We start from the raw sequence: 288,358 nt of genomic DNA, 5'->3' as shown, positions 1-288,358 counted from the left end.
TTATACCCTCCCTAGTGGTGCTGAAAGCAGACTTTTCTCATTTTCAAGTCCTTGTCCTTTTATGCTGAAAAAGCAACACTTTTCGCAATGATGTTTGCCTTTTTGGAAATGGGTGAAAGTTGGCTAACAGTTGTGTATGCCTGCAGTACAATTGGGCCATGTACAGAGATATTGGGCCATGTACAGAGATAGTGGGCCATGTACAGAGACATTGCCCACTTTTAATTTTGGAGTGTTTTGAAGTGCAGCCATGCCATTTTTCTCAACCGGAAGATTCAACAATTTGTTGTGCAATGATGTTTGTGATGCATTCATTCACACACTATATTCATCCATTTGGAACACACACAAAAAATTGCACATTGTTTTTTCATGTTTTCTGTGTTTAACCCAACCCTCCATGGGAATATAAATGACACTCTTTGCCGGCATGTCAAGTTGAGTCCTGTGGTTAAGAACATGTCATTCATAATCAAAGTTATTTAAGACATTTACAACCAGTTATTTTTGATCACATACAGCATAAGCAGACAGAACTTGTCAATCATGAATCATAAACAGGAAAAACAATAGAATGACTACCATCCGAGTGACAAGTGGGCTACTTTGTACATGGGGACCTTTACACTTTATTTCTGTCATTATCATTAGGGCTGGAAATTGCCAGGGACCTCGCTATACAACATTATCACGATACTTTGGTGCCGATACGATATGTATTGCGATTCTCACGATTCTATATGTATTGCGATTCGATATTGTGATTTTATTGCGATTCAATGTTCCAAACATACTGCTCACCATATGTCTGCTGCAGACAAATTGCCTCCCTATTTAAAAAGAAGATGGAGAACAAGGTATGAAGGAAAAATGCTGTTTTAGTGCAAAAATAATATTGCAATATTGTCAAAGCGATGTGATACGATATATCATAAAAAATGATATCCCGATATGTAACTGTATAAATGTTTTCCCCCATCACTAATTATTATAATAATCGAACAGACCATGGATTTGTTAATAACAGATTGTGATTAAAGTGCACCCAGGCCTCATGTGTCATCATCGGAAAATACTCAAAGCATTCATAGTTTGATTGCAATTATTGGCTTCTCTAATTTTCTCATGTTCCAATAGCCTTTTGTCTTTTGTCTAGAAGAAAAATATCACTGGGATGCTTCATGGATTATGTATTCAATAAACATGTAGGCTGTCCCAAATGGCACCCTATTCCCTATATAGTGCACTATTTTTGACCAGGGCCCATAGGATTCTTGTCAAAAGTGGTGCACTATGTAGGGAATAGGGTGCCATTTGGAATGCAAACATAATAACCTCCCGGCTTATATCTGTCTTACACAATATATCAATAGTGCCATTCTCTACTGAATTCTCATCCATATTACAAGTTCTACGTCGGCTTTAATGTCATCCGTCACCCAATGTTTATAAATCTTATAAATGGGAACATGAATCATGGTAATGTGGACAATTTCAATATTTCAATAATTCAAGCCAGTTCTTCTTTATGTCTTCATCAAAACGTGTTTGTCGTCAGTGACGCAGCCTACTGTACCTCATTTGTTCCCACCTAACCCCGCTCTGAAGTGCTGCTGCACATATCACATATGATGATACAGAGGAAATGTAGCCGAGCTGTGTGTAGTAGATGTGCTGTGTTATTATAGTGCAAAAAGTAATACTTTTTTTTCCTGAAGGCACCAGCAAATTAATGTCCTTGGAACGTCTTCAGAGAAATGATGCCTCGGTGTCAGTATTGTGGGAAAAATATTGTTTTTGGAGACAGACAAAAAATTAATGGGACATGGTGCCTTCAGAAAGTAGTCACACCCCTTCACTTTTTCCACATTATGTTGTGTTACAGCCTGAATTTAAAATTGATTAAATTGAGATTTTTTGTCACTGGCCTATGTACAATACCCCATTATTTCAAAGTGGAAGGTCTTGAGTCAATAAGTATTCAACCCCTTTGTTATGCAAGCCTAAATCAGTTCAGGAGTATACAGTGGGGGAAAAAAGTATTTAGTCAGCCACCAATTGTGCAAGTTCTCCCACTTAAAAAGATGAGAGAGGCCTGTAATTTTCATCATAGGTACACGTCAACTATGACAGACAAAATGAGGAAAAAAAATCCTGAAAATCACATTGTAGGATTTTTAATGAATTTATTTGCAAATTATGGTGGAAAATAAGTATTTGGTCAATAACAAAAGTTTCTCAATACTTTGTTATATACCCTTTGTTGGCAATGACACAGGTCAAATGTTTTCTGTAAGTCTTCACAAGGTTTTCACACACTGTTGCTGGTATTTTGGCCCATTCCTCCATGCAGATCTCCTCTAGAGCAGTGATGTTTTGGGGCTGTCGCTGGGCAACACGGACTTTCAACTCCCTCCAAAGATTTTCTATGGGGTTGAGATCTGGAGACTGGCTAGGCCACTCCAGGACCTTGAAATGCTTCTTACGAAGACACTCCTTCGTTGCCCGGGCGGTGTGTTTGGGATCATTGTCATGCTGAAAGACCCAGCCACGTTTCATCTTCAATGCCCTTGCTGATGGAAGGAGGTTTTCACTCAAAATCTCACGATACATGGCCCCATTCATTCTTTCCTTTACACGGATCAGTCGTCCTGGTCCCTTTGCAGAAAAACAGCCCCAAAGCATGATGTTTCCACCCCCATGCTTCACAGTAGGTATGGTGTTCTTTGGATGCAACTCAGCATTCTTTGTCCTCCAAACACGACGAGTTGAGTTTTTACCAAAAAGTTCTATTTTTGTTTCATCTGACCATATGACATTCTCCCAATCCTCTTCTGGATCATCCAAATGCACTCTAGCAAACTTCAGACGGGCCTGGACATGTACTGGCTTAAGCAGGGGGACACGTCTCGCACTGCAGGATTTGAGTCCCTGGCGGCGTAGTGTGTTACTGATGGTAGGCTTTGTTACTTTGGTCCCAGCTCTCTGCAGGTCATTCACTAGGTCCCCCCGTGTGGTTCTGGGATTTTTGCTCACCGTTCTTGTGATCATTTTGACCCCACGGGGTGAGATCTTGCGTGGAGCCCCAGGTCGAGGGAGATTATCAGTGGTCTTGTATGTCTTCCATTTCCTAATAATTGCTCCCACAGTTGATTTCTTCAAACCAAGCTGCTTACCTGTTGCAGATTCAGTCTTCCCAGCCTGGTGCAGGTCTACAATTTTGTTTCTGGTGTCCTTTGACAGCTCTTTGGTCTTGGCCATAGTGGAGTTTGGAGTGTGACTGTTTGAGGTTGTGGACAGGTGTCTTTTATACTGATAACAAGTTCAAACAGGTGCCATTAATACAGGTAACGAGTGGAGGACAGAGGAGCCTCTTAAAGAAGAAGTTACAGGTCTGTGAGAGCCAGAAATCTTGCTTGTTTGTTATTGACCAAATACTTATTTTCCACCATAATTTGCAAATAAATTCATAAAAAATCCTAAAATGTGATTTTCTGGAGAAAAAAAATTCTCAATTTGTCTGTCATTGTTGACGTGTACCTATGATGAAAACTACAGGCCTCTCTCATCTTTTTAAGTGGGAGAACTTGCACAATTGGTGGCTGACTAACTACTTTTTTTTCCCCACTGTACATTTGCTTAACAAGTCACCTAATAAGTTGCACGGACTCACTCTGTGTGCAATAATAGTGTTTAACATTATTTTTTTATAACTACCTTATCTCTGTACGCCACACATACAATTATCTGTAAGGTCCCTCAATCGAGCAGTGAATTTCAAACAACGATTAAACCATAAAGTCCATGGAGGTTTTCCAGTGCCTTGCAAAGAAGGGCACCTATTGGTAGATGGGTAAACATAAAAAATACACTAAATATCCCTTTGAGCATGGTAAAGTTATTAATTACACTTTGGATGGTGTATTAATACACCCAGACACTACAAAGTATGTATTATTGTAATTGTTAAAGACTGGGGAGTTGTTCAGGATAAAAAAGGAACAAGAAGGAGCTAAGCACAGGCAAATTCCTAGAGGAAAACCTGGTTCAGTCTGCTTTCCACCAGACACTGGGAGAGGAATTCACTTTTTAGCAGGACAATAACCTAAAACACAAGGCCAAATCTACACTGGAGTTGCTTACCAAGAAGACAGTGAATGTTCCTGAGTGGCCGAGTTACAGTTTTTACTTAAATCTACTTGAAAATCTATGGCAAGACCTGAAAATGGTTGTCTAACAATGATCAACAACCAATTTGACAGAGCTTGAAGAATTTTGAAAATAGTTATCGGCAAATGTTGCACAATCCAGGTGTTGAAAGCTCTTAAAGACTTATCCAGAAAGACTCACAGCTGTAATTGCTGCCAAAGGTGATTCTAACATGTATTGTCTCAGGGGTTTGAATACTTATGTAATCTAGATATATTAGTGTTTTATTTTCATTAATATTTTTTACAAATGTTAGAATTGTTAGAATTGAAAGTCAGAATTGACAGATTATTTTGTGTAGATTGTTGACAAAAAAGGACAAATCCATTTTAATCCCACATTGTAATATAACCAAATATGGAAAAAGTCAAGGGGTGTGAATACTTTCTGAAGACACTGTAGCTCCATGGCAACAGAGCAACATGGAAGTACAAAAGTCAGGAAATAACACTGACGGCTGTGATATACAAAACAAGGCCCCGGGTTTGTTACTCTCACACTTTTCGACTATTCATCCAACCACTTTGTTTTATGCTGACAAAGTCAAAGCCAGCTAGCTAATGATTTGACCCCTGTGTTGTTAGCACATGTTAGCACATAGAGCAACTTTTAAAAAGCCGCTAAACTGGACTAAACAGAGGACGCTTATCAGGCTCCCATAATGGAATAATACTTTAGGTTCACGAGTAGCAGTTTTGTAGGCCAATAAGCCCACACAATACCTTGCGGCTGTCCTTGAAGTCAGTTGCAGCGCTATGCAAATGGTCTCCCGTTTTTCATCCACATGGCTTTTGTATTGCTGGAGTTTCCCGGGGCCTCAGAGTACCGAGTCAGTCCTCCTCTCAGCTCGACTGTTTGCATTTAGAATTTTTTATTTTAATTCAGTGCTGTAAGGTATATTAACAATTATGCAAATATATTTTTGAGCATCCGATAGTAGGAGTGGAACGGTTGTAAAGCGTAGGAGAGGAGGTGAATTGTGTTAAGGAATTGGAATATGCAGAGCATACAATGAAATGTATAGTAGCCAAAGATGTGATGCAAGATGAATGGTCCTAATTTGTTATCCAAATATTCAGTCTCATGCGAAACATACAGACCCTGCTCACAATACAGTTGTACCATACTGTACTATAATGTCAGTACTTAAAGTAGGACTAATTTCTGCTTTAGTCACCTACAGTATATAGACAACCAATACACAACTGCATATATCCTTTACATAATTCAACATGATTCTGTTATCAGACCTAGCGTAGTGTGCTTGAAATTCAAGACAGAGCACATAATGATGGTGGCAAGTGGATGTGTTCAACTGCTGTGTCCTTTAAGGTGTCCTACTCCATCAAGCGAGGAGTGAGCAGGAGAAGGGGAGGAGAAAACACTACTTCAGTGCACTTAATAATATATAGGGCTAATTCTTAAACCTTTCACCATGCTACAGCTAGGTTTGCGCCCCAAATGGCACCCAATGACCTACATAGTGCACTACTTTTGGGCCCTGGTCAAAAGTAGTGCACTATGTAGGGAATAGGGGACCATTGGGACTCAGCCCTAGACCCCCTCGCCTAATAGAGATAATCAATTGGTACTGGCAGGCTCCTCTTGAGATCAATAGCTTGTTTAGATACAAAGTGGCATCTCCTGGATATGTTGCCTGCTGCAGATTTGTTTTGACACTTAGTGAATCTAACAGCTTGTCAAAATTTTGAAGGGAAAAATGTAGGGCTGTTTGAAGTGAGTGGGAAGAAACTGTGAGTGTGATAAGGCACGTGTAAACATTTTATGTGATCTTATTATCCATCTTTGTTTCATCTGGGTTTTTTTATGTATTGTTGTGTGTGTGTCTTTGTCTATGTGTCTCTGTGTAAAAAGTATTGTATTGTGCTGTGCCACTTGGAAGCTCTTGTAGCAGGGCTGGCGCCAGAACGAATCAGTTGGACGGGCATTTGATATCCATAGGCGGACCCATTCTTTACATGGGACCTATGTGCATGCACACATTTTTGAAATGGGTGTTATAGTAAAGACCATAGGCGGCTCATTAGTTTCAAGCAGGGGCGCAACTTTCACTGAAATTGCATTTTTGTCCCCCCCAGTTTTATCATTGGAATGTGATGCAAAACGAGGTAACGGTGTGCCTTTGGACCATGTGGACGCCTCCGAGCAGTCGGGTAGGCTGTTTGGAGTGTTTATCCAACTGGATATAAAAAATAACTAATCAATTATGTCCCCCCAAATTCTAAAACCAAAGTTGCGCCCATGGTTTCAAGTTTAGGGAAGCTTACAATTTATCCTATTATTTATACCGATCTGCTTGACAGTTATGATAATTTTTATATGCAAATTTTCGTGGAACAGTTTGATTTCAATAATAATGTTTTCGTTTCTCAAAATCATTTTCACGTGGTTAATCATACAAATCTGAATTAAAATGATAAAAATCTAAAAGTCAAAAGAGAGCATCCGCCTCTGTCATATGGACACATTGATACACCGTGATCCATTGGCAGCTAAAAAAATTAGCGTATGGAACTCAATGCAGCAGTAGGCTTAAAACTTCCATCGTCAACTAAGTAAAGTACATAGGCCTAAAGCAGACAAATAAAAACAGAAGAAAATATCCTGATGAAAATGCAGGTTATTTCAATTACATTCATCTCTCTACTATGCCTGTCTGCCTCCCTTGCTATCTGTCTTGACTTGTGCTATCGCTAGTGAAGTGCAACATTGTATCAAATCAATGAACAGGCTCCTGCCAGAAGCTGTTGCTAGCGAACTTGCAACATTATATCAATTAGCCTATTCGGGGCGCTCAGAGTTTCCCACACCAATGAGCTCGGGACAGACAACTTTTTCTTAAGACGTTTCCACTGGATATATGGGATCATCAGATCATGATATTTTGCTCTTTCACACTGAGGCTTGGTGATTATCAAGTGCGGAAAGATTTGTCAAGTACTATTATTATTCGCAATGGATGTTTAAAAAAACTGACATTGTTGACTTGCTGTGTGAGGTGAAGAAAAAATTACTGTCAAGCTTATTAGTGCTGGTGAGTTAAGACAATCAGAAATCAGTCATCCCCAAATGGGCATTTTCCTACATTTCCATGCAGCAAGCCAGGTAGGCCTACTTCTATGCGTGCTCAGGCGCGCACGCTCCCTCAACGTTATCAGGACAGAGAAACCAGACACATGCATATTGCGCACATGGTGCACTCCAAACAAAAGAAAATGAAAAAATAGTCAAATCATGGTTATGAAATAAACCAAAACTTGTTTCTCACAAGTGTAGCAGGTTGTGAACTCCTAAAATGAGAACGATATATTACTGTAATTAAATCAAATCAAATCAAATCAAATTCTATTGGTCACATGCGCCGAATACAACAGGTGCAGACATTACAGTGAAATGCTTACTTACAGCCCTTAACCAACAGTGCATTTATTTTAAACAAAAAAGTAAGAATAAAACAACAACAAAAAAAGTGTTGAGAAAAAAAGAGCAGAAGTAAAATAAAGTGACAGTAGGGAGGCTATATATACAGTAAAATAAAGTGACAGTAGGGAGGCTATATATACAGTAAAATGAAGTGACAGTAGGGAGGCTATATATACAGGGGGGTACCGTTGCATAGTCAATGTGCGGGGGCACCGGCTAGTTGAGGTAGTTGAGGTAATATGTACATGTGGGTAGAGTTAAAGTGACTATCCATAAATACTTAACAGAGTAGCAGCAGCGTAAAAAGGGTGGGGTGGGGGGGCAGTGCAAATAGTCCGGGTAGCCATGATTAGCTGTTCAGGAGTCTTATGGCTTGGGGGTAGAAGCTGTTGAGAAGTCTTTTGGACCTAGACTTGGCACTCCGGTACCGCTTGCCGTGCGGTAGCAGAGAGAACAGTCTATGACTAGGGTGGCTGGAGTCTTTGACAATTTTGAGGGCCTTCCTCTGACACCGCCTGGTATAGAGGTCCTGGATGGCAGGGAGCTTTGCTCCAGTGATGTACTGGGCCGTACGCACTACCCTCTGTAGTGCCTTGCGGTCAGAGGCCAAGCAGTTGCCATACCAGGCGGTGATGCAACCAGTCAGGATGCTCTCGATGGTGCAGCTGTAGAATTTTTTGAGGATCTGAGGACCCATGCCAAATCTTTTTAGTCTCCTGAGGGGGAATAGGCTTTGTCGTGCCCTCTTCACGACTGTCTTGGTGTGTTTGGACCATGATAGTTCGTTGGTGATGTGGACACCAAGGAACTTGAAGCTCTCAACCTGTTCCACTACAGCCCCGTCGATGAGAATGGGGGCGTGCTCAGACCTCTTTTTTTTCCTGTAGTCCACAATCATCTCCTTTGTCTTGGTCACGTTGAGGGAGAGGTTGTTGTCCTGGCACCACACGGCCAGATCTCTGACCTCCTCCCTATAGGCTGTCTCATCGTTGTCGGTGATCAGGCCTACCACTGTTGTGTCGTCGGCAAACTTAATGATGGTGTTGGAGTCGTGCCTGGCCATGCAGTCATGGGTGAACAGAGAGTACAGGAGGGGACTGAGCACGCACCCCTGAGGGGCCCCCGTGTTGAGGATCAGTGTGGCAGATGTGTTGTTACCTACCCTTACCACCTGGGGGCGGCCCGTCAGGAAGTCCAGGATCCAGTTGCAGAGGGAGGTGTTTAGTCCCAGGATCCTTAGCTTAGTGATGAGCTTAGAGGGCACTATGGTGTTGAATGCTGAGCTGTAGTCAATGAATAGCATTCTCACGTAGGTGTTCCTCTTGTCCAGGTGGGAAAGGGCAGTGTGGAGTGCGATAGAGATTGCATCATCTGTGGATCTGTTGGGGCGGTATGCAAATTGGAGTGGGTCTATGGTTTCTGGGATTATGCTGTTGATGTGAGCCATGACCAGTCTTTCAAAGCACTTCATGGCTACAGACGTCAGTGCTACGGGTCGGTAGTCATTTAGGCAGGTTATCTTAGAGTTCTTGGGCACGGGGACTATGGTGGTCTGCTTGAAACATGTTGGTATTACAGACTCAGTCAGGGACATGTTGAAAATGTCAGTGAAGACACTTGCCAGTTGGTCAGCACATGCTCGGAGTACACGTCCTGGTAATCCGTCTGGCCCTGCGGCCTTGTGAATGTTGACCTGCTTAAAAGTCTTACTCACATCGGCTACGGAGAGCGTGATCACATAGTCGTCCGGAACAGCTGGTGCTCTCATGCATGCTTCAGTGTTGCTTGCCTCGAAGCGAGCATAGAAGTGGTTTAGCTCGTCTGGTAGGCTTGTGTCACTGGGCAGCTCGCGGCTGTGCTTCCCTTTGTAGTCTGTAATAGTTTTCAAGCCCTGCCACATCCGACGAGCGTCAGAGCCATCTTAGAGCCCTGCCACATCCGACGAGCGATCTTAGACCTGTATTGACTCTTTGCCTGTTTGATGGTTTGTCGGAGGTCATAGCGGGATTTCTTATAAGCGTCCGGGTTAGCGTCCCGTTCCTTGAAAGCGGCAGCTCTACCCTTTAGCTCAGTGCGGATGTTTCCTGTAATCCATGGCTTCTGGTTGGGGTATGTACGTACGGTCACTGTGGGGACGACATCATCAGTGCACTTATTGATGAAGCCAGTGACTGATGTGGTGTACTCCTCAATGCTGTCTGAAGAATCCCGGAACATGTTCCAGTCTGTGCTAGCAAAACAGTCCTGTAGCTTAGCATCTGCGTCATCTGACCACTTTTTTATTAGCCGAATCACTGGTGCTTCCTGCTTCAGTTTTTGCTTATAAGCAGGAATCAGGAGGATAGAGTTATGGTCAGATTTGCCAAATGGAGGGCGAGGGAGAGCTTTGTATGCGTCTCTGTGTGTGGAGTAAAGGTGGTCTAGAGTTTTTTCCCCTCTGGTTGCACATTTAACATGCTGGTAGAAATGAGGTAGAACGGATTTAAGTTTCCCTGCATTAAAGTCCCCGGCTACTAGGAGCGCTGCATCTGGATGAGCATTTTCCTGTTGATTAATGGCCTTGTACAACTCATTCAGTGCAATCTTAATGCCAGCATTGGTTTGTGGTGGTAAATAGACAGCTATGAAAAATATAGATGAAAACTCTCTTGGTAAATAGTGTGGTCTACAGCTTATCATAAGATACTCTACCTCAGGCGAGCAAAACCTCGAGACTTCCTTAGTATTAGATTTTGTGCACCAGCTGTTGTTTACAAATATACAGAGACCGCCACCCCTCGTCTTACCCGAGTTAGACGTTCTGTCCTGCCGATGTAGCGTATAGCCTGCTAGCTGAATGTTGTCATTGTTGTCGTTCAGCCACGACTCCGTGAAACATAAGATATTACAGTTTTTAATGTCCCGTTGGTAGGATAACCGTAATCTTAAATCGTCCATTTTATTCTCAAAAGCTTGAACGTTGGCTAATAGGATTGATGGGAGAGGCAGTTTACTCGTTCGCCGTCGGATCCTTACAAGGCACCCGGATCTGCGTCCGCGATATCTCCGTCTCTTCCTCACGCGAATGACGGGGATCTGGGCCTTGTCGGGAGTCTGTAGAATATCCTTTGCGAACGCCTCGTTGAAGAAAAAGTATTCGTCCAACGCGAGGTGAGTAATCGCTGTCCTGATATCCAGAAGCTCTCTTTGGTTATAAGAGACGATGGCAGAAACATTATGTACAAAATAAATTACAAATAACGCGGAAAAACACACATAATAGTACAATTGGTTAGAGGGCTGTAAAACGGCAGCCATCTTCTTCCGGCGCTGATTAACTTATTAATACATGCATTAACAGAAATTAATGTAACCAAATGACAGGGATTAATGGTACATTTACTAGGCCTACTGGTGACATATGTAATGGGGAATTGATCAAAATAAACAATCAAAGGGCAAACAATTCACACAATGAATGCGTTAGAATTTGCGGGAGATAGCTGAGTGCATTCTGGAGAGCTGAGTGCATGCATTCTGCAGAGAGATGTGCCACATCTTCACCACACACCCCTCCGCTTCTTCTTGTCTCAACATTTTATATTACACTTGACACCGTGAGCACGGTTACATGCACACAATAACAGTTCTGGGTGACTTTAACCTCCCTACGTCTACCTTTGACTCATTTCTCTCTTCCTCCTTCTTTCCACTCACTCTTGGATTGCGTCCAACCTGACAGGTCGCTCCTACCAGGTGGCATGGCGAGAATCTGTCTCCGCACCACGTGCTCTCACCACTGGTGTCCCCCGGGGCTCAGTTCTAGGCCCTCTCCTATTCTCGCTATACACCACGTCACTTGGCTCTGTCATATCCTCACATGGCCTCTCCTATCATTGCTATGCAGACGACACACAATTAATCTTCTCCTTTCCCCCTTCTGATAACCAGGTGGCGAATCGCATCTCTGCATGTCTGGCAGACATATCAGTGTGGATGACGGATCACCACCTCAAGCTGAACCTCGGCAAGACGGAGCTGCCCTTCCTCCCGGGGAAGGACTGCCCGTTCCATGATCTCGCCATCACGGTTGACAACTTCGTTGTGTCCTCCTCCCGGAGTGCAAAGAGCCTTGGCGTGACCCTGGACAACACCCTGTCGTTCTCCGCTAACATCAAGGCGGTGACCCGATCCTGCATGTTCATGCTCTACAACATTCGCAGAGTACGACCCTGCCTTACACAGGAAGCGGCACAGGTCCTAATCCAGGCACTTGTCATCTCCCGTCTGGATTACTGCAACTCGCTGTTGGCTGGGCTCCCTGCCTGTGCAATTAAACCACTACAACTCATCCAGAACGCCGCAGCCCGTCTGGTGTTCAACCTTCCCAAGTTCTCTCACGTCATCCCGCTCCTCCGCACACTCCACTGGCTTCCAGTTGAAGCTCGCATCTGCTACAAGACCATGGTGTTTGCCTACGGAGCTGTGAGGGGAACGGCACCTCCGTACCTTCAGGCTCTGATCAGTTCCTACACCCAAACGAGGGCATTGCGTTCATCCACCTCTGGCCTGCTGGACCCCCTACCTCTGCGGAAGCACAGTTCCCGCTCAGCCCAGTCAAAACTGTTCGCTGCTCTGGCACCCCAATAGTGGAACAAGGTCCCTCACGACGCCAGGACAGTGGAGTCACTCACCACCTTCCGGAGACACTTGAAACCCCACCTCTTTAAGGAATACCTGGGATAGGATAAAGTGATCCTTCTATCTTTCACCCCCCAAAAAATAAAATAAAATGTTTGTTGTAAAGTGGTTGTCCCACTGGCTATCATAAGGTGAATGCACCAATTTGTAAGTCGCTTTGGATAAGAGCGTCTGCTAAATGACGAAAATGTAAAATGTGATAGTTCAGTTAAAACCTTTACATGCTTTGCAAGAAGAACGATTACCCAAATAATCCTGAAATCAGGCTACTTGATGGCACTATTAGTGTGCATGTAAACTCAGTCTCTTCACACATATTTTAGATGCTTTTCACTGACAGCCGCAACTCAATAATCAGATACGCCTATTGCCACGTGTGCTGCCCAATTTGTGGGCTTCCCAAATAGACATAGGCCTATGTACTTGTGATTTGAAACAATCCACAGCAAAATAATTGAAAGAAGCTAATGATCTTCTGTGGCTAAGTAATGCTTTGTGGTGAAGTATTTTGAATTATTTTCTTTAGACAGGAATAATTATATAATTTTGGCAAAACATCATCTTACTTTAGGGAAGCCAGCATCCGAACAGTGCACTGTGCACTCGGCAACTTTATTTTCTAATTCGCTTGTGGCTGAAACTAGAGATCTGTACAACACCCCCCCCCCCCCCCCCCCCCCCCCACACACACACACTTTGCCTTCAGTACAGCCTCAATTCATTGGGGCATAGACTCTACAAGGTGCCGAAAGCATTCCACATGGATGCTGGCATGTTGACTCCAATGCTTCCCACAGTTGTATCCAGTTGGCCGGATGTCCTTTGGGTGGTGGACCATTCTTGATTCACACGGGAAAGTGTTAAGCGTGAAAAACCCAGCAGTGTTGCAGTTCTTTACACAAACCAGTGCGCCTGGCACCTACTACCAATCCCGTTCAAAGGCACTTAAATCTTTTGACTTGCCCATTCACACATAAACAACCATGTCTCAGTTGTCTCAAGGCTTAAAAATCCTTCTTTAACCTGTCTCCTCCCCTTCATCTACACTGACATCCATAAGGGATCATACCGTTCACCTGGATTCACCTGGTCAGTATACAGTATGTCATGGAAAGAGCAGGTGTTAATAATGTTTCAGTGTATAATGACTAGATGCTCATGTCTCCGACCTAACAGTGGGAGTCATTGTCCCAAAGGCGGGAAGGCAGGCGACAAGCTTAGGTCTGCATATTATGCCCATAGAAACGCATTGGGCTTATTCTGGACAGATTTTGGCGAGAGTGATGCCTCTTGCTTCGCCTAGTCCTCTCTGCTGAAACTAGGCCTATCTCACTGGAGAAAGCATCAGAGCGAGCGAAACAGCCCATGCATCGGATGCTGTCTGGCCATAAATAGTATGACATAGTATTTTTGACCAGACAGCATCAGATACATGGTCTACAAATACTGAGACAGAGTGGCGTTGTTTCGCTCGCTCGCACGCTTTTATCTGAGATTGATGCGTCTTTCTGTCAGCTTGCGTCTCCGTCAAATAAATTATCAATATTTCTATATTTTCCCCCTAAGGCCCACCCATAACAGTGGCCCTTGTGCATATTGGTAATTAGTGTTATTACTAACCATATGGGCTATACCTTGAGGGAACATGTCAGTGGCCTAGCATCCTGTACGTCCCCTCTCCCGAACTCTGGATCTCATTTTCTAAATGCTATGAGTACAGTATGCCCTACACAAAAATCCTGTCACTGATATTCACACTTCTACTCAATATGACACATATTTAATTAACTTCACACTTTTCACAGTATAGGCCTAATAGGATACTGCATAGAATGGCTGATTTGCTCATATCTGCGAAGGCCTACATGTGATTTGGCTGGAGGAACGTGAGGAGGAAATATAGATGCATAATGATCTGCATGTCATTGTGGCAACAAGAGAAAACACTGCATGAAACCTTGGTTACTCATCAGTTAACACACAGACACACACACACTCTCCCTCCCACACACACTCTTTTTGTCTCCCTCTCTCACAAACACACACACACAATGCTCCCAACTTTAAAACGTTAGGCACCAAACAGTGCACAAATTAGTTTACATCCCTGTTAGTGAGAATTTCTCCTTTGCCAAGATAATCCATCTACCTGACAGGTGTGTTATATCAAGAAGCTGATTAAACAGCATGATCCTTACACAGGTGCAGCTTGTACTGAGGACAATACAAGGACTGCAATTGGCATGCTGACTGCAGGAATGTCCACCAGAGCTGTTGCCAAATAAATGAATGTTCATTTCTCTACCATAAGCTGCCTCCAACATCGTTTTAGAGAATTTGGCAGTACGTCCAACCGGCCTCACAACCGCAGACCACATGTAACCACGCCAGCCCAGGACCTCCACATCCAGCTTCTTCACCTGCGGGATCGTCTGAGACCAGCCACCCGGACAGCTGATGAAACTGTGAGTTTGCACAATTGAAGAATTTCTGCACAAACAGTCAGAAACTGTCTCAGGGAAGCTCATCTGCGTGCTCATAGTCCTCACCAGGGTCTTGACCTGAATGCAGTTTGGCATCATAACCAACTTCAGTGAGCAAATGCTCACCTTCGAAGGCCACTGGCACGCTGGAGAAGTGTGCTCTTCACAGATGAATCCCAGGTTTCAACTGTACCAGGCAGATGGCAGCGAGTATGGCATTGTGTGGGCGAGCGGTTTGATGATGTCAACATTGTGAACAGAGTGCCCCATGGTGGCGGTGGAGTTACGGTGTGGGCAGGCAAAAGCTACGGACAACGAACACAATTGCATTTTATCAATGGTAATTTGAATGCTCTGGATCGACATGTAAGACAGCGTGTTCCAGTTTCCGCCAATATCCAGCAACTTCGCACAGCCATTGAAGAGGAGTGGGACAACATTCCACAGGCCACAATCAAAAGCCTGATCAACCCTATGCGAATGAGATGTGTCGCGATCCATTACGCAAATGTTGGTCATACCAGATACTGATTGGTTTTGTGATCCACGCCCCTACCTTTTTTGTAAAGGTATCTGTGACCAACAGATGGATATCTGTTTTCCCATTCATGTGAAATCCATAGATTAGGGCCTAATTTATTTATATCAATTGACTGATTTCCATATATGAACTGTAACTCATTAAAATCTTTGAAATTGTTGCATTTATATTTTTGTTCAGTGTAGTTTGGCCTTACATTAGGCCTATATGAATCCCACCTTTGAAGCAGATCTCATGAGTAGTAGACCCTTTTGCTTTCTTCCTGTGCCAATCAAATTTGCCTATACCTACTGTTTTTATTTATCCTTTATTTAACTAGGCAAATAAGAACAAATTCTTATTTATAATGATGGCCTACCCCGGCCAAACCCAGACAACGCTGGGCCAATTGTGCGCCGCCCAATCACGGCCGGATTGTGATACAGCCTGGAATCGAACCAGGGTCTGTAGTGACGCCTCTAGCACTGAGATGCAGTGCCTTAGACCACTGCGCCACTCGGAAGTGAGCAGGTTGTTAGCTAATTAGGTAACATGACTGAACAATGTTGTTTGTTATCAAAGCAATATTTAGGATTAGTTTAAAACAACCCGGGACAAGGTTTGTGAAATTATATAAAATGTGTGCGAAATCGTGCAGGAGAGAAAAAGGTAGCTCTGGTACTGTTTGGACTAGACACACCGTTTTCTTTTCTGTAATGCTGTAAACATGCCTGAGCTCCATTTTTCCTCTCTGTCAGTCAGAGGCTGCGTGACAGCAAACATGCCATTGCAAAATCTACTCAGACTGGCCTGTGCTCTTGGTTATAACAGGTGCTGCTCCAATATATCAAATGTACATGTGTATAACCCTTGCTAAAACCAAGTATAGAGTTTATTTGTTATCATTAATTGGTATTAGATTTAAAAGGTGATCGAATTGCTCCTGATTTGTAATGTTGTTAATGCAGCTTGTTAAGTTGTGGCAATTGGGAGAGTTGACTGGTTAAAAGGAGGCCTGGGAAAAAGTAGAGGGAGAGGGTGAAAAGGAAAGAGAGGAGAGACGTTATCAGTGTTGGTGAAGAAAAACAAGTAAAGGAGACGATAAAGAGAGAACAAAAACGTACATACAGAGTTTTTCAGAGAAACCTGATTTTATTTTTACAAGAGATTATTATTATTTTGTTAAGAAAGACCTAGTGGAGACTGAAGCTGCCTTCGCATTGTGGAGACTTTCGACATCCTTGAAGTTAGCCTAGCATTGTGCGAGACCTGGAGAGAATTGCTTGTGGACGATCAACGAGTTCGGGTTTCCACGGGATGTCTGTTGCATCTACGGAGTACTGGCTGCATTGATAGCTGTGTTTGCTGTGGATCTTGTGAGGACACCTGCTCGGAACTGCTATACTTTGCTGAGGAAATATCTACGAGTAGTGATTAACTACAAATGTACATGGGGTTGTGGAAAAATCATTGGGGTTTATTATTTTTATTTATTTTTATTATGGTACATTGAAAATGTGATAATATAGATCTTGAACCTTATATCTGTCACATTGGTGGAGTCATTTACTGTTTCAGTTCCATTTAATGCATGGGAAAGCATATCCTTATAATAATAACAAAATCTATAATCATTTTATCTGAAGTTAATACCCTAGTTGTCATCACCCTAGCGAGTTTACAATAGGGATTCTTATTGGAGATGTCCTTCTCACTTAATATCCCATGCTGTTCAGATATTCTAAGTAAGGTAATATCGTTAGAGTCAAATTCGAGCCTGGTGAGAGGGTTACACATCTAACAACAGAAGACTCATCAGGGTCTGCATCCCCGCTCACTATCACAGCTAAATATATTTTATAAACTGATGGAAAAATGGATGCGCAGGAAGAGCGGACGGATGGAAACAGGTGAGTAATGGCTGGAAGGGGATGCAGCTGGCTGATCACAACTCCCACACGTGAGATGCGGTGAAAGTGAAGTGGACATTATTGGACTGGCGCACACAAGAGACTAGTTGCTGTTGCTTAAATTAAGCAACATTTATAAACAAAACTGACTTTATAAACATGTTATAACAGGCGACAGCTACAGTAGTTCTTTAGATTGGTAGGGCCGAAAAATGTGGTAGTATCATGTGAAACGCACTACAGTATTCTTAAATGTTGGACTCATAAGTATCATGAAGTTTTGGTACAGTGATATTACCGTGGTACTGGTGAACCGTGCAACACTACTGGTAATGACAAACAACAAGCATTACAGTAATTTCGAATAGTTGGTTATTCTTATTCTGTATGGCTTTTTTTTTTAAGGTGAATTATATAAAGTGTATAATGATGCATAATATATAAGAACTCAGTTGACCTTGAAATAAATTACTTTAAACTACTAACAACACTATCTTAGATACCGAACTATGCAGATCTTGTAGCGAAAGCTGCATTAAAATTGCATAATCCGCTATTGTCTTTATAATCTGTTTAATATGTGATATGTAGAGACGGCGTACACCTTTTGATAGCAGTCATAGCTGGATTAAAAAAGTAAAGGTCTGAACTACTTTAGTTCAGAAGCAAGAAAAGGTAAAATATTGATATACTATATGTGTAACTTAAAAGAGGGTGAAGTACAAAGTAGGATAACCAACCCAGACAGACAATGAGCCGTACGCTTAGGTTCTTCTTCTCACCAAAGCCCCATGAAAACAAAGACAGAGCAGAGCCTGTACAACTTCTCATAGACAAAGATTTGGGAGAAGCCTTTCGGTTCTTGTCAAGGTTGCTAGCAGCACCAGAATACAGCTTTAGATCCAGCATTTTGCTCTCCAAACGTGAAAAATACCTGGATACGCGTATCTATGGCTTTTCACACCGTCAGCCTCGCTCTCGCTGTGGAACAATAGGGGAAACACTTCATGCATAGCTGAACTATATACAACCTGCTCCAAAGAGAGTGATTATCTGAATGGAGAAGCTTACCGATACTACTCTAAGGCTTTTCTCTGAGACAGAGGAGGACAAATACCCCTTGAAATCCAAAACACTGGAACTCCTCACCTGGAGTGATAAGCCTTGAGTAAAGTCCCCTATTTCAACTCCATGTTAGGCCTCAACGGGTTGTTCTCAGTAGAACAAACAAGATTCAGGTGTGTCCCAAATAGAACCATATTCCCTATATAGTGCATTACTTTCCCTATGGGCCCTGGTCAAAAGTAGTGCAATATATAGGGAATAGGGTACCATTGGAGACGCACCTCACACTTTGTCATATGCAACTATTCTGAAATCTCCCTACAGTTAGAAATCTGAAATATCTTATATTACAGTAAGTGTTCATATGTTAAGCCACGGTGCTCTTTAGTAACTCTGTACACAGTTATGTGAAGGTAAAACACCACCACACTTTCTCATAGATGTGAATATGGGAACATAATTTGCACTTGAACCAGGTTGTTATTGTAAAAGATCAGTTGGTTTTCAAATTTGAGTGACATACCTCACTAAACATTTTTATAAATGCATTTTCCCTTGACGTCGGCCTTCCCTGGTTTCTATTAGTGAATTGTCAAAATTACCTTGATAGTAAGCTGGTAGAGTGATGTTTTCCTTATAATAGCTGGTTGTAGATTTTGGCTGCACAGCAAATTCTCCTGTGTTGAAACAACATTGACTGTCTTAAATTTACCCCTGGGCCAGTGTGTATATCGGTCCACACTTTTCAGTGTTAAATCAACACTGTGCTTAGTGCTGACGCTGTTGCACTTTGTAAGTGTTACGGAATTAACACTTTTAGTGTTATGCAATAGCACCTCATATAGTATTTCTATATAGTTTGCGCCAATGGTGTTATGCAATAACATCTCATACAGTATTTTTAACCATTACGTCAAGAGGTCCGTATCTCTTGACAACGTCACACAGTTTTGTGTTAAGGACGTTACGATATTATGTACAACTATTTATTGTCACATGCTCTTATGTAAGCATTTACAAACTGGCAGCAGACATGCTCAAACTTTAATTAACATAACCATAGGCCTTCACCAACTGAGTTCCTAGGCAAATAATATTGTTAAAATTAAACTCTTTATGACAATACATTACATACTGTATCTCATAAGGCCTTATTGCGAGGCCTAGTTTTACTATAATACAGTGGCCTGAAACTCATTGTTTACAGGCCACAAGTCACATTATGCTGGCTTGCAAAGTAATGTGTAAGTCCTATTGGAATCCAGCCAGAGTTAAGATATCCAACAATTGGAATTTTCATTCACCCGCAACCTGCATTCAGAATGATTGTCAGGGTTATAAACATGTGGTATATCAGCCACTGCTCTTCCTGGGGTCCACACAAAACTTTAAAAATCACATAATACAGAACAGCTAATAAACAAGAACAGCTACATAAAACATTGAGAAAGGAGACTAGCTAAACCATTTCAACTGGAATAACCATTTCAGTAACGGTGCAATAAATCTAACTGATTGGATAATTTTGGGGGAAAATGATTGTTATTTATCTTTGTGTAGCATAACATTATTCAATTAATCAATGTACATGCAAAACCACATATAATAAAAAATAAAAAAATCTACCTGCAGTAGAGCATGTTGGGAAAAATTATAATGATGGGTGTAGTTTTGATGGGAATGTTTTACTCTCCACAGAGTTAAACGGAAACAATTAGACTCTCACACTCAACAGTGGTTATTAACACAAACACTGGGGTTATTTTACACCAATGAGTGTTAATTTCACACGTACAGAGTTAATTTAACACCTGAATCAACACTAGAAATGTTACACTGAAAAATCAACACTAGGTAACACTGGCCAATTTGCTGTGTGTTAGAGGTGGTTCAGCGCTCTCAGAATCTAATAATACAACTGCTTTAGACTGGCTTTTGTGCCACTTTCTGTTCCTCCCCACAGTGTTCATTGTAGCTAAAGTTTGAATACATTCCCAGACAGTATAGTAGCTAAAGGCATTCAAGTCGCCATCTGAAATGGAACAGGCAGCGCACCAGAGTGCCCCATGGGACCTATTCAATCCCAGGCAGCTCAATGACAGCTGGCAGGTATAGGAGCACTAGAAGTGCGGCTCACTAAAACACACAGGCCTAGCGTGTGGCTCACTACAACACACAGGCCTAGCGTGTGGCTCACTACAACACACAGGCCTAGCGTGAGGCTCACTACAACACACAGGCCTAGCGTGTGGCTCACTACAACACACAGACCTAGTATCTGGGTCTAGCCGTGATACAAACGCCCTGACGAGAGACTGAGCTTCACCCTGAGTGTCAGACCTAAACTGTAAATCTGGGCTGTGTTAAGGGGCGCAGACAGGAGTGCAGTCCACTGCAGACATCGGTTCAAATAGAATTTGTTTTCTTTCAAATGCTTTGAAATCTTTTATTGAGTCTGCCCGGCTTCAAGTAGTATTTGTTTTCTTTCAAAAACCTGGGCATTTGATCGAGCTCGTCTGGAATGTCAGATGGGATTGGTTGCACTTTTGCGAAAATACCATTGGCTCCATTGCACCAAACAACCACTGTCTTCTCCCCATAGGATACATCCTATACCTCATAACCACTCACTCAAATTTTACAGTACATACATATCCACAGAGCTTAGAAATTACATTCTCTGAGTCGATATTCACATAATAATAAGGAACTCCCCTCGGCCACACCCGCAAATTGGGGAAACAAAACATTTTACTATTGACCCCCATTGTAAAAGTGCCAACATAGTCATACATTTTTTTGTTATACAATATTAACAAAACATGCCGAAAAGCTGCTGTGTGGTTCAATGTACATGGAACCTGGTAAAAAACCTGACCTATGGTTCGCAATGCTCCCACGTATGGAAATAGAGCCTGCGAGAATAGCCTTGTAGCTATTAGCCCAGGCTATTCCGCGTGGGAGAGTGAGAAATGTGGGGACCCGGTGTCCAACTAGGCTACGTGTAAATATGTGTGTTGAAAAAATGTAATCCCAAGTAAGACATTTAACTTGTTTAGTAGAGTCCATTTGTAACGCCACTCATTACGAATGGTGCCGGAGGAGATGGCTGCCGTTTTATGGGCTCCTAACCAATTGTGCTATTGTGTGTGTTTTTTCGCGTTATTTGTAACTTATTTTGTACATAATGTTTCTGCTACCGTCTTTTATGACCAAAAAGAGCTTCTGGATATCAGGACAGCGATTACTCACCACGTACTTGACAAATCATTTTTCTTTAACGAGACGGACGCGAAGGATTTTCTTCAGACACCCGACAAGGCCCAAATCCCTGTCATTTGCATGTGAAACAGAAGAGATATCGGGGACGTAGGTCGGGGTGCCTTGTAAAGATCCGACGGCGAGTGGGTAATCTTCCTCTACCATCAGTCCTATTAGCCAACGTACAATCATTGGATAACAAAATAGAACTACGATCATGGATGTCCTACCAACGGGATATTAAAAACTGTAATATCTTATGTTTCACCGAGTCGTGGCTGAACGACGACATGGATAACATACAGCTGGCGGGATGTACGCTGCATCGGCAAGATAGAACAGCTGCCTCCGGTAAGACAAGGGCTGGCGGTCTGTGTATATTTGTAAACAACAGCTGGTGCACGAAATCTAGTATTAAGGAAGTCTCGAGGTTTTGCTCGCCTGAGGTAGAGTATCTCATGATAAGCTGTAGACCACACTATTTAACAAGAGTTTCCATCTATATTTTTCATAGCCGTCTATTTACCACCACAAACCGATGCTGGCACTAAGACCGCACTCAATGAGCTGTATAAGGCCATAAGCAAACAGGAAAACGCTAATCCAGAGGTGGCATTCCTAGTCCTGCCATCCAGGACCTCTATACCAGGCAGTGTCAGAGGAAGGCCCAAAAAATTGTCAAAGACTCCAGCCACCCTAGTCATACTGTTCTCTCTGCTACCGCACGGCAAGCGGTACCGGAGTGCAAAGTCTAGGTCCAAAAGGCTTCTTAACAGCTTCTACCCCCAAGCCATAAGACTCCTGAACAGCTAATCAAATGGCTTCCCGGACTATTTGCATTCCACCCCACCCACCCCTACTCACCCACCCCCTCTTTTACGCTGCTGCTACTCTCTGTTTATTATCAGTCACTTTAACTCTACCTACATGTACATACCTCAATTACCTCAACTAACCTGTGCCCCCGCACATTGACACTAAACAGTCCAGCTAACTGTACTGTAGTAGCTAAATACAATATACTTGTCCTAGCTAGCCAACGTTTAATCATTGCTGCGTCATGAAAGGAACTTGACACAGACACGAATGATCTGTTTAGTGTGTTATCACACTATTGGTGGTTTGTTGTGACCAAGTGTTTGTGCTAAACTGTGTGTTACTGGATGCTAGCATGCTAGTTAGCTAGTTAACACACTATTGGTGGTTTGTTGTGACCAAGTGTTGGTGCTAAACTGTGTGTTAAACTGTGTGTTATTGGATGCTAGCATGCTAGTTAGCTATGGTGTCATAGTTAGCTAGCTGAATAAAGTGGGTTGAGTCTATTCCTTTAAACATTGAACCGCTGTGGTTCACAACAATTCTGATTTCTAAAGGTGGAAGTTGGGAGAGTTTTTGTTCGGGTGGTTCAGTGAAACAATTTTAGTTTCTGAGGTAGAAGTTTTTGGTGAGGGAGGCCCTGCTCTCTCCTCTCCCAGATGCTTAGCTCATTTCATTCCGATCTCCTCTGCATTTTTGTAGCCATTTGCTACAGCCTGTCAACTATGCCTCTGCCTATCCCTGTTCTCTCCTCTCTGCACAGGCTACACAAACGCACCACACCGCGCGGCTGCTGCCTCTCTAACCTGGTGGTCCCTGCACGCACCCCTCACCTGGAGTTCCAGGTCGCAGGCAGCCTCTGGAACTGCCGTTCTGCTGCCAACAAAGCTGACTTCATCCCAGCCTATGCCAACCTCCAGTCCCTCGACTTCCTGGCGCTGACGGAAACATGGATCACCACTGAAAACACTGCTACTCCTACTGCTCTCTCCTCGTCTGACCATGTGTTCTCGCATACCCCGAGAGCATCTGGTCAGAGGGGTGGTGGTACAGGAATCCTCATCTCTCCCAAGTGGACATTCTCAATTTTTCCCCTAACCCATCTGTCTATCTCCTCATTTGAATTCCATGCTGTCACAGTCACTAGCCCATTTAAGCTTAATATCCTTGTCATCTATCGCCCTCCAGGTTCCCTTGGAGAGTTCATCAATGAGCTTGACGCCTTGATAAGTTCCTTTCCTGAGGATGGCTCACCCCTCACAGTTTTGGGGGATTTCGACCTCCCTATGTCCACATTTGACTCATTTCTCTCTGCCTTCTTCTTTCCACTCCTCTCCTCTTTTGACCTCACCCTCTCACCGTCCCCCCCTACTCACAAGGCAGGCAATACGCTTGACCTCATCTTCACTAGATGCTGCTCCTCTACTAATCTCACTGCAACTCCCCTCCATGTCTCCGACCACTACTTTGTTTCCTTTTCTCTCTCGCTCTCCTCCCACACTACTCACTCTGCCCCTACACAGATGGTAATGCGCCGCCGCAACCTTCGCTCTCTCTCTCCCACTACTCTCTCCTCTTCCATCCTATCATCTCTTCCCTCTGCTCAATCCTTCTCCCTCCAATCTCCTGATTCTGCCTCCTCAACCCTCCTCTCCTCCCTTTCTGCATCCTTTGACTCTCTGTGTCCCCTATCCTCCCGGCCAGCTCGGTCCTCCCCTCCAGCTCCGTGGCTTGATGACTCACTGCGAGCTCACAGAACAGAGCTCCGGGCAGCGGAGCGGAAATGGAAGAAAACTAAACTCCCTGCCGACCTGGCATCTTTTCACTCCCTCCTCTCTACATTTTCTTCATCTGTTTCTGCTGCTAAGGCCACCTTCTACCACTCTAAATTCCAAGCATCTGCCTCTAACCCTAGGAAGCTCTTTGCCACATTTTCCTCCCTCCTGAATCCTCCCCCCCCCCCCCCCTCCTCTCTCTCTGTGGATGACTTCGTCAACCACTTTGAAAAGAAGGTTGACGACATCCGATCCTCGTTTGTTAAGTCTAATGACACTGCTGGTCCTGCTCACACTGCCCTACCCTATGCTTTGACTTCTTTCTCCCCTCTCTCTCCAGATAAAATCCTGCGACTTGTGACTGCAGGCCGCCCAACAACCTGCCCGCTTGACCCCATCTCCTCCTCCCTTCTCCAGACCATCTCCGGTGACCTTCTCCCCTACCTCACCTCGCTGATCAACTCATCCTTGACCGCTGGCCATGTCCCTTCTGTCTTCAAGAGAGCGAGAGTTGCTCCCCTTCTCAAAAAACCAACACTCGACCCCACTGATGTCAACAACTACAGACCAGTATCCCTTCTTTCTTTTCTTTCCAAAACTATTGAGCGTGCCGTCTTTAGCCAACTCTCTTGCTATCTCTCTCAGAATGACCTTCTTGATCCAAACCAATCAGGTTTCAGGACTGGTCATTCAACTGAGACTGCTCTTCTCTGTGTCACGGAGACTCTCCGCACTGCTAAAGCTAACTCTCTCTCCTCTGCTCTTGTCCTTCTAGACCTGTCTGCTGCCTTTGATACTGTGAACCATCAGATCCTCCTCTCCACCCTCTCCGAGCTGGGCATCTCCGGCGCGGCTCACTCCTGGATTGCGTCCTACCTGACCGGTCGCTCCTACCAAGTGGCGTGGCGAGAAGCTGTCTCCGCACCACGTGCTCTCACCACTGGTGTCCCCCAAGGCTCAGTTCTAGGCCCTCTCCTTTTCTCCCTATACACCAAGTCACTTGGCTCTGTCATATCCTCACATGGTCTCTCCTATCATTGCTACGCTGACGATACACAACTAATCTTCTCCTTTCCCCCTTCTGATAACCAGGTGGCGAATCGCATCTCTGCATGTCTGGCAGACATATCAGTATGGATGACGGATCACCACCTCAAGCTGAACCCTGGCAAGACGGAGCTGCTCTTCCTCCCGGGGAAGGACTGCCCGTTCCATGATCTCGCCATCACGGTTGACAACTCCGCTGTGTCCTCCTCCCAGAGTGCGAAGAGCCTAGGCGTGACCCTGGACAACACCCATCATCAAGGCGGTGACCCGCTCCTGCAGGTTCATGCTCTACAACATTCGGAGAGTACGACCCTGCCTTACACAGGAAGCGGCACAGGTCCTAATCCAGGCACTTGTCATCTCCCGTCTGGACTACTGCAACTCGCTGTTGGCTGGCCTCCCTGCCTGTGCCATTAAACCCCTACAACTCATCCAGAATGCCGCAGCCCGTCTGGTGTTCAACCTTCCCAAGTTCTCTCACGTCACCCCCCTCCTCCGCACACTCCACTGGCTTCCAGTTGAAGCTCGCATCCGCTACAAGACCATGGTGCTTGCCTATGTAGCAGTGAGGGGAACGGCACCTCTGTACCTTCAGGCTCTGATCAGTCCCTACACCCAAACGAGGGCATTGCGCTCATCCACCTCTGGCCTGCTGGCTCCCCTTCCTCTGCGGAAGCATAGTTCCCGCTCTGCCCAGTCAAAACTGTTCGCTGCTCTGGCACCCCAATGGTGGAACAAGCTCCCTCACGACGCCAGGACAGCGGAGTCACTCACCACCTTCCGGAGACATTTGAAACCCCACCTCTTTAAGGAATACCTGGGATAGGATAAAGGAATCCTTCTACCCCCCCCCCCCCCAATTGTAAAGTGGTTATCCCACTGGCTATAGGGTGAACGCACCAATTTGTGAGTCGCTCTGGCTAAGAGCGTCTGCTAAATGACGTTAATGTGCCCTTGAGCAAGGCACTTAACCCTAATTGCTCCTGTAAGTCGCTCTGGATAAGAGCGTCTGCTAAATGACTAAAATGTAAATGTAAATGTATATAGCCTCGCTCCTGTTATTTTACTGCTGCTCTTGAATTATTTTGAATTTGAATTTTTTTGTTATCTCTTTTTTATTTAACACGTATTAACACAGGCAATGTTGAAAAGTAATATTTAGACATATTGTACTTTTCTTAAAATCTAGTTTTGTAGCTAACTGACTAAAACAAGCAGACAACAAGAAAATTGCATTTGAAAAAGGTCAAGTTTTTGCTGTGAGCCAATGGGGTAACCTAGGTAAACACAGGTTGTTTTCCCCACAGGTGTGTGGAGCTGTGACATTCTATCTAATACCAAGTGGGACTATAAGACACTGATCAAATATGTACAGAAATAGCCAGTCTGAAGTGCGACAGCTGTGGATAGAACTTGAAGGCTATAATGTTATTTTTACATGCAGAGTCTACAGTAGTGGCAGCTTGCGCAGGCAGGCTCCCCTAGGGAGGCGTAGTGAGGCTAAGCCCAAGACGGAAAACCGTTTAGGGAATCACCACCACGTTCCCCGAAACGTGGCTACCCAAGCTCATCCATCATTCTAGTATAGTGGTGTAACCCATATAGACTGATCCGAATGCTCGGGAGAAACCGCATTCAAAATCTATGGGACTATTTGTATCTATCTATCTATTTAGTATATTTGTATTTATCATTAGTATCTATGTATTTATCCTATTTCGCATTAGCATCTATCTATTTATCCTGCTACTGGTCATTATTACTCCTGTTTACATGTTGATATTAACCATTAGTATTTTACCATAGTGTTTATATATTCCAGGTACCAGTCACTTTTCAGCCCTGCTATATTGATTATTATTATTATTATTATTATTAATATTATTATTATTATTATTATTATTTATTCTGTTACCAGTCACTTTCTCCTAATCCCTGCCTACATGTACATATCTACCTCAACTTCTCTAGTATCCCTGCACACTGTACATTTGGTACTGGCACTGACCCTGTATATAGCTTACACTCTCCTGTATTTTTTTTCTTTCTTTCTTTCTTTCTTTCTTTCTTTCTTTCTTTCTTTCTTTCTTTCTTTCTTTCTTTCTTTCTTTCTTTCTTTCTTTCTTTCTTTCTTTCTTTCTTTCTTTCTTTCTTTCTTTCTTTCTTTCTTTCTTTCTTTCTTTCTTTCTTCCTTTCTTATTTATTTTTTCTAGTTATACTATTTTGATATTGAATACTGCATTGTTGGGAAGGGCTCGCAAATTACGCATTTCACTGTACTTGTGCATGTGACAAATAAAACTTGACATTTTATTCAAAACCTCTAGGAAATTTGAGGAGGGTGGGTGCAACGGTGTTAGCTTTCAGTTTCTCATTGAATTTTGTGCCAATGTTGATGCATTGTTAGATATATTTTAGGTAGATCTAAATCTAGCCAAATTCACAGTCCATTCATTTCAATCTCTTAATTTGCATTGTGTTGCCCGTCTAGATGATCAATGCTCTGAGACAAGTGGTTCTGCTATAACTTCCCATAGCATTTGTAAGAACAGAAATATCCCTCAGTCTTTAGCGCATTCCTATGTGATATTTCATTTCAAAACTAGTATTCCCCGTGCAAAAGTTTCACCCCAGTCCAATTAAAAAACATTCCAATATATATGCACCCTATCCCCCCTCCAACCACCACCTTCCTCCCAAAACATGCACTCCAAAAAATATGAAAACAATGAGATAGTGGTACCCCAAGAGAAAGAGCCCGAATGATAACAACACAACACGACAATGAAAATGTGCCCCGAGGCGAACGAAAACAAACCATGCCTTGCACTTATTTTTCTTCTCGGTGAAGTTCCTCAAATTAATTATTAAACAGTGAAATTATTTGGGAATAAAAGGGAGCGTAGAAATGTGTCTGGGTTTTTGCACTCAAAACTTCCCAAGCCAGCCAATGGCCATATTTATCCAGGGTTGCCATACTTTCCCTAATAGGCATCACACAGCATTTGTCTCTGCATAATCAATTTGAATGCTTCTCTCACTCTGAATATCTTTGTCCGTGCAGTCGATGATAAAGAGTCAATGGCCAAAAAAGCCTTGCGGCAAATTACAAAAAAAACACTAACAAGAGTTGACCTGGTTATGATACGAAATTGAAGATTTCTGTTTGAAAAGGTAACATTTGTTTAAGTTGATGAGTTGATCGAGAAAATGTTCTCATTTACAACAACAACCTAGGGGAGAGTTTTACTGGAATGATGGTTGTAGGGGAGAGTGGGGTAAGTTGAGCCATTTTTTACATTCAGCATCACTCCATCAAGGAAAACATAGTATTATTTATAACAAAGATATCTACATATATTTCAGGATGTTGTGTAGCCCTGGAAATACTCATAATTCCTGTAAACATTTATGTTTTGAAAACATAGCTTTTCCAAAAAAAAGTGGTCTCTTGGCACAACTTCCCCCGAGTATTGGTAAGCTGAGCTGCGGGATAGCGTGAGTTAAGCCGCCTGCACATTTATGTACTGAATGAAATATTACCACTACCTTTTTAAAATCATGTCTATCTTTATTTCCCAAACACAATTCAACACAATCACAATAGCTTTTTTGTCTTTTAATCATTTTAATCATCATCTTTTAAAGGGCAACTCCGCCATTATCTCGAGCACCAAACCAGTGTCTACATATGTGAAAACGGCATGTTTCTATGATCTGTGGTTAAAAAGATAACAAGGGTTAACACCTCTGCTCTTGAAGTGCTTTTCAAGTTCTATGGGACCTTTAAGGATCAAAGAGAGTCAGGACCACAGTTAGACATCTCATCCAAAGGACTACTCTCAGATTCATACCTATAGAAGACAGAATATGGCCCAATAGTTTACATTGAGTTAAGTCTGTCCGTTAGACTTTTCTCTTCACATTATATTTTGCTGAATAGTTGTCCTCAGTCTCTGTCCAGTGTGTATTTAAAATTCTGGGATACATGTAGCCTCTTAGCACTGTTAGCTAGCTTTTTAGCTTGCCTCTTAGCTAGCTACTATAGCTAGCACTGGGAGAGTTGCTTGCTTGGAGACATGAGGTGTTAGTATGGGTTAGATATCCTGACAAGAGGCATGGATAATATCTCTGAATATTGCATGTGCAGCAGCCAGCCCCTGCCTGATTATATTATTCTAAGTGGTACTTCAGAAACAAGTTATGGCAGATTGATGCCTCTGTTTCCCTCTCTTCTGCATCTTGTATACCACCGTCGCCACATGTAGGCCTTCCCAACCCTCTCCAGGAAATTGCATTTTCAACAAGGTTATCAGATTATTTTTCACTCTTTCGAGCCTCATGGCAAAATGCATTTTTTTCTTCTGAAGAACACATTACTGGTACATACCAGAGGTAAAATGGAGATGCCGCTTGGCCTCTTTGTACACTAACCAAAACCGCTTCTGGGGCTTCTTAACAGCTTCTACCCCAAAGCCATAAGACTCCTGAACAGCTAATGAAATGGACGAGCACTCATTCAACACAATATGAGAGAAAATAGGCATAATTTATGTCACTCTTTCTTTGTATGTCAGTCAATTTTCTAGAGACTGAATTGCGCTAGAGACGTACAGTGCCTTCAGAAAGTATTGACTTATTCAACATTTTGTTGTTACAGCCTGAATTCAAAATTGATTAAATAGATTTTTTCTCTCTCACCCATCTACATACAATACCCCATAATGACTAAGTGAAAAGATTTGTCTTTTATAAATGTTTGCAAATTTACTGAAAATGAAATATTGAAATATCTCATTTACATACGTATTCACACCCCTGAGTCAATACATGCTACAATCACTTTTGGAAGATTATAGCTGTGAGTCTTATTGGGTAAGTCTGTAAGAGCTTTGAACACCAGGATTGTACAATATTAGCACATTATCATTTTTTTAAATTCATCAAGCTCTGTCAAATTGGTTGTTTATCATTGCTAGACAGCCATTTTCAAATCTTACCATATATTTTTAAGCCTTACAGTGAAATGTTTACTTACAAGACCTAACCAACAATGCAGTTTTAAGAGAAATAAGTGTTAAGTAAACAATAGATAAGTAAAAAATAAAAGCTGTAAAATAACAGTAAAAATAACAGTAGCGAGGCTATGTACAGGGCATACCTGTAGAGAGTCAATGTGCGGGGGCACTGGTTAGTCAAGGTAATTGCGGTACCCCCTGTACCCCTGTAATACGTACATGTACATGTAAATGTAGGTATAGTTAAAGTGACTATGCATGGATAGTAAACAGAGAGTAGCAGCAGCGTAAAAGAGGGGGTGGGGACACACACAATGCAAATAGTCCTGGTAGCCATTTGATTAGATGTTCAGGAGTCTTATGGCTAGGGGGTAGAAGCCTTTTGGACCTAGACTTGGCGCTCCGGTACTGCTTGCTGTGCGGTAGCAGAGAGAACAGTCTATGACTTGGGTGGCTGGAGTCTTTGACAATTTTTAGGGCCTTCCTGTGACACCACCTGGTATAGAGGTCCTGGATGGCAGGACGCTTGGCCCCAGTGATGTACTGGGCCGTACGCACTACCCTCTGTGGTGCATTGCGGTCGGATGTGAGTAGTTGCCATACCAGGCAGTGATACAACCAGTCAGGATGCTCTCGATGGTGCACCTGTAGAACCTTTTGAGGATCTGAGGACCCATGCCAAATCTTTTCAGTCTCCTGAGGGGGAATAGGCTTTGTCGTGCCCTCTTCACCACTGTCTTGGTGTGTTTGGACCATGTTAGTTTGTTGGTGATGTGGACACCAAGGAACTTGAAGCTCTCAACCTGCTCCACTACAGCCCCGTCGATGAGAATGGGGGCATGCTCGGTCCTCTTCTTTTTCCTGAAGTCCACAATAATTTCCTTTGTCTTGATCACATTGAGGGAGAGGTTGTTATCCTGGCACCACACGGCCAGGTCTCTGACCTCCTCCCTATAGGCTGTCTCATCGTTGTTGGTGATCAGGCCTACCATTGTTGTGTTGTCGGCAAATTTAATAATGGTTTTGGAGTCGTGCCAGGCCATGCAGTCATGGGTGAACAGGGAGTACAGGAGAGGACTGAGCACGCACCCCTAAGGGATCCCCGTGTTGAGGATCAGCGTGGCAGATGTGTTGTTACCTACCTTTACCACCTGGGGGCGGCCCGTCAGGAAGTCCAGGATCCAGTTGCAGAGGGAGGTGTTTAGTCCCAGGGTCCTTAGCTTAGTGATGAGCTTTGAGGGCACTACGGTGTTGAACGCTGAGCTGTAGTCAATGAATAGCATTCTCACGTAGGTGTTCCTTTTGTCCAGGTGGGAAAGGGCAGTGTGGAGTGCAATAGAGATTGCATCATCTGTGGATCTGTTGGGGCGGTATGCAAATTGGAGTGGGTCTAGGGTTTCTGGGATAATGGTGTTGATGTGAGCCATGACCAGCCTTTCAAAGCACTTCATGGCTACAGACGTGAGTGCTACAGGTCTGTAGTCATTTAGGCAGGTTACCTTAGTGTTCTTGGGCACAGGGACTATGGTGGTCTGCTTGAAACATGTTGGTATTACAGACTCAGTCAGGAACAGGTTGAAAATGTCAGTGAAGACACTTCCCATTTGGTCTGCACATGCACACAACTATTTTTGCTTAGCTCTATTCTGTTTCTTTTTATCCCCCATAAAACCCTAGTCCTTGCCGATGAAAAGCATACCTATAACATGATGAAGCCACCACCATGCTTTAAAATATGAAGATTAGTTCTCAGTGATGTGTTGGATTTGCCCAAAAACACACCGTTTTGTGTTCAGGACATAGTTATTTTCTTTGCCACATTTTTTTGCAGTTTTACTTTAGTGCTTATTGCAACAGGAATATTGCATATGGAATATTTTTTATTCTGTTCTTTTCACTCTGTCATTTAGGTTAATATAGTGGAGTAACTACAATGTTGTTGATCCATCCACAGTTTTCTCCTATCACAGCCATTCAACTCTGTATCTGTTTTTAAGTCACCATTGGCCTCATGGTGAAATCCCTGAGCAGTTTCCTTCCTCTCTGGCAACTGAGTTAGGAAGGACGCCTGTATTTTTGTATTTACTGGGTGTATTGATACACCATCCAAAGTGTAATGAATAACTTCACCATGCTCAAAGGTATATTCAATTTCTGTTTTTATTATTTTTACCCATCTACCAATAGGTGCCCTTCTTTGCGAGGCCTTGGAAAAACTCCCTGGTCTTTCTGGTTGAATCTGTGTTTGAAATTCACTGCTCGACTGAGGGAACTTACAGATAATTGTATGTGTGGGGTACAGAGATGAGGTAGTCATTCAAAAATCATGTTAAACACTATTATTAATGACTCATTTGTAAACATTTCTAAAAACATAATTTAACTTTGACATTATGGGGTATTCTGTGTAGGCCAGTGACAAAATCTAAATGTATATCCATTTCAAATTCAGGCTGTAATGCAACAACATTTGGAAAAAGTCAAGGGTTGTGAATACTTTCTGAAGGCATATAGCTATACTGACTTCATTTCACTGGCGATCTAGCTATATATTCTGCAGTTTCCTGGAAGGAGGATAATGGAGCCTCCTTTATTAGCCGGCCTTCGAATACCTGTGCTCCAGACATCCTTGTGGTCCTGTGACCTTCATTTTGTTGGTCTTTGTTGGTCTTTGATGATCAGAACAGTGTGAAGGGCACAGAGAAGGTGTAGCGAGGGCCCTCTCGTTGCCCGTGTCCATTCCTGTCTCGCAACCATTGCTCACCTCCTTGCTTTGAACCCCTTGTTGGCTTTTGTAGGCCAGTGGAGGATCAAAGGCGGAACAGAATAATTTGTCCACCAGGCACTTCTGTGCTTTTTCGGACGAGATCTAAGCTGTTTTCATCTACAAACAAAATACAACAAAGGTAACCACCCAGTAAAAAAGAAGGGAAAGAGGGGGAGAACAGAAAATAAAAAAGAGATAGATCCCCTCCATCTTTTATCAGGCGTTTCAGAGGCTCTAAACATCCATGTCAACCATGGGATGTTTAGATTGGTCCATTGACCCTCACAGAGGGGGTAATTATACTTTGGATCATCTTCTTTTTTGAAACTCATAACATTTACATTTTAGTCATGTAGCAGACGCTCTTATCCAGAGCGACTTACAGGAGCAATAAGGTTTAAGTGCCTTGCTCAAGGGCACATCGACAAATTGTAGATGTGTTGACTCCTCTCATCTCCCAGACATACAAAGGGCACATCGACAGATTTTTCACCTTGTCAGCTCAGGGATTCAAACCAGTGATTTTTTACTGGCCTAATGCTCTTAACCACTAGACTACCTGCCGTATATAACAAACACATGGTCATATAACACGTTTGGATAATGCTATGATGAAGATAATTTTTTAACATCTGTTTCACACAAAAAGTATATATTATTTCCTATTTTTTCACGCTTTATGGGAGGTCCACACTTACGTGATCATTCCAAACTGACGATTATTATTAGATCACGGTCTCACGCTGGGTGAGGATGAGTCGTACAAATGATCGTCATTTAGCAAGATTAGCGGTCACATTAGACTTCCATATCAACTGTGCTTCGCTGATCACTCATTAGCCCCCATTTATCACTTAACGCCACTTTTATTTATTCGCACTTAGATTAAACAAATCGCATCAGAGCATGTCTCTATGAATATTAATAGTATTAATGGAAGTCTCCATGGCAAATTTTGACGGCCCATCAACTGAAACTAGGAGATTCAACTGGGGTTGAATCGCTGAGATTATAACTGAGATTCAACTGGAAGTATAGCATGTTCAAATCCAGGAAGATCACTATTTTTCGTGAAGGGTTTGTCAGTGATGAACGGCTAACCAGGGAGGGTAATTTGCTCCCGGTCAATTAAGATCCGCCATGAATTTGTAGACGGGCAGATTGTAGATGTGTTGACTCCTCTCATCTCCCAGACATACAAATCGATCGCTAATCCAAGATTTATGACCCTGGCGTTGGTTAATTTATTGGTTAATTTGTTAACCTCCCCCGTCTAGGGAGGTTTAGACAAGGAAAGCCTCCTGATCCAGTGGAGTCTGTGGAGTTTGGAGACTTCAAGAAGATGGTGCAATGGAGCTATCACGGTTAGGCTACGTCCCAAATGGAACTCTATTTACTATATAGTGCACTACCTTTGACCAGGGCCCATAGTGAATAGGGTGCCATTTGATACGAAGCCTTAAAAGGGCCCACTCATCCTCTGACTCACTTTGATCCAGTCATCCACCCCATCAGAGTAACTGAGCCGCCTCTTCATTGTGTGTGTGTCTGTGTGTTAATGTGTATGTGTGTGTGCCTGCGTGTGTGCGTTTGTGTGCGAGCATCTGTGTCTATGTGTGTGTGTTAGCAATCGAAAATCATTTGACATTAGAGGTATTGACCGAGAACTCCTCTTCTAACTCCTCCTCTTTACAGGGTGTGTCGGCGCATCAGTGAGCAAGTTTACCCTCGCCAGATCAAAAGGCAAGCACACAGCTGAGACTCTGAGACAGTCGTGCTGACTTACCCAGTAAAAGGCAGCCCACTAAGACTCAATCCATCCCCCAACCCCAAATACAATAGAAACCCAGGATTGCGTCTAAGGCCTCTCATATCTGCTTTGAACATTTCTCCGGTGCTTTGAAACTCCATTCTTTTTATACATACAGGCAGATTACTTTAAAGGCCATGCATACACAGTGGAAGCTAGTCAGCGCCGCTTAAAAAGAGAGATGTAAGAAAAATAATAGTATTGTCTTCACAGCAGTCTTATTGGCAAGATAATTTATGCAATGCCTATTATATAAAAGTGCATTATACTTTTGACATTTCTCTTTGTGTTGGGAGGCGCCGGTTCAGTCTTGAAGTTTTTAGTTCGGTGTTTGGATGAATATGCTTAGGGTACTCGGGGCAGAATATCTCGATGATATCATCAGGGAGGCAGGTAGCCTAGAGATTAGAGAGACGAACCAGTAGGCAGAAGATCACCGGTTTAGTTCTTGCACTGGGTAGTAGGGGGTTACAGGTATCAGGCCCCGTTCCATTGTGCCCTTGAGTTAGGGACTTCGCCCAAAAATTTGTATTGTCTGATTGGGTTGGGATGAGAGCTTGAGACAAGTGTTAATTTCCGTCGTAATAGATTGTCAAATAAAGTACTATTCTATAAAAAAAAGTGCCTTTATGTTCTATCCAAACAAAGTAGCATTCTACTCTGTATAAGCCATTTGAGAATAGAACCCCTCAACTTGATCCATCTCTATTTCCAGTTGTGTACCTAACTGCCTTGGTTTGCTCTAAATTCTACTGACAGAGCCAGAACGTCTACTATGCAAACATCACACCTAATCCCGTTCATGTAATATCTCTGCGCTCTGCCCCACTCTGCCACCGGTCTGCTCATGTCCGACCTTTAATAATTCACATAGATCCCTAGCCTGCTAGCCCAGAGCTCATGCATTATGAAGGTTATCCTGCCAGGCTGGTCAGCACTGAGCCAGGTTAGATGGCGGTTCGTTAACATTCATTAAAGTGAGCCTCACAGACTTTATGTCATTATATACATGAGAGGAGGAGGTGGGGGAGGAATGGTTGGGGGAGGGGAGGAGGAGAATTGGGTAGGAGAGAGGAGAGGAGAGGAGAGGAGAGGAGAGGAGAGGAGAGGAGAGGAGAGGAGAGGAGAGGAGAGGAGAGGAGAGGAGAGGAGAGGAGAGGAGAGGAGAGGAGAGGAGAGGAGAGCTTTTTGAAAGAGGGGAGAGGAGAGGAGACGAGAGGAGAGGAGAATAAGGAAAGGGAGAGGGGGGGTGTGGAGAAGATGCAAAGAGGAGAGGGGAAGGGAGGAGAGGATGCGAAAAGGAGAGTGAGGAGAGGAACGCAGAGGAGGCCAGCCTTATGATGCTGACTGGCACCTTGAATCTACGGCGGCGGCCATTAGGAAAGGCATGATTGGGCGCTAAACTGACCGATCACTCAGCAGCACACACAGCCAAGAGATCTACTGATGCATGTGTGTGCATTCAACCCCTCTCTCTCTCTCTCTCTCTCTCTCTCTCTCTCTCTCTCTCTCTCTCCTCCACCCCATCCCCTCTCTCTCTTTCTCTCTCTCTCTCTCTCCTCCACCCCCCCACCCCCCCACTCTCTCTCTCTCTCTCTCTCTCTCTCTCTCTCTCTCTCTCTCTCTCTCTCTCTCTCTCTCTCTCTCTCTCTCCCTCTCTCTCTCTCTCTCCTCTAACCCCCCCTCTCTCTCTCGGTCTGTCTTTCTTTCACACTCACAGTCACTATCTTTGCCTCTCTTAATCTGTCAGTTACGTTCACAGTATATGCACACACAGGCACACGTTAACTCTCTCTTTCATACTCCTTCTTTTCTCTCTCACATGCTCTCTCACATGCTCCCTCACAATCTTTAACTCATTCCAATATATTCCCAAAATCTTCCTCTCCAGTGCGCGCTCACACACACACACAGCCAGTCTGACAGCTTGGCCCTGTGATGCGGAAAGTGATGAGGCTCTGTGGTGGCGGAGAGAGAGAGAGGGAGAGAAAGAGAGAGTGTGTGTGAGGGAGGGTAAGTGGGAGAGGGGAGAGAGAAGGGCAGAGAGAGATTGGCCGTGTATGAATACCCGTACTTGCATTCTAAATAGTAGGCAATTTGGGTTTGCGAAAAAATAAAGTTTTATAGTATGTGAAATTTCGAAAATGTTGTATGCTTTTCATCTAGTAGAATTCGCTGCACACTATTGAGGAAGATAATCGTATTTCTGACAACAGTTGATAATCAGCTGAGGGGATGTGCTTTACCAAAATGAACGAATGGCTGGAATCAACGCAATTGCGCATTAGATGACGCAGTAAGATTAGCCTAGTATGCTGTATTTGTTACTTACTGCATTTGTTTTTAGAACAATATGTTCTAAATAGTATGTTGTACGATTAGTACATAGTATTCAGTTTAAGTAAGTAGTAGGCAAGCCAGATTTCGGACAGTGCCAGAGAGAGTAGGTAGGGGGGAGAGAGAGATGGGGAGAGAAAGTGGAACAGAGAGAGAGAGAGAGAGAGAGAGAGATCGAGAGGGAGAAAGAGAGAGCGAGAGAGATCGAGGGGGAGAAAGAGAGAGCGAGAGAGATCGAGGGGGAGAAAGAGAGGAACAGAAGCGGGAGAGAAAGACAGGAGCAACCTGCATATGAGGACTCCATTATCTCTCTCCAAAATCGGAGGACATATCGGTCGAGTCAAATGATCCTCATTTGGACTCCCACATGAAATTACAAAGTAGCCATTTGGCCGAACATATCACACTCTCAGAATAATGGCCCTTTTGCATTGCCGGAAACGACGACATGCGTATGCAGACAATTAAAAAAACTCCACTCAGAAAACCCAACCCGCCTGCAACCCAACAGACGTCAACAGAAATATATGTATCGCCATAAATAATCTTTAGCTAATGCTTCGCCAAACACTCCCCCCCTCCCTCCCTCTCTATCCTCTCCTCCTGTCCACCTCAGCCGACCAATTTCCTACGTCATCGATCGGTGGTCAATTCCTGCCGGAGAGAGAGGCAACTCTTCTTCCCGATGGATTTTCACGTCACAGCCGATGACTAACTGCAAATAGCCAATCGCCAATCATGTCCCACTTTCCGCGTGACCTTTCCCTAACACTCACACCTAGTGCTCTAATGCAGGCATCTGTTTACTCCACCAAGAGGGGTACACAAACCGTGAAGCATATTTGGTGTTAGGGAAAGTTGTTGGTGTGTTTCTCGGCCTGATTTGGCCAATTGTTTGCTTAATTTTTACATTTACATTTTAGTCATTTAGCAGACGCTCTTATCCAGAGCGACTTACAGTTAGTGAGTGCATACATTTTCATACTGGTATGTTTCAATGGCCTAGGGACTTGAAGCTGGGAGGAAGCCCAAAAGCACAATAGGAAGTATATAATGGCGATGGAGAAGATGGCTGCCGTTTTACAGCCCTCTAACCAATTGTACCATTATGTGTGTTTTTCCGCGTCATTTGTAATTTATTTTGTACATAATGCTGCTGCCATCGTCTCTTATAACCAAAAACAGCTTCTGGATATCAGGACAGCGATTACTCACCTCGTATTGGACGAAGATTTTTTCTTCAACGAGGCGGCCGCGAAGGCTATCCTACAGACACCCGACAAGGCCCAAATCCCCGTCATTCGCATGAGGAAGAGACGGAGATCTCGTGGACGTAGGTCGGGGTGCCTTGTAAGGATCCGACGGCGAGCGAGTAAACTGCCGCTCCAATCATTCCTATTAGCCAATCTTCAATCATTTGAGAATAAATTGGATTACTTAAGATTACGGTTATCCTACCAACAGGACATTAAAAACTTTAATATCTCATGTTTCACCGAGTCGTGGCTGAACGACGACATGGACAACATACAGCTAGCGGGCTATACGCTACATCGGCAGGATAGAACAGCTGACTCCGGTAAGACAAGGGGTGGCGGTCTGTGTATATTTGTAAACAACAGCTGGTGCACAAAATCAAATACTAAGGAAGTCTCTAGGTTTTGCTCGCCTGAGGTAGAGTATCTTATGATAAGCTGTAGACCACACTATTTACCAAGAGAGTTTTCATCTATATTTTTCATAGCTGTCTATTTACCACCACAAACCAATGCTGGCATTAAGATTGCACTGAATGAGCTGTATAAGGCCTTAAGTGAACAGGAAAACGCTCATCCAGAGGCAGCGCTCCTAGTGGCTGGGGACTTTAATGCAGGGAAACTTAAATAATCAGTTCTACCTAATTTCTACCAGCATGTGAAATGTGCAACCAGAAGAAAAAAAACTCTAGACCACCTTTACACCACACACAGAGACGCATACAAAGCTCTCCCTCGCCCTCCATTTGGCAAATCTGACCATAACTCTATCCTCCTGATTCCTGCTTATAAGCAAAAACTAAAGCAGGAAGGACCAGCGACTCGGTTAATAAGAAAGTGGTCAGATGACGCAAATGCTAAGCTACAGGACTGTTTTGCTAGCACAGACTGGAACATGTTCCGGGGTCTTCAGATAGCATTGAGGAGTACACCACATCAGTCACTGGCTTCATCAATAAGTGCATCGATGATGTCGTCCCCACAGTGACCGTACGTACATACCCCAACCAGAAGCCATGGATTACAGGAAACATCCGCACTGAGCTAAAGGGTAGAGCTGCCGCTTTCAAGGAGTGGGACTCTAACCCGGACGCTTATAAGAAATCCCGCTATGCCCTCCGACGAACCATCAAACAGGCAAAGAGTCAATACAGGACTAAGATTGAATCGTACTACACCGGCTCTGATGCTCATCGGATGTGGCAGGGCTTGAAAACTATTACAGACTACTAAGGGAAGCACAGCCGTGAGCTGCCCAGTGACACAAGACTTCCAGACAAGCTAAACCACTTCTATGCTCGCTTCGAGGCAAGCAACACTGAAGCATGCATGAGAGCACCAGCTGTTCTCATGCATGACTATGTGATCACGCTCTCCATAGCCGATGTGAGTAAGACTTTTAAGAAAGGTCAACATTCACAAGGCCGCAGGGCCAGACGGATTACCAGGACGTGTACTCCGAGCATGTGCTGACCAACTGGCAATTGTCTTCACTGACATTTTCAACATGTCCCTGACTGAGTCTGTAATACCAACATGTTTCAAGCAGACCACCATAGTCCCCGTGCCCAAGGACTCTAAGATAACCTGCCTAAATGACTACCGACCCGTAGCACTGACATCTGTAGCCATGAAGTGCTTTGAAAGGCTGGTCATGGCTCACATCAACACCATTATCCCAGAAACCCTAGACCCACTCCAATTTGCATACCGCCCAAACAGATCCACAGATGATGCAATCTCTATTGCACTCCACAGTGCCCTTTCCCACCTGGACAAGAGGAACACCTACGTGAGAATGCTATTCATTGACTACAGCTCAGCATTAAACACCATAGTGCCCTCAAAGCTCATCACTAAGCTAAGGATCCTGGGACTAAACACCTCCCTCTGCAACTGGATCCTGGACTTCCTGACGGGCCGCCCCCAGGTGGTAAGGGTAGGTAACAACACATCTGCCACACTGATCCTCAACACGGGGGCCCCTCAGGGGTGCGTGCTCAGTCCCCTCCTGTACTCCCTGTTCACCCATGACTGCATGACCAGGCATGACTCCAACACCATCATTAAGTTTGCCGACGACACAACAGTGGTAGGCCTGATCACCGACAACGATGAGACAGCCTATAGGGAGGAGGTCAGAGACCTGGCCGTGTGGTGCCAGGATAACAACTTCTCCCTCAACGTGACCAAGACAAAGGAGAACATTGTGGACTACAGGAAAAAAAAGAGGACTGAGCACGCCCCCATTCTCATCGACGGGGCTGTAGTGGAACAGGTTGAGAGCTTCAAGTTCCTTGGTGTCCACATCACCAACGAACTATCATGGTCCAAACACACCAAGACAGTCGTGAAGAGGGCACGACAAAGCCTATTCCCCCTCAGGAGACTGAAAAGATTTGGTATGGGTCCTCAGATCCTCAAAAAATTATACAGCTGCACCATCGAGAGCATCCTGACTGGTTGCATCACCGCCTGGTATGGCAACTGCTTGGCCTCCGACCGCAAGGCACTACAGAGGGTAGTGCGTACGGCCCAGTACATCACTGGGGCCAAGCTTCCTGTCATCCAGGACCTCTATACCAGGCGGTGTCAGAGGAAGGCCCTCAAAATTGTCAAAGACTCCAGCCACCCTAGTCATGGACTGTTCTCTCTGCTACCGCACGGCAAGCGGTACCGGAGTGCCAAGTCTAGGTCCAAAAGACTTCTCAACAGCTTCTACCCCCAAGCCATAAGACTCCTGAACAGCTAATCATCTAATCAGTCTGTACAGTAGTTTGAACTCTAGGTGAGGTACACACACACACACACACACTCTATGGTACTCTATGGCTGAATTAACATTTCAATCTCATACCTTAAATCAACTCAAGTCCCTCTGCCTCAATAAATCTTTCATCTCATTCGCTCTCTCCTTCATAACGCATGTTACCTATTTTATTCCTCTAGTCCTCCGTGAGGCAGGCTGGCTCAAGCTGTCACTTATTTTCCTCTCCTCTTTTTGTTCTCACTCAGTTCATTCTCGGGTTCCCACCAATGATGCCTCAATTCCATTCCCTCTTCTATATTTTTCATTATTTTTTTCTTCTTTCTCACGCTATCCCCCCTCACTTCAATTTCATCTTGCCAAACAGGGATTGACAACTCTGCCAGGGAAATACATTCTGGGGCCCTCTCAGGGATATCCTTTGCATTCCATTCAATATGGTGTTGTTGATCGCATTAGCGACCCACAGTACTGTACACTTCTCGGCCCGTATTCAAAAGATGGCTCAGAGTGGCTCAGAGTAGAAGTGCTGATCTAGGTTCAGTTTGGACTTTGAAATCAAAATGATACATAATGCCAGGAATCCTAGATCTCTCTCAAAGTGCTGATCTAGGATCAGGTCCCCACTCTGTTATATTATGATTTAAAAGGCAGAACTGATCCTAGAACTGAAACCGAGAAGGAACACTGATCCTAGATCAGCACTTCAAGACGCTTTGTGAATATGGCCTCTGTTTCCTTTAGCACCTTATCTAATTATCAGACTTTATTGAGCCTGTACAGTTTAATTGAAAAGACTGACCACTCTCTTTATTTCATTAAGAATTAACTCACCTACTCCCCTGCTTCATTAACGAGTGAAATGAGAGGGTGCTTTATTTAAAGATGGAGATATGCTAATGATGGTGAGTCAGGATGAGGAGAGGAAAGGAGGGGAAAGCAGAGGATAGGAGAGGAGAGGAGTCATCATTAAGGTCAATTACAGATGAGCTCTCCTCTCACACCTGGCTCATCAGAGCTGTGCCACAGGCACAGTGAGAACGTGTGTGTGTGTGGTAGAGAGTATCACATGAGTTTTTCAATTTGCATCTGTGTCAGAGAAATGTTATCGTTTTCTCATTTAAATGTGTGTGTCAGCGAGTGCATGCATGCATGGGCTCTGGCAGCTGTGGTGTACCCGGCTGACTTCAGCGCCTGCCTTGCCTCTGTAATGGACCTGCTTCCACCATGGACTCAGACAGCTGTTCCTCTCAAAACAAATCATTACGTGATGAACCCCTCCAAGAAAAGCCATAACATCTTAGATAGAGTTGTTTTATCAATTTGTTCTTGTGTCTGCTGCAATTTGCTCAAATTTAGGGGAAAAGAGACACTAGAACAAGGTGGATTGGGAGATTTGCGAAACGATACAGGCAATATAAATAATTGATGCAGACTTTACGAAAGAAAAATACAAATATGATTAGGGTGTTATCTCAAGAAAACATGCTGTTTTTCAATTAGTTAGGGCTAAGACCCTTATGTCGTCTTTAATATTGATCAAACATACTTTGCTAATAAACCAAAAGTTTAAATTGAAGGATCTTTTTACTCAGCCCCATTGAGCCCCATCCACATCTAACCAATGTATTCACCAGGTTAAACAAGGGATGCATTCAGTTGATTAAGCATTTTGCTACATTGCTAGATGGTTTGTACTGAATGGCATGTTTCCCCAAAACGGAGTGCACCTTTGTTTACCAGTCTCAAGGTATGTTTACTACTGTTTAGTGGGTGTGGTTTTCTGCATTGTTGGGAATGGCCCGTAAATAAGCATTTCACTGTTAGTCTACACCTGTTGTTTACAAAGCATGTGATGAATACAATTGTATTTTATTTGGTGGGGTGTGACCTGATCAATATGGGTGTTACCTGTTGAAATCTGAAAACTTGTCCAGCACACCACAAACAATTGCCCTCTAAGGCACCATTATCACAACATTCTTCAACTGGTCGTTCGGAACTGCACTGTTTCCGTTGAATTAAAAGTTGCACATCGTTGTTCCCTGCAAAACGCAGCCCAGGTATGTGTGTGTGAATGGGAGGCAGTGACTTTTCCTTCAGGTATAGTCTTCAAGCGGGAGGGGCATGTTTTTAGGGTGTCTGTGTGCCCCATCAAGATACCAATCAGACCCCATCCTGAGACATTGAATATAGCCGCAACATTAATGGAAACGTTATCACAATGTTATCGCACCTCGGCAATGTAAGCCCCATTGTATTCAACATGATTTCAAATGATGAACCATGATGATTTCCAGCTATGTTGTGCAACGGTAAGATTGCATGTTATGTCTCTTGGGTGGGGTAGTAACGATAACTCAGAGATTTTTTTTGTTCTCTTTATGTATTGTTGTGTATCATATCGCGATATTGACAGTTCTGAGGTGCTTTGTGTGACTATATAGTCTAGGCTCTGAGAAAAGATGCCAATCTCCAGACGTTTGCGTTTGTGCATACATTGTGTGTGTGTGTGTGTGTGTTTGTGTGTGTGTGTGTGTGTGCATACATCTATCTGTCTGTGTGTGTCCCTGCTCGAGTGTAAAGCATTGATATAATAAATCCAGCTTTTCATTGAGATTCAGGTCGTCAGGTGGTAGACAATGAGAGAGATTTATGCGTCATAGAGTATACATCACTGTCACCATTAGAGGTATTCACGGGTCAAAAAAGTTGGACCTGAAATGCATACATTTCCTTCCAGACCCGACATGCATAAATTTATAGAGACCTGTTCCGAACAGACCGGAGGACAACTAGACCCGTTCCGTATGGATAGACCCAATCCAATCCGAGTGACGGGAGCAGCAGAAAAGTCATTTATTAACCTGAGCTGATAAAGCACGAGAGGAGGGAGAGAGAGGTGGCACTCTAGCAGGCGGAGGAGGGGCCATACTGTTAGCGAGTGACACGGGGAGCAGGGAGGAGGGAGGGAGAAACGAGAGACAGCAACCAACCAAGCCGACTTGCGCTATAGTAGGCTAATAGCAGCCATAGCTAGGTTTTTTATAATCAAATATGATTATGTAGTACCTGTCTTGGCTGCATCAAACTGGAAGAAGCTAGTTAAACTAGCTAACATTAGCTAGCTAGGCTAATTGAGGCTGCAGTGCATGCTCTTTCTCATCCTACACTTACAAATAACAACAACTCCATTCAGAATATTTGCAGCGTACTTGTTGGTTCTTCGTCGTTGTAGCCTATCCTTTCCTTTAACTTTTAATTCCGTCATTTTAATTCCATCTTCCATTGATTAGATATCTCCCTACTTTTGCCACACACGCAGGCTCTATGACTGTAGCCTATTACCACTATGATGGCTTATGATTGGCCAACAAAAACAACATGCTCCACTCTCGTGAAAAGAAAGAGCAGCAGCATAAATGATAAAACTTCTCTCTCTCACTCTACTGCAGCAGTCACGTTCGGATCTGTACGGGCCCATCCGGACAAGTCAGTTAAAATTACACATACCCGAGACCCATGACATTCATATCAGATTCGACCCATTATTTCGAATTCTGGATCCGTACCTGATGAGGTCCCGGATCGGGTCTCGGATATTCGGGTACAGGTGGATCCATGAAGACCCCTATAACCATGTAATCACTTTAGGAACGCCAGCTAGGGCTCGGGCAGGCGGTAGCGGCCGCGAGAGCACGCCATTAAAAATGCACTGGGTGAGTTCAGTTATGGAATCATATGGAATGTCACCCTTTGTATGCATGCTGTGGGTTCGCAGTTGCTTATGCATCTGTGTTTTATAATATATAATATGCTGTGCTGTGCAGTGCTGTGCTGTGTGTGTGTGTGTGTGTACGCCAGACTTGTTTGCTAAATCCGTTGGTGTTTGCATGCATAAACACCACCTGTGTGTGTTGCAGCGTATTGTACTATTCCAAGGTATTACCAAGCTGTCTTGGGCATGAAACAAAACAATGTTACGTGATGTAGCGTGTGACAGAGCAGCAGTACACTACAGTAAACGGTACGCTTTACATTGAGCCACTAAGCTGCTTCTCCACAATGGAAATTAACTGCAGTGCCATAATGAAAGTTTAATGATGTATTTCTGCTACATGGAGAGAGAAAAGAGACAGAAAAAAGTCATTACAGAGTCTTCGAGAATAATTGAACTTCTATTTTCTTCCATTTTGGCAGTATATTTCCACTCAGAGGGAAAATAATGATCTAGCATGCTTTATTACATATTACAGGTCTTCATATTACATACATTTAGATGCGCGCACGCATGCACATACGCACGCACACACACTCTCTTTGTCTGCATTTGAGCAAGACAAAGGTGCAAATGTGCAAACTGCTTCAACCATTACCTCATTGTCCCCACTGTAGTGCACACTATTACCCCAGATTGAAGGGAAAACCTAAGTGAAAAAGCTTATCGTCTCACTGGGAAGAGTTCCATTTGACTAGAGAAAAGACGGGGAGAGAAGATCTATAGAGGTTAAAGTTTTTGAGTGATAAGTAGTGTTGGCCTTAAGTTTGGTGCATTCGGGGCCTCATAAGGCATTATCACTGTAAACTCATTGAAATGACACAGTAGCTCAAAGTAATAGTCTTAGATGGAGGTAGATGGAGAACCTGGGTAGACGCAGGTTTTCAGGAGAACTTTGCCCAGGGACAAGGTCTGATGTTAGGGCAGAGAGAGCTTTCAGAGTTGAGCTAGAATGTTTTGTGATATTATGTTTTTTTGGAGTAGAACTGTCATACTGAACTGTAAACCGGTGAACTATCCCAGGCCTGTTTTTCAGCCTCACCAAACACACACGTACACACAGGCACTTATGCACGCAGGCACACAAGCATGCATGGAGGTACTCACAAACGCACACTAACACACACACACACACTTACTATCCTTACTTACAAACTCAAAGGCCAAAATTGTTCCTTCATAATACTGCGATATTTCACTGCAACTTAAATGCATATAATCCTTCTCCACAGACAGAAAACGAATATACATTTCAGGAGTTTAACATATTCTTTTATTTTCCTGAGCTTCGCTGTACATTTCCATAGGGGCTTGTCGGTATTTGTCAAATAACTTATTGAGTCTGCTTGCCTACATGGCATTATCAAAGCCGGGCCCAGTCTTAGAATAAATATTAAAAGACGACGACGACAGGGAGAACACAATGGAACCTGACGCTGATGTGACATCAAACAAACATTTTTATTGTCGTTCAGATGCTGAACACAGACCGAAACACATTTGCTCCGGTTCCACCTGACGACTATGAGTGACAAGTTGATTTAGCTTTTTATTAACCCCTTACACTCGTGGGAATTAGCCTATATGGATAGCTCTAAATTTAAATGTTTCTTGCAGAAGATACATGGAAAGCATATGCATAACCATGGTAGCAATCAAAAGGGAACAGTTTGGAGATTATGGGAAAATTATTAGACTAAAGGTGAGGACAAAACAGTTAATCTGACACAAGACTGAATCCAAACATTATATTTTATGTGGATTTTACATGTACTGTACTTTTCGCCGCATTTGTTGATAATTAAATCTGAAAATACTCTGGATACATTCAATAACATGATAAAAATATTCCTGGAAAATGTGGGGTGGATGCAACAAGACCAAAAAAGGGTTTGAGTGAGAGGTCTAACTGGTTTCTCTAAGTCGCCACACACCTCTCGAAAGTGTCCAAAGTTCCTATGTAATATCAATGCACTGTTATGACTCAAAGAAGCGTCTTCAACTATAAGGAGCTATTTTGAGCTCTCCTAACTGTGCCGTTGAGGAACTAGAGCAAGCAGACTTATAGTTGTTTTCTTACACAGCCCTGCAACCCCACCTTTACACAATTACTGATATTGCTTACACGGTCCAAAAATTGTCCATTATAACTCGAAATCTGGACAGTTGGGCTTCATTTGAAAGCGTGTTCTATTACCACAACATGACAAAAAGTATGTGGACACCTGTTCGTCGAACATCTCATTCCAAAATCATGGCGATTAACATGGAGTTGGTCCCCCTTTGCTGATATAACAGCCTCCACTCTTATGGGAAGGCTTTCCACTAGATGTTGGAACATTGCTGCGGGGACTTGCTTCCATTCAGCGACAAAAGCATTGGTGAGGTCGGTCACTATTGTTGAGCGATTAGGCCTGGCTCGCAGTCGGCATTCCAATTCATCCCAAAGGTGTTCGATGAGGTTGAGGTCAGGGTTCTGTGCAGGCCAGTCAAGTTCTTCCAGACCGATATCAACAAATCGTTTCTGTATGGACCTTGCTTTGTGCATGGGGGCATTGTCATGCTGAAACAGGAAAGGGCCAAACTGTTGCCACAAAGTTGGAAGCACAGAATCATCTAGAATGTCATTATATGCTGTATCATTAAGATTTCCCTTCACTGAAACTAAGGAGCCTAGACCGTACCATGAAAAACAGCCCCAGACCATTTAATTTTCTTCCACCAAACTTTACAGTTGGCACTATGCATTCGGGCAGGTAGCTTTCTCCTGGCATCCGCCAAACCCAGATTCGTCCTGCCAGCGTTTCCACTGCTACAGAATCCAATGGCGGTGAGCTTTACATCACTCCAGCTGACACTTGGCATTGCGCATGGTGATCTTAGACTTGTGTGGAAAATGTTTTAAATAAATGTCTGCACTCACTAACTGTAAGTCGTTCTGGATAAGAGCGTCTGCTAAATTACTAAAATGTAATGTAAAATGTGTGGGGATGCTCGGCCATGGAAACCCATTTCATGAAATTTGACAAACTGGCTTGTTGGAAAGGTGGCAACCTATGACAGTGCCACGTTGAAAGTCACTGAGCTCTTCAGTAAGGCATTCTACTGCCGATGGTTGTCTATGGAGACTGCATGGCTGTGTGCTCGATTTTATACACCTGTCTGCAACGGGTGTGGCTGAAATAGCCGAATCCACTAATTTGAAGGGATGTCCACATACTTTTGTATACAGTATATAATGTAGCTAGCTAAGTTACAAAATACGATCTTACAGTGTTAGGCTTTCACAAGGCAATACAGAGAAGCAGATCGTAATTGTGGTGTGCATAGAATAGAGTCATGAGTGCATTCAGATGCGTGTTCCCCCCCAAATATTTTCACAATACGACAAACTATCACGGCTCAGGCTAAGACCCAGATGCAGACATATCTCAGAGCTTATTATAGTACAAGGGGCAGGCAAAGGGTATGTCAAGGCAGGCAAAAAGTCGTAATTCAAATCAGAGTCAGCCAGGTAGAGGACGGCAGGCCATCAGTAGGTCAAGGCAGGCAAAAAGTCGTAATCCAAATCAGAGTCAGGCAGGTACAGGACGGCAGGCAGGATCAGTGTCAGGACAGGCAGAAAGGTCAGAACTGGGAAGACTAGGAAAAACAAAAACTAGTGCACAGGAAACACAGGATCACGCTGGTAGGACTTGACGGGACAAGACAAACTGGCAACAGACAAACAGAAAACACTGATATAAATACACAGGGGAAAATGGGACAAATGGGAGACAACTGGTCGGGGGTGGAGACAAGCACAAGACAGGTGAAACAGATCAGGGCGTGACAGTACCCCCTCCTCTAGCGACGCCACCTGGCGTCCTACCAGGGCACATACCTGGTTGACCAGGGTGCCGGCAGCGGTACTCAGCAATGAGGGCTGGGTCCAGGATGTTCCTATTGGGGACCCAGCACCTCTACTTCAGGCCATAACCCTCCCAGTCAACCAGGTACTGGAAACTCCTCACCCGATGTCGAACACTCAGGAGGCGCCTCACCGTGTATGCCGGATGGCCATTGATGAGACGTTGGAGAGAGGTGGGCCTGGAAACAGGAGACAAAGGGCTGTGAGACAGGGGTTTACTTCTAGACACATGGAACATGGGATGTGTATGGAGGGTGCGGGGCAGCAGGAGATGAAAAGCAGATGGGCTAAGAATCTTAGAGATGGGGAAAGGGCCGATAAAATGGGGGGAAAGTTAGCGGGACTCCTCCTGGAGGGGCAGATCCCGAGTGGACAGCCATACCCTCTGCCCAAGACGGTAGCGGGGAGCAGGGTTCCGGTGGCGGTCCGCCTTTCATCGATACCTGGAGGTGGTCTTGAGAAGAGCGGCCCAGGCTCTCTTCCAGGTACGGTGACAGCAGCGGACGAACATCTGGGCAGAAGGTACAGTGGGGGAAAAAAGTATTTAGTCAGCCACCAATTGTGCAAGTTCTCCCACTTAAAAAGATGAGAGAGGCCTGTAATTTTCATCATAGGTACACGTCAACTATGACAGACAAATTGAGGGAAAAAAATCCAGAAAATCACATTGTAGGATTTTTAATGAATTTATTTGCAAATTATGGTGGAAAATAAGTATTTGGTCACCTACAAACAAGCAAGATTTCTGGCTCTCACAGACCTGTAACTTCTTCTTTAAGAGGCTCCTCTGTCCTCCACTCGTTATCTGTATTAATGGCACCTGTTTGAACTTGTTATCAGTATAAAAGACACCTGTCCACAACCTCAAACAGTCACACTCCAAACTCCACTATGGCCAAGACCAAAGAGCTGTCAAAGGACACCAGAAACAAAATTGTAGACCTGCACCAGGCTGGGAAGAATGAATCTGCAATAGGTAAGCAGCTTGGTTTGAAGAAATCAACTGTGGGAGCAATTTTTAGGAAATGGAAGACATACAAGACCACTGATAATCTCCCTCGATCTGGGGCTCCACGCAAGATCTCACCCCGTGGGGTCAAAATGATCACAAGAACGGTGAGCAAAAATCCCAGAACCACACGGGGGGACCTAGTGAATGACCTGCAGAGAGCTGGGACCAAAGTAACAAAGCCTACCATCAGTAACACACTACACCGCCAGGGACTCAAATCCTGCAGTGCCAGACATGTCCCCCTGCTTAAGCCAGTACATGTCCAGGCCCGTCTGAAGTTTGCTAGAGTGCATTTGGATGATCCAGAAGAGGATTGGGAGAATGTCATATGGTCAGATGAAACCAAAATATAACTTTTTGGTAAAAACTCAACTCGTCATGTTTAGAGAACAAAGAATGCTGAGTTGCATCCAAAGAACACCATACCTACTGTGAAGCATGGGGGTGGAAACATCATGCTTTGGGGCTGTTTTTCTGCAAAGGGACCAGGACGACTGATCCATGTAAAGGAAAGAATGAATGGGGCCATGTATCGTGAGATTTTGAGTGAAAACCTCCTTCCATCAGCAAGGGCATTGAAGATGAAACGTGGCTGGGTCTTTCAGCATGACAATGATCCCAAACACACCGCCCGGGCAACGAAGGAGTGTCTTCGTAAGAAGCATTTCAAGGTCCTGGAGTGGCCTAGCCAGTCTCCAGATCTCAACCCCATAGAAAATCTTTGGAGGGAGTTGAAAGTCCATGTTGCCCAGCGACAGCCCCAAAACATCACTGCTCTAGAGGAGATCTGCATGGAGGAATGGGCCAAAATACCAGCAACAGTGTGTGAAAACCTTGTGAAGACTTACAGAAAACGTTTGACCTGTGTCATTGCCAACAAAGGGTATATAACAAAGTATTGAGAAACTTTAGTTATTGACCAAATACGTATTTTCCACCATAATTTGCAAATAAATTCATAAAAAATCCTACAATGTGATTTTCTGGATTTTTTTTCTTCTCATTTTGTCTGTCATAGTTGACGTGTACCTACGATGAAAATTACAGGCCTCTCTCATCTTTTTAAGTGGGAGAACTTGCACAATTGGTGGCTGACTAAATACTTTTTTTCCCCACTGTACGTTGAACTCTTGTTCAGGGAAGAGCGGGGGCTGATAACCCTTGGAACACTCGAACGGCGAGAGACCAGTGGCCGAGCAAGGAAGGGTGTTGTGGGCGTATTCCACCCACACAAGTTGCTGGCTCCAGGTGGTAGGGTTGGCAGAGACGAGGCAATGAAGAGTCGTCTCCAGGTCCTGATTGGCTCGCTCCAACTGGCCATTAGATTGTGGGTGAAAACCGGGGGACAAGCTGGCCGATGCCCCAATGAGGGTGCAGAACGCCTTCCAGAACCGGGACGAGAACTGAGGACCGCGATCGGAGACCATGTCCACTGGAAGTCCATGGATCAGGAAGACGTGCTGCACCATGAGCTGGGCCGTTTCCTTGGCTGAGGGTAACTTGGGAAGGGGAATGAAATGGGCGGCTTTGGGAAACCTATACACCACCGTGAGGATAGTGGTGTTGCCATCTGAAGAGGGAGACTCGTGATGAAGTCCAGGGATATATGGGACCAGGGGCGGTGAGGAATAGGAAGAGGTTTTAGGAGGCCAGCCGGAGCTTGCCGCAGAGTTTTGTTCTGAGCACACACTGTGCAGGCGGCGACGAATCTGGAGACGTCGGGAACCAATTCCAGCCCATTCCAGAACCGTAGAATTGGCAGAGTCCGGGACAAACATCCGGTTAACCGGGCCCCCCCTGGGAACACTGCACCTCACGGACCTGGTTCTCTATACCCCAGATGAGTGCAGCCGCGAGACAAGAGGTAGGGAGTATAGTCTCAGGGTCTGATGGTGTAGCAGCGGGGCTATAGAGGCGTGAAAGCACATCCGGCTTCACATTGTTGGACCCCGGGCGGTAGGAGATGGTGAAGTTGAACCGCGTGAATAGCAGGGCCCATCAAGTTGAGATGCTTGTCGGTGCGGAGGTATTCCAGGTTCTTGTGATCCGTCCACACTATGAAAGGGTGTTCTGCCCCCTCTAACCAGTGCCTCCACTCGTCCAACGCCATCTTCACTGCGAGTAGTTCTCGGTTACCCACGTCATAATTCCTTTCAGTGGTGTTGAGACAATGGGAGAGGAAAGCGCAGGGATGCAGCTTTTGGTCTCCACCACGAACTGCAGGAACGGATCCGGATGGATTAAGATGGGGGCGGTCATGAATCAGTGCTTGAGGTCCAAGAACGCCCGGTCTGCAGCTGGAGACCACGTGAAGTAGACCTTTGGAGAGGTGAGTGCTGAAAGGGGGGAAGCCAGGATGCTGTAACCCCGGATGAAGAAGTGTTGCAGCTGCACTCTGGAGGTGGGCTGAGGCCAATCCTTTCCAGGATCCATCTGTATATTGCCAGTAGCGAAGATGTATCCAAGAAAGGAGAAGGTGGAGCGATGGAATTCGCATTTCTCCACTTTGACAAACAGCTGGTTCTCCAGAAGACGCTGGAGGACTTGTCGGACATGTCGGACATGTTCTTGAGCCGAGCGGTAAAAAACGAGAATGTCATCGAGGGAGACGAACACAAACCGGATCAACATGTCAAGGAGAACATCGTTGACCAGGGCCTGGAACACGGCAGGAGCGTTGGTCAGTCCGAATGGCATCACCAAGAATTCGTAGTGCCTGTTAACAGTGTTAAAGGTGGTCTTCCACTCGTCCCCTTCCCATATCCATACCAGATGGTAGGCATTCCGGAGGTCCAACTTGGAGAAGATGGTAGCCCCCTGGAGAGGCTCGAAAGCCGAGGCAATGAGTGGAAGCGGGTAACAGTTTTTAACCGTGATGTCATTCAGGCCCCGGTAGTCGATACACAGGTGCAGGGTTTTGTCCTTCTTTTCCACAAAGAAGAACCCTGCGCCAGCTGGGGAAACAGAAGGAAAACATCCACCCTGCAGCCAGGGAGTCCTCAATGTACATTTCCATCGCCTTGGTCTCCGGACCCGACAGGGAATAAAGCCGCCCCCGAGGCGGTGTAGTGCCCGGGAGAAGGTCGATGGCGCAGTCATAGGGCCGATGCGGAGGAAGAGAGGTGGCACGGGCCTTGCTGTAAACCTCCCAAAGGTTCTGGTATTCCGCGGGAATGGCGGAGAGGTTCGTGGCTTTACCCAAGCCTGCAGGAAGACATCCCGGGGCAGGCTACGCAGACTTCAGGCAATGAGCGTGGCAGAACAGGCTCCAACCTTTGAATGAACCCACAGTCCAGTCCACAAGGGGATTGTGTCTCTGGAGCCATGAAAACCCCACACACCGGGTACCTGAGGGGATTTGATAAGTAGAAACTGGATCGACTCGCCTGACACACACAGGTTGATAGGACTCGTTTTTCACAGCTCCGAGTTAACAGTTGTTTTGAGCGCAGCATAAATCATGCTTCAATGACAGCATGGCCAATGTTGAATGTTTATCATTTTAAACTTAGAAAAGAGACCCTTAATCCCAGATATGTGACCACACAGCCACTCCACTGAATAGCAGACTAGTGATTGTTTTACAATGCTTGCAGTTAGCTTCTGATTCCTTCCAAACCATTCATTGTTGAATTTGCGATTTCCAACTTGTTGTGTAATGTTTATGTCCAATGGCCAATGAGCACCGATACGTTTTATCTATAATTTCTCCTAATTATTTCTCTTCATATGACAAGGATTAAAAAGGATTTGCCAGTAGATTGTCGACTTAATTCATGATGATGACTGCTAGCTAATATTTTGAAAGTATGATGTTGACATGATCAGTCCAATCAAAGCTACTGTAGATATAACGTGATTTGACGTCATTTTATCTGTGGCCAATGACCTTGAGCCTTCTTGGATGGGCACTTCTAATGTAACTCTATGGCAGCACCCAAGGGGCTTGAATTTTCGAGCTCAACCCTTAGACTTGGCGGTGATGTACTGTCCCTACGAGTGACAGAACACTGAGCTATTCACGGCGCAACTAGAGAACATTACCAACACCTACGCTCCGTATTTTCCACCACCACAGAAAGCACTGAGCTAGGCTGAAACACCTGCATTTTGGAGCTGACTTACTCAAGAAAGCAAAGAATTGACCATGTTTGTATGCAGCTTTATTAACTCAATTTTTTATATATTTGTTTGCATTGTTTGCAAACTGATATGTGATCCGTATTAATGCCAAAATAACATGCAAAACAGGCAAGTCTCCCTTTTTCTAACTAAGAATGTGGGGCTCAAAACAGGTGGGGCTCTGCCAACAGCCACTGACACACACAGACACACAAACACACACACACACACACACACACACAGATGTGTTAATGAATTGCAAATAGTCTCCACTCCTCCTGCACACCACATGCCGAGACAGTGGTGTCTGTATGTATCCCAGGTGATGTAAACATATTAAAGCTTTTAACATAAATTAGTTACACAATGTGTCTGCCATGCAGTACACACATGTTAATTTTGAAGGTAAACAGAGGCAGCGAAAGAGACTTTCAAATTGCTTTTTGATTGCTCTTGCAATATAGGCCTACCTCTAACAGTTGTCAACATTTTAGAGCTTATTATAGTGTGTGCGTGCGTGCATGCTTGATTTAAAAACGTTTGAGATTTCATATGATATACAGCTAGTCAATTTTTTTTTCGTCCTCCTCACTTCTCCCATTTCACCCGAGTCACTGTTAATCACGAGCCCGTCATTCTGCCTTAACACCAGCGCCAGCACACTTGGCACTTACACTGTCATGTCATGGTGTGAGCCTCAAAGCATATCACAGTTCGACCCATCATTTAATCTCAACCAAGATCAAAAGAGACTTCGTAACTTCATGAAAGCCCAGAAGTTCCTCTCTTTCTTCTCGCTTTTGTTTTGTTTGACATCTATCATTCAGGAAGACCATTGGTCAAAGGCAATCCTTTACCCTGAGGACGTAAGCAGTCAGGGACAATGCTGTTTGCAGCAGGTAGAGGAGTTATAACTGGCATTAGGTTTTTTTTTATGCTGCCAGCCTCAAATACACTGAGGCAGACCAGTGGAGGCAGGTGAGGGAAGGACAGGATCATAGTAATAGCTGGAATGTAATAAATTGAATGTTATCAAACATGTGGTTTCACATGTGTTTGACATTTTTTTTATACCAATCCATTCCAGCCATTACTATGAGCCTGTCCTCCGATTACTTCTATGCTCGCTTCGAGGCAAGCAACACTGAAGCATGCATGAGAGCATCAGCTGTTCCGGACAGCCTAAATGACTGCTGACCCGTAGCACTCACGTCAGTAGCCATGAAGTGCTTTGAAAGACTGGTCATAGCTCACATCAACACCATTATCCCAGAAACCCTAGACCCACTCCAATTTGCATTCCGCCCCAACAGATCCACAGATGATGCAATCTCTATTGCACTCCACACTGCCCTTTCCCAACTGGACAAAAGGAACACCTACGTGAGAATGCCATTCATTGACTACAGCTCAGCATTCAACACCATAGTGCCCTCAAAGCTTGTGCGTGTTCAGTCCCCTGCTGTACTCCCTGTTCACCCATGACTGCATGGCCAAGCACAACTCCAACATCATCATTAAGTTTGCCGACGACACAATAGTGGTAGGCCTGATCACCGACAACATTGAGACAGCCTATAGGGAGGTCAGAGACCTGGCCGTGTGGTGCCAGGATAACAACCTCTCCCTCAACGTGATCAAGACAACAGAGATTATTGTGGACTACAGGAAAAGGAGGACTGAGCACGCCCCCATTCTCATCGACAGGGCTGTAGTGGAGCAGGTTGAGAGCTTCAAGTTCCTTGGTGTCCACATCACCAACAAACTATCATGGTCTAAACACTATTTGCATTGTCCCCCCCACTCCTTCTTTTTACGCTGCTGCTACTCTCTGTTTATTATCTATGCATAGTCACTTTACCTCTACACACATAAACATATTACCTCAATTACCTTGACTAACCTGTGCCCCCGCACATTGACTCTGTACCGGTACCCCCTGTATATAGCCTCGCTACTGTTATTTTACTGCTGCTCTTTAATTATTTTGTATTTTTCAATTTTTCTTCTTTTTTTCTTCGTACTTATCTATTTTTTACTTAACACTTATTTTTATTAAAACTACATTGTTGGTTAAGGGCTTGTAAGTAAGCATTTCAGTGTAAGTATTATAAAACTGTTGTATTCGGCACGTGACAAATAACATTTGATTTGATTTGATTTAAAGTGCCACCAGCCACCACTGGGGCAGACCCAGGTACGAAAAAAGTATACAAATGTATGCACTCACTACTGTAAGTCGCTCTGGATAAGAGCGTCTGCTAAATGACAAAAATGTCTAATGTAAAATAATATAAAACCATGGTTGGTAGTTTGGGGCTTAGGTGTCACAATTGCGATAGTGTCCATCCCAACTTGTCACCCTTTAATGTATATTCCCAGCAGCCAAAATGGTTGAAATGACGTCATTAAAATAAAAATGTAATGTTACCCAGTGTTGCCCGCTGAGTTTGAAGGACAGCTTCACTAATTGCTTGAACAATATAGCTGTGACACTCTGGCTCTATGGACTTTGAATATTGAGCCAGGGTTGTTCATTTTCATGTGTTTGGGTGTATTTCATTTGGTGGTGTTGGGGATGGGTGAGTTTCATTTTGTTTGTGTTGTGGTGATTGGTCTATGACTCCCAATCGGAGGTAACGAGTGTCAGCTGTCGGCTCGTTATCTCTGATTGGGAGCCATATATATTCTGTGTGTTTTCTCCTTTGTTTTGTGGGTTATTGTTTCCGTGTTGCTGTTAGTCTGTATCAGTATTTGAACTTCACGTATCGTCATTTGTTGTTTTCTTCGTGGTTGCTTTAAATAATAAAGTCATCATGTTCACTCGCAACGCTGCGCATTGGTCCGCTCCTTCAGACGATCGTGACAGAATAACCCACCACAAAAGGACCAAGCAGCGTAACAAGCGTGTCCAGGAGCCGAGGGTCTGGACATGGGAAGAGTTATTGGACGGAAAGGATCCTTGGGCACAACCGGGAGAATATCGCCTCCCTCGTGAAGAGCTGGAGGCAGCCAAAGCCGAGAGGAGGTGGTACGAGGAGGCAGCGCGAAGGCAAGGCTGGAAGCCCGTGGAAGAGAGGCAACCCCAAGAAATTTTTTGGGGGGGGCACATGGCTTGGGCAGCTGGGCAGCAGGAGGCTGCCACAGGGAGAAAAGGAGAGAAGGCTAACGGAGTACGGGAGCCATTGGCGAGTGGAAGGAGGGAAGTTGTTGTGGCACGGCATGAGAGACTGAAGTGTGTTACCAGTCCGGTCCGGCCCGTTCCTGATCCGCAGTTAAGGCCATTGGTGTGTGTTCCCGGTATGGACCGGCCTGTTCCTACTCCACGCACCAGGTCCACGATGTGCGTCGCCAGCCGGCCAGAGTCTGCCGTCTGCCCTAGGGCGTCTGAACTGCCCGTCTGCCAAGCGCTGCATAAGCCGCCCGTCTGTACTGAGCCTGCAAAGCCGTCCGTCTGCCATGAGCCTTCAGAGCCGTCCGCCAGATCGGAGCCGCTAGAGCCTTCCGCCAGACAGGAGCCGCTAGAGCCTGCCGCCAGACAGAATCATACACCTGCTATGGAATCAGCAGGAGCCGACGCAGCCCATACTAGACTGGAAGCTCAGGTTCGGGACCAGAAAGAGCAGCTCCTGCAGATGGGAGCCGCCCTGCTGGAGGTGATGACTGCAATCCGAGGCTGGGGTCCGCCTCCACCGCCAGCCTCCCAGCCAGCACCATCAGCCAGCCATGAGCAGCCAGATCCGTCAGCCAGCCATGAGCAGCCAGATCCGCCAGAGCCGTCCCGCCAGGATCTGCCAGAGCCGTCCAGCCTGGATCCGCCAGAGCCGTCCCGCCAGGATCCGCCAGAGCCGTCCCGCCAGGATCCGCCAGAGCCGTCCAGCCAGGATCCGCCAGAGCCGTCCAGCCAGGATCCGCCAGAGCCGTCTAGCCAGGATCCGCCAGAGCCGTCTAGCCAGGATCCGCCAGAGCCGTCCAGCAAGGATCCGCCAGAGCCGTCCAGCCAGGATCCGCCAGAGCCGTCCAGCCAGGGTCCGCCAGAGCCGTCCAGCCAGGATCCGCCAGAGCCGTCCAGCCTGGATCCGCCAGAGCCGTCCCGCCAGGATCCGCCAGAGCCGTCCAGCCTGGATCCGCCAGAGCCGTCCCGCCGGGATCCGCCAGAGCCGTCCAGCCGGGATCCGCCAGAGCCGTCCAGCCGGGATCCGCCAGAGCCGTCCAACCGGGATCCGCCAGAGCCGTCCAGCCGGGATCCGCCAGAGCCGTCCAGCCGGGATCCGCCAGAGCCGTCCAGCCGGGATCCGCCAGAGCCGTCCAGCCGGGATCCGCCAGAGCCGTCCAGCCGGGATCCGCCAGAGCCGTCCAGCCGGGATCCGCCAGAGCCGACCAGCCGGGATCCGCCATTCAGCCTGGTACTGCCCCTTATTCCGGTGCTGCCCCTTAGTCAGGTACTGTCCCTTAGCCCGGTGCTGCCCCGTAGTCCGGTGCTGCCCCTTAGTCCGGTGCTGCCCCTTAGCCCGGTGCTGCCCCTTGTCCCGGTGCTGCCCCTTATCCCGGTGCTGCCCCTTAGGCCGATGCTGCCCCTTAGGCCGATGCTGCCCCTTAGTCCGGTGTTGCCCCTTAGTCCAGGTGGGGTTAGTTGGAGGGTGGTCATTGGGAGGAAGCTACCGAAGCAGGTTGTGACTGTGGTGGGGTGGGGATCACGACCGGGGCCAGAGCCGCCACCATGGACAGACGCCCACCCAGACCCTCCCCTAGTCCTGATGTTGGTGCGCCCGGAGTTCGCACCTTTAGGGGGGGGTACTGTGACACTCTGGCTCTATGGACTTTGAATATTGAGCCAGGGTTGTTCATTTTCATGTGTTTGGGTGTATTTCATTTGGTGGTGTTGGGGATGGGTGAGTTTCATTTTGTTTGTGTTGTGGTGATTGGTCTATGACTCCCAATCGGAGGTAACGAGTGTCAGCTGTCGGCTCGTTATCTCTGATTGGGAGCCATATATATTCTGTGTGTTTTCTCCTTTGTTTTGTGGGTTATTGTTTCCGTGTTGCTGTTAGTCTGTATCAGTATTTGAACTTCACGTATCGTCATTTGTTGTTTTCTTCGTGGTTGCTTTAAATAATAAAGTCATCATGTTCACTCGCAACGCTGCGCATTGGTCCGCTCCTTCAGACGATCGTGACAATAGCTGTGTTACCACATGCTTTTGAAAGCTTTCTAGGACTGTTTAGGTTTGATGACATCTGGATGGATGTTAGTCTAGTGAAGCAGGAGTTGAAACCACAATGGTGTTAGTGTGTGTGTGCGTGTGTGTGTGTGTGTGTGATGACCTAGCTTTACACTCACAAATTCACACAACCCCTCCCCCTCTAAGAGGTTTTTCTCTCAAGTGTATTTAACACCAGAATTCATACTAGGGGTCTACTCTGTCGCTAAAGAGATGCTATCTCTCTCTCTCTCTCTTTCTCTGACTGTCAATATCAGAAATTGGTACTACCTTTGTAGCAGTGGCCTGCAAGTATAAGAAAACTGTGGTGTGAAAAGGCCTGGCAGAGGGAGAGGGGGAGGGGGGGGGAAGTGCGGAAAGAGAAAGAGAGCAAGAGAGAGTGAGAGAGAGAGAGAGAGAGAGAGAGAGAAGGAGGCAGACGATGTGTGTTGGGTGACTGCACTTGTGTGTGCATTTGTGTGTGTGTGTGTGTGTGCAACACACTTTCACAGTCTCACTGCGGAATCCAATGTTTGTCCAGAAACTTCACATTTTAAAGGTTAAGTTTAGGCCTTCATTCTGAATGGTTAAGTTAAGGGTTAAGGTTTGGGATAGGGTTAAAACAAAAACAAAAAAACTAGGGCCTAGCACTGGGATTGAACATGCAACCCTCGGAGCCAGAGCTCGTGGTTACACCCATCCACCATCCCCATCCAAAACTCCCTAGAAAACCCCAAGCCTACTTGGTGGTAATAGCTCTCACCGTTGCCGCTAGTGTCCAATTTTGAAGAAATCTCTCAACGTCCTGCTTACCTGAACGGACGTCAAATTTTGCAGTGGATCTTGAGCGACCTGGCTGGTGCGTGCGCTTGACTTCATGTGTGTCAGTCATGTCTGGGTCAGACTGTTGACCCCTAACTTTAAGGGTCAGTTAATTAGTGGGAGAGGGGAATGCTTGCACAGCTGTGAAATAGAGTCTGAGAGACTCATACCACACACCTGGGTCTCAGACTGTTTCTGTATCAAGTCACTAAATAGTTAGAGACAATTCAATCTCAGTGATGGCTTGATTTAGACACATTTGTAACTTTTATACAACTTCTTCTGGAAAGATGGAGAACCTGTCAATATTTTTCCATTAGCAAAGATGCACAAATATAAAGCACAAATATATCTCTTTTAATTTAACATGATGCCCAGTAGTGTACAAACACATCTTCACATTTTAGCCATTAATCAGGTTCTTATTCACAGTCACTTACTGTGCAGTAAAGAGGCATACATGTAGTAGCCTTATATACTAAGTAGTTAAAAGTTTAGAAGATGATCAAACAAGAAGACATGCAATAAAATAAAGAAATGTCTATAGTGATGTGTGATGTGATTAATTCTGTCTATAGAATGTGTCCGATCTACTTCAAACTTCGCTATAGTTGCTAGGCTATTTGATAAGAAGTTGAACTCTTTGCAAAGAACAAGACGTTCAAGAGTTGAATGTCATGTTATGTCATTTCTGAATTTTGTACCGGTACTTGGAAAGTAGGACCTCCTACCCTCGTTCAGTTTTGATTATCCTTAATAACAGCAAACTCTGACCATTACCAAGTGCTATTATTATTAATTATTTCATTTTAAATAATGCTACTCTGCAGTGAATCAAGTCCTTGTCTACCGCTCAAGGGTCGCTGAACTCAGGTTTTTGTTGCACACGATAACCACTTACAGTGAGGGAAAAAAGTATTTGATCCCCTGCTGATTTTGTATGTTTGCCCACTGACAAAGACATGATCAGTCTATAATTTTAATGGTAGGTTTATTTGAACAGTGAGAGACAGAATAACAACCAAAAAACCCAGAAAAACACATGTCAATTGTAAATGTAAATTCATTTGCATTTTAATGTAGGAAATAAGTATTTGACCCCTCTGTAAAACATGACTTAGTACTTGGTGGCAAAACCCTTGTTGGCAATCACAGAGGTCAGACTTTTCTTGTAGTTGGCCACCAGGTTTGCACACATCTCAGGATGGATTTTGTCCCACTCCTCTTTGCAGATCTTCTCCAAGTCATTAAGGTTTTGAGCCTGACGTTTGGCAACTCGAACCTTCAGCTCCCTCCACAGATTTTCTATGGGATTAAGGTCTGGAGACTGGCTAGGCCACTCCAGGACCTTAATGTGCTTCTTCTTGAGCCACTCCTTTGTTGCCTTGGCCGTGTGTTTTGGGTCATTGTCATGCTGGAATACCCATCCACGACCCATTTTCAATGCCCTGGCTGAGGGAAGGAGGTTCTCACCCAAGATTTGACGGTACATGGCCCCGTCCATCGTCCCTTTGATGCGGTGAAGTTGTCCTGTCCCCTTAGCAGAAAAACACCCCCAAAGCATAATGTTTCCACCTCCATGTTTGACGGTGGGGATGGTGTTCTTGGGGTCATAGGCAGCATTCCTCCTCCTCCAAACACGGCGAGTTGAGTTAATGCCAAAGAGCTCCATTATGGTCTCATCTGACCACAACACTTTCACCCAGTTCTCCTCCGAATCATTCAGATGTTCATTGGCAAACTTCCGACGGGCCTATATATGTGCTTTCTTGAGCAGGGGGACCTTGCGGGTGCTGCAGAATTTCAGTCCTTCACGTCGTAGTGTGTTACCAATTGTTTTCTTGGGGACTATGGTCCCAGCTGCCTTGAGATCATTGACAAGATCCTCCCGTGTAGTTCTGGGCTGATTCCTCACCGTTATCATGATCATTGCAACTCCACGAGGTGAGATCTTGCATGGAGCCCCAGGCCAAGGGAGATTGACAGTTAATTTGTGTTTCTTCCATTTGCGATTAATCGCACCAACTGTTGTCACCTTCTCACAAAGCTGCTTGGCGATGGTCTTGTAGCCCATTCCAGCCTTGTGTAGGTCTACAATCTTGTCCCTGACATCCTTGGAGAGCTCTTTGGTCTTGGCCATGGTGGAGAGTTTGGAATCTGATTGATTGATTGCTTCTGTGGACAGGTGTCTTTTATACAGGTAACAAACTGAGATTAGGAGCACTCCCTTTAAGAGTGTGCTCCTAATCTCAGCTCGTTACCTGTATAAAAGACACCTGGGAGCCAGAAATCTTTCTGATTGAGAGGGGGTCAAATACTTATTTCCCTCATTAAAATGCAAATCAATTTATAACATTTTTGACATGTGTTTTTCTGGATTTTTTTGTTGTTATTCTGTCTCTCACTGTTCAAATAAACCTACCATTAAAATTATAGACTGATCATTTCTTTGTCAGTGGGCAAACGTACAAAATCAGCAGGGGATCAAATACCTTTTTTCCCTCACTGTATAATATTAACCAAAATGCATTTTCTCTCTCTTCTTTTCAATAATGCATCAATATTTCTTACACCCTTTGGTCATGTAAGCACAGACGCAGAGGTTTGCTATTATATTAAGGTTAGCACATTCATTATGCCGTCGCCTATTTGAATTCCCTTATTTCTCATTTCAGAACATTGTGAAAAGCACAAAACAACCTGGAGCGGAGCAAGAAATGCAATTGATCGGATGGTGCTGTTGTTGATAGTACAGGGGTAGATATCAGTGCTTTTTTTCTGTCTCAGGTCAGGGAATCTCAAGACATGCATTTACATAACAAGTGAATATTTCTTCTTCTCTTTGTCAGGCCTTGGCACTGTCTGTGAGAAAGGTGTGTTTATAATTCTACACTGGCAGTGTGATCACACACATTGACACACACAAACACACACAGTTGTTTGACTGCAGCGTTAATAGGCTTTGCTATCTGCCTTTAGCCAGGGAGCATACAATTGGATGAGTTCTGAGCCACGCACAGCCGCGTTCACATCCTAACCTTTAATTGAACCCCCCCAATGACAATGGCGATTGTAATTTCTACCACTGGGGGAGTGAATCGCCCTCCTCTTTCTAAAGAGCCCTATCTCTCTCACACTCTTGCCTTTTCTCGTTCTCTCTTAATTTCTTTCCCTCTGTTCATGTCTCTTTCTGGTTCTCTTATGTCTCACTCACTCTCTCTGTCTCTCTCCCTCTCCCTTTCTCTTAATTTATCTCTCTTCTCCCTCTCTTTCTCTCTCTCTGTGCCTTTCCCACCCTTCCTCTTTTCTTTCACACAACACAGCGGAGGACAAAGGGAGTGGAAGGGAAGGAATGACACGATACAATATACTTTATTGTCCATTAACATGGACATTCATTTTGTGAAGCCAGCATACAAATACACAAAAATGTAATACCAAGAAATGCACTATAATACATTCAATATGGAGCACTGGCAACATAATTATTAACACACATATTCAGTATCTGTGGTCTACACTCTGACCATGTATTGGGCCTATGTGTCCTATGTCCCACTGTTCAGCATCCTGATGGCCATCGGAATTAATCTGGCCCTGCTCCTATTCTTGCTGAACAGTGGGACCTTTTACAGTGGCTTGCGAAAGTATTCACCCACCTTGGCATTTTTCCTATTTTGTTGTCGTGCAACCTGGATTTAAAATTGATTTTTTAGGGGTTTGTATCATTTGATTTACACAACATGCCTACCACTTTGAAGATGCAAAATATTTTTTGGGGTGAAACAAACAAGAAATAAGACCAAAAAACAGAAGACTTGAGCGTGCATAACTAAAGTCAATACTTTGTAGAGCCACCTTTTGCAGCAATTACAGCTGCAGGTCTCTTGGGATATAACTCTATAAGCTTGGCACATCTAGCCACTGGGATTGTTGCTCATTCTTCAAGGCAAAACTGCTCCAGCTCCTTCAAGTTGGATGGGTTCCGCTGGTGTTCAGCAATCTTTAAGTCATATCACATATTCTCAATTGGATTGAGGTCTGGGCTTTGACTAGGCCAGGGTTCTTCAATTCCGGTCCTGGTGGGCCGAAACACTTCTGTTTTTTATTTCTACCTGGTAGTTAATTGCACTCACCTGGTGTCCCAGGTCTGAATTAGCCCCTGATTAGAAGGAGAGGATGAAAAACAGAGGTGTTTCGGCCCTCCAGGACCGGAATTGAAGAGCCCTGGACTAGGCCATTCCAAGACATTTAAATGTTTCCCCTTAAACCACTCGAGTGTTGCTTTAGCAGTATGCTTAGGGTCATTGTCCTGTTGGAAGGTGAACCTCCGTCCCAGTCTCAAATCTCTGGAAGACTGAAACAGGTTTCCCTCAAGGATTTCCCTGTATTTAGCGCCATCATTCCTTCAATTCTGACCAGTTTCCCAGTCCCTGCCGATGAAAAACATCCCCACAGCATGATGCTGCCACCACCATGCTTCACTGTGGGGATGGTGTTCTCGGGGTGATGAGAGGTGTTGGGTTTGCGCCAGACATAGCGTTTTCCTTGATGGCCAAATACTCAATTTTAGTCTCATCTGACCAGAGTACCTTCTTCCATATGTTTGGGGAGTCTCCCACATGGCTTTTGGCGAACACCAAACGTGTTTGCTTATTTTTTTCTTTAAGCAATGGCTTGTTTCTGGCCACTCTTCCGTAAAACCCAGCTCTGTGGAGTGTACGGCTTAAAGTGATCCTATGGACAGATACTCCAATCTCCGCTGTGGAGCTTTGCAGCTCCTTCAGGGTTATCTTTGGTCTCTTTGTTTCCTCTCTGATTAATGCCCTCCTTGCCTGGTCCGTGAGTTTTGGTGGGCGGCCCTCTCTTGGCAGGTTTGTTGTGGTGCCATATTCTTTCCAGTTTTTAATAATGGATTTAATGGTGCTCCGTGGGATGTTCAAAGTTTTGGATATTTTTTAATAACCCAACCCTGATCTATACTTCTCCACAACTTTGTCCCTGACCTGTTTGGAGAGCTCCTTGGTCTTCATGGTGCCGCTTGCTTGGTGGTGCCCCTTGCTTAGTGGTGTTGCAGACTCTGGGGCCTTTCAGAACAGGAGTATATATACTGAGATCATGTGACACTTAGATTGCACACAGGTGGACTTTATTTAACTAATTATGTGACTTCTGAAGGTAATTGGTTGCACCAGATCTTATTTAGGGGCTTCATAGCCAAGGGTGTGAATACATATAAACGCACCACTTTTCCGTTATTTATTTTGTATAATTTTTTTAAACAAGTTATTTTTTTCATTTCACTTCACCAATTTGGACTATGTTGTGTATGAGCATTACATGAAATCCAAATAAAAATCAATTTAAATTACAGGTTGTAATGCAACAAAATAGGAAAAACGCCAAGGGGGATGAATACTTTTGCAAGGCACTGTATCTCCTTCCGGGTGGGGCAGCAGCTGAAAACATTAGGCAAGATTGTGTGTGGGGTCCTCTATGATGTGCTTGGCCTTTATAAAGGGAAAGGGAGAAGGGTGGAGACAGGACAGACACCCAGCCAGACGTGGCTGCCAGCTAGGTCTCACTTCCAGATAATAGAAATCTGTAGCAGGCCAGTGCTCCGGCTCACTCTCACCTTACACGCACTGCTGTTGTCGGAGAATAGACAGGAACAAAAGAAAAAATATAAAAAGAAAGCTTTCAGGGGTTTTATCTGTGCTTTTGGGGGAGTTGAAAGCCCTGGCATTTGATGCAAAAAAGAGACTCCTACATTACTGGTGGAGATATGAGTAGCGCTGAATACTTTGCTTGTTTGTGTACAGTATCATCTTTAATGTTATAAATGATTGCCCGTAACAAGACTCTTGAAAGTTACTTAGATGACAAGCCACTGCTTCTCTTTGCACTGCAAGTGAGTGTGTATGTGTGTCTTTCTGTGTGTCTGTGTGTGTTGATCAGATTTCCATTCAAGATGGGCCTTTCAAATAGCTTTGTGTGGCAGTATCTGTGAGTTTGTGTGTATGTGTGCATGTGTTTGTGCGTGCATGTGTGTGTATGTCCAATGTCTTTGTCAGTGTGTGTGTGCTTGTGTGTCCGTCTGTCTGTGTCTCTGTAATTTAAAACCCAGGAGAAAGAAGGAACGAGGCGGAGCGAGGGTGGAAAGTTTTCCTTCTATTCACATAAATCTGCTACAGCAGCAAGAGAGAATTATTGATCTCTTAGTTGCTTCTTCTTTACACCTCGCTGTTTTTCTCTCATTCCATCGTCCTCCTCCGTTCCCTTACTTATTTATATAGTTTATTTGTCTTTGTTTTACTATTGCGCCGCCTCTCTCTCTCTCTCTCTCTCTCTCTCTCTCTCTCTCTCTCTCTCTCTCTCTCTCTCTCTCTCTCTCTCTCTCTCTCTCTCTCTCTCTCTCTCTCTCTCTCTCTCTCTCTCTCGCACTCTCTCTCTCTCGCACTCTCTCTATCTGGGTTTTTAGAGAACCTAGGAGCTCTTCTTTAAGTAATAAGCCTATTTTGTTTATGGCTGTCGTTACCTGTCCGCCGCTATCCCGTGGGCAGGATTTGTGACCAGGGGCGTGAGTAGTTTTAATACCCATGTCTCTCCGTTGTGTTGCGTTTTTCCCCCCTGCGAGCGAGAGAGGACACTTCTTTATGGTGTACTTCTGGAGTGTCATCGCGCCCGTCTTGACTGTGTTTTGTTTAAATCCTACCATTTGTCTTGTTCACTGCTCTCTCTCAACCTTTCGATATCCCTATCTCCCTCGCTCTCCCTCTCTTTTTCTCTTACACAAACACCCTGGTTTCATCTCCCCACTTGTCTTGTTGTTTTTATACAGCTTACAGCCACGCACGTCGTCAATGACAGGAACCAGACTGAAAGATTTCTAATTCTACCCCTCTCTGGGAGTAGTTGCTGACTCCATTGTCTGGCCTGGAAGATATTCGATAACCAGCCTCTGAAGTACTGCATATTACAAGCTAAACTGTTTATGACACTCAAATATTCACTGAACTTAGCTTACTAAGAAATTGAGAAAAAATACAGCAATGGTGAGCTTTGAAATAATTATTTAGTTTTAAACAACTTTTGTTGCTTTTTTTGTCAGCTCGGTTTTGATCCAAAGATATCAGCATAGTGCTCAGCAGGCATTGTGACTTTTTCTAGTGGTATTCTGTGCTGCCTACACACACCCTATAGCTATGATAGTATCTCATCACAATGACCCCAAAAACATTTTCTGTCTGAATTCCACCCAAACCTTTGACCCCCCCACTAAACACAACCCGATCTCCGCAGGACCCTGCCATCCATTTTCATCGAGAGAGCTAATTGGTCTCTCGGAATGAGGGGGCGCAACCTTCTTTACGTAATAAGCCACCCTTTGTTTATGGCTGTTGTTACCTGTCTGCCGCTGTCCCGAAGGGAAAGATTTGTGACTGGGGGCGCGGGTAGTTTTAATACCCATGTTTCTCCATTGTGTTGTGTTTTTTTCCCCACTGCGAGCGAGAGAGAGGATGCTACTTTATGGTCTATGTCTGGAGTGTCAACGCGACCGTCTTGACTGTGCTTGTGTTTAAATCCCCCATATGTCTTGTTCAATGCTCTCACTCACCCTTTCGGCATCCCTTTCGCCCTCTCTCTCCCTCTCTGATTCTCACTGTCTAGCTTTGTCGCTCTCTCTTTCTCTCTTATACACAAACAAACACCCTGGTTTTATCTCCCCACTTGTCTTGTTGTTTGTATACAGCTTGCAGCCACGCACGTCGTCACTGACGGGGGCCAGACTGAAAGATTTCTAACTCTAGCCCTCTTTGGAAGTAGTTGCTGTCTCCATTGTCTGGCCTGTCTGAAGTGTATTATAAGCTAAGCTGTTTCATGAAACTCAAATACTTAGAGGTTAGCTTGCTCACTGCATACTTGAGAAGAAAAGGATGAAAAAATACAGCAATGGTGAGCCTTGAAATTATTTTATCAACAACTTTTATTGCTTTTTTTGACAGCTCGGTTTCGATCCAGAGCCTCAGCTGATTTGTATACAGTAGTCTTCTATAGTCCTCAGCAGGGACTGTGACTCATCACAACGACAAAAACATTTTTGGGGTCTGATTTCCACCTAAACCTTTACCCCCCACTAAATACTGTAGAACCCGATCTCCGCAGGACCCTGCCATCTCATTTTTCATTGAGAGAGCTAATTGGTCCCTCGGAAAGACAGGGCGCAACCTACCATGCTGACCCCCCTATATAGAAATATAATGGTTACGAAAAAGTTCAGACTTGCCATCGACTTTGGAATTGCTAATTCCGCGCCGGACCCTCTCGGTTTTGACACTTAACATTTCCAATAACCTTTTCCTCCCCGTAGGTGAGAGAGCAGTACACAGGGGCGACGATAGACAACTCTGGAATTACATTTCCATAATGTTAGTCACCGACGCTAACAATAATTATGTTCTTGGGGCCCTATTGCTCATCCAAAGTCATTTTACAGTTTACCTCTTTATGTACTGTTAGGAAATGACAGTTTTGAGTTTGTTTGGTATAGACAGCACTACTATATAATCAGGTGGCAGCAATTTCCTGTTTGGAGTTACCAGGAAGGGGCGTGGCTAGTTCTAGCACTCTCTTGGGCCGCGTCCCAAATGGCACCCTATTCCCTTTTTATACTTTTAACCAGGGTCCATAGACAACTGAGACATCACATTACTGGCCCTCCCGCCAATAGTTCAAGTGAGGGCTCAACACAATGGCGACACGTGAATAGCTAAGGAGAAGTTTTCAATTCGGGTGAATTGTACTTCAATACCTATTGATTGCACTTCACATCAACAATGATTTCTTGAACGATGAGAGAAAGGAACTTGAGGTCAGTAACCCTATAGGTTTGTCAACTTTTTTTTCACTCTGCTTACTTGTTCATGTCTGTGTGTTTGCGTGCGTGTGTGTGTGCGTGCGTATATGCGAGCCTGTGTGTGTGGTATTGTGCGTGCCTGCGTGCGTGCGCGCGAGATATTTGGAGTGTAAATGTCTTGATTAAAACACACTCACCTTTCTCTTTGTCACTCCCTCCATAGCGATTTTTGAGGCCGCTGACAGAGAGAATTCCATTCTGTCCAGACTCAGTGCGATGCCAGTGCCGCCTGTGTGATGAAGAGTTTACGCAAGGCCGCAGAGCTTATTGAAAAGCTGACACTTATTGATTTTCCTCTCTGTCTGCAGCTATGTTGTGTTTGAATCTTTCCACCTCTCTCTCTCTTCCCTCCTCTCTCTTTCTGTCTGTCTCTCTCTCTCACACACACACACACACACACAGACACAATCACCCTCTCTCTCTCTCTCTCTCTCTCTCTCTCTCTCTCTCTCTCTCTCTCTCTCTCACTCTCTCTCTCGCTCTCTCTCTACACTTCTTCTCTCTTAGAAGAATCATCCTATTCACACTTCATATCTTCCAGTGCCAGTATGTGGCTATATGATACAACCGTGCACGACGCTATAGCACCAGACAGTAATTGGCAACTATACCAGTTCCAGGGTTGAGGTTAAATTCCTTTTTTTAATTTTTTTATATTAATATGTTCTCTTAAATGTTGTTGTTTTTTACACCAGATACAAATATACACATCCGTACAACAACTTAGATGCACACAAACAACAACTACATCTCATCTGCACAGACTCGCATGCTCACACCCACATTTCAATATTTCAATAGTAAATCATTCGATTTTTCCATTTTGTTAATGATGGTGTATTTGTATTAGTATTTATTATGGATCCCCGTTAGCTGCTACTCTTCCTGGGATCCAGCAAAAATTAAGGCAGTAATATACATTATAATACACATTTTAAACATTAAAATACATTTTACAACAGATTTCACAATACAATAAGTGTGTGCCCTCAGGCCACTACTACACTACAACACCCAATCCAGGTGTACATGTGTGTATAATGTGTATGTTCTGTGTGTTTGTATGTGTGTTTGTACCTATGTGTGTGACTCTTCACAGTCATCGCTGTTCCATAATGTGTATTTTTATATATATTTTTACATCTTTTACGTTTTTACTGCTTGGTGAGTTACTTGATGTGGAATAGAGTTCAATTTAGTCATGGCTCTATGTAGTACTGTGCGCCTTCCATAGTCTGTTCTGGACTCGGGGACTGTGAAGAGACCTCTGGTGGCATGTCTTGTGGGGTATGCATGGGTGTCCGAGCTGTGTGTTAGTAGTTTAAACAGACAGCTTGGTGCATTCAACATGTCAATACTTCTTATAAAAATAAGTAGTGATGAAGTCAATCTCTCCTATACTTTGAGCCATGAGAGATTGACATGCATATTACTAATGTTAGCTCTACGTGTACATTTAAGTGCCAGCCATGCTGCCCTGTTCTGGGCCAGTTGTAATTTTCTCAAGTCCCTCTTTGTGGCACCTGACCACAGGACTGGACAGTAGTCCAGGTGCGACAAAACTAGGGCCTGTAGGACCTGCCTTGTTGATATTGTTTTTAGAAGGCAGAGTAACGCTTTGTTACGGACAGGCCTCTTCCCATCTTAGCTACTGTTGCATCAATATGTTTACAATCCAGGGTTACTGCAAGCAGTTTAGTCTTGTCAACTTGCTCAATTTCCACATTATTCATTACAAGATTTAGTTGAGGTTTAGGGTTTAGTGAATGATTTGTCCCAAATACAATGCTTTTAGTTTTTTTATATTTAGGACTTATTTCTTGCCACCCATTCTGAAACTGACTGCAGCTCTTTGTTAAGTGTTGCAGTGATTTCACTCACTGTAGTAGCTGATGTGTATAATGTTGTCAACTGCATACATAGACACACAGGCTTTACTCAGATCCAGTGGCAGGTCATTAGTAAAGATTTTTATAAAGTAAGGGGCCTTGACAGGTGCCCTGGACAATGCCTGATTTCACCTGGATTATGTTGGACAGGTAACTCTCAATCCACAGTATAGCAGGGGGTGTAAAGCCATAACATATGTTTTTCCAGCAGTATACTATGATCGATAATGTCAAAAGCCTACACTCTGTAGTAACTGGTAAAGAGCTTGCATTTCCACTTGCACTCTTTCCAGTGCCTGGCTGTCCCAATAGTACAATGTTCAAAGTGTTGCTGGGATTGCTTTTATAGTTTGTATGAGTGTGATGTCCTTGACCTGATGAAAAAGTATGAGTTAATTCAGAGGTCAACTCTGTGTGAAATCATTGTGTCAATCTTCTCAAATAGTTCTGTCACTTGACTTGGGTGACCAGACTCATTGTTGAACACATGGTATCTGTGACCATACCTCTCAACAATGTGTCCCAGCGGTTTACCTGCCTTTTGGATAAAGTCCTCTATAGAATTCCTTAGGTAGTCTCCATATGTGAATAGAATAATGGTGAACTCTCTCACGCTCTCACCAAAAATGTCCTCCAGCTTTTGTATCGCTGCTTCCTGCTCCTCTGTGAATCTGCCCAACTGGATCACCAGCAGAAAGATACTGTTGATTCCCACTGTTTTCTGGCATAATGACCTGATAAATTCATTATGGGTCACCTTTACACAGTCCAGTCCTGTAATATCAACTAGAGAGATCACCCTCCCACACACATAGTCTAGCTCCCTCTCACAAGTCTTTGTAATAGCTGAACCACTACATGATGACTTGAACACCTCCCTACCAAGGATGGTGTTTCCTGTAGCACTCTTCCAACTTTTCCCACCAGCACAATCTCAGTAGGATGAACACGATCATTTGAGGACGCCTGGCCATGTAATCTCCCTCTTGCCATCATTCAGAAATGCTCTGTATTACAGATAGATATCCGTCAGATATCTTGAAGCAACACCTGATATCAGGTCCTCAAGTAAATTCCATGCATGTGTATTACAATGAAAACACATCTGATACAATTATCATGCTATTGTTGATTCCACAATGTATAACTTGTGGAAGTGCAAAAGGATTCACCAAACTGTGCAGGTACGAGGCAGCCTATGCCAGCAGCAACCTTTGGAACAAACTGTCTGACTGGAGTTATGCTCAATTAATTATTAACATGTAATAGCCTACGATGGCAGCTGCAATCCATACTTGGTGAAACTGCCTAGTGTTGCCAACTATTCTTCAGTGAGAATAGCTAATGGCTCCATGATTTGTCGCAAAATAAGATTTTGCCCTCGCCGCAACGACTTCACAGAACCAACCTGCCTTAGTGCGGCTGGATGGCTGGCTGAAATGCTCTGAGAGCAGGTTGCAACGCCGCACAGCTGCAGTCCCCGACGTCAGTGTTGCCAACTTAGTGACTTTGTCGCTATATTTAGCAAGTATTCAGACCCCTCTAGCGACACATTTTCAAAAAAGCGACTAGCGACAAATCTAACGACTTTTTCTGGTGTTATTGGAGACTCTGACGTGAAAGCACGTATCGTTCTTACTCTTCTCAACAAGCAGCGGGTGCTGCCGTGGGGGTGGGGGCCACAGGCGGCCCAGTCCTCGCGCAGCTTTTTACTCACTTTTTGTCTGACGTTATTCCACTCTCCTACAGCGTCCATCACAAGTACATGCACATGGCCAATTATGCAAACTCCTTACTGAGGAGTTGGCAACACTGCCCGACGTAGCGTTTTCGCCCCTCCTCTTGTGCTTTTCTGTCTGGCTGTGTGTACGTGGTTGCTGTGACTTCTGTCGCACAGACAGCTTCTCCCACTGTCGTTTGCGGCAGAATTGGGGGTAAAAGTGGCTAAATGTAATCAAAACCATATAAACTGTAGGTGGCAAAACTCCCCAAAGGCAGCCTGAAAAGTAGCATAGTATAGTTTCTTCTTCTTTTTGTTCAGTTTAGTCACATGATTTCTCAATTTGCAGTAGGTTTGCCAATCGGTTATGCAGCTTATTTGCCATTCCTTTTGCCTCATCCCTCTCAACCATAACATTTTTCAATTCCTCATCAATGCACAGGGTTTTATCCGTTTTTACAGTCATTTTCTTAATGGGTGCATGCTTATTAGTAACTGGAGTAAGCAATTTCATAAATGTGTCAAGTGCAGCATCTGGTTGCTCCTCATTACACAACACAGACCAGCAAATATTATTTATATCATCAACATAGGAATCACTACAAAACCTCTTGTAGGGCCTTTTATACACAATATTAGGTCCAGCCTTTGGAACTTTGGATATCCTTGATATGGCTACTATACTGTGATCACTACTGTACATCTGATGGATTTGGATATTGCTTTACAGCAGATTTCTGCAGCATTAGTAAAGATGTGATCAATACATGTGGATGATTTCATGCCTGTGCTGCTTGTAAATACCTGGGTAGGTTGTCTGATAACCTGAACCAGGTTGCAGGCACTGGTTACAGTTTGAAGCTTTTTCTTAAGTGGGCAGCTTGAAGAAAGCCAGTCAATATTTAGGTCACCCAAAATATATACCTCTCTGTTGATATCACATACAGTATGAAAAAAAAATGTATGCACTCACTAACCGTAAGTCGCTCTGGATAAGAGCGTCTGCTAAATGACTAAAATGTAAAAATGTAATTATCAAGAATTTCAAACATATTATCCAGATACTGACTGTTAGCACTTGGTGGTCTATAGCAACTTCCTACAAGAATGGGCTTTAGGTGAGGCAGATGAACCTGTAGCCATATTGCTTCAACAGTATTTGACATGAGATCCTCTCTAAGCTTTACTAGAATGTGGCTCTGCAAATAGACAGCAACACCACCCCCGTTGGCATTTCTGTCTTTTCTGTAGATGTTATTACCGTGTATTGCTACCACTATATCATCAAAGGTATGATCTATCATATGAACATCCTTTTCTGACTGAAATATGATTCCCTCAAGGTTGCTCTAATGTCCAAAAGATTTCAAATCGACATTTAGTGATATGTAACTTTTAAGTTGCATGTATTTGAAAATATCTACATTGGTCAGTCCAAAGTTGCTTTTTAATTCTGTCATGGAAATGTATGTCCTGTTACCAAGTAATTTACGGTTTCTATGGCTTTAGTTTTCCATGTGGACCAATTTATCTGTGAATTCTGAAAAGCTATCCAAGGATGAGGTTTGTGGTTTTAGGGATTGATATTGGTTCTCATAGAATACCTTTATTTTTCTTCCATATTGTTATAGTGTTCTTAACTATAAAGTTGTTAATGTTCTTAGCTTTATCATTTGAAAATATACACGTAAAAAATATTCTGGGGATCAGTATGCGCATCTTCAATATGTACCCATTGTTCCTCTTTAGTGTATTTAACTATATGTCGCAATTAAAAGTATTGGATAGCGAGTTGATACAATTCCATGTCTGGAAGGTTAAAAATCACCCTCACACATAAGAAGATGTAAAACTTTCCTTTTTATTCTATGAATTGTATTTGCCCTTATAAAGTCTTATGACCGAGTATATTTTTTAAAAGAATGTATTACTGAAAAAAAGCCATTATTGATAAATCTATATCTCGTTTTTTTGCGTATTGTATTCAACTGAAACATGTTCATGTATTTGTTTGTAAGTGTCTATTTTTAATAAACCCTGTTTGATTGATATGTACCATTCTATTGCTTATAAGCTTTGTTATTATTTTATTGTCACAATTTATAAACGTATGGGTTGTCATGCTCGTGGATTGACGGCTCGGACCAAGGTGCAGCATGGTAGGCGAACATTTTAATTCAATAAATGAACACAGACCAAACAACAATAATACACACGAACGTAAAGTACTGCAGGCTACAAAGCCACTACACAAAACCAAGATCCCACAAACTAAGGTGGGAAAATGGCTGCCTAAGTATGAACCCCAATCAGAGACAACGATAGACAGCTGCCTCTGATTGGGAACCATACCCGGCCAACAAAGAAATAGACAAACTAGAATGCCCACCCAAATCACACCCTGACCTAACCAAATAGAGAATAAAAGGGATCTCTAAGGTCAGGGCGTTGCAGTACCCCCCCCCCCCAAAGGTGTGGACTCCGGCCGCAAAACCTGACTCATTAGGGGAGGGTCCGGGTGGGCATCTAGCCTCGGTGGCGGCTCCGGTGCGGGACATAGACCAAGCTCCGCTCATGGATACACCATCTTCGGTGGCGTCTCTGGTGTGGGGATCGTCGCCGGAAGCTCCGGACCGTTGATCGTCGCCGGAGGAACCGGACCGTGGGTTGTCGCCGGAGGAACCGGACCGTGGGTCATCAACGGAGACTCCGGACCGTCGATCGTCGCCGGTAGCTCCGGACCGTGGGTCGTCGCCGGAGACTCTGGACTGCCGACTGTCACCGGAGGCTCTGGACTGCCGACCGTCGCCGGAGACTCTGGACTGCCGACCGTCGCCGGAGACTCTGGACTGCCGATTGTCGCTGGAGACTCTGTGCCATGGATCATCACTGGAGGCTTCGGGCCATGGATCATCACTGGAGCCCGGCAAGTGCGGGGCGCTGGCACAGGACGCACTGGGCTGTGAAGGCGCACTGGCGACAAAGTGCGTAGAGCCGGCGCAGGATATACTGGGCCATGGAGGCGCACTGGAGGTCTGGAGCGTAGAGCTGGCACAACCTGTCCTGGCTGGATGTTCACTTTAGCCCGGCAAGTGTGGGGCGCGGGCACGGGACGCACTGGGCTGTGAAGGCGCACTGGCGACACAGTGGGTAGAGCCGGCGCAGGATATACTGGGCCGTGGAGGCACACTGGAGGTCTGGAGCGTAGAGCTCGCACAACCTGTCCTGGCTGGATGCTCACTTTAGCCCGGCAAGTGCGGGGCGCGGGCACAGGACACACTGGGCTGTGAAGGAGCACTGGCGACATAGTGCGTTGGACCGGCGCAGGATATACTGGACCGAGGAGGCATACTGGAGACCAGGAGCGCTGAGCCAGCACAACCCATCCTGGCTGGATGCTCACTTTAGCCCGGCAAGTGCGGGGCACGGGCACGAAGTGCACCGGGCTGTGAATGTGCACTGGAGACACAGTGCATATCACCGCATAACTGGGTGCCTGAATGGTCCCACGCTCCTTAAAGCGAGTGCGGGGAGTTGGCTCTGGTCTGAAACCTGGCTCCGCCAACCACCCTGTGTGACCCCAAAAAAATCTTTGGGGCTGCCTCTCGGGCTTCCGTCGTGGTTGTGACCTTCGGAGTCGCTGTTGATCCTCCCTCGCTGCCTCCGTCTGCTCCCATGGAAGGCGATCCATACCTGCCCGGATCTCCTCCCATGTCCAGGATCCCTTTCCGTCCAAAATATCCTCCCATGACCACGATGTCTGCTCCTCCTGGCCACGCTGCTTGGTCCGTTTGTGGTGGGATCTTCTGTCACGCTCGTGGATTGATGGCTCGGACCAAGGTGCAGCGTGGTAGGCGAACATTTTAATTCAATAAATGAACACCGACCAAACAACAATAATAAACACGAACGTAAAGTACTGCAGGCTACAAAGCCACTACACAAAACCAAGATCCCACAAACTAAGGTGGGAAAACGACTGCCTAAGTATGATCCCCAATCAGAGACAACGATAGACAGCTGCCTCTGATTGGGAACCATACCCGGCCAACAAAGAAATAGACAAAGTAGAATGCCCACCCAAATCACACCCTGACCTAACCAAATAGAGAATACAAGGGATCTCTAAGGTCAGGGCGTGACATGGGTCTATAATCAGAAGGGGACTCTCCAGATTTTCCTGGTTTTGATATTACTGAAATATATGTTTGATACATGGAACTAGGAAGTACTAAATTGAGTGACATGTCATTTATGTAAATAGGGGCGCTACTTTATCAAAATGTTGAATATAATTATCGGGGAAAGCCATCCATTCCTGGTGCTTTTCTCTGTGTGAATGTTTTAACAATATCTAATATTTATTCTTGGGTGATCTCTGTTTTTAGTGTACATTTTTTGTCTGCTGATAACTGCTTCAGGGTTGCTGAGTCTAAGAAGGCTATAGGATCCGTCCAACTAATGCTGATTAATACACATTTTCATGGCAAGCTTTTAACATTTTCTTTAATTTTCTACAATTATAACTGGTTTAGCGTGTATTTGTTTTGTGAGAGCTGCAAGATATGTACCAGGTTTATTTTCCATTAAGGAGTACGCTTTATTTGAGTTTAAACTGTAGTTGTGGCTCTCTTCAAAAGGAAAATATCGTATTCCATATTTGGACATTTTATTTTCTTCTTTACCTTCTAAATAATTTTTATGGGCTTTTTCTAAGATAGTGATATATTTTTCTTTTTCGAAATTTTGCAGAGTATGAGATTATCATTCCCCTAATATATGCCTCAAAGGCATCCCAAATTATATCGGGGGTTGGCTTTTCTCTGTCCTTTATCTCTACATGTGCTCCCGAGTGGCGCAGCGGTCTAAGGCACTGCATCTCACTGCACTACAGAACCCCTGGTTCAATTCCAGGCTGTATCACAACCGGAGTCCTGTAGGGCGGTGCGCAATTGGCCCAGAGTCGTCCAGGTTTGGCCGGTGTAGGCCGTCATTGTAAATAAGAATTTGTTCTTAACTGACTTGCTGAGTTAAATAAAGGTAAAATCTCTAATGGTAAAGAGTTTATGTATTTCATACATTTTGGGTCCAGAAGTCTGTTAATTCTCCAAATTCTGTCACTGAGTGTATTTTCTATTGGTGTAATTAAGCATTATACAGGAGAATTATCCGATATCACTATATCATAATTTTGTTTTATCCAGTAAATTGTTGAGTGCATTTTTGGAAATAAATGTTTAGTACATTTTTGAATAGCTTTTCTTACTTTGAGAAAAAATGAATTGTATTTTGTAGTTGGGAATAGTAATATACAGGTGTCCTGTAAATTATTTGTAGAGATTACATTTTTCATCCTCTTTGGAGGCTCCCTAAATGTGCCTTTTTTATTACTACGTCTGTCAATCTTATTGAATGTATGATTTAGGTTACCTGCTAAAATAATAGTTCCTTTCTGGATTTGATCTAATATAGCTTGAATTCAATCTAAAAACACCAGATTTGCACCTGGTGGGATATACAATTAAATGAATGTGTATCTTTCACATGTAATTAGAAAATGGCCTTCTTGGTCCATGTGCTGAAAATAGTTAAATTCCTTTTCAACTCCATCGATTCAGAAAGTGGAATTCAATTAATGAATTGAAAAGTCTCCAGTTGTTGAATAGGAATTTAATTTAATTTCATAAAATGTATTGAAATCAACCCTAGCTCTGACTTTTACTACAGCACTGTGCTCATCACTTTATGCTATTGCACATGTGAGTGTTCACACGCACGTACGCATGCACACACACACACATACTGAAAACCAGCTGCTGCTCTGACAAACAAAATGTTCCATGATCTCCTACCTCCATGTTTCCCCAACACAACTGCACCTGTTTGTCATTTCTCCACCTACAGTAGTTACAGAATATGACCACCTTGCAAACAGACAGGCACAATAAATTGTATTGGCAATTAAGCTCTTAACAATGTTGTTCCACATTTTTCTCTCCTTTCTCTCTTTCTCCCCTCTCGCTCTCTCTCTCTCTCTCTCTCTCTCTCTCTCTCTCGCTCTCTCTCTCTCTCCTCCTTCTCATGTGCCACCTGACAGTATCAAATGTGTTTGTCTGTTCATCCTGAATCTATAAATTGTGCAACAGTTTCCGAGGAACAAACAGTGGTCTTCATTGTTGTCGGCTCTCCAAGTTTAATGGGCTGCCGTTAGTTATTTAACTGTTCCAATCCCTACAGCTTGTTTAATTATGGACCATGTTGGTGCAAAAGCGTACACTGTGTGTGTGTGTGTGTGTGTATTTACTCGCCCACAAACAGACCATCACCTGAATAACAAGTGTTACAGGAGGTGAAGGACACACACACACACTCTCTCTCACAGACACACACACACACACTGTTTTGTGCTCAATTAGTGAGTGGAACTCCAAGTACCAGGTGACATAACAACTCTTAGGCCACCCAACTGACTCATACAGTGGGGAAAATAAGTATTTAGTCAGCCACCAATTGTGCAAGTTCTCCCACTTAAAAAGATGAGAGAGGCCTGTAATTTTCATCATAGGTACATGTCAACTATGACAGACAAATTGACTATTTTTTCTCCAGAAAATCACATTGTAGGATTTTTTATGATTTTATTTGCAAATTATGGTGGAAAATAAGTATTTGGTCACCTACAAACAAGCAAGATTTCTGGCTCTCACAGACCTATAACTTCTTCTTTAAGAGGCTCCTCTGTCCTCCACTCGTTACCTGTATTAATGGCACCTGTTTGAACTTGTTATCAGTATAAAAGACACCTGTCCACAACCTCAAACAGTCACACTCCAAACTCCACTATGGCCAAGACCAAAGAGCTGTCAAAGGACACCAGAAACAAAATTGTAGACCTGCACCAGGCTGGGAAGACTGAATCTGCAATAGGTAAGCAGCTTGGTTTGAAGAAATCAACTGTGGGAGCAATTATTAGGAAATGGAAGACATACAAGACCACTGATAATCTCCCTCGATCTGGGGCTCCACGCAAGATCTCACCCCGTGGGGTCAAAATGATCACAAGAACGGTGAGCAAAAATCCCAGAACCACACGGGGGGACCTAGTGAATGACCTGCAGAGAGCTGGGACCAAAGTAACAAAGCCTTCCATCAGTAACACACTACGCCGCCAGGGACTCAAATCCTGCAGTGCCAGACGTGTCCCCCTGCTTAAGCCAGTACATGTCCAGGCCCGTCTGAAGTTTGCTAGAGTACATTTGGATGATCCAGAAGAGGATTGGGAGAATGTCATATGGTCAGATGAAACCAAAATATAACTTTTTGGTCCTCCAAACTCAACTCGTCGTGTTTGGAGGACAAAGAATGCTGAGTTGCATCCAAAGAACACCATACCTACTGTGAAGCATGGGGGTGGAAACATCATGCTTTGGGGCTGTTTTTCTGCAAAGGGACCAGGACGACTGATCCGTGTAAAGGAAAGAATGAATGGGGCCATGTATCGTGAGATTTTGAGTGAAAACCTCCTTCCATCAGCAAGGGCATTGAAGATGAAATGTGGCTGGGTCTTTCAGCATGACAATGTTCCCAAACACACCGCCTGGGCAACGAAGGAGCCAGTCTCCAGATCTCAACCCCATAGAAAATCTTTTGAGGGAGTTGAAAGTCCGTGTTGCCCAGCGACAGCCCCAAAACATCACTGCTCTAGAGGAGATCTGCATGGAGGAATGGGCCAAAATACCAGCAACAGTGTGTGAAAACCTTGTGAAGACTTACAGAAAACGTCTCATTGCCAACAAAGGGTATATAACAAAGTATTGAGAAACTTTTGTTATTGACCAAATACTTATTTTCCACCATAATTTGCAAATAAATTCATTACAAATCCTACAATGTGATTTTCTGGAGAAAAAAAATCTCATTTTGTCTGTCATAGTTGACGTGTACGTATGATGAAAATTACAGGCCTCTCTCATCTTTTTAAGTGGGAGAACTTGCACAATTGGTGGCTGACTAAATACTTTTTTCCCCACTGTACATTATTCATACAGTGGAGGTACTGGAACGTAACCCATGGGTGTCCCAAATGGTACCCTATTCCCTTTAGAGTGCACTACTTTTGGCTAGGGCCCTCTGGTCAAAAGTAGTGTACTACAGTATATAGGGAATAGGGTGCCATTTGGGATGTAGGACCAATATTAAGACCAGGCGTATCTTAGATACAGAAAAATGCATTTCCCCAATCCACATCCACTGTTTTGTGTAACATATGAGAACACACTTAAGTAAAGTAACTGTTTAGAGAGAGAGTGTGTGTGTGTGTGTGTGTGTGTGTGTGTGTGTGTGTGTGTGTGTGTGTGTGTGTGTGTGTGTGTGTGTGTGCGTGCGTGTGTGTGATGAGATAAGAGTGGTGGTGGATGATGGACCTTCTCAACAGGTAGTGCTTTGTTGTAGGGGTTTTTGAAATGTTGGAGAGGGGGGTACATGGCTATCTGTCACGGTTTCGGCCGAGACTGCTCCTCCTCCTGGTTCGGGCAGGCCTCGGCGTTCGCCGTCCCCGGAATACTAGCTGCCACCGTTGTATGTTTCGTGGTGTGATTGCTTTGGTCTGTCTTGTACACCTGTATCTGTTTGTGTCCTGATTACGTGTCATATAAGTTCCTTGTTTTGTATTAGTTTATTGTGTGTTGTTATTTCTGCCTGTCGTGCGGAGCTGCGTGTTTGCACTCTGTCATTTTGTTGGATTATTGTTTACGCGTGTTTGCGTAATTGCCTCGCCTCCGTCTGTTTTCGAGGTCGTGTATGTTTGTTGCACTTTGGACTATTAAAGTATTTTGGACGAATCCTCTGTGTCCTGCGCCTGACTCCTCCACCACATCCACATCGGTTCTTCTGACAGAACAACACACCAACTATGGAGTCAGCAGGAGCAGCGGCGGCACCCGAGTCCCTGGAAGAACGGATCAGCTACCAAGACACCATGACCGGCAACTTGGGGCCGCCATGGACGAGGTGTCCAACACTCTGCGCCGGTTGGTTACTGGAGAGGTGCCCACGCCTTCTTACACCATCCCATCACCAACGGCCAGTCCTCCTCTCTCAGCACCGGAACCCAGTGGCATTCGGCTCTCGCTCCCGAGGGCATATGACGGTTCTGCAGCCGGGTGTCAGGGATTCCTCCTGCAGGTGGAACTGTACCTGGCTACCATACACCCAGCGCCCTCGGGATACGAGAGCGTCTCCGCCCTCATCTCCTGTCTATCCGGCAAGGCGTTGGAGTGGGCCAACGCCGAATGGAGGGGAATAGACGCCGCTACCATCACCTACGCGGAGTTCTCCCGCCGCTTCAGGGCTGTCTTCGATCATCCACCTGAGGGGAAAGCGGCGGGAGAGCGTCTGTTCCACCTCCGACAGGGGAAAGGAGCGCACAGGAGTTCGCACTGGAGTTCCGGACGCTAGCGGCGGATGCGGGGTGGAATGAGAGGGCCCTCATCGACCAATACCGGTGTAGCCTACGAGAGGACGTTCGTCGTGAGCTGGCCTGCAGGGACACCAACCTATCATTTGACCAGTTGGTGGACATCTCCATCCGTCTAGACACCCTGCTGGCTACCCGCGGACGTCCCGAGTGGGGGTCGTCCATTCCACCCTCCAGCACCTCCGAGCCGATTCCCATGGAGCTCGGGGGTGCTGGCGCTAGAGAGAGGAGGAGAGAGAACCCGAGGGGGGCCACCCCCTGCACCAACTGTGGCCGTGGAGGACACACCGCGGCCAGGTGCTGGGGAGGGTCTCCTGGGAGAGGGAACAACAGGTCACGCACTGGGGAGTCATTTCAGGTGAGTAAGCGCCCCACTTACCCAGAGCTTTCTGTTGGCCACATGAGTATTCCTGTGAGATTTCCACAGGTGGCACCTCATTCCCAGCATAAGGCGCTAGTAGATTCAGGCGCAGCTGGGAACTTTATTGATCGGGCATTTTGTTGTAGGTTAGGAATTCCCCTTCGGCCGGTAGAAGCTCCATTTCCTGTCCACGCCTTAGACAGCCGGCCGTTGGGGTCGGGCCTGATCAGAGAAGTCACAGCACCACTGACGATGACGACGCAGGGGGGTCATGAGGAGATCATTCAGTTTTATCTGATTGACTCTCCTGCGTACCCCGTGGTGCTGGGGCTTCCCTGGTTAAGCACCCATGATCCTACCATTGCGTGGCAACAGAGGGCTCTTATGGAGTGGTCTGCCCAGTGTGTAGGGAGATGTCTAAGTGTTTCCGTAGGGGCGACCTCGGTAGAGAGTCCGAACCAAGTGCCCTTCCATTCCCCCTGAGTATGAGGACTTAGCACTTGTGTTCAGCAAAACGAGGGCAACACGGCTACCACCTCATAGACAGGGGGACTGTGCGATAAATCTCCAAACAGGAGCGGCTCTTCCACGGAGCCGTGTGTATCCCCTGTCTCAAGAGGAGACAGCGGCTATGGAGACTTACATAGCCGAGTCCTTGGCACAGGGATACATACGGTCCTCCACTTCCCCGGTTTCCTCAAGTTTCTTCTTTGTGAAGAAGAAGGACGGGGGGTTGCGCCCGTGTATTGATTACCGTAGTCTCAATCAGATCACAGTTAAGTACAGTTACCCACTTCCACTGATTGCGACTATGACGGAGTCGTTACGCGGAGCGCAGTTCTTCACAAAGTTGGATCTCAGGAGCGCGTACAATCTGGTGCGCATTAGGGAGGGGGATGAATGGAAAACAGCATTTAGCACCACCTCGGGTCATTACGAGTACCTCGTCATGCCATACGGGTTAATGAATGCTCCTTCAGTCTTCCAATCCTTTGTTGACGAGATTTTCCGGGACATGCATGGGCAGGGTGTAGTAGTGTACATCGACGACATCCTAGTGTACTCTTCTACACGAGCCGAGCATGTAGCCCTGGTGCGCCGAGTGTTGAGAAGACTGTTGGAGCATGACTTGTATGTCAAGGCAGAGAAATGCCTGTTCTTCCAGGAGTCCGTCTCCTTTTTGGGTTATCGGTTGTCCGCGTCTGGTGTGGAGATAGAGGTAGACCGTGTATCGGCCGTGCGTAATTGGCAAACTCCAACCACTGTAAAAGAGGTGCAGCAGTTCTTGGGTTTTGCTAATTACTACCGGAGGTTTATTCGGGGGTTTTGGACAGGTTGCAGCTCCCATTACGTCCCTGCTAAAGGGGGGTCCGGTTCGTTTGCAGTGGTCAGCTGAGGCGGACAGGGCATTTGTCAAGCTGAAGAACCTGTTCACCTCGGCCCCGGTGCTGGCGCATCCGGATCCCTCTTTACCATTCCAAGTAGAGGTAGACGCGTCCGAGACCGGTATTGGGGCAGTCCTGTCACAACGGTCCGGCACGCCACCTAAACTCCGCCCCTGTGCGTTCTACTCTAAGAAGCTCAGCTCGGCGGAGCGCAATTATGACGTTGGGGACAGGGAGCTGTTAGCCGTAGTCCAGGCCCTAAAGGTGTGGAGGCATTGGCTTGAGGGGGCTCAACACCCTTTCCTCATTCTGACTGATCACCGTAACCTGGAGTACATCCGGGCAGCTAGGAGATTGAACCCTCGTCAGGCTAGGTGGAACATGTTCCTAACCCGGTTTGTTTTTAAGATCACATACATCCCAGGGTCCCAGAATGGTAAGGCAGACGCCCTGTCCCGGCGGTATGACACAGAGGAGAGGTCCAATGAGCCTACTTCCATACTGCCGGAGTCTTGTCTGGTGGCTCCGGTGGTATGGGAGGTCGATGCGGAAATCGAGCGGGCACTGCGTACCGACCCTACTCCCCCCGAGTGTCCTGTGGGGCGGACGTACGTTCCGCTCGAGGTTCGTGATCGTCTTATTTATTGGGCTCATACATCACCCTCCTCTGGACATCCAGGTATTGGCCGGACAGTGCACTGCCTTAGCGTGAAATACTGGTGGCCAACGTTAGCTAAGGATGTGAGGGTTTATGTCTCCTCCTGCTCGGTGTGTGCCCAGTGTAAGGCGCCTAGACATTTGCCCAGGGGTAAGTTACATCCCCTGCCCGTTCCACAACGACCATGGTCCCACCTCTCGGTGGATTTTGTAACCGACCTAACCCCTTCCCAGGGGAATACCACCATTTTGGTCGTTGTGGATCGGTTTTCCAAGGCCTGTCGTCTTCTCCCAATGCCGGGTCTCCCTACTGCCCTACAGACCGCCGAGGCCCTATTTACCCACGTGTTCCGGCACTATGGGGTCCCCGAGGATATTGTGTCTGACCGAGGTCCCCAGTTCACCTCCAGAGTCTGGGGGGCGTTCATGGAACGCTTGGGGGTCTCGGTGAGCCTTACCTCGGGGTACCACCCAGAGAGCAATGGGCAGGTTGAACGAGTCAACCAGGATGTGGGTAGGTTTTTGAGGTCCTATTGCCGGGACCGGCCGGAGGAGTGGTCTAGGTATATCCCCTGGGCAGAGATGGCCCAGAACTCTCTCCGCCACTCCTCCACCAACTTAACACCTTTCCAGTGTGTTTTAGGGTATCAGCCGGTCCTGGCACCGTGGCACGAGAGCCAGATCGAGGCCCCTGCGGTGGACGAGTGGATTCGGCGCTCGGAGGAGACGTGGGACGCTGCCCATGTCCATCTGCAGCGGGCCATCCGTCAACAAAAAGCGAGCGCCGATCGCCACCGCAGTGAGGGACCGGTGTACGCACCGGGAGATCGAGTCTGGCTCTCGACTCGAAACCTGCCCCTCCGCCTGCCCTGCCGGAAGCTGGGTCGGCGGTTTGTGGGGCCCTTCAAAGTCCTGAGAAGATTGAACGAGGCGTGTTACAGGTTACAACTGCCTATTGAGTACAAAAATATTAACCCCTCGTTCCATGTGTCTCTTCTCAGGCCGGTGGTAGCTGGTCCACTCCACGCAGATGAGATAGGAGAGACCCCTCCGCCCCCTTTGGACATCGAGGGGGCCCCGGCGTACAGGGTCCGGACCATCTTGGACTCGAGGCGCCGGATGAGTGGTCTCCAGTATCTCGTGGAGTGGGAGGGGTACGGTCCGGAGGAACGGTGCTGGGTGCCTAGGAGGGACATCCTCGATCCATCCCTCCTGACTGAGTTTCACAGTGGGCATCCTACGCGCCCGGGTCCGCGTCCTCCTGGCCGTCCCCGAGGCCGGGGTCGGCACACGGCTGGAGCCGCGCGTCAAGGGGGGGTACTGTCACGGTTTCGGCCGAGACTGCTCCTCCTCCTGGTTCGGGCAGGCCTCGGCGTTCGCCGTCCCCGGAATACTAGCTGCCACCGTTGTATGTTTCGTGGTGTGATTGCTTTGGTCTGTCTTGTACACCTGTATCTGTTTGTGTCCTGATTACGTGTCATATAAGTTCCTTGTTTTGTATTAGTTTATTGTGTGTTGTTATTTCTGCCTGTCGTGCGGAGCTGCGTGTTTGCACTCTGTCATTTTGTTGGATTATTGTTTACGCGTGTTTGCGTAATTGCCTCGCCTCCGTCTGTTTTCGAGGTCGTGTATGTTTGTTGCACTTTGGACTATTAAAGTCTTTTGGACGAATCCTCTGTGTCCTGCGCCTGACTCCTCCACCACATCCACATCGGTTCTTCTGACACTATCTGAGTTTTTCTCTAGACGATGTAGCTTATTAGTGTGTATGTGTGTGTGTGTGTGCGTGTGTGCATTCGCAGGTATGAGTAGATGACTGTACAGTGTGGAATGTGCCTGCATTCCACCCCTCTGGAGGCCCTGTGGTATTTTGTGTTTTATTAGGGCTCCCCATTAGCTGCTGCTAAGGCAGAAGCTACTGTTCCTGGGGTCCAAACACATTAAGGCACATCACAAAAAAAAATAAAAAACTGTACATCATATAACATTATTACACCACTACATATCTACAATACAACATTTATAATACCACCATACAACAATATTACAATGTACAGTATGTGTGTGTAGAGTGCGTGTGCTAGTGTGTGTGCGTGTGTGTGTGTCTGTGTTTCTCTTCACAGTCCATAAGGTGTAGTTTTATCCATTTTTTTAAATCTGATTTTACTGCTTGGAATGGAGTTCCATGTAGCCATGGCTCTGTGTAGTACTGTGCGTTTCCCGGAGTCTGCTCTGGACTTTGGGACTGTGAACAGACCCCTGGTGACATGTCTTGTGTGTTATGCATGGGGGTCTGAGCTGCGTGCTAGCCATTTGAACAGACAGCTCAGTGCTTTCAACATGTCAATACAGTACCTGTCACAAAGACAAGTAGTGATGCAGTGTATGTCCGTTGGATCTTCTGTCAACTAGGCTGCCAGGCAGCCACCAGGCAGTCAACAGGCAGACCTGGCAGCAAACACTGAGGATAGGCCAGAGGGGGCGAGGGGGTTTAGATCCCCTGGCGGAACCACCTGTGGCTAAATAGGCTGGTATTGATCAAACAGGGAGAAGGAATGAGAGAGAGGGCAGAGGGGTGAGGAGAGCGAGCACCTTTATCCCCCGGGCACCATGGAATTCTCCCAGGACTATGCACAGACTGCAGTTTCGTTTCGATGAGCTAGGTGTGACTGGCTCTGAATGAGAAAGATTAGGGTAGTGTTGTATTGAGGGGTGAAGGGCGAGAAAGTTGTTGGTGGAATGAAAAGTTACTTTAGAGTCTCCTCACAAACGAATGGATGCAGAGGGGCATGGGCACGCACATCATACACCACATACACACACACAGATACACACATGTACAGTAACCTGAGATGACAACTGATATACTTTTTCTATATTTTGATGTGGATACAGACAGCTAAATACTTTAATTAAAATGGCAACACGCTCCATAATCTACAGATGGCACCACACTCCATAATTAACACTAGAAGCACAAATTGAGTCATTTTGACTCAAAATGAGTTAGAAATTGAAATTTTCGTTTTTAAACTCATGCCCCCACTGTCCTTTACTTTGACTAAATAAGTCTCTTTAACACACTTATGCTGTTCTAATCTCGATATCACAAACATAATTAGTGTTTTAAGCAGTATTAACTAGTTTTTTCTTTCTTCAGAGCAACTAAAATTGACTTTTTCAAATCCAGATTTGGAGATTTCCAAAACATTTTGCCAAATAGCTTTCAAAAATGAAGAGATAAGCTCTATTTCAAAATATCACTTTTTCCAAAAATAACCACTGTTATGCACGCCACACATGAGCATGCGGCAACAGATAGCCTACAGTAACATCAATTAATGAAAATGCTATTCTGTTCTTTGAAATAATGATTTTTTGGTATTGTAATATTACCCAAGACCTTCATAAACACAACCAAATTATTATTTTTCAGAAAGCGTAAATTAAATGTATTTTTTTGACTGTTAGAATATTCAGGTCAAAATGACTCCTCATTGGCTTAAAGTGGAGTCCCCTCGAACCCGGCTTTTCTAGTCTTAAAAGGGCAACACACTCCATAATCTTTGTTGCCTGCAGTTATTGCAAATGTCTCCATTTGATGAATATACAACATGGATTTAATGATTTTAGCTGCCATGGGGACATTTCAAGACATGTTTTTGTGCATGCGTATGTGAGAGGACATAAACAAGTTCTTATGTACGTGCAGTACCCCATGCAGTCAGTCTCTTTTAGGGATCCAATTTGACACGGTTGTTTGAGTGTCGCATGTTATCCAACCTGACATATAGTAGCTTGCGAATGTATTCACCCCACTTGGCATTTTTCCTATTTTGTTGCCTTACAACCTGGAATTAAAATTGATTTTTTGGGGGGTTGGTATCATTTGATTTACACAACATGCCTACCACTTTGAAGATGCAAAATATGTTTTATTGTGAAACAAACAAGAAATACTTTGTAGAGCCACCTTTTGCAGCAATTACAGCTGCAAGTCTCTTGGGGTATAACTCTATAAGATTGGCACATCTAGCCACTGGGATTGTTGCCCATTCTTCAAGGCAAAACTGCTCCAGCTCCTTCAAGTTGGATGGGTTCCGCTGGTGTACAACAATCTTTAAGTCATACCACAGATTCTTAATTGGATTGAGGTCTGGGCTTTGATTAGGCCATTCCAAGACATGTAAATGTTTCCCCTTAAACCATTCGAGTGTTGCTTTAGCAGTATGATTAGGGTCATTTTCCTGCTGGAAGGTTAACCTCCGTCCCAGTCTCAAATCTCTGGAAGACTGAAACAGGTTTCCCTCAAGAATTTCCCTGTATTTAGTGGCATCCATCATTCCTTCAATTCTGACCAGTTTCCCAGTCCCTGCCGATAAAAAACATCCCCACAGCATGATGCCACCATGCTTCACTGTAGGGATGGCATTCTCAGGGTGATGAGAGGTGTTGGGTTTGCGCCAGACATAGCATTTTCCTTGATGGCCAAAAAGCTAAATTTTAGTCTCATCTGACCAGAGTACCTACTTCTATATCTTTGGCGAACACCAAACGTGTTTGCTTATTTTTTTCTGTAAGCAATGTTTTTTTTTTCTTCAGGCCACTCTTCCGGAAAGCCCAGCTCTGTGGAGTGTATGGCTTAAAGTGGTCCTATGGACAGATACTCCAATCTCTGCTGTGGAGCTTTGCAGCTCCTTCAGGGTTATCTTTGGTCTCTTTGTTGCCTCTCTGATTAATGCCCTCCTTGCCTGGTCCGTGAGTTTTGGTGGGCGGCCCTCTATTGGCAGGTTTGTTGTGGTGCCATATTCTTTCAATTTTTTAATAATGGATTTAATGGTGATCCGTGGGATGTTCAAAGTTTCTGATCTTTTTTTATAACCCTTCCCTGATCTGTACTTCTCCACAACTTTGTCCCTGACCTGTTTGGAGAGCTCCTTGGTCTTCATGGTGCCGCTTGCTTTGTGGTGCCCCTTGCTTAGTGGTGTTGCAGACTCTGGGGCCTTACAGAATAGGTGTATATATATACAGAGATCATGTGACAGATCATCTGACACTTAGATTGCACACAGGTGGACTTTATTTAACTAATTATGTAACGTCTGAAGGTAATTGGTTGCACCAGTTCTTATTTAGGGGCTTCATAGCAAAGTGGGTGAATACATACAACCTGCCCGCTTGACCCTATCCCCTCCTCTCTTCTCCAGACCATTTCCGGAGACCTTCGCCCTTACCTCACCTCGCTCATCAACTCATCCTTGTCCGCTGGCTATGTCCCTTCCATCTTCAAGAAAGCAAGAGTTGCACCCCTCCTCAAAAAACCTACACTCGATCCCTCCGATGTCAACAACTACAGACCAGAATCCCTTCTTTCTTTTCTCTCCAAAACTCTTGAGCGTGCTGTCTATAGCCAACTCTCCTGCTATCTCTCTCAGAATGACCTTCTTGATCCGAACCAGTCAGGTTTCAAGACTGGTCATTCAACTGAGACTGCTCTTCTCTGTGTCACGGAGGCTCTCCGCACTGCTAAAGCTAACTCTCTCCTCTGCTCTCATCCTTCTAGACCTATCTGCTGCCTTTGATACTGTGAACCATCAGATCCTCCTCTCCACCCTCTCCGAGTTGGGCATCTCTGGCACGGCTCACTCTTGGATTGCGTCGTACCTGACAGGTCGCTCCTACCAGGTGGCGTGGCGAGAATCTGTCTCCGCACCATGTGCTTTCACCACTGGTGTCCCCCAGGGCTCAGTTCTAGGCCCTCTCCTATTCTCTTTATACACCAAGTCACTTGGCTCTGTCATATCCTCACATAGTCTCTCCTATCATTGCTACGCAGACGACACACAATTAATCTTCTCCTTTCCCCCTTCTGATAACCAGGTGGTGAATCACATCTCTGCATGTCTGGCAGACATATCAGTGTGGATGTCGGATCACCACCTCAAGCTGAACCTCGGCAAGACGGAGCTGCTCTTCCTCCCGGGGAAGGACTGCCCGCTCCATGATCTCGCCATTACGGTTGACAACTCCGTTGTGTCCTCCTCCCAGAGTGCAAAGAACCTTGGAGTGACCCTGGACAACACCCTGTCATTCTCCACTAACATCAAAGCGGTGACCCGATCCTGTAGGTTCATGCTCTACAACATTCGCAGAGTACGACCCTACCTTACACAGGAAGCGGCACAGGTCCTAATCCAGGCACTTGTCATCTCCCGTCTGGATTACTGCAACTTGCTGTTGGCTGGGCTCCCTGCCTGTGCCATTAAACCCCTACAACTCATCCAGAACGCTGCAGCCCGTCTGGTGTTCAACCTTCCCAAGTTCTCTCACGTCACCCCGCTCCTCTGCACACTCCACTGGCTTCCAGTTGAAGCTCGCATCTGCTACAAGACCATGGTGCTTGCCTACGGAGCTGTGAGGGGAACGGCACTGCCTTACCTTCAGGCTCTGATCAGTCCCTACACCTAAACGAGGGCATTGCATTCTTCCACCTCTGGCCTGCTGGTCCCCCTACCTCTGCGGAAGCACAGTTCCCGCTCAACCCAGTCAAAACTGTTCGCTGCTCTGGCACCCCAATGGTGGAACAAGCTCCCTCACGACGCCATGACAGCGGAGTCACTGACCACCTTCCGGAGACACTTGAAACCCTACCTCTTTAAGGAATACCTGGGATAGTATAAAAGTAATCATTCTACCCCCCCCCCCACAAAGAAAATAGATTAAAAAAAAAAAAAAAAAAATATATATATATACAGTATATAAAATAAATGAAAATGTAAAATATACTCTAAAAATTTAAAATGTAAACATTTGAAAAATATTAAAAATAATAATTGTAAAGTGGTTGTCCCACTGGCTAACATAAGGTGAATGCACCAATTTGTAAGTCGCTCTGGATAAGAGCGTCTGCTAAATGACGTAAATGTAAATGTAAATACATATACACACACCTCTTTTCCGTTATTTATTTTTTAGAATTATTTGAAACTTAAAGTTATTTTTTTCATTTCACTTCACCAATTTGGACTATTTTGTGAATGTCCGTTGCATGAAACCAAATCCATTTAAATTACAGGTTGTAATGCAACAAAATAGGAAAAACGCCAAGGGGGGTGAATACTTTTGCAAAGCACTGTATGCCTTGGCATGGTTTAGTCATGTTTGTGTGTGTATTCCTACAGGTCTGTGTCTCAGGAACAACTTTAATGAACAGAAAAAGACTTCACTCCAGGATGTTGTCATGACGTGACTTTTATTAATACGGTGACTGTTATTTATCGAATCAACTAACTATGTTTAATTGTCACTCAATTAAATTAATCATGTAACAATTAACTCATTAGGAATTTGGGGCACCATGGAAGAAGTTGTTTAACGAGTTACCATCTTCCAAATTAAACTCTTAGAAGATATATATGTTATTTACATTTTAGTCATTTAGCAGTCACTCTTATCCATACTGGCCCCCCGTGGGAATCGAACCCACAACCCTGGCGTTGCAAGTGCCATGCTCTACCAACTGAGCTACACGGGGCCTTACCAGTCACTTATCAAATAATTACCTCTTATCAGTCTTATTCTGAATGTCGCATGATCCTTGAACCTGCAAGAACCCTAACCTTATTGATGAATCAACAATACACAAATTGGCTTAATTATTTATTTACTAACTAACTAAATAATAACACAGAATACAAACACACACACACATAGTTTATTGATTACTAACGTAATACAATGAGAACAGGTCCCTAGTGGACTGGATGAACAATAGCATGAATGCTTGGGTAGAAGGAGGGTCAGAATGGAAGGGAGAGACAGAGATTCAAACTATCGTTGTTACTTTGGAGACTACGCTCACAGTAATCATAATACTTATGCACCCTAATAACAGCTCATTCGAATTAGAAATGCAACACGTATTTACGTGTAGCTGTTTTCGATAGTTGAGTTGATGATGTAGGACTCTGGTTTGCCCACTAGAGTTTCTGCTTGTAGTGGTGTTAGAATGTATACTTCAGCGTACCCTGTAGTTCGTAGAGTTGATCTGTTAGATTAGATACTTCAGACGGTTGTCTGAGAGGGATTGTCCTTTCCAACTCGTGTCTTTGGTGAAAGTTCTCTAGACTAATATACATGCCAGCTGCAGACTGGTAATGCTACGGTCTAGTGAGTTTCTTCTTCTTGTGTAGAGATTGAGAGTTTCAGAGTTTCTCACCATTTCAAAAGTATGGACTAACGTCTCACGTTTTCTGGACTTTCTGGTCTCAACATTTTAACGTTTAGCTCACGCTTCACGTCTGCTGGTCTGTAGAACGTCAACCATTTTAAGCCATGGGGCTTTCTGGTCTTCTTGGTCTAACCATTTTAAGCCGTGTAGCTTCAGCTTCACGTTTCCTGGTCTGGTAGAAATTCAACCATTTGCAACATCCGGTTTACACTGTAATCTGCTTGGTCTTATGTTAATTAGTTTTTCAAGGCTTTTAATGCCCTCGGGGTAAAAGGGGCGTTCCATCATGTTTGTGCTCATCTGGGCGTGGCCACTGAAAGAACAAATGAATATGGAAAACAATCATCTCATCTAGAATGCTAAAATCACATTGTTATCTTCACAAAAGTATTATTATACTAAATCATTCGTTTTATACAACAATTAGATGCAAACCTGATAACTGGGAAGTGCACACCCCCAGAGATACAGTTATGTTGTTCCACCGTCTTTAATGACATCACAACATAGTAACGCATTTGACATAATTGTTCTTTAAGTCACCACCAACCATTTCCCACATTCTTTGAAGTAGGAAAATTTTTTCATTATCCACTCTCACAGTCTTGGCGGGAAGACTTCCTTTGTTCCAGAGGGAAATTCGCTCTCCCAATACTGCATGGCATGGAAAATAACGTTTCTGCAATTAATTAACGACAGGTCATAAAACTAAGCCCCCAGGAGAGGGGGTGTTCAAACCTTTGCCTAGGCGGCATCTTTGATCCTCAGCCCATGAGGGCAAGTCATGACAATGTGTTGTATGTTTTTTTTTTGGGGGGGGGGGGGGGGGGGGTGAGTAGTGAGCACTCACTCAGATGCAGGCACTATTCTTTTAATACCTTTCTTCAACCTAAGATGTAACGGTAAAGATAGTTGATCAATCTTGATCCGCTTGCCACACCATCACAACGCAGCCTCGCTCCAAACACTGACTTTGGTATTGTCTGTGTATGGATGTCAATGAGTGGATCTGTATGTGGTTGTGTGCGTGGTTGGTTGTGTGTGTGTTTGTGCGTGCGTGCGTGCTTGTTTGCATGTCACAAAAGTGCTACCGAATGTATCGAACCCCACTCTCTTTTCCCGGTATCGCATTCATCTTTATAATTAGTGCTCGGCCTGACAGTGATCAATATTATTTTAAAATGAGAATGTTTGGACACCCAAAACATACGTGATGTCTTTTTTATTAAAATGCCCACCAACCTCTCCTTTAGTGGACTTTAACGTGTTACTTGGCAGGTTGGGGTGTACTTCTGTAGTTTTACTCTGATTTTATCCTAAATCGCACCCTATTCCATATTGAATTACTTTGACCAGGACCTATTGTGCTCTGGTCAAAAGTAGTGCACTAAGTAGGGAATAAGGTTCCATTTGGGAGGCGCTCATTGTGATTAGATATGTGTTTATCTGGAAAATGGTGTAATCTAGTTTTAACTTGCTCATCATCTGTCCCTATCTTTAGTGATCTCAAAACCCAGGCAATGTGGAGGATGTGCGCACACGCACGCACACAGACTCACACATAAATCTGCTCCCATCTCATCAGCTCTTTAGTGTCCATCTGAACGTTACTTAGCTCTGAATGTTACATAGGTCTTAGGTCTGAATGTTATTTAGATCCAAATCTTACTATAAGTCTTAGGTCTGAATGCAGGCTTTTGTAATACCAACCATTACAGTATGTTCTTTACAGTGGCCTTGATAAGAAAATTACATATTTGAAAATGACTTATGAACCCCTATAAAAGCCTACTTCATAGAAAGAGAACACAAAGTACAAAAGGAACACACTCGGACAAAATAAACCTTATCCCTTAGCAAAGGATCATTTAGCTATTTGAGTGTAAATAAATACATTATTTGATAAAACACTGCATTTGGCCTTACTGCTATTAGCCCATAGAAACACATTGAATAACATATTCATTCATGGCAAAACAGATAGTCCAAAAATATGTATTTCTACCCATATTCAACCCCTTTTTTGGGACTAAAGTACTTCCATACTTTCATAAAATTGCTTTACTGGTACCGGGCTACCTTCAGATGAGGGTTGTGGGCATTGTAGAGCAAAACAACTGACATGTACGTGTTCGTGAGTATCATCTTTCGATGGTGGGGTCATATTAGTTTGTAGCCCAAACCGTTTGGACGCTACAGATGTTTTCAGGACGTCTCCTAGTCTGACAAACACGTTGTAGCTCTGCCACCTTCCACCGCAGGCCGACATCGGCGGAAGGCCGACATCAGCAGATGCGGTGGACAGAGATGCAGCCCATGCAAAATGTTTTATCTCTAGCGTAAACAACAACATTTTGATGGGGACTTGTTTATTATGCTAATGAGATTTACGCGCGGGCGCGGAAATTGACCTGACTACAGTTCTTGGTGTATTTTTTATGTTTAAATATTAATGCCACAGGATAAGTTATATGTTTTAGGAAGGGCAAGTAAAGTGCATAAAATGTATGGTTATACAGTGCCTTCAGAAATTATTCATACCCCTTGACTTATTCCACATTTTGTTGTGTTACAGCCTTAATAAAAACATTTTTACCCATCTACATACAATACCACATAATGACAAAGTTTTTACACATTTATTGAAATTGAAATGCAGGAATATTTAATTTACATAAGTATTCACACCCCTTAGTCTATACATGTTAGAATCACCTTCGGCAGCGATTACTCAGGAACATTCACTGTCTTCTTCGTAAGCAACTCCAGTGTATATTTGGCCTTGTGTTTTAGGTTATTGTCCTGCTGAAAAGTGAATTTGTCTCCCAGCGTCTGTTGGAAAGCAGATTAAACCAGGTTTTCCTCTAGGATTTTGCCTGTGCTTAGCTTTCTGTACAGTCTTCCTTCTTTTCATTCTGTCATTTACTGTAGGTTAGTATTGTGGAGTAACTATACTGAACACAAATATAAACGCAACAAAGGGCTTTATTACAGACAGAAATACTCCTCAGCACCCCGCCCTCCCCCCTCTAACGATCCCGCAGGTGAAGAAGCCGGATGTGGAGGTCCTGGTATGGCGTGGTTACACGTGATCTGCGATTGTGAGGCCGGTTGGACATACTGCCAAATTCTCTACGACGTTGGAGGAGGCTTATGGTAGAGAAATTAAAATTCAATTCTTTGGAAATAACTTTGGTGGACATTCCTGCAGTCAGCATGCCAATTGCACACTCACTCAAAACTTGAGTTATCTCTGGCATTGTGTTGTGTGAGTGACAAAACTGCAGTGGCCTTGTATTGTCCCCAGCACTACGTGCACCTGTGTAATGATCATGCAACATTTTAGAGATCTAAGCTTTTTGTGCTTATGAAAAATACCCCATAATTACATTTTAGTCATTTAGCAGACGCTCTTTATCCAGAGCGACTTACAATAGTGAGTGCATATATTTTCGTACTGGTCCCCCGTGGGAATCAAACCCACAACACTGGCGTTGCAAGCGCCATGCTCTACCAACTGAGCTACACAGGACAGACAAAGCAAAATGGGTTTTTAGAGAATTTTGCTAATAAAAAAAATAAAAAATAAATGAAATATCACATTTACGTACAGTACCAGTCAAAAGTTTGGAAACACCTACTCATTCTGTGATGAGGTGATGTCGAAGGAATCAGGAGCAGGAGGGTAAATCACAGAATAACAGGCTTTATTCCGCAAATTCAGAGTTACGCAGTAATGCGTCAAAAACACTTCAGTGCGCAAAACAGGCACACTGGAAAATACAAGGCACACAGGGAAATATCCAGGCGATACAAAATACACGGAGCTCCACCGAGCTTCACTATCCTCTACAATAAACAATCACACACAAAGACAAGGGGGCAGAGGGAATATTTTACAGGTACTGATGAAGGGATATGAACCAGGTGTGTGTAATAGACAAGACAAAACAAATGGAATGGAATGATGAGATGAGGAGCGGCAGTGGCTAGAAGGCCGGTGACGACGAACGCCGAAGCCTGCCCGAACAAGGAGAGGTGGCAGCTTCGGAGGAAGTTTTACTTTTTGAGATACTTCAAAAGTACCCACCCTTTGCCTTGATGACAGCTTTGCACACTCTTGGCATTCTCTCAACCAGCTTCATGAGGTAGTCACCTGGAATGTGTTTCAATTAACAGGTGTGCCTTGTTAAAAGATAATTTGTGGAATTTCTTTCCTTCTTAATGCGTTAGGACCAATCAGTTGTGTTGTGACAAGGTAGGGGTGGTATACAGAAGATAGCCCTATTTGGTAAAATACCAAGTCCATATTATGGCAAGAACAACTCAAATAAGCAAAGAGAACGATAGTCCATCATTAAGACATCAATCCGGAAAATGTTAAGAACTTTGAAAGTCAAGAACTTTGAAAGCCATCAAGCGCTATGATGAAACTGGCTCTCATGAGGACCGCCACAGGAATGGAAGACCCAGAGTTACCTCTGCTGCAGAGGATAAGTTCATTAGAGTTAACTGCACCTCAGATTGCAGCCCAAATAAATGCTTCACAGAGTTCAAGTAACAGACACATCTCAACATCAACTGTTCAGAGGAGACTGCGTGAATCAGGCCTTCATGGTCGAATTGCTGCAAAGAAACCACTACTAAAGGACATTACATTTACATCATTTAGCAGACACTCTTATCCAGAGCGACTTACAGTTAGTGAGTGTATACATTTTCATACTGGCCCCCTGTGGGAAACGAACCCACAACCCTGGCGTTGCAAGCGCCATGCTCTACCAACTGAGCTACAGGGGACTAAGAAGAAGAAGAAGAGACTAAGAAGAAGCGACTTGCTTGGGCCAAGAAACATAGAGCAATGGACATTAGAATGGTTGAAATCTGTCCTTTGGTCTGATGAGTCCAAATTTCAGATTTTTGGTTCCAACCGCAGTGTCTTTGTGAGACACAGAGTAGGTGAACGGATGATCTCCTCATGTGTGGTTCCCACCATGCACACAGGAGGAGGTGTGATGGTGTAGGGGTGCTTTGCTGGAGACGCTGTCAGTGATTTATTTAGATTTCAAGGCACACTTAACCAGCATGGCTACCACAGCATTCTGCAGCGATACGTCATCCCATCTGGTTTGCGCTTAGTGGGACTATCATTTGTTTTTCAACAGGACAATGACCCAACACACCTCCAGGCTGTGTAAGGGCTATTTGACCAAGAAGGAGCGTGATGGAGTGCTGCATCAGATGACCTGGCCTCCACAATCACCCAACCTCAACCCAATTGAGATGGTTTAGTATGAGTTGGACTGCAGAGTGAAGGAAAAGCAGCCAAGAAGTGCTCAGCATATGTGGGAACTCCTTCAAGACTCTTGGAAAAGCATTCCAGATGAAGCTGGTTGAGAGAATGCCAAGACTGTGCAAAGCTGTCATCAAGGCAAAGGGTGGCTAAAATATAAAATATGTTTTGATTTGTTTAACCCGTTTTGGTTACTATATGATACCATATGTGTTAATTCATAGATTTGATGTCTTCACTATTATTCTACAATGTAGAAAATAGTTTAAAATAAAGAATAAACCTGGAATAAGTAGGTGTGTCCAAACTTCTGACTGGTACTGTACGTTTCAGACCCTTCACTTAGTACTTTGTTGAAGCACCTTTGGCAGCAATTACAGCCTCTAATGTTATTGTGTATGACGCTACAAGCTTGGCACACCTGTATTTGGGGAGTTTCTCCCATTTTTCTCTTCAGATCCTCTCAAGCTCTGTCAGGTTGGATGGGGAGCATCGCTGCACAGCTATTTTCAGGACCCTCCAGAATTGTTTGATCGGGTTCATGTCCGGGTTCTGGCTGGGCCACTCAAGGACATTCAGAAACTTGTCCTGTTGTCTTGGCTGTGTGCTTAGGGTCGTCGTCCTGTTGGAAGGTGAACCTTCGCTCCAGTCTGAGGTCCTGAGCGCTCTGCTGCAGGTTTTCATCAAGCATCTTTCTGTACTTTGCTCCGCTCATCTTTCTCTCGATCCTGACTAGTTTCCCAGTCCGTGCCACTGAAAAACATCCCCACAGCATGATGCTGCCACCACCATGCTTCACCATAGGGATGGTGCCAGGTTTCCTCCAGACGTGACGCTTGGCATTCAGGCCAAAGAGTTCAATCTTGGTTTCATCAAACCAGAGAATCTTGTTTCTCATGGTCTGAGAGTCTTTAGGTGCATTTTGGCTAACTCCAAGCGGGCTGTCATGTGCATTTTACTGAGGAGTGGCTTCCGTCTGGCCACTGTACCACAAAGTCCTCATTGGTGGAGTGCTGCAGAGATGGTTGTCCTTCTGGAAGGTTCTCCCATCTCAACAGAGGAACTCTGGAGCTCTGTCAGAGTGACCATCGGGTTCTTGGTCTGACCAAGGCCCTTCTCCCCCGGATTGCTCAGTTTGGCTGGGCGGCCAGCTCTAGGAATAGTCTTGGTGGTTCCAAACCTCTTCCATTTAAGAATGATGGACGCCACTATGCTCTTGGGGACCTTCAATGCTGCATAAATATTTTGGTACCCTTCCCCAGATCTGTGCCTCGACACAATCCTGTCTCGGAGCTCTACGGACAATTCCTTCGACCTCATGGCTTGATTTTTGCTCTGACATGCACTGTCAATGTCACAGTTGAGTGTAGAAGTGGTGTGGAATCAAGCGCAGGACACACAGAGGCTTCGTACTGACGTCTTTAGTGAAGACAAAAAGAACAAGCCAAACACAGCTACATACAACCTGGCAGGCAAGCGAACTTTACGCACACCGGTAAAGTACATACAAAGGCACAAAAGTGCGGAGCTCTCTACTACACCGAACAGAGAGACAAAAATGAACTAGCATACCACAGTGACAATGAACAATTACACACAACACATGACAAAACTCAAGAGAACTTATAGGACGCATAATGAACACTAACAAGGAACAGGTGTAACAAAACAGACAAAACCAATCAAACATCGAAACATAGAACGGTGGCAGCTAGTACTCCGGAGACGACGACCGCCGAAGCCTGCCCGAACAAGGAGAAGGAGCAGCCTCGGCCGAAACCGTGACAGTCAACTGTGGGACTTTACATAGACAGGTATGTGCCTTTCCAAATCATGTCTCATCAATTTAATTTACCACAAGTGGTCTCCAATCAAGAAACATCTCAAGGATGATCAATGGAAACAGGATACACCTGAGCTCAATTTCGAGTCTCATAGCAAAAGGTCTGGATACTTATGTAAATAATGTTTTACATTTACATTTACATTTACGTCATTTAGCAGACGCTCTTATCCAGAGCGACTTACAGTTAGTGCATACATTATTCTTTTTTTGTTTTTGTTTTTTGTTCATACTGGCCCCCCATGGGAATCGAACCCACAACCCTGGCGTTGCAAATGCCATGCTCTACCAACTGAGCTACCTCCCATGTTTTTCTGTTCTTTATTTTTTATACATTTGCAAACATTTCTAAAAACCTGTTTTCGCTTTGTCATTATGGAGTATTGTCTGTAGATTGAACCCTTCCTGGGAGGACCAACTCCTAACAATTGTTGTGGAAATTCTACACATGGACACTCGAAGTCAATCTTAAATGAATAATTGTTTATTATCAGTGCACTGGAGAGGTTCCAACCAACTCAATGCACCAAGTACACATGTCGATCAGGAGCTCCACCCGGGGCAGTCCTGTTAGTTCTCTTATATACAGACAAGTTATATTTGCATGATTTAGCTTATTCATCATTCATAATTAATTAATCATTAATGTTTGCTTCCTTCATGTGACCGACCAATACTGGGTCATGCATGGGACAGACCAATACCTCACATGCATGGTTCTGGGCGTACTGCCAAATTGCAGATACTGATAGTGAGGATTCATTCAATCAGTCACTTGCATGAACACAGACATTGGTTATTAGAACATGAATAGAACACAGAAATTGGTTATTAGAAAAGCACAAACATAAAAATGTCCACTATGATAAGGTTTCAGAGCTTGTTCTCGATTGAGTTATTATTATTTTTCCATTTTGCATCATGGCTGTCGTTAGTTGACCTCCCAAAACAATTAATAATCCACTCCCGGTCACTAGGCACATCGTCATGTTGTCTCAACAGTAATTAATTAATAAAGTTCAAAACTTTGAAGTGTTTATTAATGCTGCAAATATGCAAATTAAATGGGAAAACACTCTTTTTTTAATGATCAAAGTACCAACACATTTTACGTCATGTGATTAAACAGGCCTATTTGCACAGTAAATAAAGCTAAAGTCAAGGACCTGCCTATTTGGATTGTGTTGGGCATGTGTTTGACATCAGGGGGGAGGTAGGTGTGTCTTACACATTTTCCTAAATACTGTACCTCAATATTAAATCAAAATATATTGTAGCATACGGCAATGATTTTCATAAACCATCTAGGATTCGACAACTGAGGAAATATTGTTGTGCGTTTCATAAAACTCAAATTCCTGTGAATGACAAATGTCCTTGCTTTGAGACGGTTGTGTTTGAATGAATATATGAGCAATTTAACAACCTTCATGCTTTTTTCATTCAATCCTTTTGATTGAAACCTTGGTTGCAGTTAAGTGGTGAGTTTATTTTATATTTGTATTGACTTTACACAAACACAAACAGGGGTACACCTGTTTAGAAGAGCTGTCTTTTGAATGTTTTAACGGGTGACCAAGGTGTCTTTCTAATATTGAAAGGGTGACTGAGACATTAGCCTTGCTAGCTGTGGTGGTTTAACTCAAACAGAAGGCATAGAGAGCAGTTGAGCCCAAAGCCTGTAAAGTACATGAGAGGTTAGTTGGAGAGCCGAGGAGGAAGTGGGGACTGGGAATTAATGTGGTGGCAAGTGAAAGACTAAAGCCAGTGGTGCAACTCTCAGCTGGATTTAGGCACTCGAGTCCTGGGAATTTCTCTGCCGTTTCAGGGTTGCGCCACTCCTATGACCACAGAGGGCTGGCTAACCAGGAAGAGATGCACCCTGGGTAATTAAAGAGCTATTGAGGCTTTGAGAATGGGCTTTTTAGTGGAAGAGAGAGATTGAGAGAGAGAGAAAGAGAGAGAGCTTTAATCCTGGAGGATTTAGCTGCTTTTGCTGCTGCACTATAATGCTGTTTGCTAGTGTGTATCTCTCTACCTAGAGAATAAAAAATACCTGATATTTGCTCTCACTAGGGTTTAATATTCTCCCGGTATTTTACAAATGTTCCATCCTGAGAATAAATCACTTTTCTCCCGGGTAACCCAGTATTTTCCACAAAAAACAGAAGTGTCATTCAAAAGCATTATAAAGCATATAAATAGGCCTAAGTCTGGATTTTATTAGAGCTTTGATCGAAAATTCAAGCCTGATGTTACCTGAGCATGATGAGCCATACATTAAATACATTTTATGAGATTTGAATAGTGAGAGACAGAATAACAACAAAAAAATCCAGAAAAACGCATGTAAAAAATGTTATACATTGATTTGCATTTTAATGAGGGAAATAAGTATTTGACCCCTCTGCAAAACATGACTTAGTACTTGGTGGCAAAACCCTTGTTGGCAATCACAGAGGTCAGACGTTTCTTGTAGTTGGCCACCAGGTTTGCACACATCTCAGGAGGGATTTTGTCCCACTCCTCTTTGCAGATCTTCTCCAAGTCATTAAGGTTTCGAGGCTGACGTTAGGCAACTCGAACATTCCGCTCCCTCCACAGATTTTCTATGGGATTAAGGTCTGGAGACTGGCTAAGCCACTCCAGGACCTTAATGTGCTTCTTCTTGAGCCACTCCTTTGTTGCCTTGGCCGTGTGTTTTGGGTCATTGTCATGCTGGAATACCCATCCACGACCCATGTTCAATGCCCTGGCTGAGGGAAGGAGGTTCTCACCCAAGATTTGACAGTACATGGCCCCGTCCGTCGTCCCTTTGATGCGGTGAAGTTGTCCTGTCCCCTTAGCAGAAAAACACCCCCAAAGCATAATGTTTCCACCTCCATGTTTGACGGTGGGGATGGTGTTCTTGGGGTCATAGGCAGCATTCCTCCTCCTCTAAACACGGCGAGTTGAGTTGATGCCAAAGAGCTCGACTTTGGTCTCATCTGACCACAACACTTTCATCCAATTCTCCTCTGAATCAATCAGATGTTCATTGGCAAACTTCAGACGGGCCTTTATATGTGCTTTCTTGAGTAGGGGGACCTTGCGGGCGCTGCAGGATTTCAGTCCTTCACGGCGTAGTGTGTTACCAATTATTTTCTTGGTGACTATGGTCCCAGCTGCCTTAAGATCATTGACAAGATCCTCCTGTGTAGTTCTGGGCTGATTCCTCACCGTTCTCATGATCATTGCAACATTGCAACTCCACGAGGTGAGATGTTGCATGGAGCCCCAGGCTGAGGGAGATTGACAGTTATTTTGTGTTTCTTCCATTTGCGAATAATCGCACCAACTGTTGTCTCCTTCTCACCAAGCTGCTTGGCGATGGTCTTGTAGCCCATTCCAGCCTTGTGTAGGTCTTCAATCTTGTCCTTGACATCCTTGGAGAGCTCTTTGGTCTTGGCCATGGTGGAGAGTTTGGAATCTGATTGATTGATTGCTTCTGTGGACAGGTGTCTTTTATACAGGTAACAAACTGAGATTAGGAGCACTCCCTTTAAGAGTGTGCTCCTAATCTCAGCTCGTTACCTGTATAAAAGACACCTGGGAGCCAGAAATCTTTCTGATTGAGAGGGGGTCAAATACTTATTTCCCTCATTAAAATGCACATTCATTTATAACATTTTTGACAAACTACCCATGAGTTCTATTGGCTGCTGTATTTAACATTCAGCAAACAAGAGCTTGCGTCCCTCTTCGAATAGTCTATTGGTATAAGAAATGCAAAAATAATTCCTGCATGGGACTCCAAGTTTTTTAAGGAGAGAGGCCAGTGGAGCACAGGTGCATGCGTATTGCACAAGAGACAGAGGTTATAAGTTATAAGCTTATTATGCATAACCCATCATTCATTAGCTAAATATAAGGCTAATACTGCATTGAATGTAAACCTGAAAGAGGTAGGCTAGGACACCTATATATTGGGCTATAATGTATATCAATCTAGAACAGGATTATCTAATTTGGATGCAATTTGAATGGAATTGATGGAGAGATAGAAAGACTGCGCATGCACTGATTTAAAGCAACAATGTTCGAGTGATAGGCACTTCTAAAACCTCCGAAAGCCAGATAGAGATGCGTAAATTAGACGGGCTTTCGGTCTGACAGGTTGTTTCAGTCGTAGGTAGGATTTCGTATTTTGGCTGTCAGCCGGTTGTTGGAGACTTATTTGCTCTGCCTTTCTTTTATCGTGATAAGTCCGTTATTTTGTATTTTGGCTTCGGGACCACCAGTAAAGATCCTTGTTTCACAATCTCTGCCTACTGCCTACTGTATATCCTGCACCGCACCTGGGTCACACCTCACACCAACCCTTACAGATGAGATGATAGGTCTGCATGCATTGTGAACTTCGCTCCATACTGAGATGGACTGTCTGTCCCCACCCTGAGCGTTGGTGATTCATCATGCAGAGAGCAGAGAAGAAGGCTTGTAGAGAAGCCAGATTTAGACATCGCATATAATTTAACAAATCCATTTCACGTAATGCTGTTCATATAAATAATTTATTATAATTTACCGGTTTCTCGCAGTTATTTATCCTGGGAAAAGAGAGAGGTTTTGTGCAGTAAATCTCGGTAACTGGTTTCCCACCATTAAGAACAAATTCTTATTTACAATGACGGCCTACCAATTAGGCTATTCTATACCTTTGTATAGGATCCCACTTTAGTACAGTTTCATGGTTTTCAGCTACATCATTGTACTGAAATCCTCTTCTCCACGTGAACATTCAGTTTGCAAATCTCCGCTCATTTGTTTCTTTTGGCGGACAAATTGAGCCGCACAGTTTTTCACCTCCACTGCTGTGATCAAACCAGATGCCCATGCGTTGGGTCTCTAATTCGCCTATTGAAAGACATTTCTCGCTGTGGGCAATTTCCCCTCTCTGTGTGAGGTGTCTATCCTCCGTATTGCTCCTCTCCTTACGTCTGAAGTGAGTGTGGAAGACTTGGGTGGCCTTCAAACAGTCGTCTTCAGGGCCTGAAGAACTGTGAAAACTATGCCATTGTTGTGCTTTTGGATGTCTCTTTGTTCCCTGATCGGAGTGGTGTGCACCAAAGTTCTCCTGGACTCTGCATGGGACAGGCCCTGCTGTTTGAGGCTGTTTGAGCTTTGAGGCCTCTTTTTAGTGCTATTATCTGGCATGTTTTGGTCAGTGCAATGCTAGCCTTGCCTTTGGGACATTCAGCACATCCTCCCCCCCCCAAAAAGGATAGACATAAAAGCGAAGAAATATCTACTGTATATCAGATATACTGGGCTTTCTGGGTTGGCTTTCAGAGTAGAAGGCTTCCAAATCGCTCATCCAGGATTCTCTGATCTTGAGTCAAAAAGTGTGAATACTGTATTAGTCTTGTTCACCCTGCACCAATGTACTGTACTGTACTGCTGTTAACGTTGCTAGAGACCAGTGAAGAACAATGGGGAAAGATAAATACATGTAAAGAATCCATCTTGTATTTCCCCTTCAGTGCAGTGTATTTGGCACTCTTTTAGAGCTGGGTTCAGTTGCATTATTGAAATCAAAAACCTAGTCCAAAAATAAACACTACTGATAAATACATGTAAAGAATGCATCTTGTATTTCTTCTTCAGTGCAGTGTATTTGACACTCTTTTAGAGCTGGGTTCAGTTCCATTATTTAAATCAAAAACCTAGTCCAAAAAGAAACACTACTGATAAAGGGCCATTCGGTCTTTTGAACATCCCCAATGCTATACCACCCACCATTCAGCTGGCAATTTACTTATTTCATTCAACACAAAACGTATTATTCTCGAAGAAAAGGGGCCAGACATCAGAATCCAAACTCGGAGGCTTAAGTATTTTCCAGGCCGATCTAACCAGCACTTCTCCAAGCTTAAGTCCTTTCTGCCACGTTCAGTCTTTTGATGGTGGTTGCTGGCCCTGAATGTTCCAGCTCTCCAGCAGTCTGCAACACTTTCACAGCCCAGCATGACTCAGCGCAGTTAAAATGATTATAGAACCCTGACATTCTCAAAGGTGGGACCTCAAAGCCTTTCACCAAGTGGAGTAGCGGACCGTGGAGGAATCGAGCTCCATTAAAGGTGGTTGGTGGTTGAAGATGGGCCCTCGGCGGAAAGCAGAAAAGTAGATTGTCGCCTATTCATTCGCAGGCCGGCTTCTCTTTGAGGCGGCGTTGAGGGGATTTAGGAGTTTACTATGTTGAGAAAAGGTGTTTGGGCTAATGCTCGCTCCCGGTTCCCCTTTTATAGTTGCAGTAAGGTTTCACAAAGTGATAAATGGGCTTTGCCTTCTTCTTCGTTGTATGAATCTGTCCCCTGGTATTTTCTGAAAAGGTATGATCTGTCCGTTTCTCTTGGTAGGAACCAAAATACTGTTATTATTGGTCTCGCTGCGCCACTGATGCACGGATCACACAATAATAGTCCATAAATATATTTTGGTTATTGAAATAAACTCCCCAAAGTAGCGTTTCATGTTATAAGTCCGTACCTCATGGTCTCTATCACTGTCTCCATCAACATATGTTGCATGTAAGAATTGTTTGCATTCCCTCTCTCTCCCCCACCCTAGCTTATGCATGTACCAGTCAATTTCTCACATCAAAGACCTTGCTCCAATGGGCCCCCGTACTGTATCCTCACAACAACAGGAGATGTAAGTTAATAAAATAATAATATAACCTGTTTTATGAGGCAGAAAATGTCTGGAGAAACATCTGTGAAACAAGTTGCGTATGAAATATGCATGGAGCCCATTCCAAATTCCTTTTGCATGGGATGGCACAGCTAGAAAGAGAATGCGAAGCTAGCGCAGGCCCCCAAGCTCATTCAAGTCCTGCCATTATCGCTCGCTCTATGACTGTCAGCCTGGAATGATGAACCCTCCCCTTCCTGCTTTCCCTCCCTCCATCCCTCCGTCCGTCCACTCCCCTAACTCTGGGAGCTAACGCAGTTCAGTTAACACAGTAACTGGCCAACATGACATCAGAATGACTCAACCATTCTCCTTTTCCTTTGGTTAAAGGAAAGATGAAGGAAAAAAGACAGTGTTCATTTACTTCATTAGGTATTTAGTCGACCCCGTGCAGCGCTTTCCTCACAGGCATGTGAATAGACTAAAGAGTTCATTACAGCCGTTTCATTTGTTAAAGCAGGCTCCCAAGGCAAGATGGGAGATGTGGAGGGAGGAGGGGGAGGCTGGACACAATGCCTTGCACATATAGATTAAAGAGGCGCTTCTTTGTAACTTGCTAGTATTGCTTTGTCCTTGAAATGGATTGCAGCAAAAGCAGTCTCATCTCTTTGTGATGTTCTCAGATGGATTTAGAGCTCACAACAAAATAGAAAGACCACTTTCTCTTGGTCACAGAGGGACGAAATCACTTCGCGCTTAAAGCTGAAGTTGTAATGAGTCAGCAGGCATTTGAATTGCGTCTGCGTCACTCAGAGGACGCTAGGCAGAAAATGATCTGTCGTCAGTTATATGAAATGGTGCCAATTTTGTACTGTCACGAAGTATGATTATATTCATTTTACAGTTATAAGTAAGGTGAAATCTTACAGTAAGTAATTGTTTTATTGTTACTATATTTACACAGCATTTCAATCATTTCAAGCCCTATTCCCCCACTTTTGTTGAATAAATAATTTTTCATATTTGTATATTTGTATCATATTTGTGCTGTATACTTGTTAAGCTTGTGTCCTCAAAAGTGACTTTACCTCAGCAAAAAAAAAAAGAAATACCAGAAAGGTGAGTTACAGACCTTTCTAAAACTATGCAGCATTACCAGTTATTGTTTATGGCCATCTCATGAAAAACGCTTTAAAGCCCTAAGTGGTTTCAGGAATACCTCTCTCATGTTACTGCATTCATGCAAACCCTTACAGCCCTCCACATATATATAGGTTCCGTTCCCCTGCTTGCATCAACCAATGGTTGTGTGCCACGTCATCAACTGTGTCATCAACTGTGTCATCTACTGACATTGCTGTAATATATGTTATCTGATACTTAAAATACCTATCCAGTCGTTGTAAGATCTGGCATGCATCAAAGATGCCTGGGCAGAGGAACGTGCCCTTTAGCTCTGTGCTCCACTACAGGCGCAACACAAATCATGCCTGAAATGGAGACCCAAAGGGAGCGAGAGCATTAACTGAAATATACACCGCTATGCAAATACAAACAAAGCACTGCTCCCCGATGAAAACAAACGGTAATACAAATATGGGAAAATATAATCAAGAATGTTGTGTGGCAGAGAGAACAATTTCCCGCTCCGCTCCAATTTCAGTCCAAATTGCAATTCAATGGGGCGCTGTTGCCAGAGCTGCGAGCTCCCCGCGGATGCATCCTCAGAATGCACAGCTACCCCGAGTAGCCAATCACGGCAGGGATTGCTGGCTACTGCTTACCTCACATGAGAGGCGCTATGGAAACCGTCCCATTGTTTGTTGTTATGTTTTTGAAGAGGGACACACACACAAGGGAGTGTGTTGTGTGTGTGTGTGTGTGTGTGTGTGTGTGTATTTGTGTGTGTGTGAGCATTGGGAGTTAGCATCACTTATTGGCTTCATTTCCCGAAACCTCAGTAAAAAACTGGAGATGAAGACTGTAGCAACAACAATAAGAACAGCGACCCCCCCAAACCCCCCCCCCCCCATCTCATTTGCGACATTTCAAAGGCCTTGTGTTGAAGAGTGCTCCTGTTGAGGGGGGAATCCAGCTCTCATGCCGAGCTGGAGAAAGCTGCTTTTCATGTAGGATTCCCAGGCACTGTTCTGTGCTTTGGTTCCAGTCACAATGTTAGGTCCAATACTGTCGTTATACCATGCCAGAGAACAATATTAACTCAGGAACTGTAGCCAAAGACTGTACTGAAGCGACCCTTTTTATCCTTTTTATGGCGTTTGATATGTTTGTGTCAAAGTCTGTGGCTGCGTCCAAAATGGCACCCTATTCCCTTGATAGTGTACTACTTTTGACCTGGGCCCATGTGGCTATATAGGGAATAGGGTGCTATTTGGGATGCAAACTGTCTCTGTTCTGGCTTTTGCTCCCTGGCCCCTCTGGAGACTAGGGCTGTAATGGCCACTTCAAAATAAACGAATCATTCATGTGCCGAAAATGATTAGATTTTCTTATGCAAATTGAGGTCCTCTATTGCTTTGCCAGTTCCCTGTACACTACACTTCCTGTGAAGATTGTCTTGCCTTATCTGCGTGTGTGTGTGTGTGTTTGTGTGTGTGTGTGTGTGTGAGTGTGTGTCTGTATTGCAGCTTTAGGCTTCAAATCCTGAGATAAAGTGTAACGAGGCGCGGAGGCTTCGTACGCCTGTTAAACGTTGTTTAAAGCTGCCTTAGGTGTGCCGATCCAGGTTGTCGACAGCCATTCATGTTCCTGAGTGATATGTTTCAGGGCCTGTCCCCAAGATGAAAAGCTACATTTTGAAACGTTTACCTCCGGACGCGGTGCTCCGACACCATTCCCAATATTCCTGCATCCTGTCACCAGTAGCGGTGCGTGGTTACAATCACTGGGGAAGCCAGAAAAAAAGTCATATTACAACCTATGTGTTGTGATAATTGCGCTGTTTGCTCTATAACCTGTTAGTTAATATGCCTTGCTACCGTGATACATAGGCCTAAGGCCGAGACAATAAGAAGACACAGTGGAAGAATATATTCAACCACACCTTTGTTTCATCACATAACCGGAGAGCAACCTCTGTCCGGTGAAGTCCACAAAGCATATTGCATGTAACAAACAGTTACACGACCTACATCATGGACAAGTAAGTTAATGTTTCTGACATTTTCAGACTACTAAACAACTATTGATTTAGAACCACAGAGAGTTACCTCAAGTTGCAAAGAAAACAGGAGCCACCTCCACTATTCCAGCACCATTTCAACTTCAAAATGTCAACATCATCCAATCATCTATGCTTAGTCTAATACAATGACAACTAAAAGATACCAAAAATGTTTAGTCCAATCAACGTAAGCTAAATATGATGTGGCTCTCCATGTTTCAGATTTATGTGTGCGTGTGTGTGTGCGTGTTTGTGCAAGTAGAAAAAACATGTTGACTCATCAATGCCATCCTCCTCTCTTTCAAGTTGACGAAACGGTCTCACTCTGTCATACAGTACACGCTTTTATTTTTGCTACCTTGCTTGCATGCCTAATTTCCTTTCATGGGCAACGATAGCTTTTTAACATTAGCCTTCTACATCTAGCTACATAATGAACTTCTATCCTCTCAGGCCAGGGGCACAATGTATGAATTAATGGTTGGATCAGAATCGCCGTTAAAATCATTGGCCAGTACGGAGAATTAAGTAAAACCACAAGTCCAAATCCATATCTCCATCCATGGCTAATTTAGGAAAGGGACAATTTTAGCTAGCTAGCTAGCCACTGGAGGACAACAACACAACGAGATGCAACAAGTGAAGTTGTTTCTGTCAATGACATATGCTCTTGATGCGATTTGAGAGGAGTGATAACAAATCCAAACTGGCTTCCCTTGACACTTTGTTTTGGTGCGCCAGGACCATTCACAGTTGAGCTTACTCAGTTTAGCTCAATGTAGATTAGCTATTATTTTATACTTTTTTTATCAAGGGAAGCCAAATGCTCGCTGGCTTCCCTTGCATTCAAGACTACGGGCGACAACAATTTCATACTCCTTTGGACCAGACAGCATCAGAAAGATGGCCTACACATACAGAGACAGAGTGGCGCTGTTTTGCTCGCTTGGATGCTTTCTCCGGTCAGATACATTCAGCCTCTTGCGAATTGAAGAAAATTATGAAACACAGAGACAAAATCATTTTATACGTTTTTCATTGTTGTTTTTTTGGTCAATTCTTTGGGGAAGCTTGGCTTCCCTTGGCATCCATGAATACACGCCACTGCCTGTCACAACCTATTCCACAGGCCAATGGTGAAAACCTGCCCGATACGCCAAGCGTTTTCACAGCACAGGGAAAGTGAGAAGGAATATTCTGTTACATTTAGGTAACGTTCTGGCATCGCCCCATATAAGACATCAGAGACCTGTCATTGTTCGCCGCCTCTATATGTTCAACTTTGAAGCAGAGGGAATCTGCGGAAGCTGGTGACATGGGCGCAAATGCATTGAAGACTTTTAAAGAAAGGGAAGAGAAATCCTCTTCTCAAGTGATGTGGCGTATCGTCAGTGTTTGGTCTAGCAGAGTGAATACGTACAGTACCAGTCAAAAGTTTGGACACACCAACTCATTCAAAGGTTTTTCTTTATTTTTACTATTCTCTACATTGTAGAATAATAGTGAAGACATCAAAACTATGAAATAACACATATGGAATCATGTAATAAACAAAAACGTGTTAAAGAAATCAAACTATATTTTAGATTTTAGATTCTTCAAATAGCCACCCTTTGCCTTGATGACAGCTTTGCACACTCTTGGCATTCACTCAACCAGCTTCACCTGGAATGCTTTTCCAACAGTCTTGAAGGAGTTCCCACATATACTGAGCACTTGTTGGCTGCTTTTCCTTCACTCTGCTGTCCGACACATCCCAAACCATCTCAATTGGGTTGAGGTCGGGGAATCTTCGAGGCCAGGTCATCTGATGCAGCACTCCATCACGCTCCTTCTTGGTCAAATAGCCCTTACACAGCCTGGAGGTGTGTTGGGTCATTGTCCTGTTGAAAAACAAATGATAGTGGAACTAAGCCCAAACCAGATGGGATGGCGTATAGCTGCAGAATGCTGTGGTAGCCATGCAGGTTAAGTGTGCCTTAAATTCTAAATCACAGACAGTGTCACCAGCAAAGCACCCCAACACCATAACACCTCCTCCTCCATGCTTTACGGTGGGAACTACACATGCAGAGATCATCCGTTCACCCACACCGCGTCTCACAAAGACACGGCGGTTGGAACCAAAAATCTCCAATTTGGACTCCAGACCAAAGGACACATTTCCACCTGTCTAATGTCCATTGCTCGTGTTTCTTGGCCCAAGCAGGTCTCTTCTTATTATTGGTGTCCTTTAGTAGTGGATTCTTTGCAGCAATTCAACCATGAAGGCCTGATTCACACAGTCCCCACTGAACAGTTGATGTTGTGATGTGTCTGTGACTTGAACTCTGTGAAGCATTTATTTGGGCTGAAATGTCTGAGGCTGGTAACTCTAATGAACTTATCCTCTGCAGCAGAGGTAACTCTGGGTCTTCCATTCCTGTGGCGGTCCTCATGAGAGCCAGTTTCATCATAGCGCTTGATGGTTTTTGCGACTGCACTTGAAGAAACTTTCAAAGTTCTTGAAATGTTCCGTATTGACTGACCTTCATGTCTTAAAGTAATGATGGACTGTGGTTTCTCTTTGCTTATTTGAGCTGTTCTTGCCATAATATGGATTTGGTCTTTTACCAAATAAAAGACCCCCCTCCTTGTCGCAACACAACACAACTGATTGGCTCAAACGCATTAACTTTTACGAAGGCACACCTGTTAATTGAAATGCATTCCAGGTGACTACCTCATGAAGCTGGTTGAGAGAATGCCAAGAGTGTGCAAGGCTGTCATCAAGGCAAAGGGTGGCTATTCAAATATAAAATATATTTTGATTTGTTTAACACTTTTCTGGTTACTACATGATTCCATATGCATTATTTCATAGTTTTGATGTCTTCACTATTATTCTACAATGTAAAAAATAGTAAAAATAAAGAAAAATCCTTGAATGTGTAGGTGAGTCCAATCTTTTGATTGGTACTGTAGTTGCAGCTGTGTGTGGATACAAACATGGACATGTGAAATGGTTTTGAAAACCTGGTGATTGCAGTGTTTTGATGCAAACTCAAAATGTTGACACTTAAGTGTTGACAAACTTACTCACTCAACATGTCAACTTCATTTTTGATTTTTTTTTATCCATTACATAAGTGGGACTTGGAAACTGGAGCACCGAATCAGTGGGGGAACTTTGTTGTTTTTCTTTTCCGATGAAATTATTTTCATACTGTATTGTTCGCAATTGCAGACCTAGATTTTTAAATACTGTACAAACACTATGGATGGTCAATTAGGCATTTTATCACCCTAACGTCATAACCTACCTAACCTATTATGTAGACCATGCATGCAGATTGATGTATTTTACACATTATTTTGCATATTATTTTACACATTATTTTACACACCCCTGAGTCAATAGATGTTAGAATCACCTTTGGCAGATATTACAGCTGTGGGTCTTTCTGGGTAAGTCTCTTGGATTGTACAATGTTTTACAATTTTTCTTTTCAGAATTCTTCAAGCTCTGTCAAATTGGTTGTTGATCATTGCTAGACAATCATTTTCAAGTCTTGCCATAGATTTTCAAGTAGATTTAAGTCAAAACTGTAACTCGGCCACTCTTGGTAAGCAACTCCAGTGTTTATTTGGCCTTGTGTTTTAGGTTATTGTCCTGCTGAAAGATGAATTAATCTCCCAGTGTCTGGTGGAAAGCAGACTGAACCAGGTTTCCTTCAGGATTTTGCCTGTACTTAACAGTAGCTCCATTCCATTATTTGTTTTATCTTGAACGATTACAAGCATACCCATAACATGATGCAGCCACCACTATGCTTGAAAATATAGAGAGGGGTACTCAGTAATGTGTTGTATTGGATTTGCCCCAAACATAATACTTTGTATTCAGGGCAATAAGTTAATTGCTTTGTCAAATTTTTTACAGTATTACTTTAGTGCCTTATTGCAAACAGGATGCATGTTTTAGAATATTTGTATTCTGTACAGGCTTCCTTCTTTTCACTCTGTCAATTAGGTTAGTATTGTAGAGTAACTACAAAGTTGTTGATCCATCCTTAGTTTTCTCCTATCACAGCCATTAAACTCTGTAACTGTTTTAAAGTCACCATTAGCTTCATGGTGAAATCCCTGAGTGGTTTACTTCCTCTCCGGCAACTGAGTTAGGAAGGACACCTGTATCTTTGTAGTGGCTGGGTGTATTGATACACCATCCAAAGTATAATGAATAACTTCACCATGCTAAAAGGGATTTTCAGTGTCTGCTTTTTTTTAAAAACCCATCTACCAATTGGTGCCCTTCTTTGCGAGGCATTGGAAAACCTCCCTGGTCTTTGTGGTTCAATTTGTGTTTGAATTTCACTGCTTGACTGAGGGATCTTACAGATAATTGTATGTGTGAGGTACAGAGATGAGGTAGTCATTCAAAAATCATGTTAAACGCTATTATTGCACACAGTGTGAGTCCATGCAACTTATTATGTGACTTGTTAACCAAATTGTTACTCCTAAACGTATTTAGGCTTGCCATAACAAAGGGATTGAATACTTACTGACTCAAAAAAAAAAAAAAAAAAAAAAATTTTTTAGACATTATGGGTTATTGTGTGTAGGCCAGTGAACAACAAGTCTCAATTGAATTCATTTTAAATTCAGGATGTAACAACAAAATGTGGAAAAAGTCAAGTGGTGTGAATGCTTTCTGTAGGCACTGTAGGTGATTATACTCTACCGATCCTGGCTAAATGAGCCACGTTACATATGGGTTAACCCTATTGCCGCAATGCGTAGGGTCCAGTTTTGCTACCCTTCATTCACTATGTTGGTGTCAGAAGTGGGATTGCGGCCGTGAGGCCATCGGAATGAACGGCCAGAGATGTGAGGGGGCTGCGGTAGGACGAAGTATTGGATGTGCCTTCCTGTTCGGAGGGGGCAGTGTAGCAATTCTCGCTTTTTTATGAGCCACAATACATTTCCCATCAGGTGGGTTAACCCTATTGGCGCAATGTGTAGGGTGTGTGCCTTTCACGCCAGCGACTTCCTTGCCCCGCCATTCGCTACAATACATTAGGTGCTGGTTTCCCGGACACAGATTAAGCCTACTCCTAGACTAAAATGTTATTTCATTCTCCATTGAGCATGCTTTTTAGTCCAAGACTTGTCCGGGAAACCGGCCCAATGTGTTGTTCTTGAATCTTTAGCATGCACGTCAGTGTATTTTTCTTCACTTTGAGCACAGCACAACAGCACAACAGCTCAGACATCATGCATCTAACTTGTTTGAGGGGTGCTGCTAAATTCAATATTTTTCAATGAATTATGTCTAAAATAAACAATGTCTTGCGTGTGATGTCCCTGCTACTGATTGACTGTAGCTTCACTAGAGTGGAACTCCTTCATTGTCTGTAGCTAGCGTTAGCTGTGAGCTCCATAACATGGAAGAGGGGGGTCGGGGCCACGTGACAGCCCAGACAAGACATCACTTCACTGGGTTACAGTACTAGGTTCACCCCCTCAGGCGTGTTATTGCTCCTTTACAGCTCCTACTGAGCTTCTCTTCTTGGAAGTCAAGGCTTCTTTATTTTTCTTCCCCCCTCCCCTTTGTTTCACTGGAACAGTTTTGACGTGTGTTGCCAAGAGCAGCCTTATTGTAACATGCTCTGAGAAGAGCCACAGATACCCACTCAGTGGGATAGAGTATTTTAACCAGGATCATTTGCTCAGTGTGTGAGTAAAGACACCACCTAACCTCACAAGACTGTGCTTATGTCTATGTGAGAGGACATGTCTTGCGAGGCACACGTCATTTTTAGGGGTGTGTGCTCAGGAGAAGTATTGGTGTTTTCGAGTAGTGGTGTTTGAGTGGTTGTTATTCATATGAGGGTCATGCTGTACATGCAAGACTGGTGCCTTATGAGCTTAATTGTACTGTTTTACCATCACGGCCCAAAATATAATCTTTATCATTGTAAACAAACACTAGCTTTAAAAGGTTAAAACTGTCATTTTGATCTCATGGATGGTCAGTCCTTGCATCCACAGCTCCAGCTCGTTCCTTCAGTTGTTTACCAAAAAAGCTGTGGGGTGATCACTTTTTGGTGGTTTAATTCCCAGATTGCCCCTTTAAAGATGTCCTTGCCTTTACATTTGACAAACATGAAGTGTAATGAACTGTGTGTCTTATTTCCACAACTTCCACTACATTTCCCAGAGGCCTCCTTCCTGCTCAGCCAACTACAATATGGTCTGCCTGCAATCCACTGTATTGAGTATGGTATTTGAGTAAGTTGCCCCATCAACTGATTACTGTCAGGTTTTAAAGAAGGAGACATGATACCACCCCAGTAGCTGTATTGAATGTTTCAGCAGTTACATTATGTGAAGTCTGAGCTTAAAAGTTAATTATATAATGCTTGACAAAGACGAGCCACGACAGTTCTATATTCCTTTTACTTTGCTTTGTTCCATGTAAGACCATCTAAGACATGACATTAATTAGACCATATTTCTGTATTCAACCCGAAGAGCGCTATATAGGGATTCCAGGGGTGCCGCGTATTAAGAATATTTCAGTCATAATGGTGATGGATTGTGCTACTTACCGCCGGGTACAGACACGTTAATGGCGAGTCGAACATTTTAATGGTTATGGCCGCACCTTGGTAGATTCCTCGCTGCTCGCCGCAACACCTTTTTAGCTGTTTTGAGGGCCATTGGAATGGAATTATAACAGCATCTATGGGTTAGGGGGGAGCATGTGAATGGGTTTCTTCGAGCTATGGTAATCGCCCAATGGACAAACAGTACAGGGGCTAACGTTGTTGGGTAGAGGAAGGGTGGAGTCATAATTGTATGTGCATAGTAACGGACTACTTTAAATGATATGTGTGGAGGGTTGTTTAAGGAGGAATGTGTGTGGCCTGGTCCCAGATCTGTTTGTGTTGTTTTGCAAGACAGTTGAGTTGGTGAGACAGCACAAACAGTTTGGGGACCAGGCTAAACTGAATGTGTGGTGGGTTGTTTTACACAGGCTGTGTGTAGCCTGGTCCCATATCTGTTTGTGATGTCTTGCTAAGGAGTTGTCAAAACAGTACGAACAGATCTGGGACCATGCTAGGCTGTGTGCTTTTCTCCCTCCATTATTGTGACAGTAATAGTATGTGCTCTCTGTAGCAATCATCGCTCACTAATAGTTTTGTGGACACACCAAAGAGAAGGTTGTTTTTGTTTTTGCCTACAATTATTCACTTAATATCAAGCTTATTATTTTCAATGTGAAAGATGTAAAAACACTTTATCTTTTGGCACAAATTGTGTTGTTTATAAAATGTCTCTCATTCAGTTCAAGTGTATCTGATGGATTTGAGATCTGACTTATTTCCCTGATCATTTACTTTGGCTTCAGCCCAATGATACCTGCTTTTCTTGAATTTAGTGAAATAAATGGAACATATACACTGAGTGTACAAAATATTAAGAACACCTTCCTAATATTGAGTTGCCATCAGAACAGCCTCAATGAATTATTCTGCCTCAATTCGTCGGGGCATGGACTCTACAAGGTGTCTAAAGTATTCCACAGGGATGCTGGCCCATCTTGACTCCAATGCTTCCCATAGTTGTGTCAAGTTGGCTGGATGTCCTTTGGGTGTTGAACCATTCTTGATACACAGTTGAGCATGAAAAATCCAGCAGCATTGCAGTTGTGCGCCTGGCACCTACTACCATACCCCGTTCAAAGGCACTTAAATATTTTGTCTTGCCCATTCACCATCTGAGAATGGCACACATACACAATCCATGTCTCAATTGTCTCAAGGCTTAAAAATCCTTATTTTTTCCTGTCTCTTCCCCTTCATCTACACTGATTAAAGTGGATTTAACAAGTGACATCAAAAAATTATCATAGCTTTCACCTGGATTCACCTGGTCAGTCTATGTCATGGAAAGAGCAGGTGTTCATAATGTTCAGTACACTCAGTACTGTGACTTTCCCAAAGTTATTTTTTATTTAATACTGCTTGAGAGGTTCTGGAATTTTGCGGCCCTAATTCTATCACCATCTTAGAATAGTTTGACTCTCCATCCATGTGTGTTGGATGCCTAGTGATGAAAATAGAATGTGTGGTTATTGACTCGATCTGGTGCCAGAGTGAGAATACAGACTCTGTCAAGTGAGTGGGGCTGTGTTGTGGTTCTTCCAGCCAGGTAGATAGATTGATTGGATTTGGGGGCTTCCCCCTGAGAGCACTGTGGTCCTAGGGCAGGGCTCGACTGTGTGTGTGTGTCTGTGTGTCTGTCTGTGTTTGTGCGTGCCTGTGTGTTTGTGTGTGTGCGTACAAAGCACTTTAATTTGTGTGTGTGTGTGCTCGTCAGAGAGTGTGTGTGTGCGTACGTGACGCTTGTGTGTGTGTGACTGTGCTGCTCTGTGGGAGCCTGGCAGGGCTCTGGGCTGACCTTGTATAGCTGAGGTGGCTCTGCGTACAGTCATTTATCAATTAGACAGAATAAGGCCCGGGGTAATGTGACAGTAGCCTGCTGTGACGAGTCACTGGGCATTAGCTGCTTGGCCTGGCAGGCACCGTTGTTGGGCCAGGATAGAGTAAGTTACATATGTGTTGGTGGCTGTACTGTATTGCACTGTGTGTGTGTGTGTGTGTGTGTGTGTGTGTGTGTGTGTGTGTGTGTCTGTATTGTGCAGTATTGTGCAGTGAGGTCGGTGGCTGGGTAAGCACTGGCTATTATCAAAGCCACATTTTCTCACAAATAAACCTTGATGAAGCCTAAGTTCACCGTACAACAGATAGCTTCAACAACCAGAGTGACATAGGCTATTAACTGAAATGGACAAAAAAAATCACCAAATGTAAATACCAATGTAGCCAAGATACACAAGCGATAGCCTCTGATGGCAGCATTTTTCATATCATCCGACAAAATAGCACACTGCTCAACTCAGCTCAGCCATTGACCGATGTAATATAATAGTAATAATTTGTAATGCAAACTCCATAGCCTTTTACAGTGGATTTACAATTCTTCCAATGCGCAGCAAACACACACACACACATAATAATATTAATATGTATTCAAAACATTACGGACCACTGCTCTTTCCACGACATAGACTGAACAGGTGAATCCAGGTCAAACCTATGATCCCTTATTGAAGTCACTTATTAAATCCACATCAATCAGTGTAGACATTGTGTATGTGTGGACAAAAGAGTGCCTATGAACGGGGTACACTCTTAGAAAAAAGGTGCTATCAAGAACCTAAAAGGGTTATTCGGCTGTCCCGATAAGAGAACCCTTTGAAGAACCCTTATTGGTTCCAGGTAGAACCCTTTTGGTTCCAAGTAGAACTGTTTTCGGTTCCATGTAGAACCCTTTCCACAGAGGGTTCTACATGGAACCCAAAATGGTTCTACCTGGAACCAAAAAGGGTTTTACCTGGAACCAAAAATTGTTTTACCTGGAACCAAAAATTGTTTTACCTGGAACCGAAAAGGGTTATTCTATGGGGACAGCCGAAGAACCCTTTTGGAACCGTTTCTTCTAAGAGTGTATGGTAGTAGGTGCCAAGAACTGCAATGCTGCTGGGTTTTTCACACTGAACAGTTTCCTGTGTGTATCAAGAATGGTCCACCACCCAAAGGACATCCAGCCAACTTGACACAACTGTGGGAAGCACTGGAGTCAACATGAGCCAGCATCCCTGTGGAACGCCTTGGACACCTTGTAGAGTCCATGCCCCGATGAGACGAGGCTGTTCTGGAGGCAAAAGGGGGGGGAGGAGATGCAACTCAATATTAGGAAGGTGTATATAATAACTAAGGTTCTAGCGAAATTTCCGTATCAACAATCGATTTCTCAAAAGTTCAATATGTCATCAGAATGAAATTCTAGCCTGATAAATCAAACGAATTCAAAGGGATGTTGTCTATTCTCTTGATTCAACAATAACCTATCCCGCAAATTGCAAAGGAAAATGCATTTAGGCCTACCTTTACTTCGTCTGTATTTCCCGTTCTGTGACAGCGTTGTAGAAGACACAGCAGAACCCCATGTCCAATATTTTACTCTGCTTGCACACAGTAGGACAACCAGCACGTACAATGGTTGTAGTGTAGTTAGTCGCATCCATCTTGTAGAAGACTAAGTATGATCATATTTCATTTACAGTTAGAAGAAATGTGAAATCTTATATTAAGTAGTTTTTAATTTGATAGTTACTATATTTAAAAATCATCAAATCAAATAGTATTTGTCAAATGAGCCAAATACAACCTTACCGTGAAATGCTTACTTACAAGCCCTTAACCAACAATGCAGTTTTAAGAAAATAGAGTTGACTAAATAAAATATTTACTAAATAAACAAAAGTAAAAAAAAAAAAAAAAAAAGGGAAAAATAATTAACAGGGAGAACAGGAAGGGACTAAGCATGCACCCCTGAGGGGCCCCTGTGTTGAGGGGCACCTCAGTTATTGTTTATGGCCATCTCCTGAAAAATAATTACGTTTGGGTATGTCTATTTAGGCGGAAATCAACATTTTGCCCAACCATTCAGCTGGTTTTAACAGTGACTGGAGTCAGGAAAGGCTGTGCGCGTCAAGGATTTTAATGGATTCCAATAGTTGGAAAGAAAGGCATGAATACCCTGGCGCCTGAGGTTTTGATGCAGTTGTAGCATTTCTTGACATCTTGACCATAAAAACCACCATAATGATTGTGTGACGAGGTGTGAATGAACGAGTCAGGCACAGGAGGTAAAATACCGAAGTCCAGAGTTTATTCCGTTTGGTCGATCAGAGCCCACTCGTTCCACCCGGACCCCGCTGCCAGCGTCCGGAACTCCAGCGCGTAGTCCTGAGCGGTCCTCGTCCCCTGCCTCAGATGAACGAGTCGTTCGCCCGCCTCTCGACCCTCAGGCGGGTGATCAAAAATGGCCCGAAAGAGGCGAGCAAACTCCCCGTAGTCCTCCAACGTGGTACCTCCCTCGTTCCACACCGCGTTGGCCCACTCCAGGGCTCTCCCACAAAGGCAGGAAATTAGGACGGATATCTGGATCCCTCCAGGGGCTGGGGTGTAGGTGGCTGGATCCGGTTGACCAGCTGGTCTCGATAGATCGGATCCTCTCCTCTCCAGGCGTTGTACCACCTGAAGAACCCGATCCATCGCTTCCCCCAAGCTGGCCAACATCGAGGAATGCTCCTGGACCGTTGCCACAACTCCAGGCATGCGGTCTTCTCCTGCTGACTCCATATCAGATCAGGTAAGTGATTCTGTGACGAGGTGTGAATGAAGGAGTCAGGCGCAGGAGGTAAAATACCGAAGTCCAGAGTTTATTCCGTTTACATAAATCAAACGCCCAAAGCGTCAAACGAAACTATTACAAGGGAAAACATCCACCTTGGCATAAACACAGTGAATAGTCGCTCAACCGAGCTACACGCTCTCACAACAAACAATCACTCACAAAGACAAGGGGAACAGAGGGAACACTTATACACATACTAATTAGGGGAATGAGCACCAGGTGTGTGTGATTGACAAGACATGTCAAGTGGAGTGATGAGAAAGGGATCGGCAGTAGCTAGTACTCCGGTGACAACGAACTCCGAAGCCTGCCTGAACCAGGAGGGGGGGCAGCCTCGGCGGAAGTCGTGACAGATTGAGATAAAACATTAGATAACAAAAAAGAATTGCAATTTTTTATATAATTTCATTCAATTTTAGGATGAATTGAGGATAACATATGTAGTTGCAGCCCATGTTTTGTGTGTTTTTGGAAAATGATACAGTTGAAGTCGGAAGTTTACATACACTTAGGTTGGAGTCATTAAAACTAGTTTTTCAACCACTCCACAAATTTCTTGTTAAGAAACTATAGTTTTGGCAAGTCGGTAAGACATCTACTTTGTGCATGACATAAGTAATTGTTCCAACAATTGTTTACATACAGATTATTTCACTTATAATTCACTGTATGCACCAGTCCCTCCTGCAGCAAAGCAGAAAAATGGACAATGACCCCAAGCATACTTCCAAAGTTGTGGCAAAATGGCTTAAGTACAACAAAGTCAAGGTATTGGAGTGGCCATCACAAAGCCCTGACCTCAATCCTATAGAAAGTTTGTGGGCAGAACTGAAAAAGCTTGTGCGAGCAAGAAGGCCTACAAACCTGACTCATTAGACCAGCTCTGTCAGGAGGAATGGGCCAAAATTCACCCAACTTATTCTGGGAAGCTTGTGGAAGACTACCCGAAACGTTTGACCCAAGTTAAACAATTTAAAGGCAATGCTACCAAATACTAATTGAGTGTATGTAAACTTCTGACCCACTGGGAATGTGATGAAAGAAATAAAAGCTGAAATAAATCATTCTCTCTACTATTATTCTGACATTTCACATTCTTAAAACAAAGTGGTGATCCTAACTGACCTAAGACAGTGAATTTTTACTAGGATTAAATGTCAGGAATTGTGGAAAACTGAGTTTAAATGTATTTGGTTAAGGTGTATGTAAATTTCCGACTTCAACTGTATGTGATCTCTGTAGCAATCATCGCACACTAATAGTTTTGTGGTTGGATAGATGCCAGAGAGCAGGTAGTTATTGCCTACAATCGTTTAATCAATATCATGCTCATTATGTTCGATGTGAAAGAAATGGGTTGTTTTGAAAATGACTCTCATTCAATTCAAGCGTAGTTGCGGCGGCCCATGTTTTGGGAGTTTTTTGGGGGTTACTATCTTTTTCCAATTTTTGCAAGACTTTTAATACTTACGTCCTGTTTCCCTGTGTTCCTCGCCAAGACAAAGAACCCCTGAAGAACTCCTTTGATGTCATCAACCCCACCAAGAAGATCGAAGAGGACGGCTCCAGGATGGACAAACTGATATTTTGTGTGTTTAAGTGTGTGTGCACAATAGTCATTATGTTTCACCCAAAAAATATTTGTAATTTATGCTTGATGTACAGTAGCCTTTCTGGTTAATTTCTGCTAGGGGCTTATTGTGCAGTACAATACACTGTGAGTGAGTACATGAGGAGACTTCATAAAAAGCAGCAAGAAGTCGGACCCAACAATGCTCAACCACATTTTAACCTCAATGAAACCATCCCCCATGCATGGTCTGACAGGGAATAGTGTGCTGTTATTATGCACTACTTTTGACCAAGCCTTATGGGCTCTATTCAAAGGTAGTGTATAGGGTGCCATTTGAAACAAAGTTATGGACTGTGTCGGCTGAGACCCAGCACATTGTTCACTCTCCCTGAAAACTGAATTGTGTTCACATAATAGTGTTAAGTTAAGGGCTTGTTCAGGCAGAGTCCTCCATTTCCTGGGTGTGTGATAGGCACGCTCCCCATTGGCTCAGGTTCTGACTTATCAGAGGTCTTTCTCTCTCGCTCTCTCTCTCTATCTATTTCTCTTCAGTCCAGTCTTTTTGGCGACCGTCTACAACTTTATTATGACCTTGTTCAAATTTGCAATGGCATTTATGATCCTCCCCTTCCAATCCCTCTGTCCCTCCTTCCTCTCCTCCCTCTCTTTCTCTTGCTCTGAGTCATTTAAACGGTGACAGCTTTGTCTCATTAAGTTGCCATCTGGTGTAATGTAACATAAAAATCTGTTTGTTTACCGCCATCTTCCGGATAATGGATGGGGTAAGGCAGTGTGGCATTTCTGGAGTCAGACCTCGGTTCGAAGAGTATCTGTTTTCTTTCAAATACTTTAAAATGTTTGATTTAGCCTGCCCGGAGTGCCAGTTGGGTGGAGTTTGCTCTTTTGGGACTATGCAATTCATAAACGAATACTACTTGAACCCAGATATGGTTAGAGCCAACTGACCTGGATAAAGGGCATCTCAATAGTCTCAAGTGGTTTCCTCTCTTTGTCTCCACTTTACACTATTGAGGTAGAGGGCTACTAATGCAAGTTCGGGCTAGGAAACCCCCTCGGTCTCACCAAAGGGACTTGTGGCCACAAACCATATTGAAGTCTCATATTATAGTGTCTGTTAGCAGTATAGCCATGGCCACTGGGGACAATAATTCATTTGAAGTCTCCTTCTCTTCCTCCTTATGTGTTGGAAGCATGGGAGGCCAGATTTGTTTAATTAGATCCGAGCAACACTGCAGGCTTTTTAATACTACTTTAAAACTGCTGGAGACGTCCGTTGAGAGCTTTGTTTTCAAGGGACTCAATCCTCTTATATTAGACTTTATTATCTTTAAGGGACAATCTGCGATTGGTACATCCATTGCTGCACTTTTAAATGAATGATGTAGACATTGTATAATGAACCGTGTGATACATTGTATACTGTAGCTTCAAAACATGGTTAAAACTGTCATTCATCTCATGTATGGTCAGTCCTTGCATCTATAGCGCCTTCTATCAATTTTAGAGTGGTGACCACTTTTTCTTTCTTTTTGAATCTCGGATTGCCCCTTTAAAGGAATGACTTTGAAAACGGTCCACACTGTACTGTACAATACCTCACACTGGCCTTGCTTTAAATGCAGGATGGGAGACTGGTTGATTTATTGATAGCAGCTGCCATTGACTTGAAATTGACATCTATGATTCATTGATAATAGCTATTGTGCCATGCAGCTTCATAGTGAGCCTATCGTAGCCTATTATTTGATTAACAGCATGCATGTTCTGTTCATCCATTACCGACACCATACATGGCTGTGCCCATCTAATGTAAAGTAATGGTCTATTTCTCTGCCGTGGGCTTTATTGGATAAAAATATCATTTTTAACCCCGTTTCTAATGTGGGGCGATAAAGCCTGTCAATGTGTTATGATTGGAGGCGCCAGGTTCAAGATCACGCCATTGATCATTGTTTAACCTATGTTTTTTATCCAACAGGGCCTGAGAGCGGAGGAAAGGAAGAGAGATATTCTGAGCAGGGATGAAAGGATGGAGGGTCGTTATCGAATCCTTCTTGACCAGAGAGAAAATGCACTTTCCCAAACAAATAAGGTGTGTGTGTGCGCGTAAAGCAAATACAACATCAAGAACATAATGCATATTTAAAGGATCGTTCTGAATATGACAAACAATGGATATCAATGCTGAATAGAAAAGCTATAACCTTCTATCTTATGTATACAGTATGTAATTCAGGGCATTAATCTGTCTGCGTTCCAAATGTGTTCCATAGGACTCTGGTCAAAAGTAGCACACTTTATAGGGAATAGGGGGATATTTGGAAAGCAGGCTCTCTGTTATGTTCAGAACATTTCGCTTTATTGCCTTTAAGGCCATGATTTCCCTTGGTATGGCCCTGAGCCATGTTCAAGCCATAAGTACATTGCAGATATAACTGTTATGATCTCTATAGAACTATCAAGGTTCTCTGTTACAATAAGTTGACTGTCGTGCAGACCTGAACGAACTGTACTGTGTTGGCTCTGATCTTTTATTTTCACATTCGTTCTAGCACGGTTCCAGCAACTATGGTGGATGGCTGCGTAACCACTGGCGAAGCGGAAACCCCCGAAGCCCCCGCAGGCTCCCAGAGAGCATATGAACACTTCATAAAAATAGAATTACAGGAAATTCGCTTTAAAACTGCGCTACGCCACAGTGTGTAACCAGGCCGGCGCAGTACAGCTCGGCTCAGTAGTGGGAAGCGAGTTTGAACTGTATCTATCAGACTTAGCTTACTAATACTTTTTTTAAAAATAGTACTTGAAAAATCTTTGAAATACTTTGAGCTTTTGCTAGAGTCTGCTTGGGCGGGATTTGCAGTTTTGGGACTTTTCCATTGGTTTATTAAGACGGAAAAGCTCAAACAGGCTTAGAGAAAGTATTTCAAATGATTTTTCAAGTATTTGAAACCCAAGTCTGGTGGCATATGTTGCAGCATTATATTGGACCATGCTTTAGCATGCTCAGCTCTTGTATCCAAACCTTGTGGTGGTTTCCAGGGGTGTCTTCCCCTTCTGATTGTTGAGCTGCTGAGTGGTGAGGGATTGTTCACTGCAGAACAGTCACTCTCTCTCCTTCCCTCTCTCCCTCCCTCTCCTCCTGTCCCTCCCCCTCTCCCTCTCTCCGTCTCTAATGGAGATTGACGAGAGCTCATCTGTTCGATATCGACTCAGATGCCTTCACACAGCAGAGCTCAGGGTCAGCAGTGACCTTGAGAGGGAAGGCGGAGGAGTGGACAGAACTTTCTTCTGCACTACACTGTTTGTTTGCTCGTTAAGCTACATGAGGCTTAAGTGTAGTATTGGTATGATACAGTGAGTATTCCATTATATTCCTTCCACCACTCCATTCCTTTCAAATCCATGTCGGTCTGCAGTACACTGTCTGTCTGTTTCTTACACAGGGCTTATACATTGTGAATATTGGGAAGAATCTCAATTGCATTCTCTTAATTTCTCGCGTCCTCTCGCCTCCTTCTTAAACCCATTAGATGTGGTCAGAAGTCCCGCCCCTCTGAACTTCTCATCCAATGGGTTTTCATAACCAGGTGAGGAGAGAGGACGTGAGGAATCAAGGAAATGCAATTGAAATTCTCCCATGTTATCATACAGGGAGTATTCCACCATATTCTTTACACCAATCTGTTCCTTTCAGGTCTGTGATGAACGAGAGCACACTTCGGGAGAAAGGTAGAGGATCGGAACACAGCCTGTTTATTTGTTCTTTAGGCTACGTCCCAATTTTCCACCCTTCTCCCAAAGTGCGCACTTGGCCATCCTTGGAAATGATACAGTGAGTGTTGGTTTTTGTGCTTTCTGGTACCTCTTTCAGTTTCAAGTACAAAGTTGAATAGGCACAAATACCTGAACTCTTACAAAGTTAAATAGTTTACTGTCTGGCATAGATACAGTACATGTGGATAAATGTGTATTAGCCCCTCTAAGGAACCAAGAAACGTGTAACATTCTAACGTGTATAGGTCAAACGGTGGGTAAAAATAGTGTAGAATTAGGCTGGTATTCATGCAATTCATGCAAATTCATGCAACCCTTTCTGGAAAGCCACGATCTGAAATTGAATTGAATACCCACCTTAGAATTCTAATATCTGTTATACTATATACAAATATAGCCGCTTGTGAGTGGTAAAGAAACAGGCGTGGAGGGAGGTCAGTCAAGTTGAGGGGTTTATTAGAGAACAGTGAATATAAAGGTACTTGTATGTATGTATGTACAGGTAAATTCCAATATAATGGAAACACCAACATAAAGTGTCTTAATAGGGTGTTGGGCCACCACGAGCCAGAACGGTTTTAATGCGCCTTAGCATAGATTATGTGTCTGAAACTCTATTGGAGGGATGCAACCCAATTCCATAATTTGGTGTTTTGTTGATGGTGGTGGAAAACGCTGTCTCAGGCACTGCTCCAGAATCTCCTTTAAGTTTTCAATTGGGTTGAGATCTGGTGACAGACGGCCATGGCATATGGTTTACATAGTTTTCATGCTCATCAAACCATTCCATGGCCACTCATGCAGTGTGGATGGCATTGTCATCCTATGGGGGCCATGGTAGCACAAATAATGGCCTGCCCAGCATGTTTTATACATGACCCTAAGCATGCTGAGTTGTTTAATTACTTGATTAACTCAGGAACCACACCTGTGTGGAAGCACCTGCTTTTAATATACTTTGTATCCCTCATTTACTCAAGTGTTTCCATTATTTTGGCAGTTACCTGTATGTATGTATGTATGTAGGACTCTAGGGCTTCGTTTAGACAGGTACCCCAATTCAGATATTTTTTCCACTAATTTAACTTTTGACCAATCACATCAGATCTTTTCACATCAGATCTTTTTTAGAGCTGAACTGATTGATTAAAAGACAAAATAGTCAAAAAAATATCAGAATTGGGCTGCCTGTCTTAACGCAGCCTAATATTCTCTGAGCAAACCACAACTAATCACACCTCTCCATGTCTACTATTACACTCTAAACAACAATCCAATCAGGCTGCGATATAGTTAGTGATATCAACATGAGAAATTGATTTTTAAAAAGGCAATACCATAGGACCATAAAGTGTGTGCATCGTTCAGGAACACCGTTATGGGTCGGGAAGGAACAAAGAAAACTCTTTCAGTTATCTTAAACATAAGTTATTCCTAGCTCTACAGGTAAGGTAACATTCAAACTGGGGGAAAAAATAAGATATTAAGTTAGGAGGGGAATATTGACATTTTCATTGTACAAAAAAAAGCGCAGATCTGTGGGATAAATACTGTAAACCTCTTCATAATCAGGCAGCGTGATTTAAGTTGAAACTTTTCTTCAATGTGTTATGAGGAGGTGACTGTTCATGCATTACTCAGTAAACTAAACTCTAGTTCAAGCGCCTCCTTATAATGCACATTATTGAAGAAAAGTTTCAAATTAAATCTCCCTGCTTGATTATATTGAGGTTTACAGTAATATTTGCACAAACCTGTGCTCTTTTGCCCCACGAAAATGTCGCCCAAAGTTGATCAACCTCGATAGATGAATCCTCTTGTTACAGTGATTTCACTACTGCGCCATTCATAATTTCCATTCAGACAGTTAATGTGTGTATGAGCAGCCAGTCAGTACCACGATAGTAATGATATAGCTAACATATTGACGGCCACATTTAGTCATTGAGGGGCCGCTCTTCTGATATGTTTTGTTTTTAACTTTTTATCTCCCTTTTTTAAGTAAGTTTTTAGTGTCACACGGTTAAGCTACAGTAGTAATAATAGTAATAAATAGGGGTGGGAGCACGCTGGCTCCCCATTGGCCAAGAAGCCCAAAGTGTTCATGGGAGCTGTAGTTCAGTACAGGTGGCGGGTTAGCAAAGTCCTCCAGGTAGGTTTTTTCATCGACCCTTCGCTCAAAAGGGAGAAAGGAGGCGTTGTTATTATCAGTATAACTCGTCTCACCGAAATAAACAAATTAACACAAAGAAAGAAGGGAGTTTTCTTAAACTTCTCGTTGTCGGTGTTGTTCTTCTTGGTTTCAGTGACATACGTCGTGGCGGCAGACATCTTTAGAAGGAGTCCATGGCCTTGAACTCGCTGAGGGCCTGGACGGGCGAGATGTGCTTCTTCTGTGAGCCCCGTCGAACACGCGTCTGGCACTCCTCAGGCTTCTCCCGCTTCACCAAGGGCTTCTTCTCGGGCGCCTTCATGCGCCAGCTGACCACAGGCGAGTTGACGGCAGCGGCGCCGTACACCTTGGCGTACTTGGTGGACGCCACATAGCTAGCCTTGACTGTGAGCACCACAGCGTTCATCAAGTTCTTGGCCGCCTGGATCAGGGAGGTGGCGCTGTCCAGCTACGGAGAGAGACAGAGGACAACTTAGATGTTAAAATCCATATACCAACGCTATATCTTATGTTGCCCTTATGCCTATTTCACTACATAGTATTAACTGTAGTAACATAGCAACTACTTTTACTAGTTCAGCATTAAACATTAAATGGACATATTAAAAACCATCACGTATGGTTAGGTCAACTGCAAACCTGCATCATCAACTGCACATAAAACATTCTGCAGACCCCATGAGGGGAGGAGGGGATGAGAGGAGGGGGAGAGGTGAGAAGAAGGAGAGGGGGGAAGGAAGATCTAAGTGATTGGATCGGTGTAAGCAATAATCCAACCAATTGGATATCTTTCAGGACATCAATGAAGCAGATATATTGGACAGGTGTAAGTATTAATACTATTCAACCAATTGGAGATCTGTTATTTCTTCAACGAAAGAGTATTGAGATGCAACCCTAATTAAGAGTATTGAGATGCACCCCTTTCTTAGACAGTCTTTTAGACATCCCATGTCACACTGCAAGATAACAAGAACTGCCTGCGGCAAAGAGCTCTCACTGAAGAAGGCTTTATCAAGCCAACGGTTCTTACAGTACAGAGTTGAGCTCTCTGTCTCTGGTCTCCCCCGCAGGGTGATAGCAGGTCCCTCACTCGTCTTATCAGAGCCCTGAGTAGCTAGACAGGGTCAGAGTGACCGCTCTACCTCCAACACATCTCTGATATGCCAGCCTCATTAAGAGAAAGTGGTGTCCAAAAGAACATGGTTGCATCCCAAATGGCACCCTATTTCCTATTTAGCGCACTACTTTCGACCAGAGCCTGTTGTGCGTTGGTCAAAATAGGGTGCCATTTCAGACGCAGTGCCCATAGAGTTTAAGCTCATCCTGTCGGGACTAAATTACTGCTTATTACTGGGTATTTTAAGCATAATTTGGGGTATCGGGGGCACCCACCGTGCTGCTAACCTTTTTATAGTGACCAGCTGGAGTTCGGAGCCAATTAAATCTAGCGGTTGACTCCCTTCTCGGGGTGGGGGGCAAGGGGGTAGGGGGGCTGGCCGCAGCCTCTAAATGTCAGCCAAACAAAACAGACGCAGGGAGAGAAGAGAGGTACACCTGACCTGTGTCTAAAAAAAAGTGGGTGTCGTGTCGCGAGGGCGATATTTTTCAACGCTTAATTGTCAGTTGTGTTGAGGACTCCCTGGGTTGGGGCTGGCACTGTGAAGGTGAAGAGAGAGCGAGAGTTTTGCCAGACAATAATCGAGAGGAGTTACTCGAGGACTTGTGTGTTTCTAGCCATAATAAGCCAATTAGAATAGGAGGTCTATTTTAACAGATAATAGCGGACATTTGACAATTCATGAATTGCACACCTACTCGTCGAATCATGGGCATTAATATGGAGTTGGTCCCCCCTTTGCTGTTATAACAGCCTCCACTTTTCTAGGAAGTCTTTCCACTAGATGTTGGAACATTGCTGCAGGGACTTCCATTCAGCCACAAGAGCATTAGTGAGGTTGGGCACTGATGTTGGGCGATTAGGCCCGCAGTCCAGTCAAGTTCTTCCACATCAATCTCGACAAGTCATTTCTGTATGGACCTCGCTTTGTGCACAGGGGCATTGTCATGCTGAAACACGAAAGGGCCTTCCCCAAATTGTTGCCACAAAGTTGGAAGCACAGAATCGTCTAGAATGTCATTGTATGCTCTAGCGTTAAGATTTCCCTTCACTGGAACTAAGGGACCTAGCCCAAACCATGAAAAACAGCCCCAGACCATTATTCTTCCTCCACCAAACTTTACAGTTGGCACTATGCATTCGGGCAGGTAGCGTTTTCCTGGCATCCGCCAAACCCAGATTTATCAGTCGGACTGCAAGATGGTGAAGCGTGATTGATCACTCCAGAGAACGCGTTTCCACTGCTCCAGAGTCCAATGGCGGCTTTACACCACTCCAGCCGACACATTGCGCATGGAGATCTTAGGCTTATGCTGACATCGCTTCCAGAGGCAGTTTGGAACTCGGTAGTGAGTGTTGAAATCGAGGACAGACAATTTTTACGCACTACGTGCTTCAGCACTCGGCAGTCCCGTTCTTTGAGCTTGTGTGGCCTACCACTTCGCGGCTGAGCCATTCTTGCTCCTAGAAGTTTCCACTTCACAATAACAGCACTTACAGTTGACCGGGGCTGACTTGTTGGAAAGGTGGCATCCTATGACGGTGCCACATTGAAAGTCACTGGGCTCTTCAGTAAGGCCATTCTACTGCCAATGGTTGTCTATGGAGATTGCATGGCTGTGTGCTCAATTTGATATCTAGTGTATATGTAGGTATACCATCTTTGTGCAGGTCCACTATTGTCATAGATACAGTGCTTGACTTGGACTAAAATAGGTGCCGGTACTGTATATTTTTAGGTGCAGGAGATCCATAATACTTTTGAGCTAATATTCTATAAGACAGTGGTCACCAACCTTTTCTGAGCCAAGATCACTTTCGCAGTCAAAAAGCAAGCCGAGATCTACCGCTCTGATTTTTTTTTTTACATGTAAATTTAACATTAACCTAATAAAAACTGTTTTATAGGAATGAGGTTTGTGCAGTAGGCCGAATACATTATCACAGCATATTGGCTAAATGCCTGGCCAGCCAATATTGTTCTTCTCAGACCATATTATATTTCAAAACTTGAGCTTTGATTACAAAATAGATCAGTTGGTGTAGCACTTGCGAGGCACAGCTGAGCACAAATTGAAATAATTTGCAAATAATTTGCTTTTTTATTTTACTGGACTGATGGTACCTGCATCTGATGGTCATGGTGCTTTCAAGACAACTGGGAACCAAAACAAATCATGACGTCAGTGATCTTCAGGTTGGAAAGTCGGAGCTCTAGAAAGATGCCCGAGTTTCCGACTTGGAATTCCGAGATGGATGACCATTCAAAAAATATTTTTCCCAGTCGGATCTAATTTTCTTCAGAAATCCCAGTTGTCTTGAACGCACTGAAGTTGGAAGTCGGAGACTTCCGAGTTCCCAGTTGTTTTGAACATGGCATTAGTCTCAGCAAAGGGAGGGAGACAGCAGCAGAGGGTTTGAAAACGTTACTAGCTTTCAAACCCTTGCTTCCTCCTTCGTTGTTTTCTCAATTCCTCTCAAAGCGCATTGGAGGAGAGGATCCAAGGCTCTCCCTCAGAACTCCTCCTCCAATGCTCTTTGAGAGGAATTGTAAGAAACAAGGAGGGAGGAAGCCTAGGGAAGGTCCCTTGTAACTATTGAGAGAAAGGAATGAGGCCCACACACAGAAAATTGCTGCTCACCAGTGCTTTATGCACCTGAATATAACTATTGACAGGGACCCAGAGCCTTGACTGTACCATGTGAGGGTGTTGTGTGGTGAGACTTACCCCAGAGACGATGAGCTCTCCTCCCAGGTTCTGGACCTCGGCCTTGACCTTGCTACAGATGTTGAGCTGGTGGCAGTACAGGGCGATTCTCTGCAGGTAGGCCAGCAGGTCCTGCTTGCAGGCCGAGTCAGGGCACTGAGACATGCACACACGCAGAAACATGATGATTACATTTGTTAAAAAGCAGGGTTAAGAAATAGTCTTGTTTTATACGTCAGAATTAGTTAATAAAAATTGTTTTACTAATGAAATGTCATTTCTCCACTGTATTCATTCCTACAGGAGAAAAACGACCAATATATGAAATAGCATGGTCCGATTGGTCAATTAGCAAGTCCTTTTCCGTCCCTCTATTATGAGAAGCCACATGAGTCTACCTGTAGTATATACTGAGTTAAAAAGACCACCGGAGAGAAGGAGCTACATCCCTAATGGCACTCTATTCACTATATAGTGCACTTCTTTACACCAGAGCCCACGGGGCCATTTGGGAATAGGGTGTCATTTGAGGCACAGCCACAGAGAGAGAGCGGAACAAAGGCTTTTCAGTCCCACAAAGTAGCCGTAATATATTCTGGACGTCATGCAGCGACAATTGCTACGGCCCACAAGTTTCCTGGTGGGTAAAAAAAGAACAGTGCGTTCGCTACTTTGCTTTTAAAATGCTCCCGGGCACCGTTTTGTACAGGCACCTTTTTCCCAACCATTAATACTAAATGGTCCTAACTAGATCAGGCAGCTCGTATAGAGTCGAAGGGAAGGGAGAAATTCACACAGGGCTCACTTCCTTGTCTTTAGGGGGGCTAGAATACATTGGGAGCTAAGTTAAGGGGCCACAAGAGCTAGCTAAGGGACCATGTTAATTCAGTAGTCCCTCCCTGTTTGGTTCCATTTTCTTCATGAACACGACCCATCTCTACCTATACCCCTCAAGTGGCGAATCCGGTGCTTAGATTGTTCCAATGTGTTCCCTTTCCACACTTGTTTTTTTGCCAGTTTAATTGTGCTTTAGTGTGCTTGTTCGCCCACACTGAGTAAGAAAGTAAGGGTGTGAGGCAGATTGGTGCGGATTGAATCTAAGTTCTCATGGTGCCGCACTAATGGTCACAGACAGCTAACAAACGCATAGTCATACTGTTTGCACATAAAATAAATGCTTTGTTTGCGTCCCAAACGACACCATATTCCCTACATAGTGAACTACTTTTAACCAGGGCCTATAGGGCTCTGGTTAATAGTAGTGCACTATGTAGGGAAAGATACACATTTTGTTTACATTATACACTGAACAAAAATATAAACGCAACATGAAAAGTGTTGATCCCATGTTTCATGAGCTGAAATAAAAGATCACAGAAATGTTCTATCCGCACAAAAACCTTATTTCTCTCAAAACCTGTTAGTGAGCATTTCTCCTTTGCCTAGATAATCCATCCACCTGACAGGTGTGGCATATCAAAATGCTGATTAAACAGCATGATCATAAAAAATAAATAAAAATGAAATACCTTATTTACATAAGTATTCAGACCCTTTGCTATGAGACTCGAAATTGAGCTCAGGTGCATCCTGTTTCCATTGATCATCCTTGAGATGTTTCTACAACTTTATTGGAGTCCACCTGTGGTAAATTCCATTGATTGGACATGATTTGGAAAGGCACACACCTGTCTATATAAGGTCCCACAGTTGACAGTGCATGTCAGAGCAAAAACCAAGCCATGAGTTCGAAGGAATTGTCCGTAGAGCTCAGAGAGAGTGGCCTCCATCATTCTTAAATGGAAGAAGTTTGGAACCACCAAGACTCTTCCTAGAGCTGGCCACCCTTCCAAAATGAGCAATCGTGGGAGAAGGGCCTTGGTCAGGGAGGTGACCAAGAACCTGATGGTCACTCTAACAGAGCTCCAGAGTTCCTTTTTGGAGATGGGAAAACCTTCCAGAAGGACAACCATCTCTGCAGCACTCCAGCAGTCAGGCATTTATGGTAGAGTGGCCAGACGGAAGCCACTCCTCAGTAAAAGGCACGTGACAGCCCACTTGGAGTTTGCCAAAAGGCACCTAAAGACTCTCAGACCATGAGAAACAAGATTCTTTGGTCTGATCAAACCAAGATTGAACTCTTTGGCCTGAATGCCAAGCGTCACATCTGGATGAAACCTGGCACCATCCCTATGGTGAAGCATGGTGGTGGCAGCATCATGCTGTGGGGATGTTTTTCAGCGGCAGGGACTGGGAGACTAGTCAGGATTGAGGGAAAGATGAATGGAGCAAAGTACAGAGAGATCCTTGATGAAAACCTGCACCAGAGCGCTCAGGACCTCAGACTGGAGCGAAGGTTCACCTTCCAACAGGACAACGACCCTAAGCACACAGCCAAGACAACGCAGGAGTGGCTTCGGGACAAGTCTCTGAAAGTCCTTGAGTGGCCCAGCCAGAACCCGGACTTGAACCCGATCGAACATCTCTGGAGAGACTTGAAAATAGCTGTGCAGCGTCCCCATTCAACCTGACAGAGCTTGAGAGGATCTGCAGAGAAGAATGGGAGTAACTTCCCAAATACAGGTGTGCCATGCTTGTAGCATCATACCCAAGAAGACTCGAGGCTGTAATCGCTGCCAAAGGTACTTCAACAGTACTGAGTAAAAGGTCTGAATACTTATGTTAATGTGATATTTAAGTTGTTTATTTTTAATATATTTGCAAACATTTCTAAAAACTGTTTTTGCTTTGTCATTATGGGGTATAGATTGATGAGGGGAAAAAACGATTTAATCAATTTTAGAATAAGGCTGTAAAAAAGTCAAGGGCTCTGAATACCTTCCGAATGCACTGTAAATAAGTAAGCATTTCGTTGGACAGTGTATACCATGTCTATCCTATATATACGACTAATAAAACTTGAAACTACAAACCACAATTTGAAATAGAAGTGACTGGCGAGATACTTTAGTTGTTGCATAGGCTTTGTCCCTTTTGGTAACACCAGTGAGTGTGCTGTGCATTCCTGAGTCTGTGGCTGTGTCCAAATACCCATACTTGCGTCCTAAACAGTAGGCCATTTGAATGTGAAAAAAATTAAGTTTTACAGTATGTGACATTTTAAAAAATCGAGTATACTTTAAATGCCTCGATGCCTCATTTCGGCTTTGACAACAGCTGATAATCAGATATGGGGTCTGTGCTACCGAAATGAACCAATAACACAAAATAACATAATCGCGCATGACACATTCTCAGTATGCGAAAATAGAATGTTTTATAGTATGTGAATTTTCGAAAATCGAGTATGGTTTAAATGCCAGGATGTTATACTAATTTCGGCTTTTCATCTAGTAGAATTTGATGCACACTTTTCCACAATGCATTGGAAGAGGTGAACTGCGAGTTCTCTTCAAGTAGCTAAACAACAAAAGTAGGCTACTTAATTGGGAAGATGCCGAATAGAGAAGATTCTGCAGTGATGTTGAAATGTCGGCAGAGTAGTTTTTGTTCTCCTTAGAATTATCACAAGTATTGCATAGGCTATATCTTTGAAAAATTAGTTCTCATTGAATAGGGTTTCTTGTTCTCTTGGCCTTCATCTGAGCTTTTAAACTAAATACTAAACCATCTTTTGATTTCTGAATGTGTCGGCACTGGGGACTCAGGATGTGGCTGCGTTACTGATGTCATGTTAATCAGGCCTTTTGAGTTGAACGGATTGTTTTAGTTTTGTAGGCTAGGCTACCTATTTAATTATTTAATTTATGAATCAAGCCTTAGCAGTCATTCTGATCTCGTTCCCAATGATCAGTGCTTTCATTTATTGTCCAGCGGGTTCTGAATTTGCGATGCACCCGACTGTCCACGTTTCTGTGCAATAGCCTTTTTGATTTAATTTATATATGTTTCAAGACTTTGGTTTTACTAATAAATATGTTAAAATGGAACCAAATTATCTGTTTATGTCTTCAGTCCTTTTTGAATTGAATTGGTCTATCTGGGCTACGGTATAGGTTGAATGTGATAGTATGCCTATAACCAATCTGAGTATAGAGAAATTAATGAAATTGGAAATGAGCTATTATCAGACTGGTTAACGTGATACATGTCTGTTGAATTTAGAAAAACCCACCAGCATACATGCTACTGCGTTGCGGCCGTGGCATACTGCTAAATAGTATGCGACGATGAGTACATAGTATGCAGTTTAAGTATGTTGTACGGGTGGGGTTTCTGACACGGCCATGTCAACCCACCAGAGAATTTGGAAAAAGCTGCTGGACCAATTACACAAAGGCCTGTCTCGGCCAAAGAGGATGACGCCATTATCCAAGTTTGAGATGGGGTTTTACTGTGTTTTTTTTGTTCTTTTTTTGTTCTCTAATATGCTTTGGCCACAACTACAAGTAGGATGAGTCAACAACATTATTTGGGTATGATCAAACAGAATGAGCTTTTAAAAATTAGATTTTCATTGGACAGTTACTTTAATGATCTCAGGCGGGTCAGCTTCAACAAACACAATGGATCATCAAACACACGCACTAATGCCCCCTTAAAGCTGTGTTCATGCAGTGTTGCATGCCGATATTGCAGCCAGTGAGGCAGCCAGTGGAAGCAGCTCCTAGGACATGATTACTGCACCCACCGCCACTCCTGGCTAGCATTACCACTAATTCCACCCAACACAAACACACAAACCAAACACACACGCACACACACCGTATACAAACACTTAGAAAAACACACACACACACACAACCCCCTTTCTCCATCACACCAGAAACCCACTAGTCTCTCCCTGCTCCTGGCCAGCCTGGTTCAGGCAGGCAGATGACGATATGGTTCCCTGACTAATAGGCCATCTCCTCAGCAGATTCCCTCCTGATGTAAATAAACAGTACGGACCATTACCTTGCCAAGGCCGCCAAGGAAAGCAGGCAGCTTCATTCTCTCCCTCCCTCTTACTCGCTCGCTCTCTTTCCTGCCACTGACTAGGGGAGGACGAATTCTAGCCTGGAATCTAAACAGAGTGATATTTAGTTTGGGATTCAGGCTGGAATTTCTCTCTTTCCAAATCTTCCTTCCAAAGAAGAATTCTAGCCTGGAATCCAAACTGAATGTAGTGAAACAGAGCGATATTCAGTTTGTATTGCCGGCTAGAATTCCTCTCTTCTTCCCTTCATCCTTCTCTAGTCAGAGTGGAATTCTAGCTTGGAAACTAAACTGATCAGTGGTGCGATATTCAGTTTGGATTCAAGGCTAGTGGAAAACTTTCAAGAGGGAGGAAGAAGCCATTTTGTTTTTGCATAATTGGACCTGAAATGAATCAGCCGCTCTGCATGGGTGACTCAGCAGCAGGACTTCAGTTATTAAACCAGGGGCCAAAGCTCTGTCAGAACACACACACACACACACACACACACAAAAGCATCACTAAATCACACCTCTATATTGATGGCGTGTTGCATTTCTAATCAGGCTTGTAGATAAAAACAGAGCTCTGCCCATGACTCTGGATACTTCACAAATGGCACCCTATTCCCTATATAGTGCATTACTTTTGACCAGGTCCCATAGGGACGTATTCTATGTGTTCTGTAATAAAGACATGGATAGAGCGACAATGCAAATATGAATAATGACGTTTTACATACATATTATAATCAATGTCAGCACGCTCCTAATCTGCACCCCCAAATGCTTCCCTATTCCCTACATAGTGCACTACTTTTGACTCCGATGCCCCCATCTCTCTGTGATTCCTTGTTCTCCTGACAATGGCCATTTAAGGCGTCTGGCAGGGGGTCCTAGTAAATGACCATGCCTTGAGCTCTCTTCAACCCCACCTGACCAAGTCTGCATCCTAAATGGCACCATATTCCCTATATAGTTCACTACTTTTGACCATAACCCTATGGGCCCTAGTCCAAAGTAGCGCACTAAATAGGGATTAGGGTTCAATTTTGGATACATGAATTGACCTCACATCTCTATGGTAGGCAGTAACACAGCAGGTTCCCAGCAGGTAGAAAGTTTGTAAAGTTTCCCCCGACTACGCATAGGCCTGAGCTGCTGGACGCAGTGGGCTTTATGTTTTAAGAAAACCCTCAGTAGAGGAAGAAAGAGAGAGAACAAGAGAGAGGGGATAGAAGAAAGATAGAGAGAGTAAAGAGAGAATTCAACCAATGACGTTATTGGTTGATTGAGCCTGCTGTCTGATCAAAAAATAAATGAGTCATGTTTTGTAGCAATTATTGTGGCCTTTGTGTTTCGACGATCACGCTTTCAGCGAGTAGATATGGTTGTCCTTGTTCAATAGAGCCAGACTAGTCTCAACGATGTTCCTTTCTGCCAGGACATTGCAGGATATCTAATTTCCCCTGGCTTTGTAAAAACTACAGCCAGACGGGAGCCATACTTCCTTGTTCCCACCCTCGAAGGCAGGCTTTTCAAAATGGGTGAGGTACTGTACTAGTTTATAGGTTCACCGGATCTATGTTACCGTGCACTGTCTATCCAAGATTACTAAATAATGAGCTACAATGGCTGCTTCTGATTCCTCTTTCCAAGAAGAGCTGGATTATGAAAAATGTTTTGATATTCTTTCACATAGGAACATACAGTCCTATTTATTTGAGCCATAATACACATTGAGACGGTGAGAAAAATAATTGCGAGACCAGCAAGCAGCGACGGCAGCTTAGACCAGCTGGACCAGGACTCAGGAGGGTAAACGAGTAAGTTGTTTTGCTGTCGGTAGCTAGCTAGCAATATAAGGTCTCTTTTTACACGTGTTGTTCAGTACAGTGCAATTTGGTGATCTATTCGGCCAATATCCGAACTTTCCAGTACCACTACAAGTCAAGCTAGCCAAGTTTATTACACATATGATACGTTAATAACATATTAATGGACATACAGTACCAGTCAAAAGTTTTGACACACCTACTCATTCAAGGGTTTTTCTTTATTTTTACTATTTTCTACATTGTAGAATAATAGTGAAGCCATCAACACTATGAAATAACACATATGGAATCATGTAGTAACCAAAAAAGTGTTAAACAAATCAAAATATTCTTCAAAGTAGCCACCCTTTGCCGTGATTCATTTATTTTATTTTTTTGTCATTTAGCAGACGCTCTTATCCAGAGCGACTTACAGTTAGTGAGTGCATACATTTTTCATACTGGCCCCACGTGGGAAACGAACCCACAACCCTTGCATTGCAAGCACCATGCTCTACCAACTGAGCTACAGGAGGCCTACTGATGACAGCTTTGCACACACTTGGCATTCATGCAACCAGCTTCACGAGGTAGTCACCTGGAATGCATTTCAATCAACAGGTGTTCCTTGTTAAAAGTTAATTTCTGGAATTTCTTTCCTTCTTAATGCGTTTGAGCCAATCAGTTGTGTTGTGACAAGGTAGGGGGGTATACAGAAGATAGCCCTATTTGGTATAAGACCAAGTCCGTATTATGGCAAGAACAGCTCAAATAAGCAAAGAGAAAGACAGTCCATCATTATTGTAGGACATGAAGGTCAGTCAATCCGGAAAATTTCAAGAACTTAGAAAGGTTCTTCAAGTGCATTCGCAAAAACCATCAAGCGCTATGATGAAACTGGCTCTCATGAGGACCGCCACAGGAAAGGGAAACCCAGAGATACCTCTGCTGCAGAGGATAAGTTCATTAGAGTTAACTGCACCTCAGATTGCAGCCCAAATAAATGCTTCACAGAGTTCAACTAACAGACACATCTCAACATCAACTGTTCAGAGGAGACTGTGTGAATCAGGCCTTCATGGTCGAATTGCTGCAAAGAAACCACTACTAAAGGACACCAATAAGAAGAAGAGAGTTGCTTGGGCCAAGAAACGTGAGCAATGGACATTAGACTGGTGGAAATCTGTCCTCTGATGAGTACAAATTTGAGATTTTTGGTTCCAACCGCCGTGTCTTTGTGAGACGGAGAGTAGGTGAACGGATGATCTCTGCATGTGTGGTTCCCACCGTAAATCATGGAGGAGGACGTGTGATGGTGCTTTGCTGGTGACACTGTCTGTGATTTATTTAGAATTCAAGGCACACTTAACCAGCAAGGCTACCACAGCATTCTGCAGCGACACGCCATCCCATCTGGTTTGCGCTTAGTGGGACTATCTTTGTTTTTCAACAGGACAACGACCCAAAACACACTTCCAGGCTGTGTAAGGGCTATTTGACCAAGAAGGACAGTGATGGAGTGCTGCATCAGATGACCTGGCCTCCACAATAACCCGACCTCAACCCAATTGAGATGGTTTGGGATGAGTTGGACCGCAGAATGAAGGAAAAGCAGCCAACAAGTGCTCAGCATATGTGGGAACTCCTTCAAGACCGTTGGAAAAGCATTCCTCATGAAGCTGGTTGAGAGAATGCCAAGAGTGTGCAAAGCTGTCATCAAGGCAAAGGTTGGCTACTTTTTTGGTTACTACATGATTCCATATGTGTTATTTCATAGTTTTGATGTCTTCACTATTATTCTACAATGTAGAAAATAGTCAAAATAAAGAAAAACCCTCCAAACTTTTGACTAGTACTGTATATAGTGCAATAGAACAGCAGTGACATTTCCCTTTAAGACTCTTACACCTCCCTCTCTCTCTCTCTCTCACTCACACACACACACACACACACACACACCTCCCCCTCAATCTCCCATCCATCCGCAGAACAGTCAGACTGACAGACTGCTCTTACCATGCTCTTCAATAGGGTTTGACATGGAGCGTGGTAACAAGGGCTGCTACTTGAGAGACCTGTCCTACTGTAGCACCCCAAAGCTTCAATCTCACACACACACACACACACACGCTTCAATCTCCCTGACACGCCTGACTGCGTCTGTCAGCCACAGGTTAACGGCACAGCAAGGTGTGAATGCAAAATACTTGTCCTCTTGAAAAACAAGGCATAAAAAGTATGACAGTTATTTGTCGAAGGCAAAATTATGAAAGGTGCTTTGGAATTAGATTACATCTAAAAATACAGTGGCTTGCCAAAGAAACACAAGATCAAATAGTCTTTCTATTCGATGATAAAAGCAAACTCTTAAATGTTTGAATATTTTAATACCCATTTACGGTATGTTGTGCCTGGATGATGTGTGTTTCGCATTGCTCCACACGGAAATAATCTTAAAACAAATCTCTGTTTAAATTGGGAGAAAATCAGGACCCTCTTTTTACATCGCAGAATGAGGATTCATCCAAAATGGCACCCTATTCCCTATATAGTGCACTACTTTTGACCAGACCCTGATGGGCTCCCATAAAGATCTGGTCAAAAGTAGTGCACTACTGTATATAAGAAATAGGGTGCCATTTCACACGCACACTCATCATCTAGCATGAGAGGAGGACAGCAGAAGGCTGTGAATATTCAGCAAACACCAGTCAAAGAATCGTTTAAAGGCGGAATTAAAAATGGCAAGCCACCTGCTCAGATTCAGCATTTGTTGATTCAGTCCGAGGGTAGGCTGCCAGTGATTTGCTATATGACAGATATTCACCGCCTGACACCCACCCAGTCCTGCTTGCAGAGCGAACGGTCGGTGGCCACAGTTCAACAACACACTAGCCAGGAGCTCTGTGGGTTTCTTCAAATATGGCACACACACAAACACACACACACACACACACACACACACACACCAAGACTCAGGCCAGGCTCACAAACACACTGCACTACATAGGATACTGGTGAGGGGAGGATGGCTCATAATATGGAGTGAATGAAATGGTGTCAAACACAAGGAAACCATGTGTTTAATACTGTTCCATGTATTCTATTCCAGCCATTAGTATGAGTTCGTCCACTGATATAAAATGCCACCAGCCACCCCTGCTGCACTAACATCCTCATAATTTGAATGTCATCAGACTGATTGTGATAGCACAGCTTTCCCTGAGTAAAACATGCAGCAGTTATGACAACGACACCAGGAAGAAGAGCACGGAGTCCTAATGAATCAACAAGTCTTTGTGCATGAGGCTACATGAGGCTAATTCTCACAGCTTATTCAAGACAGACGAAAATGAAGAGGCAGATAATGTATTACCTGGAGTGCTACTATTAAGTACTAACAAACACAGATATACACACACACACACACACACCCCTCTCTACCCCGTTCTCCCTTTATCTTCCCTAGCCAGGAGGAGCAGCCGCATTGATTGATTCGATATTGAAAATAGTCTGTCAGCGCGTTTTGGAGAGGGTACTCATCTGATAATGAATGGATGCAACACCTCAGCGCCGCTAATTAGATTAAAGACACAGACAAAGCCCCTAGCTCCCTGCTCCTCTCTGCTCTCACAGTGCAAGGAAGTCCCATTGGGACAGCCAGCAACGCGCCAAGACAGCTCACTGTGCCTAGATCCATTGCTTCCCACTAACAAACACACTAAGGCACACTACATAGTGCACGACTTTTGAGTGCACTATACAGGGGATAGGATGCCAATTGGGACGCACCCTAAAAAGTCCCTGTTGGCCATAATGTATATACCACACCTCATACACTTAGCCTGAAGGCATAGGCCCGGTTTAATTTAATATAGCTCTACAGTAACTCCTTCCCTTCGCTTCTACACCTTTGGGGTTCAAAGATCTGAGAAGCTCTGGATAGGTCTGAGCCGGTGTGTCCCAAACCTTGAATCGTCCCATCCAGTGCCACTGATCTGATGTATTCTGAACTAGCACAGCTGATTCCAATTCCACAGGTTTGATTTGTTGACCAACTGAAGGTGTGCTTAGGAGAGGTTTGGGAAACGATAGTCTATAAGCAATATGGTGAAAAGTGGATCTATCCTGAACACACACACACATACACAATGGGGGGTAAGTGTTACCTGGTCGGCGACAGCGCGGGCCAGTTTGTCCATCCTGGAGCCTGCCTCTGCGATCTTCTTGGCGGCATTGATGACATCAGAGGAGTTCTTCAGGGGCCCTTTGCCTCTGGCGGGGAACACAGGGAAACAGGACTTAAGTTCTAGTATGTTTAAAGTTCAACATTTGTATTTATCAAACTGCAGACAGCAAACACTCTCTGAAATACTTAATATTAACAGATTAAAAGACTCCAAAAAGCTCCATTTTATATTCACTAGACACTTTCCCACTAATAAATAATGCATACGATAAAAACAGCATTAGTAATCTTCCTAAAACTGAATAAATATAACAATGCCCCAAAAACACCCAAAACGTGGGCCGCAACTAGATACGTTCTTCTCAAATCATGGTGCTCTATCATTAGTAGCTGACAGCTGTCAACATAGGTCTTTCTCAAAGCTCATCAGTATTGGTGCCAGTCTGTTTCTGCTCTCTTGCCAACTCCTTATGGAATTGTCTTGACAATAACAGCAATGGAGTTGGCAGGGCTACAACAGATCAGGTAAGATAGAACTTAGGTCTAGAATCAATCAGATCAAGCGTTAACCGGCGATAGCAGACACCCTCATAGCTGATGTTTTGGCGGTGTCGGAGGTGGAACTGCGTTCGAGCCGTCAAATTGGTGAGCAGCTGCTCTTGCAATCATTGTCACAAAGCCACACCCGCCCCACTCGCGTTAGAAGTTCAGAATGAGAAAGTGCAGGCTATATAGAAATAATTACGCTCAAATTACGCTCTGTGCAGCCAATGGAAATGTCCGCTTTAGGTATAATGCTGGGAGCCACTTGTGGATTTGACAGCTCTAAAGCAGTTCCGCCTCCGACACCGTCAAAACAACCGCTATGCGGATGTCGGCTAAAGCGGATCTGACTGAATAGAGCCCTTAGCCTACAGTTTAACCAAAGCATGGTATCACTACTCTACTGATATAGCCTGGCTCATGCAGTTTTCTAGTTGTAGGATGACATGCACCCCCACTGACTGAAAAAACAGATTTATAGCAGTAGTCACTTATATTGGCTGACATCCTGTTAATTGGGCATTTGTGAATCCATGCATGATGTGTCATTGGCTGCGTCTCAAATGGCACCCAATTCCTTATATAGTGCACTACGTTGGAGCAGGGCCCATGGAGATCTGGTCATAAGTAGTCCACTATATAGGGAATAGGGTGCCATTTGGTTATCAAAGTTGCATGGTGACATTATATTCGCCAATTCAACAAATGTCACCACAAGGGTCACTTGACTAAAGTCGGTGCAATCATCACCACCACACCACATCGATAATCGTTCATCATTATGAAACTGCATGGATGCATCCCAAATGGCACTCTATTCCCCCATAGTGGTCTGGTCAAACGTAGTGCACTATATGGGCCATTTGGGAAGCACATATAGCATCGTCCCCTTGTTGTGCTCTGTATAGCTAGCATATTATGTCCACTGAATCATAGTGCCATGCCTTGGAATAGGTACATTGGGTTAAGCACAGGGCTAGCTATGACATGATATACAGATGGTGGGGGCTCGGAGAAAAGCTGTTGCCTTCCAAAGAACATCAACATCCACACTGTAAACACTACACAGGATCACAATCATCCTGGTTTGGCTACATTATATTCTATCTGATTCAATGGTAATAAAAGACTGTTGGATCTCTGTTCATCTAATAAATAACTATTTGTAATGGTAGGTAGCTGCTGCTGGTCTACACAGCCTAATCCCAGCCCATACCTGTTATCCTGACCAATAGCAGGACCTGGATTTCGATTTGTTCCAGCCTAGCCACTAAAGCACCTGATTCATCCAATCAAAGGCTTCTTTATTTGTTGATTTGTTGAATCAGGTGGGTTTGATTTTATTTGATATAGTGTTGGGCTGTGACAAAAAGCCCGGACAGCCTGTAGCGAAGTGAGTTGCCTGTGTGTGGTTGCAGATCCTACCCATACCGATACTATTATTTATTTATGATACTATATTATTTACTAGTCACACTCATATCTAGTACTACTTCAATTCAAATGAATGCACAAAGGACAGATTAGCATGGCTAGGAACTGCGAACAACAGAACATGGCAAACTCACACAACAAAGGAGATTTTTCCAATCTAAAGGGGGAAATTGGACAAGTCCAGTAACTTTGCTCAACCATTGAAGAGGACTGGAACAACATTCCACAGGCAACAATCAACAGCCTGATCAACTCTATGCGAAGGAGATGTGTCGCGCTGCATGAGGAAAATGGTGGTCACACCAGATACTGACTGGTTTTCTGATCCACGCCCCTACCTTTTTTAAAAGGTATCTGTGACCAACAGATGCATATCTGTATTCCCAGTCATGTGAAGTCCATAGATTAGTGCCTAATGAATTAATTTCAATTGACTGATTTCCTTATATGAACTGTAACTCAGTAAAACCTTTGAAATTGTTACATGTTGTGTTTACATTTTGGTACATATTACTACAGTCTGGTTTGGCAATTTATCAGTTCAACTGGAATCCCAAATTGCCCGTCTGAAACAAACTGCCATGAAGGTACTCCCGAGTGGCGCAGTGGTCTAAGGCACAGCATTGCTGTGCCACTAGAAATCCTGGTTCGAATACAGGCTCTGTCGTAGCTGGCCGTGACCGGGAAACCCATGGGGCGGCGCACAATTGGCCCAGGGTAGGGGAGGGAATGGCCGGCAGGGATGTAGCTCAGTTGGTAGAGCATGGCGTTTGCAACGCCAGGGTTGTGGGTTCATTTCCCACGGGGGGCCAGTATTAAAAAATAATAATAACAAAAAAAAACATGTAATGTATGCACTCACTAACTGTAAGTCGCTCTGGATAAGACCGTCTGCTAAATGACTAAAATATAAATGTAAGGTCATGGGTGTGAGGCAACATCCCTCCCTGTAGACTATTTTTGAACAGACCATTACCAGACAAGCGCAGAAAATAATTTCATATCCCTCCCATGTACTTCACTCCGGTATCTGCTCCTCCCCTCAGGCAGACACTATAGGATCCCTACAAGCTGAACAGGTATAAGCACTCCTTCACTCCCATGTCCATCAAATACCTAAACAGCAATAAGTAAGGCTGAGCTGTGTTAGTACTCCACTGACAGAATAAGGGAATATGCAAAATATTATGTATGTGGCTATATGAGAAGTGTTTGATGATAAGGGTAACGTGCAATGTATGCATTATGTTGAGTGTGTAATGTACATTGTCTATTTTGTATACAGAAGTACTGTGTGTCTAAGACTATTTTCCCCTTCGGGGGGAGCACACACTCCTGAGAGGGCCACTTTCATTAGGCAAATGTGGTGAAATGTTGCAGACATTAGAATTGTCATGAATAGAGCGGATGTTATTCGTTATTCTAAACTTCAGTTGTTTGTTACATGTTTCTTTTACTATATTTCTAATATCTAAATATTCCACAGAGATGTGCCCTGCTGAAGTGTGCTATGGGTTTTAGGGAATTGATCTACCATAGAAATATAATGACTAGAATGGGTATATAGAGCCTCTGTCCATGGCAATATTACTGGTAAACTCATGACATGGTATTGTTATGCATCATTTCCAAATGGCCACCGGTCCACCCCATAACAAACCTGTGACTTGAATGGGGACACCCGTTCTAGTAGTTCTATACTATTATTATTATTATTATTATTATTACATTGACATTCATAAGGAATACCATTCACTTCAACTAGGTTCTCATTAGCCACATTGTTACTGTACCTGGTGAAGTCTGTCATCTCCATCATGATCATGCACATCTGCTTGGCAAGGACGATGATGTCGTTGCCATTGTCGTCCCACTTGGCCACTTCGGCGTCCAGCTTGCACTTCTCCTGCCGGAAGCTCTCCACCTGCTCGGCGATCTTCGCCTTCTCCTCCTGAGGAAGCTGGGCCATGATTGCCTGAGAGGGGTAGGAGAAGGAAGATGTAGGAGGAGGAAGAGGAGGGGGTAGAGGAAGGTGAGTAGGGGAGTCAAGAAGAGCAGATGAGGAGTGAAACATACAGGGAGTGAATAGGGAGACGTGGGAGAAAGGGGGAAGAATAGATTGAGGAGGAAGAGAAGGAATAATCAAACAATTAAACACTGGCAGTGAAAAGGCTTACTATGATACAACAAATACCAAAGCTTAAGCATAAATTGATCTTAAAATATTTTACTTGACTAGCCTATATTCCTCAGTATAGTCAACGGGAATAGATATTGAGTTAAGAGTTTGACTTTGCCCTTCTGAAAGGCTTCCGAATAAAGTTATAAACTTGACAATTAATCAACCAGCGCTCCTAAAACCCCCTGACAACTTATACTCATGAAGACAAAAATCCATTCCTCGGCTCGTTTTGCCATGAGAATACATTTTTCTCTCTCACCATAGCCATTCCAGGCAGGTCTGAGATGGCATAAATCTCTAGGCAAGGTCACCAGCGCAGTAGAGGCTCCGATATTATTTGGGAGATAAATGTCTAATTACTTTACTTCTTATACCAGTCAATGAATAATGTATTTGTTCAACATTCTGAGGTGAGTGCAGGGGAGCAAAGTAAGTCGAGCACTATTAGGTTTGTACTATTGATTCAAAACAGAGGAGGAAAGGAAATATGAAGTATCCATTGCATGGTTGATATTGTTTTTAACCGCACCCTCCCTACACTGCAAAAAGAGAAATATAAAGATAATATATTGAGTGATAATTCACTTCAAATGTGTTTTTGTTCTTACCAAGATCATTTATCTAACGTCATTTTCTTACTTATTACTTACTTACTTATTTATATTTTAAACAAAAAAGGTAAGTTATCTTATTTCAAGATATTTTGATATTTTAACTTAATTGTCTTATTAAGGTAAAATATCTTGAAAAATATCTTGAAATAAGATACCTTACTTGTATTAAGCCTTTTCTAGGTTAAAATAAGCAAAAATATCTGCGACTGACATTAGATAATTTAGCTTCGTAAGAAAAAAGAAAACATTTAAGTGAATTATCACTCAATATAAGATATTTAGGTTTGCTTAGATTTCACTTTTTGTAGTGTAAACTCTATGCTTAATGATTTCCTATTCTGTCCTTGTTTCCTCGATTCCTCGCCTCCCTCTCAAAGCTCATTGTAGGAGATGTGAGGAAGGGACTTTGGAAGCAAGGTTTTGATGACTAGTTTCCAGGCACAGTCTATAAACTCTCCCTATAACACGTAGACTGTCTTTATAAGCATGACTTGTCTCGCTAAGAAATAACTTCCCCACTCTGCCTCCTCCGTCTGTCTACGTCCCTCCCCCATTTCTTTCACAGCAAAGCTGGTGTGTGGGGGTGACCGGCAGGATGAGCTCAGTGTGAACGTGTATCACCTTTCACCCGTCCCTCCATGGAGGTGTGAGGAAGAGAATAACAACCACAAATGACTCGTCTTCCTCTCATAAAGTACCTCAGAACGGAAGGAGAGAGAGCATGAGAGAGAAGCAGAGAGAGGCGCAAAGCTGTTTTAGGCCATCAGACATTGCTATCTCATCACACAGCACCAGATGTCACCCTACTGATCACTCCCTCTCTACAGTCTCAGAGCCAGATATTATACTTTTGGCAGTGCTGCCCAAGTGGAACCATTTCACCACCGGAACCTTGCTGGTTTCAGTTTCAGAGCGAGCTGGACCAGGGCGCTTTCTCAATTGGTATTTTCTTGATTTCTCACAAGGTTCTTAAACCCACATTGGTGGAGAAGATCCAAGAACCTTCCCCTCGGACCCTCTCCTCCAATGGGATTTGAGAAGGAGGCAAGGAGAGAGGACACGGGGCAAGGAGAGAGGAATTGGGCAAGTGACCATGTTTACATGCCTCAGGCTGGTGTTTGAGTAGTGGTTTAAAGCAGTGGTTCTCAAACCTCTCCTCAGGGACCCCCAGGCATTCCATGTATTTGATTTATTCCAGAGCAAGCACACCTGATTCAACTTGTCAATTTATTAGATGAATTAGTTAAAACAAAATAGTGAAACGTCTGGGGGTCCCCAAGAAGAGGTTTGAGAACCACTGTTTTAAAGCACAGATGTTCCATTATATTGACCAGATACTCCATTGGCCGCTCTAACAATTAAAATAAATGTCTTTAAAAATGGAAGGCAGTCGGGAGGAGGCAAGATCAGGTGGGACCGTTCTAGTCAATGAGAGGACAGATACATCTCTGAACAACCACAGTCCTGGCTATCCGGGATCCTTGGAACGTCCCTACCCAATTGAAGTTGAAATAAAAAATGGTTAAAGTACCGGTTATGGTTAGGGTGGGGGTTAGGGTTTAGGGTAGGGACGTCCGAAGGATTCCGGATAGCACTAACAGCACAACTCGGATATAAAGTGTTTTTTCTCAAAGTTGCCGGGATGTCATGTGTCCTACTTCTATCAGCACACTCGTAAGAACCTAAGCATTACAGCATTTATATTTGATCAAATTAACTCATGAAGCAAATAAGCCATTACATTTTTGTTGACCAAATTCGACAGTCTCATTTACCTCCATACAAAACCTCCTGGCTTGGTGAGCGAAAAAACGCCACCTGCTGGAGAAGACAGATTATGGGCGGAGTTAACCCTCTCGCTTCGCCTCTGCCTCTCTGTTTAAAGCAATGCAAACACACAAACAAACCTAACCCCTACAGCGTTGAGTGTAGCTACACACACAACAATCAGTGTGCCGCCGATCCTATTCATAAACAACAACATGGGTGGGTGAGAACGGCGGTAGGTAACACTTAAACACACGGCAGTGTTAGCCTGTAATTAAACCCAACAGGAACCAACATTACAAGTGAAGAGGGAAAATCCTCAAGGGAAGCTTTCTCCTGTAGCACTCTTCATAGACAATGAATTCAGACACGCTCTGTTAAATATCGCATTTAATGTGAGACTGAGCAGCCAACAAGAGGGCAGGTGGGAGGAAGTCCTGTATTAAACTCCAAGTGGAATCAATCGCGACAGGTTAGTGCATACACCGAGAAAGAGATGGCCCCATCCCGACCGTGAGCAACACCATGGCAATCAACTGGATAATTGCACCCCCCCCTCCCCCCAGACGGGTGGCGACGGTGAGGGGGGGCTCGCCTCAGCACCACACCGCCACGGACCCCCACAGTCAGGGGTCATACATTAGCATTCCCTCCACGCCACATCTATTATTCACTGATCACTAATTATACGGGGTGCCAGCAGAGCCGAGGCAGCTGGACGCTGCCATGATAGTGAGGAGCACGGGGTCTATTCATTAATGCACTCCGTAGCAAAATGTTTTGCAACAGAAAACAAAAACAAGCGTTTCTTATTGGACAAGTTCAGGTAGTCCTTCCCTGTAGCAAATAGTCTGGATAAAATGTAATTAGCTGCACACTATCTAGTGGTAAGAATAAAGCCTGGGTTAGGTGTGTGAATTCCTCACGTCCTCTCTCCGGTGTTGCTCATTAATTCAATAAAATACTTGACATACTTTTTGAAAACCTAGATCTATTCTTAATTGTTATAATCCAATATATACCCACTATATTTATCCAGTATGTTTTATATATTACAGTATATGCATGTACTGTGTGAATCAGTAGAATGTATGTACTGTGTTGAAATTCTCACTCCTGTTCAGAAATCAGAAACCACACTGAAAACGGCAGCGAACAAGCTGACAGAGAAATTCCTCTAGCTGCTAATTCCGTACCAGTGAAGTCACTGACCAAGACATTCTGAAACTTTAATTGTTGACCAGATCGAACCATGTATTTTAAAATACCATGTTAGCTCTCTGTTAAACATAATGTTTATGCCACATTTGGCTAAGTAGTTTTCATATATATGTAGTGACGACCGAGGAACCTTCCCATGTCGACCAATCTAATGTATGGGCAGTTTTGGGCCCACCAATTGTGCGTGAATTGGAAGCCTCTAAGACATGTATCTGGTCTTTTATTTTTCAAGGTGTTTGTTGAAGCGCAAACCCTTACACCGAGGTGTATTAAAATAGTATTGGATCTGGATAACCTGTGAAAGATTCATTGAGTTGTCTCATCACTCCTCTATAAATCTGAATTCAATACTTCATCTTCATTTTGGAGTTAGAAATACATTTACATAAATGTTTGGGTAGATTTCAACACTACCACTCTCCCACTCCACTTTCACTACCACATAACCATTCCTTTCAATGCATCTTCTTGTAGATCTAAAATATTGCCCCTCATTATGAATTTTACTGATCATTCAACATTTATGCACACACACTAATAGCCATAATCAAGTAGCCTACATCAGCTTTTACATTGTTCTACATCTATCTGCTTCTACAATTGAACATCCAAACATTTAGGTCATTACTGGTCATTACTGTATCTAGTTCTACATACAGCTAGCTATTCTACTTGTAGATGGAATCTACATGAACTGTGGCTAGTGGCTACAGTATGCAAAAATTACATAACATCTAGGACTCAATTCGATCCGTATTGCGGAAATTTAAAGGCAATGTTCCCGCATTAGCGGACACTGCATTCACAGTAAACGCTGCATATGTCGGCTCAATCGGAAATTACCTTTAAATATCTAGCGCACAATCTGTAATGCTTCAGTGACACCTACATAATGCTTGAGTAGAGCCCCTACAGCTTCCACAAAGAGCTTACATATTGCTGTGACAAATCTGACCTTTTCCAATTATCATTGAGAAATGCAGCATTATTGTAATTACTTCCCAAATTTAAGGTTGCTACTATCTGTATCATTAAATCTACTGTGCCAACACTAAATATAGGCTTGGCCATGAACACTGAGAGACAAGGGTGAAGATCAGAACTTAAATGTTAATCAATTAAATAAACATATGTGGCTTACATATGGCAAACACAAAGCAGAGGTAAACAAATAAGGCTACCATATTGGCTGACTGGACAGTAGTTTCCTGCCGGCTTTTGAGCTCCCACACCTTATTGAGTATGTTCAAATGGAGAGCTATACTGCTAATAAATCAACCAGGAACATCACTTGCAACTTGGTCACAGCAGCAAGGCCTTATGGGGTGTGGAGTCTTTTTGGTGGCAGACATTTTGAGCTATCCCCTTTAGCGGGAGGCAGTTGAAAGAAGTTTGCCCCCACCAAGGTCACCTTTCTCCAGTGACACTATGAGCAGACCTCCTGGTCTAGCTGGAAACTGAAAGGCCACGTACTCATACTGACACAGGAAGTGTCAGACAATCAGTAAAACCATAATGAAAACAAGAACTAAAATGAAATAAAAAGGATATTGGTCAGCTAGCAACTGCAAACACAAAAAAGACACAAAAAGCAGAGGTAGAAAAAATACCTGTCTATTTTGGCAACATGGCCAGCTCTGACTGTATGGCTGTCACACATCTGTATCGAGTCTAATTGGAGAGCCACAACCCCAAACAGCGAAGCCTTATGGGAATGTGAGTTTTTGTGTAGTATTTAGGAGGACATTCCCCTGATTGTGCCACAATACACACAACAAACCAACTTTAATATGTGGTTTGTGATGACGTCTACTTACATAGGTAAACTATTTCTTAACTGTGTCACCTCTTATGTCTATCAATTCAGTGTTTACCGCTACTGTAAAAAGTGTATATACAACTTTACAGGTCTGGTTCCAATTCCTGCTGAATTAAAGGGAATCTACCTCAACTGTCAATGAAATAAAGATGGTGGCTCAAAAGGATAGTTTAGTGCTCAAACTCTCGCAATGGTGCTTTACAAAGAAACAGAGGGGCCAATTGGGATGTCATAACGGGGGGCGGAGGGGGAAGGCACTAGGTGAGGGTACTTTTTACTTCTCCCGCTCTCCAGAATTCACTTATCCCAAAATCCCTTCCTCTGCTTACTGATAACAACAAGAGCGGGCCTTGGGAGCTTAGCGCAGTGGCAAATCCCATCCTATAGAGTGCGTGCCAATACACTCGGCGGCTCGACGGGGATTAGGCACGACGCTTTCCGGGTTTCTTCACAGGCAGGGGCATCGCGAAATGACTTTAATTTGTTTCATTTGAAATAAACTGCCCAGACACTAGCGAGTTCAATTTTATGGCTGACCTATCAACAGTGTTATCCAATCAATGTGTTAGAAGACAGCTGGGGAGGGGGGCTTTGTGTGTGTGTGTGTGTGGATGTGTGTGTGTGTGTGCGCGTGTCTCTCTGTGTGTGAGTGAGTGTGTGTGTCTCTCTGTATTTGTGTATGTGTGAGTGTGTGTGTCTCTCTGTCTCTGTGTGTGTGTGAGTCTCTCTGTCTCTGTGTGTGTGTGAGTGTGTGTGTCTCTCTGTCTCTGTGTGTGTGTGAGTGTGTGTGTCTCTCTGTCTCTGTGTGTGTGAGAGTGTGTGTGTCTCTCTGTCTCTGTGTGTGAGTGTGTGTGTGTGTCTCTCTGTCTCTGTGTGTGTGTGAGTGTGTGTGTCTCTCTGTCTCTGTGTGTGTGAGAGTGTGTGTGTCTCTCTGTCTCTGTGTGTGTGTGTGTCTCTCTGTCTCTGTGTGTGAGTGTGTGTGTCTCTCGGTCTCTGTGTGTGTGAGAGAGTGTGTGTGTCTCTCTGTCTCTCTCTGTGTGTGTGAGTGTGTGTGTCTCTCTGTATTTGTGTATGTGTGAGTGTGTGTGTCTCTCTGTCTCTGTGTGTGTGTGAGTGTGTGTGTCTCTCTGTCTCTGTGTGTGTGTGTGTCTCTCTGTCTCTCTCTGTGTGTGTGAGTGTGTGTGTCTCTCTGTCTCTGTGTGTGTGTGAGTGTGTGTGTCTCTCTGTCTCTGTGTGTGTGTGAGTGTGTGTGTCTCTTTGTCACTGTGTGTGAGAGTGTGTGTGTCTCTCAGTCTCTGTGTGTGTGAGAGAGTGTGTGTGTCTCTCTGTCTCTCTCTGTGTGTGTGAGAGAGTGTGTGTGTCTCTCTGTCTCTGTGTGTGTGTGAGTGTGTGTGTCTCTCTGTCTCTGTGTGTGTGTGTGAGTGTGTGTGTCTCTGTCTCTCTGTGTGTGTGAGTGTGTGTGTCTCTGTCTCTCTGTGTGTGTGAGAGAGTGTGTGTGTCTCTCTGTCTCTGTGTGTGTGAGTGTGTGTGTCTCTCGGTCTCTCTGTGTGTGTGTGTGTCTCTCTGTCTCTGTGTGTGTGTGAGTGTGAGTGGAGGACAAAAAGGCGGAGAGAGGCCATCTCCTGTGTGTTTCCTCCCTCCTCTTATTATGCATGTTTGATTCTAATAACTTAGCTCTATGCATAAGTATAATAGAAGTGACAAGCGGAGCGCTGCACCAGGAAAAGCCGCTCGAGGAACAAAGGCTCTCGGGGCCGCCCCGGATTACTGAGAGAGAGAGAGCGTGGGGGGGGGGGGGGGGGGGACAGAGAGTGAGTGAGAGAGAGAGAGAGAAAAAAGGAAGAGAGAGAGGGAGAGAAAGCAAGAGAAATAAAGCCTTGTTCACACTGGAGACACCACACAATGGTGGTGTAATTATTTTTGTGCCGTCAAACTGATCAAAAATATCCTTTGCATCACACCCGTAGTGTCAGTCAGAATGTGTTCCACATCAGTGTGAACAAGAGACAGAGCGAGAGACAGAGAGAGGGAGAGAGAGAGTGAGAGGCTAACCTAGTGTCTGTGTGGTGTGGGTGTGTTTGACGCAAAGAGAGACCCACTGGGCACAGACATTAGTTAAACATCTAGTTTTGATTTACATTTGGTTGAGTTGTCAACTAACGTGAATTCAACGTGAAATCAAGAAAACATTTCACCCTGTCATTGGATTTAGGTTAAAAGTTGGGTGAATTCCATTACGTTGATAACTTTTTGCAAATCCAATGAGTTTTCCACATTGATTCAACGTCATCACATAGATTTTTTGGGTTGAAATTATGTGGAAACACCGTTGATTGAACCAGTTTTTGCCCAGTGGGGAGTAGCTAACCTCGTGTCAGCGCGGTGTGTGCTGCATGATACCCTACACATGCCCAGAGTGAAAGGAACAGTGGGTGTCACACTGAGAAGACACAGAAGATGGCTGATCACCGTTCCTCTTGTCTCTTCTAATAACAACACACGCTGTGGTGTGCCAATGTGCACTTCACATGACCGCGAGAAAGGAAACAGTGTTTACCGTGACCTGACAGGTTAGTGGGCAGGACACCTGTGGCTAGGCTAACCGCATATTTTATGTATGTGTGTCTATGTGAAAATGTGAGTGTACATGTGTGTGTGTTTGTGTGTGTGTGCGTGTACAGTATACAGTAAGTATGTATCGCCTATGAGCAAATGTACTGTATGTGTGTATGTGTGTGTGTGCATGCGTGCGTGTGTGTGTGTGAGTGTGATAGCAAGCATGTCTATATATCATGTGCATGTCTACAATTCTAAATGAATAGCACCCATTTATGTCAAGTGGCATCCATTTCAATGGAGTCATCAACATGTGACTCAGGAGCATGCACCTCAAACTAACTAGCAGCAGGAGGTATAGCCCACTCACAGAGTTGCATAGAACATAAAGACACTTGTTCAACTCTGTGTTATGCGCTTGAGCTCAGATGGCCCTCGCTGCAGGGGATCGTGGGTGTGTGTGTGGGTGTGTGTGTATGTATGTGTGCGCGTGTGTGTGTGTGTGTGTCTGCATGCATGCATGTGCGTGTGTGAGTGTGTGAGCCGCGGGACACCGTGGGACGACTCAGTGGGATTCGATGAGACCAAACTGTCACCCAACTGTCCCCACTTCTCACCCTGACGAAACAGGTGCCAGACCCCCTGCCGGACCCCCTACCAGTCTCCCAGAACAACGGCTGTCTGTGCTCCCAAAAGTACATTACTGCGCCCGCCTTATGGCCAAAGTTAGTTGTTCTAATCATGGAGTTTGACACAACCGTTCTCTCTGTCTGTTTTCCCCTACTTTCAACTTTTTGACAGCTTTGTTTAGAGAGAGAGATGTGGTGGTGGTGTGTGTTTATGAGGCCTGTTGGTGCAAACAGGCTTTGGGTTCATTTCAATGTTTCCCCTCTCCATTCCATTTCCCATTCATAACGTCATCTCTCTCTCCCCCTCCCTCCCTCCCTCCCTCTGACTCTGAAGAGGGCTTCCTAGCAAGCAGTAGGCCTCTCAGGATGAGGGGAGGCATGAGGCCAAACCTTTTCCTGCCACCTGGTTTTCCACAATCCATTCACCATGCTCCAACCCCAACCACTCTCCCTGCTGTAGGGGTGGCAAGCACGGATACCCTTTAATGTACTTTAAGCAGGGCCCCGGTGTACAAATAATAAATAGAACAAAAACGCTAATGTGCGCAAAGCCCAAAGCCCCGGTGATCGCTGGCGCCATCCAGGTGGCGCCATCCAGGCTTGGCACGGTCCGTGTGTGCGTTCCCGGTAATATCGGAGGGGGGATTCGGTCATTGCCACGGCTTCATTTGCGCTCGCAATTTTACACCTGTCTCTCCTCCCGAGTGGGATCGTGCTTTAGTAATTTCAAAACCACCAAATTAGGCTATTATCATTTCAATGTGCTTTTCGTTTACCGTATGATGGAATCCTGTGAAATTGAAATCATACAACAGTGGCGTTTATCCAGAGAGGAAACCACTGGGAATGTACAATATGTTGAACATGAGAGAAACTGAAGCGGTGCAACAACAGAGCTTTAGGTAATGAAATTGAAGGCTGACTTGCAATATAACACACTACAACAATACCCTTTTCACATTACTGAGCATGAGCTAAACTGAGCCAAGCCTAGCTTCACTGGGCTGACCTGGTTACGAATCCACCAGAGTTGCTGGAACTGTGCTGGGTAGGACAATGTGAAAGGAAAATATACCTCAGCCAGCACAGTACAGTCTGAGTCCATAAGATAGTGTGCACAAGTGATTGAGGGACTGGGTTGACCTTTACATTATGACCATTGGGACACCCCACTGACTGGAGCAGAGGACTTCGTGATAAATAGGGGTATCCTTGGGCACATCTGAAATGGCACCCTATTCCCTACGCAGTGCACCTCTTGACTCAAAAGTATTGCACTACATAGGGTCCCATTTCCGACTCAACCCGTGTCATGTTTAAATCATCTATGCAGCGAGCTATGGAATGTTCTAGAGCAGGTTCTAGAGTGGGGTTCTAGCGTATGGTTCTAGTGGGGTTATAGAGTTCCACTCACCCTGGCGCTCTGTCCGGCGATGAGCTGGTCGTCCTCCGTCTGGACGCTGGTCCTGCTGCGGGCGTCATAGTCCTCCTGCTCAAAGTCTGAGTCATCCTCCAGCTCCTCAGGTGTCTACAGAGAACGGTGGGGAGGGGATGGAGAGGGAAGAGCGAGAGAGAGAGAGAGAGAGAGGGGGATGTGGGTAGAAATAGATAGGGGATAGAGGGGGGGAGACAAAGGAGGGAGGAGAGAGAAAGAAGGAGAAAGTATTAGGGAGAGAAGGGGAAGGTGTGTGGGAGATGAGAAGAGAAATGGAAGAGGAGTAGATGTAGGAGAGAGAGAGAGAGAGAGAGAGAGAGAGAGAGAGAGAGAGAGAGAGAGAGAGAGAGAGAGAGAGAGTAAAACATGACGACTGTTAGATCAACAGCTGCAGTGTCACACAACACAGTGATCTAATACATCAGTCCTCAGACACATCTCTATCTCCACTCTTCACTACTGTACGTCTCACTCGCACACTTCTTCTTCTTCTTCTTCTTCTTCTTCTTCTTCTTCTTCTTCTTCTTCCTCTTCTTCTTCTTCTTCTTCTTCTTCTTCTTCTTCTGCGTCCTGGGTTGAGTCTGTTCTTAGTCAGAGTCTGAGGGCAGATAGGCCTTCCCGTCACGTGAGGGGCGGCTGGCGGGAGATGTCACACGATTAACAGTCAGATCTCCTTGTGTTGAATTATTCAGCCCACTTTTTCTTTATACGCTTGCTCTGATTTCAAGTCCCTTGCATCATTGTTTTTAAGAAGTCTCGGTGGTGGTTTACACCACGCACCATAAGAGCACTATAAAAGCTCCCTGAAATAGTGGGATCAAACGGCACAAAGGGAAAAGGGCAGGGAGGGTAAATGGCCTCAAGAGATTCCGTGATTCTGTTTTTTCTTCTTCAATCTTCAACTTGTGTCTAACTGCTATCTCACAACGAGACAGGGTGGGGACGAGACAGACGTTCTAGACAGGCAGGACTCAGGGACGAATCAGTGAATGTGTTCGACCAATTAGGAGCAGGGAGCTGGGGCTTCCGGGCCAATCGGGAGGCAGTTAGCTGAGGAGAAGGGCGGGATGAGTGGCTCGGTCGCCCACCTGTCTGTCTGTTTGTCAACAATGTGTCTATCACCATGGCAACACTGTAAACATCGTCTATACCGTCCTTATCTCTAGACATAACAATCTCCTCTACAAGCTGAAGAGGCCACTAGTCCAAACCCTGAAATTGATGACTTTTATCAAAAGCTGGTTTTAATGAAAACAGCTTCGGAGGTGCTTCTCTCGAAGACAAACCGATTTCTCTCAAATCCACCACACGAACATGAAGACGTTACAATTGTGCGTGTCTACACGATACAAAGGCGGGCATGATATCCGACTCTATATCCGACATTATCAATATCTCGCACATCTATTCTTTGTGTGGTACATAGAGGAAGATGAGGAGAAGATTGTAATGGAATGCCGACACTATTGTTTACGTAAGACAGTGGATGCGTCCCAAATGAATGGGAGATGGCGCTGGAATGTATAGCGACTGTTTTACGGGCTCCTGACCAATTCTGCTACTTTGTGTATTTTTTTGCGCTGATCTGAATAATGTTTTCGCCATCGTTTCCTATGACCGATCATTACTCATTGTGTATCTATTATTACTTTTATTATTACGTGTTTTACTTTTCTAGTATTTCTCTATTTGCTTTCTCTCTGCATTGTTGGGAAGAGCCCATAAGTAAGCATTTAACTGTTAGTCCACACCTGTTGTTTACAAAGCATGTGATGAATACAATTTTATTTTATTTGATGGCAGCCTATTCCCTATATAGTGTACGACTTTTGACCAGAGCACTCTGAGCCCTGATCAAAAGTAGTGCACTATAAAGGGAATAGGGTGCAATTTAGGACGCATCCTGGATGAGGTTTGAATGCTTGAATCTCCTGCAGGTTAATTATTTCCCCTTTGTTCCCAGAAGAATGGATATGTGCTCCCTTTGTATGTTGAAATGAATGTGAACATAGAAGCCTTGTTTTAGTTGAATTGCGTCACATTTTCTGAAGTGGACATATAGCAGATGTCTGCGGACGTGTGTACCTGTGTCGGTGTGTGTGTGAGTGTGTGTTTGTGTGTGTGTGTGGAATGTAATTTTATTAACCCTCTACACACACACCCAACCATACTCAACTTCTAAACTGAACACCATGGAGAATTGCCCCCATAATCCATTGCTGTTGTAGGCTACAACTAGGCCCTGCCAGCCGATTCTAAAGAAATCCATGTACACCAGCTTACATGGGAGCAAAAAAAACACACACTCCACAAAAACATCCTTCAGACGTTTCATATGAAAGGCTACACATTGTATTACGGAAGTTAGGCTACACAAAGACGATAATTCATAGATAGTCCTCTAAGCCTCCAAGAGTAATTGAACTTGAAAATAGATTATGAGGTTGGTGGGTCGGTCTCGGCCAGTTCAAAGCCCCTGTTTTACATTATTTACCAACATCAAATTATTTCCCCGTAATTAGATTTTTCTCGCAACTGCACTGGGAAACTTTCCAGCAGTCCAAAGTTGAATAAATTAATTTGCATGGTGGTGTTGGGAGAAAAGGGGTGCGAGTAGAGAGAAAACGCTAGACGACCACCATCTAGTAGGCCTACCATAGTGGATACAGTGTGATGTGGCTGAGTCTATAGCAATTACTATGTAATAGGATTTGTTGTAACATCAATACAAAGTCCAGTCCATGGAACTAGCCTTACAGTATTATGTTATAAGTAAACAAGTCTTGTCAGAGCCAGAACAGCCTATTTCCAGTTTCTGTAGCACCCCCATGGATAGGACGCTAGTCTATCTCAGGGCCTTACCCCCAATCTATCTCCTTAATACTGAGTGCCAAGCAGAGGGGCATCGGGTACCATTTTTAGAGTCTTTGGTATGACTTGATCAGGGATTGAACCCCCAACCTTCCAATCTCTGGGTGGATACTCTAACCACAAGGCCACTGAGTTGGTCTATTCCAGCCAGCCCTACAGTGTTATGTCATGTTACACTGCCCCATAAGGGTTCTTATAAAGTGCAAAGTTCTTCGTCATTTAATTTCCATGTAAATTAATGTCTTATTCATTAACATCAAATCAGGGAGATTGTTTGCGTTTCATCTTGGGAAAATGGACGTTCCATGTGACCTCACGCAGGGCACATTCTTGGAATTGGATAACAATGAGAAAGAAAATTAGAAAATTAGAAAACATTTCAGTTGTTATAGGGGAGAATCCTAATTTACACTTGGTCATGCATTGATGTCAATGGGAGAATAAGTGTGTGTTCCAAATGGCACCCATGGTCCAATATAGTGCACTACTTTCTATGGGCCCTGCTCAAAAGTAGTGCACTATAATGGCAATAGACGGTGTAATTTGGTACGGATTCTGTTCCCAGCATGCTTTGAGAAGCGTGAGAGGAGGAAATGAGGAAGTGGATGTACCCTTATCATGAGAACGGCTTTCCGGATGTCACGCACGCCATCGTAGACCAGGCGGGACGCGTCGATGAACTCGTTCTCCTCAAAGGGCTGTGGGGGGTTTGTGCTCAGCGCCTCGATGGCCACCTCCACTTGTTCAGCGAAACGGGGCATGACTGGAAAAAGGGAGGGAGAGAGAGAGTGGGAGGGAAAGTGAGAGAAAAAGAGATAACAATAAGAACTTACTTGACTCAGGTGCATTCACTTAATTTATTGTAATATTTTAGGCAACATGTCCTACTAGAATGTTTCAGCGTGTGCCTTAGTGTGTGTGTGAGAGAAACATACAGAGAGAGAGCGAGGGACAGAGAGAGCGAGAGAGAAAGGGAGATAAGGAGGAACAAAGGTGAAAAACATCTGACAAAATATCCCTCAAAAGTGTATCTTTCCCCAAGGGGCACATCGGTTTTAGAGAGAGGCGGAATACCACAAGAGACGTGTGTATGTGTGTCTATGTAAGAGAATGTGTGTGTGTTCTATTCTCAAACCAAGGACACACACTCTGCGTGTCAAACACATCTTCTGAAGCGGGGGTCCCAGCCTCTGTCAATCTAGCCTCTCACCAGAAATCTGGCACCACGGGGATGGGGCGCCCCAGCGCCCTTTGCACGCCAATTAGTTGCTTTACCTTGGCTATACTACCGGGAGAGCGGCTGTCTGTCACCTATCACTGCGTGAGTTCTAGGATGCTAATGTAATAGCTTTGGTTGGCAGCCGTTAATCTATTGGTGTGTCAGTGCTAGCATGCTAACGCGCTAGCTCTGGTTGACAGCCACTCAAGTTAACAGGCTGGTGATGAGGGACTGAAAATTCATTGCCAAAACAAAAGGCTACAAAACAAAAGTCTCGAACTCCGACAAAAACAATGGCTGGCATTTAGCTGGAATATTAGTTTGGCAAGCGTTGCCAACGGAGCATCTGTTTGTTCTTTGTGCGTTCACAGAAGGGGTGTTGAATTTGAATAAACGGCAGGGCAATCGTGCCAAATATATTCATGTTGAGTGGTACAGCTACATAATCATCTTCAGATTTAAAGGTCCAATGCAGCCATTTTTATCTCAATATCAAATAATTTCTGGGTAACAATTCAGTACCTTACTGTGATTGTTTTCAATTAAAATGGTCAAAAAGAAACTAAAATAGCTTCTTAGCAAAGAGCAATTTCTCAAGCAATAATTTTGCTAGGACTGTCTGGAAGTGGTCTGAAAACTGAAAACTAGCTGTTATTGGTATAAAGGTTTGGAACTCTCTTTCCTATTGGTCTATTAACGAATTTACCACCTGGTGATGTCACCAGGCAGGCCAAAACTCCATTGCACCAAAACAGGCTTTTCAAACAGCTCTTACACTAAAAGAGCATTATCATCATTTTCAGAATTTCACAGTATTTTTCCAATCTCATAGTGTGGAAATATATATTAAACATGTTTTGACTGCACTGGGCCTTTAATAATTGTTTTAATACTATGGTTCTGCTTGAGCAATAACATCTAAATCAATCGGTTACGGTTAAACTACCTGACTGAGAAAACAAACTGAGAGAACAAAACAATATTTAGGTGGATTGACACAACCTTGTTTGACCCGATCTTGTGTTATTGAATTGAGCCATGATTAGAGCCGGCCCGTTCCCTTTTCACTGTCAAGTGGACACTAGGGACACACACACACGCACGCAGACACACACACGACTTATGTCGTGCCACCTTCACAATTTCAGATTCAGCAGCAAGCGCCTCAGTCTACAGCTTGTACTCATTATCTGTCTACACTGAGCCGTCGTCCCATTTCAGAGGAGAAAAGGGGGTCAGTGCAACAAGACGAGAGGCACTCGCAAAAACCTTCTGATGCATAAAGAAAAGAAAATAAACTGACATAATATTCTCTGAGCGGCTGTTGAAATATATATAAAATATTCAGAGAGGCATGATAAAACAAATACAATAAGAGGGATGGATTTGGAGAGGGGGTTGAATTTGGGCACCGGATCACTGGTGAAAAATAAGAAGCACATCTAATGAGAATGCTGGAAGGGAGGGGAAAAATATTAATGGAGGAGGGAAAACAACAAAAAAGATTTAATGTGTCAGCTCAGCTAGTGGATATGCCCCTGAAACCCCCGACAAACACACTGTGTGATATTATTGTCATTCTCCTCAGAGTTCTCTCTCTCTCTTCTCTTTTCACCGTGAAGTGACGAAAATCAATTAGAAGCTTAAGCCAGAAAGGTAAATCAGAATATTAAACATTATGTATTAAAAAACACTGGGGCTGGTTATTACACACCAAACATAAAAGGTGATACAAAAACTGTTTTCCTTTTTATTCTATCTTCAAATTATATATATTTTTAATTCAGTTTAATCCACTTACTGGATAAGCGTAACATAAGCTATTGGGAATTTTATGCAGGGCTAGGGTTTTTAAATATAAATATTTCAATGTTCTCCGAGACGCTTAATGAGGAAAGTTGCTGATGGTAAAGGAGCAATTTCACTCATTCCGGTAGAGAAATTAGAAAGGGAATTAAACGTGACTGCGTTGTAATGGATTTTTTTTTCTCCCCTTCCTAAGCCCAACTATAAATCAAGAGAGAAGTCATGAAAGTACAATGAATGAAGTGAATGCTTACATATTCGGTAAAGTGCTTAGTGGAATCAAAGTGGCAGAACGCACCACGCAGCCAACAAAGACATCCTCGAGGCCTAAGATCACACGAGGACAGCTCTGCTCACGTTGTGACAAAATAGATTCCTCATAGGAAAACAAAAACACTTCCGATTTCCAACTTCCGCACAAACAAACCAAACGGCCGTAAATCGCAGAGCGTACCATTAACCTTCAAACCGGAGCCGTCACTGTGATTTGTGTTTTCGCCTCTTGGAAGGGAGGGAGGGAACGGAGGGAGGAAATGGAGCAAGGGAGGGAGTGCATTGCCAAGTCTGACCGGAAGTATCTCCAGCCCCCACCCCCATTCTCCGCTTCACAAACACGCACGCACGCAAGTACACACACACGCGCACACACACACACACACACACTTATTTTTGATTTAGCTGCTGCTGAGACTTCTGCCTACGAGTCTCTCTCTTGGCGGTCTAGTTCGCCCCAACCTCAGCTATACTGTCTCACCTCGCTGTACATCCTATACTGCTGATTCCTACTCCAATACACTAGTCAGCTTTTATTCTATACCACCCACCCACTGCTGCTGAAGAAGCTTCTCTCTCCCTCCCTCTCTCTCTTTTCTTTCTCCCCCTCCACTTTCCTTTCCTCTTCTCTTCTCTCCTCTCTTTTTTCCTCTTTCCCTCCCTCTCTCACCCTTTCACTCATCTCCTCTCCCCACCTCTCCTCTGGCTAGCCATCTGTGTCTCATTTATACTAAAACCCCACTTTCCATCATCATAACAACTGATGAAACTGAGAGAGTGACTAATTTCAAACCACTGTGTCTGTGTAGTGTGGGAAACACCTGGGTAGGGTGATGCAACTTGGTGGCCATTTTGGAGCTTGTGTACTGTGAATTGGCACTCACAGCTGATAGGATTCTTGACTTAGCTATCACACTCTCCACTCCTCTCCTCAGTAATGTCATTCTATCAGTTGCTTTTGGTTGGAAAAAATAGTCAATGTCACCTGTGCTAGAGCTGACATAGGCCTATCTGCCATTCAATACATTATGACATGACTTTTAGTGCATGTGTGTGTGTGCGTGTGTAATTACTCTCCCATATTCTAGACATGCATGACCAAACCTTGAGAAAATTCATTTTCCAGCGACATGCGTAATGACTAGGGTTGCAAACTTTCAATAAATTCCCTGGTTCTCCCCGAAATCCCAGTTGGAGGATTCCCAGAATCAGGAGGGAAATAGCAGGAAATTTGGAATCATCCAACCAAGATTTATGGAAAACCAGGGAATTTATTACATTTTAGTCATTTAGCAGACACTCTCATCCAGAGCAATTAGGGTTAACATCAACAGACTTTTCACAAAGTTGGCTCAGGGATTCTAACCAGTGACCTTTCGGTTATTGGCCCAACGCGCTTAAACACTAGGCCATATATTAGCTTTTTAATTTACATTCTCTGGGCAAAACCTTCATGATCAAGTTTAAAATGCGTCTTTTTTTTCTGGGGCTGAAGATTAGTTTAAATGCAGGTGGGGAGAGGGGGAGGTAGGGAGGGAGAGAGAGAGAGAGGAGAGAGATAGGAGAAAGAGAGAGAGGAGAGATAGAGGAGAGAGAGAGGAGAAAGAGAGGAGAGAGAGAGAGAGGAGAGAGAGAGGAGAGGAGAAAGAGAGGAGAGAGAGAGGAGAGAGAGAGATAACCCCTTTCCTATGAGGCTATTGATTTACCCCCCTCCTTCAAGGACATGCCTCAATCCCCGGGTCTGTGTGTGTGGAGTAGAATGTCTGTCAGGAATCTATGGCTCAGCTTAATAGAGTTGTGCAGTCTTTCTGTGTGTGTGTGTCTTTCTGTGTGTGTTTGTGCGCGGTGAGGCATGTGTGTGTGCCCAGCCCGACTGCCTGCACTACCCCAAACTACAAATCTAACTGGGTTCACTGTTGAGGAAGACAGAGGGCCAATAAGAGACAGGGGTCAAAGGTGAGACACTTGTGATAAGCAGAGCGGGTTGGACAGCTTGACCATCTGTCACAGGGGAGGTGAGTGACGGCGTCTAGCGTTGAGTGGCGAGGACATGGTAATAGCGCACAGAGACGCATAGGCACAAAAGCACACACAAACACATACGCATGAAGGCACACAGGCAAGCATGAATATGCACACGCACGCAGACACACCTAGACTTGGGCTGGCTTCTCTGGAGGATCTCAGCCAGGCAGGTCAGAAGCTGATGGACACACTCTAACTAGCTGGCAGTCCTACAACAAACACACACACACACACACACCTGGCTTTAGTTTACACAAAGTGCAACACCGACCCAGGACCACCTGTTCAGTCCTCTCTCTCCTCTCATCCGTTTTTCTTTTCCCCTCTCCACCTCCACGTCTCACTGTCTCTCCGCCAGCTTTCAGGAGGCACCAATTTAGCCTCTGACAGAGCAGGCCGCAGGCCAAAACATGCCACAGTGCCACCTAAAGTAGAGATTAGTCCATTGCCGTGTATATGCATGTGTGTGTGTGTCCGCTGTCACACTGCAGTGGACAGGTGCACAGGGCCTTCCAATGACAGCAAGTGTGTGTCCCAAATGGCACCCTATTCCCTTTTTGTTTAGTACTTTTGACCAGGGCCCATAGGGCTCTGGTCGAAAGTAGTGCACTTTATAGGAATATGGTGCCATTTTGGATGCATTCCAGGTGTTGCAGTGGAACAGGGAAAGGGGATACCTAGTCAGTTGCACAAGTGAATGCATTCAACCAAAAGATGTCTTCCGCATTTAACCCAACCCCTCTGAATCAGAGAGGTGTGGGGGGCTGCCTTAATCGAATGTCCACGTCATTGGCCCCCGGAGAGCAGTTGTTGGGGGTTAACTGCCTTGCTCAAGGGTAGAACGGCAGATTTTTTCACCTTGCGGGCTCGGGGATTCGAACTTGTGAGCTTTGGTTACTGGCCCAACGCTTGACGATATGTGGCAGGTTCTATTTCCTTGTATGCTTTTAGACAGGGAGTGAGATCTTTTGAAATCAGGAAATAAACACAAATAGTTTGATCTAACGTGCTAAGCCAGGATTGATTAAAGCATGATACACTGCAGAGTAGCATGCTTCACACTTATGCACTTTTAAGGATACAGGGTCAACCAAGGACACATATTGATTTAATCTTAGCCTTGGAAGTAAAAAGAAGAAGAAAAGGCTAAAATAAGAATAAACAAATAGATGGAAGCGGAAGGTATTATCTGTGGTCCACTCCTAGCCTCATCCTAGCACACTGGTCTTGCGAGGTTATATAAATAGGTTTCACTATTTATGCAAGCTAACGAGATCAGTGTGGTAGTACAGGGCTAGTCCACCCCTAGAGATGAGTATCAAACCTGACCCCATTCCTCCTTCCTCACCCTGGCAGCCCCATCCCTCCATCGTTCCTCTCCTCCATCTTTCCCATTACAAGTCATTTAGCAGGGTGGGAAATCCATTGTTGCTCTGGTTATTTCCCCTCTGCCGGGATAATGAAAGAGACAATTAGCGTTACTCGAGTGCCTCTCGCCGCAGAGGCGATAAGTCATAAATAAGCATTAAACAAGTCACACACGGTGCCATCGGGCCAGCTGTGCTAGGCTAGCCCTGATGTTTACACACACAGAACAGAGGAATTTATGGCCTGGCTTATTAACTCTAGTCCTGGAATAGAAGTCATGGTCTAGGGAGATTCACCATTGAAAGTACTTTTTAATCCAAGACTTGGCTTAATCTGTGTATGGGAAACCAGCCCCTTGGGCCTACTTTCTGAATATGACTATGGAAGTGTTGATAGGTGGTATACCCAATAGACATTTACATTTGTAGACATTTAGCAGACACTCTTATTAAGAGCGACTTTACAGTTAGTGAGTGCATACATTATCATACTGGCCCCCCGTGGGAGACGAACCCACAACCCTGGCGTTGCAAGCGCCATGCTCTACCAACTGAGCTACAGGGGACTGGTTGGTGTCAGTTCTATGTCAACTCAGTTCAGTTGGAAACTGAGTTTATGAATTGAGAGAAATCACCCATCATTTTCAATTAGGGCTTATTCTAATAATGACAATAAATCCTCAGTTAACTCCATGGTGTTGACTAGGTTCAAATGAATCGTCCCTGTTGAATCCATCGACACCACAGAACAGTACTGCACTGTAGAGCCTTGTATCAGTGTATAAGCATCACATTGTGATGCTTTTGCAAAAAGATATGAATCACGGTTACTGATGTGTAAATCCATACATTGCATTCAAGTAGTACAGTACAGTAAGTAAGTAAAGTAGTACATTAAAGTAAGTTGAGTAGTACAGTACAGTAAGTAAGTAAAGTAGTAAGTACAGTACAGTACAGTACAGTACAGTGAAGAGTACATGGTCACATGTCCAGCCAACAGGGTTAGTGCCTGTCTAGGAGATACTATACTGTACTACAACGCCCCACAAAGTCACTTTGTAAGCTGCCTAAAAAAAGACGGGATGAATAATGATATGAATTCATAAGGCTGTGTTCTCCCCTTATCAGAGGTTATTACAGACTAATGAGAGTCAAACCACACTAGTGTCGGAGCCACTCTTCCCCTGTCCCCCTCCTGCCCTCAGTGAAATGAATATAAACTGCCTGCCTTGCTCCTTTTTTTAAGAAATAGAAAAAAAGAGCAAAGAACAAAGCTTGTAGAGTTTTGAAATGTTGAAAACCGTTAGCTAGCTAACGCCAGCTCAGTCAAAGGAGGAGACGCGTCACACATTAACCTTCATGGGGTTTGGTTGTGGTTGCATGCTCGATTGATGCTGCTAATTGAAATGTAGAAGGTGGGGGGTGGGGACTGACTCTGACCGGGGTCTTATTCGTCCTCTCTATATTTCTCTTTGATGTTGGGCTGTTTTGTTGCTTGTTCCTCCCCTCCTTGTGTTTTAGTGGCGGTGGTGTTTGTTAAAAGCTGCCATGCACATCTGATCTGCACCATAAAGCACCTCTATTGATCCCCGGTGAACTTTATCTTTCCCCCCCTCTCAATCCTCCTCTCCATCCTCCTCTCCCTCTCCCCATCCTCCTCTCCTTCTCTCCATCCTCCTATCCTTCTCTCCATCCTCTCCCTCTCTCCATCCTCCTCTCCTTCTCTCCATCCTCCTCTACTTCTCTCCATCCTCCTCTCCCTCTCCCCATCCTCCTCTCCCTCTCCCCATCCACCTCTCCTTCACTCCATCCTCCTCTCTCTATTTCCATCCTCCTCTCCCTCTCTCCATCCTCCTCTCCTTCTCTCCATCCACCTCTCCCTTCTCTCCATCCTCTCCCTTTCTCCCTCTCTTCCTCCCCTCCCTACATTTCAGCAGAACGTATGTCTATGGATTTCAGCTACATACACAGCGGAATGTACATATGAGGGAAAATACATAAATGAAATAGAATATAGGATATATACAATTTTTTTTTACACAGCATCAAATCCAATCAACTAGACACAAAACATATATAGCTGTGAGTGTAGGCCAGTATCAGTCCTGCTGTGTATGAATAACTGTATCAAACAGTTTGATTGGCTTAGTCATATCCCATGTTTCCATGGTGTCCACTAGTACCTTTTTCATTCTTCTTCAATAGGGCTGACCCCATTTAGTTGACTGGACGATTGTTTGGTCGATAGGCTGTTGGTTGACCAATATTTTGTTTATTGAGCAGTGGCAAATATATTGTAAAAAGTTTAGGGCACACGAGACACCTGTCTGATTCACGCTTGTCTGAGTGGACTAATCCATTGCGGAGGCACACCAGTATCACCACTAGTACATTTACCGTTAATTACCATCATTTCTAATCGCTAATGTTTTTTTGGTTACGAAAATGTCTGTTAATGCATTCAATATATTATTATTACACTCTTACAGTTGTCATTGTAGGAGTGGACACACTATACAAGTTTTGGTTTATTTCATTCCATTTACGAGTTGTCTTTTGTTTGGAGTACTCCTGTCAATCTTATAAATGTGCCCATTTGGGGATCTGGTACTATTTCTGATCGTCTTAACTCAGCATCACTGTGGAGCTTCTCAAATAAAAAAATTATTTGCCTCAAACAGCAAGTAAACGAAGTCTGTTTTTACATCCTTTGATAATGACAATAGTTCCTCAATGTAGCCTATTTGAAAAATCTTTCCAGCTCTATCCCTTTCGATAACAACTCAGCATCAAAGGGGGAAAAAAATGTCATGCTCTGATCCGGTGGAAACATCATAAAAAAAGGCCTACCTGATTATTTGCGCAAATAGCCTACAGCTGTGTCTGTCTGTCCGGAGATCACTGGTGCAGGAAACTCTGAGGGCCCAGAATATTTTATACAATGTTGCAAGTTTGCTAGCACCCAGCTTTGGTCCTTACCTAGTGAATAGTTTATATAATGTTTCAAGTTCCTTGCAGACAGGCCATGCGTAACCAATGTGATTTATAAGCTATTTATTTTTCTCAGGATATTTTCTACCTGCAATGTTTTTATTTGTTGGCTTTACAGTGCCTTGCAAAAATATTCATCCCCCTTGGTGTTTTTCCTATTTTGTTGCATTACAACCTGTAATTTAAATTGATTTTTTATTTGGATTTCATGTAATGGACATACACAAAATAGTCCAAATTGGTGAAGTGAAATTAAAAAAATAACGGAAAAGTGGTGCATAAGATCTGGTGCAACCAATTACCTTCAGAAGTCACATAATTAGTTAAATAAAGTCCACCTGTGTGCAATCTAAGTGTCACATGATCTGTCACGTGATCTCAGTATATATACACCTGTTGTGAAAGGTCCCAGAGTCTGCAACAACACTAAGCAAGGGGCACCACCAAGCAAGCGGCACCATGAAGACCAAGGAGCTCTCTAAACAGGTCAGGGACAAAGTTGTGGAGAAGTACAGATCAGGGTTGGGTTATAAAAAAATATCAGAAACTTTGAACATCCCACAGAGCACCATTAAATCCATTATTAAAAAATGGAAAGAATATGGCACCACAACATGAAAGGGCTGCCCACCAAAACCCACGGACCAGGCAAGGAGGGCATTAATCAGAGAGGCAAAAAAGAGACCAAAGATAACCCTGAAGGAGCTGCAAAGCTCCACAGCGGAGATTGGAGTATCTGTCCATTGGACCACTTTAAGCCGTACACTCCACAGAGCTGGGCTTTACGAAAAAGTACCAGAAAAAAAGCCAAAAAAATAAGCAAACACGTTTGGTGTTCTTCCATATGTTTGGGAGACTCCCCAAACATATGGAAGAAGGTACTCTGACTAAAATTGAGCTTTTTGGCCATCAAGGAAAATGCTATGTCTGGCACAAACCCAACACCTCTCATCACCCCGAGAACACTATCCCCACAGTGAAGCATGGTGGTGGCAGCATCATGCTGTGGGGATGTTTTTCATCGGCAGGGGCTGGGAAACTGGTCAGAATTGAAGGAATGATGGATGGCGCTAAATACAGGGAAATTCTTGAGGGAAACCTGTTTAAGTCTTCCAGAGATTTGAGACTGGGACTGAGGTTCACCTTCCAGCAGGACAATGACCCTAAGCATACTGCTAACGCCACACCCATGGGGCGGCGCACAATTGGCCAAGCGTCGTCCAGGGTAGGGGAGGGAATGGCCGGCAGGGATGTAGCTCAGTTGGTAGAGCATGGCGTTTGCAATGCCAGGGTTGTGGGTTCGATTCCCACAGGGGGCCAGTATAAAAAATAATGTATGCACTCACTAACTGTAAGTCGCTCTGGATAAGAGCGTCTGCTAAATGACTAAAATGTCAATGTAAAATGTTTAAGGGGAAACATTTAAATGTCTTGGAATGGCCTAGTCAGAGCCCAGACCTCAATCAAATTGAGAATCTGTGGTATGACTTAAAGATTGCTGTACACCAGCGGAACCCATCCAACTTGAAGGAGCTGGAGCAGTTTTGCCTTGAAGAATGGGCAAAAATCCCATTGGCTAGATGTGCCAATCTTATAGAGACATACCCCAAGAGACTTACAGCTGTAATTGCTGCAAAAGGTGGCTCTACAAAGTATTGACTTTCGGGGGGTGAATAGTTATGCACGCTCAAGTTTTCTTTTTCTTGGTCTTATTTCTTGTTTGTTTCAAAATAAAAAAAACATTTTGCATCTTCAAAGTAGTAGGCATGTTGTGTAAATCAAATGATACAAACCCCCCAAAAATCCATTTTAATTCCAGGTTGTAAGGCAACAAAATAGGAAAAATGTCAAGGGGGGTGAATACTTTTGCAAGCCACTGTTTGTAGGCTATTTTTACATATTGGCAATGGAAATAGATGTTACTTTTAGATTTGCATAATTTTCATGTAGACAGAATTTTGAAACTAAATAAATGAAACTGTTCCACGAAAATGTGCATATGAAAATCATAACTGGCATGCAGATCAGTAGAAATGGTACGATAACTTGACCTCCAAATGTAAAAGGTTGCCGACCACTGTTGTAGCCTATTACCGGCAACTTCAGGATCTTAAAGGCAGAACCTGCAAAGACCAGCGGGCAGCGAGAGGAGGAAGGTCGGGTCGGAATTGTTTTCTTTCTTCTGGTTAGGCTATATTGATTTCTGGCTCCCTCCTTAGTAATTTGTGTGTCTTCATTTTTTATCGCAGTGCTTAAAGCATCTATATATGGAAAAATAAACGTTAAAAAATGTAAACCAATCGACTGGTCGAAAGAACAGACGACTCTCGGTTGACCAAGATTGTTTTTAGTCTGTGACAGTCCTTCTCTTATTTTTTTCATGAGCATGGCCTTATTTCTATTACAGCATGTTGGATTCCATTCACCCAGTTCAATGTAACATCGATAGGTTTAGGCTACTACATGATACTCTAATTTTCCCTACCTAGCCTATGAATGAAACTTTACAACGTAGGTGCACATTGGTCGACAGAACATTTTGAGCTGACAGACAGTGACAGTGACACATGAAATACCGCCTTGCACACCTTCGCCTGCATCTAGCATATCTAGGGTGTAATCATTGGTCCAACAGTTGCAAACAAGAGTTTCTATTGGACAAATTCAGGTATTTTTATGCCCGTTTCATTTGCTTCCGTTTAAGAAATGAATACACCTCTGATCATGCATAAACACAGTTCACTTTCATAGTAGCCACGTTGTATTCCTTCTCGCCTCTATGCACTCTCTTCCTCTCACCTTTTCCCTTCATTTGTGGACTTCAATGAACAACACATCAGCTGTATGTGACCAGGCGAAAAAACCTTTCCAAGCCAAACCATGTCATAACTGCTACACACGGCCTACATCGTTGTCCCCATATTAGCTAAAGAAACGTCCTAGTCAACATAGCTAATAGAACTAATGTGTTAGTAAACCTGCAGTAAACCATGCAGTAATGTTAGTCAGTAGTAAGCAGTTACACCAGCGGCCCCCGGTGGTAATACATTAATAAAACCAAAAGCTTGGAAGAGTTCTAGTGTTGTGTTGGATAGTCATAGCCAGCTAGCTAACATAGCATCCCTCTGTTTGAGCCGGGTGTTGAGTAACTAAACTAGCCAGCTGCATTTGCTAACTAAGTAAGTGAAACTGAATGTGAAAAGAAATGACGAAATCTCTCTCTCTCTCGCTTCTCCTTCATTTGCTGAAAACCATTCAACTATTGTCTTTCTCTCTCTTTGAGTCAAACTACTCACCACATTTTATACACTGCAGTGCTAGCTAGCTGTAGCGTATGCTTTCAGTACTAGATTCATTCTCTGATCCTTTGATTGGGTGGACAACATGTCAGTTCATGCTGCAAGAGCTCTCATAAGTTGGAGGACATCCTCCGGAAAAGTCTATGGAAGGGGATGAGAACCAAGAGCCTCCTAGATTTTGTATTGAAGTCAATGTACCAAGAGGTGGACGGAAGCTAGCTGTGCTACGGCTACACCATGGTGCTACCCTACAGAGTGCTGTTGAGGCTACTGTAGACCTTCATTGCAAAACAGTGTGTTTTAATCAATTACTTGGTGACATATATTTAGTATAGTTTTACCTAAAAAGGATAACCTTTTCAATGTTTAACTATTTTTATGAAATTCACTGAGGAGGATGGTCCTCCCCTTCCTCCTCTGATGAACCACCACTGGTGTATGTGTGTGTATGTGTGTGTGTGTATGTGTGTGTGTGTGTGTGTGTGGGTGCACTACTACCAACTCACCGGTCTCAGACAGCAGCTTGATAGACTCCAGGACGCGCTCGGTGTAAACGCCAGGCTCGTAGTTCTCCATCTCCGCGTTGATGATGTGGACGACGCGGGCCGCCCGACCCCTGATGGCGCCCGCCGTGCGGTCCAGGGTGTCCACGTCGCCCTCCTGCAGGGCGATCACGCACTTGTTCACGTCCTCCAGAATGTGGTTTTCTGTGGGGTTAAGATAAAGGGAGAGAGAGAGAGAGAGAGAGAAGGAGAGGGAGGGAGCGATAGAGAGAGAGCGGGAGAGAGAGAGAAAGAGAGAGGAGAAAGGGACAAGGAAAGCAAGAGAGAGTTGGAGAGAGAGCGAGAGGCGGGGGTGTGGGTCGGGGGGGTGGGGGGTGTCAATATGGTGTTCATTAGGCACAAACATGCTTCATGGGATAGTTTAGTAACTTGAGGGTCAACTGCTGTTTGATAAAAAAGAGAAAGCCCAGATATCCCTAAAGCTCATTGCACAATCATTTTAACCCTTTCGGCAGGTAGCTTAGTGGTTAAGAGCGTTGTGCCAGTAACCGAAAGGTCTCTGGTTCTAATCCCCGAGCCGACTAGGTGAAAAATCTGTCGATGTGCCCTTGAGCAAGGCACTTAATCCTAATTGCTCCTGTAAGTCGCTCTGGATAAGAGCGTCTGCTAAATGACTAAAATGTCAAATGTAATTGACAAGGGTCCTTGTGGACTACAATAAAGACAGTTGCAGAATGAGGTGGTAGTCTTTCAAAAGACTCTACCAAAACGTGCACCCCGTGGGGTCCCGAGGACTGAGTTTGGGAAACACTGCTACCATAAAGGTGACCTGTACTGTGTATGTGTGAACGTGTACGCTCACGTGTGTGTGTGTACTTACACGTGTGTGTGTGAATGTGCCTATGTGCTCACGTGTGTGTGTATGTGTGCATGCTCGCATGTGTGTGTCTGTGTTCTCCTCTTTTGAAAGCGATTCATTTTGAACCATGAACCTGTATTTGTCGCCTCTCTGTTACCCAGACTACAGTAGAATTATTAACAAGCTCCATCACAGTAACACAGTGAGTGGGTGACCCCATCAAGGCGACCGCCATGATGGTGTTGTTCAGATGAAAGGTCTAAGCATGCATCCCAAATGGCACTCTATTCTCTCTCTCTGTCTCTCTCTGTCTCTCTCTCTCTCTCTCTCTCTCTCTCTCTCTCTCTCTCTCTCTCTCTCTCTCTCTCTCTCTCTCTCTCTCTCTCTCTCTATCTCTCTCTCTCTCTAATGGTAAAAAATAGTGCACTACTGTATATAGGGAATTGGGTGCCATTTGGGATGAACCCTAAACAATAATTAATTTCCTTTAGAAAGCATGTTTTTGTCCTGGACCTGCATCAATAGCCACTTACCCATTATGGCCTATAAAGCTTAGATCCCGTAAAAGCTGAGAATATTGTGTTCTACCGTTGTATGTCCTAATGACTAAATCACTTAATTATCATGGGAATCTGTATTAAATGATATCACAGTCATCATCATTAGAAGCCATATAGGCATCTACAAGAAAGCTTTCTCCTTTCTCTGAATGGGAGCAGAAACTATGTCGGATAAATGCGTCTTTCGGTGTAAAAACACCGTACTTACCTATACTGTACACTGTACAAACACACAGTCTACTTTATCTGAGGCTGTATGTATCAAGCGTCTCAGAGGAGAGACATTTGAGACATTTGATACATACGGCCCCAGGTGTTAAGAACTGTTATACAATAAACAGTTATACTCCGAGAGACTATAATATATGTTGGTGGCAGTGGAGGCTGGTGGGAGGAGCTATAGGAGGACAGCTTATTGTAATGGCTGGAATTGAATTAATGGAACGGAGTCAAACATGCGGTTTCCATATGTTTGATCCTCTGGTTGGTCGCAGCTCAGTTGCCACTAGTTTAAGTGTTAGAAAACACTTCATTTTAACAGTATACAACATTTTCTAATCTTTCCCGATTCCATACCTGACACGGACAGGAAGTCATCCACGGAGGTGATGTCGTCGACGGCCTCGGTGAGGATGCGCACCTGCTTCTCCCATTGGTCCTTGAACACATCCATGTTGTCCTGGGCAACCTTGCTCTGGGGCCGAGCAGCCAGAGTGAGGGCCGCATTGATCACCTGGGGGGTAGAGAGTGAAGGTTGAGAGTAAAGGTGTGTGTGTGTGTAGGACCACCTAAGTCAAGGGGATCTCCAAATCCAGTCCTGGAGTGCTTACAGTACAGGCCGTGCGGGGTTTTATTCTAGCCCAGTACTAACACATCTAATGAAGATACTCATATAATCGTTCTCCTTTCCAGACTGAAGACCATGTTAAGTGGAATCAGATATGTTATTGCTGGGCTGGATTATAACCCTGTAGCTCTCCAAGACTTCAAACCCCTGACCTAGACTAAAAAACTGAAGTGGCTGCTAAGGAAACTCTGCATGACTAGCTTGAGGCCATGACCAGGACTGTACATCAACAATTAACTCCCTTGCTATATACATTAGAGTAATTCAGTAAGTAAGAAGCCTTGCATAAGCCTTGGTACAGCCCCTAGATAGAGTAGAGGGTGTGAAATGGACCACGTCAGAAGTACAGTAGGTTATAGCACAGTCTAGTTCCCTTTCTGCAGTGAGTTTTCTTAAGAACATTAAAGGGATAATTCACCCAAATTGAAAATGACAATAATGTAATTACCAACTAAGCAGTCTACAGACAAGGTAAGACAGCAATCCATGCTTTGTTTTTGTGTATGTCATTTTGTAATGGGTGAACTATCCCTTTAAGGGAGGGGGTTCGCTGGATACATTTCCAGCAGATTGAACAGTAGGATAGTTTGGAAAGCTGGATGTCTTCATAGGAGAAAAAACATTGTTATTCCCAGGAATGAGAACTAATGATCTAACAGATAGACAATGTTCCAGCCCTGCATGCGTCCATTACATGGATAATATCCAGTTAATATATTCATATTTATTCAACAACGAGTGGTAAAGCAATAGGCAGGGTGCCATTCCTACTGTAGGCATGTATGACTGACTAAATCAATCAGTTTATTTATCTTAAGGTAGCGAGCTGAGACAACCACAATTTCCCCTAATGCCTTCTTAAAGTGAAAGTTCACATTTTTTTACAAAAGTTTTATGTTATTTTCTACTTATGTATGGTGCTGTCGATTCATCCAGGTTTTTTTTTTTGTTGAAGTCCATTCGCTTGTTAAAGCTCGGAAAATAAGGTAAAACCTATATATTTTTTAAGTCTGGCAATCCCTGCCTGTGTGTGATTGAATCCTGGGCTCACCGGCCTTCTCACTATGTTATATGTATCTTTCTACCATTTAATTTCTGTTTATACCTTTCAATAAAATCAGGAAAAAACACAAATTAGAAAACAATGCGAATAAGTGAATGAACCCTTTAATTACTCTTTGCCTTTACAGTTTCTACTTTTAGCTCAATTAGCCTAAAAGAGGCTGATCAGGGATCAGGGTTTGATAGGCACTAATGATGCCTGGAATCAAGTAAAGACAGTCATCTAATACACCGGGGTCGCTCACGCTAAACACACACACAACTTACATAACCCTCCATTTTTGTTCTATTCCCCATTCTCTTTTGTCTTTAACCCCCCTGTCATACCGACCTGCTGTCAAAACACAAAATTCAAAAAAGCACTCAAACATCTGAGTCATCTTATTGCGTGTGCATGGGAATAATGTGATTACTTAAAAGAAAAGACAAACTCGCACACTGCTCTTGCTAGCATCACGTTATTTATTCAAGCTCACGTGGCCTTGACAGGGCTTTTTTTCTTGGCCTTTGACAGGGCTTTTTTTCATGGCCTTCGACAGGGCTTTTTCAAAATGTCAAAACAACCATCTATTTTTCCCCCACCCTCCTTTTTTCTTTCTTTGTGTCATTTATCTTCCCTCCTTTCTCTGCGCTTTTTCAATGTTGAGCCGTTGCCCCGAACCTTAACCTTGGAAACAACGTATCGATTGCCACCTACTCCTTTGTCAGACATCCAGAGGAAGGCCGCTCCGGGAGGCCTTCCTCTCCTTCTCTTTCTCTCTGTGATCTCTCTTTCTCTCCTCTATCTTTCTCTCTCTCTCTCTCTCTCTCTCGCTCAATTCAATTTCAATTCAATTTCTATTTAAGGGCTTTATTGGGATGGGAAACATATGTTTACATTGCCAAAGCAAGTGAAATAGATAATAAACAAAAGTGAAATAAACAATAAAAATGTTACAGTAAACATTACACTCACAAAAGTTCCAAAATAATAAAGACATTTTAAATGTCATATTATGTATATATAGTGTTATAATGATGTGCAAATAGTTAAAGTACAAAAAGGAAAATAAATAAACATAAATATAGGTTGTATTTACAATGGTGTTTGTTCTTCACTGGCATTTTTTTTTGTGGCAACAGGTCACAAATCTTGCTGCTGTGATTTTACACTATGGTATTTCACCCAATAGATATTGGATTTGTTTTCGAATTGTTTGTGGGTCTGTGTATTCTGAGGGAAGTATGTGTCTCTAATATGGTCATACATTTGGCAGGAAGTTAGGTAGTGTAGCTCAGTTTCCACCTCATTTTGTGGGCAGTGTGCACATAGCCTGTCTTCTCTTGAGAGCCAGGTCTGCCTACGGCGGCCTTTCTCGAATAGCAAGCCTATGCTCACTGAGTCTGCACATAGTCAAAGATTTCCTTAATTTTGGGTCAGTCACAGTGGTCAGGTATTCTGCCACTGTGTACTCTCTGTTTAGGGCCAAATAGCATTCTAGTTTGCTCTGTTTTTTTGTAAATTCTTTCCATGTGTCAAGTAATTATCTTTTTGTTTTCTCATGATTTGGTTGGGTCTATTTGTGTTGCTGTCCTGGGGCTCTGTGGGGTCTGTTTGTGTTTGTGAACAGAGCCCCAGGACCAGCTCGCTTAGGGGACTCTTCTCCAGGTTCATCTCTATGTAGGTGATGGCTTTGTTATGGAAGGTTTGGGAATCGCTTCCTTTTAGGTGGTTGTAGAATTTAACGGCTCTTTTCTCTCTCTCTCTGTCATCCCTCCCTCCCTCCGTCTCTCTCTCTGCCTCTCTCTCTCTCTCTCTTTCTCTCTCTCTCTGTCATCCCTCCCTCCCTCCCTCCCTCCCTCCCTCCCTCTCTCTCTCTCTCTCTCTCTCTCTCCCTCTACCTCTCTCTCTCTCTCTCTCTCTCTCTCCCTCTACCTCTCTCGCTCTCTCTCTCTCTCTCTCTTTCTCTCTCTCTCTGTCTGTGTGTTCCCTCTCTCTTTCTTGTTGCCCACACAGACACACACAGTACTAAGATGAAGAACGCTGCCTGCGCCCATACAAAGTTGCCCATCGGCAAAGTTGATCCATTCCACTGATTCACATTCGTACTAAAGTTTTACTACTCTGTCTTGCTCACCATGTACCATTACTGTGTGCGTTTTCATTGATCATTGTTAAAAAGTTGGTTTTAGAGTATAGTGATTCAGAGATATTTAATAATATATACTTACTCTCTTTTCAATGGCACTTCCAAATGCACTTTCTTCCCTATGGCATGGCAACCAAATAATACAGTGTGTTTAAAAAACTGTAAAATAAATGTAAAAGAGCTCAACCGGATACCTCCAATGGGTGGTGTTATTACCAGGGTCATGTTAATATGCCATTCATTACAATATGCCATGTTCAGTAGGGCGTAGTGTCACAATCACATTTTGCAATGGAAAACAACAATTGGTTCAGGAAAAGAGTTCAGGTAGTTACCGTCCCCTGTTTCACTCTGTTTCAAAATGTTTTTTCTCTCTACTGAACAGGATCCAGGACATAAAGTACAGTGAGGTGCTGCTTACCTGTGGACAGAGACTGTCAATCTGGGTGGCAGCCATGCGGACCAGCTTCACCCCCTCCTCGTTGTTGGAGATGGAGCAGGCCAGGTTAGCCACCTATAGCAAGAGAGAAGACACAAAGACTAAGCCACTTATTAGCAACTTTTATTCTAGTAACGGCATCTACACCATTCTGGTCATTTTAATAAATAATAGCAAATGAATGGCAGACAAATATCAATACTTCATTAGGGTTGGCTAGTCATTTGACTGTGTTTTTGGTAACTTGAATGACAAAATACACAGTTTTTGCCCTTTTACATGTTCATTCGATTCTTCAACAAGTATTCGAGACTGCCTACTACAGGCATTTAATCATATTCTTTCTCTCACGATGCAAGTACCCTTGTTATTACTATTAGCGATGGTCTGTTAGCTTTCACCTGAAACCCAACACGATTTCCCCACTAACGCTCACACTGGTTAGACTCTTATAATGTGTGCAGATAGTGATTCCTGAAGGAGGCTGTCTCCGCCACAGCCTTAACTCATGTCTGTAGCTATCTGTACCGGCGGCAGGGGATTTAATGCTTGGCTAGGTAAGGCAATGTCGGGGCAAAATATGTACTGAGGTTTAGGCTTGCTCATCTGTTAGATTGGTGTTTGTTCTTCCCCTGCGTTGAGACCTGGTGAGTGCCCCACCCCCTCCATCCCTCTCTTCCTCTCTCTTCGTCACTCTATCATTTCCAAAAAATATTTGAATTATTCAGATCACATATGGACTATAATGTGAGTTTTCCACTGGTCTATCTCAAGGGCATATTTTTCTGAGAAAGAGGGAGAAACTGAGAAAAAGAATGAAAGAGGGAATAGAAAGAACAGGTTGACCAGCTTTCTTCTGTTCTACTGTGCTGACAGCATTACTGTTAAGATGGTGGCAGGGTGAGAGACTGTACTAAATTAATCCTGTTGAGTGCCCCACCCCCTCCACTCCTCTACCACCCTTTATTCCTTCCCTCTCTCTCTCCCTCTCTCTTCGTCTCTCTTTCATTTCCGAAAAATAGCTGATATTTGAATTATTCAGACACTCTTAGAATGAAAGGTGCTATCAATAACCTAAAAGAGTTATTTGGCTGTCCTCATTAGAGAACCCTTTGAAGAACCCTTTTTGGTTACAGGTCCCTTTCGGTTCCAAGTAAAACCATTTTGGGTTCCATGTAGAACCCTTTCCACAGAGGGCTCTACATGGAACCCAAAAGGGTTCCACGTGGAACAAAAAAATGCTTGTACCTAGAACCAAAAAGCGTTCTACTATAGGGACAGCCGAAAAACCCTTTTGGTACCCTTGTTTCTAAGAGTGTAAGGACTATAATGTGCATTTTCCACTGGAATATCTCAAGGGCATATTTTTCTGAGAAAGACAGAGAAAGAAAGAAAACGAGAAGAGAGAGAGACATTGGGGAATCGAAAGAACAGGTCGACCAGCTTTCTTCTGTTCTACTGTGCTGACAGCACTACTGTTAAGATGGTGGCAGGGTGAGAGACTGTACTAAATTAATCCAATGGCTTTATTACAAAATATAATTACCCAGAAATGTCATAAAGGTACATGGAGAACTGTTAATTAATTGGCGAAAGAGTGGCACCCATATTGCCTAGGCCTTATACAATGGACTTCCTTTTATCAGAACCAAATGGATTAGCCTAAACGGGCCCCTGTAAGGCAGCAGTGTTGTGTATATAAAGATTCTCAGTCATTAGTGGTGAAATACTCAGAATGCCTTGAGGTTCATTACCGGAGAGCCTGAGTGTGCCTAAATCATTAGCCCGGCTTATTGGTGCAAAAAGGCACTTCATTGTACAATTAGGATGCCAGATGGCCTTTCTGATGGTACGTTCTCTTGCTCTTTCTCTCCTACAACTAAAGGTAGTCTCTCTTAGAGGTAATATCTCTCTCTTTCCTACAGCTAAAGGTACTCTCTCTCGTGCCTACTTTCAGAAGTACCCTCTATGTCTCTCTATCATGCCTACAACCAGACATTCATCTCTCTCTCTCGCTCTCTCTCTCTCTCTCTCTCTCTCTCTCTCTCTCTCTCTCTCTCTCTCTCTCTCTCTCTCTCTCTCTCTCTCTCTCTCTCTCTCTCTCTCTCTCTCTCTCTCTCTCTCTCTCTCTCTCTCTCTCTCTCTCTCTCTCTCTCTCTCTCTCTCTCCATCTAGAGGTAGGCCTACTCTCTCTCATTCCTCCTGCTGTGTATTCCCAATATCTCCACTAGCGGGGAGGAGGAAGGGAAGAACCCTTTTATTTTCTCTCTCACTACCCGATTTGCCCAGCTTACAATAAAGAAAACCCCCAGACCAATTGATGACAAAGTCAGTCCACTTTGTTGGGAGTTTCACACACTCAGACATGAGGCGACACACACACTGCACTGGAGTCTCACCGTACGCATGTCACACACATCACCTTCTCTACCTCACTGTGTTTACTTTACAACGTTTCATTGTCATAACTGCCAAATTCTCTGTAAACTAATGTTGCCCTAAATGAATTAGGTTGGCAACACTATGGGAATACATTGAAACTGAGCTAAAAAGACAGATGCCTGTTGGCGGCTGGTAGTGCCAAGGCGTATCAACGCTCCTTTTGCTCACATGTCACTTTTTGAGGCAAATTGAGGTAAATCAAATCTGTGTTAGAAGATCCTTGCTCAAGGCCCTGTGTCTCCCTTTACTAGTGACAGCTATGAGTAACTTGATGGATTGCACTCCTTTGTGTGAGTGAGTGTGTATGTGTGTTTGTGTGTGTGTGTGTGTGATTGTGTATTACAAGAACAACACTGCTTAAAAGAAGCTACAGTGTGTAAACAATGTTCCAACAAACTAAAAGCCTCTCCTTGTTTCATATTGGCACAGAGAGTACTGTACCTTTGTACATAAACAAACCATATCTCTGAACCATCCCTCTAGCTAAACCACATCTCTATACAGTGAGGGGAAAAAGTATTTGATCCCCTGCTGATTTTGTATGTTTGCCCACTGACAAAGAAATGACCAGTCTATAATTTTAATGGTAGGTTTATTTGAACAGTGAGAGACAGAATAACAACAAAAAAATCCAGAAAAACGCGTGTCAAAAATGGTATCAATTGATTTGCATTTTAATGAGAGAAAAAAGTATTTGACCCCCTCTCAATCAGACAGTTTTCTGGCTCCCAGGTGTCTTTTATACAGGTAACGAGCTGAGATTAGGAGCACACTCTTAAAGGGAGTGCTCCTAATCTCAGCTTGTTATCTGTATAAAAGACACCTGTCCACAGAAGCAATCAATCAGATTCCAAACTCTCCACCATGGCCAAGACCAAAGAGCTCTCCAAGGATGTCAGGGACAAGATTTTAGACCTACACAAGGCTGGAATGGGCTACAAGACCATCACCAAGCAGCTTGGTGAGAAGGTGACAACAGTTGGTGCGATTATTTGCAAATGGAAGAAACACAAAATAACTGTCAATCTCCCTCGGCCTGGGGCTCCATGCAAGATCTCACCTTGTGGAGTTGCAATGATCATGAGAACGGTGAGGAATCAGCCCAGAACTACACGGGAGGATCTTGTCAATGATCTCAAGGCAGCTGGGACCATAGTCACCAAGAAAACAATTGGTAACACACTACGCCATGAAGGACTGAAATCCTGCAGCGCCCGCAAGGTCCCCCTGCTCAGGAAAGCACATATACATGCCTGTCTGAAGTTTGCCAATGAACATCTGAATGATTCAGAGGAGAACTGGGTGAAAGTGTTGTGGTCAGATGAGACCAAAATGGAGGTCTTTGGCATCAACTCAACTCGCCATGTTTGGAGGAGGAGGAATGCTGCCTATGACCCCAAGAACACCATCCCCACCGTCAAACATGGAGGTGGAAACATTATGCTTTGGGGGTGTTTTTCTGCTAAGGGGACAGGACAACTTCACCGCATCAAAGGGACGATGGACGGGGCCATGTACCGTCAAGTCTTGGGTGAGAACCTCCTTCCCTCAGCCAGGGCATTGAAAATGGGTCGTGGATGGGTATTCCAGCATGACAATGACCCAAAACACACGGCCAAGGCAACAAAGGAGTGGCTCAAGAAGAAGCACATTAAGGTCCTGGAGTGGCCTAGCCAGTCTCCAGACCTTAATCCCATAGAAAATCTGTGGAGGGAGCTGAAGGTTCGAGTTGCCAAATGTCAGCCTCGAAACCTTAATGACTTGGAGAAGATCTGCAAAGAGGAGTGGGACAAAATCCCTCCTGAGATGTGTGCAAACCTGGTGGCCAACTACAAGAAACGTCTGACCTCTGTGATTGCCAACAAGGGTTTTGCCACCAAGTACTAAGTCATGTTTTGCAGAGGGGTCAAATACTTATTTCCCTCATTAAAATGCAAATCAATTCATAACATTTTTGACATGCATTTTTCTGGATTTTTTTGTTGTTATTCTGTCTCTCACTGTTCAAATAAACCTACCATTAAAATTATAGACTGATCATTTCTTTGTCAGTGGGCAAACGTACAAAATCAGCAGGGGATCAAATACTTTCTTCCCTCACTGTATCTTATCTCTGTACTATACCTCCAGTTAAACCATATACAGTACCTATAGAATGTCTACACCCATCTTGGATTTCTTAACATTTAATTGTTACAAAGTGGCATTTAAATAGATTTAATGGTCATTTTTTGTCAACGATCTACACAGAATACTCTGTAATGTCAAAGTGGAAGACAAATCAGCAACAACAAAAAAGACATGTCAATACATGTTAGAAACACCTTTGGCAGTGATTACAGCTGTGAATCTTATTGGATATGTAAGAGCTTTGCACACATATATTGCAGCCACCACTATGCTTGAAAATAAGGAGGCAGTTACTCAGTAAGGTGTTGCGTTGGATTTTCCCCAAACATAAGGTGTTGCAATTAGGCCAAAAGGTGTATTCCTTTGCCGTGTTTTAATATAATTATTTTGTATTACTTTAGTGCCTTGTTACATACATATGCATGTTTTGGAATATTTTTTATTCTGTATATTTGTATTATTGTTTTCACTCTGTCATTTAGGTCATTATTGTGGAGTCACTACAATGTTGTTGATCCATCCTCAGTTTTCTCCCATCACAGCCATTGAACTCTGTAGATGTTTTGAAATCACCAATGGCCTCATGGTGACATCCCTAAGCAGTTTCCCTCCTGTCCTGCAGCTCAGTTCAGAAGGACGACCGCATCTGATGTTTCTGGGTGGTTTACACTATACATCATCCAAAGCATAATTATTAACTTGATAATGCTTAAAGATAAAGATCTAAGTGAAGCCTTAAATTAAACCTGGCCAGAAGCAGGTTTAACTTCAGATTAATGGATGTTGCCCCCCAGGTTGACCTTGGCAATGGAGGAAAATTGATTACCTGGACTATTTCAAATGATGATCAAAGAGCACCACCAAGGACGGCTATAGACAGGAGCAACCCACTGATTTTGATTAAATCAATTTCCGTGGCCGTTTCCGTATGTACAAAGAAAATGCAGCTTGTTTGCCAAGGCTTTCATCTGACTCTCTTAGGAGAAGGCCCATCCCTCCTTCTGACTGATCACCTTGAGGTTTTTGGCATCTGGAACCTTCCATCGTGAAACAGGAGATTTGTGTGGTGTAAGTGAACCGACTGTATGCAGAACAGTCCACAAAGTCTGCAATGCTATATGTGAACTGAAAGACAATTACATCAAGTTCCTGATGCTGCTGCCCAAGCCAACTACAAGGTAGAGTTCTATGAATATGGGAACTTCCCACAGTGTCATTGGCTGTATAGATGGATGTCAAATTCCCATCAAGTGTCCCTCTACTGCAGATGCTGAGGAGTACAGGAATCGTAAAAACTGGTTCTCAATAAATGTACAAAGTGTGTGCACTCCCAATTTGCAGTTCTCCAACATCGTTGCACATTGGGAAGGTGCAACTCATGACTCAAGTGGAATCATACTTATTGTTCACCCCCTATCTTCATGCAATAGGACCTGAGCAGCAACGGTACAACCAAGCTCATATCCGCACCAGAGGTGTAGTGGAGAGCATGTTTGGTGTATGGAAGAGTCGTTTCCAGTGTCTCGGAAACACATTGCGATTTCAACCAAGATGCTGCATTGTCATAATTGCAACAGCAGTGCTTCACAATGAACTCAAACAACATGGCTGCCCAGATCCTCACATTGAAGATGAGGATGACCCAGATGTTCCCATGGTTGAGGCAGACAATGACAGAAATGGACAAGCCTGCAAAGATGCTTTTGCTACACAGTACTTCTCACAACAAAGACAGCTCAAGTGATTAAAGCAAACATTAGCCATGGATTGGTAACAAAAATGTTTTTAATTCACAAATTGAAATATTGGGACTCCGAACTGCTGCTGGTTTGATAAGAACAATGGTACTGCTGCTGCTTCATGTTTCTCTCCTCCTCCTTTATAGCCAACTCAACATGGGGCAGCAGGTAGCTTAGTGGTTAAGAGTGTTGTGCCAGTAACCGAAAGGTCACTGGTTCTAATCCCCGAGCCCACTAGGTGAAAAATCTGTCGATGTGCCCTTGAGCAAGGCACTTAACCCTAATTGTTGCTCTGGTTTGCGCTTAGTTTGTGCTTATGAAATTTCATGGAAGTTTCTCGTGCATGCTCAGCCTCTTTGTCTTTGTCCTCCGGCCTGGGTTAGTGACACAATCTTCCCTCCTGGCTGCTGCAGATGTAGCAGGCTGACCTTCATCCTGTTTTATCCCCTGCAAGCTATGGTGACCATCTGCCTCTAGAAAATGATTACATTACTGCATTATTTCTTCAAGAGTTGAGTTCATTACATCCTTTTTATTATGGGAGTTCAAGAGATAAATGACAACATTACATGTTTCCTGCAGTCCGGGGATGGCACATGTTGAATGAATGTGTCCTACCAAATGAATGTGTCCTACCATCTGAACTGTCCAAATGGTCATCATCGGGGATACCTTCCAGGGGTTGCTGGCTATTAATGATCCCGGTCAACAAGTCCCCCAGCTCATCTGTCTCTGGTCTTACTGGGGGTCTTGAAACGCTCCCTACGAGCAAAAGCATTTGTCTTCTTTAAGTAGATTTTTATGTTTTTCCACAAGACCTTAGAAAGACAAGACAAAATATAAATAATATTAGTAATTATGTTGTGTGTGTTACATTTCTGTCACACAAATACATTTAGGCTCCACTGTGTTGTGTTACAGAAGAAAACAAACATTTCAAAGTGACTCTGATTTGTAAAAGTGGGCCAACAATAAATACAGTATCTTACCTGAAGTTGTTGTAGTGTCCTTTTGTTTACTTTTTCATTTGAGTTGAATTCATTACAAATGGTATCCAGGCATTATTTTTCTTGTTTTCTGTTGATGAATCATGCTGTTTGCTGTCGATAATTGGGTGGTTTGACACAATTCTCTTCAAGAGGGTTTTTTCAGTCACTGAAATGTTGGTTTAGGTGACTTGCTCCAATTCCCCACAATGCTTATGTATTAGTGTCCCATCCCTGTTTTTTGAAGCATCCTCAGTAAAATATAAACACAATGTGTAAAGTGTTGGTCCCATGTTTCATGAGCTGAAATAAAAGATCCCAGAAATGTTCCATATGCACAAAAAGGTTATTTCTCTCAAATGTTCTGTGCAAATTTGTTTACATCCCTGTTAGTGTGCATTTCTCCTATGCCAAGACAATCCATCCACCTGACAGCTGTGGCATATCAAGAAGCTGATTAAAAAGCATTATCATTACATAGGTGCACCTTGTGCTGGGGACAATAAATGGCCACTCTAAAATGTGCAGTTCTGTCACACAACACAATGCCACAGATGTCTCAAGTTTTGAGGGAGCATGAAATTGGCATGCTGACTGCAGGAATGTCCACCAGAGCTGTTGCCAGAGAATGTAATGTTAATTTCTCTACCATAAGCTGCCTCCAACGTTGTTTTAGAGAATTTGGCAGTACGTCCAACCGTAGACCTTGTGTATGGCGACGTGTCAACAAGCGGTTTGCTGATGTCAACGTTGTGAACAGAGTGCCCCGTGGTGGCGGTATGGGAAGGCATAAACTACGGACAACGAACACAATTGCATTTTATCGATGGCATTTTGAATGCACATAAATACAATGACGAGCTCCTGAGGCCCATTGTGAGGCCCATTTTTTAAAGGTATCTGTGACCAACAGATGCATATTTGCATTCCCAGTGATGTGAAATCCATACATTAAGGCCTAATGAATTTATTTCAGTTGACTGATTTCCTCATATGAACTGTAACTCAGTAAAATCAATGAAATTGTTGCATGTTGCATTTATATTTTTGTTCAGTATAATTAGGCTTCACAACGATTAACTGCTTTGTCCTTACTAACCAGTTAATCTGGTCTGGGACTCCTTAGTCTTGGTCTGGGACTCCCTGGTCTAGAACTAATTAATCTGAAGTTAAGCAACGTCTCAGAAAGCAATTTTCTAGAACAATTTAAGTAGAATTAGCCTAGTCAGTCCAGATTTAAATTAAACTATGTCCGGGAAACCGCCCCATTATGTGATTTGTTAAGCCAAATGTTACTTCTAAACTAATGTAGGATTGCTTAAACAAAGGGGGTGAATACTTAGTGTATGCAATGACTACATTTTAGTTATAAAACATTTATTAATTTGTACACATTTGCAGATTTTAATTTTCACTTTGATCAATGACAAAAAAATTAAATTAAATCTATTTCAATCCCACTTTGTAACGCAACAAAATGTGAAAAAAGTTAAAGGGGGTGTAGACTTTCTATGGGCACTGCAGTTGACCCATCTGAGGCTGTTGGCCAGAGGTCTTTCCAAATGCTGGCCCTCCGCTCGGCTGGCCCTGTATGTCCTGTCTGTTTCTGCCTCTGTCTCTCTGTCTCTCTCTGTCTCTCTGTCTCTCTGTCTCTCTCTGTCTCTCTTTCTCTCTCTGCCTCTCTGTTTCTCTCTCTCTGTCTCTCTGTTTCTCTCTCTCTGCCTCTCTGTTTCTCTCTCTCTGCCTCTGTTTCTCTCTCTCTGCCTCTCTGTTTCTCTCTCTCTGCCTCTCTGTTTCTCTCTCTCTGCCTCTCTATGTCTCTCTCTCTCTGTCTCTCTGTTTCTCTCTCTCTGCCTCTCTGTTTCTCTCTCTCTGCCTCTCTGTTTCTCTCTCTCTGCCTCTCTGTTTCTCTCTCTCTGTCTCTCTGTTTCTCTCTCTCTGTCTCTCTGTTTCTCTCTCTCTGTCTCTCTGTTTCTCTCTCTCTGCGACCCCAAAACACTGCGAGCTGGACCTGGGCCAACACGCCATGTCCGGCCAAAACGAATAACTACAATTATTTAAAGAAGCGAGTGTGTGTGGGTGGGAGGAAGAGAGAGAGACAGATGGATAACTATTGATTTTGTCCTTTTACTCAGGCTCTGATAATCACCTCAATTCTAATTTGATGAAGGATCCCTTCCCTGCATGCAGTTGGGAATCTACATTGTGGGTATTCTCACGTACGCTATATCAATACCACAGTAGCCTACTCAGTACAGTACTGAATGCATAAGAGCATGCTTTTGTATCACTGCTTTCAAAACCTAAGCATGGAAGGTGATAACTCATTGGAACTCTTATTGTGATCAAGCTTAAGCTACTAATGTGTGCAGGCACATATTCACAAAGCATCTCAGGGTAGCAATGCTGATCTAGGATCAACTATGCCTTTTAAGCATTAAGAATAAGAGGGAGGACCAGCACTCTAGGGATGGGAATGACTAATCGCTTGAGTACTAGAACGGACGTCAAAGCTTGATCTTTAAGCAGAGATCAATTTTTTTCAAATACTGTAAAACTATTTGATGGAATGTTCTTTGTGGCTGCCCGAACGGCCAAGTGAAGTTTTGTCTTGAAGACAACGTCCATTTGCTTAGACTCTAGTGTTCCATCTGTACATGTGCATTTGCGGCGCTCAACAAAAAAGAAACCAAGCCAAGCATCACACTGTTTTTCTCCCTAAATTCCCTTTCCTCTCTGTGTCTCATTCGCTCAATTGCGTTCCAACCGCTCCCTCCACACACTCGTTCTGAGGGCCTATGTAAATGAATGACTATAAAAGTGTATCTAATTGATGGGATACAAAAGCTACATTCATTGCCAAATCACGACAGTTTATCACAAATTCAAAATGGACTGGTTGATTGAAGTAGGAAGAAATGTGTTCCAACAACGAGCTGCAGTTTCCGCTTAAGCTACTTTGGTAAGTGCTAGTGCCATTTAGAATTGGTTAGCCTAAGCTATAACCTCCCCCTAAACATAGACAGGTTCCACACTGAAAATATGCAAAAAAAAACTTTAGTTTGATAAAGACAAAAAGCGTATTTTCATCAGAATCATTAAGCATATGGCTACTCACCAAACAGATGTCGTTGCTGTAATTTATCACTTTACAGTGTTCAATGTGGAATTGTTCATCATTAAAAAAATAAATTAAAAAAATAACTGGCAGATTAAACGAAATTGAACATCTGTATATGGAGAAGAAGACCGATTTTGGTTTGTAACCCTGAGCAAATTGTATTTCAACTCGCCAAATTGAGCCCCGTTTCAAATGATCACTCTTTGAGATTAACTGTTCTAGGCACGAGATGCACAAAAATATTAAGTTACATTTTATTCTGTTATTACATCATGTTTTTAAAAAAACTATAAAATAGGTGTGTCTTGACTGTTATAAGGGCTCGTGAAATAAATGCGTCTTGTCTGCTAAATGAACAAAACAAGGCTATGCCATTGCACAGCCATAGTCTTCTATACAAGCGCCACTGCTGAGGTTACTGCCTTGTTGAAGATTGCTTTCTACTATATAATATAACCAGTTGATATTACGGTTTCAATAAATTAATCTTAAATGGCACTTGCTTTTTTATTGACTGAATATTTGTGGGGCAATTTAGCAATTAGGATTTGTTATCTGTAATGGTTATGATAAATTAGGCATTGTTGCGATCTGTTTGCATATAGATAAACGCTCACAGTGCGTGCCTTGTGTTAAAAAAATATATATATTATTTTTTTATTCGAGTACTCGAAAAAAAAGATGTGAGTACTCAAACAGATAAAAATGTCAAATGCCCATCCCTACAGCACTCCTGATTAAATCAGCACTCATTACGTTTTATGGAAGCTCAATGGAGCCTCTCCACACAGGGGGGCAGTGCCCAGCCAAATAACCCAGGATCTGTCTCTCTTTTCCCCTTGTCAGCCAGCCTTAACACCCTGCCTCCTCCACCCCACCCGGCCTCCAGTCCCTAGCCCTGCAAGGGGGGCAGATAAATTGCACACCTCCTCTCCCTCGATCTCTGGAACAATTAATGGACTTCCTGCCAGCCAAGGTGGTGGGCTAAAGCAGGATTCAGAGTCTCGGGGATGGAGGGATGAGGCAGGAAGTGAGGAAAGAAAGCAGGAGGGAGAGAGGTAGGGGGGAGGAGAGGGTGACGTTGAGTTATGTCACCCCAAACGAAAGCACTCTGTTCTATTAAAAGGCCTTCTACCAGACATTTACTTGTTGAAGAGTGGGCTGGGAGCGTGGGTCCAGGGGGTTAGTGACAGGGGGTCTGTCCCTAGCCTGTAAACACACACACACAATCTCAGAATCCTGATAAATCTCCCTGTCAACACGAATGGGGGAGAACACTCGAAGCGGGAATAGTACAGTATACAACATACAACCTGCTAAGTGCAGCCATAGCACCACAGCCCCACCCCTCTGCCCCTCTCTCCCCCATTTACCCACCCTTTAAGAAGGGGAGAGATGCAAGACTCATGGGCCTCCACCCTGGAGAAATAGCAGCTAGTGTTTGTTTAAGTAATGTGGTGTCGACTCCCTCTGGTATCCTTGTAAACGATAGGCTGGTGAGCAGAGAGGTGGAGGTGTTAAGAGTTAAGGGGGATTAAGGTGCAGGAGTTAGGCTCCGCCTCAGCCATCGCCATTCGGTCAAGATTGCGTTAGGTTCACATTCACATGTGAATTATACTTAACAAAAATATAAACGTAACAAGTGTTGGTCCCATGTTTCATGAGCTGAAATAAAAGATCCCAGAAATGTTCCATATTCACAAAAAACATATTAATCTCACATTTTGTGCACAAATTTATTTACATCCCTGTAAGTGAACATTTCTCCTTTGCCAAGATAATCCATCCACCTGACAGGTGTGGCATATCAAGAAGCTGATTAAACAGCATGATCAATATAAAGGTGCACCTTGTGCTGGGGGCAATAAAAGGCCACTCTAAAATGTGCAGTTGTCACACAATACAATGCCACAGATGTCTCATGTTTTGAGGGAGAGTGGCCATTTATTGAGCTGTTGCCAGATAATTGAATGTTAAATTCTCTACCATAAGCAGCCTCCAACATTGTTTTAGAGAATTTAGCAGTACGTACAACCAGCCTCACTACTGCAGACCACATGTAAGCATGCCAGCCCAGGACCTCCACATCTGGCTTCTTCACATACATCTGAGACCAGCCACCCGGACAGCTGATGAAACTGTGGGTTTGCACAACTGAAGAATTTCTGCACAAACTTTCAGAAACCGTCTCAGGGAAGCTCATCTGCTTGCTCGTCGTCCTCACCAGGGTCTTGACCTGACTGCAGTTTGGCGTCGTAACTGACTTCAGTGGGCAAATGTTCACCTTCGATTGCCACTGGCACGCTGGAGAAGTGTGCTCTTTAAACTGTAATGGGCAGATGGCAGACAGCGTGTATGGTGTGTTGTGGGCTAGCGGTTTGCTGATGTCAACGTTGTGAACAGAGTGCCCCATAGTGGCAGTGGGGTTATGGACAACGAACACAATTGTATTTAAGACACCGTGATGAGATCCTGAAGCCCATTGTCGTGCCATTCATCTGTAGCCATCACCTCATGTTTTAGCATGATAATGCACGGCCCCATGTACACAATTCCTGGAAGCTGAAAATGTCTCAGTTCTTCCATGGCATGCACACTCGGACATGTCACCCATTGAGCATGTTTGGGATGCTCTGGATCGACATGTACAACTGTATGTTCCAGTTCCCGCTAACATCCAGCAACTTCGCACAGCCATTGAACAGGAGTGGGACAACATTCCACAACATCAACAGCCTGATCAACTCCATGCGAAGGAGATGTGTCACACTGCTTGAGGCAAATGGTGGTCACACCAGAAACTGACTGGTTTTCTGTTCCACGCCCCTACCTTTTTTTAAAGGTATCTGTTAACTGTATTCCCAGTCATGTGAAATCCATAGATTAGGGCCTAATGAATTTATTTCAATTGACTGATTTCCTTATATGAACTGTAACTCTATCAAATATTTGAAATTGTTGCATGTCACATTTATATTTTTGTTCAGTATAGTTGCTGTTGCTCGGTGGAATACCTACACCACTTCTGTAAAATTCCATCTCCATAAAAGGATGACGTTAGCTCTATGAAATATAGATTCTGCACCTACAGTGCATTTCCACATTTTGTTACTTTACAGCCTTAATCTGAAATTGATTAAATACTTTTTTTTCCTCATCAATCTACAAACAATACCCCATAATGATGAATTTTTTGCAAATTTACAATAAAAAACACAACAGAAATACCTTATTTACATAAGTATTCAGACCCTTTGCTATGAGACTCGGAATTGAGCTCAGGTGCATCCTGCTTCCATTGATCATCCTTGAGATGTTTCTACAACTGGATTGGAGTACACCTGTGGTACATTCAATTGATTGGACATGATTTGGAAAGGCACACACCTGTCTATATAAGGTCCCACAGTTGACAGTGCATGTCAGAGCAAAAACCAAGCCATGAGGTCAAAGGAATTGTCCATTGAGCTATGAGTCAGGATTTTGTCGAGGGACAGATCTGGGGAAGGGTACCAAAACATTTCTGCAGCATTGAAGGTCCCCAAGAACACAGTGGCCTCTACCATTTTTAAATGGAAGAAGTTTGGAACTACCAAGACTCTTCCTAGAGCTGGCCGCCTGGCCAAACTGTGGGGGAGAAGGGCCTCCGAAAAAGCACCAGAGTTCCTCTGTGGAGATGGGAGAACCTTCCAGAAGGACAACCACCTCTGCAGCACTCCACCAATCAGACATTTATGGTAGAGTGTCCAGATGGAAGCCATTCCTCAATAAAAGCCCAGATTGGAGTTTGCCAAACCTAAAGGACTCTTAGACCATGAGAAACAAGATTCCATGGTCTAATGAAACCAAGATTGAAGTCTTTGGCCTGAATGCCAAGCGTCACATCTGGAGGAAACCTGGCACCATCCCTTCGGTGAAGCATGGTGGTGGCAGCATCATGCTGTGGGGATGTTTTTCAGCGGCAGGGACTGGGAGATTAGTCAGGATCGAGGGGAAGATGAACGGAGCAAAGTACAGAGAGATCCTTGATGAAAACCTGCTCCAGAGCGCTCAGGACATCAGACTGGGGTGAAGGTGTACCTTCCAACAGGACAACGACCCTAAGCACACAGCCAAGACAACACATGAGTGGCTTCGGGACCAGCCAGAGCCCGGACTTGAACCCGATCAAACATCTCTGGAGAGACCTGAAAATAGCTGTGCAGTGACGCTCCTCATCCAACCTGACAGAGCTTGAGAGGATCTGCCCAGAAGAATGGGAGAAACTCCCCAAATACAGGTGTGCCAAGCTTGTAGCGTCATACCCAAGAAGACTCAAGGCTGTAATCGCTGCCAAAGGTGCTTCAACAAAGTACTGTCTGAATACTTATGTAAATTTGATATTTCATTTTTTTTTTTTTTTTATACATTTGCACAAATTCATAAAAACCTGTTTTTGCTTTGTCATTATGGGATATTGTGTGTAGATTGATAAAGGAAAAAAACGATTTAATCCATTTTAGAATAAGGCTGTAACGTAACAAAATGTGGAAAAAGTCGAGGGGTCTGAATACTTTCCGAATGACCAAGGACAAATGCCCGCTAGGGTGATTCTCTTATCTTTATTTACTTGGCTTAATAATAACATCAAGCCTCATATTTGGACGCCGATGACAACTAAAAGCAACAAAAAATATGTTGGGATATATAAACTAGCGTTTGAAATAACCCTTTATTCCACCATTCTAAGGGACTGACCTTTATCCATCGTAAGAAGGCTCATGTCCATTCTAGTATTTAAATAAAAAATGTTATGGATATCTCAGTCTTTTTGCTATCAATCTAGCTGTCCAACATCTCTTATACTCTAAATGAAATAACTGCAGGCCCTGCACCCACACACACGCACACACACACACACACACACACACACACACACACACACACACACACACACACACACAAACACACACACAAACACTAGAGTCAGGAGAGCCACCAGCCCAGAGGCCAATCCTCTTCAGCTACACTGCACTAGAGATTGTATGTCATCATCTTCCTCTCCTCTCTTTTCCTCCTACACATCTCACTTCTCTTTTATTCAATTTCTTCGTACTCCGTCAGATTGAATAGTCTGGGAGTTGAATAAGGTAAGGGGCTGGACTTAGACTCTTTGAACCGCACCATCCATGGCTCCGTCCCTGTAGTTTATAGAGCTGTAGCTATAGTGACTGTTGTGCTATCTCAGCTCTCTCTCTCTCTCTCTCTCTCTCTCTCTCTCTCTCTCTCTCTCTCTCTCTCTCTCTCTCTCTCTCTCTCTCTCTCTCTCTCTCTCTCTCTCTCTCTCTCTCTCTCTCTCTCTCTCTCTCTCTCTCTCTCTCTCTCTCTCTCTCTCTCTCTCTCTCTCTCTCTCTCTCTCTCTCTCTCTCTCCCTCCCTCCCTCCCTCCCTCCCTCCCTCCCTCCCTCCCTCCCTCCCTCCCTGAGACAAAGCGGGCCCAAATAGTGTCTGACTGTCATGCACTAAGGACCCAGTTCCTGAATCACAATGAAGATGAGCTTAGTCGCTGTTCCCTAGGTGACGGGATGACTAATTCGGGGGGAAGGACTGGGGTGGGGAGATACACTCCTCTGCACACACACACACACACACAAACAAACACGCGCACACACACACACATGCATGTGCAGGAACACATACATACACTTTGGCTAATCAGGATGGGCATTGAGACTTTCTCCTGAGTTCGAAAAACACACACGCACTCCACCTCAAACAAACTGAGTCACGCTGCCAACTAAGACGCTTATTTCCTGGGAAACCTGTGGTTCTGCATACAAACACACACACACACACACACATACACACGTGGCGCCGTAATTAAGTCCTCTAAATGGTAAACAAAAGACTGCAACAAAGGACTAAGCCAATAAACAAACAGTGTGCAAACGACTGAGAGTGTGCCTGTTTCTCTTGAGTCTTTTTTAAATGTCAGAAAGCTCCTTGCATTGCTTTAGCTCTCGTGTCAACAAGTGGATGGCAAGTGTGTAGAATGACTCATGATGGTTGGTAGTGTGTGTGTAATAAATAATAATACATTATATTTATATAGCGGACCCAAAGTTGTGCGTGCATGCGTGTGTTTATGCGTACATGACCATTTCTGTGTGTGTGCCCACTCCCCTAGCCGGCCTGTGTAAGCCTCTCTAACCTCTACCCCCTGATAGTGCTAGGTCACCTAGCTTTCAGCCTGAGATGTATTATCATATTTATTAGGGATCCACAGAGCCATTGAGGGAAAAGCCAAATCTTAGACTGTGCTGCAGTGTAAACAAAACTGCAAATCATAGCAGCGCTCCTCTCAGCAGAGAACCGAGCAACGCCAAAGAAAATAGATCCAATCCCTGCATGGTTGTCAAGGAGACAATGCAATGTTGCGGGTACTCATTGTATGTTGTTTTTCAAAGGCTTTCCAGAGCTTTGGATTCAAATAACCTGTTGAAGACACTTGACTAACTACTGAGTCACGTACCACCCATCATAATGCATAGGAAATAGTGTATGGGTTTTGTAACCATTCACTAAGTAGATCTCTCTTAAACTTGTTTTTCTTTCAAAGGCATTGAGAAAGAAAGACACTGTGGTGAATGTTGCTATTCATATCACCCACACTGGAATCAATTTGCAATCTGGGCCCATATCTATTGTGTTGGCCCAACTGAAAAACACTAATTGGAGCCACGAGACGGCTCCACATAAGAGCTGTGGGGAGGAAATGTACAGTGTGGCCATTAGGGCTACAGTTCATCACTACTGGTGCACAGCTACATAGCCTATCCATAGACATACAGGTACTTTTTGGAAAACTGTCTCTCATGTTGGCTCCAAATGTCCCATGACAATGGCTGAATCCCATATGACACCACATTTTCCTATATAGTGCATTACTTTTTACCAGAGCCCTAGGGTGCCATTTTGGACTTAGCCAATACCTTTCTAACTATAGCTTTGACGCCAATATGGCCAATATGGCGCCCCATGAAATTACATATCTCTGTGTATGGTTCTGGTACACACCACAGGCCTGTATACACCAATGACTAACAGAGTCTACTGAAGGACATATCTAGCCTAAGGGTTTGGCGCTAAGCTAACGCTAATGAGCTTGACTAACTATCTCCTCCACCTGTTTCTAAGCACAGTGGGGAAGCTATTGTATAGCATGCAACACATCTCCTGTCTGTTCATGCAGTATTGAACATGAACGCATGCACACATAGCATTCTATTCCACACAGACACCACTGCTTCCACAGACACCATTTAGATAGTTTTACTGTCCTCTTTAGCCCGCCATTTCACGTGTTTACTACAGAGTTTACGTGTGGCTAGTTCACGATGTCACCGCTGCTGAAAGTCAAGGACCAACGGCCCCCTCCACTTCCTCCTTCCACGTCATTATCATTATATGACTTCTCAACTTGATTTATTTACGTTGGAAGATGGTAATAGCTGAATGAAGTGAGAAGGAAGAGGGGTAAAGGAGATGGGCACCAGGAGAATAATTCCCACTATATTAAACTTTACTGAGCTCAACAAGGGACACGCTGAGGTAATTGAAAACAATATAAACAATCCATAAAACTAGGCCGGACAGGAGCTGCTGCCTTTGGACTGAGCAGGGGAGAATGTGGTGTGTGTGTGTGTGACAGAGAGAGTGAGTGATCTAATTAGACTCCTGGATATTGGATTATCATGTTCACACTGGCGTGAGTGACAGAAAACAATGACAGAAAAAGAGAGAAGAGGAGAGAGGGGAAAACAAAGGTCCCAGGGGTAGAGGACAACTACCCACTACCCACAATCCTCAGCTGCACTGATCTGTTCTGCAACTGAGCAGCCCTCCAGTGGATCAACTGGTTAGATTGTTTTTTCCTTCCACACTGCTTAGAGGGTCTCCTTTGAACTCAGGGACTTAGATCTATGGAACACAGATCTGCTAGATCTCGGAGGTAGGTGGTTAGCTCACCTCAAAACAAATTTAAAACCTCTTCAAAACCCCAACCGATACTTTTCAGTCAAAGGGGTCAAATATCTATAAGAGTGCATTTCCCAACCCCCTGTTACTAAAGAACAAAAGAATGCTAGGGGCATTTCCAGTGGAGTATTGATTGCTCTTCTCACTCCTCATCTCTACTCTCTCCCTCCTCTCTCTCCCTCTATCCGAGCCAAGCAGTCGGTCTTGGCATGGAGGCTACAATTACGAAAATGGACAGCGGAGTTGTTTCTTTTAATCTATCTGTACCGTTCCACAGTCCCCCTCGCTCGCCCGGTCGACACTCGCCCCATTTAAAAGCCACTGTTTCAAGAGAAACGACACATTTAAACCCGTTCACAGTAAAATAGCGGCTCGTTGATTGCTGTTGGGACATCAGTCGCTCTGCCTGTTTGACTACAGTGTGAGGGATGAGGCGGCTATTTTTAGCACAGAGATATTTCTTTGGGATGATTCGTCGTCCATCTATCCGTATTCTCACTCTCTCTCTCTCTCCCTCACTGATCGCTCTCTCATGTGGCAGCGGTGAAGCAAACCCACTTTCTATAGAGACAATGTTACAGTGAGGGAAAAAAGTATTTGATCCCCTGCTGATTTTGTACGTTTGCCCAGTGACAAAGAAATGATCAGTCTATCATTTTAATGGTAGGTTTATTTGAACAGTGAGAGACAGAATAACCACAAAAAAATCCAGAAAAAAGCATGTCAAACATTTTATAAATTGATTTGCATTTTAATGAGGGAAATAAGTATTTGACCCCCTCTCAATCAGAAAGATTTCTGGCTCCCAGGTGTCTTTTATACAGGTAACGAGCTGAGATTAGGAGCACACTCTTAAAGGGAATGCTCCTAATCTCAGCTTGTTACCTGTATAAAAGACACATGTCCACAGAAGCAATCAATCAATCAGATTCCAAACTCTCCACCATGGCCAAGACCAAAGAGCTCTCCAAGGATGTCAGGGACAAGATTGTAGACCTACACAAGGCTGGAATGGGCTACAAGACCATCGCCAAGCAGCTTGGTGAGAAGGTGACAACAGTTGGTGTGATTATTCGCAAAAGGAAGAAACACAAAATAACTGTCAATCTGCCTCGGCCTGGGGCTCCATGCAAGATCTCACCTCGTGGAGTTGCAATGATCATGAGAACGGTGAGGAATCAGCCCAGAACTACACGGGAGGATCTTGCCAATGATCTGAAGGCAGCTGGGACCATAGTCACCAAGAAAACAATTGGTAATACAATACGCCGTGAAGGACTGAAATCCTGCAGCCCCCGCAAGGTCCCCCTGCTCAAGAAAGCACATATACAGGCCCGTCTGAAGTTTGCCAATGAAAATCTGAATGATTCAGAGGAGAACTGGGTGAAAGTGTTGTGGTCAGATGAGACCAAAATCGAGCTCTTTGGCATCAACTCAACTCGCCGTGTTTGGAGGAGGAGGAATGCTGCCTATGACCCCAAGTCAAACATGGACGTGGAAACATTATGTTTGGGGGGTATTTTTCTGCTAAGGGGACAGGACAACTTCACCGCATCAAAGGGATGATGGACGGGGCCATGTACCGTCAAATCTTGGGTGAGAACCTCCTTCCCTCAGCCAGGGCATTGAAAATGGGTTGTGGATGGGTATTCCAGCATGACAATGACCCAAAACACACGGCCAAGGCAACAAAGGAGTGGCTCAAGAAGAAGCACATTAAGGTCCTGGAGTGGCCTAGCCAGTCTCCAGACCTTAATCCCATAGAACATCTGTGGAGGGAGCTGAAGGTTCGAGTTGCCAAACGTCAGCCTCGAAACCTTAATGACTTGGAGAAGATCTGCAAAGAGGAGTGGGACAAAATCCCTCCTGAGATGTGTGCAAACCTGGTGGCCAACTACAAGAAACGTCTGACCTCTGTGATTGCCAACAAGGGTTTTGCCACCAAGTACTAAGTCATGTTTTGCAGAGGGGTCAAATACTTATTTCCCTCATTAAAATGCAAATCAATTTATAACATTTTTGACATGCGTGTTTCTGGATTTTTTTGTTGTTATTCTGTCTTTCACTGTTCAAATAAACCTACCATTAAAATTATAGACTGATCATGTCTTTGTCAGTGGGCAAACGTACAAAATCAGCAGGGGATCAAATACTTTTTTCCCTCACTGTACATGCTATTGCTGTTGTAAAAGTGATATGAGAATGCAACAGAAAAATCAATGTTCTTATTGGACAATGTCAGCACTGATAATGTTTACCTCCATCTAACACATGAGCCACTAGTAATCTCTCAAACAGCCTGTGTGTGTGTCCTAGCCAGATTGCTGACATTTCTATGCCGTTCTCTGTTTTTCCTCCCTTTCATATGTGCATATGCAGAGCAATAAATGCATTATTAGCTAGCCCAGATAATAGACAAGCGTCATGATAAATGTCAGCTGTTGTCAGCACTTAATGCCTCAACCTTTCCACTGAGAGGGAGAGAGAGAGAGAGAGAGAGAGAGAGAGAGAGAGAGAAAGAGAGTTTGAATTCCTAAGAGTTTCACTGATCTGAATGACACATACCATGAGTCTAATTCCACGTCCTTAATCTTTTTTAAAAACTTACAACTGCTATTTCGAACAGTACCACCTGTTTTCCTACAACCCAGACGAAGAAACTCTATTAGCATTGACATATTTCTCCACCCTGTTCTGTACACCTTTTGTACTCATCGCCATGGTACATTTCAGTTGCATAAGAACAACAACAACACAAGCTTGAACACTAAACATCTCTTGATAAAGCATACAGGGATACAATGTACCTCTTGCTCTAATCTATCGACAGTGATTGTGTCTCAAGGAGCAATGGTGGCGGCGGTGCCAAAGCAAAATATCCCACGTCGACGCCTGTCCTTTAAAATGAACACTTGGCCGTTATTATCCCCAGACGTGGACAGAGTGTGAAGACAACGTGAAAGGCCAGCGTGTGTGTGGTGTGTGTGGTGTGTGTGTGTGTGCCGTCTGACCAGCTGCTAGTGTAAAAATAACGACACAATTAGCAAGGATCGTCCTCATTATTAGGATGGCTACTGCCCCCTTGTGTCTGAGAATTGTGTACCTATGGTACGTGTGTGTGTTTGTGTGAGTGGGTGTTTGTTTATGTGTGGTTGATCTGAGCTACCCTTGCCACTTTGACAGCGAGGTCGTACGGACATGACAATTGGGATGATACGCGCAATAATGTCCACTTCTATGTCCCAATGAGAATAGACAACTCGGAACTTGGAGTGGGCTGCCTTGTATTACTGTACAGCCATGGCAAGGTCTTCCAGCTGGCAATCATCAGAATCTCCTCTCATTTAAACCACATATGACCTGTATTATCTTCAGTAAACAAACGCCTCGATGCCTCGTAAACTACTCAGTGTTCTACGAGACAACAGTCGGTTTGACTAAGTTCCAAATGGCACCCTATTCCCTATAGTTTTGACCAGAGCACTTTGGGCTATAGTACACTATACAGGGAATAGGGTGCCATTTGGGACACACCCTCGTTCTTCACTCATATGTTTACAAGGTGTAGTAGTAATGCCCACAGTGCCACTAAATGCCACCGGACATTGATGATAAAGAGTCTCAGGACCAGCACCAAGGATGAATGCATCCCAAATGGCACCCTATTCCCTATATAGTGTACTACTTTTGACCAGGGCCCATAGGGCTCTGGTCAAACGTAGTGCACTATGTAGGAAATAGGATGCCATTTGGGACGAACTTCATGTCCAGCAGGCAAAGTCAAAACAGCAATCAGCACGAACCCCTCGGTGCGATTGCTTAATTTATCTAATTACTTCATTAAGGGAACACAGATAACTTCTGGCCCACGGCTCTCCAATTAATATGACAACTCGGAGCCAAACGTTTTTATAGGTGCTGCTTTCCTTACCGCGCAATAATAAACTATAAATTGTGAGTCCAATTAATTTGGAATTGGTGTAATTAAGGCGATGGGAAGTGGCGAGGAGCGGCAGACCTATTGCTCCTCAGGGAGGGTGAGCTGCCTGGACATAAATAACCATAGCCAAGAAAATAAAATATCCATCCACCTTCAAAATATCCTTTCGGCTCTCGGATATGCATAGATGGAAGTCATTTAGAAGCTAGTCACTTTTTGTTGCTGTTGATTCAATTTCCAAAATGTATTGGATTGACCTATCAAAGCCGTGGGTTGACCTACTAGCCAATGAAGTTAGTGAATTAGACAGCGGGCAGGATGTGGGCGGATTCTGGGTGTATTCAAACGTTCCTCAATGTCTGCTAGTGTCATTAGCACTCTATCATGGGCAGCTTAGCTTCTCTTAGGTTCACCCTCTAGGTAAAGATCTGGGATCAGCATCCTCCCCCAATCCTAACCTTAACCATTGCTGGTGAAAATGTAAAACTGAACCAAGATCCACCTCTAGGGGCAACTAACTCTACTCCCTTAGGTTCACATTAGGATAATTAAAAGTCATAAATCTAGAGGTTAAATGCTAGGCCTGATGGTGTTTAGGGGTCACCTGTTCCTATTCACTGTTTGACCTTTGACCCTGAATATCCCCTGACCCTAGCAGTCCAAGTGATGATACAGCACACAAGGGACTCTTTTTTTGGGGTTCCAAAAACAAATTAAGTTTGGATAAGAATCAATAGCCTGTTGAACCAACAAGAGTTGAAGTTAAAGCAAAAGTTTGAGATTCACTTCTGTATAAGATAGAATTGTGGAATTCCCATGTAGCTAGCATGACCTTTGTTGATGAAAATACAGGAAAGTATATAGGACATACAGTAGCGATCCAGTCTTAAGTTTTTTCCATGAATAAACATCAGGCAAATCTCCACAAGCCCTCTCAATGACAGGGTTATATAAGTATGATGCATTAGAGGCTGGTGGGAGGAGCTATAGGAGGACAGGCTCATTGTAATGGCTGGAATGGAATAAATCGAACAGAGTCAATCGTGGTTTCCACGTTTAATGTGTTTGCTATCGTTCCATTTATACCATTCCAGCCATTATAACGAGTCCGTCCTCCTATAGCTCCTCCCACCAGCCTCCACTGGTATGATGCCAATAGCTTGGGGACTTGGACTCAAAACTCTGTGGGACATAGTAGCATATTCTTTTCCGAAATACACTATATATACACAAGTATGTGGACACCCCTTCAAATTAGTGGATTCGGCTATTTCAGCCACACCCATTGCTGACAGGTGTATAAAATTGAGCACACAACCATGCAATCTCCATAGACAAACATTGCCAGTAGAATGGCCTTACTGAAGAGCAAAGTTACTTTTAACGTGGCACCGTCATAGGATGCCACCTTTCCAACAAGTCAGTTCGTCAAATGTCTGCCCTGCTAGAGCTGCCCCGGTCAACTGTGAGATGTTCGATGAGCATGTGTCCACATACTTTCGGTCATGTAGTGTATATAGAGTATGCCAAACAGTACTATGAGTGCATTACATTGTACTACATCAAACAGCTTTAAGTTCAGGTGTACACAACTCAACATATTCAACAATTTCAACATATTCAAAATCTATACTAAACTTGTGTATCAGCGAGAAAGAGAAAACACGTTGCTTGACCGTGGTGCTTTTGCTCATACATTGTGCTTTGTCCCGAGAAATCAAAGTTGAATGATTTGCCTGTTGGTTATACATAATTAATCTGCATCCATCTATGAGTTGTTTCTTTTTCCTCTTAGAAGAGAAAAGACACGACAATAGCATTAATTATAACTGGTGTGTATAATTTTACAGTTTCTCTCAGAGGGATGGTGGTTTATGAAGACCTGGAGCTCCATTAGTTAGAGTTCCCTCCACTGAGACAACAGGACGTCCCCACGATTCACAAGGTATGTCAGTTCTGCTCAAAATGTTCTCGTAATGCATGAAAGTACCCACAATGTCAGCTCCACACACAACAACCTCATAATGCATGTATAGTACCCACAATGTTTTTTTAACTGCCTAGACATCTGAAGCTGTAAAAGACCATCAACCATGAACTCCCAGATCCCTACATTTGTTTTGGTTTTCAAAGAGACTTTGAGATTCTTGTTTGTAATGAAAAGCGCTATATAAAATACATGTATTATTAATGTAAGCTCTGCACACAACGTCCTGATAATGCACATAAGTCCCCACAATGTCAGGATGACACACAACGTCCTCATAATGACTGTCTCTTCGGGGACCTAGCCTCGGCATTACACCCACACTTTGGATTTTCATAAACTTATCATAGTTTCTTTCTCTCTACCCGTTGCCAGGCTTTCTTATGATTTTGTTGTCGTGGAGGAGGAGGCTGAGGAGAAGAGAAGCCGGTGGGGCAGAACTGACGCAAATAAATGTGCCGTCTGCTACTAGCAGCTGCTGATAAAAGTGGGAGTGGAGAGAGAGCGGGGGAAAATGCAGGGGCCCGGCAAGGCAAAACAAATGGAGTGATTAGGGCACCGGTTGGAAACGCCGTGCAGGCAGGACACAGATAGCACTGGTTGCCATTATCCAAACACTGCAGGGGGGGAGAGCGCAGTCGCTTAGAAACACACGGGCACACACGTACGTGGGCAAAAGCAGTCACACACATATGCACTCTTACACACATTGCAGGCTGCACTATTGCATCCCAACTGCCACCACGTACTGTATCTTCCCCAATCAGGCCAGCTTCTACTGTACCTATGGAAGAGGGCCATGGATGATAGCTCACAATAAGGTGTCCTATAACGAGATGGTTAGCCAGTGGCCAGTCACATGTTGTCTAAAGGTTAAATAAAGGTTAAATACAGCCCAACATCAGGTTAGGAGATGAATAGGCTATATCCCTTACGAATTCTTCCTCTTCAGTCCTGGTTACATTACTAGTACTAGTAGCACACACACACACAGAAGCACACACACAGGTCGACAGGCACGCAGGCATACACACACGCACACGCACACACAACATTCATCTCCTAACCCGATGTTGGGCTGTATTTAACCTTTATTTAAAACGCACACAGACACACACATACACACACACACACACACACACACACACACACACACACACACACATACACATACATGCAGGCACACACGTAAGCACACAAGCCCCCTGGACACAAGGTAATGTGTGTCATGCTGTCCAGTATTGATGAGAAATTAGACTATTCAGTCCAAGAATAAAGGCCCTAATCTCAATGAAACCAAAACACCACTCTTCTTGCACAGCGATATTGGATATGTGGACTCACGCAGTCAACAAAGCTATGTAGTGTGAAGAGTATTGATTCTTAACATGGCCTTGCTATGAGAATGCTGTTACTGAATATTGCTACTGACAATTACTGATTGTGAGTAGAATGTGGAGTCACACTATCATTAGGTTAGTCTAGTGAGTTTATGGAATTTAACAAAATATTATCCCTCCTTCAGGTCTCATTCCAAAGCTAACATGCAAAAAACTGCTATACACATTGGCCACTCTCTTTCCCAATCACAGCCATAAAAGCCTAACTTGATTCAAATCACTTGTGTTTACCCGAGTATTCACGGTTGACTCTGCAAGGTCCTTACACCTGGCACCAATCAATATCCTACCTTGTACTTCTGCACACAACACAAACCAACTAATATAACTGCACAAAGAAGCCAACTTAACTCAAATACTGTATGTAGCTGGTATGTATCTATTATAACGGCTTTATGAAGACTATATGAATGCATACATAATGGGGGCTACAGTAAAGTGTTCCCTGTGATGGCAAACTACTGGCAGAAGCAGTTGTCGCCGAGATGAAATAAAACAGAGGTTTGTGGGTAATTGGCTGGGAACAGCTATGTGGATGGATGTGTTTAGGATTACTTTCCATGGTAACACAGTTATTTCTATATCCTCCTGCTCACCAGATACACAACTTTACTCTAAAGTGCAGGTTTTTATTACCAGAGAATACACCAAGGCGGACAGACAAATGAGGAGGGTGTATGTACGTGTGTGTGTTTGTGTGAATGTGTATATGCGCATACGTGTGTGTACGTGTGTGTGCCATTGTGCATATCTGTGAGTGTGGTGGGAATTGGGATATGTGTGGGGGCGGTCCCCTTTCCCAAACTGCCAAATCATCCTCGGTGGAGGGCTGAGTCACAACCCTCCCCCTCCTCCCCCACCTCCTCCCCCTCACCCCTCCTCAGAGTGAGAGAGAGCAGAAGAAACAATGGGCAGATTAAATTCCATTGGTGTCCATGGAGACCGCAGGACATTCCACGCGTCGCACTGATAAGGGGGAGATTAATTGTACATAAAAGTGTGTCAAAATGGTGTTAACCCTAAAACCATTGAGCTGAGGTACCGCAAATCCCCCTCCGAATCCTTATCTGGGCTTAGAAATGGGACTGCCGAATGTCAAGCAATAGAAGAGAATGTGAGAGAGAGGGTTATGACTATATCTATGCCAGTCAAGGCATAATCAAACTGTGTTTGAAACAAGAGCATGGATATAAAAAGCCACAAGCTTTCAGATATGTACCAAGTCTCAGGGGGCGTTTGAAGAGAGAGAGAGAGAGAGAGAGAGAGAGAGAGAGAGAGAGAGAGAGAGAGAGAGAGAGAGAGAGAGAGAGAGAGAGACCTTGACAAAGTACAGGCTCAGTGAGCACAGCCTTGCCATTGAGAAGGGTAGATACAGGCTCCCTGTAGAGGAAAGGCTGCGCAACCACTACACCACAGCACAGCAGAACACGAGACAGTGCTGCATTTCCTGACAAAATGTAAAAAACAATTAGATAGTGTCATTTCCCCAAATTTGAAACCCTTATTCAAGGTTTCAAAGACCTCACTGATGAGAATAGGCTACCCGTCCTGTTGGGGGAGGACACACAGAGAGCTGTCTGTTGGCAGCACACAACATTGCTGCCTACCATAAAATTAGTGACAGTGTCTGACAGAACAACCAACCTGCACATGTCCTCTATGTTATTGTTATTGTTCAATGTATGGTTATTTTGACCCTTGACTATTGTTGTCCCGTTGACAATATTCAAAATTATTATTATTATTTATGTTAATATTGTAAATCCCCAAAGTAAGCTTTGGCAATATGTACAGTACATTGTTACATCATGCCAATAAAGCAAATTGAATTGAATTGAATTGAATTGAGAGAGAGAGAGAGAGAGAGAGAGAGAGAGAGAGAGAGAGAGAGCGAGAGAGAGAGAGAGAGAGAGAGAGAGAGAGAGAGAGAGAGAGAGAGAGAGAAAAAGAGAGAGAGAGAGAAATGGAGGGAGGAAGGGAGTGAGTGAATGGCTGCAAGCGGTTTGGGGTGAGGAATCGTACTGTGGTGAGACTCCCCTTCATCTGGCTTCTCTGGGGATTTGGGGAGCCTCTGTGTGTTTGTGTGTGTGAGTGAGTGTATGTGTCTAGCACTGAGAGCTTGGCGTGGTAGCTCAGGGTGTGTGGTACACTAGTGTCCCGTATGACACTGTTTCAGCACCACCTCAGGGGGGACAGCAACCAAACACAATTCACACTGCTACAGGAATACCAGGCACGGCCTGGGCCTGTATTCACAAATGCTGCGTTTACACAGGCAGACCAATTCTGATCTTTTTCCCAACTATGGGCAAAAGAGCTGATCTGATTGGTCAAAAGAACAAGTAGTGAAAAAATATCAGAATTGGGCTGCCTGTCTAAACACAGCCAAAGCATCTCAGAGTAGGAGTGCTGATCTAGGATCAGGTCCCCCCTGTTCATGTACAAATATAAACGCAACATGTAAAGTGTTGGTCCCATGTATAAAATATCCTAGAAATGTTCCATACGAACAAAAAGCTTATTTCTCTCTAATTTTGTGCACACATTTCTTTACAACCCTGTTAGTGAGCATTTCTCCTTGACAGGTGTGGCATATCAAGAAGCTGAATAAACAGCATGATCATTACATAGGTGCACCTTGTGCTGGGGACATTAAAAGGCCACTCTAAAATGTGCAGTATTGTCACACAACGCAATGCCACAGATGTCTTAAGTTTTGAGGGAGCATGCATTTGGCATGCTGACTGTAGGAATGTCCACCAGAGCTGTTGCAAGAGAATTTAATGTTCATTTCTCTACCATAAGCCGCCTCCAACATCGTTTTAGAGAATTTGGCAGACCACGTGTTACCACGCCAGCCCAGGACCTCCACATCCGGCTTCTATTCACCTTCAAAATCGTCTGAGACCAGCCACCTGGACAGCTGCTGAAATTGTGGGTTTGCACAACCAAAGAATTTCTGCACAAACTGTCAGAAACCGTCTCAGGGAAGCTCTTCTGCCTTCTCATCGTCCTCACCAGGGTCTTGATCTGACTGCAGTTCGGCGTCGTAACCGACTTCACTGGGCAAATGCTCACCTTCGATGGCCACTGGCACACTGGAGAAGTGTGCTCTTCACGGATGAATCCCGGTTTCAACTGTATGGGGTAGATGGCGTCGTGTGGGCAAGCGGCTTGCTGATGTCAACGTTGTGAACAGAGTGCCCAATGGTGACGGTGGGGTTATGGTATGGGCAGGCATAAGCTACGGACAACGAACACAATTGCATTTTATTGATGGCAATTTGAATGCACATACTGTAGATACCGTGATGAGATCCTGAGACCCATTGTCGTGCCATTCATCCGTCGCCATCACCTCATGGTTCAGCATTATAATAATATGCACAGCCCATGTCGCAAGGATCTGTACACAATTCCTGGAAGCTGAAAATGTCCCAGTTCTTCCATGGCCTGCATACTCACCAGACATGTCACCCATTAAACATTTTTGGGATGCTCTGGATCGACGTGTACGACAGCGTGTTCCAGTTCCCGCCAATATCCAGCAACATTGAAAAGGAGTGGGACAACATTCCACAGGCTAAAGTAGGTTCGGTTTGCATACATAGTTTCGGTTAACTCCTAGCAGAACTCGGCTAGGCGAAGCGACCGTCTGTGCTCTCATACTCACTAAAGACCTTCGCTTGTTTTTCTCTCTTGAGCCACCGTGGCAACAACATTACCTCAAAACACTATCTCAAGACACACTATCTCAAAATAGTCAGAATTAAATCAAGAAATGTGTCATTCATTTTGACATTTTTGCCTAGGTCTTAATAGCGCAATTTTACATCTAGCTAAGATACAGTGGGGAAAAAAAGTATTTAGTCAGCCACCAATAGTGCAAGTTCTCCCACTTAAAAAGATGAGAGAGGCCTGTAATTTTCATCATAGATACACGTCAACTATGATAGACAAATTGAGAAAAAAAAATCCAAAAAATCACATTGTAGGATTTTTAATGAATTTATTTGCAAATTATGGTGGAAAATAAGTATTTGGTCACCTACAAACAAGCAAAAGTTCTGGCTCTCACAGACCTGTAACTTCTTCTTTAAGAGGCTCCTCTGTCCTCCACTCGTTACCTGTATTAATGGCACCTGTTTGAACTTGTTATCAGTATAAAAGACACCTGTCCACAACCTCAAACAGTCACACTCCAAACTCCACTATGGCCAAGACCAAAGAGCTGTCAAAGGACACCAGAAACAAAATTGTAGACCTGCACCAGGCTGGGAAGACTGAATCTGCAATAGCTAAGCAGCTTGGTTTGAAGACATCAACTGTGGGAACAATTATTAGGAAATGAAAGACATACAAGACCACTGATAATCTCCCTCGATCTGGGGCTCCACGCAAGATCTCACCCTGTGGGGTCAAAATGATCACATGAACGGTGAGCAAAAATCCCAGAACCACACGGGGGGAACTAGTGAATGACCTGCAGAGAGCTGGGACCAAAGTAACAAAGCCTACCATCAGTAACACACTACGCCGCCAGGGACTCAAATCCTGCAGTGCTAGACGTGTCCCCCTGCTTAAGCCAGTACATGTCCAGGCCCGTCTGAAGTTTGCTAAAGTGCATTTGGATGATCCAGAAGAGGATTGGGAGAATGTCATATGGTCAGATGAAACCAAAATAGAACTTTTTGGTAAAAACTCAACTCGTCGTGTTTGGAGGACAAAGAATGCTGAGTTGCATCCAAAGAACACCATACCTACTGTGAAGCATGGGGGTGGAAACATCATGCTTTGGGGCTGTTTTTCTGCAAAGGGACCAGGACGACTGATCCGTGTAAAGGAAAGAATGAATGGGGCCATGTATCGTGAGATTTTGAGTGAAAACCTCCTTCCATCAGCAAGGGCATTGAAGATGAAACATGGCTGGGTCTTTCAGCATGACAATGATCCCAAACACACCGCCCGGGCAACGAAGGAGTGGCTTCGTAAGAAACATTTCAAGGTCCTGGAGTGGCCTAGCCAGTCTCCAGATCTCAACCCCATAGAAAATCTTTGGAGGGAGTTGAAAGTCCGTGTTGCCCAGCGACAGCCCCAAAACATCACTGCTCTAGAGGAGATCTGCATGGAGGAATGGGCCAAAATACCAGCAACGGTGTGTGAAAACCTTGTGAAGACTTACAGAAAATGTTTCACCTGTGTCATTGCCAACAAAGGGTATATAACAAAGTATTGAGAAACTTTTGTTATTGACCAAATACTTATTTTCCACCATAATTTGCAAATACATTCATAGAAAATCCTACAATGTGATTTTCTGGATTTTTTTTTCTCATTTTGTCTGTCATAGTTGACGTGTACCTATGATGACAATTACAGGCCTCTCTCATCTTTTTAAGTGGGAGAACTTGCACAATTGGTGGCTGACTAAAAACTTTTTTCCCCACTTTATTTGGTGCAGTATTTCTCAAGTGAACATTTTTGCATGAAAACTAGTCGTCTCTCGCTGAATGACAACAAATAGTTCATGTTCCCACTCCTACTAGGAGTAGTACTGTTGACCAATCACCGACGAAGGGGTGTAGACTACCAAAATTCGAATTGCCTTAAGAAAAAAAAAATTGTACACGAACAGCTAAAAAAAAAAATGCAGAAGATCAGAACAAACAAAAACATCACAAAATGTCTTCATAATATATGGCAAACTATTTCGACTGCGAAGCATACGGTAAGCCTAAAGGATCGCCTGAGGCAGGTTCGTGGTTCTGTCTCTATCTACCCCCCCCCCCCCCCTCTCTCTCTCTGTAAAACCTGTGATTAGAGGAAATGTATGCCCTGTCTCTCCCTCATCCTCTACTGTCTATGTTTCCAATTATCAGAGAGCAAGCAGACTTCTATGAAGAAATATGCTACCCTGTGTGCTGTGTGTGCGAGCATACCTATATGTGTGTGCGGATTTCTCCGTATGTGTGTGTGTGTGTGATTGCGTGCATACCTACATATGTGTGTGTGTGTGTGTCTGTGTGTCCGCGTATGTTGGACTTTATACAAATGAAAGGGCCAATGTGTGACATCACTGTCAAAATTTCAAAATGGTTTGATATACATTTAAATATGATTTTCTTTCAGCTTCACTTGTGTAGTTAAAGGATTAAAAGTCTAGATAGGCAGAATGAGACCATAACTCCACCTAGAAACCACAAAACATCTATCTATATGTCATTCAAAATGTCACATGAAACATGGACACCGCAAGTTTCTTTGTAATGCTTAGTAGCCAGGTCTGTTTGTGATTTGTTAACTTCTCTATAATTTATAGCCATGCTAAACATTCCTGAAGAATGAAAAATATCAACTATATATTCTATATATTTTTTATAGGTGATATGATCATATAATACAATGGGTTCTGTCAAGAAAATCATTGACAACAATCATAATCAATTATGAAATACACTCTTCAAGCCGTGTGTGTGTGTGTGTGTGTGTGTGTGTTTGTCTGTGTGTGTGTGTGTGTGTGTCTGTCTGTCTGTGTGTGTGTGTCTGTGTGTGTGTGTGTGTGAGAGAGAGAGAGTGAGTGAGTCTGTGTCTGAAAACTAGCTGTCAAATGCTTGCTTCATCTTTCCTTGTTTCCTCCACTCCTTGCCTCTCTTTGAAAGTGCATTGGAGCCCGAGGGGAAGAACCCTCACTCCTCTCCCCCAATGTGCTTTTAGAGGGAGGTGAGGAACGGAGGAAACAAGGGGAGAATCTCAATTGCATTTCCTTTATTCCTCAAGTCCTCTCTCCTCGCCTCCCTTCTCAAAACCGAATAAATAAGAAAGTGAGAGGAGAGGGACCCCTCCCCTCATGATAGTCTTTCATGGATGAGGGTTGAGGAGAAATTGACTACTTCTCTGCTAGTCTTTCAAAAAAACATAGCTGTGCCAGAATCAGTGACTGAGTGAGTGAGTGAGTGAGTGAATGAGTGAAAGAGAGAGACTGACTGATTGAGCTACCATAATTCCCATGGCCTGTCCAGAAACAACCCCTAGCCCCTACCCTCCAGAGTCTAGACATTTGTGGAGATCTGAGAGGGAATGATGGGTGGTGACATGGTGAGAGCTCCACCTTACCCTCAGATAGGCTTGGTGGAATTTGAGCGGTATTGCTTACACCTGTCCACAAGTGTCTACAGATTAGGGGCTAGCTAGGGGTTGTTTCTGGACAGAACCCCACAACCCTTTGGGTTTGTGGTGAACCTTCAACACGACACTTGAGGCATTGATTGGATGATTCATTCTTTGCTGATCACACACAGATTTACACAGGTGTAAGCTGGACACACTGCACCCTCAGGCTGATCAGGCAGTTCTGGTAACTGGAGACCTGGTAACTGGAGCTTCATTCCAGCTAGCTAGATGTGCAACTATTGTTTCGGCTGTAAGGCATCATTTAATAAGATTGCCAATGGTTAGCTAGGTAGCTATGATATATCAGTCAGCTAACCATTTACAGTAACAGTAGTTCAATAAACACTTAATCGTATGCAGAAATTGAGAAATCTCACCTATTCTTGGCACTGTGGCATGTATGGGCAGCTATAATCAATTAATTAATAGATAATAGATTCATAGATTCATAGAACTCCTACTTTGAAAGGACAGGAAGTGTCGGCTGTGCGCTTGATTAAGGCATTCCACATTTAAACTCACCGACATGCGATAATCTAATTATCAAGGAGCTTCTTTGTTTTATATGCAAAAACAAGAAAAATAAAATAAAATATATAGTCCATTTTCATGTTCCCGATTTCTCAATTTTAACTCGAAAAACAAACAATCAAAATGTACATTGACTGTCATTTTACCTCAGGAATATTGAGGTAATGTTGTCCACGATGTAGGCTAATTATCTTGACCGCTGTAACAACAGACACAAAAATGTTCTGTCAATTAATTCACACACTTTGGCTGTTGTTCAATCGCCTGCGGTATCACACAAGCTCTGTATCACTTGAAAATTATTTCCTGAATCAGCAGATTTTGCACAATAATGTCCCCTCGTATCTAAACAGCTAGACATCAAATGCATATCATACAATTATTATGCATAATTATTGAAGGAAGCCATTAATAACAGTATCATTTTTTGTTTTATTAATGATGTTAAAGTTACTCTTTCTCTTAGAAGCATTCAATTTTGCAATCACATACATTATTTTGGATATGTGTTCACTGAAAACTGTTTCATAGGGAGATATGAAATGTTACGAGGTTACTGTGCACTTCCGAGATCTACATACAAAAAAAATGTCTGACATCAATATCCAGGAATTTTACAGGATCACATTCAATGTGTAATTCAGTTGTTCAATGCTTAGTATACAGTATGTTATAAATACAAACAACAGTATCATAAATGTAAGGAAAGAAAGTTATTGTTTTATGTCACATGATTTTTGGCAAATCTGTGAAGACCCCAAACATGAGAAAGTGTTTAAACATATGTTTTGATTCAACTCATGAATTATATTGAATGTATCTATGTTCCCCCTTTATATCGTAATGTATTCACATGAAACAAAAATGCTAATTATTATTAATGACTTTGTAACAGCTTCAAACAGTTGTCCACTACAAGAAATGCTCACTGGTACCCTAGTTTGTAGAAAGACCCATGTGTGTGTGTGTGTGTGTGTGTGTGTCTCCTTAAGTGTGGGTGAAACAGAGATAATGGCCATCCTGCTGCAGGCATTCAAGGACGTCGAGTCTAAAGCAAATATGGTAATTGATGTTGTTGCCATTGTGTGCTTAAGTAAACAACACCATGTCCCTGTATCTTTTCTCAACCAACACGTCAACATAGCCATGCTACCTAGCAACAGGCGAGTGCGAGATACTATTTTAGCTTCAGCTGCGGTTGTACAGTCGCCTCTATGCCAGGGACACCATTTTTTTAAAACCTTGAACCTGCTAAAATGCTCGCCTTCTTAAACAGCACAAGTGGTGGGCCTGAATAGCATTATCCGAGAGACACCGACCCTCCTACCTACCGTCTGCAATACACAGTGCCTACGTGACGAGCACAGTCATCCTTGTGTGTGAATGTGTGTGTGTGTGTGTGTGTGTGTGTGTGTGTGTGTGTGTGTGTGTGTGCATGTGTGTGTGTGTGTGTGTGTGTGTGTGTGTGAGTGTGTGTGTGTGTGTGAGTGTGTGTGCATGCAGGTTGTGAACAGGAGACACCATAACCATGTATATTGTGATTAACATCAGGTCCCAAAGTGACTTACAGTAGCCAACGATTTTGTTTGGTATGACAATCAATGAACATAGAAAGGAATTAGCTAAAGCACAAACAGACTGGACAATGAGGCTAAAATACAATATCTGTCTGCTCTCAGTATGTTAGGTTGCATCCTAAATGGCTCCCTATTCCCTATGTAGTGTACTACTTTTGACTAGGGATCACTAAAAGTAGTGTATTATATAGGTAATAGGGTGCCATTTGAGACACAGCCTTAGTGTCTGTTCATTGGCTATCCAATAAGCACTGGACTAAAGTACAGCGGGAGCTACCAGACAGAAGTTAATTGGCTGTTAGGGAAAGTAGATTGGCTAAAATGCGGTTTTAACCAATCAGCATTCAGGATTAGATCCACCCGTTGTATAAAACATAAACACCTGACCTAATGCAGTGGTTCTAGAACTTCTCCTCGGGGACCCCCAGCAGTTCCATGTATTTGATCTACTCCAGAGCTAGCACATCTGATTTACCTTGTCAAGTAATCATCAAGCCCTTGATTAGGGGAGGCAGGTAGCCTAGCGGTTAAGAGCATTGGGCCAGTAACCGAAAGGTCGCTGGTTTGAATTCCCGAATCGACGAGGTGAAACAAATCTGCTGGCGTGCCCTTGAGCAAGGCACTTTACCTTCATTTCCCTGGATAAGAACGTCTGCTAAATTACTAAAATGTAATTAGGTTAATCAGGCGAGCTAGTTCAGGGCTAAAACAAAATTGTGAAATGTCTGGGGGTCCCCGAAAAGAGGTTTGACAACCACTGATAGAACACACATAGGATATACGATACAAGCTATTAACAGATAGACATGAGTTGACAGTATACACTTCAGGCATGGTTATCGGCCTTGAAGACACAGCTTTATCCATGATGACATGTGTGCTGTGTTACATTCTGTTCGGGATAAAACAGCTGTACCATCCGAGTCCATGGTCACACTCAAATGCACTATAGCAACCTCTCTGCCGAATTATCGTGCAGTACACGGAAAAGGCATGTTAGCATGCTATCCCGTGATCCAAGCGAGCGATCCCATTCCCGATTATTGCATCTAATCTAATAGGCTAATGTCATTATAGAACCCCTGCAAACCATCAACTAAACTCAAAGACCCGAGAGCATATTTGTAGACACAATGACTATGAGGAAAAATTGATGTTCTTTTTCGCAGTTTGCACACATTTAGGATAGTGGGAGCTGTCATCATCTGACTAGTGTGTACTGTATGTATTATCCTGGCGAGGAAATAATGCATAATGCACATATACACGTTTGAAATTGAGGAAAAGCTCACAGTCCAGCACATCCCAGCAGCATACGTTTACAGGGTTGCATAAAGACAGCAAACATGACCTTGTGATCCTTAGCAGCTTTTAGTCTGGCTTATGGTCTGATGAGCCAACAGAAGGGACAGGGCTCATACTGAACAGACTTGAGGTCTGGGGACATCACACACTGTGCCTGGAAGGTGAGGACGTGGTGTGTGGGTGGGGGTGTGAGGGGTGGTGCATGTGTGAGAGAGAAAGAGACAAAGAGATAGAAAGAGTTTGTGGGTTAGTGTGTGTGTGTGGGTGTGGTGGGTGAGTGTGTGTGCGTGGGTGGATGCATGCGGAATGGTGCGTGGTGGTTGAGCATTTCGGGAACTACAAATGAAATGTTATTATAATTTTTTATTTCATTATTATCATCATGCTAGTTCAGACATTAAAACACAGCCAGAGTGATAGCCTGTACAAAACAAACCTGTGTGGCCACCTTTGACCTCTAAACAAAACTACAAATGATCTGCTCTTACCCTACCCACCCACCGGAACAAAAGAATTGGTGAGAAAACTCACGAAAAAAAAAAGAGAGAAATAAATAAAGAATAAACAAAGCCGAAAGTGCTGAGGAGAGAGATAACACTACTCCGGGTCACGGAGGGAGGGAAGGAGGGAAGAGGAAAATTAAATTAGGTATGTCGTGTTTGTGCTCGGCTGAATTTATGCTTCTTCTCCTATTATTTATTTCATTTGTTATAAAACCGCACAGCAGCAGAAGCATCAGGAGCAACCCTGTGGCTCTGCTACTAACACAAGAGTTCACAGGTGTGAACCGTAGGCCTCCATTGTAGGTTGCCGCAAGCCCAGCTGCACACCAGCTATCCAATTTGCAGCTGCACACAAGCTATTCAATTTGCAATTGAGCCCTAAATCCTTTGTGGAAGTGTCAACACTTCAGACGCATGATGATGATAGGTTATCAAGTGCTGTCAATCATCAACTGAGGTGGACGGTCTTTAAAGTCATGCCATTTAAGACTCTCACAACCAATAGTCCAACCAATAGTGCTTAAAGGTGCTATAATTGAGGGTTTCCCAAACTAGGTCCTGGCATTCTCTCAACCAGCTTCATGAGGTAGTCAACTGGAATGCATTTCATTTGTGGCTTCTTAAAAGTTAATTTGCGGAACAGCTCAAATAAGCAAAGAGAAAGTTAAGAGTTACCAGCCTCAGAAATTGCAGTCCAAATAAATGCTTCACAGAGTTCAAGTAACAGACTAAGTAACATCTCTACATTAACTGTTCAGAGGGGACTGTGTGAATCAGGCCTTCATGGTCGAATCGCTGCAATGAAACCACTACTGAAGGACACAAATAATAAGAAGAGGCCTGCTTGGGCCAAGAAACACGAGCAATGGACATTAGACCGGTGGAAATGTGTCCAAATTTGAGATTTTTGGTTCCAACCGCCGTTTCTTTGTGAGACGCGGTGTGGGTGAACGGATGATCTCCGCATGTGTATTTCCCACCGTAAAGCATGGAGGAGGAGGTGTTATGGTGTGGGGGTGCTTTGCTGGTGACACTGTCTGTGATTTATTTAGAATTCAAGGCACGCTTAACCAGCATGGCAACCACAGCATTCCACAGCGATACGCCATCCCATCTGGTTTGGGCTTAGTGGGACTATTATATTTGTTTTTCAACAGGACAATGACCCAACACACCTCCAGGCTGTGTAAGGGCTATTTTACCAAGAAGGAGAGTGATGGAGTTCTGCATCAGATGACCTGGCCTCCACAATCCCCCGACCTCAACCCAATTGTTTGGGATGAGTCGGACCGCAGAGTGAAGGAAAAGCAGCCAACAAGTGCTCAGCATATGTGGGAGCTCTTTCAAGACTGTTGGAAAAGCATTCCAGGTGAAGCTGGTTGAGAGAATGCCAAGAGTGTGCAAAGCTGTCATCAAGGCAAAGGGTGGCTATTTGAAGATTCTCAAATATAAAATATACTTTGATTTGTTTAACACTTTTTTGGATACTACATGATTCCGTATGTGTTATGTCATAGTTTTGAAGTCTTCACTATTATTCTATAAATAATAAATAATATGCCATTTAGCAGACACTTTTATCCAAAGCGACTTACAGTCATGCGTGCATACATTTTTGTGTATGGGTGGTCCCGGGGATCGAACCCACTACCTTGGCGTTACAAGCGCCATGCTCTACCAGCTGAGCTACAGAGGACCACTACATTCTACAATGTAAAAAGAAAGAAAAAACCTTGAATGAGTAGGTGTGCCCAAACTTTTGACTGGTAGTGTATAATTCTATTTAAATGGACCTCTCTTTATAATTCTATTTAAATGGACCTCTCTTTCACCTAAAAAAAACTCCACAGGAGCAGCCAGTAGGGGTGAGACATTTTAAAGAAAGCCCCCCGCCCCCCCCCCCCCCCCCATCCTTCCTTCATCGTCTTTCACATTCAAGCACAATCATAATTATAAAAAATGGCTGACCCCAATTATCTATAGTGCTCTCCAGTCTGGACTAAAGAAGCACCGTTCATATCGTGCCAAAACTCTCCCCCCACCCTCCAACTCCCCAAACCATCTTCATATCTGACTCTGAACAAATCCCTCTCTCCATCCCATCCCCTCGAGGCATCTCAATCAACTCCTTTGCTTATAGGGGCTCACTAAATATCACTGGAGTCTTCAATTTTTTCCAACCCCCTCCAGTCTCTATTTGGCACAAAGGGCTTTTATCATACATACGTTCACTGTGATTAATTTTTAAGAATGATTGTAAAAAAGCATTGCCCGATAAGTGGGTGCACAATTTTCTTAACATTTGCGCTTTTTCAACACTTGTAATTTTTTATACTTTGCTTTTCTAACACTGTTTTCTTTTACCACCTTCAATATATTAACATTCAATAATTATTGTGGCTAATGCTGCTATCTAAAAACACATATTCATAGAAAGCGTACATATAGGGCAGTAGCTAAGAGCAGTAGCTCACGCATTAACGGAATCGACACATGCTGCCTTTAACCCTAAAGTGTATAATTCAAGAGCATCAACAATCAGCATAAATATGACTACAAAAAAAAACAACGTACATATATGGTAAATAAGGTGAATCTAAATAAGAGCAGTAGCTCACTGATGAATGGAATCGACACATGCTGTCTTCAATCCTGAAGTCTTAAAATACGAGAGCAGCAACAATCAGTATTAGTCACAGTGTGTGATCTTAAGAATAGAAGTCATTTCTGCATGAAGTCACCTCACACTTCGTGACATGAAGTCATTATGACCTAGAGCCTTCAAAGATCAGCGGGGAACACCATTGTGGGCCATCGTAGATGATGCAATCGGCACACAATATTCCAGCCCTCTAACGATCACATCAAACCACCTGAAAGCTCACCGACTGTGCACCTGTGTGCACCACAGGCAGCCGGTGGCAACTTAATTGGGGAGGACGCGCTCATAGTAATGGCTGGAATGGAATCAATACAATGGTTATCGAACATGTGTTTGATACCTTTCCATTCACTCCATTGCAGGCTTTATTATGAACCATCCTCCCCTTAGCAGCCTCCTGTGATGTGCACCGTGTACGTTTATGACCAGTGTAAGAGAGGATATGCTGGTTTCATTACGACCGAACGCTCCTATCCGTATTTACAGCTCGTATCTGTGATTAATTGCAACCATTAATCGGGAAATCCTTTTCACAACAATTGGGGATAAAACAATAGCGCCAGTGGTTTTGATTAGAGACGAAAGGAGAGAAAAAAGTTGTAAGAAAAGAGGACAAATATCTGCCTGGATGGGCAAGTCTTGTTCGGGAGGCAGTGGATCACACACACCCTTCTGCTGGAAACGGGGCTAATATTTTCTCGAAGGACTCAACCTCCAATAAATTACGCTCGCATTTAATAAGCTATCTCGGGCCAAATCGCAGACTCCTTGAGCATCTATCCATTCACCTAATTAATCAGGTACTCATACGTTGCTAGCTTGTTTTATTCCGTATTTGTACCCCGGTAAAAAAAGAAGATGAGCCAAGGCCTCTAATTAGGAATGATTATCAATTTTCCGTTATGAGAATTGATGGCTTCTCTTCTGCTCCACAAAGCACTTTTTCTTTCTTTCTTTCTTTCTTTCTTTCTTTCTTTCTTTCTTTCTTTCTTTCTTTCTTTCTTTCTTTCTTTCTTTCTTTCTTTCTTTCTTTCTTTCTTTCTTTCTTTCTTTCTCTCTCGCTCTTTCTTTCTTTCTCTCTCGCTCTCTATCTCTCTCTCCTCTCCTTCTTTCCTCCCACCTAACCCTCCACGAAGACACCCCTACGAGTGCAAATCAGGGCCCTTATATAAAACAAAAGGCTAAATGAGGCACAGTGTGATTAATGGACCTCATTTCCGGAGGATTTGAGTCGCATGCCAACGATAGCCCACTTCACCTTGCAAAGCTTTCTGATGATTCGATTTAGACTGTGTCACAGAAGTCAAACAGCTTACTGATGAGTGTCGTCTTGTACCCCCATCGTAGCCCCCACCCCCTCTGCCACTCTTGTTCCTCTCGAAACCAGGAAAACTTAATTAGATCACCTAACTTCTCATCTGACTTCTTACCTCTTCAGGTTTAATAAAAAGAGGGAGATTGAAAGAACTGTGTAATAGTGGTAGTGGAACAAAAAGATCTCAGTGACATGGAAACGTGATCTAATTCAATTATGTTATTCCCTCCTTATCCATTTCATACCAACATAGACAGTAAGATAGACAGTACTGACTAACTGTATCTCAAAAAGCAAAAGAAAGAGCAATAAAGTCAACTACCTACATTTCTATTTCTATTTCTAATACCTTATTTTAAGATTTCCCACTCCAAAAAATCTGCACGTGATTCCTCCCCAGGAGAGCCCTGGAACAAGCCCAAATTAGCCCCCTTCAGAAGGACTGAATGAGCGTACAGTAATCCAGTGACCCCCGTGGGGGTCATTCTCCCTACCTCCACCCAATCTGTGAACACCAAAATGGCCGCCCTTTCTATGTCTCTCTCTGTGTGGCTTGGCAAGCCCCTGTCTAATGTTATGTAAACAGCGTACTGCCGCCGCTCGCTGATTTAACAAATGTTAATATTACATGAGGAGCGCTTGGGCCCCTTTGATGATGTAAGGCGAGGCAGGCAGCACAGCTCTCAAAAAACTAGGGCTTCCCTTAAGGGGATGGGCGGAGGGAGCGAATCCTTGAGGACTTCGTTTGTTGACTTCTACTTTTTCTTTCACGCCACTTCGGGGGTTTGGCTTGGTATCATATCTCCACGGTGACATCACGGCAGTCAGAGAGGAGGATAGGTTTTTCGGTTGAAAACAAGAACCACTAGCATAGTAGAGAGATAATCCTGCAATAACTGCTGGGGGAAAAATAAAGCAGAGGCATGAAAATGTAAAATGCATTAGTTAGAGAGTAGGGGGGGGGGGGGGGTTTGGGGGGGGGGGGGGGGGGGGGGGTAGGCATTACTTATGAATATGACTGAAAGGGCCTGTTTTTGAAAACCATCCTTCGTTATCCAGTTTGATACAGTAACTAATTGCTATTCAGGACAGACGTTCTGGGCCGGGAAGGCCATCTGCAAGTCCATGTTTAAAATCAAACCCTTTTGACCCGCCGCTCATCTGGCATAGAGTAACACACAGCAAGTAAATGAGGAAAATCTTGTGGCATTCAAACCATCACACAGCTCATTATTCCTTAATTGTAGATGATTTGAACTTAACCCTTGGAAAGGGAATCCTGCGTTGACTGACACGGACAAGAAAATTGAACATTCTAACCGACTGTATATACTGTTCTATGTGAACTCTGGTGTACTTGGTATAGAAACATACACAGGTTTCAGCGCAACGCACTTACAGCACAAACCTCCCACATGTAATGCACATTTGGGGTCAAAGACTAAGTGCATTTGAGTTGTCTTGTGCATTTCAAGAAGCAGCATGACTGCAGTATTTTTAAATATCTCAAGGTAGCCATTCTGTCCTTTGAAATATGTTCTACACAGTAAGGAGTCTTCAAAATGATTGAAGAACCTTGAGATGTTCCCTGAATGCCAGAAATATTTGTCAATGGCAAACAGCGACTGTTCTCTACTCCTACTGTAGGCTACTGTTCGAAACTCCCAATTGAAATGTATAGATGAGAGAGGAAGGGAACGCCAGCGAGAGAGAGAGAGAGAAAAAGAAAGAAAGAGAAAAGGAAAGAAGAGAGAGAAAGAGAGTGAGACAGTGTGTGTGTGAGAGAGAGTAAGCATTTCACTTTTAGTCTACACCTGTTGGGACAAAGCATGTGACAAATAAAATGTGATTTGATTTGAGAGAGACAGAGAGAAAGAAGAAGTTGTCCGATCTAAAGGAGAAAGATCTCAGAAGTGTACTCTCTTAACAGTACTACTCCGGATGGAGAGATCACAATACCTCTCTTTCGCCTCACCTGTGCTCTGCCCTACCTCTATCCAATTTCCCATCACCCATCTGGAGCCTATTCCCTTCATGTGTCCACAGGGACCGGGCCTTCATTAGTGGCTGTACCAACACCTGAGAATCCCACACACACCTCTGCTTCTCACATGCCATCACAAGAGTGTGTGTGTGTGTGTGTATGTGTGTGTGTGTGTGTGTATGTGTGTGTGTGCACGTCCAGGCCAGAGGAGATGGAAACCGAAAATTCCTATGTCTGTTATCTCCCATTCCAATCTCCCATCTAGTCTCTCTCCCTTAAAAGCTCTTCATTAGGAAGGGTCTCTCTCTCTCTTAACCCCTGGCTGTAACAAACAAACTGGCCTGTCAGCTGTGTCTTGGATGTCTTTACTGGTGGCCATCTTGGAAGTTTTGCTGAGAGTATAGACGCATAGACATACAGACGGGAACAAGCACACTCACACGTGAATATCTACAGACATGCACACAAGGGTTACACAAACACACACACGTGTACTAAAGACAAACCCAGGGGTCTAAGTCAGCCGTGGGGTACTGCAGACTGCAGTTAAGTGGATCACACACACGTGACCTTGAGAGAACCGTAGAGAACCACTTCTGTTAGAGGAACATATTTTTTATGAACCATTAACCTTGTCAGTCGAGGTAAAATGGAGGTTGGGACGTGGTTTAATTTGCCCTCATAAAATGGATGTCGTATAGATGAGAGTGAAGGAAAGCTCTACGCCCTGGTTCGGTGGCTGTGTCCCAAATGGCACCCTATTCTCCCTTTAGTGCAATACTTTTGACAAGAGCTCATAGGGCCCTGGTCAAAAGTATTGCACTAAATAGGGAATACAGTGCCATTTTGGACTCAATTGGTATGTTAGAGATGCAGTCGGAAAAGGGGGAGATCGATATTCCCAATCAATCTAAGCTTCCAGGGAATCGGCTGCTACACTTGGCTACAGACCTGGCTCACTAGAATCCATAAAACTAATAATGTGGGGCTTGGGCAGGTCTTGGGCGAAAGGAACGCTCCCATTTCCAAAGGAAATCATATAGGATTTCCTGGGAAGCTTCTCTTTTTGACATATGATTTAGACCAGTGATTCAGTGTTATTCAAAGCAAGGTGAATCACTCAAAGACAATAAAACATGTACTGTTATGTAAAAAAGTAATCTACATTTAAAATCTGCAATATTACAGGCAAAAAAATACACTAGGAAAAATAAGCAACATCAATCTATCAGATGATAATTTCATTGTTTTTTTAGATATTTTCTTCTTCCTTTTTTCAGTCTGTCAATTTATTTTCTATTCTATTCCAATAATCACTTTTTGTGACCTAAAATATCGCCAATATCTATCAGATGATCATTTTTCTTTTCTTTTCTTTTTCTTCATTTTTTTCTGTTTCTATGGTCCTACTATTTTTGTGTGATTCTAGGCCTAAAATCTCTTTGGAAAAGTCCCTATCATCAGTTACAAAATAAGCCATTTTCTCTTTCATACAAGATCTCTGGGGTCTAAGTGCTTTCCTCATCCATCCCTCCCTCCCTCGCACCCTGGTCCGTGGTTGGTCAATTAATTTTAATAGACAAAGGGATAAAGAGGAAATTGAAAATTATAGCGTATATTACACCTAGAGGTATCAAGGTCTTTGTAAAATGCACAACCACTGCTGATATTATTTCTCCCTTAGTACGTTTCCTATTATCCAGCATACAGCATCTATCTCCTCACAGTGAGTATCGTTGTAGTGTCAGTGTAAACCCAGATGACTGAGGTGTGGAATTAAGATGCCGTGTTTTTGTGTGTGTGTTTGCAATATTGAGTCTGTCAGAGAGTGATTTGATGGATTGATCTGAAGCGAGGTAAATGTCATTGGGGATGCCTGTCGTCTTAGGCAGGTGTGTGTAGTCTATAGTGTGTGTGTTACGGTGTAGGTGTATATATGGTCCTGTATGAGTGTGTGTGCGCTCCAGTGTGTGTATGATAGTTAGGGGAGACAGAGGGCCTGGATCCCCTCTTCCATCCTTCACTGGGCCATGATGAAATGGAGATAGACTTTAATTTGAGTTTTATGGCAAGATGGAGCAAAAGGTGATGGTGGAGAACAGGCACTTGAGGGCCTCCAGACGCATTAGCATTGTGTCTCATATTTGCTTTCCCGTTTCAGACACAGGGCTTGATAATCCCGGGTTCAAATAGTATTCAAAAAATTTCAGATTTGTTATCTATGCATGATTGAGATCACCTGGCACAATGGGAACAAATGGAATCTTCCCAAAAGTGTAAACCCCTAACCTCGCCCATCGGGCACTTAAGGCAGGCTTGAGCAAACACTCCAAAGGCTTTGGGAGATTTCAAATGCTTATTGAACCCAGGTATGACTGCTGCTTTCTGTCACTAACGTATGAACATCAACTGGGCCATGTCAGCAACATAGTGGAACATGTGTGCATCCCGCCATCGTCAATCACTGGGAATAAGAACAGGATGAGATAGATAGATAGGCCTGGGAAACATATGCTTAGAAATATAATTAACGCCGATCCACCCATCACGGTACATTGAGTTGAATGTGAATGTCCCGCATTGTATGTGGCGCTGTCACTGTGTGTCTGCCTCGCTACACAAACCAATTTCCATTGGTGTCTGGTCACACAATTTTTTATTTACGTCCTGTCTTGTTTTTTGGGGGTGAAACATAAGGACACAGGTTGAGTTTCTGATGTCCTTGAGTCATTTGAAGCGACGATTAAAATTGAAAAGATTTCCTTCCCCCTCTCTGTATTCTTTTTAAGCGTAATTGCCTTGAGCTGACTAATGGTAGTGTGTTGTGTACTTTGAGTATGAGCTCTGACTACTCAACAAGGCTCTTCACATGAGTTCCTGCCTGTCTTCCAAATGGCACCCTATTCCCTCCATAGTGCACTATGGGCCATGGTCAAAAGTGGTGCACTATAGTGAATATGATGCCATTTGGGACACAGCCTGAGAATGATGTTTCATCACAAACACACTATGATCCATCACGGATGAGATTAAACAAATGGCGTCTGAAAGCCTCGACAGCCATTAGGAGAAAATTGAACATGACTAGACATGCCTACTGCACACTGCAAGACCACACCAACCCCATCTTGAAGCACAAGCAACTATACATTAATCAGGCCCTCTTCTTCCTTTGTTGTACTTAATCTCATATAATCCACTTAGTGTCATATCGGCCAAACATGACCGGAATTCCTCCGCCGTGCGTTCGCCGCAGAAGCGTCTCCGCCGTTGGTGGAAGCGGGTAGTGGAGTAGTGGAATGGTGGAAGACTAATCTTCCTCTCAATGCTTTTGCAGATGGCGGTTTTGTCTCCAAGCTTAGTTTATCTACTATTAGAGAGACAATTTTCATGCATGTGCAAATTCTTCACTGACCTTGTGGGCGCCATTCCACCTATTTTGTGAAGATCATTTACAATCAGGATTGTGTAACCCAAAGCCTGTGCTGTGAGTTTTCTCCCCCCCCCCCCACCCCACCCCAACCCAACCCATCCCCCCCCTCTCTCTCCCCCTCCCCTCTCTCTCTCTCTCTCTCTCTCTCTCTCTCTCTCTCTCTCTCTCTCTCTCTCTCTCTCTCTCTCTCTCTCTCTCTCTCTCTCTCTCTCTCTCTCTCTCTCTCTCTCTCTCTCTCTCTCTCTCTCTCTCTCTCTCTCTCTCTCTCTCTCTCTCTCTCTACACTAAAATGGCATTTAGAGGAGAGGTGTCAACTGGAGGTGATATTGCTAGCTGGGATATTTCTGGAGGAGGACTGGGCTAATGTACTGTAGCTCATGCAGTCGGGACACTCCAGGGAAAGGGCTTGTGGTAGTCAGAGTTTCCTCGAGCCGACATCTGGCCCAGATCTCCAGTAGTAGGCTGATTTCTCCCTCCCTCTCTCCCTACCTCTCTTTCTCCATCCCAACTCTCTCCCCATCCCATCCTCTCTCTCCCTCCCTCTCTCTGATCCTCCCTCTCTCTACCTCCCTCCCTCTGCCCGCTCTCTCTCTTTCTCTATCCCTCCCTCACTCCCTCTGCCCTCTCTCTTGTCCCCGCTGGTCCACAGAGACCTGGGCAGGACATAATGGGCCACTAAGCAGCAGTTACTGTATTCTAGATTGGAGATGAAAAGGCTAATTCCGCGGGCCGGCCTTTCAATTTGGGGCTAATCGGTCTTTACATCTCAGAACCCTGTGGCAATGCAACTCTGGTTCAGGGATGGGTGGTTTGGGTTCACTTTATTGTTTTAGATATCTAGGGAAAGGACACTAGTAGACTATAAATAGGTCTAAGTTCGCTCTATACACTTTCTCTATTAGATGGAACATTGTACCCTCTTCTTCATATTAATCAAATTCATTAAGAACGCTTTAAGTAATAAGGATCAAACCTTCCTAAAATATACATAAATTAGATGTGTTTGTTTCTGCATTAAGGTTAACATTATACTTTTCTAAGAGAGGACTATTATTACTAGTCAAGTAATAATGACTGATTTCTCCATATAGATTAATCAATGTTAGGTGTGTTTGTTCCTGCATTGAGGTTACCATTATACATCTGACCTTGAATAATGAATGTATTCCCTGTCACTTAAAATACCTCCTCCCACACACGGGGACTATATGAACGCACAGTTCACATCAGCGACAGAGCAAAAAGAACATGTCTCACTTAGACGGGTTCTATCGCTCGAGGCTAAACAAATGGACATAAATGCCTGGGGACCGTCGACCTAAATTAGCATCACTACTGCCATGAGGCATATCCAGCTAGTAGATATCAGCTAAATAAATAATTGTGACCAATCAGAAATGATACATCAGATCTACCAAAGGAACCTCTTTAAATATATAACCATCACAATGACTGAAGAAGTGGTGGTTTTCAAATTGACATATTGAAGACTGGGATCGCTCTATAACTCCAGCATTGCAAACTAACTTTCCCAAATTCCTAGGTTTTTCAGAAAATCTTGGTTGGAAGATTCTGGACTTCCTGCTTATTCCCTCCTGATGCCAGGAATCTTTCAACCGGGATTACAGGAAACCTTGGGACATTTTTTGAATGTCAGTCAGTCAGTGTTGCTGAGTCAGTGTTGCTGATAGACACCAAGGCTATGGCTGTTCCAGTCCCGATCCCAGTTGTTGCGATTCCCACCCCAGCTGCGACGTATTAGCTGTAACCTGTAGATTTATTGATCTGATTACCCTACATCACAGTTAAATCACCTTAAACCTCCTATTAATCCACTGCTGTCACCTATGATTGCTGAGCACAGGAGATTTCTGACACCGTGTGGTGGATAGATCTAGTTTGTGTTCTGAGATCTATCTATCCCCCTGTAGGGTCGGCGGTCGGTATCAGGCGACTGCAGATCATCTGGAAAGCAGGTGTGACCGGTGGCGAGAAGCCAATCTGATAGAGTTCCTTTCCTGATGACTAATTATTTTAACCTCGGAGAAGATCTAACCCAATCTTAAAATAGCATCTTTAGCGGGAGGGGTGAGGGGTTGGGTGGGTAGGAGGAGAAGGAGGGGGGTTGATAATTCTCTTTCTAAATCCCTCCAAAAGCTGTCTGCTGCTTCCCATCTCCTGTGCCCAGATTTCCTCTGAGGCCCATAACTCCAGAGCGGAGCAGGGATGAACCATTTGCCCAAAGGTCTGGGTCATCACAAATAGACCTGTTCCAACAGCCATCCATCCGCCCGACCCCCCACCGCTGTCTCCCGACACGGCAGATTAATGCACTCCGCGCCCCGGAATAATATTTACTGCCACAGTCAGTCTCGCGGCGCGACGCTCCGAAGGCCGATCCGATATTGGTTACATTCAACTCCCCTATCGATTCTGCATAATCATTGACCATTTTATTCTTCCTCCCTTCGTTCTCTCCGGTCTCTCTCTCCCTCCCGTCCCTGAGTAAGGTCACTGCTTTAAATCTAAAGGATGGCGAGTTAATGAACTGATGCAGCAGAAATTAAAACAGCGTTCCAAGTCCTCTTGCGTAAGGGGGGCAATATTTGAATAGGGCACGGAGAATGACACAGAGAAAAGTCTGTTCGCAGAGACAATTAACTGCTACTTTGAGATTGTAAATGGGAACAGTGTTGGTGGCATCGGTAGGTCTTATTACTGCTGACTACATAGATAATGGACAGGGGAGACGTGCACTTCCATGTACTTGTAAGATTACAGGTTACAGTCTATTAGGCTTTGAATGCTTTTGGTTTAGTCCAGGTTATAGTATAAAGAAAAACACCAATGAACAACATGGACAGCCACTTTTCACTTTTCACTTTTAAAGGGCAATTAAGTCCATTTAAGACACAATTCTTAAAGGTTGGGCTAGAAGTGCAGGAATGACTAAGGTTAAGAAGACATTGCTATTTTATGGTTTCTAAAATCCCAGCGATAGTAATCGTCTATGATAAAAATCAAATATAAAATATTGAACTAGGCAGTGCCTTTTTACCTCGTTCATTAAAACACACTCTCTTTTTAAAAAGGGCCAATTGTAAACAATGCATTATTAATGGGAGCTAGCGTTCGACTATTAAGAAACAGAGAAACTAAATGAAGAGTGGGGGCGAAACAAATGCTATTCAAAGCAGGGAGTTAAGGGACAAAAGCACTACAAGGGGGTGTAATGTTATCATGGGACGTTGTACTAGAAATAAACTACAGACAAAACCAGGGACCATTGAGACATCATATTAATGAGGACAGGCATGGGTGAGAGACAGAGACAGAGAGAGAGAAAGAGAGAGTGAGAGAGAGAGAGAGAGAGAGTGTCACGATTCAGACAGACGACCAGAGGACCACAATTGCGTCACACCAGAAAGTTTATTAAACTTAAGGGAAAAGGGAAGTAGGGAGTGAATGAAGGCTCCAGGGGTAACAGGGGTCCCGTCCAATGTGCTGGGTCTGTGCCCCCCCCAGTGGCAGCGATGCGTCCTATGAAGCCGGTGGTGGGTGGTCCAGAAGTCCTGGGGGGGGGAGACACAGACACAACAGGGCGGAATGAAACAAGGCAGCAGTACAGTTCAAGGGGAATCCAAAATACGTAGTAGCAAGGCAGAAGGCTGGTCAGAGTACCGGGATCGAAGAGTAGTCAGGAGTCGTAATGGCAGAAAGCAGGTCTGGTATTCCTGGGGCAGAAGAGTATCCAAGAATCAGGCAGGTCCGGGGTCACAAAACAAGGGTGAGCCAGAAGCGCGAGCAAACAGGTTCCGGGTGTGAGCTTTGCAGACGATCTGACAAAGGAGAGCTGAAAGACAGGACTTTAAATACTGGGAGAGGTTAGTGGGTAATGCAGCGCAGCTGGCAGAGTAATTAGAGCCGAGCAGAGCAGGGACAGGTGGAGCTAGTTAGGCTGAGTAGAGAGAGAGTGGTGAGCAGAGTGGAAGATAGTGGAAACAAATACGGTGGTAACCCGGTGGAGTGAGAGGGCTCATGACAGAACCCCCCCCCCAAGGGACGGCCCCAGAAGTCCCAAGAGCAACACCACGCCGGGCGGGAGGAGGGGAGCCGGAGGAGGGCTAGAACTCCTCCGAACGGTCCGAGTGAACGTCCTCATCCTCGGAGGAAGCCGGAGGGCCGTGGTCGGGAGATGGGACAGGTCCCGAGACAGGATCAGGCACAGGACAGGAAGCCGAGCGGGCAGGACGGTTAGGGACCCCTCTGGGGCGGCCCCTACGGATTGCAGGTTGATCAGGATGCCGTTGGTGGAAAGCGGTGATGAGAGTCCTATCCACAATCCGACTAGCTGGCACCCAGGTCCTTTCCTCAGGTCCATAGCCCTCCCAGTCAATGAGGTACTGGAGACCCCTACCCCTCCGTCTGGACCGAAGCAGGCGGCGGACGGTGTAAACCAGACCACCATCGACGAGCCGTGGAGGAGGAGGACCAGGCGCCGCAGGGACCAGCGGACTCTCATGGATGGGCTTAATCTTAGACACATGGAAAGTGGGGTGCACCCTCAGGGAATTAGGCAGTTGGAGCCGGACAGCAGTTGGGCTAATCACTCTTATGATAGGGAATGGGCCAATGAACCGAGGTGCCAGCTTCTGCGACTCCACCCTGAGTGGCAGGTTCTTAGATGACAACCACACCCTTTGACCAACATGGTAGGTGGGAGCAGGAATTCTCCGACGGTTGGCCCCGGTAGTGTAGCTGGCAACGGATCTGAGGAGTGTGGCTCGGGCTTGTGACCAGGTGCGGCGACATCGACGGGCAAAAGCAAGTGCAGATGGGCAAGTAACCTCCTCTTCCTGGCTGGCAAATAGAGGAGGCTGGTATCCAAAAACACATTGGAAAGGGGACATACCGATGGCAGAGCAGGTCAGAGAATTGTGTGCGTACTCCACCCATGTCAATTGCTGCGACCAGGAGTGGGGGTTGCGTGAAGTCATGCATCGCAGTGCCTTCTCGAGCTCCTGATTAGCCCGCTCTGACTGCCCATTGGATTGGGGATGGAATCCGGAAGTCAGACTGACTGTGGCTCCCAGCAGGTGACAGAACTCCTTCCAAAAAGCGGAGGAGAATTGTGGACCACGGTCAGAAACTACATCCCTTGGCAGTCCGTGGATCCGGAAGACGTGTTCCAGGACCACCTGGGCGGTCTCCTTGGCGGTTGGGAGCTTGGGGAGGGGAATGAAGTGTGCCATCTTGCTGAAACGGTCAACGATGGTGAGAATGACAGTCATGCCCCTTGAAGGGGGCAGCCCCGTGACAAAGTCAAGGGCGATGTGAGACCAGGGACGTCTGGGCACAGGCAGGGGCTGCAGCAATCCGGCTGGGGGCTGGCAGGACGACTTGTGTTGGTTGCAGATGGGGCAGGCTTGGACGAATTCCCGTACATCCTTCCTCAGAGAGGGCCACCAGAACCTCTGGGCGAGCAGGTTGTAAGTGCGGGTGGAGCCAGGGTGACAAGCTAGGCGGGAGTCATGTCCCCACTGAACGACCTGGGACCTCAGGTCTTCGGGGACAAAAAGGCGGTCAGCTGGGCAGGTGCTGGGACCTGGCTGGTTACGGAGAGCCTCCAGCACCTGTTCCTCAACAGCCCAGGTCAGAGCTGCAACGATGCAGGGACTTGGCAGAATCGACACAGGGTCCTTGGAGGGGGTGTCATCCTTCTGGAATTGACGGGAGAGGGCGTCTGGCTTGGTGTTGCGTGATCCAGGCCGGTATGACAGAGTGAAATTAAACCTGGTGAAGAACAGGGCCCAGCGGGACTGCCTGGAGTTCAACCGTTTGGCCGTGCGGATGTACTCCAAGTTCTTATGATCGGTCCAAACGAGAAATGGAATGGTGGACCCCTCCAGCCAGTGACGCCACTCCTCCAAGGCAAGCTTCACAGCCAGCAGCTCACGGTTCCCTATGTCGTAATTGCACTCAGAGGGGGACAACCGACGTGAGAAAAAGGCACAGGGATGGAGCTTCCTATCCTCCGCAGCCCACTGAGAAATCACAGCACCAACTCCCACATCCGAGGCGTCCACCTCCACAATGAATTGCCGGTCCACATCAGGCATCTGGAGGATGGGAGCGGAGGTGAACCTCACCTTGAGGGTACTGAAGGCCTTGTCGGCTGCTGGGGTCCAGGTGAAGGGTTGCTTGGTGCTGGTTAGAGCAGTGAGAGGGGCAGCAACGGTACTGTAGTTCCGGATAAACTTCCTATAGAAGTTAGCAAACCCCAGAAACTGTTGCAGCTTCTTTCGGTTCTCCGGAACTGGCCATGAAGTGACTGCTGATACTTTGGCAGGATCCATTTGGATACTTCCCTCTGCCACTATGTACCCCAGGAAGGCCACTGTCTTGACGTGAAACTCACATTTCTCTGCCTTGGCGTAGAGGGAATTCTCCAGAAGACGATGAAGGACTTGCTGGACATGGCGGGTGTGTTCAGACAGGTCTCTGGAGTAGATTAAGATGTCATCCAGGTAAACGAAGACAAACTTGTTTAACATGTCCCGCAGTACATCATTTACTAGAGCCTGGAACACAGCAGGAGCATTGGTGAGGCCAAAAGGCATAACCAGATACTCGTAGTGGCCTGTTGGTGTATTGAATGCGGTTTTCCATTCATCTCCCTCCCGGATCCGCACTAGGTGGTAAGCGTTTCTGAGATCCAACTTGGTAAAAACAGTGGCTCCCTGGAGCAACTCAAAAGCAGAGGTGAGCAGAGGCAGAGGGTAACGGTTTTTCACTGTGATGTCGTTGAGTCCCCTGTAGTCGATGCAGGGGCGAAGAGATCCGTCCTTCTTCCCCACAAAGAAGAAGCCAGCACCAGCAGGAGATGAAGATGAACGGATTAATCCTGTGGACAGAGAGCCATTGATGTAGTCCTCCATGGACTTTCTTTCAGGAGCAGACAACGAATAGAGACGACCCCTTGGAGGAGCTGTTCCAGGAAGGAGGTCGATGGCACAGTCGTACGGTCGGTGAGGGGGCAGAGATGTGGCTCTTGCTTTGTTAAACACCTCTCTGAGACCATGGTAGCATTCTGGGACATTGGAGAGGTCAGGAGCGGAGTTAGTAGGTACTGGCCGAGGGGGTAGTGCGGCAGCAAGCAGGCAGGTTCGGTGGCAGTCCTCTCCCCACTCCCTGATCACCCCGGTCACCCAGTCGAGCTGAGGGTTGTGCCGGCGGAGCCATGGGTAACCCAGGATGAGGGGTTGGCCTGGAGAGGGGAGCAGGTGAAACTGGATAGTTTCTTGATGGTTTCCGGACAGACCCATCGAGACCGGGGCCGTGACATGAGTGACCGATCCGAGTAAGTGTCCGTCCAGTGCCCGGGCAGGAATAGGAGGTGTCAAACGGAGGTTCTCCAGTCCCAGTTGGCGTGCCAGCTTGATGTCCATTATGTTGGCTTCGGCGCCAGAATCCACCAGAGCAGCCAGGGTGTGAGTTGAGTCAGAGAGGCGGAGGTGAACTTGCAGCAGGGGTTTGCGGTCGGAGGACTGGATGGTCATTGAACTCAACCGGACTCCCCCTATGCCCGGTGAGCTTCGGCCCTTTAAAGGGCAGGTTACCACACGATGTCCATCACCTCCACAATAGAGGCAGAGGTTTGAGGTGAAGCGGCGCTGGCGCTCTGCAGGAGTGAGAGAGGCTCGCCCAATCTCCATAGGCTCAGACTGATCAAGCTGACCTGGGTGAGTGGCAGTAGATGACAGGAGCCCAGTCGGATCTCTCCGAATGCCGGTAGTAGGTGGACCTTGGCGCCCCCTCTCACGACGACGGGTCTGTATCCTTCTGTCGATCCTGACAGTCAGTGCGATGGCTTCATCAAGAGTGGAAGGCAGTTCATGGGAGACCAACTCGTCCTTGATATAGTCAGCCAAACTATGGAAAAACGCGTCCACCAACGATGGTGTGTTCCAAGAACTTCGTCTAGCCAGGGTTCGGAAGTCGATGGAATGGTCTGCGACTGTACGTCTGCCTTGTCGAATACTGAACAGTTCACGAGACGCCTCTGCGGTGGGTGAATCCAGGTCAAACACCTTCAGCATCTCCTCAGCAAACAGGTCGAAGGTTGCACATGCGGGGGTTTGACGTTCGAACTCTGCTGTTCCCCAGAGTCGAGCTCGGCCCGTCAGGTGAGTGATGGCATACCCAACTTTAGCCCCCTCCGTGGCGAAGGTCCTTGGCTGCAAGGAGAACTGAAGTCGGCAGCTAGTCAGGAATGGCCGGACCTGGGTTGAATCGCCGTTGAACCGCTCGGGGTTTCCAATCTTGGGTTCCGGAGCAGCGGCTGCAATGACCGGGGCAGGTAACTCGGGGGCAGGGCTGGTGGGCAGACTGGCTGGGGTAAGGTTGGTGAGGAGTTGAAAGATCATGGCGAGTTGTTGTTGCTGCTGCTGGAACTGCTGCTCATGCTCATCGGTTTCCATGTCGGGGAAAGTGTGCGCTGAGTCCATAATGGTCAGATCGTACTGTCACGATTCAGACAGACGACCAGAGGACCACAATTGCGTCACACCAGAAAGTTTATTAAACTTAAGGGAAAAGGGAAGTAGGGAGTGAATGAAGGCTCCAGGGGTAACAGGGGTCCCGTCCAATGTGCTGGGTCTGTGCCCCCCCCAGTGGCAGCGATGCGTCCTATGAAGCCGGTGGTGGGTGGTCCAGAAGTCCTGGGGGGGGGAGACACAGACACAACAGGGCGGAATGAAACAAGGCAGCAGTACAGTTCAAGGGGAATCCAAAATACGTAGTAGCAAGGCAGAAGGCTGGTCAGAGTACCGGGATCGAAGAGTAGTCAGGAGTCGTAATGGCAGAAAGCAGGTCTGGTATTCCTGGGGCAGAAGAGTATCCAAGAATCAGGCAGGTCCGGGGTCACAAAACAAGGGTGAGCCAGAAGCGCGAGCAAACAGGTTCCGGGTGTGAGCTTTGCAGACGATCTGACAAAGGAGAGCTGAAAGACAGGACTTTAAATACTGGGAGAGGTTAGTGGGTAATGCAGCGCAGCTGGCAGAGTAATTAGAGCCGAGCAGAGCAGGGACAGGTGGAGCTAGTTAGGCTGAGTAGAGAGAGAGTGGTGAGCAGAGTGGAAGATAGTGGAAACAAATACGGTGGTAACCCGGTGGAGTGAGAGGGCTCATGACAGAGAGAGAGAGAGAGAGAGAGAGAGAGAGCGAGAGAGAGAGAGAGAGAGAGAGAGAGAGAGAGGGACAGAGCGAGCGAGAGAGAGAGAGAGAGAGGGACAGAGAGAGAGAGAGAGAGAGAGAGAGAGAGAGAGAGAGAGAGAGAGAGAGAGAGAGAGAGAGAGAGAGAGAGAGAGAGAGAGAGACTGGTGAAGCAAAAGTGGCCGCTTTGAAGTGGAAGTCAGAGTACAAGAAAATGGAAGGAGGTTAAAAAGGGGTAAATGGGGTGGAAGAGGGGGTAAGGGAAGGCTCATGGCTGCATGTGGTCCAAGAAGGGAGGCTAGGGGGCCAGTTCAGGGGACAAAAGGCCAGAGAAGGGGGTTTGTCTCAGGAGTTTAACCACATAAGTCATTTTTTAACCGGTAAGCACGGCATGGCTGTTAGCTTTAAACAGGTAGCTCTACTTTATCGTGTTGTGGCTCATTTGTGAGGGAACCCTAACCTATCTCATGAAAATTTTCTGAACAATTCAGACTGGAAAGGATGGGACCATGCACTGCTACTGACATTGACCCATTGTGAAAAAATAGGTGAAAGAAAAATAGCAACACAAACTATCATTATTTCAGACAAACAAAAGGAGTACAGAGGCAGGCACTGATTGGTTGGTATAGAGTTGAGAGAGAAGAGGGCAGAGGAGCCGTCTTCAGAAGGTCCTGCACAGAAACACAAAGGAAACAGGCCCTACGGATGGGACCGTAATGAGTCTCTCTCCGGAGTGGCCTCCTGCCAACGTAGAGCCAAGGTCAGGGACGGGACCTCACTTCAACATTGGAATAGTGATGGACCGCAACGTCCTTGTGATGTCCAACGGGGGTAGTGCCCAAGCTAATATACTACCACCTCACAATAATAATAAAATAAATGTTCCCCCAAAACAAAAGACGGGAGGCAGTTTGATATCCGGGACTAAATAATGTTCATCCTGTGTTTCAGTTAATGAGAGCGTGTCAGGGTTTTGGTCAGCGCTAATATAATGGAGACTGAGAGCCTTTATTGTTAATGAGGGAGAGATAATTAAGAGGGTATCAACTATAGTGGAGGAGAAGGAAGGAGGGAGAGAAGGAGAAGGGGAGGGAGGGAGTAGAGGCGGCTTGGGTCTTTGAAGAGAGACGAGGCGCTCCTCGTTGGAAGTCTTCCTGGGATGGCGGGTCAGGGAGAGGTTCGACTCATTAAGGGAGTATTGGGATTTGATGAGAGCTCTGTAGCCACAGCACTAGCAGGCCCTAACATAGGAAGGGCAGCTGGCCAACAGAATCCTAACACAGAGAGGGCAGCTGGCAAACAGAACCCTAACACTGAGAGGGCAGCTGGCAAACAGAACCCTAACACAGACACGGCAGCTGGCCAACAGAACCCTAACACAGAGAGTGCAGCTGGCCAACAGAACCCTAACACAGAGAGTGCAGCTGGCCAACAGAACCCTAACACTGAGAGTGCAGCTGGCAAACAGAACCCTACCACAGGGAGTGTAGCTGGCCAACAGAACCCTAACACAGACACGGCAGCTGGCCAACAGAACCCTAACACAGACACGTCAGCTGGCCAACAGAACCCTAACACAGAGAGTGCAGCTGGCCAACAGAACCCTAACACAGAGAGTGCAGCTGGCCAACAGAACCCTAACACAGAGAGTGCAGCTGGCCAACAGAATCCTAACACAGAGAGGGCAGCTGGCAAACAGAACCCTAACACAGAGAGTGCAGCTGGCCAACAGAACCCTAACACAGAGAGTGCAGCTGGCCAACAGAACCCTAACACAGAGAGTGCAGCTGGCCAACAGAACCCTAACACACGGAAGCCTCTCTTTTTTAGGTTCTCTCTTTTTCGCTTTCTCTCCCTATCTCTGTCAATCTTTCGCTGTCACTGTCAATCTTTATCTCACTTTGCCTGTCTCTCTCCTTCCCTCCCCCTCTCTCCCTCTCCCCCTATGAATAAGTGCCTACTACGGCTGAAGTTGGGCAACTGACAGTACAATATCACAATGATGAGAAGTGTAGCTAAAGCTTGTCATACGCCGTATATCCCAAACGGTCATATTCCTTGGCCAACTCACAGAGTCCCATTTCCCACCTGCCAAAAACATGTCCCGTTCCATAATATTCAGACCAGGAAGTTGAAATAAAGAGGCTGATGGGGGTTGGAGGGGGATGGCAAACCAGACAGAGCAAGTGTGTTCCTAACTCCAAAAGCCCCAATCCAATTTGGGCTAATTAAGGTCATACAAAAGCTCATCATAAATATTTTCCTTTCTACAGCGCCGAGGACTATTGCACCATTGCATCTTTTTCCCTTTCCTCTCCGGTCGTCTCCCGTCCCGGCCAATCAAATTATCTAATTAGTGGCTTCCTCTGCAGGTGCTAATGAAGGTGATGTGATTAAGGGGGACACAGGGGTTGAACTTGGGACCGTGCAAGGTGATCAGAGGGCCCTGGGAGAGTGCCGAGAGGGGAAACTTGGGGCCCGAGACAGACAAGATCAAATAGAGACAAAGCAGGCTTGATGAAGGGCAGATCCAACATGGTAACAACCCCTTTGATACTGAACACTGATCAATGTTGACCTCGGTGAGTTAAAGACGGAGGGAGCAACCAGCTAATAGCTTACACGTAGGTCTCTCCTTTCTTCAGTAGGATCTAACAGCATTGGCTTCATGTAGTGATGACGAAGATGATGATGATGATGATGATGATGATGATGATGATGATGATGATGACGACGACAAGTGACAATGACGGCAAATTACAATGACTTTCGGTAACACACAACTTTCTTAGGGAAAATGGATGCGTGGGCAATTTCTGCCTGGTATGTATATCAACTATGTATAGCAGCTTCTGATGAGATCACAGAGATATAAATATACAGTACATACAGTACATTAGATCTAATTAAATCACGCCAACACACAGCCATCCGTTTGAACATAACCTACTTCCATACCCATACGGTGCTAACACATCTAAAGCCGGGTGTACACTACACGATTTTGGCCCCGATTTAGCTGTCCCAGACATGTTTTTGAGATCAGGCGACAAAATCCCCATGTTGTCGCCTACTCGGGGCACATGGTCTTCACCGACGCTAGGGTCAGACACACAATCTGAGGGCTACCGATCTCATCTTTGAGCAGTCCCAGGCGTCCCGATATTTTAAACATGTTTGATATTGTCTGCACAAAATCTGCAATGCTCTTGTCGTGTGAGATGTGCAACGACAAGTTTTGAGAACGGTGATCAGCAATAGCCAATGAGAAGAAGCCAGTGAGATGATGATATCGTTTAGCATCACCCAGAATGTGTAGACTCTCAAGCAGAAGCAATGACTACTACTAGTATGCGTTTGTACTTTAACCAAAGCCAACGTGTCAAATCGTTACAGCTCTGCAGTTCACAAGAAATGTTATTCAATTCAAAATGTTGGCTAGATATTTCAACTCTGTATGGCAAGCGTGAATGTCTGACTGAAAACGTTTATGAGGCTGTGTCACGCTCGTTGAAGGACGGGTCAGACCAAGGCGCAGCATGATATGCAAACATGTTTATTTACATGAATAAACACACAACAAAACAATAAACTAACGACACGTGAAGTCCTACGGTAACACACAACAAACCTTATACAGAACAAGATCCCACAACCCACTAGTGCCAATAGGCTGCCTAAGTATTGTCCCCAATCAGAGACAACGAGCGACAGCTGCCTCTGATTGGGAACCACACCGGCCAACATAGATCTAGACATACTAGATCGAAAACATAGAACTACACAACATAGAAAATCACACCCTGACTCAACAAATAAGAGTCCCCAGAGTCAGGGCGTGACAGGCTGCTTTGAGCCACATCTCGTTGTAGCTACGTTAAATCTAATCGCATCATCACATCACTGTTTTCGCGAGACAGCGTGGTGTCGAGAATCCTCACGACCAAGTGAAGAATCTTGTAGTGTGTGACCACCGTCTGTGCTACATCATTCAGTGTGCGCACCACTGCATTGGCAAGACAAAGAAAATGACAGGAAAGATTTGTATTTATTTATTCTTATTTATAATAATAATAATAATAATATGCCATTTAGCAGACGCTTTTATCCAAAGCGACTTACAGTCATGTGCGCATAAATTTTTACGTATGGGTGGTCCCGGGGATCGAACCCACTACCCTGGCGTTACAAGCGCCATGCTCTACCAATGCTCTACCAATTGAGCTACCAGGTAAGCCAACTGCAACCTGGCCAAAATAAAGCAAAGCAGTGCGATAAAAACAACAACACAGAGTTACACATGGGATAAAACAAAACATACAGTCAATAACACAATAGAAAATCTATATACAGTGTGTGCAAATGTAGTAAGTTATGGAGGTAAGGCAATAAATAGGCCATAGTGCAAAATAATTACAATTTAGTATTAACACTGGAATGATAGATGTGCAGAAGATGATGTGCAAATAGAGATACTGGGGTGCAAATGAGCAAAATAAATAACAATATGGGGATGAGGTAGTTGGATGGGTTATTACAGATGGGCTGTGTACAGGTGCAGTGATCGGTAAGCTGCTCTGACAACTGATGCTTAAAGTTAGTGAGGGACATAAGAGTCTCCAGCTTCAGAGATTTTTGCAGTTCGTTCCAGTCATTTGCAGCAGAGAACTGAAAGGAATGGCAGCCAAAGGAGGTGTTGGCTTTGGGGATGACCAGTGAGATATACCTGCTGGAGCACATACTACGGGTGGGTGCTGCTATGGTGACCAATGAGCTAAGATAAGGCGGGGAATTGCCTATCAGTGATTTGTAGATGACCTGGAGTCAGTGGGTTTGGCGATGAATATGTAGTGAGGGCCAGCCAACAAGAGCGTACAGGTCACAATGGTGGGTAGTATATGGGGCTTTGGTGACAAAACGGATGGCACTGTGATAGACTACATCCAATTTGCTGAGTAGAGTGTTGGAGGCTATTTTGTAAATGACATCGCCGAAGTCAAGGATCGGTAGGATAGTCAGTTTTACGAGGGCATGTTTGGCAGCATGAGTGAAGGAGGCTTTGTTGCGAAATAGGAAGCCAATTCTAGATTTAACTTTGGATTGGAGATGCTAAATATGAGTCTTGAAGGAGACTTTACGGTCTAACCAGACACCTAGGTATTTGTAGTTGTCCACATATTTTAAGTCAGACCCGCCGAGAGTAGTGATTCTAGTCGGGCAGGCGGGTGCAAGCAGTGTTTGATTGAAGAGCATGCATTTAGTTTTACTAGTTTTTAAGAGCAGTTGGAGGCTACGGAAGGAGTGTTGTATGGCATTGAAGCTCGTTTGGAGGTTTGTCCAATGATGGGCCAGATGTATACAAAATGGTGTCGTCTGCATAGAGGAGGATCTGAGAGTCACCAGCAGCAAGAGCGACATCATTGATATACACAGAGAATAGAGTCGGCCCGAGAATTGAACCCTGTGGCACCTCCATATAGACTGCCAGAGGTCCAGACAACAGGCCCTCATATTTGACACATTGAACTCTATCTCGAGCTCCTGAGTGGCGCAGTGGTCTAAGGCACTGCATCGCAGTGCTAGCTGTGCCACTAGAGATCCTGGTTCGAATCCAGGCTCTGTTGTAGCTGGCCGCGACCGGGAGACTCATGGGTGGCGCACAATTGGTCCAGGGTAGGGGAGGGATTGGCCAGCAGGGATGTAGCTCAGTTGATAGAGTATGGCGTTTGCAACGCCAGGGTTGTGGGTTCGATTCCCATGGGGGGCCAGTATTTAAATAAAATAATAATATGTATTCACTAACTGTAAGTCGCTCTGGATAAGAGCGTCTGCTAAATGACGAAAATAAATGTAAAAAATCTGAGAAGTAGTTGGTGAGGCAATCACTTGAGAAACAAAGGCTATTTAGTCTGCCAATAAGAATGCGGTGATTGAAAGAGTTGAAAGCCTTGGCCAGGTTGATGAAGACAGCTGCACAGTCCTGTCCTTTATTGATCGCGGTTATAATATCGTTTAGGACCTTTAGCGTGGCTGAGGTGCACCCATGACCAGCTCGGAAACCAAATTGCATAGCGGAGAAGGTACAGTGGGATTCGAAATGGACGGTGATCTGTTTGTTAACTTGGCTTTCAAATACTTTCGAAAGGCAGGGCAGGATGGATATAGGTCTGTAACAGTTTGGATCTACAGTGTCACCCCCTTTGAAGAGGGGGATGACCGCGGCAGCTTTCCAATCTCTAGGGATCTCAGATGATACGAAAGAGAGGTTGAACAGGCTAGTAATAGGAGTTGCTACAATATCGGCAGCTAATTTTAGAAAGAAAGGGTCCAGATTGTCTAGCCCAGCTGATTTGTAGGGGTCCAGATTTTGCAGCTCTTTCAGAACACCAGCTATCTGAATTTGGGTAAAGGAGAAGCGGGGGGATGCATGGGCAAATTGCAGCGGGGGACCAAAGCTGGTGGCCGGGGTAGGGGTAGCCAGGTGGAAAGCATGGCCAGTCGTAGCAAAATGCTTATTGAAAATTTTGATTATCGTACATTTATCGGTGGTGACAGTGTTTCCTAGCCTCAGTGCAGTGGGCAGCTGGGAGGAGGTGCTCTTATTCTCCATGGACATTACAGTGTCCCAAAACTTTTTGGAGTTAGCTAGCCTTTGCTTTCCTAACTGATTGTGTATATTGGTTCCTGACTTCCCTGAAAAGTTGCATATCACGGAGGCTGTTCGATTCTAATGCAGTACGCCACAGGATGTTTTTGTGCTGGTCAAGGGCAGTCAAGTCTGGGGTGAACCAGGGGCTATATCTGTTCTTAGTTCGGAATTTTTTGAATGGGGCATGCTTATTTAAGATTGAGAGGAAAGCACTTTTAAAGAACAACCAGGCATCCTCTACTGACATAATGAGGTCAATATGCATCCAGGATACCCGGGCCAGGGAGCGTTTGACAGTGATGAGGGGTGGTCATTTGACCGCGGACCCATTACGGACGCAGGCAATGATGCAGTCATCGCTGAGATCCTAGTTGAAGACAGCGGAGGTGTATTTAGAGGGTAAATTAGTCAGGATGATATCTATGAGGGAGCCCATGTTTACAGATTTAGGGTTGTACCTGGTAGGTTCCTTGATAATTTGTGTGAGATTGAGGGCATCTAGTTTAGATTGTAGAACAGCCGGGGTGTTAAGCATATCCCAGTTTAGGTCACCAAGCAGTACAAACTCTGAGGATAGATGGGGGGGCAATCAATTCACATATGGTGTCCAGGGCACAGCTGGGGGCTGAGGGGGGTCTGTAGCAAGCGGCAACAGTGATAGACATTTCTGGAGAAGTGGATTTTTAGAAGTAGAAGCTCAAATTGTTTGGGCACAGACCTGGATAGTATGATAGAGCTCTGCAGGCTATCTCTACAGTAGATTGCAACTCCGCCCCCTTTGAGAATGTTGTAGTTGGGGATGGAAATGTCAAAGTTTTTGGTGGTCTTCCTAAGCCAGGATTCAGACACTGCTAGAACATCAAGGTTGGCGGAGTAACTCAAACTTAGGGAGGAGGCTTCTGATGTTAACATGCAAAAAAACAAGGCTTTTACAGTTACAGAAGTCAACAAATGATAGTGCCTGGGGAGTAGGAGTGATACTGGGGGCTACAGGACCTGGGTTAACCTCTACATCACCAGAGGAACAGAGGAGGAGTAGAATAAGGATATGGCTAAAGGCTTTAAGAACTGGTCTTCTAGTGCGTTGGGTACAGAGAATAAAAGGGGCAGATTTCCGGGCGTTGTAGAATAGATTCAAGTCATTATGTACAGACAAGGATATGGAAGGATATGAGTACAGTGGAGGCAAACCTAAGTGTTGGGTAACGATGAAAGAGGCACCGGAGCCACCGATTGAGCACCGGTCTCCGCGTGTATGGGGGGTGGGACAAAGGAGCTATCTAAGGCAGGTTGAGCTGGGCTGGGGGATCTACAGTGAAATAGTACAATGAAAAATACAAAACAGCAATAAGCAAGTCATATTGACATGGGAGAGAGGCATAAAGCAATCACAGATGCTATTCGAGAGAGCTAAGACAACAACTGGTAATGGCGACGGAAGTTTGGGCTGAGGCTAAACAGAGAAACAGGACAGATAAACAGGATGGGGGTACCGTGTAAAGGAACAGTCCAGCAGGCATCAGCTGTGCAGCTGAGTGATCATAAGGTCCAGTGAACAGCAATAGGTGAGACCGGGAGCAGTTCGAATGGCTACTACAGCACAGGCGAGCAAGAAGCACGGCTGTTGATTGCGTGTGCTAGCGGGCCAGGGCTAGCAGATGGCTCTTCGTGGTCGTCGCAACGGGAAGCCTGTTGAAACCACATCAGACGATTACGTCGGCAGACCAGTCGTGATGGATCGGCGTGGGCTCCATGTCGACACTAGGAGGTCCAGTCCGGTTGACAGAGAGGTACATAGCCGGGAGATGGGCCTGGCTCGAGGCTAGCTCAAGGCTAACTGGTGCTTGCTTTGGTGGCAGTGGTGATTAGCCAACAACATCAATTCGGTTGCAGCTAGCTAGTTGTGATGATCCGGTGTTAAGGTCCAGTGATTCAGTGATTCCGGCAGAAAATCCGATATGTTCTCGGTCGATAGCACGCTGTGCAGACAGTGCAGACTGGCCGATAATAGTCCAGGCTAGAGCTGGCTGGTAGGTGGTGCAGGCCACGGACAATGGTGAAAACCGCTAACGGTGGCTAATAGCAAGTAGCTAGTTAGCTAGTTAGCTGGCTAGCTGGCTAGTTTCAACTGGAGGTTCTGGATAAAAAGGTAAAATAAATAATAGTATCCGTTCCACATTAGGTGAGGCGGGTTGCAGGAAAGTATATTTAGTTGAAGGATGAAAAGTGTGATTGAGAAATACAGTGAGGGAAAAAAGTATTTGATCCCTTGCTAATTTATTCGTTTGCCTACTGACAAAGAAATGATCAGTCTATAATTTTAATGGTAGGTTTATTTGAACAGTGAGAGACAGAATAACAACAACAAAAATGTCAAAAATGTTATAAATTGATTTGCATTTTAATGAGGGAAATAAGTATTTGACCCCCTCTCAATCAGAAATATTTCTGGCTCCCAGGACCATCGCCAAGCAGCTTGGTGAGAAGGTGACAACAGTTGGTGCGATTATTCGCAAATGGAAGAAACACAAAATAACTGTCAATCTCCCTTGGCCTGGGGCTCCATGCAAGATCTCACCTTGTGGAGTTGCAATGATCATGAGAACGGTGAGGAATCAGCCCAGAACTACACGGGAGGATCTTGTCAATGATCTCAAGGCAGCTGGGACCATAGTCACAAATAAAACAATTGGTCACACTATGCTGTGAAGGACTGAAATCCTGCAGCGCCCGCAAGGTCCCCCTGCTCAAGAAAGCATATATACAGGCCCGTCTGAAGTTTGCCAATGAACATCTAAATGATTCAGAGGAGAACTGGGTGAAAGTGTTGTGGTCAGATGAGACCAAAATGGAGCTCTTTGGCATCAACTCAACTCGCCGTGTTTGGAGGAGGAGGAATGCTGCCTATGACCCCAAGAACACCATCCCCACCATCAAACATGGAGGTGGAAACATTATGCTTTGGGGGTGTTTTTCTGCTAAGGGGACAGGACAACTTCACCGCATCAAAGGGACGATGGACGGGGCCATGTATCGTCAAATCTTGGGTGAGCACCTCCTTCCCTCAGCCAGGGCATTGAAAATGGGTCGTTAATGGGTATTCCAGCATGACAATGACCCAAAACACACGGCCAAGGCAACAAAGGAGTGGCTCAAAAAGAAGCACATTAAGGTTCTGGAGTGGCCTAGCCAGTCTCCAGACCTTAATCCCATAGAAAATCTGTGGAGGGAGCTGAATGTTCGAGTTGCCAAACGTCAGCCTCGAAACCTTAATGACTTGGAGAAGATCTGCAAAGAGGAGTGGGACAAAATCCCTCCTCAGATGTGTGCAAACCTGGTTTTGCCACCAAGTACTAAGTCATGTTTTGCAGAGGGTCTTACTTATTTCCCTCATTAAAATGTAAATCAATTTATAACATTTTTGACATGCATTTTTCTGGATTTTGTTGTTGTTATTCTTTCTCTCACTGTTCAAATAAACCTACCATTAAAATTATAGACTGATCATGTCTTTGTCAGTGGGCAAACGTACAAAATCAGCAGTGGATCAAATATTTTTTTCCCTCACTTTATATACGAAAGAGACAAAAAAATTAAAAAACAGGCTATTTACACGGACACACTACAGAGTATACAACCACACTTCTACGCCATCTTGGATCAAGTTGGTCGTTTGACGTGAAAGGTTCAGCGATTTTAGGATTTTGAAAGTTGGGTAGTATACACCCGGCTTAAGTGCGTATATGAGCATACCTTCACTTAAACTAATAACGCCACATGCCATTGCCCATTCATCCATATGTGTATATTTTTCATAGCTATCTATTTACCACCACAAACCAATGCTGGCATTAAGATTGCACTGAATGAGTTGTATAAGGCCATAAATCAACAGGAAAATGCTCATCCAGATGCAGCGCTCCTAGTGGCCGGGGACTTTAATGCAGGGAAACTTAAATCCGTTCTACCTCATTTCTACCAGCATGTTAAATGTGCAACCAGAGGAAAAAAAAACTCTGGACCACCTTTACTCCACACACAGAGACGCATACAAAGCTCTCCCTCGCCCTCCATTTGGCAAATCTGACCATAACTCTATCCTCCTGATTCCTGCTTATAAGCAAAAACTAAAGCAGGAAGCACCAGTGACTCGGTTAATAAAAAAGTGGTCAGATGACGCAGATGCTAAGCTACAGGACTGTTTTGCTAGCACAGACTGGAACATGTTCTGGGATTCTTCAGATAGCATTGAGGAGTACACCACATCAGTCACTGGCTTCATCAATAAGTGCATCGATGATGTCGTCCCCACAGTGACCGTACGTACATACCCCAACCAGAAGCCATGGATTACAGGAAACATCCGCACTGAGCTAAAGGGTAGAGCTGCCGCTTTCAAGGAGCGGGACTCTAACCCGGACGCTTATAAGAAATCCCGCTATGCCCTCCGACGAACCATCAAACAGGCAAAGAGTCAATACAGGACTAAGATTGAATCGTACTACACTGGCTCTGACGGTCGTCGGATGTGGCAGGGCTTGAAAACTATTACAGACTACAAAGGGAAGCACAGCCGCGAGCTGCCCAGTGACACAAGCCTACCAGACGAGCTAAACCACTTCTATGCTCGCTTCGAGGCAAGCAACACTGAAGCATGCATGAGAGCACCAGCTGTTCCGGATGACTATGTGATCACGCTCTCCGTAGCCGATGTGAGTAAGACTTTTAAGCAGGTCAACATTCACAAGGCCGCAGGGCCAGACGGATTACCAGGACGTGTACTCCGAGCATGTGCTGACCAACTGGCAAGTGTCTTCACTGACATTTTCAACATGTCCCTGACTGAGTCTGTAATACCAACATGTTTCAAGCAGACCACCATAGTCCCCGTGCCCAAGGACTCTAAGATAACCTGCCTAAATGACTACCGACCCGTAGCACTGACGTCTGTAGCCATGAAGTGCTTTGAAAGGCTGGTCATGGCTCACATCAACAGCATTATCCCAGAAACCCTAGACCCACTCCAATTTGCATACCGCCCCAACAGATCCACAGATGATGCAATCTCTATTGCACTCCACACTTCCCTTTCCCACCTGGACAAGAGGAACACCTACGTGAGAATGCTATTCATTGACTACAGCTCAGCATTCAACACCATAGTGCCCTCTAAGCTCATCACTAAGCTAAGGATCCTGGGACTAAACACCTCCCTCTGCAACTGGATCCTGGACTTCCTGACGGGCCGCCCCCAGGTGGTAAGGGTAGGTAACAACACATCTGCCACATTGATCCTCAACACGGGGGCCCCTCAGGGGTGCGTGCTCAGTCCCCTCCTGTACTCCCTGTTCACCCATGACTGCATGGCCAGGCACGACTCCAACACCATCATTAAGTTTGCCGACGACACAACAGTGGTAGGCCTGATCACCGACAACGATGAGACAGCCTATAGGGAGGAGGTCAGAGACCTGGCCGTGTGGTGCCAGGACAACAACCTCTCCCTCAACGTGACCAAGACAAAGGAGATGATTGTGGACTACAGGAAAAAAAAGAGGACTGAGCACGCCCCAATTCTCATTGACAGGGCTGTAGTGGAACAGGTTGAGAGCTTCAAGTTCCTTGGTGTCCACATCACCAACGAACTATCATGGTCCAAACACACCAAGACAGTCGTGAAGAGGGCACGACAAAGCCTATTCCCCCTCAGGAGACTGAAAAGATTTGGCATGGGTCCTCAGATCCTCAAAAAATTCTACAGCTGCACCATCGAGAGCATCCTGACTGGTTGCATCACCGCCTGGTATGGCAAATGCTTGGCCTCCGACCGCAAGGCACTACAGAGGGTAGTGCGTACGGCCCAGTACATCACTTGGGCCAAGCTTCCTGCCATCCAGGACCTCTATACCAGGCGGTGTCAGAGGAAGGCCCTCAAAATTGTCAAAGACTCCAGCCACCCTAGTCATAGACTGTTCTCTCTGCTACCGCACGGCAAGCGGTACCGGAGTGCCAAGTCTAGGTCCAAAAGACTTCTCAACAGCTTCTACCCCCAAGCCATAAGACTCCTGAACAGCTAATCATGGCTACCCGGACTATTTGCACTGCCCCCCCACCCCATCCTTTTACGCTGCTGCTACTCTGTTAATTATTTATGCATAGTCACTTTAACTCTACCCACATGTACATATTACTTCAACTACCTCAACTAGCCGGTGCCCCCGCACATTGACTCTGCACCGGTACCCCCCTGTATATATAGCCTCCCTACTGTTATTATTTTACTTCTGCTCTTTTTTCTCAACACTTTTTTTGTTGTTGTTTTATTTTTACTTCTTTGTTAAAAAGAAATGCACTGTTGGTTAAGGGCTGTATGTAAGCATTTCACTGTAATGTCTGCACCTGTTGTATTCGGCGCATGTGGCCAATACAATTTGATTTGATTTGATTTGATAAAGCACACATACTGTGCCATCCAACAGAAGGGAAATTGGATATAAATATAATCATTAAACTAATATGGTGTGTGCGATTAGCTATCCATTCATTTGTACATGATGTGCAGTACTTTCAGACACAGTGCTATCAAATGTGACTAAATACATTTTAAGAAACCTACATTGAACTAACACGTTAAGCCATCCATCTGTATGGACATAATGTGTGTGTGTGTGTGTGTGTGTGTGTGTGTACATTGGGTCAAATGCTAATAAAGGCAACAACCCAGGATTAGTATAAACGACCCTTCATTTAAAACATCTGAGAACCTCTCCCATCACCAAGCGACACACACACATAGGTGGCATGTATCTTAAATATTCCTATATGCGTGTGTGCGTGGATGCATGCGTGTGAGTGATGATGCGTATGTGTACGTGTATGTGTGTGTGTTCATGCTTATTTGTGTGTGTGTGCTTGAGTGTGTGTGCGCTGCACTGTTAGACTCTGCATTCTGCCTGGATGACTGGTGTTTCGAGGCTAAATGCCCATCTAATAGCCCTTCATTTCGGCTCCACTACAGCAACTGCAAATAATTTAATAACCTTCACTCCTCCTTTCCCCCCACTGTCTGGGAAGGAGCCATTGGTATGTCACGTAGTATAAGGCCAATGAATGTGTGTGTGTGTGTGTGTGTGTGTGTGTGTGTGTGTGTGTGTGTGTGTGTGTGTGTGTGTGTGTGTGTGTGCGCGCGCGAGCCCTCAAGGAAGGGGACCGAGCTCAGATGAAAACAAACAGGTTATACAACCACATTATCATCTTAATAAGGCTAAGGGCAGATATCTCTCTCTTTCAGGCTAATTCCCAAATGGCACTCTATTCCCTTCACAGAGAATAGGGTGCCATTTAGGACAGTCTCAGTTTCTCTTCCCAACTGCCCTGAGTTGACAAAAACACTTGAAGCAGGAACAACTGAGGCAAAAAGTTTCTCTTCGTAAAAATTAAACATAATACTACCCACTGTATCAAATCAAATCAAATTTTATTGGCCACATGCGCCGAATACAACAGGTGCAGACATTACAGTGAAATGCTTACTTACAGCCCTTAACCAACAGTGCATTTATTTTTTATAAAAAAGTAAAATAAAACAACAACAAAAAGGTGTTGAGAAAAAAAGAGCAGAAGTAAAATAAAATAGCAGAGAGAACAGTCTATGACTAGGGTTGCTGGAGTCTTTGACAATTTTGAGGGCCTTCCTCTGACACCGCCTGGTATAGAGGTCCTGGATGGCAGGAAGCTTGGCCCAAGTGATGTACTGGGCCGTACGCACTACCCTCTGTAGTGCCTTGCGGTCGGAGGCCAAGCAGTTGCCATACCAGGCGGTGATGCAACCAGTCAATTTATGATCAATAACATCAAAGGCTGCACTGAAATCTAACTATACAGTTCTAACTATAATTGTATTACCCATATCATTTAACCAAGCATCTGTCATCTGAGTCAATGCAGTACAAGTTGAGTGCCCTTCTCTAAATGCATGCTGAAAGTCATTGTCAAACACAATTCTCTCCATCAGCTTACTAAGAACAGGCAGCAAACTGATTGGGCGGTTGTTAGAGCCAGCAAAGGGTGCTTTATTCTTTTTAGGCAGTGGAATTACGTTAACCTTGCCAGGCAACTGTGACTCAGAATCGATCTTCACCCTCCAATCAGATGTCCCGAGACTGGCTAACCTGGCCAAGCTGCTGTTTTGTGACTGGCTATTTTGAGACCAGACCAGAACAGAGTGCACTTTGCCTGGCTGTCAGAGAGTGGTTTGGTCCCAAATGGCACCCTATTCCCTATTCTTTGATCTAGACATAATAGAGAGTGTATAAATTGTATGTGTCTTTGTGAAAAGGGTAGCATGTGGGTGAGAGCATTTATGTGCGTTGTGTGACCATACATCAAACAAAGGTGTCTGTTCCTTACTAGATAAAAGCTACATCAAGGTGTGCCTGGGGCTTGTCTAGTGCTAGTGCTGCTGACCCCGGACCACATATGTTCCTGGAGTCAGTGGTTCAAACCCTCATTCCACCACCGACTTTCTCTGCTACATCCTACATATCTAACCGTAATCTGTTAATAAAACTTGAAAACACCTTAATAAATAATAAATTAAAGGTGCATCAAGACTGCACCTCATGTCTGCTTATAGCTCTCTTATTGAATGTCATGGAAGTGAGGCTGTCTAATGGTAACTTATACATAGTGCTGAAATAAGAATTATCTTCTGACTGTGACCTTTTGAACTCTGACTAACAAACTTAGCATTTTGAGCTACAGTAGCTAGGTGGAAGCTTCCTTTACATTTTCCTGCTCCCTCTTGTACTGTTTGGGAATGCATTATTGACATCCTATACCTGCATATGGTGTCTCAGTTAAGCACATCACAACTCTGCAGTATAAGGGGAAATAAGGAAGGGAAATTGGGTGCGTGGGGGGGCGAGAAAGACTGGGGGGACAAGTGGGGAAATTGTGACTTACCTCGACCAGCTTGTTGGCGTGCTCGCGGAACACCTGCGCATACTCCTTGACCTCCTTCTCATTGCCACTCTTGGCCGCCTCGATGAGCACCAGCAGCGGCACGTTGGTCTCCAGGAACGAGTCTGAGATGTGGTCCATCACTGCCTTCCTCAACTGGAGAGAGAGGGACAGAGACGGAGTGTGTTTAACTTTGTGTTTACTAAGTGTATAACATATTTATTATTGAATTGAGAGCGGGGGGCAGAGAGAGAGAGAGAGCGAGGGGGAGATGTGGGAGGGGAAAAGGGAGAGCAATAGAGAGAGAAAGAGAGAGTGAGAGACAGAGAGATGGGGGGGGGGGGGGGGTGAGGAAATGGAAACAGAGGATCAGCAGCAGCAGGGGGATGTAAAATGGCTGCCCGCAAGGTGTCATTTTCCCCATGAGACCTTTTACGAGGGCAGCACTTTCCTTTTAGCCTGTAAGTTCCGGCTAGAGAACGTTGCCGGGCGTCCTCTTTAGCATATGCATCATATTGCATATCAACCCGCAAGGTGCAACAAACATAACCACCAACACTTGATAGATAGTGCAGAAACTATTATAAAGGATTAATTGCATGAAAAAATATTTGTGGAAATATACAATAGTTATTTGTTTAGATAGAGTCAAGGATGTGTTTTGTATAATTATACATTTTCCCCATGAGACCTTTTACGAGGGCAGCACTTTGCGACTTAAATATTTGTTTCTGAAATCATTTTGCCAAACTGGCAAGGGACACAGTCTTTTTCCCTGCTAAATGGACACTGATGGTATTCACAGTCTCTTCATATCGGACAGTGTAACAGACTAGTAGGAATAGAGTCAGTACAATGACAGTAGACAGGTGCTTTATCTTACTAAGAGAAGGACTTGGGCATATGGACCCTTGGAGACTAACAGAGGCAAGCAAGCAAACACACACACACACACACTCCCATCCAGTCAAATGTCTTTGGAGTAGCGGTTCAAAGGAGTCAATTGACTAATCTTGTGAAGTTTAATTTCACGACTATCAAACTGAAGCCATTTGAATGAATGAGCAACTACTGTGGGGACTTCACTTTAGTTTCTGATGCCATCATTCATAATTAGGCTATAAAGAAAACATTATTGCACCACGTTCCTGGTGTTAAAGAACAAAAGATTTAGAGGGGCAGCGAGGGAGATACGGGGGTGCCGGAGATTGACAAGGGCGTTTGGCTCCTAACCAGCAATAATCATCAGTCAGTCAAGCACGTTCACACACGCACGCACGCGTGCACGCACACACACATCAGTCAGTGAAACACACTCACCCCTCCACCGACCAATTAAAATCTTAACTGCCAAGCCACAGCGGAGGGACAGTAATGATGAATTATGGCTTGCGGAGGTTTAATCCATCACGCTGGTTCTTTGAGTGGAGACTAGGAGTCTGCCTCCAAATGTGATATTTTAATACACTACTTTTGGCCAGAGCCCTATGGACCATGGTCAAAAGTAGTGCACAACATAGGGAATAGGGATCCATTTGGGAGACAGATTAGGAGCCGGCCAAGAGCTGTAGGACATGACAGGCCTACATAAGCAACCCAGCTATAGCCAAAATCCTGTGCTGTGTTCAATAGATGGGAAATATTTTAACACTACAACCACCTTTCCTTTCAGCCTATAAGTACCGGCTAGAGAACGTTGCCGGGCGTCCTCTTTAGCATATGCATCATATTGCATATCAACCCGCAAGGTGCAACAAACATAAGCACCAACACTTGATAGATAGTGCAGAAACTATTATAAAGGATTAATTGCATGAAAAAATATTTGTGGAAATATACAATAGTTATTTGTTTAGATAGAGTCAAGGATGTGTTTTGTATAATTATACAAAGTTCTAGAAAAAATGTAGGCCTATAGCCTATTTTTGTTTCCCTTACAATAAAAACATTACAGTACAATCCATTTGATCAACTTTATTTGTAGATTTGATTGGTAATAGAGTTATAGTAATTAATAAAGTCCAGTTATAGCTTCTTTTGACAAAGTAGAAATTAAAAATATAATAATAATATAACCAGTCAGGTCACAAGTGAAATTATTTGCCGTATTTCTAAATAAAAACAACAGTGGATGAACAATTGTAAAGGATGAATTTAATAAATAAATATCATATTCTAATTTGAAGTTAATGATGTTACTAGTTTTTGCTTAGTAGCCAGAGAAATGCTGCCGCGCGAGTGGTCATGTGCTGAATGCATGTACAGCATGGATATTCTTCAAAAAAGTGAAATTTGGAAATAGAGCTGCACCTCTTGAATTATGAGATTTATTTGGCAAAGGTAAGTGTAATAGAAACTGCTGAATATGTTATTTCTGATACTATATAGAAATCAAAATGGTATACCTGGATGTGACTCTGAAGGAGGATTTGATAAAGTGATGATCCTTTCCCTGCATCTGTAAATTTCAAGATCCATCTCTTCATGTACAATTTGACAACTGATAGGCCTAATAGATTATTGTCAATTTAATCTTGTCTACACTACTGGTCAAAAGTTTTAGAACATCTACTCATTCAAGTGTTTTTCTTGATTAATTACTATTTTCTACATTGTAGAATAATAGTGAAGACATCAAAACTAGGAAATAACACATATGGAATCATGTAGTAACCCAAAAAGTGTTAAACAAATCAAAATACATTTTATATTTGAGATTCTTCAAATAGCCACCCTTTGCTTTGTTGACAGCTTTGCACACTTTTTACAAAGTAAAACGTAAAAGAGAATGCTATCAACCCGCAAGGCGCGCGGTCAAATTATTAACATGAGTGCCAATGCTGATAAATAGGCATAACACAAACTCATCATTACACTATTGTTGTTCTAAATTCAATCAACCTCTTCACCCTGCTTATCATTCAGTTAGGCCTAATTTAAATTTGATTGTGAAGTAACTTCCACAATTATCGCCCATCCATCCATTTGTCATTCATTCAGTGTGCTGGCATCGTTTGCTTCACCGGATAGAGTCAAGGATATGTTTCACATTATTCTAAAGGCCTACTGCAACATGTAGCATGTTTTAGTTTCCCTTACAATAAATGTGATTACTAATAGAGTTATAGTAAATAAAACAGTCCCATAACAGCTTATTACAAAGAAAAACATAAAAAATAATGGTATCAACCCCCAAAGTGTACGGTCAAATGATTTGCTGCTGATAAATAGGCATACCACAAACTCATCATTTCACTATTGTCTTTCTAAATTAAATCAACCACTTCACCTTCCTTATCATTCAGTTAGGCCTAATTCAAATTCAATTGTGAAGTAAGGTGCACAATCATCGCCCATTCATCCATTTGTCATTCATTCAGTGAGGAGAGAGAGATGCATTAGCGCCTGGCTGGGTACCCACATCCTACAGCACATAGTCTTTGGCGGATTAGATTAGGAATAGGTGTGAAAAAAAACAGGTAAAAAGCCTCGAAATACTTTTCTGTTTGTGATTTCAAAATTCTGACAAATGAGCAGTGTAAAATACAAACATTTAGGGAAAGTCAGGGTAAGAGCAGGACATAGCTTTTTTGGGGGGCAGATTATATTTATTTATAAAATCAAACATCAGTGGCCATTGACCTATGGTGGTTCTAGTGTCCCATGAGAAGATCAGATTTGGTTTCACGTTGCACAACTTTTTGCTACATCGTGCCCTACTGCATATGGTCTAAAACCCAGAGCTGCATACTTGTGAGTGAGTGAGTGAGTGCTGAAACACGGCCTTGTGTTAGAGGAAAAGAGTAGGAAAGAGACTTCTTCCGTATTGCAATCAGTGTGCCATGTTCATTTGGGTTGCGGGGTACCTGAGCATGAAATTTGGGGAGAGATGGGAGCACACTCCTAGTTAATGATCCATCTCCCCCTGTGCCAATAATCTAATCTATGACTTTTAATGAACTCTAGCCTCCTCGTTAATAGCCTTTAATAAGTGTTTTTGGTTAATAGGTCTTTTCCCATTGTCACTGTGCTATAGGCTTGAGTCTGATTGAATATATTTCTCATCATTTATCTGTATATAAACTATACAAAATATGTATGATATTGGAATAAACATACTTTGCCATATATATATATATATATATATATATATATATATATATATATATATATATATATATATATATATATATAGAGGACTGAAAAGGGAGAATTTCCATTGAAAATTAGGTCAGCAATACATTTAATTTGTGTCCAGGAAACCACCACTTGATGTCTAAAAGTGATGTTGATGTGTTTGACTGAGACTGAAGGGATGATACAGTAGAGTGATTTTCCTCCTCTGTCTCTCCTTCTCTCCTCTCTGCACCATCAGCATTCCAATGGCCGAACCCCACAGGACTCCCTCTTAAATCTTCCAGCCATCTCTCTCTCTCTCTCTCTCTCTCTCTCTCTCTCTCTCTCTCTCTCTCTCTCTCTCTCTCTCTCTCTCTCTCTCTCTCTCTCTCTCTCTCTCGTTCTTTGTAGGGTTAATTTTCTAAGTTTACCAGTAAACTACCAGAATTTTGGTAACTTTCAAGTTTTGGGGGAATTTATCACAAGACAACTAGTGTCCTTTTGGGGTACTTCAGATTATCACAGGTGTCTGAAATTATCTCTGGCCCTCTGTGTGGCCTTATCACATGTAAAATACATCAAATAAATATTTTTTTATTTTTTTTTATTGAATGACAAAGCTGTAAACATTATCCTAAATATAAACCATCAACTTAGTGAATAGCATTGGTGTTTACTATAAGGGTTTCCGCATGAAATATCCTTTTTTTTTTTACACACTTGTATTTATTTGACTATGTCAATATGTCTTTGTTGTTAATGTTTTGTCACCAAACTGGTGGCAGTTGTGAAAAAAGTCAATAATTGGAAAAGTTACAGAGTTTGTTGAAAATAATGGTATTGTGGATTAGATGTTTTTCTCATTATTAAGGTATTTTCTCTTGAACCATATCATCTATCCACTAGAAACTCATGGACAACACAGATATAAAAAATGAATACCATACATGAATATATATTTTAAAAGTTATTCGAGTATAAATGACCAAAGTTACAATAGATTACCAAAAGTACTGAATGTCTCTCTCTCTCTCCCCCTCCCCCCGGTCTCTCTCTCTCTCCTCTGCACTCTCTTTCAATCCAACCCTCCTTCTGTATTTCACTACCACTCTTACTCATAAGTTATTTGGAGCAGACACTATAACTGCACTACTACTCCACTACTACTCTACTACTCTAGTACTAATTATACTCTACTAGTGTGATTGCCAAAATGACGGTGTACTGTATATCTTTATCACTGTACATTTGGATAATTCAAGTAATATATCACGTATGGTATCATATTGTGTGGTCGCATGGTATCACCATAGAGATTAGTTGGTGTTGGAAGTTATGTTGGAATAAAAGCCAGTGTTAGAGTCATTGGACTAGGCTGACTCTATTGTACTGTACCGTGCTGGCTCGGATATATTTTCATTTTCATATAGTCTTTTCCAGCATCAACTATGGTACAGCTATCTTGGACTCGGTTCAGTATTGTGAAAAGGTTATTGGTCCATCAGCCACCTTTGATCTATGTCCTGATGTCATATCATCATATGAAATGGATGACACTGATAAAACACAATTGCAGTGACTCCAGTCTGCCTTCCCTTGAATACTATGATGTCTATTGTGTAGTAGATGGAATCTGAGCTAGAGTCATGTAATCTTGCTGGTAAATTGGAAATAAAAAGAGTGTGCCTCTGATTTCTCCTCCTCAGACTATGAAAACAGCGAGTGGAAAATTGGAAACACCAAAAAGAGAGAATGAGTGCTTAAGCTCAAATTGCTTTGAGCGTCTCCCAAAAAGTTTGACGGATTATGAAATACCTGTTCTCTCCCTCTCCTCTCCTATCCTCCCTCTCTGTCTAATCCTCTACCTCTGTTCTTTCTTGTCAGCCACACATCGAGTTAGAAGCCCAGTTAAACCCGCTACGATTCACACCATATTCTAACGCTCGATAAAAGCGTTGAAAGGAATGCTGTGAAATAATTTGGATGGCATATTTAGTTAACCAACAAACCTGGGCAAGATGAATATCTGTTCGGCTGTTTGCCGATAAGCAGAGGGCCGTGTGATCTTCAAAGATGGAGATTAGCGTTTGCTTTGCAAATTTGCTTTTTTAATGGTGGAGGGAAACTGTGTTTTTTTAGGGATTAGACACCTGCTCTGACACAACAAAACAGATGTCTGAGGGAGAGAACTGTCGCAAAGATCCCCTGTGTGTGTTTGTGTGTGTGTGTACTGTATGTGTGTGAGAGAGAGTGTGTGTGTGTCTCTTCAATGCGATGCAGAATGTTTGACTCATCAGTGTTACGTAAGAGGCCAGTGTGAGGAATGCAGATTTTTACTTTGCCGGTGATTTACTGTACCGTCCCAACCCCACCCAAACCCCTAACCCTACCCCTGTTCCCCATTTGTTTTACGACAAGATAAATAAAGTACATCAAAAAAGCTCAAAAACAAATATGCAATTATAAGGAAGAAAATAGAGAATCCAAATATGAAAGGGAAAACATTGGCAGGGTGGTTTGGAGTCGTATTCCCCCGTTCCTCCAGCTCACTTGTGATTCCATGCAGATAGCAGGAGCTGAATGTGTGTGTGTGTGTGTGTGTGTGTGTGTGTGTGTGTGTGTGTGTGTGTGCACGTGCCGAGGGGGTCAGCGGCAGAAAGTTTCTTATTAAAATGTCAAGAGCAATCACATGTATAAATGTCCGGGGCACCACAGAGAGAGGCAAAACAGCTTGTGCAAATCAAAATGAAGTAATAGCGCTCATATTTGATATCAGGGAACTGCGGTAGGAGGATCGGACGAGGGAAGGGGGGGATGAGAAATGAGAGAGGAGGAGGATTTTTATTTTATTTATTACGATTCCCATTAGCCGACGCCAATGGCGACAGCTAGTCTTACTTGGGTCCGACACATAACGAAAAAAAAAAAAAAACACAGACAAAACACAGACAATAGACATACATATAAAAACATTAACATGTAGTGTGTGTGCATCTGTCAGTTACACATACATGTCAGTATATACACACAACAACTAGGTCACAAGGGGGAGAGTTGTTGTGCCGTGAGGTGTTGCTGTCACGGTTTCGGCCGAGGCTGCTCCTCCTCCTTGTTCGGGCAGGTTTCGGCGGTCGTCGTCCCCTAGCTGCCACCGATCTATGTTTCATGTTCGTTTGGTTTTGTCTTGATGTTGTACACCTGTGTCTAGTTAGTCCTCGTTAGTGTCCTATTTAGTTCTCGTTGTGTGTGTATGGTGTTGTGTGTGATTGCTCCTCTGTTTGGTGTTCTGAGCTACGTATCCTCCCTCCGTTGTTTGGAGAGGTTTTCGCACATGTTAGTGCGCCTTTTGTTTGACGCCTGTGTGCACCTTTATTTTGCCTCCGGGCTTATTGTTCTCGTGTACTACGTGAATAACTCACTAAAGTCTTTTGGACTTAGCTTCTGCGTCCTGCGCTTGATTCCAGCACCACACCCACCTTCAGCACCCCTGACAGTTCCATGCACTCATGGCTGTATAATACTCTGTAAAATGATCTGTATAATACTGTATGTGTCCTTGAATTTGTTCTGGTACTGGGGACTGTGAAAAGACCTCTCTTACATAACACTGATTAGTCAAACATTCTGCATCGCATTGAAGAGACACACACACACTCTCTCTCACACACACATGCACGCATGTCTGGTGGGGTAAGTGTGTGTGTCAGTGCTGTGTGTAAGTTAACTATGCAAACAATTTGTAATTTCGAATACATTACTGTTTCTCATAAAAACGTGGTGGTCAGTCTTTCCTCAACTCTTAGCTGAGAGACTGGCATGCATAGTATTAATATTAGCCCTATAATTACAATGAAGAGCAAGACGTGCCACTCTGTTCTGGGACAGCTGCAGCTTGACTAGGTCTTTCTTTGCAGCACTTGACCTTATAACTGGACAATAATCAAGATAAGATACAACTAGAGCCTGCAGGACTTGCTTTGTGGAGTATGGTGTCAAAAAAGCAGAGCATCTCTTTATTATGGACAGACCTCTCCCCATCTTTATAACCATTCGTCTATATGTTTTGACCATGACAGTTTAAAAGCTAAGGTAACACCAAGTAATTTAGTCTCCTCAACGTGTTCAACGGCCACACCATTCATTACCAGATTCAGCTGAGGTCTAGAACGTAGAGAATGATTTGTACCAAATAAAATGCTCTTAGTTTTAAAGATGTTCAGGACCAATTTATTACTGGCCTCCTATTCCCAAACTGATTGCAACTCTTTGTTAAGGGTTTCAGTGACTTCGTTAGCTGTGGTTGCTGACGAGTATATGGTTGAATCATCAGCATACATGGATACACACGCTTTGTTTAACACATGTGGCAGGTCATTAGTAAAAATAGAAAAGAGTAGAGGGCCTAGAGAGCTGCCCCGCGGTGCACTACACTTTACAAGTTTGACATTAGAGAAGCTTCCATTAAAGAAAACCCTCTGAGTTATATTAGATACAGTGGCTTGCGAAAGTATTCACCCCCCTTGGCATTTTTCCTATTTTGATGCCTTACAACCTAGAATTAAAATATATTTTTTGGGGGGTTTGTATCATTTGATTCCCCTATCTGAAGAATCCCAGAACATGTTCCATTCTGTGCTAGCAAAACAGTCCTGTAGCTTAGCATCTGCGTCATCTGACCACTTTTTTATTAACCGAGTCACTGGTGCTTCCTGCTTTAGTTTTTGCTTAAAAGCAGGAATCAGGAGGATAGAGTTATGGTCAGATTTGCCAAATGGAGGGCGAGGGAGAGCTTTGTATGCGTCTCTGTGTGTGGAGTAAAGGTGGTCTAGAGTTTTTTTTCCTCTGGTTGCACATTTAACATGCTGGTAGAAATTAGGTAGAACGGATTTAAGCTTCCCTGCATTAAAGTCCCCGGCCACTAGGAGCGCTGCCTCTGGATGAGCGTTTTCCTGTTGACTTATGGCCTTATACAGCTCATTCAGTGCAATCTTAATGCCAGCATTGGTTTGTGGTGGTAAATAGACAGCTATGAAAAATATAGATGAAAACTCTCTTGGTAAATAGTGTGGTCTACAGCTTATCATAAGATACTCTACCTCAGGCGAGCAAAACCTTGAGACTTCTTTAGTATTTGATTTTGTGCACCAGCTGTTGTTTACAAATATACACAGACCGCCACCCCTTGTCTTACCGGAGTCAGCCGTTCTATCCTGCCGATGTAGCGTATAGCCCGCTAGCTGTATGTTATCCATGTCGTCGTTCAGCCACGACTCGGTGAAACATAAGATATTACCGTTTTTAATGTCCCGTTGGTAGGATAACCGGTCATCCAATTTATTTTCCAATGATTGAAGATTGGCTAATAGGATTGATGGGAGCGGCAGTTTACTCGCTCGCCGTCGGATCCTTACAAGGCACCCCGACCTACGTCCACGAGATCTCTGTCTCTTCCTCATGCGAATGATGGGGATTTGGGCCTTGTCGGGTGTATGTAGGATATCCTTCGCGGCCGCCTTGTTAAAGAAAACGTATTCGTCCAATACGAGGTGAGTAATCGCTGTCCTGACATCCAGAAGCTCTTTTGGGTTATAAGAGACAATGGCAGAAACATTATGTACAAAATAAATTACAAATAATGCGGAAAAACACACATAATAGTACAATTGGTTAGAGGGCTGTAAAACGGCAGCCATCTTCTCCGGCGCCATTCTTCCTGCACACACCACTATTCCGTTATTTATTTTTTAGAATTTTTTGAAAAAAGTTTTTTTTTTTTCATTTCACGTCACCAATTTGGAGTATTTTGTGTATGTCCATTACAGGAAATGCAAATAGAAATCCATTTAAATTACAGGTTGTAATGCAACAAAATAGAAAAACTGCCAAGGGGGAAGAATACTTTTGCAAGACACTGTAGATAGCTCTGAATCCAAGCGATCGAAAAGCCATAACACATACACTACTGGTCAAAAGTATCAGAACACCTACTCATTCAAGTTTTTTTCTTTATATTTACTATTTTCAATATTGTAGAATAATAGTGAAGACATCAAAACTATGAAATAACACATATGGAATCATGTAGTAACCAAAAAAGTGTTAAACAAATCAAAATTAATGTTATATTTGAGATTCTTCAAAAAGCCACCCTTTGCCTTGATGACAGCTTTGCACACTCTTTGTTTAACACTTTTTTGGTTACTACATGATTCCATATGTGTTATTTCATAGTTTTGACGTCTTCACTATTATTTTACGGGCGGCAGGTAGCTTAGTGGGTAAGAGCATTGTGCCAGCAACCGGAATGTCGCTGGTTCTAATCCCCAAGCCGACTAGGTGAAAAATCTGTCGATGTGCCCTTAAGCAAGGCACTTAACCATGATTGCTCATGTAAGTTGCTCTGGATAAGAGCGTCTGCTAAAATAAAAAAATTGAAAATAGTCACAATAAAGAAAAACCCTTGAATGAGTAGGTGTTCTATAACTTTTGACCAGTAGTGTACATTTTCTCAACAACAGGTTATGGTCAATAATATCAAAGGCTGCACTGAAATCTAACAGTACAGCTCCCACAATCTTCTTATTATCAATTCCTTTCAACCAATCATGTTGAGTGCCCTACTCTATAAGCATGCTGTTAATTTATTTATGGAGAAATGGTCCTCTGTGGTCCTCTGTAGCTCAGCTGGTAGAGCACGGTGCTTGTAAAGCCAGGGTAGTGAGTTCGATCCCCGGGACCACCCATACACAAAAATGTATGCATGCATGACTGTAAGTCGTTTTGGATAACAGCGTCTGCTAAATGGCATTATTATTAAATAGCACTGTATGTGGTCAAACATATTTTTTTCAACAGTTTGCTAAGAGCTGGCAGCAAGCTGATAGGTCTGCTGTTAGAACCAGTAAAGTCTGCTCTACCACTCTTTGGTAGCGGAATGACTTTGGCTTCATCCACATAAGAGTCACAGCAAAATCCTTTGTATTGTTGTGGGAACTCTTATATACTATTTTAGGTCCAGCTTTTGGAACTTTGGCTCTCCTGGATATGGCCACAATATTGTGATCACTGCATCCAATTGGTACGGATACAGTTTTAGAACAAATTCTATAGTATTACTAAAAATGTGATCAATACATGTGAATGATCTTGTTCCTGTAGTGTTTGTAAACAGCCTGGTAGGTTGATTAATAACCTGAACCAGATTATAGGCACTGGTTTCAGTGAGAAGCTTCATCTTGAGCAGAAAATTTGATGAAAACCAGTATTTATTAAGGTCCCCAAGAAAGTAGACCTCTCTGTCTACATCACATACACTATCAGTCATTTCACACACATTATTTAGATACCGACTGTTAGCACTTGCTGGCCTATAGCAACACATTTTACATTACATTTACATTTTAGTCATTTAGCAGACACTCTTATCCAGAGCGACTTACAGTTAGTGAATGCATACATGCTTTTTTGTTTGTTTTATTTATATTTATAAAAAAAAAAGAAAAAAAAAAGAATCATGCTGGCCCCCCGTGGGAAACGAACCCACATCCCTGCCGGCGAAACCCTCCCCTACCTTGGACGACGCTGTACCAATTGTGCACCGTTCATGGGTCTCCCGGTCACAGCCGGCTGCGACAAAGCCTGGACTCTAACCATGATCTCTAGTGGCACAGCTAGCACTGCGATGCAGTGCCTTAGACCAATGCGCCACTCGGGAGTCAACACCTCAAAATAATAGGCTTTAGATGAGGCAGGTGAACCTGCAACCACAAAACTTAAATAACACTTGACATGAGATCTTCGCTAAGCATTACAGGGATATGGCTCTGAATAAGCATGAATCATTCCTGAGGAGAAGGGACCTGGTGGAAGAGCATTCCATGATGACATGGCTCTATACAGTACATAACTGAGCGATGGATTCCATCTGTTTTTGATTTGGGTACTGTGAATAAACCCATAGTGGCGTGTCTGGTGGGGTATGTATGTCTGTTTGAAGTGTAGGCAAATAGATTATACAAGTGATTAGGTCTTCTCAACACACAACTGTTTCTTAAAAAGAAGAGAAGTAGTCAATTTCTCCTCAACCATGAAATACTATCATGCATGTCTTTCCTTGCTGCACCTGGCCATATTACCGGACAGTAATAAAGATGGGAAAGAATCAGAGCCTGAACAACTGAAAAACGCAGAACATCTTTTTATAACAGACCTACCTCTCCCCATCTTCACAGCAACTTTGTCAATATGACTTGATCATGATAACTGGCCATCCAATGTTACTCCTAGGAGTTCAACTTCTTCAACTTGTTCAAATGCATAACTCTAGTTGAGGTTTACTGTAGGTCTAAGATGATTTGAACCAAATCCAATCCTTTAGCTTTTAGATGTATTTAAGATCTATTTATTGTTAATTACCCATTCTGACATTGACTGTAACTCCTTGAGTCTCAGTGAGCTCACTGGCTGTAGGTGCTGATTTGTAGAGTGTGCAATCATCAGCATACATTGTCATTTTAGCTCCTTGTAAGACAAGTGGCATAATTTGTACAAATAGAGAAGATTAACAGCCCAAGGTAAAAAGTGTGGCAATAAAAAAAAAGTGTGGGCTTGAAGATAACCACCCAATGAGGACACTGGAAAGCCTTGGTTCGAATGTGTCTGCCTCTGCAGTCTTTCTAGAAAGGTGTTTATGGTAAATTGACCCACTGGCTAGTTACTATAGCAGCTACACTGGGCCTGAATTCACCAATAGTCCTATTCACCCAAACATATCTGCAGGATGTGTAATAACACCATATCAGTTAATGGCTTGGGCCCAGCTGATGTAGACTAGATAGGTGCAGCATGGCTGATCATACATACAGCATGTGGACCAGCAAGGTACATGACAGTAGATGATGGCTGGAGATGTAATTTCCAGCAGTCCATAATGAGTGCTGATATTAAAGGCCCAGTGCAATAAAAAATCTGTTTTTCCTATGTTTTACATCATATTGTACAACAGCTGATGAAACTAACACTGTACAAGTGTGAAAAAATGTGATCAGTGTTATTTCCTAATAGGTGCTAGTAGAAAATATAATCTACACAGCAGGTTTTCATGGGTGGAAGTTTCGGCTTTCCATGGTGACATCATCATGCGGTAAACTGGTAAACAGACCAATAAAAAGAGAGTTCTAAATCTCTCTGCCAATAACAGTACATTTTCAGTTTTCCCCTCCCCACTCAGACCACTCCCAGACAGTCCTAGCAAAATTCTTGCTTGAGAAATAGTTTTTTGCTAGGGTACACAACATGACCAAAAGTATGTGGACACCTGCTCGTCGAACATCTCATTCCAAAATAATGGGCATCAATATGGAGTTGGTCCCCCCTTTGCTACAGCCTCCACTCTTCTGGGAAGGCTTTCCACTAGCTGTTGGAACATTGCTACGGGGACTTGCTTCCATTCAGCCACAAGAGCATTAGTGAGGTCGGGAACTGATGTTGTGCGATTAGGATTGGCTCGTGGTCGGCATTCCAATTCATCCCAAAGGTGTTCAATTGGGTTGTGGTCAGGGCTCTATGCAGGCCAGACAAGTTCTTCCACACCGATCTCGACAAACCATTTCTGTATGGACCTCGCTTTGTGCACAGGGATATTGTCATGCTGAAACAGGAAAGGGCCTTCCCCAAACTGTTGCCCCAATGTTTGAAGCAAAGAATCGTCTAGAATGTCATTGTATGCTGTAGCGTTCAGATTTCCCTTCACTTGAACTAAGGGGCCTAGGTACTCCTGAGTGGCGCAGTGGTCTAAGGCACTGCATCGCAGTGCTAACTGTGCCACTAGAGATCCTGGTTCGAATCTCTGTTGCCGCCGGCCGCGACCGGGAGACTCATGGGCGGCACACAATTGGCCCAGGGTAGGGGAAGGAATGGCCGGCAGGGATGTAGCTCAGTTGATAGAGCATGGCGTTTGCAACGCCAGGGTTGTGTGTTCGATTCCCACAGGGGGCCATTATAAAAAAAATATGTATTCACTAACTGTAAGTCACTCTGGATAAGAGCGTCTGCTAAATTACGTAAATGTAAAATGTAGACCGAACCATGAAAAACAGCCCCAGACCATTATTCCTCCTACACCAAACTTTACAGTTGGCACTATGCATTCGGGCATGTAGCGTTCTCCTGGCATCTGCCAAACCCAGATTTGTCCAGCGTACTGCTTTACACCACTCCAGCCAACGCTTGGCATTGCATATTGTGCGCTTAGGCTTGTGTGCGGCTGCTCAGCAATGGGAACCCGTTTCATGAAGTTCCCAATAAACAGTGATTGTGCTGAGGTTGCTTCCAGAGGCTGTTTGGAACTCGGTAGTGAGTGTTGAAACCGAGGACAGACCATTTTTACGCGCTTCAGCACTCAGCGGTCCCGTTCTGTGAGCTTGTGTGCCCTACCACTTCGCAGCTGAGCCGTTGTTGCTCCTAGACATTTCCACTTCACATTAACAACACTTACAGTTGACCGGGGCAGCTCTAGAAGAGCAGAACTTTTACAAACTGACTTGTTGGAAAGGTGGCATCCTATTGTCATGCCATGTTGAAAGTCACCGAGCTCTTCAGTAAGACCATTCTACTGCCAATGTTTGTCTATGGAGATTGCATGACTGTGTGCTCAATTTTATACACCTGTCAGCAACGGGTGTGGCTGAAATAGCCAAATCCATTAATTTGAAGGGGTGTCCACATACTTTTGGTGATGTAGTGTTCTTAACTGTTACCCAGAAATGATTTGATATTTATATAATAAAAAGCTGTATTGGGCCTTTAAGGGTGTCGTGAGCTTGTCTATCAGCCTCCCTCCTCCTTCCCTTTCTTATCAGTCATTTCTGATGGCAGGCCCGGGTCCCCGTGGTAAGGCCACGGGGTTATCAGGTAGCGATGGAGCCCCAGCGAGTGGTGGGGGGAAAGTCAGTGGAGGGCAAAACGACTGCTGACAGTGTTAACGACTGACCGTTTGACACCATACCTGTCACGCTGACTGCAGTGTGGTGGCCATTGTCATTTTCAGTCTGCTAGATTCTGTGACCTGTCACTATGCATTATGTAAGTTAAACATATATATTATATTATGGACTTGAATCGTATTTTCGTGCTAATTGTTTTCTGTCGGAAGTTAAACATTAACAAAATTACTGCTAGCATAATTTTGTGCTTGTTACCAGCCGATAACATGCAAGATCAACACATACATTGATCTACTGTAGAATGTATAGAAAAAAATAACACATGCACTTTAGTTTATAGACGACAGTGATTTTGCATGTCTCGTATGGCTAATCAACGAGCCATCTGTCTCGATACAAAACAGTTGTTCCTCTGATTCCAATTTCCGTGCACTATAAACAAACAGCAGAATTAATCCAGAAAATAACCATTATAATGAACGGGTACTGTAGCATTTGTTGCGCTGCTGCCACGGGGGAGCCCTGCGATCAGCCATCAATCAAGAGTGGGAGCGAGCCCTGGTGAAGAAGTAACTTGACAACAGGCATTCATAACATACAGGATGACAAGGCTAGGAACACATGGCACGTCTCCAGCCACCCTTTTCCATTTATAGTGCACTACTTTTGACCTGAGCCCTATAGGCCCTGGTCAAACGTAGGGCACTATGTAGGGAATAGGCTGTAAATGGGAATGCAGCCTGTTGCAGTAGCTGGCTATCAGGGGAACAGTAATTTCGGCAAGGCGAGACGTTTGAATATATTAGCTCAGCGCACAATCAGCCGTTCTCTTTCCCCAATTAGGACTATTAATCAACTTTTGGAACATCTGGTATGCTATTTTTACAGTTTCAGATTCAGCCTCTCTCTTCACCCCTCTCTTTTGTTCTCTTTCACCGATATTCTCTCTCACTTTGTTTCATCCCTTTGGCCTTAAACCAGCTGCCGGCAGTACCATGGCATTATTGCTAGTCACAGAAAGGGACTGGCAATAGGGCAGTTCGGCAAATGCCAGATGGGCTGGTCCACCTTTAGCCTAGTGGGCCTGTCTAAACGTTGCACAGAATGATCATTATCTGGCTAATAGTGGGGGCCTCCTTGTGTGACGGTGAATGACCACCTCTGGCTTCAGACCTATCAAATCAAATCAAAGCACATTTTATTTGTCACATGCTTTGTAGACAACAGGTGTAGACTAACACTGAAATACTTACTTACGGGTCCTTTTCCAACAATGCAGAGTTAAAGATTTCATAAAAATTTTAAATAGTCACACAAGGAATAAATACACGGTAAAAAACAAATACAAATAATGAGTAAAATTCACATGGCTATATACTGGAAGTACCAGTACCGAGTCGATGTGCAGGAGTACGAGGTAATTGAGGTAGCTATGTACTGTACATATACAGTGCCTTCAGAAAGTATTCAGACCCCTTGACTTTTTCCACATTTTGTTACAAATACAGCCTTATTCTAAAATTGATTAAATTGTTTTTTTTCCCCCCTCATTAATCTACACACACTTATCCATAATGACAAAGCAAAAACAGGTTTTTATAAAATGTTGCTAATTTATTAAAAATAAATAACTTCAATATCACATTTACATAAGTATTCAGACTCTTTACTCAGTACATTGTTGAAGCACCTTTGGCAGCGATTACAGCATCGAGTCTTCTTGGGTATGACGCTACAAGCTTGGCACACCTGTATTTGGGGAGTTTCTCCCATACTTCTCTGCAGAGCCTCTCAAGCTCTGTCAGGTTGGATGGGGAGAGTTGCTGCACAGCTATTTTCTGGTCTCTCCAGAGATGATCGATCGGGTTCAAGTCCGGCTCTGGCTGGGCCACTCAAGGACATTCAGAGAATGATGGAAGCCACTGTGTTCTTCGGGACCTTCAATGCTGCATAAATATTTTGGTAACCTTCCCCAGATCTGTGCCTCGACACAATCCTGTCTCGGAGCTCTACGGACAATTCCTTCGACCTCATGGCTTGGTTTTTGCTCTGACATGGGACCTTACATAGACAGGTGTGTGCCTTTCCAAATCATGTCCAATCAATTTAATTTACCACAGGTGGACTCCAATCAAGTTGTAGAAACATCTCAAGGATGATCAATGGAAACAGGATGCAACTGAGCTCAATTTCGAGTCTCATAGCAAAGGGTCTGAATACTTATGTAAATAAGGTATATGTTTTTTATTTTTAATAAATGTGCAAACATTTCTAGAAATCTGCTTTTGCATTGTCATTATGGGGTATTGTGTGTAAATTGCTGAGGAATTGTTTTTATTTAATCCATTTTAGAATAAGGCTGTAACGTAACACAATGTGAAAAAAGTCAAGGGGTCTGAATACTTTCCGAAGGCACTGTAGGGAGGAGTAAAGTGACTAGGCAACAGGATATATAATAGACAGTAGCAGCAGCGTATGTGGTGAGTGTGAAAGTGTGTGTGTGGCGTCAGTATGCTTGCGTATGCTTGTGTGTGCATGTTGACTGTAAGTTGGATAAAAGCGTCCACAAAATGGCATATTATTGTTATTATTATGTTATGTAGTGTGTGTGTGTGTGGTGTGTGCATGTGTGTGTTGGGGTGCCGGTTTAAGTATGTGTGAGCGTGTGGGTAGAGTCCATTGTGTGTGCATAGAGTCAATTTCAAGAGAGTTAGTGCAAGAAAGGGTCAATGCAGGTAGCCATTTGATTAGCTATTTGTATGTCCTGTTTAGAAGAGACTTATGGCTTGGGGGTAGAAACTGTCCAGGGTTCTGTTGGTTCCAGACTTGGTGCATTGGTACTGCTTGCCATGCACTAGCAGAGAGAACAGTTTGTGGCTTGGGTGGCTGGAGTCTTTTACTATTTTTTGGGCCTTCCACTGACACCGCCTGGTATAGATGTCCTATACCAGGTGGTGTCAGTTGCCATACCAAGCGGTGATGCAGCCAGTCAAGATGCTCTCGGTGGTGCAACTGTAGAACTTTTTGAGGATCTTAGGGCCCATGCAAAAAAATGTCAGCCTCCTGGGGGGGAAGAGGCATTGTTGTGCCGTCTTCGCAACTGTGTTTGTGTGTTTGGACCATGATAGATCTTTAGTGTTGTGGACACCGAAGAACTTGACGCTCTCGACCCGTGCTCGGCCCTCCGTTTTCTGTAGTCCACACTGCCAGGTCTCTGACCTCCTCCCTATAGGCTGTCTCATCGTCGTCAGTGATCAGGCCTAACACTGTCGGGTCGTCGGCAAACTTAAAGATGGTGTTGGAGTAGTGAACAGGGAGTACAGGAGGGGACTAAGCACGTACCCCTGAGGGGCACCCGTGTTGAGTGTCAGCATGGCGGATGTGTTGTTGCCTACCCTCACCACCTTGGGGCGGCCCGTCAGGAAGTCCAGGATCCAGTTGCAGAGGGAGGTATTCAGTCCCAGGGATCTTAGCTTAGTGATGAGCTTCGAGTGCACTATGGTGTTGAACGCTGAGCTGTAGTCAAGTGTGGAGTGCAATAGAGATTGCATCATTTGTGGATCTGTTAGGGCGGTATGCGATTTGGAGTGGGTCCAGGGTGTCTGGGATGATGGTGTTGATGTGATCCATGACCAGCCTTTCAAATAATTTAATGGCTACAGATGTAAGTGCTATGGGGCAATAGTTATTTAGACAGGTTACCTTGGTGTTCTTGGGCACAGGGACTATGGTGGTCTGCTTGAGGTATTACAGACTGGGTCAGGGATAGGTTGAAATTGCCACTTGTCAGCTGGTCAGCGCATGCTCTGAGTAGGCAACCTGGTAATCCGTATGCGGTCTTGTGAATGTTAACCTGTTTAAAGGTCTTACTCACATCAGCTTTGGAGAGTGTGATCACCCAGTCATCCGGAACAGCTGGTCCTCTCACGCACGGTTCAGTGTTGCTTGCCTTGAAGACGGCATTTAGCTCGTCTGGTAGGTTAGTGTTACTGGGCAGCTCGGGGCTGGGTTTCCTTTTGTAATCTGTGATAGTTTGCAAGCCCTGCCACATCCGACGAGCGTCAGAGCCAGTGTAGTAGGATTCAATCTTCGTCCTGTATTGACACTTTGCCTGTTTGATGGTTGGTCAGAGGGCATAGTGGGATTTTTTATACGCGTCCGGGTTAGTGTCCCACTCCTTGAAAGCGGCAGCTCTTGCCTTTAGCGCCACACAGATATTGTCTGTGTGGGACATGTACGCAGAGTCACTGTTGGGATGACGTTATCGATGCACTTATTAATGAAGCCGGTGACTGATGTGGTAAACTCCTCAATGCCATCGGATGAATCCCGGAACATATTCCAGTTTGTGCTAGAAAAGCAGGCCTGTAGCTTAGCATCCGCTTCATCGAACCACTTCCGAATTGAGCGTGTCACTGGTACTTCCTGTTTAAGTTTTTGCTTGTAAGCAGGAATCAGGAGGATAGTGGTCATATTTGCCAAATGGAGGGCAAGGGAGAGTTTTGTATGCATCTTTGTGTGTGGAGTAAAGGTGATCTAGAGTTTTTTTTTTTTTTTTTTTGCACAGGTACATGCTGGTATAAATTAGGTAAAACGGATTTCAATTTTCCTGCATTAAACTCAACGGCCACTAGGAGTGCTGCCTCTGGATGAGCATTTTCTTGTTGACTTATATATAGATGAAAGCTCTCTTGGTAAATAGTGTGGTCTACAGCTTATCATTCTAACTCAGGTGAGCAGAACCTCGAGACTTCCTTAATATTAGAAATCACACACCAGCTGTTGTTAACAAAGATACATACACCCCAACCCTTGAGTTTACGAGATGCTGCCATTCTGTCCTGCAGATGCATTAAAAAACCAGCTAGATTTATATTAACTCTATTCCCTATTGTGCCCTGGTCAAAAGAAGTACACTAAATAGTGAATAGGGAGATGCAGGACATTTGGGATGAAACCTTAATCAATCAACTCATACATTAGTAGTTTTCCTCGCCTGTGCTACTCTCAGCCTCTCAGTCTCTTACTGTAGGAAACAGTGAAAGCATTAGCCTGTAAACAAGAACAATGGCCAGGCAGTCTCTCTCTAGCAGTTTTTAGGCTAGCAGAAAGCAGGCAGGGCCCTGCTTATTCATTCTGGCCTGCTAATGCCCTATTGCCTATATGCAGAACCACCTTGCAGGCTGGCAGGCTGGGTAACCTGTCCCGCTCAACAGAAGGCAAAACGAGTGGCGTCAAGGTGTTAAGAGCAATGCCACTGAGAGACTTATGAACGGAACAGGGCAACTCATGAGGAAAGAACAAGCCTTGTGTGTGTCCGTGTGTGTGTTTTGCGGTAGGTGTGTATGTGTCTTTTTTGGTGTGTTTGTGTGGAGCTGTACAGAGTTAAATTATAAAAGAAGCAAGGATTATGATTTAAAAGCTACAGTATTGCAGCGAATGCATTTTTCTGAATGAGAAAATGCACTATTTCTTAGTAAATGAAAAGGATACGGAGGAAAATGCGGATATCAATCACCTCCCTACTAGCGAGAGGAATAATTTAATAGTGATCAACGTCTCTCGTTGTCTCATTCAAAGATACTGTATACCAAGAGTTGTCCTTCATGGACGGATCACGATCTAATTTCACATGATCTAACTAACATGTACTGTAGCTAGGTAAGTAAAACTAAGTCTGCTTTGATGTCCAATGGAAGTTCATACATCTGTATCTGTACATACAAATGTTATCTTACGCTACATCAATTAACACCTATCGTCGATAGCATCCCTTCATTCCTTCCAATCTGTTGGAAGCAAAACCCAACCTTGCAACGCGGGGGAGCTTCCACATTTAATCAATACGAGTGGAGGGGTCAAAGCATTCTGGTATTAACACATCACTTGCCTTCTAATTTGCAGATGCGGCTGCCATATTTCTCTCACAGAGGTAGGTGGTAGTTGCCAACAGTTAGATGTTAGATATGAGGTGTGTGTGTGCGTGTATATGTGTTTGACATGCGTGTGTGTAAGAGAGAGAGAGAGAGAGAGAGAGAGAGAGAGAGGGAGAGAGAGAGAGAGAGAGAGGGAGAGAGAGAGAGAGAGAGAGAGAGAGAGACTGAGCGACTGCAAGAGCAACAAGTGCACTGTACTTTTATGTTTCATGCAGCAGCCAAGACAGACAGCCACCTTGTTTTTAATAATAATCCAATAATTAGTGAATAATTAGGACCAGACTTCCTTATGTGTTGTCATTAACCAGAGTGACTCATCCCACAAGTCTCCACAAACAGACAGGGGCTGCGTTCCAAATGGCACCATATTCCTGACATAGGAGCGACCCATAGCACTCTGGTCAAAAGTAGTGCACTATATAGAGAATATGGTGCCATTTGGGATGCTGCCAGAGAGTAGGCTTTCACCACGCATGGATGTCTCATCACCATCACCATCATTCGATCTAATTTACAAACCCAGTGACATTTGATGACACATCTCTGATTAACTGGGGCAATGAGTCGTTTTCCCAGAACTCTGACAGATAGACATACTGTCAAGGAGAAAAAAATATATCGGAGGAGGAGTGAGGGTACTTGTGTAACAGATGAAGAGTCCAAGTGGAGCAGAAGAAGAAGAAAAACATGAGGGGAAAAATATTTGTCTATCCCAAATGGCACTATATTCCCTATATAGTGCACACATTTTTGATCAGAGCCCTATGAGCCCTGGTCAAAAGAAACATTTAAGTAAAAAGTGAATAGGTTGCCATTTGGCATACTTCATTATTACACAACATGTGCTTTGGCACTGCTGCATGTAAAGTCTCAGTTTATTGGAATGTCATGAACAATTATTGTTTATGGTCAATTAGATCAACTTCAATAGTACAATTCTCCTTTATAGAGTAAGAAATCATCTTATAGATGATTTGAGTAGTGTATGTGAAGACTGAATGTATTATATATAAAGCCTTTATACGTTGTAGTTCATTTAAAGTGGGACACTGGTTTTTTACTGTACATTGATTGATTGCTTTGTTATTAGTGTCTTATATCTTTCAGATCCCCAACTCAAAGGCTAATAAGACACTGCATTTTCATATTCTCTCTGTAATGTTTACAGTTTGGATTCAAACTCAGGTGAGGCCAGGTCTGATAGGGGATCAGTACAATATTTCCCAGCACATTGACACTAGGTGCGATCAGCCTTGTAACACTGAAACCATTTCAGAGTTGTTGAGAGTTGTTCCTGAATGAATTAGAAGTGATGGCTCAGAACTACCAGGTCGAAAATGAAATTGTGGCAGACTCCCTCGCATGAGTAAATCAGGACTATTAAACACTTTTCATTTCCTTTAAACCACTTTACTGAACCATAAAACGTGAGGAGTCACGCAATAAACATCTCGCCTCGGTTTAATACCGCGATAGATAATGAAATAAATATCTTAAGAGGATTAAAAAGTGCATGGCCTTGCAAATCTGTAAACCGACATATTTTTTGGGGTGTGTGTGTATGATGGGGGGGGGGGTCTAACATCTATAATTATAATACACGTGTCGGAGAGAGTTTACTGCTTTCCCAATATTGGTGGAGTAACAAGGCCACAAAAGCACACCCAAGGATGGGGCGCACACTCGGTACAGGGGGAGGCATGGGTAAAAAGTTGAACAAGGCAGAGAGAGAGGGAGGGAAAACGAGGGGGTGTGATGTACGATTGAGTGCCCGATGCAAACCGTGTCACAGCCGCTGCGATATTTACAACCCCGCGCCAAGGAGTGCACAGGATTATAAAAGGCGTTTTCTAATTACGTTACTAGGCCCCTGCAGTGAGTGCTTGCTTGCATTCCAAATGGCAGCCTATTCCCTTTGGAACCTGGTTAAAAGTAGTTCGCTATGTAGTGAATAGGGTGCCATTTGGGACATGCACATTGCCTAGCGGAACTGAGTGGCACATTGTGGTGGTCGACAAGTGGGATTGGCTGGTGGCTCACCGTGTGCATACACTGGCAGCAAAGGTGGCAGAGGGATACACAGGTGATTTACATCTATGGAAAATCCTAGGTCCTTGTGATTAACGCTGAGTGCGGTGAAAAGCAAACAGGCTGTAATTTTTTACCTGGGCGGGTTGCTTTATGGGTTGTTTGCACACACTTTTGATTTAGTCAACATTTAACTTGCCCCCGATCTTGAGTAGGCAATCAAAAGTTCTATTTATACATGTGTGTGATGAGGGCAAGTTGAGATGGTGAGTGCGTGTCTGTGTATGAGTGTGTATGTGTTTGAGTGGGAGTGTGTGTGTGTGTGTGTGTGTGTGTGTGTGTGTGTGTGTGTGTGTGTGTGTGTGTGTGTGTGTGTGTGTGTGTGTGTGTGTGTGTATGTGTGTGTGTGTGTGTGTGTGTGTGTGTGTGTGTGTGTGTGTGTGTGTGCATGATCATGGACACATGTGCATGTATGTGTGTGTATAAGGGCCATATAAGGAGCTGTCTGTAAAATGATTCTCTGGGCCTACATGTTTATATATGATATTCTGTATGTGTGGGTGTGTATTACAAGTATACCATATGTTCGACTTTATGTGTTCTGCACTCAGAGAAACTGATTTGAAACAGGTAGACAATGAAATGACTATCTGTAGACCTACATATTTATATCTGATATGTGGTTGGGTGTACTGTATCTTACACATACAGGTGTAGGATCTTAATTGGATCACTCTTTTGTTGCTGAGAATTTTCCTGCGCCGCAGAAAATGCAGATGAGCTTGGTGATTTACACACATTCTAGGGATGGGTGTTTGAAATAGTTTCACTATTCGAATAGTATCATACATTGATATCCGGATATTCGAAATACATGTGTTTATTTTGTATGTAACATTTTTACCTGAGCACTGCTGCGAGAGGGATAGGTTGGTGCTCTATTGCTCTATTACTGCAGCTGCAGGAGTTATAAGGGTTGTGTAGCGAGCAGACGGAGGGAGAGAGACGCCAAGGCAACTCGGCTACAGCCAAGACTAGCTAACTTGTAGCAGCCACAACGTTATTTATCATCCCATATAACCTTAACAGGGCATGTCTTGACTGGAGTAGCCTAGATAAGCTAGCTAGTTAGCTAGCTAAGTTAGCCAGATATAGCTAGGCTAATTGAGCCAAACCCATTCAGATAAAACAACAGCCTACCTGTTGGTTGCTCGTTGTAGCCCACTCCTTCTAATTTCGCTAATTCTTGCATTGCATTAGTGAACTCTCACTCCACTTGCTACACATTGAGCCTCTCTGCCACTTTTATTGGCCAACATAAACCACTAGTTAAACATGTGCAGGCTATCGGTAGGCTACCAATGTTTTTACTAGGTGCACATGCACGTCATAAAAACTACATTGAAAAGTTTGTTTTATTAAATTAATAAATTGAAATGTCATGGTATATCCTTGTATGTAACATTGTCACATGAATATTTCAATTTTCAGGCCTATAATTTGAATACTTGCAAAAATGCATACTCACCCACATATCTGAATACTAACGTCCATTCAGATATTCCAATAACCATGCACATCCCTAATAACTTAATGGAAAAGAAGCACTTGCACACAGTTATATTAACAGTATTCCACTTTTTATGTAGCTTTATTTTGACCAGCTAATAGCCTAACCCTGATCAAGCAGCATAATGGACTAAACGTTCAGATCCTGTTGCTGCATGATTATTTTGATTATAAGTCAAATTAAGATCCTACATCTGTATACCATAGGTTCATGCTTCACATCTACCTGCTGTGCTCTCAAAAAGTATTCATACCCCTTTACTTATTCCACATTTTGTTGTGTTACAGTCTGAATCTTTTTTTTTACACACTATACCCCATAATGACAAAGTGAAAACATGTTTTTAGACAATTTTGCAAATGTATTGAACATTTAAATACAGAAATATCTCATTATTATTTTCAAAATTCTTTGAGCTCTGTCAAATTGGTTGGTGACCATTGTAAGACAACCATTTTCAGGTCTTGCCATAGATTTTCAAGTAGATTTAAGTCAAAACTGTAACTCTGCCACTCAGGAAGATTCAATGTCTTCTTGGTAAGCAACTCCAGTGCAGATTTGGCCTTCTGTTTTAGGTTATTGTCCTGCTGAAAGGTGAATTCATCTCCAAGTGTCTGGTGGAAAGCAGACTGAACCAAGTGTTCCTCTAGGATTTTTCCTGTGCTTAGCTCCATTCCGTTTATTTTTTATCCTGAAAAACTCCCCAGTCCTTAATGGTTAAAAGCATACCCATAACATGATGCAGCCACTACTATGCTTGAAAATGTGAAGAGTGGCACTCAATAATGTGTTGTATTGGATTTGTCCCAAACATTTGTATTTGTATTCAGGGCAAAAAGTGAATTGCTTTGCCACATTTTTTGCAGTATTACTTTAGTGCCTTGTTACAAACAGGATGCATGTTTTGGAGTATTTTTATTCTGTACAGGCTTCCTTCTTTTCACTCTGTCAATTAGATTAGTATTGTGGAGTAACTACAATGTTGTTGATTCATCCTCAGTTTTCTCCTATCACAGCCATTAAACTCTGTAACTGTTGCCTAGTCACCATTGGCCTCAACGTGAAATCCCTGAGCAGTTTCCTTCCTCTCCAGCAACTGAGCTAGGAAGGACAACTGTATCTTTTGTTGTGACTGAGTGCATTGATACACCATCCAAAGTGTATTTAATAACAATGTGCTCAAAGGGATATTCAATGTAAGTTTATTTTGATTTTTTACCCGTCTAACAATAGGTGCCCTTCTTTGCGAGGCACTAGAAATCCTCCCTGCTCTTTGTGGTTGAATCTGTTTGCAATTAACTGCTCGACTGAGGGACCTCACAAATAATTGTATGTGTGGGGTACAGAGATGAGGTAGTCATTCAAAAATTATGTTAAACACTAGAATTGCACACACAGTGTGTATTCCTGACAGCTGTCACTGTCATTGTACTCATTCTCTCACTGTCGTCTCCCGTCTTCACAATGACACAAAGGTGTCATCCGTTGTGTGTGTTTCTGCGTTCTAACATGAGATGGCTGGCATACACAAGGGAGTATGGCACACACACGCACACACCCACAAACAAAGTCACTTCACAGACAAAGCCTCTTTGCTCAGTTCTCCTCCCTCCTGGAATGACTAGTGTCTCTTAGCACCATTGAATTGCCCCCTCTGGGACTGTTGTGACATAATTACTATATCAGACCCGCCGTGTAATTCCTGCCTGTCTGCTCCCGTCTTGCACTCCCCGTCTCCTCTATGTCTCCCCTCTTTCTCCCCTCTGTCTCCACTCTGTCTCCCCTCTGTCTCCTCTATGTCTCCCCTCTTTCTCCCCTCTGTCTCCCCTCTGTCTCCACTCTGTCTCCCCTCTGTCTCCTCTATGTCTCCCCTCTGTCTCCTCTATGTCTCCCCTCTTACTCCCCTCTGTCTCCACTCTGTCTCCCCTCTGTCTCCTCTATGTCTCCTCTCTGTTTCCTCTATGTCTGACTATATAGTACATTGGGGGATCAGACCCATAAAGACTTCCTGTACCTAGGGTGGAGACCGTGTTCAATCGGAGTTGATCAATCTGTGTTTTCAGTTAATTGGTTATTAGATCAATATTTAAGTTATCAATAGCTGTGGTACTGTAGGTCATTGACATTTTAAAGATATACCATAAGAGTAACACTTGTTTTGTGGCTAAATACTGTGCAATAGAGCTGTGAAATACACCTCTTGATAAAAGTGAATGAATAGCTTTTGGGATGCCGTGAATACCATTCACCAGATCATAGTTTACCTGCATTTTTCTATGAATTATACGGTACAAAAAAAAATATATATATATATATATATATATATTTTCATGGGTAGAGAGAATAGGGAGGCAAAATGAGATTGCCTTCCCAAATAAAACCAATTTTACTTTTGATTCCTATAACAAGATGTAACACTACATGAAGTGCCTCCTTTTGGGCCACTAATGGAGAGGAGCATTGCAATTTGGGAGAAAGTAATAGCTTCGAGCTTTCAGCCTCTATGCTCTCCGGGATTCATGAAATCAAGTGTATACGTGTAAAGATCGGTCGATAGATTTGAATGACAGAAACACATTCGGCTCTTTAGCTCTGTGTTTGTGAAGAGAGACTGCATGTCATATTGACTATCTGAAAAGCAGTCTATGCAGGATGGAGTGTCAGTCAGTGCAATGTGCAAGTGCAGACCCAGAATCAGGTATTATGGCGGGTTTGGCCAACATGATAACAGGAAGACATGTTGGCTCCATCATAGTTTATTCAGAATGAGTGTCAAAAGCTCAAAGATGGCGCTTATATAAACAGTCATGTCAGAATTGGATTGGAGCAAAGTTGGCCAAACTCTCTCCATGTATAGTATGATTGCCTTTCAGTGAAAATATGGTGTGTCTATTATAGCCAATCAAGTCAGGTGTTGGTTGAAGCCAAGTTGGCCACACTGTCCATATAAATTGCATTGGAGTGCAAAAATGGCAAATATAGCCAATTAAGTCAGGTTTCAGTTGGAACTTAGTTGGCCAATCTGTTCATGTTACGATGACCTTGGATTGCAAAAACGGCGTCTTTAGCCAGTCATGTCCGGTTTTGGTTGGAACAGAGTTGGCCAGACTGTCCCTATAAGATTGCCATTTTAGTGCAAATATGGCATCTATAACTAATCATGTCAGGATTCATTTGGAACCACATTGGCCAAATTCTTTGGTGCAAACATAGCGTCCATCAAATTCAGCTTTGGACATTGTGACCCACCTGTCTGCGCAGATCCCTGGTCTTCTTGGTCATCTTGTCGATGGCAGAGTTTAGTGGGTCTCCTTTCTCTTTCCTGCCAGTCTGTAGAGAGAGAGGGGAACACAGAGACACAGTGTTACCTCAGTGTTACCTGTGTAACACTACTAATTCATCATCACACACACAAACGCTCACATCAAAAAGTGCATTATGCTTGTAATACACTACAGGAGGGAATGGGAGTACAAAGGTTTGTACTTTAGTTAAAAGGGAGGAGAGGAGGGGAATAATTCCTGGAATACTCTCTGCCTGGGGTTTCTTATAAGTGCCTTTGGACGTTAAAGATGTAAGAGAAAGCAACAGAGCTGGATAAAATAATAACTTGAGGGTACTACAATACACACAGATTGAGGAATGTATTGAGCAAATAAGATGGAGTGGTGACAGACATCAGATGAAGACGACTTGCAGGGAGAAACTGCGGAACCATTTCTGAGAAATTCCATAAAGCATGACACCAAGTTAGCAGGTGAAGTACTGTAGGCTTTGGAGGTGCACAAGCAATTGTAACTAGGTGGGTTTCTGTACATGCTAACTAGGCCACTTGGACTGGGTCGGTAACACCAGCCAAACACTATGAACGCCAGCTTTAATCCAGCTTCTTTCTCAAGGGTTTTTAGGTCTCAACAAATGACGGCCATTGTTGTTAGTGAATGAGGGACAAAAAATACAAAATTCTAGCTTGATGGAGAACAATTAACAATTTATGTGGTGTTAGTGGCAGCTAGGCTGCTGGCCCTTCCTTCTTCCCCCTCTTCCCCCAGGCCCTCTCAGACACACAGCCCACAGCTGGTTGCAGTCAAGTGTCACCTCACGCTAAATGACAATAACATCTCTCTCTCTCTCTCTCTCTCTCTCTCTCTCTCTCTCTCTCTCTCTCTCTCTCTCTCTCTCTCTCTCTCTCTCTCTCATTCTCCCTGTCTTTCACTTTCTCTTTTCTTTCTTTTCTCTGTCTTTCATATTCTCTCTTTCCATCTCTCAAAAAACACAACAATCAAGTGATGGCCATTAAATATTGATGGCAGACTAAAGGCATTGATGGCAGACATTTCAAGCAACACGGCGCTGCAGTAACGTAGGTGAGATTCCATCTATTGTCTCAGGGATCGACGAGGAGGGTGACGGAGGGGGGCAAACAGGGGGTAGGCGACAGGCAGCATTCCCTATGGGGCCTGGGAAATGGACTTGGGATCGCCGGGCCGGGCGGTTGGCTGCCTCAAGCTGCGAGCAGTTAATAAGTATAAAACAGATTGCCTATCAGAGATATAAAATCCATTACCGCCTGATGGAATCAAAGGAGAATCACTGCCAGCGAGAAGGATAAACGGTCCCCCAAAAAACATTTATTGTCTATGGGCTACAGCGAGCGTAACTAATGCTGAAGCTGACACATTGATATTCCAAAGCATTCTCGTAATTACCTTAGTAGACTCCCTTTCATTTTTGCAGTGACCCCTTTGGAGCGTATGGGGTCCCATTTGGAGGCCTATGATGATGAAAGCGGAGATAACCTTTGCGTCGGGGCTGCCATTAAATATGGCATAAAGATGCTATCATTAATGTCGTGTTATGAATTATTTTGGGATGATTTAATAGGGTGATTAGGGTGGGCGATGAGGCGGCTGATTCCTATAGGCCAGGGTTAGAGATCAGGGGTCAGGGATCACCCGCAACTACACTTCTTAACCTCTTCTCAGACAGGCAGTCCGTTCCAACATGGGGTGCCATCACCATCACCATCACCATCAAAGAAAAGAAGGGGAGGGATGGATGGATGGAGAGGAGAAGAGAGAGGGAGAGGGGAAGAAAGATGAAAAGAAAGGGAGACGAAGAGAACGAGAGATAAATAGATGTCAAAAATGAAGGAGAGTGAATGCAAGAAAGAGGGGGAGACAAACAGATGATAAAAAGAGAGCGAGGGGGAGAGATAAATTGGGTATGCAGTATGTAGGGGAATCCTTGAATCCATGAACATATGGGGATGTAAGAAGGTGGGTTTAAACAAACACCCTTTAACAAACACTGTTTGCTGCATTCAATATTAATTCAGTTACAACCATGTGCAATTTGCTGGCTAGACTGACGGTTCGGTTCATTAGAAGCCGTCTCCTACCGCAATACCTTAGTTAGCGAGCCCATCAAAGATCCGAATCAACAGATTGTACAGAGACGCCGATGATACTCCAGTCAAAGCAATAGCAGAGCATACCAAATTAATTGCCCGGTTGCCATAGCAACCCCCTTCCAATTCCGCACTACAGTGGAGTGTGTTAACCTCATTATATTGGTGGGAAGAGAGAACAACCTAACATCTACAGATGTAGGATCTTTATTTGATCACTCTTTTGTTGCTGAGAATTTTCCTGCACGGCAATAAATGCAAACGTGTAGTGTATTCGAGATTTACAAAGGCTTCTAAAGTTTGTAATGTCAAACTTGACTTAATTAAACATGTATCAACCCCTACAGAAATGTCCATTAATTAGAATCCCCATAATAATTCAAATGTCCTGTTGCTGCAGGATTATTTTCCTGCTGTAGCAAACTGGCTCAAATTAAGATCCTACATTTGTACATGCTCTCACCTCCTAGCCTAGCAAATAAGCAGTATAATAATAATATGGAGGGTAGTGTAGATACTGGACATGCCAATCAGTGGTAAGGATGATCATTTACATGAATGGTTAGACCTGTCTTGGATGTGAACACCATATCCTCATTATGTCACTATGGGAGCATTTCACATTTCTCATCCACTTTATTAAAGAGCTGTTACAATACTACATCCACTCCGTTATACAATGCTAGATATGGGAGATAATGGTGGCCCTTATAGCCCTCGATGTGACGTTCCCCATATTACAGGCCTACATATTGTTGTGTTCGTCCTTGGCTAGATATACCACTTTAGTCTTGTTGGAGTGTTCATTATTTGTTTTTCAATATGGTATCTGATGCTGCTGTACAGCTAAATTACACCTGAGGAAATGTTTGCTTGAATATTGAAAGGTCCCACTGAGCTGAACCCAGGCTAAGAGCTGAACCCAGGCTAAGTGCCAAATGACATCTTATTCTCTATAGTGACCAACTTTTTTTTTGCATCCTTTTACCCCTTTTTCGTGATATCCTCTTGTCCCATTGCTGCAACTCCCGTATGGACTCAGGAGAGGCAAAGGTCCAGAACCATGCGTCCTCCGAAACACAACCCTGCACTGCTTCTTGACACACTGCTCACACCAATGTGTTGGAGGAAACACTGTACAACTGGCGACTGAGTCAGCTTGCAGGCGCCCGGCCCGCCACACGGAGTCGCTAGAGTGCGATGGGACAAGGACATCCCAGCCGGCCAAACCCGGACTACGCTAGGCCAATTGTGCGCCACCTCATGGGTCTCCAAGTCACAGCCAGCCGTGACACAGCCTGGGATCGAACCCACAATGCAGTGCCTTAGATCTCTGCGCCACTCGGGAGACCATTGTGCAATACTTTTTCCCAGGGCCCTGTCTATGTTGACTGAACTATAGATTTCTTAAAGGAGGTGTTGTGCTAGATAGGATGTATGTGTTGTGTTACCATTCTCCTTATGATCCTGAAAGTAGAACAGAACACTCAACGTCATCTGATGTCTATTTGTCTAGTTTGTGCCCCAATCAGAATTCAGATCAGACCCCTCCAACTCCCTTCCTTCCTTCTTTCATTCTTTTGTTTCTTTTTTTGTCATTCTCCATGCGTGGTGATTCAAGGTTAACATTTTCTGTCACTCTCAATGTGTTTGTCACCGCCAGGGCTATAAACATTATTGGTTCCCATTAGTCCTGAAATTGCTTCCCATCAAACAAGACAAAAATAAATGCCCCCCCAACAGATCACTCTAAATTGCGATGGTCCCCCTGTTTAAAACCGCCGCCCCCACTGCCCGAGAACAGTCTCGGACCAATCATAGCAATTTAAACCATGTCCGGGCCCCTCAGGCCCCTCTGTCTGTCCACAGGGTCTAATTTGGGTCCCTGGGATAAGTAGCCACCGGCGAGGGTCACAACCCAAGGGTAATACACTCCAATAGACCTATTAGAGAGCAGGAACAACTTCCTTTCCAATATAACAGCCACTCAGAGAGTGAGGGAAAAAAGTATATGATCCCCTGCTGATTTTGTAAGTTTGCCCACTGACAAAGACATGATCAGTCTATCATTTTAATGGTAGGTTTATTTGAACAGTGAGAGAAAGAATAACATCAAAACAATCCAGAAAAACTCAAAAATGTTATAAATTGATTTGCATTTTAATGAGGGAAATAAGTATTTGACCCCTCTGCAAAACATGACTTAGTACTTGGTGGCAAAACCCTTGTTGGCAATCACAGAGGTCAGACGTTTCTTGTAGTTGGCCACCAGGTTTGCACACATCTCAGGAGGGATTTTGTCCCATTCCTCTTTGCAGATCTTCTCCAAGTCATTAAGGTTTCGAGCCTGATGTTTGGCAACTCGAACCTTCAGCTCCCTCCACAGATTTTCTACGGTATTAAGGTCTGGAGACTGGCTAGGCCACTCCAGGACCTTAATGTGCTTCTTCTTGAGCCACTCCTTTGTTGCCTTGGCCATGTGTTTTGGGTCATTGTCTGCTGGAATACCCATCCACGACCCATTTTCAATGACCTGGCTGAGGGAAGGAGGTTCTCACCCAAGATTTGACGGTACATGGCCCCGTCCATTGTCCCTTTGATGCGGTGAAGTTGTCCTGTCCCCTTAGCAGAAAAACACCCCCAAAGCATAATGTTTCCACCTCCATGTTTGACGGTGGGGATTGTGTTCATGGGGTCATTGGCAGCATTCCTCCTCCAAACACGGCGAGCTGAGTTAATGCCAAAGAGCTCCATTTTGGTCTCATCTGACCACAACACTTTCACCCAGTTCTCCTCCGAATCATTCAGATGTTCATTGGCAAACTTCAGACGGGCCTGTATATGTGCTTTCTTGAGCAGGGGGACCTTGCGGGCGCTGCAGGATTTCAGTCCTTCACGGCGTAGTGTGTTACCAATTGTTTTCTTGGTGACTATGTTCCCAGCTGCCTTGAGATCATTGACAATATCCTCCTGTGTAGTTCTGGGCTGATTCCTCACTGTTCTCATGATCATTGCAACTCCACGAGGTAAGATCTTGCATGGAGCCCCAGGCCAAGGGAGATTGACAGTTAATTTGTGTTTCTTCCAATTGCGAATAATCACACCAACTGTTGTCACCTTCTCACCAAGCTGCTTGGCGATGGTCTTGTAGCCCATTCCAGGCTTGTGTAGGTCTACAATCTTGTCCCTGACAACCTTGGACAGCTCTTTGGTCTTGGCTATGGTGGAGAGTTTGGAATCTGATTGATTGATTGCTTCTGTGGACAGGTGTCTTTTATACAGGTAACAAATTGAGATTAGGAGCACTCCCTTTAAGAGTGTGCTCCTAATCTCAGCTCGTTACCTGTATAAAATACACCTGGGAGCCAGAAATCTTTCTGATTGAGAGGGGGTCAAATACTTATTTAAAGAATGAAAACACTGCTCTCCCATTTTTTCTATTTGGACGTTTTATATATATATTGTCTGGCCTTGTGTATTGTTCTGTTCAAGACGATTGAGATCGATGACATCCCATGGCAAATAATCGTCTTTGTATACAGCGAGGCAGTGAGTTTCAATGACTGAATGGGAACACTACACAATGTCTATATCCCTAGGCCTATCTCCCGAGTGGCGCAGTGGTCTAAGGCACTGCATCGCAGTGCTAGTGCTAGCTGTGCCACTAGAGATCCTGGTTCGAATCCAGGCTCTGTCGTAGCTGGCCGTGACCGGGAGACCCATGGGGCGGCGCACAATTGGCCCAGCGTCGTCCAGGGTAGGGGAGGGAATGGCCAGCAGGGATGTAGCTCAGTTGGTAGAGCATGGCGTTTGCAACGCCAGGGTTGTGGGTTCGATTCCCACGGGGGGCCAGTATTAAAAAATGTATGCACTCACTAACTGTAAGTCGCTCTGGATAAGAGCGTCTGCTAAATGACTAAAATGTAAAATGTAAATGTATTTCGGGTCACGGTCAGGTCTAACAGTTCTGGTCTCTGAAAGAGAACCATTAAAAAGTCAATTGAAATAGTACCCTGTAGCTCAGTTGGTAGAGCATGGCGCTTGCAACACCAGGGTTATGGGTTCGTTTCCCACGGGGGGCCAGTATGAAAATGTATGCACTCACTAACTGTAAAGTCACTGTGGATAAGAACATCTACTAAAATGTAAAATAGATTCCTCCCATTCATGTAATGTATTGCCGTTATGCCCTTGGACCAAGGCCACTACAACCAGAGCAAGCAAGGATTTTCATCCATATACAGTGCCTTGCAAAAGTATTCCTTGGCATTTTTCCTATTTTGTTGCAATACAACCTGTAATTTAAATTGATTTTTATTTGAATTTCATGTAATGGACATACACAAAATAGTCCAAATTGGTGAAGTGGAAAGAACAATCAATAACAGAAAAGTGGTGTGTGCATATGTATTCACCCCCTTTGCTATGAAGCCCCTAAATAAGATCTGGTGCAACCAATTACCTTCAGAAGTCACATAATTAGTTCAATAAAGTCCACCTGTGTGCAATCTAAGTATCACATGATCTGTCACATGATCTCGGTATATATATACACCTGTTCTGAAAGGCCCAAGAGTCTGCAACACCACTAAGCAAGGGGTACCACCAAGCAAGCGGCACCATGAAGACAAAGGAGCTCTCCAAACAGGTCAGGGACAAAGTTGTGGAGAAGTACAGATCAGGGTTGGGTTATAAAAAAATATCTGAAACTTTGAACATCACACGGAGCACAATTAAATCCATTATTAAAAAATTGAAAGAATATGGCACCACAACAAACCTGCCAAGAGAGGGCCGCCCACCAAAACTCACGGACCAGGCAAGGAGGGCATTAATCAGAGAGACCAAAGATAACCCTGAAGGAGCTGCAAAGTTCCACAGCGGAGATTGGATCATCTGGCCATAGGACCACTATAAGCCATAGACTCCACAGAGCTGGGCTTTATGAAAGAGTGACCAGAAAAAAAGCCATTGCTTAAAGAAACAAAATAAGCAAACACATTTGGTATTCACCAAAAGCCATGTGGGACACTCCCCAAACATATGGAAGAAGGTAATCTGGTCAGATGAGACTAAAATTGAGCTTTTTGACGATCAATGAAAATGCTATGTCTGGCGCAAACCCAACACCTCTCATCACCCCGAGAACACCATGTTTTTCATCGGCAGCGACTATAAAACTAGTCAGAATTGAAGGAATGATGGATGGCGCTAAATACAGGGAAAATCTGGAGGGAAACCTATTTCAGTCTTCCAGAGATTTGAGACTGGGACGGAGGTTCACCTTCCAGCAGGACAATGACCCTAAGCATACTGCTAAAGCAACACTCGAGTGGTTTAAGGGGAAACATTTAAATGTCTTGGAATGGCCTAGTCAAAGCCCAGACCTCAATCCAATTGAGAATCTGTGGTATGACTTAAAGATTGCTGTACACCAGCGGGAACCCATACAACTTGAAGGAGCTGGAGCAGTTTTGCCTTGAAGAATGGGCAAAAATCCCAGTGGCTAGATGTGCCAAGGTTATAGAGACATACCTCAAGAGACTTGCAGCTGTAATTGCTGCAGAAGGTGGCTCTACAAAGTATTGACTTTGGGGCGGGGGGGGGGGGGGGGGGGGGGGGGGGGGGTAGGCATGTTGTGTAAATGAAATGATACAACCCCCCAAAAAATCAATTTGAATTCCAGGTTGTAAGGCAACAAGATAGGAAAAATGCCAAGGGGGGGGGGGGGTGAATATTTTCGCAAGCCACTGTACTTTCCGAATGCACTGTATATCTGACATGGTACAGGTATTTTCTTTTTTTTTTTAAGCCCATAACCATGTGTGTGAGGTGTATACTTTTGTTTCAAAGTAGATTTGTTTAAGACTACCAAGAAACACTCTTTGTGACCCTGATTTAGCCCACTGCAGTAATTATTAGTAACCAAAACCATGGCCATCATTATCATATTTCCCAGCATACTCAATTGCTGGTAGATTTTTATAATTGTTTGTTTCAATCTATGTTTTTGCATGAACACTGATTGATTAATTGATATTTTGCTACTCAAATATAAATAACATACATTTTTCTTAAATATTCAAATCTGTTATTTTGACTTATTGACCCGCTACTGGAATGGTTGTTCCAGTTTAGATGTTTAAGCTAGTTGCATATTTTAGTCTTCCCAACCCTGGCTGTCATTTTGAATGTGGGTGAATAAAGATTCTAAATGTTGGATATCCAAACTCTGGATGTATTCCAATAGGAATTCCACATCACTTTGCAAGCCAGCATAATGTGACTTGCAGGCCTGGCGTGGTCTGTAAATAGAGCCTCGCACGGGCATGAATTTTAAGTCTGAGCCTTACCCATGCCTGCGACGTTCAGGCCCTACCCTACCCAGGCCGGATTGCTTCTGCCAAATGTAACCTGAAATCAGCCCGAAACCCGAAATCTGAACAAATGTCCTCTGTTAGTAAATCCATTAGCTGCTCCTCTCTGTCTGTCACTCGCTCCCTGTGCGTAGTTCGCTCTGCATGCACCCTGAGTCTGTGAGTATCCATAGCAACGGCTCCGCTTGGGCTTATCTGCTCAAAGAAGAGACGAGAGAGCAGTTAGCTGTTAGCTACTTTTCGTCACTCTAAACTCAAGGAACATTATTATTTTCTGTGAAAAAAGCACTTCTGACACCATGTTATGATCTTAGTCATATATGACTGTACTGTGCAGCAGAGCACGTGCAAATGGCACAGCTTAAAAACAGGCCCTACCCGGACCTAACCCAATGTATAATGTCCGGGCCTGTTAATTTTAATGACAACATATTAACTTAGGATCTCACTTGGTGAAGGCCACAGGACTGAAGATGAATGCAACAACCATGTCTCTGTCACTAGCAAACACAGTCATGGGTGGTACTGGTAACTCAAAAATTCACTCGACAGGCACCCTGGGAAATATGCCAATAATGCTTAAAACCCTACAGCAGGGCTATTCAACTCCAGTCCTGGAGGGCTGAAACATTTCTGGTTTTGGATTTATGTATCACGCGCATGCACTCGCACACGCACACACACACACACATAAGCTAGTATCGCAGAGGAGAGGACATGACAACATTAGTCATCCAGGCTGCCTGGAGAGCCACATGCTAATGTGTCATTTAAGCGCTGTAGGGAGGCGGAGGATTAAGAGATCTTGCCACCAAAGTCAAAAAGAGAGCAGAATCAGAGGATGTTCAGAGAGAGAGAGCTTCTCATCTAGACTCCTGTGACTTAATGGGGCAATCTGGGATTCAAACGACGACAAAGACTCAATAGCTACATGGTTATTAATTTCAAAGTCCAAAAATAGATGTTCCAATCCCAGATTTCACTGTTAATTAAGACTCGTATGTCTTATATGAGTTTCACACTAGGATAAATGGGATCATCAAAGACAAATAGATAGAGAGGAGACACTCATAAACCATTGTATTCTATTGCATTGTCATAATACACATCATGGTGGAAGAGTGTACTATCACTGTCATTGCTTTGTATTCAAAGTCAAAACCCCCGTCCGTGCTTTTATTTTTATTTTTCCAAGAATTTATAATCACCCTGGCCTA

At 44.0% G+C, this 288,358-nt stretch overlaps 1 protein-coding gene and 1 pseudogene across 2 annotated transcripts; one reads left to right on the top strand and one right to left on the bottom strand.

Moving 5' to 3' along the window:
* Nucleotides 1-126,762: 126,762 nt before the first annotated feature.
* LOC311112052 (catenin alpha-2) lies at nt 126,763-278,636 on the bottom strand (the record flags this gene model as incomplete). The annotated part of the gene is made up of 11 exons (XM_084155029.1): nt 126,763-128,943; nt 132,345-132,479; nt 143,227-143,332; nt 147,017-147,198; nt 157,426-157,539; nt 160,929-161,080; nt 173,804-174,004; nt 175,796-175,952; nt 179,679-179,771; nt 250,765-250,917; nt 278,604-278,636. The coding sequence occupies 11 exons, from the start codon at nt 278,634-278,636 to the stop codon at nt 128,656-128,658; spliced, it is 1,614 nt and encodes a 537-aa protein (XP_084011155.1). The 3' UTR covers nt 126,763-128,655.
* LOC311112461 (putative nuclease HARBI1) lies at nt 185,277-186,012 on the top strand (annotated as a pseudogene). The gene has a single exon. The product of its transcript is annotated as a putative nuclease HARBI1 (transcript).
* Nucleotides 278,637-288,358: the final 9,722 nt, after the last annotated feature.

This window comes from Coregonus lavaretus, assembly GCF_964263955.1.
Source record: "Coregonus lavaretus genome assembly, chromosome: 38".
Lineage (NCBI taxonomy): Eukaryota > Metazoa > Chordata > Actinopteri > Salmoniformes > Salmonidae > Coregonus > Coregonus lavaretus.
Note: the sequence above shows the minus strand (reverse complement) of the source record. Positions and strands in the feature narration are given on the sequence as shown.